Source organism: Giraffa tippelskirchi, chromosome Y (genome assembly GCF_054371585.1).
Source record: "Giraffa tippelskirchi isolate mGirTip1 chromosome Y, T2T-mGirTip1v1.2.pri, whole genome shotgun sequence".
Taxonomy (NCBI): Eukaryota; Metazoa; Chordata; class Mammalia; order Artiodactyla; family Giraffidae; genus Giraffa; species Giraffa tippelskirchi.
The window spans coordinates 1319852-1594958 of NC_137290.1; the positions used below are offsets into that span (position 1 = coordinate 1319852).

Consider the following 275107-nt stretch of genomic DNA (forward strand, 5'->3'; position numbering starts at 1 on the left):
GGGCTTGGGAAGGAGAGACAGGCTGAAACGCAGGCTAAGGGTGATTTTTTTTTTTAAGGGCTGTTGATCGATTCAATGTTTTAACATATGTTTCTCTGGCAGCGGTGGCAGACAACTTCAGGAAGTGGGACCGCAAACATGTACAGAATGCAGGTGGGGGGGTCTTCTCACCGTGCAGAGGTCGGGGTGAGGCGGGGGGTCCGTGAGACCCACGCACAGTCAGAGGCAGAAAGCTGGCTTCACTGTTCACACGAACCGAACGTCAGATTCTTCTCTCTGCATTCCTGTGTGTCATCTCGACTACGCCAAGCAACTCCTTCCAAGAGAAATTCAAGTCAGGACACTCACTGCAGCGTCAACGGGCAGGAACAGGGTCTCTGGGGATCCAAACACTTAGGAGACTCTGGTCTGCAAAGAACGGGCGTTTTGCAAAGAGCACAGTCTGTTTGTCTTCCCAGGGAGCTCAAGTGCCGGGAGCTCTGGGACAAGCTAGAGGGGTTGGAGGGAGGTTCAAGAAGGAGGGGACGTGTATCTGAGTATTCAGGCTTGATTTCCTTTAGGATTGACTGGTTTGATCTCCTTACTGTCCAGGGGGCTCTCAAGAGTCTCCTCCAGCACCACCAGTTCAAAAGCATCAATTTTTCGGTGCTCAGGTTTCTTTAAGGTTCCCTGACCAGGGATCAAACCCGAGTCCCCCTGCACTGGGAGGGCAGAGTCTTAGCCTCTGGACCAGCAGGGAAGTCCCCAGCCGGTTTTAAAGAGTCATTTGTTGTGTACAGAGCAAATGAAGATTGAAAGGGATTGAAAAAAAAAAATTTTTTTTTTTCATTAAGTTTTAAAAATGAGCCTTGCTACGTGGATGCTTTTAGAATTCACTGTTGAAAGAGGCCCAAGTCTGTACAGGGGAAGCTCCCTGTGGACTCCCTTAAAAAAAAAAAAAAAGAATTCAGAGCTTTAACCTACCTTGAGCAAAGTGCATTTTCCTGGGGGCGGGGCGGTGCCCAGGGCTGTGCTTTACAAAGGGGAGTGCGGAGGTGTGCGCTTGCCCAACACTACTCGGGGAAGATGGAATTCTCTAGGGTCTAGATGCTAAAAGGCCACCTTTCATTGTCTTTCTGCTTCGGTGGTGTGGAACGATTCATTTAATCCCGGATAATTGGCTATTTAAACTTATCTAGCTGGCCCTGCTCAAAGATATACATGAAGGCTGAGAAGGCAAAAACAAACACGCTGTGCTGGAGAGGTGCCTTGGATTAAAAAAATAAAAGAGGGAGGAAAAGACGTGGACCTTCGGGGCGTGAGGAAATGAGCAACGGGTGGACCTTCAAGCATTCCACTTGTCAACACGGAGGGGGAATACACATTATTCCTGTATTTTCCAGCTTCTAGAGTAGACGAGTGTTGGAGAAGACTCTTGAGAGTCCCTTGGGCTGCAAGGAGATCCAACCAGTCCATCCTAAAGGAAATCAGTGCTGAATATTCATTGGAAGGACTGATGGTGAAGCTTAAACTCCAAGACTTTGGCCACCTGATGTGAAAAACTGACTCATAAAAGCCCCCGATGCTGGGAAAGATTGGAGGCGGGAGGAGAAGGGGACGACAGAGGATGAGATGGTTGGATGGCATCACCGACTCGATGGACGTGGCATCATCTCAGACTGCTGCTGACCTGGCGGACACTTTTCCTACCCTGCGTGAACCCCAGTGGGGAAGATAAATAGTCCCGTTTCAAACTCGAGAAGAACCATGAGCTGTCCCCGCTGAGATGGATGAAGAGGGAACCAAGAAGCAAGTGAGAGTGTCTGGGGATTAATGCATGGGCCCAGCGTTCGGACACGTGGAGCTTGAGCGGGGCTGGCTCCTTGCTTGTGCTAACGGGGCCAAATAGCTCACATCTATCAGCTCCCCAATCTATAAAAGATCAATGGCATCTCTTGCCGGCTGGCAGGGCTGAGCGGGACTAAATGAGGTTATGTCCACCCTGGCAGCCGGAGCTGGCATCGGGGTGTGGGTGATACATTTTCTCTTTGTGTAACAACAGAAGCTGTGATGAGAGCAAACGCGGGGGCCAGATTCATGCCCTGTTTTCCTCTCTTACAATCGATCCCAGAAAGCGGCTCCGTCTCCTTCTTCCCAACGTGTTCATACTTTTTTTTAATTGATGTCTAGTTGGGACTTCCCTGGTGGTCCAGTGGCTAAGACTCTGAGCTCCCAATGCAGGGGCCCAGGGTTCCATCCCTGGTCGGGAAACTAGATCCTATGCGCAGCAGCTGAAGGTCACACGCGCAACTACTAAGACCCCGGAGGCAGCCAAATACATAAATAAACACCAGTTTCTAGAGTAGATGGCTGCTGGAGAAGGCTCTTGAGAGTCCCTTGGATGGCAAGGAGATCCAACCAGTCTATCCTAAAGGAGATCAGTCCCGAGTGTTCATTGGAAGGACTGATGCTGAAGCTGAAACTCCAATCCTTTGGCCACCTGATGCAAAGAGTCAACTCATTGGAAAAGACCCTGATGCTGGGAAAGATTGAAGGTGGGAGGAGAAGGGGGTGACAGAGGATGAGATGGTTGGATGGCATCACCGACTCAATGGACACGAGTTTGGGTAAATTCCGGGAGTTGGTGATGAACAGGGAGGCCTGGCGTGCTGCGGTCCACGGGGTCGCAAAGAGTCAGACACCACTGAACGACTGAACAGAACTGAACCACGATGGGCATTAAACACTTAATGATAATCATCTTAATGATGTTATTTTTTTTGTCTGGACTGAGACTTTTAGCAAGAATAGTGAGGATGCCGTATTCAAGGGAATGTGGGTGACCCCAAAATACAGAGTTTCTCACTGGGGCTGTTTGTGGATGAGGACGCAGTTTCTGCCAGTCTCCTGATAACCTGTGCAGGACTGGGTCGGGTATGAGAGCAAGTGTTTCTCATTCACGTCCAGACTTTTCACGTGACTGTGAAAGATGACCGTCTTGCAGCCTTATCAGAGCCACCCCAGGATACACAACTCTGACCTCGAACTGACTCTTTTCAGTCACCGTGCTGAGTTCCAGACAAGGGGCAGGATCTTTTTTTTCCCCCCCAACATAATAAGGTTTGAAAGAACAGTGTAAATTCTTATCTTCTTCGCTAGCCTTCCAGGATAAACGGACAGGCTACGGCTTAATTAGACAAATCTGCCCCCCTTTCTTTCAAAAAGGCTCATTCTCAAGGTTATGTGGCAGCCTGGTGGCTCTGAGAGTAGACTCTGCCTGCAACGCAGGAGACGTGGGTTCAATCCCTGGGTTGGGAAGATCCCCTGGAGGAGGGCATGGCAACCCACTCCAGTGTTCTTGCCTGGAGAATCCCATGGACACAGGAGCCTGGAGGGCTACAGTTCACAGGGTCGCAAAGAGTCAGACAAGACTGAGCGACTTTGACTGGATGGGAGGGGGGTTTGAGGGGGAATGGCTGAGTCGCTTTGCTATTCACCTGAAACCATCACAACATTGTTAATTGGCTATACCCTACTAATATTCCTTGGGAGGGCTGATGCTGAAGCTCCAATCCTTTGACCACCTGATGCGAAGAACTGACTCAGTGGAAAAGACCGTGATGCTGGGAAAGATTGAAGGCGAGAGGAGAAGGGGACGACAGAGGATGAGATGGTTGGATGGCATCACCGACTCGATGGGCATGAACTTGAGCAAGCTCCGGGAGTTGGTGACAGATAGGAAAGCCTGGCGTGCTGCAGTCCATGGGGTCACAAAGAATCAGACACGACTGAGCGACTGAACAGCAACCCTAATACAAAATTAAAATTTTAAAGTTTGGGGAGAAAAAAAAAGAAACACCTTCCCTTGATCGTCTACAGGATAAATGAATTCTCCATGCTTCTTCCAAGGGTTAGCAGCCCACTAGCCCACCAGGAGACAAAAGAGCCGGAGCCGTGCTGTGCGGTTTCAAAAAATATTTTATTTTCTGGAATAGCCATAATGTCTGGAATAGCTTTTCTCTTTATCGCCCGTCTCCACGCGGGGGGAGGCAGAAGCCACGAGACGAGACGAGACGGAGGCGCCACAGACCACACCCGCGGGGACAGAAAGACGGAGCGCTTGGGGGGCGGGGGGAGGATGTAGAAAACGCTCATCAGCGGCTTGGGGACGGGTCAGCGGGGGCTGGGGGTCGGCATCGCCGGGGACATTCACGGACATACGCACGCACCCCGCCGGGCGGGGAGGCCCACCTCCACCGTCATCTGGATCCCTCTCGGTTTAAACAGAGCAGACAGAAAAAATAATAATTAACAACATGTGCTCCAGAGTCCTCCGTGGCTGCCTGGAAGGGCTCCCACAAGTCTTATCCGTGATGCAACGTGGAAAGATCGTTGAGGCATCCTTGTGAGTCCCAGAGAGAACCGTGATGCTACCGGGTGCGTTTTGGGGAGTCCCAGAACCCTCTTGTCTCACGTGCAAAGTACCAAGCATTTTGTATTTTCCAGGGTCACTCTCTTTCCTTCCCCGTCAGGGTGTCTTCTCGCAGCAGACGGATTAAAAACCCCTCTGAGGGGGGAGCGTCGGCAAGGAGAGCAGCTGGGATCCCTTGGGCGTCTTCCTCCCGCACACACGGCAGGAAGCTGCAGAGCTCCGGGCACGCGGTCGCCTATGTCGGACAAACGGGGCTGCATCTGAGGCGTGAAGAGGGCCGGACCGCAGCGGCGCCTGCCTTCACGATGATGGTGCGATCTGAAGCTGCTTGTCCCCCGGACGCGTCAAGCCGGGAACGAGAGCAGAGCCTTCCCGCGGGCGGCCCCGCTGAGCAACAGGGTCCCCCCACCCTGCACCCCGTGAGTTATCACTGTGCACGAGGGCAAGGCGGATGGAAACTCACGAGGGACGGGGCCAGGGGGGCGGGGCTGAGATAGGAACCCCCCCACCCCCGGGGGGCTGTGGATGGAGGTGGTAGATGCCAGCATGGGCCCCCGCCCCCGGGGAGGGTGACGCCAGCCAGGGGGTCCTGACCGCCTCGTGATGGCTTCGCAAGACAGGTGATGGGGAGGTGGGCTGGATCCTCACAGGTGGTGCCCCCGCCCTGCACCCCCCACCGTGAGCTGGGATGGCATGCCGGTTTTGCAGAGGAGGGCCCACGGAGGGACCCGCAGGCATTGGATCTTGCTTCCGGCCACATCGGAGTCGCGGCCCACCGCCCGTGGTCCACACTGGGAATCTGCTCACGGCATCTTGCTTTGTACTTGGAGGACAGGAGGAACGGAAGAGTCCAGGGTGACCAGGGCTACTCCATCCCCTCTGGGTCCCTAAAGGGGTTGTGAAGAGAAAAGAAAGAAAAGAAAGTGAAGTTGCTCAGTCGTGTCTGACTCTTTGCCACCCCATGGACTGTAGCCTACCAGGCTCCTCCTCCGTCCATGAGATTTTCCAGGCAAGAGTACCGGAGTGGGTTGTCAGTTCCTTCTCCGGGGATCTTCCCAACAAATGTGAGGTGAGGGCTTCCCTGGTGGCTCCAGAGTAAAGAGGCCGCCTGCCAATGCAGGAGATGCGGGTTCAATCCCCGGGTGATCAAACAAACTAACATCTAACACACGCCCCAACTAACATCTGACATAGCCAGATACATCTTTTTTAATTATAAAAAGGAAGAAAGAAAACAGGATGCTCAGCTTCTGACTGATGGTTAGGCAGAGAATTCTAAGTGCATGTATATAAGTATGGAGTTTCAAAATATAACTCTACTAAATGACATATGTCTGGATATTACTTGTATATGTATGGGTATTACATACATGATGGTTAGACAATTCCAATTGCATGTACATAACTACAGAATTTTAAAATATGGCTTTAGTAAATTACATATCTATGTCCATTACATGGAAGGTACATATATGCCTATAAAATTGATACTTCATAGAGTCCATGTGTGTGTCCAACTCTGTGCGACTCCATGGACTGTAGCCTGCCAGCCTCCTCCGTCTGTGGGATTCTCCAGGCAAGGATACTGGAGTGGGTTGCCATCTCCTTCTCCAGGGGATCTTCCCGACCCAGGATCGAACCCACGTCTCCTCTGTCTCCTGCATTGGCAGGTGAGTTCTTTACCACTGCGCCACCTGGGAAACCCAAAGAATATATATGCTTTCATAAATTTCTATAAATGTTGTGCATTGAAAAATAGAAACACATACCTCTATTACTATGAAAATTGACATGTTCATTTCTGTATACCTACATACACATGCATATATATGTATGTATATATATATATGTCTGTTGAAATGATACTATTTCAATATAGAGATCAGGCCAAATACATTATTTCAATTGACTTCGTCTTTACCATTTTAGTTTCCTTTTCATGCAGGTACCAGACAAACATTTCTCTTAGGACACAAAAGTTTCTCTTCCGCATTTATTGATACAGTTGGCATGGGGGCCTGTGTAAGTGTGAGATGTGCAGAATAAAGATCTGATTTACATCCATCGTGAAACAATGACCACACATTCGGTCAACATCCATCATCCCGTTACAGACACAAAATTAAAGAAACACATGTCTTTCTTGGGAAGAGAACTCTCAGGATTTCCTCTCAACGGCCTTCGTATATGTCATATTATAATCTTTGTCATGTTTGCATAAAATCCTTAGTACTTATTTATTTTTCAGCTTATTTATTTTCAACTGATTTATTTTTCCGCCGGAAGTTTGCACCTCGAAGGCTGCCGGAAAATTGCAAACGACTTAGGTGGCTCGTATTTATGTTTCCTTTGGACAGCCCTGTTGTAGATCCTGTAAATATGGGGTTTCCAAGGAGAAAAAAAAATGCCGAAACGGGGTGCCAGGCACTCCAGCAACTCTGTGCGTGTGTGTGTGTGTGTACTGTCTCCCCAGCCATCTCCGGAGAACCCCTCTTTGTCCTTGAGACCTTGGGCAAGGGTCCCCGAGAAGGCGCCCCAGCCCCACACGGAAGTCCCACTTGTGTCCCTGTCTGTGTGTCCATATGTCCTTAGCACAGAGCGGGTGGAACCTGTCCACCATGTGTTCCCTGGCTCCGTGCCCAGACGTCTGAGCCAGCACAGACCAGACTGTCCCTTCATCCAATCACCTTGCCATCTCCCCAGCCAAGGGTTTTACACTGGGAGCCAGTACCGGCCCCGGCCGGCAAAGACCGCAGCCCCCGGGGGCCATGACGGAGCTCGGGGAAGTTGTCTCAGCTGAGCACTACGGGCTAAACTGCCAGATGTGCTCACATTTGACTCTTTGCAACCCCGTGGGCTGGAGCCCGCCAGGTTCCTCTCTGTCCATGGGATTCTCCAGGCAAGGAGACTGGAGTGGGTTGCCATTTCTTTCTCCAGGGGATCTTCCTGGCCCAGGGATCAAACCTGCATCTCCTACATTGCAGGCAGATGCTTTACTGTCTGCTTCCACCTGGAAAGCTTGGGCTGAATTATGTCTTCCCCAAAATTCAGACGTTGAAACCCTCACCCAAGGACCTCAGGATGGGGCTGTGTTTGGAGATGGTCCTTAAAGAGAGAACGAAGGTGAAATGAGGTCACTGGGGGGGTCCTGATCCCATAGGACTGGGGTCTTCATAAGAAGAGACTGGGACAGAGACGCACACAGAGGGATGAGCACGTGAGGACTCGGGGAGGAGACGGCCGTCTACACGCCCAGGAGAGAGGCCTCAGGAGGAACCAGCCCTACCCACACCTGGATCTCAGCCTCCAGCCTTCAGAACGTCACGGTTCAGTCACTCAGTCGTGTCCAACTCTGCGACTCCATGGACCGCAGCACACCAGTCCTCCCTGTCCACCACCAACTCCTGGAGTTTGCTGAAACTCATGTCCATCGAGTCAGTGATGCCATCCAACCATCTCATCCTCTGTCGTCCCCTTCTCCTCCTGCCTTCAATCTTTCGCAGCATCAGGCCCTTTTCCAATGAGTCAGCTCTTTGCATCAGGTGGCCAAAGGATTGGAGCTTCAGCTTCAGCATCAGTCCTTCCAACGAACGTTCAGACTGATTTCCTTTAGGATGGACTGGTTCAGAATCTGACACGTTGCCAGAACCGCAGTCATGGAGGAAGCTGGTGAAAATGCATTGATGCTACAGGCCTGATGGAAGGGAGCGGATGAAGTGAGAGAGAGAGACAGACAGACAGTGAAGGACAGACACGGGGGGAGAGACAGACAGGGAGAGAGAGAGGGTCCATGGGGAAAGAGAGACACAGAGAGAAAGAGGAAGACAGAGACACAGAGGGAGAGAACGAGAGAAAGGAAGAGAGGATAGGAGAGAGAGACAGACCAACAAAGAGAGATGGAGAGACAGACAGACAGAAAGACAGAGAGAGACGGCAAGGAGAGACGGAGCGAGAGACAGGCAGGGAGAGAGAGACAGACAGAGATGGACAGAGACAGGGCCAAGGAGACAGACAGAGGAGGAGAGATGGAGAGACAGACAGAGAGAGAGACACACAGACAGGAAGAGAGAGACAGACAGAGATGGACAGACACAGGGCCAAGGAGACAGACAGAGGAGGAGAGATGGAGAGACAGACAGAGAAACACACAGGAAGAGAGAGACAGACAGATGAGGAGAGATGGAGAGACAGACAGACAGAGAGAGAGACACACAGACAGGGAGAGAGAGACAGACAGACGAGGAGAGATGGAGAGACAGACAGAGAGACACACAGGAAGAGAGAGACAGACGAGGAGAGATGGAGAGACAGACAGACACACACACACACAGGAAGAGAGACAGACAGACAGAGATGGACAGAGAGAGGGCCCGGGAGACAGACAGACGAGGAGAGACTGCAAGACAGACGGACAGACAGAAAGACAGACAGCGAGTGCGTCCCAGGCCCGGGGTCGGGGGCTCGTCTCAGCTCCGTGGCGCCCACCTGCCGTCCAGCGTGAACACGAGCCTCGAGGGCCGGCTGAGTCCCAGCCCCACGAGGTGTCAGGTCGCGACTCCTCCGACGCTGCCTCCAGAAGGGACCCCAGAGACGGGAGGCAGTGAAGGGTCTGCAGCCCAGAAGAGGACGCAGGAGCATCGGGTCACCTCGGAGGCACCGCAAAGCTCCGCCCACGAAGGAGGCGGGGGTGCAGGCAAGTGGAGGCAGCGACCATGCCGCTGTGCACCCCGAGCTCAGAGCACCGAGCGGGCACCCGTTGAGGAGGCCGGGAAGGAGCCGTCATCAGCGCTGCCATCAACACCTTCACGTCATTGCCAGAAGACGCCTTGGGGATGGCCGGCCCCCAGGACCCTAAGAGGGATACATTTCTGAGGTTTTCAGCTCCCCTGCCCCCACAGACGCAGCACTACTTAATTCAGCTTTTGCAAAGAGGCTCACCCATCAGTCCCAACCAGACACTCCCGCATTCACAACTCTGTAAGTCCAGCTTCCCTGGTGGCTCCGACGGTAAAGAATCTGCCTGCAGGGCGAGAGACGTGGGTTCGCTCCCTGAGTCGGGAAGATCCCCTGGAGGAGGAGATGGCAACCCACTCCCGTATGGCTGCCTGCAGAATCCCATGGACAGAGGAGCCTGGTGGGCTACAGTGCACGGGGTCACAAAGAGTGAGACACAACTAAGCAACTAAGCAACCACACACATTCACTGGAAGGACTGAAGCTGAAACTCTAATCCTTTGGCCACTTGATGCAAAGAACTGCCTCACTGGAAAAGACCCTGATGCTGGGAAGGATTGAAGGCGGGAGGAGAAGGGGACGACAGAGGATGCGATGGTTGGATGGCATCACCGACTCCATGGACCTGAGTTTGAGCAAGCTCCAGGAGTTGGTGAAGGGCAGGGAAGCCTGGCGTGCTGCAGTCCATGGGGTCGCAAAGAGTTGGACACGACTGAGCGATTGAACAACAGCAATTCAGAAGCCATCGTTCTGGGACTTCGCGCTAGTGATGGAAGCTGACATCCCGGTTTCCAGGCCGTTGCCGGGCCTCCGCTGGTTTCACCTCGTTTCCTTACAGGGAGGAGGATGGCTCCAAACAGGACAGGCAAATATAGGCCCTGAAACAGGTCACGCAGCTCTGGCAGCGAGTGGCCTCTCTTTATAGCTCAGCGGACTAAATAAAGCCCTGAGCGCTGAACGAGAGACAGAGGGGAGGTTTTCATTCCAGGAGAGGAATAATTATTTCCTAAATAGACTTCCTTTGGTTGTTTTTCTTTAAAGAAAGAAAGAAAGAAACAGGTCTTCCCTGGTGACTCAGACAGTAAAGAATCTGCCTGCCAATGCAGGAAAGCTGGGTTCGATCCCTGGGTTGGGAAGATTCCCTGGAGAAGGAAATGACAACCCACTCCAGTATCCTTGCCTGAAGAATCCCATGGACAGAGGAGCCTGGCGGGCTGCGGTCCGTGGGGTTGCAAAGAGTGGGACACGACTCAGAGACTTTTACTCTAGAAACAGCTAAGGAAAAAGAAGAGAAAGATGACCAAGAACAAAATGAACTTCAGACAGAGTAACACTTTAGGCCGCTTGTTCCTTTTTTTTTTTGAAACAGTGAAATTTTACTTTTCACGAGCAGACGGATCCCAGACTCTTTCCAACCTGCCTGAAGAAGTCGCAGGAAATTTCCAAGTAAGTCGATAAAGGGATTTCCCTGCTGGTGCAGTGGTTAAGACCTTGTCTTCCAATGCAGGGTATGTGGGTTTGATCCCTGGTTGGCGAAGAAAGATCTCACATGCCTTGCAACGTGGCCACAGTTTTGTTTTGTTTTTTTTAAGTCAATAAAAACAAAAAAACAAGGAAGGCTTAAGGACAGCCAGTTCTTCGATGAGGTGACAGACGTCTCTCAAAATCGAGGCGCTGGGCAAATCACAGTGCTGATAAAAATCAAAGCATTTCAGGGGATCGTGGTAATACTCGAGGGCTTTGTCATGCACACATCAAAAACCAAGGACGACAAAAGAGAGAGAGAGACAGAAGAATGGAATTCTCGCCTGGGCAACCCCATGGGTGGAGAAGCCTGGCGGGCTGCAGTCGACGGGGTCGCAAAGAGTCAGAGACGGCTGCAGTCACTTAGCACGCACGCACGTATTTATAACTGAATCATTCTGCCGTATGCCTGAAACTACTAGAACATTGTGAACGAACTGTATTTCAGTAAACATTGTAAGAAGGCATAAGGTGGCACGGCAAGCTGGTCAGACCTTCCTGAACGGGGCAGAGTCAGGGGTGCGTTTGACCTTTTATAAACGTTATCACCCCAAACCGGCCATGGACACCCTGGGCGACTGGTCAACCTTTGACTTCAACCATCATCACATTCACGCAAACGCCAGCACCTCTTGGCGGGCTCAGACGTCTAAGGAACCACCGGGAGGCGGATGTGGGGTGGGAAGGGGTTTCATCTCGTCCCATGGAGACTGAGACCCAGGCGACCTTCCTCAGCCACTGCTGGCCCTGGCAGGCTGCCCTTCAGAGTCCCGTGGACCACGTACCTGGACTCTCTCGGAGGAAAACCCAACAGCATGTCCCAGGGATTTGTAAGGAGCACGTGAACCAAGCTTAAACCTACAAGAGATGCTTAATGAATTGTGGTCCCTGCTCCCAGCCCCTAAAAAGCCAGCTGGTGGTGGGGAGGTAATTCCCAGGTGGTCTTAAGTGCTTAAGAATATGACTGTGAAGGCAGATGCCATGGGTTCGATCCCTGGTCCGGGGAGATCCCACATCAGCTCAGTTCAGTCGCTCAGTCGGGTCCGACTCTCTGCGACCCCGTGCGCTGCAGCACGCTGCGCTTCCCTGTCCATCACCAACTCCTGGAGCTTGTTCACACTCACATCCATTGAGTTGGTGATGCCATCCAACCATCTCATCCTCTGTCGCCCCCAAGATCCCATAGACCCTGGACCACCCGACGCTGTCCTCCACAACCACTGGGCCTGCGTTCCGGAATCCGTGAGCCCCAACCAGAGAAGCCACCGCAATGAAAACTCCGAACGTTCCGACTGAGAGAGTAAACCCACCCCCACCCCACTCGCCGCAATTAGACAAATCCCGGGCTCAGCAACCAAGACCCAGTACAGCCCAAAATAAGCAAATACATTAAATTAAAAAGAAAAAAAATTCCAAGCGGGCAGGGGAGGTGTGAATGCAGGGTTGAGAACTACCAGTGTAGCGGATTTCCCCCCGCACACACGTCTGACCCCTCGCCCCACCAACGGAGAAGCGTGCTTCTGCTTTGTGCTATTTGGGGCATCTTGACGGAACTGCCTCTCCCCACGGGGCCCATCTAGCGCTCACCTTCTGCTCTCGCTGTTTTGAGCTAAAAGCCGCATCTGCGAAATCGGCTTCCAGAGTCATTTCCCTGGCTTGGCTCCGGAGGAAAGCTGAGATTTTCTCCAAAAGTCCCGGCCGTGGGGGGAGTCTGGCAAGAACAGTGGCAGGTCCACGTCTGTTGCATCACGGTGGGGACGCGGGTTTCAGGGAAAAGACACCGCTCCCAGCGAGAAACGGGGTCGGGGCGTAGACCCCGAGTGGCCGGAAGGTCAAGTTTTATATTCCATTTGGGGTGCACAGACTCAGCCTGTGTTGGCATTGGGGGTAGGGGGTATGACTTATGGCAAGAAGGCCTGTTAGAGACAAATTGACTCCAAAGGCACAGGAGGGGTCTAGAACATTCCATGCGTGCTAAGTTGGTTCAGTTGTGTCTGACTCTTTGTGACCCCGTGGACTTGTAGCCCCATCAGTCTCCTCCGTCCATGGCATTCTCCAGGCAAGAATACTGGAGTGGGTTGCCATGCCCTCCTCCAGGGGATCTTCCCGACCCAGGGATGGAACCCAGGTCTCCCGCATTGCAGGCGTATTGTTTACCATCTGAGCCACCAGGGGAGTCCCGGGACATTCCACAGGGCTGTCGACCTCTTCGAATGAACTGTCTTATCCCTGTGTGCACAGCCCAGCATCCGTGCCTGGACTGTGGGCTTCAGACACTGACGCAGGTCTCCAGCAGCCACACGGCCCACCGCCCCTGACGAGAACTTAGGACTCTCCCCTGCCCCTTCCAGGTTTGGATGCATTTCACTCTGCAATCGCGATGGAGCCTGACACGCAGAGAAGATGGCGTCTTGAAACTAACGGGTGAGACGCTTGATCTTCATTTGCTATCATTCAGTCACTCAGTCGTGTCTGACTCTTTGCGACCCCATGGACTGCAGCACGTCAGGCCTCCCTGTCCATCACCAACTCCCGGAGCTTGCTCAAGCTCACATCCATTGAGTCAGTGATGCCATCCAACCACCTTATCCTCTGTCATCCCCTTCTGCTCCTGCCCTCAATCTTTCCCCGCATCAGGGTCTTTTCCAATGAGTCAGTTCTTCGCATCAGGTGGCCAAAGGATTGGAGCTTCAGCTTCAGCATCCGTGCTTCCCATGAATATTCAGGACTGATTTCCTTTAGGACTGAGTATCTTCACTACCTGCCAAATATTACATCTTCATGCCCACATCTTTTGGAAGCATCTGCAACTCAGACCACTTTAAGGGTGAACATCTGTGAAGCGAAGCGAAAATGGGAACCACAGCTACGGTACGAGGCATCGTGATGGTTTGACAAACGTTCTCTGCCTCCTTTGTTTTTTTTTTTTTTTAAAAAAAAGGCTGAAAATAGCTTGAGGAGCAAGAATCGGATTCCGTACCCGATTCTTTCCTGCCCCAAAGTCACTTATCTGGAATTGTGACATGTTTACTTCTCCCACACGCTCTAGCTTTTCAGGGATACGGAATGGCGTGGGAGGGAGGCTGGTGTGTAGACCAGCCTGGGGTATGAAACCCCTGGACCCAAATTTTTTACCTGAGCCGCCCCACCCCCACCCCAACCCTGGGTCACACATCCTGAGCAAAGATAACTGCCCAGAGGAAAAAAAAAAATATACCGAAAAAGTTGAGCACAGCTTACCGGCTGAACGTCAACAATAAGACAGGCTCGTGGAGCCACTTCTGGGCCTGTCTGCCCGTGTGCTGCTTGAGCTGAAGTGTGAGGAAGCTCTTTCTTTTTCTTAAAGAAAACTTCTTTATTTTCATATTTGGCAGCGTGAGAGCCCCGTGGCCTATGGGATCTTAGTTGACCCTGACCAGACCCGGGGTTGAACGCATGTCCCCTGCATTGGCCGGCCGGTTCTTAACCTCTGGACCCCCAGGAAGTCCCAGGAATGTGTTAGTCGCTCAGTCCTGTCCGACCTTTTGCGACCCCATGGACGATAGCCCACCTGGCTCCTGTCCATGGGATTCTGCAGGCAAGAAGACTGGAGCGCCTTGCCATGCCGTCCTCCAGGGGATCCTCCCCACCCAGGGATCGAAGAGCGGTCTCCTGCCTTTTAAGGCAGATTCTTTACCATCTGAGGCTGCGGGGAAGTCCCAGAAAGTTCTTTCTGGCCTGACTGACAAACAGCCTCCTTATTCGTGTCATCGACGTTCCCTGCTTCTAGTCCTGCAGGCTCTGTCTCTCAGTTTTCTGTGACGCTTGTCTGCAGACTCAAGGAGCTCGCTTCCATCAACCAACTGATCTTTGAAAGGAGCTGGGATTTCTCTTTGCCTCTGTGGAGACCCTGCAGTTTGAGGAACGGGTGGAGAAGCTGAAGGTGGGAAGTCTGGAGGTGTCTTTACACAAGCTCTGGTGGAGCAAAACAGTTAAGAATCTCGTCTGCAGTGAGGGAAAGCTGGGCTCGATCCCTGGGTCGGGAAGATCCCCTGGAGGAGGAAATGGCAACCCACTCCGGTATTCTTGCCTGGAGAATCCCACGGACAGAGGAGCCTGGCGGGCTGCAGTCCATGGGGTCGCAGAGCGTCAGACACGACTGAAGAGACTAAACAACAGCATGTGGAAATATACACTAAGCAGTTAATTTGTAGTGTATCCGAAAAACCTTAACAGAACAATATTAATCTGAAACCGTAAGGAAGAGGTTAAGATAGGAACACAATTCAAAACTCTTTTGAATGGGAATGCAGCCAATACGGGTTTTGGCCTTTTGTAAACAACAAAAACATTTTGTATTGGGGTGTAGCTGATTAACAATGTTATGATAGTTTCAGGCGGACAGTGAAGGGGCTCAGCCATACGTATACATGTATCCATTCTCCCCCAAACTCCCCTCCCATCCAGGCGGCCACGTGACATTGAGCAGAGTTCCCTGTGCTGTCCAGCAGGTCCTTGCTGGTTCTCCATGTGAAACACAGCAGTGTGGCCATGTCCATCCCAGACTCCCTGACTCTTCCTCCCATAAGTTCGGTCTCTAAACCCGAGGGTCTCTTTCTGTTTTGCAAATAAGTTCGTGTGCATCATTTCTTTTTAGATTCCACATTTAAGGGATGTCACAGGATATTTCTCCTTCTCTGTCTGACTCCTTCACTCAGGATATAGCTTTTGTTTACAAACACAGGTGAGCATGCACGCAGGTCTGGGGGTATAAGAGCTTGGAGACTCGGCGATGGATCTTGTTTTCCTTGTGATCTTAGGAAAGTTACGTAACCATTTTCTTTTTAGCCTGTTTTTTTTTTTTTTCTTTCTTCTGTATAATTGAGATAATCATTGGACTCCTGTTGCTGTCAGGAGCATAAAACGCGATGTAAATAATAATCCTTTTTCACTGTCTGGAACTTTGTAACACACTCTCGGGGACTATTACATACGAGTGTTATTTATAGGAATCCACATTCTTTTTTCTTTCTTTCTGGCAAGCACTCTGTATTCCTTGCTGGCCCTGTAGAAAATTCAGAAGGTGACAGGACACCTTGTTCCCGTCTTACCCCAGCCCTTGCGGACCAGCGACCCTGGTGGGTTTGCGATTTGTCTTCCTAGACCCACCCACCCCCGGCCCCGGAGAATGATCCTTGGAGGAAGCTGTGTTTTCTTTAGACGGATTACAACCACGGGGTCCCCGCGGCTCCAGGCTCCACCTCCAGGTCTCAGGGCTCCCGTGGAGAAGGGACGGAGGGGTGGACAGATATACTGATGGACGTAGCAGGGGACGGGTCTCCCGAGGGGGTCCCTCTCCAGCCAGGGTGACTCTGTCCTTCTCCAGAGACTCCTCAGAACTTCCCGGCCCTGTGACCTTGGGCAGCAAACCACTTTGCTTTCTGCACCTGAAATGGGGCTCTTGGCAGCCATCCCGAAGACCATCTGGGAAGGTCTTTTGTGGATCACGAGGCACTGAACACAAGGGCCAAGGTTTCCTTTTGTCTAAAGTGCTGTGCTTCTACCCCGGTCTATTATTTTTTTTTTTTTTAGGAAGGCAGAGGTGTCTATATACTGTGACAATTGCTATCTGACAGCAAGAACATTTATTTTATCGGGGGTAGTGTGGCTTTATCATAGGGTGTTAGTTTCTGCTGCACCACAAATGGAATGAGCTCTATACCTTTGCACATATCCCCTCCCTCTCCGACCTCCCTCTCACCCGCCAAGCCAAGCCACCACCGGGCAGCCGCCTTTAGACCCGCCAGCCCGTCTGAATCCTATGCTTCTGCCCTGATTTTTGCCGTGACCCGCTCTGCAGACACGCAGACGGCGATGCGGGAGACACGTCTCCCGGGTCGTGGAGATGACAGGCAGGTGGACGGGGAGGCTTCTCTGGGAAACGGAAGCGACGGCCATCGGCTGGGATCGAAATGGCCCGAGAGGAAAAGTACCACCGGGAGGCCGACAGTGTACCGACCAGATGGGAACCGGGCCCCGGGGCCCCCGGGCGTGTGCGTGAGGCCGTGGGGACCGACCCTCCACCGGCAGGAGAACTCCCCCCGGATGTTCGCAGTTATGTAATTTGGGCTCTTTTTCCCCCATCGACTGTGTTTTCCTCCCAGAAAGGGGGTCCCATGAGTGACGCCCCTGGATCCCAGCATCTTTCCCCAGGCTCATCTCAGATTCAAGCATCTACACCTTTTGTTTTTCTCTTTAGATTTAGAGTTTAGAATTTAGGCGTCTGAACGACGTTTAGGTGCTGTAGTGTCTGCTTGTCCCCAGTGAGCCCTCCCGCAGAGCGTGTGTTTGTTGGCATTTGAGCCTCGTGCTGCGTGTGAGACACGGACCTGTGAGGTCCTTTCTCTGATGATGGGGGGGGGGTCAGCGGGGAGATAGTTTTTCAAGCTATCTGGACCCCTTTTCATCCTGTTTCTGCCTGGCGCATGTCACCTGACACCTAGAACACGGGGCTTCAGAAATTGACATGGTGCTCCAGACATTCACATGTATTAGCCCAGTCTGTTTAGAGTCAGTCCTAGGCTTTCCTTCTTGAGCTGGGGGAGGTGGCGGTGGTGGGGGGAGTCAGGGGAAGGGGCTGGGGGTCTCGGGAAGCTGGGGCAGGCCCTCTAGGGGTGTAGGAGACCCAGTGACATCTTAGGAGACAGGCTCCCCCCGCCAGCTCCACGGAATGCGTTCAGGACACCTTTACAAGGCGTTTGTGTGTGTGTATGTGTTTGCAGAGGGGAGGCTGGGTTTCCTGGGATCTTTCTTGACCACCACCACCCCCAAACCAACGGTGCTTTTGTTAATTTAAAAATGGGTCTCCCTTCCTCTCCCTCCTAGGGCCCAGACACTGGATCTTGGCGGATACACAGCGCGAAAAGCCGCAGAGCGCCAGTCACTGGACTGGGGTGACACCAGTTTTAACCACAGGAGAAAACCCACACGACCCAGGAGACAACACACAACACAACGCTGATCGCCCCACAGCAGACGCTCCGGCTCCCCTAGGATTTCTCCAACCATTCCTGGGGAGCAGGAGACAGTGTCTGCCTTTTCGGTCTCCTTAACCCTCGGGGGCCTGGAAACGGCTTAGTGGGAGAGAAACACCCCGGGGCGCGAATTGCACACAGCAGGGCCGGGTGAGGGCTGGGGCAGCTCGCACACGACCGCCAGGACCCAAACATCTCCCCCCCTCACCCCACCGCCGCCGCCCCCACTCCTGCCCTGCTTACCCGGGGAAGACGACCTAGCTATCTGCGGATGCATAAATTGGCAGCCTATTTCAGCTGGGTGTTTTTGCTCACACGTTCTTTCTGTACAGGAACGCTCAGGGAGGACGCTTTTTTTTTTTTTCGGAATGTTCTTGCTAACAAGATCCTTATTTAAGTCACAAACTTGCTCCCGGAGCCCTGGTGTGGGGCAAAGCTCTCCCTTCTCTCCGTCTCCTATGGGGGGGTGGCGGGGGGCGCGGGAGGAAGACCCGTGCCAGCGGGTTGGCACCCCCCTTGGGAGTGCCTGGGAACCCGAGGAGGGCGCATCGGGGGCTTCAGACCGGTCTTCCTGCGAGCCACGGGCTGGGGGGGACCCCGGCCGCTGCGCAGGGGTGAGCGATAGCGAGAGCGCCCAGCCTCTCGGAGGGACCCAAGGCGCCCCAGGCGCGAGCGGGCCCCCCTAGGCGTCCCCCCTAGCGCCTCCCGCTAGCCGGCGAGTCCCGGGGCGCAGCGCCTCACCGGGGACGGTCCCGCGCCCCGCGCGAAGTTGTGGATCCTCTCCGTACCCCCCCAACACCTCCGCCGCCTCTACCCTCCCGCCCCCGGCTTGCCCCGCAGGGCGGCCGCCCGAGCGCGCTCACCCGCTCCGTCCGGTCCGTCGTGAAGGTCACGGGCAGGGGGCGCGGGCGGCGGGCGCCGCGCGACGGGGCCCGGGGTCGCGGTGGGGCGGCGCGCCGGCCGGCCCCGCGGCCCCCATGCCGGGCGCCCGGGCGCCCTTCAGCGCGGCGGGGCGCGGGGCCCGCGGCTCTCAGATGCCGTGGTCGCAGTCCACATCGCGGCAGATGTACCAGAGGATCACGTAGAGGATGAGCAGGATGGCGAAGATGAAGAGCGCCACCAGGATGGCCTTGGTCACGGGCGAGATGAAGGACTGCATGGCCCCGGCGGGGCGCGCGGGCGGGGGGCGCGCGGGGCGCGGCGCTCACGACCCCCGAGCGCGCCCGGAGCCCCGCGCCGGCCCCGCGCCGCATCCGCAATGCTCCGTGCCGGGGTTCCGGGGGAGGGGGGCGGACGGCGGCAGCCAGGCAGGGCCCCCGCCGCTCGGCCGCGGCTGCTCCCGGGGCGGCTGCGCGCGGGGAGACCACCGCCCCCAGCGCCCACCCCGGGCTCGGTCCTGCGCTCACCGCGCCCGGCGGCCACGGGGCTGGGCGGGCGGCGGGCGGGCGGGGGCCGCGGCCATGGGCGAGGACGCGGACGGCCGCGAGGAGGCGGCGCGCCCCGGCAAGTCCCCGCAAAGTTGGGCGGCGGCGAGGCGGCGGCGGCGGCGGCGGGCGCGCACTGACAGGTGGATGCAAGCCCGGCCCCTCGCGGGGCGCAGCGCGCGGCCGTGCGGGGCGGGCGGGGGGCGCGCGGGCGCGCGCGCGGGGAGGGGCTGCGGAGCGGGGTTGGGGGGTCGGGAGGGGGTCGGGGGGCGACGCCTGCCGCGTCCCTCGCCCCGCGCCCCCGCGCGCGCGGCCCCGCGCGCCCCTGGCGCCTGTGCGCCCCGGTCACCTCGCGCTCACGGTCTCAGCCTTGGCGACCTCCCGCTGCTTGGCTCTCCGCAGGGTGGGGTGACGTGGGTGGGGAGGAGCGCCCGCCGAAGACCGGGAGATGGGTGGGCCGCGTCCCCCTAATCTCGTCCCCCTAATCTCGCCCCCCGCAACGCGCCCCCGCGCGCCCCTGGCGCCTGTGCGCCCCGGTCACCTCGCGCTGTCTCAGCCTCGGCGGTCTCCCCATCTTGCGTCTCCGCGTGGACTCCCCCCCACCCCCGTCTTTCATTCTGTCTTTCCCGAGTCCCCACCGCTCCGCGTGACCCCTCCCTGCTTAATTCTCTTCCTCCCGAACCCCTACCTCTCACCGGGCCCCCTGCCCCATCCGACGCCCACAGCTGGTGCCCTGAGCTGTACTGGCACCAGAATGTGGGATTCAGGATTCGGGGGTGGGGGGATCAGCGGATGGAGAAAGACAGCGCCTTCCTCCTCTTTTCCCGCCTGTGGTTGAACTGGGCTGGGGGCGGCTTTGGGTTCACCCAGAGCATCGTTACATAAAGGGTGGTGGGCTGGGGAACACACCGGAGGGGCTGTGGCTCTTGGAAGAGTCATGTGGGTTCCGGGCTGCCCGGCAGGAAACCTTTCTCCATATACTGGTGTCTCCCATTCTCCTGGACTCGCCCTGTGGGTGAGGAACCGGATGCGGTCCCCGAACACACACACACCCACACACACACACACACACACACCCCTTTCCTTCCGCCTTTAGGCCACAAGCGGCAGGCCCAGGGAAAGAAGACGGAATTCACTAAGGCGGGAGGAGAAGGGGACGGCAGAGGATGAGATGGTTGAATGGCATCACCCACTCGATGGACATGGGTTTGGGTGGACTCCGGGAGATGGTGATGGACAGGGGGGCCTCGCGTGCTGCCGTCCATGGGGTCGCAGAGAGTCGGACACGACTGAAGCAGCAAGGCAGCCGTGGCCTCCAGACCCTGGCGGCTGGGACGCAGGAGCTGGCCTCTCCGGGAGCAGCATCGCCTGTGGTGAGAACTGAGTGGCCATGAAGGCAGAACGCGTGCGGGGACTCTAGGGTGAGGCCCTGGTCCGGTGTGAGCCCAGGGGAGGCAAGACTCAGCTGTGGATTACAGAGAGACCCTGGACCGCTTCCTGAAGCCCCGCCTCTGCCACTGCGGTCTCCCCGTCAGGATGGTGTAAGGTGGGGCGGAGGGTGCCCGCTGGAGCCAAAGAAGGAGCCCTCGACGATGGCTCCGGGCGGCCAGGATGGGTCTGCGGTCTGCGCAGGAAGTAGGCGCTGGAGGCACCTGGACGGGCAGGATTTGCAAGTAGGGGGATGTCTCAAGCTCATGTTCTGGGAGAAATACAAAGTATCTGTACACATAGTCGCCCCCAGGAGGGATCTGGTCAGCAGGAATTTGTTGTTGTCGTTCAGTAGCTCAGTCGTGTCCGACTCTTTGCGACCCCATGGACGGCAACGCGCCAGGCCTCCCTGTCCATCACCAGCTCCTGGAGCTTGCTCAAACTCGTGTCCATCGAGTCGGTGATGCCATCCAGCCATCTCCACCTGTGTACGTTTGCCTAAAATCTTTTCTTGCCCCTGAGTGTAAAAACCAATCTGGAAATCCTGGCCAGAGCTTCCCTGGAAGGAAACTTGAAGTTTAGAAGGAAATCGTGGGTGGATGGACATGCCTTCCTCCTGGCGTTGCTGCGATGCTTTTCAAACTGCAGGTCATGACTGCTGGCATGGTCCTGGGTTCGACTGTGTGGATGCAGTGGGAATGTTTAAGAAATCTGGTGGGTTATAATACGGCAGAAGGCGCCGCCTGCAGTGAGCAGCAACCTTGTGAGGAAACTCTGATGTGTGTGTGTGTGTGTGAGTGTGTGTGCTGGTGAAGGACATTATATGTCAAAGGGGCTAGAGGCTCACATGGTAAAGAATCCGCCTTCCAATGCAGGAGACCAGGGTTCGATCCCTGGGTCAGGAAGATCCCCTGTAGGATGGAATGGCCACCCACTCCAGTATTCTTGCCTGGAGAATCCCACGGACAAAGGAGCCTGGTGGGCTACCGTCCGTGGGGTTGCAGAGAGTCAGGCACGACTGACCGGCTAACACGTTCACTTTTTCACCCTCTGGGTGGGGGCGTTGAAAGATGCTGAAACGACCAGCTGAGGAATTTAGATGCAAAGTTAAGGAAAAAAAAAAAAATTTTTTTTTTTACTGTTATTGAATTATAGTTGATTTACAATATCGTGTTCATTTCTGCTGTAGAGAAAAATGACGCAGTTATACGTCTATATAGTTTTTCATATTCCTTCCCATGATGGTTGACCACAGGGTGTTGAATATAGTTTCCTTTTCTCTGCAGTAGGACCTTGTTTATGCATCCTAAATTGATTAGTTTGAGCTTCTACTAGTGAAGAACCCCCCTGCCAATGCAGGATATGTAAGAGCCGTGGGTTCCATCCCTGGGTCGGGAAGATCCCCTGGAGGAGGGCATGGCAACCCACTCCAGTATTCTTGCCTGGAGAATCCCACGGAGAGAGGAGCCTGGCGGGCTGCAGTCTGTGGGGTCGCAAAGAGTCGGACACAACTGAAGCGACTTAGCACGCGTGCATATACTAATTTGCATGTGCGAACTCTAAATCCCCACTACATCCCTCCAAAGGTTCTTGACAAGCAAAGTGATGAGTGGACATCCTTTAAGCGACAGGTGCGTCCCCTGGGTGGGTGCTCACTGGAGCTGGCGGTAGCATTTGGGAAGTCAGGGGCGAGGACACCCCCAGGGGCTTGGGGCAGGTGGCCGAGACCAGGAAGCGTCCCTCCCGTGATCCAGGGCTCCCAGGCGACTAGCAGAATCAAGCATCCAAGTCTCTCCTTCCTGGTCGTCTGGCTTCACGTGTCTGAGCAAAGCATTTGGCCGTGGTCCAACCAGAGATGCTGTGGATACCCTGGCAAGCCGCTCTGTGTCTATGTGGGCTTGCGGAACAAGTGTGTGGGTGTCTTTCTAAATGGGCTGCAGGTCTTCCGGGGGGGTGGGGGGTAATCCTAGAGCAAGCTGGAAGCCAGCCAGCTTTTCATAATACAAGACAGAGCATCTTTCTTGGGAGTTTTTGGACACTGTCTCTCTCTGGCTTGACTCAATTGCCTGAATGATTTCGACACTCATTGCCTCCCCCTCGTCGTCACTTTGAACGCCCGAACGTGCGTTTTTATCGTAGGGAGCTTGCCCGAACGCACCCCCCTCTCCCTCCGACCACGTCTGTCTCCCGCGGACGAATCTGGATCTGGGGGCCCCGTCTCCCGGAGTCGCTTGTGAAGTCACCAATGTTCAACAGCCTTGAAGTTTGCTCAGGTGGCTCGTTCCTGGATTCCAGAATTCTGGCTCAGAAAAGCCGATCTGAAAAACCATCACTTTGCTGTCTGGGTCTGCGGTTGCTGGTTGCGTGTATGTTTCAGCGTGTCTGTGTCTTCGGGTGATGAAGTTCGCGTCGGTATCCTCCTTGATAGGTTTCTCTGATTATAGGTTGAGCCTATTATGTTGGTCTACGTGAAAACAGAATTGCTCGTTTGGGGGGCCAAAAGAGACGAATTAAAGCAAATGATGAGAAGCGAGAAGAGCCAATGAACTAAAAAAACGGGAAGTTTCCACAGTAGTGAGATGTCACCTTAGGACCGGGCCGGCATTCCGTCTTTTCAGCGCGTGCTTTCTCGCTTTGCTCTCTCAGCTTTCATATCTTTGTGGCTGTTGAGTCGCTCAGTCGTGTCTGACTCTTTGTGGCCCCGTGGAGCCCGCCAGGCTCCTCTGTCCTTCACCATCTCCCGGAGTTTGCTCAGATTCATGTCCATCGAGTCAGTGATGCCATCCAGCCATCTCATCCTCTGTGGCCTCCTTCTCCTCCTGCTTTCAGTCTTTCTCAGCGTCAGGGTCTTTTCCGATGAGTCAGTTCTTCGCATCAGGCGGCCAGAGTATTGGAGTTTCAGCTTCAGTCCTTCCAATGAATATTCAGGGTTGATTTTCTCTAGGATTGCCTGGTTCTTATCTTCAGGGCGTGCCTTTTTCTAATTTGTGCAGATCCTTTCAAAGTTTCATATGGGTCAGCTCAGTGGAAAATAGCCAAGGTTTTCCTGTGGATGATCCTAGTAAATTTAAACTAATATTTTTAGATGTACTGAATTTCTGGGCTTGCCTGGTGACTCAGACGGTCAAGTATCAGCCTGCAATGCAGGAGACCTGGGTGGGGAAGATCCCCTGGAGGAGGGCATGGCAAGCCACTCCAGTCTTCTTGCCTGGAGAATCCCCGTGGACAGAGGAGCCTGGCGGGCTACAGTCCATTGGGTCGCAAAGAGTCGGAAACTGATGGGCTAAGCACACAGCACACTGCATTTCTGTTTGTGAAGAGAAGCACAGATAGTATAAGACGTGCAAGTAAAGGTCAGAAGCTGTAGTCTGCCTGCCTCTTAGAAGGGGATCGCTTTACAAGGAAACATTGCTGACATTCCTGGGATACCTTCTTTGTTCCAAAAGACAGGCCCTTAACAGCTTTGGAATCAAGCAATAAGGTAACAAACACAGCTCTCAGGAGGAGTTGAGACTTTTGCACTTTTAAAAAAACTTTGTTGCAGCGACTATCAGCAGGTAACAAGACTACAGAAACCGCAGAAAAAGGAACACTGTATTTTTGAATGACTGCGTTTATAAGTCTCTTTTTTTTTTAAAGTGTTGATCAGGTGGATGAAAATTTTCACTTATTTCGTGCATCGGGGGACTGTTGATGAAATGTGGACTCTTTGATAAGTGGCTTGCAGACTTGAGGCTTCCAATTAACGTTTGAAACCCTCCTCAGTTAGGAGACGCTGAGAACCGAGTTCAATCTGTATTTATGCCCTTTGTGTAGAGGGGGGAGTCCTTGCTCCCTGCGCAGGGGGGCTTGATAAAAATTGACGGTCTCGGTACTTGCCTGCCCATCCAGTGGTTAAGACTTCATCTTCCGATGCAGGACGTGCATGTTCAATCCCTGGTCTGGGAGGTAACATCCCACATGCCTTGCAGCCCGAGAAACCAAACCATGCAACAGAAGCGATACAGTAGCAAATTGAATAAAGACTTTAAAAATGAGCCACATCAAAAAAAAAAAAAAAAACCCTTAAAATATACATGAGGGTCTGTTTATCTCTTGGGGGAGGAAGTGATGAAATCTCTGTGTCTTGGCAGGACTCGGGGGGTTCGTGGGTCCCAGGTGTTCAGTTCAGTTCAGTTCAGTTGCTCAGTTGTGTCCGACCCTCTGCGACCCCGTGGACTGCAGCACACCAGGCCTCCCTGTCCATCACCGACTCCCGGAGCTCGCTCAAACTTGTGTTCAGCGAGTCTGTGGTGCCGTCCAACCATCTCACCCTCTGTCATCCCCCTCTCCTCCCGACCCAGGTGGGGTGGGGGTGGAATCCATTAATTCCTACAACAGATACATGGAGTAGTTCTCCAGCAGGCTGAAAATTGGGGGAGATCCTAGCACGGTAGACAGATGGCTTGTAACAAAAGGCTCACGTTTGAGACAAGCTCAGCACCATCACCTCCACCATTCCAAAGAGACGGAGGAAACCGAGGAGCCCAGGCTGAGCCGGAAACAGACGGGACCTCCCCTTCCTCCACCCCCAGCCCAGAGCAAAGCAATTGGAGACTCACTCCCTGTGGATATAAACTCCAAGATGAGACCAGCCGAACAATCAAGGCAGGAGGCTGGGCCCCCGACAGATCACTAATTTCTCCTTCCCTTAAGTCAGGAGGACCCCCCCCCCGACCCCGACCACACGTGAGCAGAAAAGGCTCCTTGGAGGTCAAACGGGGAGTGATGTAAAACTAATGCCAGGCTACCCACAGGCCTCTTTGCTAAAATCAACTTGGCTAAGAGATGGGCTGAGCACTCACCGGAGGATCCTGGGGGTGGTGGTTTAGTTGCTCAGTCGTTTCCGACTCTCTGCGACCCCGTGGACTGGAGCCCGCCAGGCTCCTCTGTCCATGGGATTCTCCAGGCAGGAAGACTGGAGTGGGTTGCCAGGCCCTCCTCCGGGGGATCTTCCCCAACCAGGGATCAAACCTGCGTCTACTGCATCTCTTGCATGGCAGACAGATTCTTTACCACTGAGCCACAAGCAGCGTGCACATGTTAATCCGAAACTCTTAATGTATATCTCCTCGCTTTGCCGCTTTCCATGTCTGGGGGTCTGTTTCCAATATTTTATTGTTTAATTGACCTCTGACTTTGTGGGACGCCCGCCGCCCAGGCTTTGGCTCAGGCTGTCTTTTGACAGCCTGGCTAGATTTCCTCTGGGGACAGCAATGGTCCTGGGAGGATGGTTGTGTCAGATTATGAATCTTACAGGAGATCAGTCCTGGATATTCATTGGAAGGACTGATACTGAAGCTGAAGCTGCAATCCTTTGGCCACCTGATGCGAAGAGCTGACTCACTGGAAAAGATCCCGATGTTGGAAAAGATTGAGGGCGGGAGTAGACGGGGACAACAGAGGATGAGATGGTTGGATGGCATCCTCGACTCAATGGACATGAGTTTGAGCAAGCTCTGGGAGTTGGTGATGGACAGGGAGGCCTGGCGTGCTGCGGTCCATGGGGTCGCAGAGTCGGACACAGCGACTGAACAGTGACACAGTCTTATGGCACCCCCTAGTGGTCACATGCGGACATTGCTCTGCCCTCCTGGTCAGGTTCCACCCAGATTCGCCCAAAGCCTGGTCCAGCCCTGGGTCCACATGATGACCGGGCCCTGGGATGCTGGGCACCTGCTGTCCTGGGAGCCCTGGGAGACTGAAGTGCGGGATGTGCCCATTCTGTTGGCCGTTTTGAGATGGCTCGTCTCATTTTGCTGTTGTTTAGTTGCTCAGTCGCGGCCGACTCTTTGCGACCCCATGGACTGTAGCCCGCCAGGCTCCTCTGTCCATGGGATTCTCCAGGCAAGAACACTGGAGTGGGTAGCTGTCACCTTCTCCAGGGGGTCTTGCGGGACCCAGGGATCGAACCTGTGTCTTTCACGTCTCCTGCACTGGGAAGCGGGTTCTTCACCACCTGGGAAGGCCCCCAGGGCCCATGTCCCAGCACACGTCTGGAGAGACTGGCCTCTGGGTTTCCCTGGCTCCCAGTCTTGGCACAGATTTCCAGCATCCCATGCACGTCACCAGGGATGCTGGCAGCATGCCGAGGGGGCGGGGGAGGGGGCGCTCAGAGGGCAGGCTCGGACGGCCCACTTTTCAAGTCGTCTGAAAGCAGAGCATGACCCACATTCTGGAGAGCCTCGCGGGAGTGAGGGCACCACGGTAACTGGCGGGGTTACATGTCGCAGGGTGGCCGAGTCTAGGAGTGCGATTTAAGGGCACTTAAGTTGAAGCGAAAGGGGGGCCGATACGCAGCACCTTGGCAGCTCCTCGGAAGATTCAGCTATGCTTACCGTGTGACCCGGCAACGCCTCTCCTATCTGCAGACACACAGGAGCCGTGAAAACATGCATCCATGTGAAGACGTGTGCACTGGTTTGGTTGGTGTTCATAGCGGCACTGTGGGCAACCACTGTAAATGTGGAGACAATGTAAGCGTCCATGGATGGATGGATGGATGGGTGGGTGGGTGGGTAGATGGATGATGGATGAGTGGATGATGGATGGATGGGTGATGGATGGATGATGGGTGGATGATGGATGGATGGGTAGATGATGGATGGATGGGTGGATGGATGGATGGATGGATGGATAGATGGGTGATGGATGGGTGGATGGGTGGATGGATGGATGGCTTCGTGGATGGTGGATGGATGATGGATGGGTGGATGGGTGGATGATGGATGGATGGGTGGATGGTGGATGGATGATGGACGGATGGATGGGTGGATGGATGGGTAGATGGGTAGATGATGGATGGATGGGTGGATGGATGATGGATGGATAGATGGGTGGATGGATGGGTAGGTGGGTGGATGGATGGATGGCTTGGTGGATGGTGGATGGATGATGGACGGATGGATGGGTGGATGATGGATGGATGGGTGGATGGGTGGATGGATGGATAGATGAGTGGATGGATGGGTGGATGGGTGGATGGATGGATGGCTTGGTGGATGGTGGATGGATGATGGACGGATGGATGGGTAGATGATGGATGGATGGGTGGATTATGGATGATGGATGGAGGGGTTTGCAACAAGCGGACACTCACGACTTAGCAACTGAACAACAGCAACAGTGGCTGGAAGTGAGCACGTTTGGAGCAAGAATCTGGTGGAGTTTCGTCAGCAGGACCACTTTAGTCCTACACCTTGTCCTTTGCCCGCCTCCAACTGCAGGGTGAAGAGTCTCTTTCTTTATTTCTAGGGTCCCAGGGAGGGAAATGGTGCCCCTGTCAAAACCCAGAATGCCTTTCCATGCTGCCTTATTGCCTGGATCCGTCTAGGATCGCTGAGGATTTAGCATGTGTTTTCCAGAATAAGCTCCCTCCACCCCCAAAACGCAGGCTCCCTTGTGGTTCAGTGATAACGAATCCGTCTGCCAATGCAGGAGACCTGGGTTCGATCCCTGGGCCGGGAAGATCTCCTGGAGGAGAAAATGGCAACCCACTCCAGTATTCTTGCCTGGAGAACCCCATGGGCAGAGGAGCCTGGTGGGCTACAGCCCCTGGGGTCTCAAAGAGTCAGACACGACTGAGCGACTAACCCTTTCACTTTTCACCCCCAACCGCAGCATCCTCCAAGTTGTGTGTGCCCATCAACTAGGAAAATCGGGCTCACTGTTAACTATAGCAAAATGGTATAACGTCATCAACGGCCTCCCACACGTCCAAACTGGCTCTAGCCCAGTTGGTGTGGGGGAGGGGAGTGGGAGGGGGTGAAAAAGAACTTTTTCAAAGCGTGGTCACTCTCTTGATGCATTTCAAAGAACTGCGCGTTTATTTTTCAAGAGGCGTTTTCACGGGGGAGAAACATACCCTAATGGGTGATGTTGGAAAGGTCACGCACTGCGGGTAAGACTTGGCGATCAGAAACTAAAAGTGGCATTTAGCGTGTGATCATGGTGTTGGTAGACGAAATTAACTGATACGGAAGGTTATGACTGTAGAGGCGGTGACTTGATGGGCGTTAGGGGCTCCAACGGTAAAGAATCTGCCTGCAGTGCGGGAGACCCGGGTTCGATCCCTGAGTCGGGAGGATCCCTTGGAGCAGGAAATGGCCACCCACTCCAGTGTTCTTGCCTGGAGAATCCCATGGACAGAGGAGCCTGGAGGGCCACAGTCCACGGGGCTGCAGGGAGTCGGACACAAATGAGCGACTAATTTTTCTCTAAGCTGCTTCCAAGAGGTGGGCTTCGGAGAGCCGCATAAATCAGCAACTGCATCCCGGGAAGAGGTTGGTGGAATCTCAGAACGTTTATGTTTATGCGCTCTTAAATATGTACATAATTCATTTCACTGCAGCAGGTCTTAGTTGCTGCCCATGGAAACTAGTCCCCTGACCAGACCTGGAACCCGGGCGTTCGGAGCTCAGGGTCTTAGCCCCTGGACCACTGGCAAAGTCCTTATTCTCTGGATATGTGCCCAGTAGCACCCATCCTCCCCCGTTTATCGTTAGCTTTTTGACAATTTTCTTTTCCCCAGGAAGGTGAATCTCTCCATGACCAGGGCTTTAAATATTTTAATCAGTCAGTGCTCCAGACAAACAGGAGAATCCAAAGGAACATGGAGAGGAAACGTGACTATTTAATTCGCCCGTGTTCCTGCTAATTACGTTCCCGGGGGAGGCAAAGTTCTCTTTTATATTAAACATATAAAGAACCTCTTGACTTCTCATTAGCCCCTTGAAAATATCGCGGTGATTTCTGTGATATTAAAAATGCAAACTTGGAAGACATACTGATTGTCGGGGAGCAGAGAGAGACGGAGAAGAGAGGCTTACCTTACCTGCGGCCAATAACCTGATGGCTGGTTATTGATCGCATTGTATTTTTTAATTCTTCAGATCATGCTTTTAACTAAATGCTAAGACTCAGATTCAGCAGTGGCTTCAGGGGCGCTGAAGTGTTGCAGAAGGTTTTCTCTTACCGCTGAAGTATGCAATTGACACAGGGCATCTCTCTACCAAGGGCTAGCTGAAAATCCAAAGAGACCTTCCCTGTTCCATTAACATAGAATTACATTTTAACATGGACGCTTCAAGTTTGTGGAGAGCGCTGGGTAAAAAGACCACACACTCATTTAAGGGCTTTAAAAATGCTCTTCTAAGAAAAATATTGTAGAACATCGCTTATATGTGTAATCTGGGCTTCCCTGATGGCTTAAATGGTGAAGAATCCCCCCTGAAATGCAGGAGATGTGGGTTCAATCCCTGAATGGGGAAGATCCCCTGGAGAAGGGCATGGCAACCCACTCCAGTATTCCTGCCTGGAGAATCCCATGGACAGAGGAGCCTGGTGGGCTACAGTTCATGGGGTCCCAAAGAGCTAGACACGACTGAGCCACTTCTGCTTTCACTTTCCGTTTATATGTGCAATCTAAAAATAAATGATACAAATCAACTTACTTGCAAAATACAAAGAGACTCACAGGCTTAGAGAAGGAAATTACGGTTTCTGGGGGGAGGGATAGTCAGGGAGTCTGAGATGGACATGGACACACTGCTGTGTTTACCATGGAGAACCAGCAAGGACCTGCTGGGCAGCACAGGGAGCTCTGCTCAATACTCTGTAATAACCTGATGGTTCCCAGGGGGAAGGATGGGGGGAGGGATAGTCAGGGAGTTTGGGATGGACATGTCCACACAGTCTGCAGTGATTGAATTGTCAGGTAGTTCCTGATGAAACCGGTAACGCCCTGGGCGTCCCCGGGTGCCGGGGACACTTCTGCTTTCCTAAAGACCAAATGACACCCACACCCAGGGCCTGTTTGCAAGGCACGGCTTCTGCCCGCCTCCATTCATCTTGCAAATGTGAGAGTGATTTTGAGGACTCACCCTGGCCGTGGCCGCTCCCAGCCCTGCCTCCACGATCCGATCCGGGGATCTGAAATAAGGAAACCAAAACAAAACAATGCGCCAAAGCCCGAGGTCTCCCCCTGCCCTGAAATGCCGAGGTACCGGGCGGTCTTGGACAAGCCTCACTGCTGGCCAGAGTCTTCACTTTCTCTGCCCACTAAAGCCAAATGAAAAATACAGAGAAACAGGTTGGGGGAGATAGAAAGGTGGCTTTTATTCTCAACTGGTGGAGAGGGGAACTCAGCCAGGAAACTTATGCCTCAAGGACTGTTCCCCGCCCCTTGATGGGGAGCCTGTTGTTCAGTCGCTGTCGTGCCTGAGTCTTTGTGACCCCATGGACTGCAGCAGGCCAGGCCTGCCTGTCCATCACCAGCTCCCAGAGTTTACTCAGACTCATGTCCTTCAAGTCGGTGATGCCATCCAACCATCTCATCCTCTGTCGTCCCCTTCTCCTCCTGCCTTCAATCCTTCCCAGCATCAGGGTCTTTTCCAATGAGTCAGCTCTTCCCATCAGGTGGCCAAAGGATTGGAGTTTCAGCTTCAGCATCAGCCCTTCCAATGCATATTCAGGACTGATCTCCTTTAGGACAGATGAGGATCTAGGGGCTTACACCAGATGAGGGCTTGCAGTCAGGAGTCTGTGATGAGGAACAGAGGCGATAGGATCTTCCTTTCTTCCTCTTGCATTCTTGCCAAGACCGTGATAAGCTGGCATCAGCCACCCACTAACTGACTCCGGCAGTCCGCTCACCCGGCCGCCTTCTTTCTGATGTGTGACTACAAGGGGAAGGGTGTTTTAAGGGTAAACACCAGAGACAGGAAGTCTTTAGCACAGAGTCAAAGGAAAACTAGATGTGAGGTGTAGCTCCTGCAGAGTCAGAGGGCGTAAAACGAAACTTAGTTTCAGACGTGCAGACTTAGCAGCAGTGAAGTAACAGCAACAACAAAAAAACCCCAAAAAGCTAGAAATGTCCAGGCCGGCTCACTGTTCTCTTTAACTTCTTTGTTCTTAGGAAAGAGAAAGAAAACAAACTCATTCCTTTATTTTTTTTTTTCCTTTTCACTGCAACAGCCTCTCCATCGCAAGCTCGGGGCTGGGATGTGTGAAACTTGGAGATGAAACTCTTGACTACACTCAGTGACCCGAGCTGACTGGCCTCACAGGACTGCCTGCGTGCTCAGTCGTGTCCGACTCTGTGCGACCCCCTGGACTGTAGCCCCCAGGCTCCTCTGTCCACGGGATTCTCCGGGCAAGAATCCTGGAGTGGGTTCCCTTTCCCTTCTCCAGGGGATCTTCCCGACCCAGGGATCAAACCCAGGTCTCCTGCGTTGCAGGCAGATTCTGCACCAGCTGAGCCATTAGGGACACCCAAGGAAGGACAAAGTATCCAGCAAGTCCGCTGCAGCCAAGACATTCTATGCGAATCTCTTTATGGCAATAGGATCTTATCTAAGCAATCTGCGTCCGTGCAGAAGTTTAGGCTCAAGAAGGTGACTGCGAGGAACACCTCTGGTTTCCGTCAAGGCCAGCTGTCTTGTCTTTTCCTTTTACTGCGTTCTTTTAGCTGTCCTGGTTGTAATGAGCAGACTGCTTTTAAGATGGAGAAAAGACCTTTGCACCTTGATGCCTGCAGAAAGGCTGTTAGGAAAGTGACCCCAATAGAAGCGGCTTAACAGACAAAGGCTGGGACTTCCCGTGTGGTCCAGTGGGTAAGAAACCGCCTGCCACAATCTGGCGGGGCTTCCCCTGGTGGCTCAGGCAGTAAAGAACCTGCTTGCAATGCGGGAGACCTGGGTTCGATCCCTGCATTGGGAAGATCCCCTGGAGAAGCGGACGGCAACCCACTCCAGTATTCTTGCCTGGAGAATCCCATGCACAGAGGAGTCTGGCGGGCTACACAGTGGGGTTGCAAAGAGTCGGACAGGACTGAGTGAGTGATTGCATTGCATTGCCAGAGCCTAGAGGGGTGCGATCGGATGGGAGGTGGGAGGGAGGTTCAAGAGGGATGGGACAGCGTAGAGCTGTGGCTGATTCACGTGGAGGTGTGGTGGGAGCCGACACAGTGCTGTAAAGGGGCTATCCTCCGATTAAAGGTAAACACATTTATGTTTAAAAAACAATATTATAAAGGAACTCTCCTCTCGTTAAACATGAACAAATGTATGTTTAAAAAAGCAATATTATAAAGGAACTAACCTCTGACTAAATAAACAGATTTATAAAAAACAATATTGTAGAAGAACTACCCTCTGATTAAAAATAAACAGATTTATTAAAAAAAAATATTGTAAAGGAAGTAGCCTCTGATTACAAATAAACAAATTTATTTTTGAAAATACAATATTGCAAAGGAACTATTCTCTGATTAAAAATAAACACATTTATTTTAAAAAAAACAATGTTATAAAGGAACTATCCTCATTAAAAATAAACAAGTGTATTTTTTAAAAAAGCAATATTATAAAGGAACTAATCTCTGACTAAAAACAGATTTATAAAAAACAATATTGTAAAGGGACTGACCTCTGACTAAAAATAAACAGATTTATTAAAAAAAATATTGTAAAGGAACTAGCCTCTGATTACAAATAAACAGATTTATAAAAAACAATATTGTAAAGGAACTATCCTCTGATTAAAAGTAAACAGATTTATTAAAAAAAAATATTGTAAAGGAAGTAGCCTCTGATTACAAATAAACAAATTTATTTTTTAAAATGCAATATTGTAAAGGAACTATTCTCTGATTAAAAATAAGCAGATTTATTTAAAAAAAATATTGTAAAGGAACTATCCTCTGATTACAAATAAACAGATTTATTTATAAAAATATATTGTAAAGGACCTATCCTCTGAATAAAAATAAACAATTTTATTTTTTAAAAAAATTGTAAAGGAACTACCCTCTGGTTAAAAATAAGCAAATTTATTAAACCAAACAAGAATCGGCCTGCCACTACAGGAGACCCGGTTCGATCCCTGGTCCAGGGAGATCCCACGGGCCGTGGAGTCACTCAGCACAAGCACCCCAAGGACTGAGCCCACGAGCCGCGCCTCCCGAGCCTGTGTCCCCGGGGCCCGCGCTCTGAACCAAGAGAAGCCACCGCAAGGGTGAAGCCCGCAGACCACGGCTGGAGAGCGGCCCCCGCCCGCGACAACGCGAGGACGCCTGCATGCAGCGACGGAGACCCCGTCCAGCCGAAAAGAACCTTTTTATAAAAGAGCGCAAGCCCAGGGCAGCGGCCAGCCCAGGGCAGGCGGGGGATGTCTCGGGGAGCAGGCAACGTGAGCGTGGCGGCTGGGGACACTCCAGGGCCGCTTTCGGGACCGGGGACCGCGGGGGAGCTCCCTCTGCTCGCGGGGCCCCACCCAAGGCCTCACTTCCTCTTTTGCTCCCCACTGAGCCGGTCACAACAGACAGCGTCGCCCACAGCATCCTCTTGAGGGCTTTCCTGGTGGCTCAGCTGGTAAACAATCCACCTGAACGCAGGACACCTGGGTTCCATCCCTGGGTCGGGAAGTCCCCTTGCAGAAGGAAACTGCAACCCACTCCAGTACTCTTGCCTGGAGAATCCCATGGACAGAGGAGCCTGACAGGCTACAATCCGTGGGGTCGCAAAGAGTCGGACAGGACCGATGGACTAACAGACACGCATGCTCTTTGAGCCGTGAATCCTGCTTCCTCTTCAATGGTCAATGCAATCCATCACTTCCCCTCTGGGGAACGCCTTGGATCGCCACCTCAGCCCCTGCTGGAGCCCCCAGGAAGCATGTAGAGCCCCCGACACCTCAACAAGTGTTCGTCACATCAGTTCAGTTCAGTCGCTCAGTCGTGTCCGACTCTTTGCGACCCCATGGACTGCAGCACGCCAGGCCTCCCTGTCCATCACCATCTCCCAGAGTTTACTCAAACTCATGTCCATTGAGTCGGTGATGCCATCCAACCATCTCATCCTCTGTCGTCCCCTTCTCCCGCCTTCAATCTTTCCCAGCATCAGGGTCTTTTCCAATGAGTCATCTCCTTGCATCCAGTAGCTAAAGGATTGGAGCTTCAGCATCAGTCCTTCCAATGAACACCCAGGACTGATCTCCTTTAGGATGGACTGGATGGATCTCCTTGCAGTCCAGGGGACTCTCAGGAGTCTTCTCCAACACCACAGTTCAAAAGCATCGATTCTTCAGCGCTCAGCTTTCAGTTGCTCCTTAGAAGAAAACCTATGACCAGCCTAGACAGCATTTTAAAAAGCAGAGACATCACTTACCTGACAAAGGTCCATCTGGTCAAAGCTCTGGTTTTTCCAGGACTCACGTAAGGATGTGAGAGTTGGACTGTAAAGAAAGTTCATCACATAGAGACGCCTTATATTCTGTTGAAGATTTGGTCCTCTGCCGTCTCTTCCACGGGATTCAAAGTCCCCGGTGTGTCCAGAGAAAACCTAGTGCTGATGTAACGCAGCCCTGGGCACTGAGTCCGGCGGCCTCTTCTGCGGGGTGACCTTCCCCAGACCCGTGAACGGTCCCGGTTCTCCGCACCTTCCCGCCTTTATCAACCGACACCTCGTGGGCACCTCCTCCTCTGTGCCCCGTCGGCATCCACTGGGACAGCCGGAGTCTCCCTGGGAGCCCCTTCCTGCCCGCCGACCCCCTCTGCCTCTTTGGGTGACACCGAGAAACTCCAGAATGGGCCCAGGTTCCTCTCTCAGGGGTGTGTGTGGGAGCCCCCGACACACACACAAATGTAAAGGTCCTTGGAAGAATCGGAGGTGGAACTGGTACCCGCTCAGTCATCTCTGACTCTTTGCGACGCCGTGGACTGTAGCCCGCCAGGCTCCTCTGTCCATGGGATGCTCCAGGCAAGGATACTGGAGTGGGTTGCCATTCCCTGCTCCAGGGGATCTTCCCAACCCAGGGATCGAACCCAGGTCTCCCACATTGCAGGCGGATTCTTTGTCAGCTGAGCCACCAGGGAAGCCGAACCTCCACCAAAATGCACCCCCCCACCCAGACATCGCCCATTTCATTCTCTTCTTCCTGCCAGTGAGTCACCCCCGGCGGCCGCAGCCATTTCCTGAGACACAGACCCTCGTCTTGCTGACGAAGCACTGTCTCCTGAGTGGGGTTCCCCTGCTCACCCACCCCGCCAGGCTCAGCCCACGGCATGACATTTTTGCATGAGTCACTCAAATTCCTGGGCGTTTACATTCCTGTCTGCAAACACACACTTGTACATTCACTGCCTCCCACCCAGCCACCGGGCACACGACTTCTCGCCCTTTGATTGCCAAACTGTGGCGGGCGATGGGGAGCTGGTTGTCTATGCTGCCCACAGGGTGCCCACAGACATGTCCTAACTGTCCCTGAAAGAGGGGTCAAAGGGTTTGGTGTCTGCTAGAAACCGGGCATTCACAGCCACACCCGCTGAGTTTGCCTGGTGGCTGGCAGGGCAGCTGAACGGACCACCGATGCCAGGAGACTCTGGGAAAGTTGGGAAGGGGAGGGGCTGGGGATGGCGTTGCCCCCGGCCCAGGAAACTGCATTTTCAGTTCTGGGGCATCTCAGCTCTTTTTTTTCCATCAGCCAGTGGGCACAAGGGTGTGTTTGCCTCTGGCCGTTCCCAGGGTAGCACCCCACCACGTGCTAAGAGAGACAGCCCACAGGCCAGGGGACCCACTTTTTCAGAGAAGCCTGTGTATTCTTTTTTCCCCTGTGGTGCCCATTAACTTAGAGACACAACACAGAACACAGCACTACGGAGTTTGCTTGTAGGTGGGTCAGCAATTTTAATGAGACATTGTTTGCTCCTTGGAAGGAAAGCTATGACCGAGCTAGACAGCAGATTCAAAAGCAGAGACATCACTTTGCTGACCAAGGTCTGTAGACTCAAAGATACGGTTTTTCCAGTGGTCATGTATGGATGTGAGAGCTGGACCATAAAGAAAGCTGAGCGGCAAAGAATTGGTGCTTTCGAAGTGTGGTGTTGGAGAAGACTCTTGAGAGTCCCTTGGACTGCAAGGAGATCCAGCCAGTCCATCCTAAAGGCGATCAGTCCTGGGTGTTCATTGGAAGGACTGATGTTGAAGCTGAAACTCCAATACTTAGGCCACAAGATGCGAAGAGTTGACTCATTTGAAAAGACCCTGATGCTGGGAAAGATTGAGGGCAGGAGGAGGAGGGGACGACAGAGGATGAGATGGCTGGATGGCATCACTGACTCAATGGAGATGAGTTTGGGTGGACTCCGGGAGTTGGTGATGGACAAGGAGGCCTGGCGTGCTGCAGTCCATGGGGTCGCAAAGAGTCGGACACGACTGAGTGATTGAACAACAACATCTCATCTATTTAGGAAAGCTGTAGCTACAGATATACGTCTCTGCGGTGGGCAGAGACGTAAAGACGGGATGATGGAGAGAGATAGAAATGCCACACCGGGCGGAACACACACACTATTTTTCCTCTCCAGGGTCTGTGTTGTTGTTGTTGTTTTTTTTTTTTTAATATCCATGGCAATGATATGTAGCTTTCACAACATTAATCTGGTACCCTGTCTAAGCTGTTTGCCATCCCCTCACTTACAACACCTGCCACAGTGCAGGAGATCTTGCTAATCTTCAACACTTTGTTCTTTGTGGTTACAGAAAAGCCAGATTTAGGGCTGCAGGAAGTCTCCATGGAGAAGGCGAAAACAAAACATCGGAGAGCAGAGGAGTCAGCAGGCGGTCCCGGTGCTGAGCCAGGCGGAGCCCGGGTTTCCGCCAGGGAGGGGGCGGTGGGGAGGCCCCTGGGTGTTGTTTTTGTTTTGTTTTCTTTGTTTCTCTGCTGCTTTTGTAAGCTCTGTTTTGCTTTCCACTTGGTTCTGAAGCAAGCAAACAAACCCTGCACTATATACTTTCGTTTGCCCTGACCCCGCCCGAGAGAAGGGTGTTCCTCTTAGAGCAATAACTGTGTTACTTTCACACCAGGATCGGAGTGAGGAAACTAGCATTTTCCCCTGAGACACACTGACTTAATTTATGGTTTAAAACTTTCCTTAAAGAAAATTTTATAGTATACTGGAGTGTAGTTGATTAACAATGCTGTGTTAGTTTCTGCTGTACGGCAAAGTGACTCAGTTATACGTACACAGGAATCTATTTTTCTTTTTTTTTTTATATTCTTTTACCATGTAGCTTATTACAGATCATTGACTAGACTTCCCTGTGATATACAGTAGGTCCTTGCATCCGTGCCAAGTCGCTTGAGTCATGTCTGACTCTCTGCGACCCCATGGACTGTAGCCCACCAGGCTCCTCTGTCCGTGAGATTCTCCCGGCAAGAATACTGGAGTGGGTTGCCATGCCCTCCTCCAGGGGAATCTTCCTGACTCAGGGATCGAACCTGAGTCTCTTATGTCTCCTCAACTGGCAGGCGGGTTCTTTATCACTAATACCACCTGGAAAGCCCACAGTAGATCCTTGTTGATTATTTTATATATATAGTGAAGGACGGACTTCCCTGGTTGCTCAGCTGGTAAAGAATCCACCTGCAATGTGGGAGACCCAGGCTCAATCCCTGTGTCGGGAAGATCCCCTGGAGAAGGGAAAGGCTACCCACTCCAGTATTCTGGTCTGGAGAAATCCATGGACTGTATAGGCCCTGGGGTTGCAAAGAGTCGGACACAACTGAGCGGCTTTCACTTTCATAGCTTCTGTGGTAGCTCAGACGGTAAAGACTCTGCCTGCAATGAGGGAGACCCTGGTTCGATCCCTGAGTCAGGAAGATCCTCTGGAGAAGGGCATGGCAACCACTCCAGTATTCTTGCCGGGAGAATCCCACGGACAGAGGAGCCTGGAGGGCTACAGTCCATGGGGTCGCAGAGAGTCGGACACGAGTGAATGATTGAACTGCCACAACAGCACAAACCAGCATGACCCTCTAAAGCAATTAGACTCCAATTAAAACTAAAGTTTAAAAAACTAGTTAAAACAAATATCGTACCTAACACCATCTGAGATGCCAATAAACATTTGCATTAATGTAGAAAAAAAAATCAGGGTTCTCCAAGGGAGGAAAACAGGGGGTGTGTGGGGTCGGACCCCCCAAGAAGCAGACACTGAGGCTTGCTCTCCAGGGAGGACTCCCTCTGGGCTCAGGACTGACCGGCGGGGACTTCTGGGCGCTGAGTCACTCCTGGGGAGGTCACCAGACACGCCCCCGGCCGCCGAGGTGACAGCAGGTCACGGGGAGTCCAGGCCCGTCCAGCTGACTGCCCAAAAGGACACAGCGTTCCAGCAACGCCAGCCTCCGGGAGCAGTCGCCAGGCTCCTAAGTGGAGCGCCCAGACTCCGGGACGACGGAGTTCGAAACTGTGGAAAGGAGCCCAGGAGAGGAGCCCAGCTGCAGGAGCCCAGCTGTTGGTCCTGCAAGACAGTCCCCCTAACTTCTGATCTCAGTCCAAATCCCAGTGGACGCCAGAGCTTCTGAATGAGCCGTTACTGCATTTGAGGTGCCCAAGACCCCTCCTTTGCTGTTCAGTTCAATCACTCGGTCGTGTCTGACTCTCTGCGACCCCGTGGACTGTAGCCCTCCAGGCTCCTCTGTCCGGGGGAGTCTCCTGGCGAAAATCCTGCAGTGGGTTGCCACGTCCTTCTCCACCGTTGCCCTCACTGCGGATGAATTAAATTTGGAAGTCCCCCAGCCCCGTCCCCCCAAGTCCTCAACCTGGCCGGTGTTTTGTTTCGTTTTTTTCTTGGGGGTATCACGGCCCAGGGACGTCCTGATAGGAGCAGACAGGCTAGCTCCAGAGCACGAAGGACTCGTGATTTGTACGTGACTGGTGACTCCAAATGTCTTCCAGATGCTGGACAACCCACGTTGGTTTGTTTGTTTTTAAATCTAATCCATCAAAAAAGTCTACGGGTGTTACTCTTCTCTTTCTGTGGGGTTTGCTTTCTTGAGTCATCAGTTGGTTGCAACTTGGGGACCCTTCCAAGATGTGTGGGAGGCTCCTGATTGTTCTAAGGCCAGGGAGTGTGGAGTTGGGAAAGGGAATTTCAGGGCAGATAAGAAAGGGAGCTGGAGCCATCTCCACGTGTGACTATTAAGGAAAGCTTCCCAGCCGGCTGTCTGCTGCAAACATGGACAGAGAAGGTTCGCTTTGTCCTGGGAAATAAGGAACCTATTTTATGCACTTTGTGTTTCTAATTTTTAATGTTCCTCTTCTATTAATGCTGTATTTTATTCTATTTTATTTAATTCTATTCTATTCTGTAGCTGTTGCTTAGTCACTCAGTCGTGTCCAACTCTTTTGCGACCCCATGGACTGTAGCCCACCAGGCTCCTCTGTCCATGGGATTCTCCAGGCAAGAATACAGGAGGGGGTTGTCATTTCCTTCACCAGGGGATATTCCAGACCCAGGGATCGAACCTATGTCCCCTGCATTGGCAGGGACAATCTCTACCACTGTGCCACCTGGGCAGTGTACTATTTTAAAACTTTTTTTCTATTCTATTAATATTTTATTTAATTCTATTCTATTTTCATTCTATTTATGTTTGCATTCTATTCTCCTTTATTCTTTTTCTTTTACTATTATTTCCTCTTGTTTATTTTATTCCTACTTATTTTATTTTGGCTGACCATCTAAGAATAATTTAAACATCAAAAGAAAGCCATGTGGACATGATTTTATTTGGTCGGGGGCTAGTAACATTCACCCACCCATCCATCCACCCACCCACCCATCCATCCATCCATCCATCAGTCCATCCATCAATCAACCCACCCAACCATCCACCCATCCATCATCTATCCATCCATCCATCAATCAATCCACCCATCCACCCATTCACCCACCCATCCACCCACCCACCCATCCATCCATCATCCATCAGTTAATCCACCCATCTACCCACGTAGCCACCTACCCACTCACCCACCCACCCATCCATCTCTCCATATATCCTTCCTTCCTATCTCCCATCCTTCCTTCCTCTCTTTCCGTATATGTGTGAGATTTCACACAGCCCATCCTTTATCCCCTTCTTCCACGATAAGGAGCTTTGATTTTTTCACGGGTGCAGATACAGTGGCCTTTGTTGATGGTCACCAAGCCTGGGCACCCGACCACCGGCTGTTATGAGTGTTGGCTGTTAGTAGCTCACAGCTGCCCGCTCTTCACCGAACGGTCCTAGCCTGAAGATTATGCCCATACATGTCCTTCCTGGGGTGGGAGGCAGAGCCCTGGCCAATCACTGTCTGTCTTGGTGGACAGAAGCTCGTCTTGCCTTCAGAAGGTACGATCCACGCCCCAGAGTGCCCAGTGGGGTCAGATCAAGCATCAGCCCCAGCAGACAGACACTCTTTGCCCAGCCTCGCATTTTTATCTCCCAGGACTCTACCCCCTGTCACCCATTGGCACAAGAATCCCCATCTCAGATTCAGCTTCTGGCAACCCAACTGGAGCCTCTTCCTTCTCATCACCAATAATTGATATTTTCCACCAACTCCAGGAGGGCACTCTGCTCATATATTTCATGAACTTCAAGCTTCTCACTGTTTCCATGTCCAGAGGTGAGAGGGGAGGTCGGACTTTATCTTATTAAATTCTCATCATATTCCAGGAACTCCTTCCTGAACTAAGTCACACTACAGGGCATTCCCCAAATTTCCACTCTTATAATTTAAAGATACGTTTTGTTGTTGCTCAGTAGCTAAGTCGTGTCCGACTCTGTGTGACCCCCACGGACCGCAGCACACCAGGGTTCCCTGTCCATCACCATCTCCTGGAGCTTTCTCAAACTCACGTCCATTGAATCGGTGATGCCATCCAACCATTTCGTCCTCTGTCGTCCCCTTCTCCTCCTGCCCTCAATCTTTCCCAGCATCAGAGTCTTTTCCAGTGAGTCAGCTCTTTGCGTCAGGTGGCCAAAGGATTGGAGCTTCAGCTTCAGCATCTGTCCTTGCAATGAATATTTAGGACTGATTTCCTTTAGGACTGACTGGTTTGATTGCCTTGCAGTCCATGGGATTCTCAAAAGTTTTCTCCAGCACGACCATAATATGTTTGGTGGTTTAGTTGCTGAGTTGTGTCTGACTCTTGCGACCCCATGGACTCTAGCCCACCAGGCTCTTCTGTCTATGGGATTCTCCAGGCAACAATACTGGAGTGGGTTGCCGTTTCCTCCTCCAGGGGATCTTCCCGACCTATGGATCGAACCCAGGTCTCCTACATTTGCAGGCAAATTCTTTGCCTACTGAGCTATGAGGGAAGCCCATAATATGTTTACCTCCTGTTCAAAAATAATACAGAGCAGAAAATTTAGAGAACAGATACCAAAACCTCCCTCAGCATATACGAACTAATCAATCCCGACGAAAGGTTTCCTGTGTCTTCTGCTACTTTCTCTCCAACCTCTCAGGAGAGTTTCTGTAGAACATGCATTGGCTTAGGCTGTGCCTTTAGGATTTACGAGTATTTGCAAACCATTAAACGATCTTCTGAGAAGCTTTCAAACCGCTGCAGTTTCCAAGTATAGGCTGATTTCCTGTAGCTCCTATAGCTGTTTTGTGTGTGTCTGTGTGTTTCTTTTTAGTATTCTGCTGTCGTAAAGAGTACTCTTGATAGATGGAGGTTGGCATGGAGTGAACGTGTGTGTCTTCCCCAAAATTCACATATGGAAGCCCTGATTCCAAAGGTGACGGTATTAGGAGGTGTGGCGAGATCAGGAGGCAGCTTAGATGAGGAGGCGGGGTTTTAGGAGATTATAGGCCGGTCCCGGGGTAGGATCGATGTCCTTATAAGAGGAAGAGTGGACTTTGACTGTGTGGATCACAACAAACTATGGAAAATTCTGAAAGAGATGGGAATACCAGACCACCTGAACTGCCTCTTGAGAAACCTGTATGCAGATCAGGAAGCAACAGTTAGAACTGGACATGGAACAACAGACTGGTTCCAAATAGGAAAAGGAGTACATCAAGGCTGTATATTGTCACCCTGCTTATTTAACTTATATGCAGAGTACATCATGAGAAATGCTGGGCTGGAAGAAACACAAGCTGGAATCAAGATTGCCAGGAGAAATATCAATAACCTCAGATATGCGGATGACACCACCCTTATGGCAGAAAGTGAAGAAGAACTAAAGAGCCTCTTGATGAAAGTGAGAGAGGGGAGTGAGAAAGTTGGCTTAAAGCTGAACGAGTTCAGAAAACTAAGGTCATGGCATCCGGTCTCATCACTTCATGACAAATAGATGGGGAAACAGTGGAAACAGTGTCAGACTTTATTTTGGGGGGCTCCCAAATCACTGCAGATGGTGATTCCAGCCATGAAATTAAAAGCCGCCTACTCCTTGGAAGGAAAGTTATAACCAACCTAGACAGCATATTAAAAAGCAGAGACGGTAATTTACCAACAAAGGTCTGCCTAAACAACGCTATAGTTTTTCCAGTAGTCATTTATGGATATGAGAGTTGGACTATAAAGAAAGCTGAGGGCAGAAGAATTGATGCTTTTGAACTGTGGTGTTGGAGAGTCCCTTGGACTGGAAGGAGATCCAATCAGTCCATCCTAAACGAGATCAGCCCTGGGTGTTCACTGGAAGGACTGATGTTGAAGCTGAAACTCCAATCCTTTGGCCACCTCATGCGAAGAGCTGAGTCACTGGAAAAGTCCCTGATGCTGGGAAAGATTGAGGGCAGGAGGAGAAGGGGATGACAGAGGATGAGATGGCTGGATGGCATCACCGACTCAATGCACATGGGTTTGGGTAGACTCCGGGAGTTGGTGATGGACAGGGAGGCCTGGCGTGCTGCGATTCATGGGGTCGCAAAGAGTCGGACACGACTGAGCGGCTGAACTGAACTGAAGAAGAAGAGACACCAGAGCCGTCTCTCCAACAGGTGAGGACACAGAGGGAAGGTGGTCCCCCGCAAGCAGATTACAAATGGACCAAAGTCAGATGAAATAGTCGTTAAAAACTGAAGAAATAGATTAGGTCCCAGAATAAGACCGGGAGACACCGAGGGTAACAGTAAAATGTAAAATTGTGTTTCGCATCCATCAAAAATGGTCCGACCTTGGTCACATCCTGTGGTTCAACCAGTATGTATATATCGCATCTGTTACCGGAGTAGGTTCATTCGCCCGACACCCAGCAAGCTGTCAATCCTAAAGGAAATCAACCCTAAATACTCAGTGGAAGGACTGAAGCTGAAGCACCAATCCTTTGGCCGCCTGATGCAAAGAACTGACTCACTGGAAAAGACCCTGAAGCTGGGAAAGATTGAAGGCGGGAGGAGAAGGGGACGAGAGAGGACGAGATGGTTGGATGGCATCACTGATTCGATGGACATGAATAGGAGCAAACTCTGGGAGAAAGTGAAGGACAGACGACCCTCACAGGCTACAGTGCATGAGGTCGAAAGAAGTGAACACGACTTCAAGACTGAGCACAATCAGCAAAAGCAAACCCTGCAATGCTGAGATCTGCATCAGACAAAGTGCTTATTGACAAGAGCTGGACCATTAAGACACGTGAGCGCTGAAGAATGGATGCTTTTGAACTGTGGTGCTGGAGAAGACTCTTGAGAGTCCCTTGGACTGCAAGGAGATCCAACCAGTCCATCCTAAAGGACATCAGTCCTGAATGGTCATTGGAAGGACTGATGCTGAAGCTGAAGCTCCAAGCAACAGATGCAGTCAGAGTCAAACAGGACCGAGCAACTGAACAACCACAACGTTAGCTGAACGCATTGAGCTGACGAGCCCCGTTGCTTGCCTGTTCCCAAATGTGCTCAGTCCCTCTCCTGCTTTGGCTAATGAACTTCACTCCAGTCTCGTGGTGTTTGGATACAAGGCAGGAAGATTTTTCAACTAATTTAATTTTCATTCTGGAAGTTAGAGCCTCTTGGAACCAAAGCATCTGCATGATGTTATGGAAATTTTTTTGTTTTGAACCAAGGAAAGCAGCACTGGAAGAAAAAAAAAAAAAAAGCAAAGTCATCATAATGAATCAGAGAAGTCTTCCAAATGTCTCTCTGGAGAGACATAGAGAAAAAAAACTCCAAGCCTGCCATTCAGAGAGCAACGGTGCCAAAGAAGATGGCTGATGATGGGGACTCAGTCTCTCAGTGATCAAATGCCCTCAGCTTCCAGAAGCTTCTAAAAAGAGAAAAGTGTCAGCGCTGGTGCAGTGCAGGTGTCAGAGGCTGGAGATTTGCCATGTAGGGTCTTTCTTTTGAAGGTACTTGGGATGAAGTGGAAAGTCCCCAGGGAAGGGTCTTTGGAATTTGGCAGGAAGCACATGGTTTCTTTCTTGAGAGGCTGACTTACCTCAAGGTGCTAAAATGGCTGCAGAAGCTCCAGCATCCCTTTCCTACCTAAGAAGGGTCCCAGAAGTCCTCGTGTTTACAACCGCCCAAGGTCCAGTCCATCCATTGGCCTCAAGATTGTGGTAATTGGCAGAGTGAAAAGCGAGAGGCAGAAAAAGATGTACAGAGAAGTTTGCAAGGAGGTGTGGGTCTCTCTGGGCTTCCCAGGTGGCTCAGTGGTAAAGAACTCGCCTGCCAATGTAGGAGATGCAGGTTCGATGCCTGGGTCGGGAAGATCCCCTGGAGAAGGGAATGGCAACTCACTCCAGTCTTCTTGCCTGGAGAATGCCAAGGACAGAGAAGTCTGGCGGGCTACAGTCCCTGGGGGTTGCAAAGAGTCAGACACGCCTGCAGGGACTTAGCATGCACTCATTGCGGTGGTGGTGGGGGAATCCCTGACTGAGCAGTCAATCCACAGTAACCATAAAAAAGGAACACTTTTACAGGCCGTTTTTCTGTCCCCTCCCCGCGACATGATTACATTATGTAACTGCAATCGTGTGTCGGGGTTTCCATCGGCCAAGAAAAAGAACCACCGTTCTCCCAGCCTCCACGGTGTGTTTGCTCAGCTGTCGAGGAGCTGTCGGGGGGGTGTGGGTCATTGCATCTCTCCTGCCAGGTGTGGGTCCCACCCAGGGGAACACGTGTCCGCTGTGTGTACGGGCAGAAGGTAGCGGCAGGACAGCAGTGTGTGTGTGTGTGTGTGTGTGTGTGTGTGTGTGTGTGTGTAGGGGGTGGGGTGGAATGGGAGGAGGAGTCTGAGTCATCCTGAGTAGGCAGGCGTGTGATGGGGAGGGTCTGAGCTGGGGGGCAGGGTGGAATGATGGAACCCTGACTCAGGGCTATTTCTCGGTCTAACCTGCTGTTCTAGAGCCCTGAAGGCAGGCAGAGAGCATTTTAAGCTCAGAGCTTCACTTCCCGGGTAGTAAAGAACCTGCCAATGCAGGAGAGTGGGTTTGATCCCTGGGTGGGGAAGATTCCTCTGGAGGAGGGCATGGCAACCCACTCCAGTATAATTGCCTGGAGCATCCCATGGACAGAGCAGCCTGGCGGGGCTACAGTCCATGGGGTCGCAGAGAGTCGGACATGACTGAAGCGACTCAGCACCCACCTAAGCTTGGGACAGGGCGAGGGGACCACACTGCAGCTGTGGCTGGTAACTGTCTCCCGAAAGGTCCCTCCCCACCCCCAAACTGGGCGCCAGCTGCCTGGAATGGGTAAGAAGGCACGGTGGCCTGCACCTCCCCATTCCTGCCTTTGTGGGGCAGACGCTTAGGGAGTGCAAAGAACCTGCAAACGAGGTTCTTGGCCAGTCTGGGAAGTAAGGATCAAGTCGTGTCCGACTCTGTGTGACCCCATGGGCTGTAGCCCCACCAGGCTCCTCTGTCCATGGGATCCTCCAGGCAAGGATATTGGAGTGGATTGCCATGCTCTCCTCCAGGGGATCTTCCCGACCCAGGGATCGAACCCACGTCTCCTGCAGAGGCAGGCGGGTTCTTTACCGCTAAGGTCACCTGGGAAGCCCCAGGGGCGTCCGCCCTGCGCCCTTAAAAGCTTCACCCACGTTCTGCGCTGTGCTGGTCCAGCCTGGACTCTGGGGCTGCGGCGTCCAAGGCAGAGGGGCGCACGCTTAACAGACAACGGGAGGGGAAGGGAGGCCGTCTAGGGGTTCCCAAGAAGAGAAGAGTGGAAAGGGGGCGTGGAGACGCGGCCCGAGCCGGAGAGGGCTGGGTTCCAGCCCGAGCGCCTCTCCCCGGCGGCTCGCCGCCCCGGGGCTGCGCGGTTGGGGTGGCGGCCGCGGGCGGGGCGAGTTGAGGCCGGGGCGGGGCGATCGCCCGCCTGCCTGCCCCGCCCCCGGGCGGCTGGGTGAGGTTGTCCTGCCCACCCGCCGCAGCCGCCGCCGCCGCAGCCCGCGCGCGCTACTCCCGGGACTCCCTGCGCGGCGAGGGGCGCACCATGGCGCGTCGGGCCGCCCTGGCGCTGCTGCTGATCGGCCTGCTCGGCAGCCTGGTGTCCACGCAGGGTGAGTGCGCGCCGGCCGGTGGGCACCCCGGAGCCCGACCACGACCGGGGGCGCGCGGGTCGGACTTGGCGACCCGCGTTGGGACCCCAGGAGAGGCGGGGCGGTGAACCTTCGGGGGCGGTCCGTGTGGCGTGGACATCCCTGGGGACGCACTTCGGGGGTCGCACTTGGGGAGGGTTACCCGGGGACGGGCGGTGTCGGGGCTCACCTGGCTGGTGGGGGCGCACGATGCCGGGAGACGCGCCTCGGTGGGCGGCTTACTTTGTGCGGCTGGAACCGGGGCGCGCGGGGCGGGACGGCGCCGGGGACCCCCCAGGGCCCTCCTCCCGGAGACGAGGATCCGCTGTGCCAGCCGGGGGCCGACGCCCCAAGGAGGCGGGACGGCGCCGGGGACCCCCCGGGGCCCTCCTCCCGGAGACAAGGATCCGCTGTGCCAGCCGGGGGCCGACGCCCCAAGGAGGCGGGCTCCCTCTTTCCGCTCGCTTTCTCCCCGTGCGCCTCTGGACTCCCTTTGGAGGCGGAAACTCGCAAAGTTTTTTGTTGTTGTTGTTGTTTGTTTGCTTTCAAATCCACCAAGTCTTCAAGTTGGAGGCACCCAGTGGGCATTGGCGGCAGCCTCAGACCCCCCCCCCGAGACCCCACCCCGGCCCGTCCGGGTTCCCCTTTGGTTCCGGGGCGCACCCGTGCGCCCCTGCGGTCGCCCCCGGGCCGGGCTGCGCGCTGGCCGGGCCTAGTGACGGCCGCCTCCTCGGAGCCACGTCCTACGGCCCCGGCCTAAATTTGGACTCGGCCCGGGAGCCTGAAACCCGGGAGAGGGGGAGGGAGGCAGGAAAAACTCGGAGGCCTGGAAACCATCAAGCAGTGTGTGTGTGTGTGTGTGTGTGTGTGTGTGTGTGTGTGTCTGTGTGTTGCGGCAACGGTCGGGCGCAGGGCTCCGCATCCAAGAGATGAGTAATGATCAGCCATGTGGCCCAATAGATAATTGCGGAAAACCCTGGAAAAATAAAAAGTAAGGAAGCACAGGCCGGCCACCCTCCACACCCAGCCTGCCTGGTGTCTGTTGCGTGCGTTTTTCTTTCGCCTTTTATTTTTTTATTTTTTTTCTTTAGCCATGGACTTTATTGTTTGAATATTTGCAATTATTATTCTATACACAAATGTTAATTTCTTACAAAACTCTGTATTCCATATTGCTAGGTCACTTCACTCTCCATTTTATGTCACATTTCCATCAAGAACTATTTCCCCAAATCACAATCTGCCTGATTGTGTGTTGTTGTTGTTCAGTTGCTAAGTTGTGTATGACTCTGCCATGCCATAGACTAGCCCACCAGGCTCATCTGTCCATGAGATTTTCCAGGCAAGAATACTGGAGCGGTTCTTTCGCCTTTTAAAATGGAAGTTGAGATTCAGGTTTCCAGTCTTCTAGGTCCTTTTAAAAGGAAAGTTGCTGGGTGTGGCTTTGAAAAAAAAAAACAAACCGGTTTCTCCAATGAACTGGTTGCTTTCTCTCCCTTACATATGGTTATTTTTTAAGGAGATAGCGACTGGAGCTGTGTGTGTCCAGTCTTCAGGACTGGTTGGATCGGTGGCAGGCGCGTTTTAGGAACCAGACTGCAGGTCCCAGAGGACCTAAAAAAATGTCGATCTGGAAATTTCCAGCTCAAGGATAGAAGGTTGCATTTTTAAGCCCTGGCTCCTGCCTGCTGTTTCTGTTAGGGAGGGCTTGCTAATTAATGTGTGAACTTTTAAACTGTGCGCCTTACCTGGTGGCTCAGCTGGTGAAGAATCCGCGCCTGCCATGCCGGAGACTCCGTTGGGATCCCTGGGTCGGGAAGATTCCCCTGGAGAAGGGCCCGGCACCCACTCTGGTCTTCTGGCCTGGAGAATCCCACGGACAGAGGAGCCTGGTGGGCTGCAGTCCGTGGGGTCGCAAAAGCGGCTTTCAGTTGAAGACACGTTCAAGAACTTGTACGTTTTGGGGGGTTTTTTTGGAGGCTGTAGAAGACGTTCAGCCTGATGCATGGGGGCCTGTTGGAATACTTGATAGCTTTGTGGGGAGGGCCGGGATTGCGTTGCCTGTTTTTCTCTTTCCTGCCTTAAAACCTGCCTGGTTTGCTCCGCCGCAGAGTTCTTCATGAGAGCATTTTGTTGTTGTTTGTCTGTTGCTGTGTGTGAGTCACACCTGCTCACTAGAGTTGTTCTGGCCCCCACGAGGCTGCACTGCGTGAGCCACCAGCGAAGCCCCGTATCCAGCAGCTGCCCAGGAGCTGTCTCGCGCACGCGGTGGTATGCGCGGCGTCCGAGCTCCTGTGGTCGTTCATCCCACCTCCTCCTTCCCCCGTTCTGTCCGCCTCATGCCTTCTCCAAGTCTGCCTCTCTGGTCCTGCCCCACGGAGAGGCAGAGGTACCATCTCCACCATTTCTTTCTAGATTCCACATACACTGAAGCCTAGAGTCTTAACCCCCGGATGGCCAGGGAAGTCTCTTCCTCCACCAGTTCTTAAGATTAAGAAGGCATTGTGTGTTCATGGATCTCCAGAAGTCCTTTTGTGGGTATATAACGGGCTTCCCTGGTGGCTCAGATGGTAAAGAAGCCGCCTGCCACTGCAGGAGACTCGGGTTTGATTCCTGGGCCGGATAGATCCCCTGGAGGAGGGCATGGCAACCCAGTCCAGTATTCTTGTCTGGAGAATCCTGTGGACAGAGGAGCCTGGCAGGCTACAGCCCACGGGGCCACAGAAGAGCCGCACACCACTGAGCAACTGACCCATCATGGACTTCCTTGGTGGCCCAGTGGCTAAGACTCTGAGCTGACACTACAGGGGCGATGGTTTCAATTCCTAGTCGGGGAATTATTTCCACGTGCTGCAACGAAGACCCAGGGATCGAACCCGGGTCTCCTGAACTGCAGGCAAAGTCTTCACCGTCTGAGTCACCAGGGGAGCCCCAACTAGCACCTGGTAGAGCCGAATAAAAATATTAAAAAAAAGTAAAAGCAGCTAAGTAAATGCCACCCCTTCTATACAGGTTGTCAAAACAGGTTCCTTTTAGCCGTGAAAAATATTTACCCACCTTTGAAACGGGCAGAGAAAGGACTTCGGCCTTGACTAGACGGACCTTTGTTGGCAAAGTAACGTCTCTGCTTTTCAGTATGCTGTCTAGGTTGGTCATAGCTTTTCTTCCAAGGAGCAGGCGTCTTTTGATTTCGTGGCTGCAGTCGCTGTTCGTCGTGATTTTGGAGCTCAAGAAAATAAAGTCTGTCACTGTTTCCATTTTTCCCCATCTGTTTGCTGTGAGGGGTTGGGACCGGATGACAGGACTGCATGCATAATCATAATGAAAAGGGGGAGGAAGGAGGAGTCTATACCTGTTTCCAACAGAGCTTTTCTGGATTTTTTAATTTTATTTTTGGCTCCACTGGGTCTTTGTTAGACTTCCCGGACGGCTCAGCGGTAAAGAATCCGCCTGCCAGTGCAAGAGACACAAGAGTCGTGGGTTCGATCCCTGGGTGGGGAAGATCCCCTGGAGGAGGGTGTGGCAACCCACTCCAGTGTGGGTTGGGAAAATCCCATGGACAGAGGAGCCTGGTGGGCTGCAGTCCATGGGGTCCCAGAGAGTCGGACAGGGCTGAGCAGACTGTCGAAGGGTCTGTCTCTTGTTGTGATGAGTGTCGGTTTCTCTCTAGTTGCAGAGCACCGGGGCTGGGCACGGGGCTTCAGTCACTGCAGCTCCCGGACCCTGGAGTCCAGGCTGGGTAGTTGTAGCACCTGGGGTTGGTTGCTCTGACGCATTTGGGATCTTCCCGGACTGGGGATCGAACCTGTGTTCTCCTGCATTGGCAGGTGGCTTCTTAACCGTTGGACCCCCAGGGAAGTCGCAGTCCTAATTTAGAATCACTCTTACAACTGGATGGGGCAAACACACACGTCACACACACAGACACACACACTTCTACCACACTCAACAGTTGTGAGGATTTTCTTATGCTCTTGTCCTCGTGGGAGAACAGCCTGGTTGTATAGGACACACAAATGGTGTGTTGTGTCCGACTCTTTGTGACCCCGTGGACTGCAGCACACCAGGCCTCCCTGTCCATCACCAACTCCCAGAGCTTACTCAGACTCCTGTCCATTGAGTCGGTGATGCCATCCAACCATCTCATCCTCTGTCGTCCCCTTCTCCTCCTGCCCCCAATCCTTCCCAGCGTCAGGGTCTTTTCCAATGAGTCAACTCTTCGCATCAGGTGGCCAAAGTATTGGAGTTTCAGCTTCAACATCAGTCCTTCCAATGAACACCCAGGACTGATCTCCTTTAGGATGGACTGGCTGGATCTCCTTGCAGTCCAAGGGACTCTCAAGAGTCTTCTCCAACACCACAGTTCAAGAGCATCAGTTCTTTGTTGCTCAGCCTTCTTTGTAGTCCAACTCTCACATCCATACATGACCACTGGAAAAACCATAGCCTTAACTAGACGGACCTTGGTTGGCAAAGTAATGTCTCTGCTTTTTAATATGCTCTCTAGGTTGGTCATAACTTTTCTTCCAAGAACCAAGTGTCTTTTACTTTCATGGCCGCAGTCACCATCTGCAGTGATTTTGGAGCCCAAGAAACTAACGTCTTCACTGTTTCCATTGTTTCCCCATCTGTTTGCCGTGAAGGATTGGGACCAGGTGATATGACTGCACGTCTAATCATAATGGAAAAGTTTGAAAGGTGGAAAGAATCACCGAAATATGGCACACAGACAGAAAGTGAGCAAATGTTATAGTGAAAATGGAGCCTATAAATTTGGTGGCGTTGGATCAGGGTTGCCCCAAACCCTCAGTTTGTAAAATTAAGATAAAAAACTGTAAAGGAAAACACAGTCAATCCAAGTCTGCCTGTGTCTTTCACAGCTGCAGTTGTATCTCCACGTAGGGAAACGGCAGTTCCTTGTGTTGTTTTTTTTAAATTTCCTGCTCGTATTCTTTACCGAGTTCTTATAGCAGTTTTGGGAGTTGGCACATGGGTGTGTTACTTTCAGCTTTGTCTGAGAATGACTCGTGCGGCCACTGTTTGGCTACTCAGATTTGTTTTTTTTTTTAAATCCTGTAAACAGGAGACCAGAAAGTTCCTTTTTTTTTTTTTTTTTTAATTCCCCACTGTGTCCCCATGGGTGGGGGGTGGGGGGTTCGAGACCTCCCACGTGCTGTGAATTTAGTGCAGGTCTGAGTGGCATTCAAGGAAGAGAATCATCAAACAGGTCAGAGGAGCAAACACCAGCTTGCTTCTGCCCACGATTCGCTCAGTAAGCCCCAATGTAGTGCTTACACTACCAAGCTGTGTAGTGAAACCTCTTTGTTCCTGCGGGTCGCAGGCTGGGGAGCTTGACATGCGTTTGCAAGTCCGAAGCCTCTTTCTTTTCCCTCTGCTTTCTGCCTGTGCAAGTTTCTGATAGAATCTCTTGATTTTCCAGGAGAGCCAGTCAGGACGTCAGCGACTTTTCAAAGAGCTGAGCACTCCTTAGGGTGCTTTTGAGAAAAAAAAAAAGAAAGGATGACTTTTTAAATATATATATTTTTAATTGATTGATGATCGCTTTACAATATTGGCTTGATTTCTGCCATACAGCAAGAAGAATTATCCATCAGTTCAGTTCAGTTCAGTCGCTCAGTTGTGTCCGACTCCGTGGACCACAGCACGCCAGACCTCCCTGTCCATCACCATCTCCCGGAGTTTGCTCAAACTCATGTCCACTGAGTCGGTGATGTCATCCAACCATCTCATTGTCTGTCATCCCCATAAGCGTATATATGTCTGGGATTCCCCAGGTGATACAAGTGGTGAAAAACCCACCTGCCAGACGTTAGGACACCTGGGTTCAGTACCTGGGTGAGGAAGATCCCCTGGAGGAGGGCATAGCAACCCACTGCAGTGTCCTTGCGTGGAGAATTCGGGGGACAGAGGAGCCTGGTGGGCTGCAGTCCAGGGGGTCGCAAAGACTCGGACACGACTGAGCGCGCACCCATACATATGTCCCCTGTGTCCTGAATCCCACCTCTGCGTTCATCTAACAGCTAGTCATTCAGCAGAAACTCTGCAGGCCAGAAGGGAATGTCAGCATATCTTTAAAGTACTGAAAGAAAAAAAAAAGTAATCTACAACCAAGATTACCTGGGAAGGATCTCATTCAACGTTGATGGGGAAATCAAAAGGTTCCCAGATAAGCATTAAAGAGAGTTTAACACTACCAAACCAGCTTTCCAGCAAATACTAAAGCCACTTGCGTAGGGCAGTACCCACAGGAGGAAAGAAAAAACTACAAAAAAAAGAAAACCCAATCCCAAGCGATGAAGAATACACCAGGAGGAACATATGTATGTCAGTCATTGATTTTAAAGTGTCTGCGGAGGGTTAGGGCGAATTCCCGCTTGTTCACCGCCCTTCCTGAGCACGCGGCTGAAGTCAGGAGGGTTGCATTCCAGAGCCTGGAAGGCATTAGTCATCCCCTGACCGTGTAGCCAGAGCATTGTGGCTCCTTCTTTTTCTCAGCGTCCCTCCCCTTCTCCCATCCACCACCCGCACCCCCGCCCAGCCTTGTCTGATGGCACTCTGCCCGTTTGCAGACCGCCCAGAAGCTTCGGGGCGCGGTGGACCGACTTCGGGATACACAGACAGTAAACAGCTCATGCTGCCTCTGGGGCGGGCGAGGAGGCGTGTAGATTTCTGTCTGCAGGGCGAGAATTCGAGTGATGCCCGTCACCATCTGCTGCGGGCCGGGTATCTTGTCTTAGAAAAGGGCAGGAGGTCTGTCATCTTGGGCACAGAAGGAAGCCTTGCCGGACAAAGGGAGCCAGGGAGGTGAATTCTTCCGTGCTTGAACGAGGGGGTCACACCGTGTAGGAGGAAGAGAAAGGGCCTGGGTGGGTCTGAGAGCGGGCAGGGGGCCGTGGGGGGTGAGGTCACGGGGATGGGGTGTTCCCTGACCCATGAGGGCGGTCCCCAGCCCTGCCACTGTGCTGAGGACTGAGTTAAGGACCGCTAGCCTGGATGGGGCTTCGCTGGTGGCTCAGCTGGTAAAGAATCTGCCTGCGAGGCTGGAGACCCGGGTTCGATCCCTGGGTCGGGAAGATCCTCTGGAGGTGGCAATGGCAGCCCACTTCAGTGTTCTTGCGTGGAGAATCCCCGTGGACAGAGGAGCCTGGCGGGCAACCGTCCATGGGGTTGCAAAGAATCGGACATGACTGAAGCGACTTAGGACAGCATTTGGGGCCTAGCTGGTCTGAGGCAGCCCTTGGTAGATGGGATGGATGATTGATGGGCGGATGGTGGTTATAGATTCATAAATGATGGACAGGATACATGCCTAGCTAGATACATGATAGATAAGGCGAATAGATGTAACGATTGGACAGTTAGATGGATGGATGAATATAGAAAGATAGGTGTTCAAGTTTTCCAGTGGTCATGTATGGATGTGAGAGTTGTACCGTAAAGAAAGCTGAGCGCCGAAGAATTGATGCTTTTGAACTGTGGTGTTGGAGAAAACTCTTGAGAGTCCCTCGGACTGCAAAGAGATCCAGCCAGTCCATCCTAAAGGAGATCAGTCCCGGGTGTTCATTGGAAGGACTGATGTTGAAGCTAAAACTCCAATCCTATGGCCACCTGATGTGAAGAGCTGACTCATTGGAAAAGACCCTGATGCTGGGAAAGATTGAAGGCAGGAGGAGAAGGGGACGACAGAGGATGAGATGGCTGGATGGCATCACTGACTCAATGGACATGGGTTTGGGTGAACTTAGGGAGTTGGTGATGGACAGGGAGGCCTGGTGTGCTGCAGTCCACAGGGTCGCAAAGAGTCCGACACGACTGAGCGACTGAACTGAACTGAATTGAACTGAGATCTTGAAAGTCACCCAGTCGTGTCTGACTCTTTGTGGCCCCGTGGACTGTAACAGTCCCAGGAACTCTCCAGGCCAGAATCCCGGGAGTGGGTAGCCTTTCCCTTCACCAGGGGATAGATTTTAGATGAATGATCATGGATAAATGGTACATAAATTAGAGATAAGGTGAATAGACCAGCTGCACTCCTTATAAGCTTATCACCAGCCAGTGGGTTGTCTCATCTCTGCATTCCTACAAGATAAGGGAACTCAGAGCTGGGGAAGAAGGTGAGTGTCTGCCGGGGTGTGGACTACGCACGCAATCTGTCCGGCTGCAGGAAAGAAGCTCCCCTGCCCGCCTCTGGGAAGGCTGATACTGGCTCCCCCGAGGTCCCACCCCGCACCCCAAAACCTCTCCAGCTTACGCTTCACCTCTGTAACTGCTGATCGATCTAATCCATTGTAATCACACCCGAGGCGTCTACACCGCGTCGCAAGAGGGCTGAGCACCGGAGAAGGGGTGCTTGCCCGCGGTGGTGCTGGAGAAGGGCTCTCCGAGAGGGCCCCTCGGACAGCCAGGAGATCCGTGCTGTGGCTGTGGTCCAGTGACGCGCGTCCCCGGGGCGACTGGTCACCTCTGCCTGTCACCCTGGCAGGACTCCAGGGAACCTGAACCATGGCCTCGCGCTGGGTGCTGGGCACCCCGCGGGCTCAGCAGTTGTCAGGGGCATAGACGCATGGTCTCTGAGGCTGGTAAAGCCCCAGATGCCCCCCCCGCAACGAGGAGCCCAGCGCCCAGCCCTTGGGGACGCCCAGGGTCTCGGGAGGATGGGATGACAGAAGGAAGGAGACCAGCTGGCCGTGGGGGTGGGGAGGGTGCTGAGTGGTGAATTATCGCCCACTGTCCCCTCCAGGGCCCCGCCTCGCCCAGCTGAGTCACGGGGTGCACCCCACCCCACTTCCAGCACATCCGGAGGCTTGAGGGGCACCGCATGGAAACCACAGACGCGCTGCAGGCTTCCGGGCCGTGGGCTGGGGTCCTGCCAAGCTTTGCAGCGCGCGAGCCGCCCTGAATGTTTGTGCCTCGGAGGTCTGGACCCGGGCGCTCAGCTTCTGGCCGCGTGGACAGTCCGCCCCGCCTCCACGATCGCTGGGGTGGGGCTGGGGGTCTGTGTGTGGGCCCCCCCACCCCGCCGCGGCGGGAGGCACTCGGGAGCCGTGAGCTTCTCACCGTCAGGGTCTCGGGAGAGCAGGGGCTTGGTACGGAGACGCTGCCCAGGAGAACCATCCCGGCTGGGCAGGTACCAGAGTCTGGACTGAGTGCTTCTCAGCAGGGAGGCAGGCACACACACGTGTGCACACATCCGCTCACACTCAGACACAGGCGTGTGCACTCGTTCAATACGTATTCACGCGCCCACACACACACGCATAAGCCCCCGTGAGCGCGTATCTGCAGCGCACACATGCACTAGGGTGGGCGTGTTCGGCGCTCAGTCGTGTCCTGCTCTTTGCGACCCCGTGGACTGTCGCCCGCCAGGCTCCTCTGTCTGTGGGGTTCTCCAGGCAAGAAAGCTGGCGTGGGTGGCCATGCCCTCCTCCAGGGGATCCTCCCGACCCGGGGATCCAGCCTGCCTCTCCTACATCGGCAGGCGGGTCCTTCACCACCGAGCCACCTGGGAAGCCCCAGATGCAGGCGTGTGTGTGTCTGAGTCTTAAACTCCTTACTCGTTGCCCCACCGCCCCTTCTGCCCTTTGGGAACCACGCGTGTGTTTTCTCTGTGAACCTGTTTGGGTCTTATGAATAGGCTCACTGGTACGGTTGTTTTACACAGTACACGCCAGTGATCTCTGATACCTGTCTTTCTCTGTCTGGCTGACTTCACTGTCTCCAGGTCCACCCACGTTGCTGCCGATGGCATTATTGCGTGCTTTTTTTAAAATAACATCTGCCTGCCTGTTCTCAGTACACACACGGGAAAAAGTCACACACACAGACCCACTGCCCCAAATTCTACACCTACACAGGGGCACACACCCTAACGGCACACGTCGGCATAGGAAGCCACGCGGGTACAGATACCACAGATACACACACCCACACTGCACTTAGACACACAGTTGCGTACACGCACAAAGCAAGCACACATACCTGTACGGAGACGCAGATACAAACAACCCAAACCACACACCTACACACCAACCCCCGGGGATCCCGAGTGAGTCAAAGTTGCTCAGTCGTGTCCTGCTGTTTGCAACCCCATGGACTGTAGCCGGCCAGGCTCCTCTGTCCGTGGGATTCTCCAGGCAAGGATACTGGAGTGGGTGGCCATGCCCTCCTCCAGGGGCTCTTCCCCACCCAGGGATCGAACCCAGGTCTCCCGCATGGCAGGCGGATTCTTTACCGTCTGAGCCACCAGGGAAGCCTAAGCCACTCTGTAAATGGACACAGAGACACACACACACTCAGTCACTCAGCGCACACAGCTGCTGCACACCTGTCCACATACCCACCAGAGACGAAGGCAGAGGGAGGGAGTTACAGTCCGTGTGACCTTCCGCAGGACGGAACATACTGTGACCGTCTGGAGCTTCCCGGGGATGAAGGCGGCCTGTTAGCTGCCCGGCACTTCCTGAGGTGGGGGGTGCGTGTCATCTTTGATTTGTGTGTATTTGAAAACACGCTGATGCTGGGAAAGATGGAAGGCGGGAGGAGAAGGGGGCAACAGAGGATGAGATGGTTGGGTGGCATCACTGACTCGATGGACATGGGTTTGAGCAAACTCCGGGAGATGGTGACGGACAGGGAGGCCGGGGCGGGCTGCGGTCCACGGGGTCGCAGAGAGTCGGACACGACTGAGCGACTGAACTGAACTGAACACCGATCCTTCGGTCGGCCACCACTCTCCCTTCTGCTGACGGGACACTCAGCAGAATTCCCTTTGCTTTTCTTCAATTCATCATTAATTGGATAGAAATAGAAATAGTATTAATGTCGTTTCAATAAAGCGGTCATCAACCAGACAGAAGACCAGCAGAATAAAGGCGGTTTCCCCTTTCTCGGCAGAAGTTGAAAAAAAAAAAAAAGGAAACGTTACCCTTTTCTGGATCGTCTGGTGCCTCTACAGGAAGTACGTTTGGGTTGTTTACTTGTAGACAGGTTGCGATTCCAAGGGGTTTGCTCTCCGTGTTTTCTGCACCGTGTGTTGGAAATTGGGCTTCTCAGGTAACTCAGACGGTGAAGAATCCACCTGCCAATGCAGGAGACGCGGGTTGGATCCCTGGGGCCTGAAGAATCCCCTGGAGAAGGGAATGGCTACCCACCCCAGTACTGGAAGTTGTTCCTTGCCGATTTCGAAAGACCGGCTTTTTCTTGAGTAACTCACGCGCAGAATTATCCTGGTTTCCCGCTAGTTTAATTGCTGCTAAACCCTGAGATTGTCGACAGCCTGAAACACAAGCTGACATATTCTTAACTTTTAGGCTTGAGAGTGGATGTTGCAAAAGAGAACTCAAAGTCCAAAAGCGTGAGTGACAGCTGGTATGGTCCTCTTAGACACCTTTTGGAAGGTGATACACCTTCCAAAATCATGCCCCTTTTTATTGTTTTCTTAAATTCCCAATTTAATTTTTAGTAACCAACAGGATTCTTTTTTTTTTTTTCCAGATGATTTCGATTTATCGCTCGCCCTTGATGGTAAGTAATACTTACAGGCATTTTATAGACTTGGAATACAGTAAATCTTTTGAAACACGTCTTAATATTACAAGCATTTTATAGACTTGGAATACAGTAAATCTTTTGAAACACGTCTTAACAGCGATCAGTAGACTCACATTTGTTGAGGAAAATCGAGATGCTCTTATTGGGATACGTTAATCCTTTTTTAGTGCAATAATTTCCATACTGTGTGGCGGTCAAGACTGCCAAGCGCTTGGAGAAGTGGGTGGTCCCCCGTGGGCTGGGCCTTGGTGAGCTGATTTCCTGTGGGCTGGTCCCCCGTGGGCTGGTTTCCATGGACTGGTCCCTCGTGGGCTTGTGTCCTGGGGGCTTATTCCTCGTGGGCTGGTGTCCTGGGGGCTGGTCCCCGTGGGCTGGTTCCCATGGGTTGGTCCCTCGTGGGCTGGTCTCCCGTGGGCTGTGCCCCGGGGTCACACTGACTCCATCCCTCAGCGTGTGGCTGCATCTCCCCAGTCTCTGTGTCTCCTTTCACGTGGCCACTTGACGTCAGCGCCTCTCCATCTCCCAGTCTCCTTCTCGTAAGGCGCCTCGCCTGTAAGGGTCTCCCCTGTAAGGGTCTCCCCTGTAAGGGTCCCGCCTGTAAGGGTCTCCCCTGTAAGGGCCTCCCCTGTAAGGGCCTCGCCTGTAAGGGTCTCTCCTGTAAGGGTCTCCCCTGTAAGGGCCTCCCCTGTAAGGGCCTCGCCTGTAAGGGTCTCCCCTGTAAGGGCCTCCCCTGTAAGGGCCTCGCCTGTAAGGATCTCGCCTGTAAGGGTCTCACCTGTAAGCGCCTCCCCTGTAAGGGCCTCCCCTGTGAGGGCCTCGCCTGTGAGGGCCTCCCCTGTGAGGGCCTCCCTTGTGAGGGCCTCGCCTGTAAGGGTCCCGCCTGTAAGGGTCTCGCCTGTAAGGGTCCCGCCTGTAAGGGCCTCGCCTGTAAGGGTCTCCCCTGTAAGGGTCTCGCCTGTAAGGGCCTCCCCTGTAAGGGCCTCGCCTGGAAGGGCCTCGCCTGGAAGGGCCTCCCCTGGAAGGGCCTCCCCTGGAAGGGCCTCGCCTGGAAGGGCCTCCCCTGGAAGGGCCTCCCCTGGAAGGGCCTCGCCTGGAAGGGCCTACCCTGGAAGGGCCTCGCCTGGAAGGGCCTCCCCTGGAAGGGCCTCGCCTGGAAGGGCCTCCCCTGGAAGGGCCTCCCCTGGAAGGGTCTCCCCTGGAAGGGCCTCGCCTGGAAGGGTCTGTGCTAATCCACTGTGACACCCACCCACTTCACCGTTACTTGCAAAGACCGTCTTTCTAAAGAAGGTCAGATTCTGAGGCCCCTGTTGAATTTGGGGGCCCAGGATCCAACCCAGGACGTCTTTTTTTAACTCCTGGGGTCCGATGCGGAGGCGTCAGTGAAACCCACGACAGCAGCAGCGTTCCCAAAAGCCGCCGGGGGAGCGGGGGATTAGCCTTATTCTTGACGGTGGGACCCTCCTTCTGCCTGGCTGCTGGGAAGGGATGCCCTGGAGGTGTCTGTCGTCCGGATGATCTCAGCCCCACTCTGCCTCGGTGCCCAGAGGGTCAGCCTCAGTGGGAGTCCCAGGTGGCCAAAAGGGTGCTCCACCTAATAAACCTGAACAGCCTTTCGGCCAAGGGTCCCCTGTCCGCCTCCCCGCCCCGTCCACTCCTGCAGAGGCCCCGAGCTCTGCCCCGTGTCCTTGGGCTAAACACCTGTTCTCCGGGCTTCCTCTTTCACTCCCTGGCCACTGGCTGAGCTGTCTGGAGAAGATGATGCTTCAAACATTCTCTGACTCTTTTTGTTTTTTTTCTCTCTTAAATGTATTTATTGGGATCTCCTGAGTTTTTGTGGCTGAGCGTGGGCTTTCTCTAGTTTTGGCGTGGGGGGGCTACTCTCTAGTTGGGGTATGCGGGCTTCTCATTGCGGGGGCTTCTCTTGTTGCCACGCAGGATTCAAGAGTTGGATCTTGAATTGATTCAAGAGTTGCGGGAGCGTGGGCTTACTTGTCTTGAGAGATCAGGGGGTTGAATCCGTGTCCCCTGCATTAGCAGGTGGGTCCTTAACCCCTGGAACCACCAAGGGAAGAGCCCCTCCGACTCTTTTTAAGGAAACCAAAGAGCCTTGAGGGTTGGCTGTGTTTCCCAGCTGCCAGATTTCCTGGCTGAAATGTCTTTTCTCTTTAACAGGTGACAAGAAACCAACTCATCCTCCACCAAAACCGGCGCCCGGTAAGAAGCAGAGGTGCTCAGCGTCCAAACACACAGCACAAAAAAGTGTTGTGCACCTCAGTTTCCCCAGGAGCTGGGGGAGATGCAGACGGCTGGATACCCGCAACGGATACAGCCTGGTTAATATGTGAACGATGCTGTGATGTCTCACGTCCAGCAGCGGCCGTAAGAGAACAGACGCTGGCACTTTAGTGAGATGCTCTGGGGGTCCCGTGGAAAGTCTCTTTATGCTGAGTGTCTGTTACTGCATTTCAATACTCATCTCGTGGGAGGAGCAGTTTTAGAAGCTGGGACCCTCTTAGAATCCGTGAGCAGAGTCAGATCTCGGCGTCTAGGAGGACCGTACCTGTTGTCACTCACGCTTTCTGAAAAATCGGGATTCAGAGACCGATGACGGAATTGCCTAAGGATCAGATTCACTGGGGTGTGGGGGCGGCTTCCCAAGGAGCTCTAGTAGTAAAGAACCCGCCTGCCAATGCAGGAGACATAAGAGACGCAGGTTCGAGCCCTGGGTCGGGAAGATTCCCTGGAGGAGGACGTGGCAACCCATTTCCATATTCTTACCTAGAGAATCCCATGGACAGAGGAGCCTGATAGGGTACAGTCCATGGGGTTGCAAGGAGTTGGGCACGACTGAAGTGACTTAGCGCGCGCGCGCACACACACACAGACACACACACACATATTCACTGGGGGTTAGCCACCCAGCGTGCAATCAATGCCCAAAGTTAGTGAGCTCTTATCACTTATTTTAATATATATATGTATATATAACAGCTCAGTTTAATTATTGGATTTCTCATCTAAAAAGGTGAAAAAGTGTTAGTTGCTCAGTCGTGTCTGACTCTCTGCAACCCCGTGAACTGTAGTCCCGCCAGGCTCCTCTGTCCATGGGATTCTCCAGGCAAGAGTGCTGGAGTGGGTAGCCATTCCGTTCTTCAGGGAATCTTCCCCACCCAGGGGTCGAACCTGAATCTTTCGCACTGCAGGCCATTTCTTTACTGTCTGAGCCACCAGGGAAGCGTTGTGAGTAAAGGATAGCGTTGCTCGTAGCAATGTGTGACCTACCCACGCGTGCAGAGGATGCTGGCTGAGTCACTGTCGAACAACGGCAATGTGTCCCATCACCAGCTCCCGAAGGCATGGATGGTGTTTCCTGATTATGACTCAGGATGGCTCAGAACCTTGTGTTGGGTGGATACAGAAGCTCTCCTGGGTGTCTCCTGGGGACTTGAGTCCTTCTTTTAGAGAAGGCCACCTCTAAAATCTCTAACTCTCTAAAATGTCACCCCATTTTATCGCGTGCGCCTGGGTCAGCTGAATCACTTTTTCACTGGGCAGGAACCCGAATCTGCCCACAGCTTTCTGTTCTTATATTATAACATCTACGTTGCCGAAGTCCTGGGCAGCTTGGGAGAGTTGGTTTCAGGGTGGACAGTCAACGGGGAAAGAATTGTCTGCAGACAGAAGTTGGAATTCCAGCTCGGTCCACGGGGACATGATTGATTTATAGATAACTTTCATGATTTTCATTTTTCCCTTTTGTTCTTTTCCTTGAAGAGAAGAAGAGCGTGAAAATGGTCGGGAGTTTGGCATTGCAGCTGAGTCCTTGGTCAGACTGACACTCTATACTCTCTGCACAGAAAGCCCATTTCTGGTTTTCATTTCACGCAGAACTTGAGTGTTCACTATCTTTTTCTCCTTTAGGGAATGATTACTTCGATTTAAGCGATGCCATTGGTGGTGGAGGAAACGGTAAGTAGTCTTGTCTTAAATCTCCTGTGGGTCTGACCTGGTTAGTTTATCATTTCAAAGAGGCTTTTTTTCTCTTTTAACTAAATCGAATGAGTTTTCACCCGGAAAAAATCTAAGGAACAGGTGTTACTGATTGTTGTTTTCAAGCTTTCGGCTTTTATCTGTATGTCTTCTTTTGATTTAGAGCTCTTACGGTGTCTTAGGTGATATGAGATAAAATGAAAACCCTCTTGGCAGGCCTGGTCTCGTGGGTTCGTGGGGTCGTCACACTCGGTAGGGCTTCCACGCTTGGTTGAACGAATGGTTTGTGGCCACCATATTGAAAATGGTAGTACAATTTGAGCAAGGACATGCAGCCTGCGTTCTCACTTTGCACTGGACCCCACAAATTCTGTAGCGGGCCCAGCCATCTGCTTTATTCGCGATTGGAAGTGAAGTGTTATAGCTGGATGCTGACGGACAGAAATCCACAGGTAGCTGTGTGTATGGGTATCCCCACCACGACAAGGTATCCGGGCGTGACAGAGGGCACATTTCCATTTCTCACTGTCCAGTTAGCCATCTGTATGCAAATGCTTCCCGGATGGTACTCGGTGGTAAAGAACCCGCCTGCCAGTGCAGCAGACATAAGAGACGTGGGTTTGATCCCCGGGTCTGGAAGATCCCCTGGAGGAGGGCATGGCAACCCACTCCAGGATTCTTGCCTGGAGAATCCCATGGACAGAGGAGCCTGGTGGGCTACAGTCCGTGGGGTCACAAAGAGTCAGACAAGACTGAAGCAACGTAGCGTGCACACGTGCAAACGCATGTTCTGTTTTCTTGACCTCCAAGTGCTCATAAGTGCAACTCTCCTCTTTCACAGATGACAGAGTGACCACCCCCCCGAAGCCCAAACCTCAGCCCAACCCCAAGCAGCCTGGCACTTCCGGTGAGATCCTGTAGCTCCTGCGGTTCTTTCCGTCTGTTTCAGAGTTCGGGGACCTCTGTGTCAGCTGCAAGGAGGTCTTGCCAGAGTTAGTGTGATCCTGCAGTGAACACTCTGTGCAAGGGAATTCCAATTTCCCAGTCCTGGAAAACAGTATTCAAAAAGATTTTTCTTTCTTTTTTTGGATTTGATGTTTAGTTTGCTGATTTTACTTCCAAGATTTAATGGAAATCGAGAAAAAAAAAAAACTGTGTAAGATTTTAAATATAGAGAATCAATATGGGGAAACATGGGCTTCCCTGGAAGCTCAGCTGGTAAAGAATCTGTCTGCAATGCGGGAAACCCCAGTTCGATTACTGGATCTTGAAGACTCTGTGGAGAAGGGGTAGTCTACCCACCTCCAGTATTCTTGGGCTTCCCTAGTGGCTCAGATGGTAACACGGGAGACCTGGGTTCTGTCTCTGGGTCGGGAAGATCCCCTGGAGGAGGGCATGGCAACCCACTCCAGTATTCTTGCCTGCAGAGTCCCATGGACAGAGGAGTCGCATATCCATACACACACACACACACACACACACACACGCATGCACACACATAGGTGGAAAAACCTGCGTTTGACGGTCAGGTCTGTTGCTGCTGTTGGCACCATTCCAGAGAGCCTTCTCCACGAGTTCTTTCCGTATTTCCCCTTTCCCACCGAAACTCTGCGTGGTCCATTCCTGGAAACCCTCTGTTTTGGGCAGCTAGCCCAGAGGATGGTGGATAAATTGAACAATGGAATTTCTATCATCACGGGCTCCCCGGGGCAGGCAGAACAGTGTTTCCCACTAGCATCTCATGAGAACTCGGTAAGTCCTGTTGGGTGGATACGTGAGCTCTCCCAGATGTGTCTGGAACTCGAAAAAGAGTCTTTGAGAAGGCAACATCTGAAACCGTCAGGAGTCTTTCATTTTATAGACATAAAGCATCATTTTATCGCTGGTTCAGTTGAATCCCTCTTTCAGTGGGCAGTAGCCCAGATTTGGCTCCAGATTTCTCTTCTTACATTGAAATATCTGTACTGTGGAAGCCATTGGCAGCTCGGGAGGGTTGGTTACCAGGTGGACAATCAGCGGGAAAGAAGTGTGTGCAGGCAGAATTTGGAATTCCAGCTCGGCCCATGGGGCGTAATTGACTTACAAATTACTTTCATTATTTTGATTTAGTTTTTCCTTTTATTCTTCTTTCTCTTGAAGAGGAGAAGAATGTAAAACGGTCAGGAGTTTGGTTTTCCTGTTGAGTCTTTGGAAAGACTGATACTCGATACTGTCTGTATAGAAAGCCAGTTCTGGTCTTCATTTCACGCAGAACTTCAGTATTCATTATCTTTCTCCCTTAGGTAAGGATAACTGGGATTTAAGCGATGCCCTTGGTGGTGGAGGAAATGGTAAGTAGGCTGTCTTAAATCTCCTACGTGTCTGACTTGATTATTTATCATTTCAAAGGAGCTTGTCTCTTTTAAAGACGTCAAATTAGTTTTCGCCAGGAAACCCTGAGGAATAGGTATACGGTTTGTGTGGTTGGGTTTTTGGCTTTTATCTGTACGCCGACTTTTATTTTAGAACTCTTCCAGTCTTGGGGGTGTATAAGGCACTTTGAATACCATTGGTAGGGCTGGGCCTCACGGGGCCCCACACTCACAAGGGCTTCCATTTTTGGTTGAACAAAAAGGACAGACTTTCATTTCTCACGGTTCAGTGTGGCCGCTGTGTTGAAATTCCTGGTGCGGTTTGGAGCAGGGACATGCAAAATGCATTTTCGCTTTGCACTGCACCCCACAAGTTCTGTAGCTGGCCCAGCCATCTGCTATATTTTCCATGGGAAATACACGAGGTGAAGTATTATAGCTGGATGCTGACGGGCAGAAACCCACAGGTGGCTGTGTGTACGGGTACCCCACCATGACAACGTGTCCCCGCCCGTGACAAAGGGCACATTTCCATTTCCCGCTGTCTAGTTAACCGTCTGTATGCAAATGCTTCCCAGGTGGTGCTAGTGGTAAAAAAAACACCTGCCTGCCAAGGCAGCAGACGTAAGAGACGTGGGTTTGACCCCTGGGTCGGGAAGATCCCCTGGAGGAGGAAATGGCAACCCACTCCAGTATTCTCGCCTGGAGAATCCCATGGACAGGGGAGCCTGGTGGGCTACAGTCCACGGGGTCGCAGAAGAGTCGGACACAACTGAAGCGACGTAGCGTGCACACGTGCAAACGCACGTTTTGCTTTCTTGACCTCAAACGGTTGATAAATGCAGCTGTCCTCTTTCACAGATGGCGGAGGCTCACCCGACTCACCGAAGTCAAAACCTCAGCCAGACCCCAACCAGCCTGACTCTTCCGGTGAGACCCCGTAGCTCCTGTGGTTCTTTCTGTGCATTTCAGGCTTCGGCGACCTCTGTGTCAGCTGAAAGGAGGTCCTTGCAGAGTTAGCCTGATGTTACCATGAACTCTCGGTGCAAGGGAATTCCAATTTTCCAGTCGTGGAAAACGGTATTCAGAAAGATACTTTTTTTGTTTTGGATTCGATGTTTAGTTTGCTGACTTTACGTACCAGGTTCTAATGAAAGCTCAGAAGTATTCAATGTGATTTTTAATATAGAGAAACAATATGGAAACACATATGAGCTTGACTGAAAGCTCTTTGTTTTTCCTTGATGCTGTTTGCTTTTTCTCACCCATCATCGTATCCTCCGAGTCATTGACTGCCATCGGTTTTCTGAGTTGAATAGCTGTTGAAACTTCCCGTTTTGAGGGGACTTTTTTGATCATTGGTATATTTGCTTGTACATTTTGTATATTTATATATTTGTTTGATGGCATCACCGACTCCATGGACGTGAGTTTGAGTAAACTCCGGGAGTTAGTGCTGGACACGGAGGCCTGGCGTGCTGCGGTCCATGGGGTTGCAAGGAGTCAGACAGGACTGAGGGACTGAGCTGAACTGATATATTTGTTTAATTTTTAACATGGAAAAACAGGAATCATGTCCATCTTCTACCACAGTGAAGCTGATTATTCTCTTTAGTATTTTATGTCAGTTTAAATGCAACCAATGTTAAGTAAAACCGTCAAGTCGTTTATTCATACCCTGTCGTAACATTGTTCAGTCGCCAAGTCGTGTCCGACTCTTTGCGACCCCCTGGACCGCAGCACGCCAGGCTTCCCTGTCCATCACCAACTCCTGGAGGTTACTCAAACTCATGTGCATCGAGTCGGTGATGCCATCCAGCCATCTCATCCTCTGTCGTCCCCTTCTCCTCCCGCCTTCAATCTTTCCCAGCATCAGGATCTTTTCCAATGAGTTAGCTCTTCCCATCAGGTGGCCAAAGGATTGGAGTTTCAGCTTCAGCATCAGTCCTTCCAATGAATATTCAGGACTGATTTCCTTTAGGATGGACTGGTAGATCTCTTTGCGGTCCAAGGGACGCTGAAGAGCCTTCTCCAACCCCACTGTTCAAAATCATCGGTTGTTTGGTGCATTAGCCTTCTTGATGGTCCAACCCTCACAGCCGTACATGACTACTGCAATAACCATAGCTTTGAGTATGCAGACCTTTGTCGGCAAAGTGACGTGTTTGCTTTTTAATACGCTGTTTAGGTTTGTCACAGCCTTCCTTCCATAATGTCAAACTTTTCACTAGCTAGTATTCCAGAAGCATTTTCTGATGTTATTTACAAGTTTTAATCGTATGAGTTTTCTTGGCAGTTAGATACGATCATCCCTAATGCCTAGTTTTGAAGATGGTGTGTATCTTCTGATCGTTTACAATGGTGGGTCTGTATGTGGGTCCCGGGGGGCCGCACGGGGCACTGAGTTGAGCCGTCAGTGCCATGAATGGGGGTGGGAGGCGGCCTCTTAGGATGGTGGGGTGGGGTGTGGGGGGGGTCAGCACTGCCGAACAGCCCACTTTATGGGGGAGAATCGACCAGGCTGGGGAGGTACCAGGACGCAGAGCTGCCAAGCAGACAGACAGACACGTGTGTTCACACACGCGCTCAGGCTCAGACACAAGGCACACGCGCCCATGTACACATGCAACGCTCGCTCAGTACGTATGCGTGCACACAGACACACGTGTGCACCCGTGAGCGGGTGCCCGCCTCACCCGTGCACTAGCGCGTGTGAACACGTGCGCACTCATGTACCTGTGGGCCCTGGTGCACTGTGCCCCTATGCAGTGTGCATGCTCTGGGATGCAGACATGCATACGAACATACACACAAACAGGTACACATGCATATCCGTACACACACACACACACACACACACACATGAGCGTGCACACACCTATTAGCTGGAAAAACCTGCATGTGACAATCAGGTCTGCTGCCGTTGGTGGCAGCCCTCCAGACAGCCTTCTCCACGTATTCTTTCCATATTCCCTGCTTTCCCATCAGAACTGGGCATCGCCCAGTCCTGGAATCCCTCTGCTGTGGGCAGCTGGCCCAGAGGACGCTGGATAAGTCGAGCAGTGGAATTTGTCCCGTCACGGGATCCCTGGGGGCAGCCACAATGTTTCCCAGTAGTGACTCCTCATAGCGTGTTGGGTGGATACACCGCAAGCTCTGCTAGCCATCACTGGGACTTGAAAAACCATCCTTAAAAGGAAGAAGGCAGCCTCGGAAAGCATCAGCAGCGGTCACGTCGTTTCTGTTCGGCACAGCAGGGTTTGTAAGATCCACATCACAGAAGTTGTCGGCCGCTTGGTAGAGGATGCTTATACGATGGACAGTCAGAGGCAAAGAGTGCCCTGTAGGCTGAAGCTGACGTACTAGCTCAGTCCTCAGGGCCTAATTGATTTATAAATGACTTTCACTATTTTGCTTTGGCTTTATTCTCTTCCTTGAAGAGGAGAGTGAGATGAAAACAGGAATTGGGTATTTCTCTTGAGTCCTTGGGCTTCCCTGGTGGCTCAGCTGGTAAAGGCTCTATGGTCTCCCCCGTGACTGTTCCCTCCTGCCCATCGCGGCTCCCTGTTCTTCTCCCCACAGCTGAATCGCCCGGCGTGATCCCCGGGATCGTGGGTGCCATCGTGGTGGCCTTGGGAGGAGCCATCTCCAGCTTCATCGCCTACCAGAAGAAGAAGCTGTGCTTTAAAGAGAACGGTGAGGCGCTCACGGCCACCTCCTTTCCGTGGGGTCTGGCTACCATATATTCAAAAAAACACCTAAAACAGAAGCGGAGCTCCGGAACGGTGGCTGAGGGTTCCTGAGCTCTCTAGATAACTGGGATCTGACTTTGCCGCTTCGATTTCAGCGCTTCCTGCGTCTAGCCGTGTGAGCTTGTGCAAATTACTAACCATTGCCACTCTGGGTGGTTTTTACGTAACGAGGAGAGGTGATGGTCTGTGCTTCAGACGTTTGGTGACGATCAGTGAGGTTGTGTGTGAGAGTCTGGACGGGTTGCCTGGCAGAGAGTGGTGAAGGAATGTTACCTCTTAGGATGCATTCACTGTTACTTACATTTGCAGCCACCCTCATCCACTTTCTAGCCCCACCTGGTGGCTCACACGGTAAAGAATCCGCCTGCAATGCGGGAGACCTGGGTTCGATCCCTGGGTCGGGAAGATCCCCTGGAGATGGGAATGGCAACCCACTCCGGTATTCTTGCCTGGAGAATCCCATGGACAGAGGAGCCTGGCGGGCTGCAATCCATGGGGTCGCAGAGAGTTGGAAACGACTGAGCATCTAACACACCTTGTCTTCTTCAGGACAGTAGCCGTGGCCGTGGGGCCGCCATATTGTTTTCTGAACCCAAGGGAATTACAGTGGAAATACCAGGCAAATGGTTCCCTTTTTGCGGGAGCCTAGTACCAGGAGGTACTCAAGACAGTTGGACTGTACAGACAGTTTGTAGAGGGAATGTCGAGAATGCCACAGTCAGCAACGTGGTGGTGGAAACTCCGTGTCACTGGGCATTTTGGCACTTGTCCTGAAGTCCTGTTAACTTGGGATTTGTGTTGACGTCAGCAAACTCTACTACTTTGAACACAACTGTACTTTGTGCATCTCTGGAAGGCTCTTGTCTAGGTCTTGCTTTCAGAACCACTAGAGGAGCGGGTTGTGATATGGTTTGTGGGGTCCCTGTGGGCTGTGGTTACCCCTGTTCCTTAGAGGAGTCTTGAGGTATTTGAACTTCCCATTCTATGTAAGATCCTGAGTCCTTACTGGGCCGTCTACCAGCTGATGTTGTCTGCCTAAGGGACTGCTTCCTGAGGGATCTTGGGAAACTCCCAAGGAGACTTGAGTTGATGCTGACGGAGGCAAAGTCACCCCCGAGGGCTGGAGTTAATCCTTCGTCTTCCAGCATTCCAGCGTTTCAGGTCCGCGGACACGGTTTGTAGCCCGAAATCGACAGTCCGACACGGGCGTTTGGATCCGGAAATCTACAATAAGCGGCTCTTTTTACAGCCCTCTGTTTGCCAGAGGAGGGTAAGGGTTGCCTGATGGCATCTTATTTCCCATGTGGGAGTGGGTGCCTTCCATCTGGCCGCTCTCAGGAGGGTGTGTTAGACTGGCAGAAGGGTGAGCATCCAGCGATGCCCAAATGGACAGATGGCCGAGTTCCAGGAGCTGCTTGTAAAAGATCTGCAATTAGAATCCAGGCGAGGCTGGAGGGGAACAGAAGCCAAATATATACATATATATATATATATTTTTTTTTTCTTTTGCTCCTCCTAGAACTAGTAAAAAGAGCTTCAAAGAGGAAGGCTTTGATGGAAGTGAATCCGTGATTCCTTTCCTGTTTTATTTTATTTGGCTGTACGAGGTCTTAGTTTGGCACATGGGATCTAATTCCCTGGTCGGGGATTGAACCCAGATGCCCTGCACGGGGAGGGCAGGGTCTTGGCCACGGGACCACCAGGGAAGTCCTGGTGGTCCTCTTTCAGTTACATTTCGCCCTTCTCTGAAGACGCTCAAACTCTGAGCGTGGCGCTCAAGCCAGGAGACGAGGAAGCCGCTCGATAGGGAAGTGAGCGCTGGGGTACCGGCCCCAGGATTTTCTGAAAACCCAGAATGTGTGTAAGTGAGTAGCGCACACACGTTCTCGTATGAACACCAGAGGCGAATGCAGGGCAGTGAGCAATCCTTCCCACCCAACGGGTAAGACACTCCGCTTTGAGGACATGCCTCACAACCCGAATTTAGTGTCCGCTGTCAAGTTACATGTTTTGACGAACCGAGATGGTATGGAAACGTCAGAACCCGGTCCATCGGGCGCAGGAAGGCCCCAGGGAGCCCTTTTGTTGGCGTCCTGTGCACACGGGGCTGTTCTGTGAGAGTTCTCTTTCCTGGGGTGTTCCTTGTGAGCCGTGCGGAACCCACGTGGAGCCGTGGGTTTGTGGAGTTTCGGTTCCGGAGGGACGTGGGCGCCCCGGCGGGCACCGGCGTGCGGCTGTTTTGTCGCTGGACGTGGTGGGTGGCTGACGGCTTGCTTGCTCACGGCACGCGTCTCCCGGCTGCTCCCCGGGTGCCCCTGATGGCAGCGGATTCTGGAGGCTTGCGTGGCAATGAGCCGCGACCGCATGCTGTCCCCTTCTCCCGTCTTCCTGGTCTGCGTCTTCCAGCCTTCCTCTGTCTGCCTGCCAATCCGTCCTTGCTTCTTTCTCTTCCTTCCTTCCTTTCTGTCTCTGCCTTTCTCCCTTCCTCTTGGTCTACCCCCCGCAGCATCCACTCCAGTGATGCTCTTGCCGTCTCAACCCGTCTCCTTAACATCTGAGCCCGGCAGACGGACGTATATCTCGTAACAACCTGCTGCTGGCTGCACCCGTGGGCCCTCGCACGGGTTTGGGCCCTCGCACGACTCGACTGAGCGACTAACACTATATTCGTTAATATACGATATTGACCTTTCTCTTTCTGACTTAGTTCACTCTGTATAACAAGTTCATCCACCTCATTCGAACCGACTCAGATGCGAATAAATGCATTTTGACTGGGAATCTGGTGTGTTTTTTTTGTTTGCTTTGCGTTTTATTGAAGTGTCGTTGATTTACAGTGTTGGATTGGTTTCTGCTGTACAGCAAAGTGACTCAGTTATCTGTACATTCCTCTATTATATTTTATTTTTTGGTGCTGCTTTATCCCATGATATTCAATAGACGCTCCCTGGGCTCTATAGTAAGACCTTGTTGTTCATTCATCCTGTATATAAGAGTGGGCATCTGCTAACCCCAAAATCCCCGGCCGTCCCTTCTCCACCCCCTCTCTCTCTCCTGTATTTTGAATTCTGTCACCTCACACTTGAATTCTGAGCAAAGGATCCTAAGCTCACAGATCCTTTCTGGGGATGGTTGTGGGGGGTGGATGGCGGTATGTTGATCCTCTTGGCGTCCATGTGTGTTTGAGAAATCGAGGAAGAGAAATTTGGAAATAAAAAGATGGACTCAGAAAAGCAAAGGAGCGAACAGGCAGGACCCCAATGAGGGGCCCCTCCCACCCGGGGCCCCTCCCACCCTGGTGACCGGGGCGGTTCCTCTGCTCTCCGGGAGGGGCTGGGTGGGAAGCTGAGTGTGGGGCGATGCCGACTCACCCTGAGAATGATGATGGGGCGTGCTGTCTTTGTATTCACCCCCCCGACCCCCGCCTCTGGCGCGTTTTGTTCTTGCTTTCAGCCGAAGAAGGCGAGGTGAACATGGAGAGCCATCGCACCAACGCTGAGCCAGCAGGTGAGACAGGGTGGGAGTGTCGGCCCCCATCATCGCCGCCTGTCACCCCCACCTGCATCCCCACCATGGCTGTCTCGCCTCTTCCCATCGCTGCCCGACCCTCCCACTCAGAGGGTGCTGGGGAGGGGGCCTGGAGAGGCCTTGAAAAAAAAGAAAAAAAAAAAACCCTCCGTTCTTACGTCTTTGTCCTCTGCAGTTCAACAGACTCTTCTGGAGAAGTAAGACGTTTGGCAGCCAAGTAACTCACAGCAGCATCACAAGCTTGCCTGCTGAGCCTCTCCAGAGGTGGGCTGGAGGGGCAGAGACGATCCGCTGGGAACTCACCCCGGCTTGCCCGTGCCTTTGCTCAAGTTGGATTCCTCATGTTAACGCTGGGATGCTTCATTCCCCACTCCCCTCTCCACCACGTCCCCCTCCGCCGTGCTGGGCGGGAGAAACTGACTTGTGGTGAGTTTTCCATCCCCGGGGGAAAATCACACTCGCCTTCTCCGTGACCCTGAGGGGGTTTCCTGTGAGCGCAGGGAACGTCCGACCGACCGGTCACCAAATCCCAACCAAGTCGCCAAGTCTCCAACCGACGTTCAAACGCCACCGAGGTTCCCCGAGCGGAAACTCTGGACCGTTTACAAACTGCCTGTAAATGGAATGCATCTGAAACCTCTCCTGACCATTGCATTGACTCTTTTTAACAGGGTGGCGTTAAGCCTCAAGCGAGCTTCCTCAAAAGTTCTTTCATTTCTCACAATTTTTTTTTTCCACACCAGACTAATAAAAAGAAATTTAGAAATCAAGTCCTATTTACGTAAATGTGTTGCCAGGCGGTGCCTTTTAAAGACGGCTGTTGGAAAACTTAGTGAAACTAGTGGGGTGGATTCCCATTTCCCCTTTTCTGCAAGACGGACGTCACCCTAAGCACTAGCTCTTTATTTCTGGCATTTGCTTTCATCTGTTCCTTTCCTTCTTTGCTCACATTGGTGGTGCTGCTTTACTTGCAAAGTCTTGTCCGACTCTTTGCGACCGCATGGGCTGTAGCCCACCAGGCTCCTCTGTCCATGGGATTTCGCAAGCAAGAATACTGGAGTGGGTTGCCATTTCCTTCTCCAGTTGATGACACTGTGGGAAAATATTTGTGAGCAGCCCTTCTCCCCTGCATCAGATTCTTTCCTGCATCTTCCCAGTAGGTCAATGCCGGGAATTTGTTTTTTATGATCTTTATAACACATTTATCAGCCTCCACGGGAGAGCTTGGCTTAACTTGGGGGCCACACTGTTTTGGGAGAGACAGTCTCCTGTATTTTCTAACATCTTAGAGTATGGACTGAGCGCGTACTCTTCTCTTGGTTCTCAGTGATGACTTTTCTGCCTTTCGAAGCAGTTCCTCCATTCATGACAATGCACACGCCACACGGCTTCCAAAATGCAGGAAACCATTCGTGTGTTGAGTTGGCCAAAACCTTCGTTTGGTTTTAAGTAAAAAAGACACGTTCATTTTCATCCACAGCTGTAGCGAGCAACGTGTTCATTGAACCACCATTTTAGCCAACCCCGTACAAGGACTTGAGTTTTTGTTTATTTCGGAAAGCGTGGAAGCCTTGATGTTGCAAACGGGCTGGACCCCACCCATAGACTTCCATCTCCTGAAATATGAGGTTGTTTCCCTAATTTTCTCTTAGCACAAAGCTGCTTCCGTAAAGCTCTTAGGGTAGTTATCCAGGGAAGCAGCGTTTACCCAAGTGAAGACTTAATCTCATTACTGATGACGGTGTGAAGAACCGTTGTGTGCCTCACGTCAGTCACTGTGGATTCAAAGGTATGATGTTAGCACACCTGTGCGGCCTGCGCTCGCCAACCACCCGACCTGGGAAGGGCGGCCATCAAGGTATTGCCTGTTTACTCCGTAGCGTCCGACTCTCTGTGACCCTGTGGACTATAGCCCCACCGGGCTCCTCAGTCCATGGGATTCTCCAGGCAAGGCTACTGGAGTGGGTTGCCATTTCCTCCTCCATCAGAAAGTTCCTTTGGGTTTTTTGAAACATCTCACTAAAAGCTCAGGATTGACTTTTTGGCCGACCCCATATTGGTCGTGAATTGTGGGTCTTTCCTGCTCGGAAGCTCAGGAACTCTTGTCAGTTGTTTTGTGGGGTGGTGTGCAAATGAGCCAGCCCCTTGCTAGTGAGGGCTCAACCCCCCTCTCCACGACCCCTCCTCCTGTCATTGCTGAAAAGCACTTGGAGTTTCCTTCTCAAGGTATTACCAGAGACCGCCATCTGTCTATTGAACCTGCTCTGTCTTCGACACTATGATAATTTTTGCATATATGAAATGATTAAAGAAAATGAAGATTGAGTATTTATCATATCCGTTTATCGCTTCATATGACGAATACTTGTGGCTCGGGTGTGTACGGGGGTGGACGTGACATCTGGGTTCTATAGAACAGAACACAAATGTCAGTCAATAGAAGTCAATAGAAGGGGTCAACCAGTTGTCAAGAGCTGAGGGCTGGATTAGTCAACATCTCGGGTCTTCTTGCTAACAAATCAGATCACCCGCTACAAAGGTAGCAGAGAGTGTCCACATTCACCCCTGATAAGTCATCAGGGTCTGTGCTGTGACTTGCTTTATAAGAAGGAAAAATGTATAAAGTCTTTTTGTAACTCTGTGAATAATGTCGACATTTTTATAAGCATCGCAGTCATACTATAAGCATAAATGTCTCTTTTAAACAACAGAATAGTGAAGGGGTTAAGTATAGGAAATTGTGACTCATCGCTGAATCTATGCATGTAAGAAACAAGTCAACTAGGCTTTTATTATGGATGGCGCATGTACATTGTTGTAGACTCAGCTCAATTTCTTGTTGACATTAAAATAAATAGGACTTTACCAAAGGTGGGGCCTTTTGAAAAATTGAGTTTAAATTGGGAGGTTTGATGATTAAATGCTTGGCCTAACGATTGCTTTTAAAAATCACTTTGGAACTCCTGTATAAAGAAATCACAGTCCAACAGGTTTTGAAATCAACGTCAAGTTTTTATTTAAGTGAGAAAATACCAGCAGAGGATTCGTTACCAGTCTTTGTCATAATGGATTTGATCGGCCCACGTAAACTGTGGTCAAGTTTTTGCTGTGAGATGCTGCAATGAATAGCTTTGGAAACACGGTTTTGTGGCTCCATGTAAGTGCAATGTGTGTGTTGCATTAATGCCTGAAGTTGGCTTTGTGAGGGGGAAAAAAAGCGTGTGTATATTTAATTTTTATGGACATTGCCCAAACACTCCCTATAGAGGTTCTGCAAATTCACGATACACCCCAATGATGTCAGATTTGTTTCCTCACTGCTGAGCAAACTTTCCGATTGGTGCCAGCCTCTGAGTTGAAGAATGATACCCCATCAACTGTGTTTATGTTGCATTTGTCTTAACACAAGTGAGATTGAGAATCTGTGTGTGGGAGACCCATTGACATGCTGTTTTTGAAGGAAATGAATATGCTGTTTGCCTGTGTGTGTAACTGGTCCTCTTCTTATGGATTTGTAGGAACTCTTCACGTATTAAAGATATGAATTGACGTAAGTAGCAAATGTGCTTTTTCACTTTATGCTTCACCTTCTAACTCTGAAGTGATACTTTTCGCCATTCACATTTATTATTTTTGTGTAGTGAACTCACTTAGTGGTTTCTGGGCTTGTTCTCATACCTAGAAAAGCATTAACCATACTGATATTAGAGCTTCCCTGGTGGCGCTAGTGGTAAAGAACTCCTGCCATTGCAGGAGCTGCAAGAGACTCGGGCTCGATCCCTGGGTTGGGAAGATCCCCTGGAGGAGGAAATGACAACCCACTCCAGTATTCTTGCCTGGAGAATCCCATGAACAGAGGAGCCTGGTGGGCTACAGTCCATAGGGTCACAAAGAGTTGGACATGAGTCAAGTGACTTAGCGTGCATGCATACTGATATTACTTAAAAAACAAAAGAAAAAAATCTTCTCGTGTTGTCTTCTAAAAGTTTTACGTTTTTTTTTTATTGAAATATATTCTAAATAGAATATTTTGTCCCCTAGGAATGCATTTTTATCAAGGTAATGAGGAAGTGATTCCTTGGTACATAGTTTTTTTTTTAAACCATCTTGGGATAATCCCACTATTCCCAAACCATTTATTGAATAATCCATGTTTTCCCCCACGAGTTTGAAATGCAATTTACATCATCCACTAAATTCCTGGACATTCCAGGGGAGGAATGATTTTTTTAATTTCTTTCTCTCCTCTCGGATCCTTTACAGAAAAAGATTGGTAACACCGGCTTGAATACATAAAATAATTCTAACTGCACCTTGCAGGGAGTCAGGCATGGTGGAGCCAGGAGCAGCTATTTTTGCACCAGTTTCCCATCCAGGAAAGCCACCAGCTTAGATGGTAAGAGCCCGCCTGCAATGCAGAAGACCCAGGTTCGATCCCTGGGTCAGGAAGATCCCCTGGAGAAGGAAATGGCAACCCGCTCCAGCATTCTCGCCTGGAGCATCCCATGGACAGAGGAGCCTGGCGGGCTACAGTCCACGGGGTCGCAAAGAGTCTCACATGACTGAGCAACTCACAGTTCCATCCGAGGGGATTTCCGATGAGTCCTGTCTCAGCTCAGCGCTTTCCTTTCCTACCGCCCACAGCTGAGACCCGATCCCTGGACATTCTCTTGCTTGCGAGATCCCCAGGAATGGCCGGACGCGCCCTTGTGCACTCCCGGTCCGGCTCAGGTCTGGACTTAGGCAGGCCTGCTGCTGAGTCTTGTGTTCTCATAAAATGTCACCCTCGGCCCGTGTCCCTCCTCACGACCCACCTTCTCCTGGGCATGCCCTGAGCGCTAGCTGCAGCAAGTTAATCTGGGGATGCTCCCCCTGCCCACGTCACACCCTCGCGGCTCCTGGGAGCGGGCTTCTCCACCCCGTCTCCGCCAGCGGGCTTCCGAGTACAGGTCGCGGTGTGCTGGCACGTCAGGAAGTCCCCGAACCTCGTGGCACATCCAGCACCCTCCCCCTTAACACAGCATATCTTTCCCATCTGAGACACCGCCCTTCCTCCGTGTCAGCTTGGAGAGAGAGATTGCAGCAGACACATTTCCGGTTGTTTTTTTTTTTATTTTAAATTCCGCCTGCTCTCTCTCCTTCCAGCCCACTTCATGGTGCCCGGCGCTGCTGTGGGCACCCCTCAGTGGATTGTGAGTCTTCCCCGGACATCCTCGGGGTGGGACAGCGGTGGGTGGGAGGCATGGGGGGGGTCCTCCCTGCCACGTGGTGTGCTGGCGAGGCGCATCCTCGAAGCCAGAGCAGACTTCTCTGTCTCCTGTCTGATGGCTTTCGCAGCGTCGTGCAAGCAGGGCCTCTGTCTGGTTCGAAGGGATTTCTTCTGAAGCCCGGAGGATGCTCCGGGCAAGAATACTGGAGTGGGTTGCCATGCCCTTCTCCAGGGGAATCTTCCCCACCCAGGGATCAAACCTGGGTCTCTTCTGTTTCCTGCATTGCCAGGCGGGTGGCTCAGACGGTAAAGCGTCTGCCTACAATGCGGGAGACCTGGGTTCGATCCCTGGCTCGGGAAGATGCCCTAGAGAAGGAAATGGCAACCCACTCCAGTACGCTTGCTTGGAAAATCCCATGGACGGAGGAGCCTGACGGGCTACAGTCCACGGGGTTGCAAAGAGTCAGTCACGGCTGAGCAACTGACACTGAGACACACATCTCGGTCTGTATGCTGCTCTAGGCTTTGGGTCAGGCGTCTCCCTGCACGAGGGTCTTGGGAACGACCCCTCGGGCGAGGCAGCTCTTGCTTACGCCTGAGCTTGGCACCTTTGATCCTGGGGCTCTTCCCACGCCTGCAGGGTGCAGAGCTGCCAAGCAGGTGTGCCAGCTTCACCACAACCCAGGATGCCCACTGGCACCGCGCGGTTACCTGTTTCCCCACCTCTCCGGGGGCTGGTTGGCCCGAGTAGCTGAGGGAGGTGCCTTCGCTGCAGTGGACGTGCAGGAACTGGTCCCCACGGGCGGGCTCCAGGCTGGGGAGTTCAGCACCGCCCCTGCTCATCAGTCGGCAGCACAGAGGCTGTAGACTGGTTCATCTTTTTCTTTTTTCTTGCCCGTTTCCCTCCCTCGCGGGAAGGCAGGAGTCATCACAGCGTTGCCCGTCGAGGGTGTGGCGGCCGGATCACCCAGCCCACCCGCCCACCCGCCGGAGACCAAGGATGGAGGCATGGCGGGGTCTCTTCTGCCTCACCTTCCTGTGTTTTCTGCCGCGCGTCCGAGGTAAGGGAGGGCTGGCTCCCGGCGAAAGAGGTGCTTGGGTGTGCGTTTCTATCTGCTTGCTGAGAAAAATAAGCACTCCATCCTAAACCACTTCCTCTAAGGAAACGGCTGTAAACTGCCAGAGTGTGGAAAGGAAAAACAGACTCTGGTCTGATGATGGTGAACACCAAACAAGGAGACCGGGTTCCACGTTCGGGGGGTCTGGGGGAATGGACCCAGGTCTGTAGGCTGGGGATGCACTTAGAAGCCAGCTGTGGGGTTTTTTTCCTTTTTTTTGGTTCTCGGGTTTTGATCTCTGGGTGTGGCACGCATGGAAAAAGTGGCCTGTGTCCCTGAGGCGGGTTCAGATTTTTCAGTTCCTCATTTCTATCAACAGTGTGAGTGGCTTGTGTAGTTCTGTACGGAGACCACGGAGCTGAGACGCGGCTGGGTTCAGTGAGGCGGCTCACTGTCTCCGGAGACGGGGTTTGGCAGGAAGGACAGCCTCGGTTCACGTTTTTTAGATATTTTTTTCCTCCATGTCAGCCCTCTGGTTGGCAAATTAAAAGCATGTGAGTTGTTTATTCCCGAAACTCCAATATGGGATCTTCCCGGACGCCAGCATCTTGGCGTGTTCAGGAACAGAAGGAGGGAGGGACCTCCCTCAGGAAACTGTAATTAACTCATGAAGGGCAGGATTTAATAGCAACTGGAGACACACATTTGGGCCTTTGGATATTCAAATTGTAAGGCACTGAGGATTGGGAGGGGCTTAAGAGTGACATGTGTTGTAGGTTAGGAATTGAAAGATTTTCTTTCAATGTCACTCGTTGCTGTTCGGTTGCTCAGTGGTGTCCAACTCTTTGTGACCCCATGGACTGCAACACCCCAGGCCTCCCTGTCCATCACCATCTCCCGGAGCTTGCTCAAACTCAGGTCCATGGAGTGGGTGATGCCATCCAACCATCTCATCCTCTGTCATCCCCTTCTTCTCCCGCCTTCGGTCTTTCCCAGCATCAGGGTCTTTTCCAGTGAGTCAGCTCTTCCCATCAGGTGGCCAAAGGATTGGAGTTTCAGCTTCAACATCAGTCCTTCTGTTGCAGGAAGGGGGACCCCTTCCAGGGCCCAAAACTGGGCTCTTGTCTCACACTCGGAAATGAATTGTCCGAGGAGAGACACATGTGCTGACAAAGCAAGAGATTTTATTGGGAAAGCGCACCCGGGTGGAGAGCGGTAGGGTAAGGGAACCCGGGAGAACAGCTCTGCCGCGTGGCTCAAAGTTCCGGGTGGTCTTTGGCCAATCATTTTAATTCAGAGTCTTCCTGGTGGCGCACGCATCGCTCAGCCAAGATGGATGCTAGCAAGAGGGATTCTGGGAAGTGGACAGACACGCGGTGTCTCCTTTTCACCTTTCCCGAACTCTTCCGGTTGGTGGTGGCTTATTAGTTCCCTTATTCTTTAACAGGATCTCCTGTCATAAAATAACTCATGCGAATGGTTACTATGGTGCCTGACCAGGGTGGGCGGTTTCAATCAGTGTGCTTCCCCTAACACTTCCAATGAACACCCAGGACTGATCTCCTTTACGAGGGACTGGTTGGATCTCCTTGCAGTCCAAGGGACTTGCGAGAGTCTTCTCCAACACCACCGTTCAAAAGCATCAAATCTTCGGTACTCAGCCTTCTTTATGGTCCGACTCTCCCATCCGTACATAACTAGGTTAGGAGTGAAAAAGATTTTGTTTGGATGTCTCTTGTGGCACACCCTGTTTGACCTGTTTGAGGACGGATATTTAGGAACAGGTGTGGTTTTGTGAGCCATCCCGGCACCCAGAGCCCAGGGTCTTCCTGGAGACCCTTCCACGAATCCCCACGGTCTGAGCATCTTCCCGCACGTGGGACCCGCAGAAACGTGGTCAGGAGCTTCTGTTTGTGGGGAGATGTGGGTTCTCTGTGAACCGACACCAGGGCTGAAGGAAGCGCATTGAGGCTAAGCTCTGTCTTTACGCAGTCCCGCCCAGCAGACGCAGTCCCGCCCAGCAGCGGAGCCAGCAAAACCTGTCTGAGCATTTATTCCCTCCGCAGTGATACAGAACTCTGGGCTCACCTGCTGCTACAGGCAGCTCAGCCTCCTACCAGGCCCAGTTGGTCTGATCCCTCGGGAGCCACTGGATGGCGGATTCCTTCCGCTGGTCACATGGCTCAGTGGTTAGAATTCCGAGCTTTCAGTGCCGCGGCCCAGGGTTCAATCTCTGGTCAGGGAACCGAGATCTTGGAGCTGTGTGGAGTGGCCAAAGAGAAATAAATGAAGGCACCACCCCAATCACAGCTGTTCAAGAGCTTCATTAGGTAGGTGGGTGTGGTGACTGTGGTTCTTGTTGTTGAGTCGCGTCCGACTCTTTGAGAGTCTGTGGACTGCAGCATGCCAGGCTTCCCTGTCCATCACCGACTCCCGGAGTTTACTCAAACTCATGTCCATTGAGTCGGTGATGCCATCCAACCATCTCATCCTCTGTCGTCCCCTTCTCCTCCTGCCTTCAATCTTTCCCAGCATCAGGGTCTTTTCCAATGAGTCAGCTCTTCGCATCGGGTGGCCAGAGAATTGGAGTTTCAGCTTCAACATCAGTCCTTCAGATGAACACTCAGGACTGATCTCCTTTAGGATGGACTGGTTGGATCTCCTTGCTGTCCAAGGGACTCTCAAGAGTCTTCTCCAACACCACAGTTCTAAAGCATCCATTCATCGGCGCTCAGCCTTCTTTCCGGTCCAGCCCTCACGTCCATACGTGACTACTGGAAAAACTGTAACAAGGCAGCTGCATTTTGGGAAACATCCTGGCAATGCTCATGGAGTTGGGATTCCCTTTGAGAGGTGACGTCTGAGCCCCCCGCCCCCGCCATCTGATTAACCGTTGGGTTGAGCCTCACGTGTCTCTGCTGCAGGGGGATGTCTGCTCTGTGGTTCCCGTAGTACTGACGCATCTCTTACCCAGGAGGTACTGAAATCACACCCCGAGGTGTCGCTTCATGCAACCAGCCATGCTCAACCGCGGGTGATTTGCCCCCTGGGGACACTTGGCACAGTCTGGAGTCATTTTTGGTTGTCACCACTGGGAAGCCACTGCTGTCATCAAATGGCCAGGGGCCTTGGGCTTCCCTTATAGCTCAGTTGGTAAAGAAGCCGCCTGCAATGCGGGAGACCCCGGTTCGATTCCTGGGTCGGGAAGATCCCCTGGAGAAGGGGTAGGCTACCCACTCCAGTATTCTGGCCTGGAGAATTCCATGGACTGTTATAGTCCGCAGGGTGGCAAAGAGTCAGACGCGACTGAGCGACTTTCACTTTTCCAGGGATGCAGCTCAGTGTTTTCTAATGCACAGGACGCCCCACAGAGCAGGCTGTCTGTCATCCAGGTTCAAATGTCAACACTGCTGAGGCTGAGAAATCCTGCGTGAGCACTAGAGACGCCATCTATTTGTGTACCCGTCGTATCTACCAGTGTGTCTGTCGATGCATTTGTCAGTTTATCATTGTATCTATAAGTGTATCTAGCATCTATTTTTACATATTCTATCTTCTATTTCTCTACATAATTATCAGTCCTGTATCTATTTTTCTAACATCTAACTCTGTCTCTCATCTGTCTTTCTAATTATCGTCTGTTCCCTGTGATCCTTGTATTTACCATCGACCATCTGTCCATCTATTGCACGCTAAGTCGTCAGTTGTGTCGGACTCTTTGAGACTTTTTGAGACGCTCTGAGAGTTTTTGAGACTCTCTGAGACTACAGGCTATGGACCGCAGCCCGCCAGGCTCCTCTTTCAAGGTGATTCTCTGGGCAAAAATACTGAAGTGGGTAGCCATCGCCTTTTCCCGGGGGATTTTTCCCAACCCAGGCAAGTTTTGTCTTAAAAATCCCTCTGGGTCTTCCCTGGTGGTCCAGTGGCTAAGACTCTGCTCCCAATGCAAGGGGCCCTGGCTCGATCCCTGATCAGAGAACTAGATCCCATATGCCAACTACCTGGCACAGCCATAAAGAAAAATATATACATATATTTTAAAAAATCCGTCCTAAATAGCTCTTTTCGGAGGGTAAGGGGGTTTGGGGTTTGACGCTAAGACCTCCCACCCAGCAGCCTGAGTCCTTTTAAACCCAGCCTCCCAGGAGGTCAGCCACGGGGACCCGCGTGGTGAGCCCACATGTGGAATTGATCAGAAACTGCTGGGCCTGCTAAAGGAGGCAGATGGGAAACAGGTCTTGTGTTCCAAGCCCCGTTCTTAGGGATGTGAATGTCGGGGGTCGGGGCTAGACAGTGACAGGGCGGGGCTAGAGGGGCGGGGGCGGGGCTAGAAGGTGATGGGCGGGGCTAGACCGTGACAGGGCGAGACTAGTACATGGCGGGGGCGGGGCTAGACCGTGGAGGGGCGTGGCTAGGACGTGCTGGGCGGGGCTAGAATGTGACAGGGCGGGGCTAGACCGCAATGTGCGCGGCTGCAGGCAGGGGAGGTAGGTTGTTGGCTGCAGCCGCTCAGGAGACCAGAGGGAGGCTGGTGGACTCCAGCCAGGCCTGCAGGACACGATCGTCTCCACGCCAAGGGGGCGGGGTCCCTGAGTGAAATCCGCTTGGTCTGTGAGTCACGCTCAGGGCTCTGCAAAGAGCGCCACACCCGTGACATCCAGGGGCCGCCTCCCCCGTGACCTCGAGTCATCGTCAGATGTTGTTGTCCAGTCGCCAGTCGTGTCCGACTCTTTGCGATCCCGTGGACTGCAGCACGCCAGGCCTCCCTGTCCATCACCAACTCCTGGAGTTTAATCAAACTCATGTCCATTGAGTTGATGACGCCATCCAGCCATCTCATCCTCTGTTGTCCCCTTCTCCTCCTGCCCTCAATCTTTCCCAGCATCAGGGTCTTTTCAAATGAGTCAGTACTTCGCATCAGGTGGCCAAAGGATTGGAGTTTCAGCTTCAGTATCAGTCCCTCCAATGAACACCCAGGACTGATCTCCTTTAGGATGGACTGGTTGGATCTCCTTGCAGTCCAAGGGACTCTCAAGAGTCTTCTCCAACACCACAGTTCAGAAGCATCCTTTCTTTGGCGCTCAGCGTTGTTTATCATGAGAAGCATCTGCAAACAGAAGGAGGTGGCTGGAATGACAAGTGGACATGGAATGGAGTGGGGGCAGTTGATTTGTTTCCAGAGCCAGTGGGAGGGGGGGGACACACCCTGGCTTCCTACTGCAAGCAGCCTGGCTCTGGAAGCTTCTAGCCCCCAGAGGCAGCCAGATGCCCTTTTTGGAAAATGCCCACTTGCTGCCCAATCTATTGTGCAATGGATTAGGGAGAGACTGGAACGAGATACGTAACAGAGGCTCAGAACAGGGAGTGGCTGGACGCTCCGGTTTGAGAAGATTGTTGAGATGTTTGCCTGGAGCTCCAGGGACGAGCCTGGTAGGAGATGCTTGTAAGCTGCCAGGAGCTGATTGCATGTTCTTCCCTGGTGGCTCAGATGGTAAAGAGTCTGCCTGTGAGGCAGGAGAGCTGGGTTTGATCCCTGGGTCTGGAAGATCTCCTGGGTAAGGGAATGACCACCCACTCCAGTATTCTTGCCTGGAGCATCCCCACAGACAGAGGAGCCTGGCAGGCTACAGTCCACGGGGTTCCAAAGAGTCTGACACCACTGAGGGACTAACACTCTCACTTCAATAATCTATAATCGAACAGTGTGTGAAAAAAGAAGAGATACATGTATATGTATAGAAAAATAATTTATATATGTGTGTAACTGAATCTGTTTGCTGTACAGCTGACACTAACACAACACTGTAAATCAGCTGTGAAAGTATTAGTCACTCAGTTCAGTTCCGTTCAGTTCAGTCACCTAGTTGGGTCCAACTCTTTCTGACCCCGTGGACTGCAGCACATCAGGCTTCCCTGTCCGTCACCAACTCCCGGAGTTTACTCAAACTCATGTCCATTGAGTCGTTGATGCCATCCAACCATCTCATCCTTTGTCGGCCCCTTGTCCTCAGTCGTATCCAACTCTTTGCGACCCCATGGACGGTGCCCACCAGGCTCCTCTGTCCTTGGGGTTCTCCAGGCTAGAATACTGAAGTGGGTTGCCATTTCCTTCTCCAGGGGGGATCTTCCTGACCCAGGGATCGAACCAGGGTCTCATCACAGGCAGATTCTTTACCAGCAGAGCTACCAGGGAAGCCCAGAAATCAACTATAGTTTAATTAAAGAAAGGATGAGAGTGCAATTCTCTTCCTTCACGGATCTCTTTTGCTGTGGGCAGAGCCTGCCGGGAAAGCTAGGAATAAGATGTCGGTTGGACAGACACACCTCAGGGGAGCTGCAGAGAGGGGTGGAAGGCTTCTTTTCTGCTGAGCTTGGGGTGGTGGGCGTGGGGTTGGGGGGGGGAATATCTGGGCAGCTGGGGCAAAGGAAAGCCGGGCGGCCGGTTCCGTCTCCCTTGACTGACGCGCTGTGTGTTCTTGCAGGTGAGAATGGTGACTTTGATTTGGCTGATGCTCTCGACGACCCTAGTAAGTGCGTCTGGAAGCTACTCTGGAGGCTCCGGGTTGGGTGGGGTCGGGATTCCTTCCTAACTTGGAGGTTTACTCCACCCCTCAACCTCCACACAGCTCCAGGGAACACTGGTGGGCTTGCATTGGCTCCAGGGGACACTGGTGGGATTGCATTTGAAGGGAACTTTTGTCCTTTGAGTCCCACGCCCCTTCGAACACGGAATGGGATTTGTGTTGGTACCTGGTGCGCTGCAGTCCTCAGAGTCGCAAAGAGTCAGACACGACTGAGCGACTGAACCAAACTGATCAGATCTTTGTTAGTGCCTTGAGATTTTCTTTTTTTTTTTAATTAGAACTTTAACGATTCTTTCTTTGAGCTGCACAAAAACCCTCGGGGCTTATCGCACGTATGTTCTCTGTCCACAGAGCCCACCAAGAAGCCAAGCTCAGGTGAGTGACTGCCGGACTCAGGTCAGTGTGCAGAAATGAGGCTGCCCCACCGCAAGCTGAAGTTTTGGAAGGAGTTTTACGGGGTTTCCCAGGATGCTCCATGGTGAAGAATCCACCTGCCAGTGCAGGAGACGTCAGCTCCATCCATGGATCGGGAAGATCCCCTGGACGAGGAAATGGCAACCCACTCCAGTATTCTGGCCTGGAGAATCCCATGGACGGAGGAGCCTGGTGGGGTACAGTCCACAGTGTTGCAAAGGGTGGGACTGAGTGACTAAACCACAGCAACGATAGGGTTGTGGAGGGTGTGACTGATGGACAGGTGTGTAAGGCAAACCCAAGTCCTTCACGAAATGGATCGCAAAATCACAGTGAGATGTTATTCCCACTAGGATGGCTAAAATCGAAATACGGATGATAACAAGTGTTGGCGGGGGTGTGGAGACATTGGAACGTTTATGTGCTCCCGGTGGGGGTAGAAAACTGTGCAGCCTCCGCAGAAAACAGTCTGGCATTTCCTCACAAAGCTGCACATAGAACTTCCCTGTGTGTGTGTGTGTGTGTGTGTGTGTGTATTATTTGTTCAGTTGTGTCCAGCTCTTTGCAACCCCATGGACTGTAGCCCACCAGCCTCCTCTGTCCATGGGGATTCTCCAGGCAAAAATACTGGAGTTGGTTGCCATGCCCTCCTCCAGGGGATCTTCCCAACCCAAGGATCAAACCCAAGTCTTCAAGGAATAAACAGTTCTTGTTTGCTTCTTACATACATTATCAATGCTAAACAGTCTTGTAAATGTGTGTATGTAGTTTTTTCAAGTTCTAAATTTTCAGGTTCTACTTCTAGTGTCTAAGTAGCTTTAAGCTAATCAATGATAATCTATATTTCATGAGCACCAACTGTGAATAAAATATAAGATCTACTGAGGCCCCCGTACCACCCACAGCCTGGAAATCCCACCAACGGTGAAAGTAAGAATGTTCATTAATTTCAAAACAGCTTTGAACCTGCCCATTGGAACTCAGGGAAGGTCATGGGGGCTGAATGAAGCCTTTGTTGTTGTTCTGTTGCTAAGTTGTGTCTGACTCTGTGACCCCACGGACCACAGCCCACCAGGCTTCCGTGTCCATCACGAACTCCCGGAGGTTGCTCAAACTCATGTCCATTGAGTCGTTGATGCCATCCAACCATCTCATCCTTTGTCGGCCCCTTGTCCTCAGTCGTGTCCAACTCTTTGCGACCCCATGGACGGTGCCCACCAGGCTCCTCTGTCCTTGGGGTTCTCCAGGCTAGAATACTGAAGTGGGTTGCCATTTCCTTCTCCGGGGGGATCTTCCTGACCCAGGGATCGAACCAGGGTCTCATCACAGGCAGATTCTTTACCAGCAGAGCTACCAGGGAAGCCCAGAAATCAACTATAGTTTAATTAAAGAAAGGATGAGAGTGCAATTCTCTTCCTTCACGGATCTCTTTTGCTGTGGGCAGAGCCTGCCGGGAAAGCTAGGAATAAGATGTCGGTTGGACAGTCACACCTCAGGGGAGCTGCAGAGAGGGGTGGAAGGCTTCTTTTCTGCTGAGCTTGGGGTGGTGGGCGTGGGGTTGGGGGGGAAATATCTGGGCAGCTGGGGCAAAGGAAAGCCGGGCGGCCGGTTCCGTCTCCCTTGACTGACGCGCTGTGTGTTCTTGCAGGTGAGAATGGTGACTTTGATTTGGCTGATGCTCTCGACGACCCTAGTAAGTGCGTCTGGAAGCTACTCTGGAGGCTCCGGGTTGGGTGGGGTCGGGATTCCTTCCTAACTTGGAGGTTTACTCCACCCCTCAACCTCCACACAGCTCCAGGGAACACTGGTGGGCTTGCATTGGCTCCAGGGGACACTGGTGGGATTGCATTTGAAGGGAACTTTTGTCCTTTGAGTCCCACGCCCCTTCGAACACGGAATGGGATTTGTGTTGGTACCTGGTGCGCTGCAGTCCTCAGAGTCGCAAAGAGTCAGACACGACTGAGCGACTGAACCAAACTGATCAGATCTTTGTTAGTGCCTTGAGATTTTCTTTTTTTTTTTAATTAGAACTTTAACGATTCTTTCTTTGAGCTGCACAAAAACCCTCGGGGCTTATCGCACGTATGTTCTCTGTCCACAGAGCCCACCAAGAAGCCAAGCTCAGGTGAGTGACTGCCGGACTCAGGTCAGTGTGCAGAAATGAGGCTGCCCCACCGCAAGCTGAAGTTTTGGAAGGAGTTTTACGGGGTTTTCCAGGATGCTCCATGGTGAAGAATCCGCCTGCCAGTGCAGGAGACGTCAGCTCCATCCATGGATCGGGAAGATCCCCTGGACGAGGAAATGGCAACCCACTCCAGTATTCTGGCCTGGAGAATCCCATGGACGGAGGAGCCTGGTGGGCTACAGTCCACAGTGTTGCAAAGGGTGGGACTGAGTGTCTAAACCACAGCAACGATAGGGTTGTGGAGGGTGTGACTGATGGACAGGTGTTTAAGGCAAACCCAAGTCCTTCACGAAATGGATCGCAAAATCACAGTGAGATGTTATTCCCACTAGGATGGCTAAAATCGAAATACGGATGATAACAAGTGTTGGCGAGGGTGTGGAGACATTGGAACGTTTATGTGCTCCCGGTGGGGGTAGAAAACTGTGCAGCCTCCGCAGAAAACAGTCTGGCATTTCCTCACAAAGCTGCACATAGAACTTCCCTGTGTGTGTGTGTGTGTGTGTGTGTGTGTGTGTGTGTGTGTATTATTTGTTCAGTTGTGTCCAGCTCTTTGCAACCCCATGGACTGTAGCCCACCAGCCTCCTCTGTCCATGGGGATTCTCCAGGCAAAAATACTGGAGTTGGTTGCCATGCCCTCCTCCAGGGGATCTTCCCAACCCAAGGATCAAACCCAAGTCTTCAAGGAATAAACAGTTCTTGTTTGCTTCTTACATACATTATCAATGCTAAACAGTCTTGTAAATGTGTGTATGTAGTTTTTTCAAGTTCTAAATTTTCAGGTTCTACTTCTAGTGTCTAAGTAGCTTTAAGCTAATCAATGATAATCTATATTTCATGAGCACCAACTGTGAATAAAATATAAGATCTACTGAGGCCCCCGTACCACCCACAGCCTGGAAATCCCACCAACGGTGAAAGTAAGAATGTTCATTAATTTCAAAACAGCTTTGAACGTGCCCATTGGAACTCAGGGAAGGTCATGGGGGCTGAATGAAGCCTTTGTTGTTGTTCTGTTGCTAAGTCGTGTCTGACTCTGTGACCCCACGGACCACAGCCCACCAGGCTTCCGTGTCCATCACGAACTCCCGGAGGTTGCTCAAACTCATGTCCATTGAGTCGGTGATGCTATCCAACCATCTCATCCTCTGTTGTCCCCTCCTCCTCCTGCCTTTAAGCTTTGCCAGAGTCAGCTGTTTGCATCAGGTGGCCAAAGGACTGGAGTTTCAGCTTCAGCATCAGTCCTTCGAATGACTATTCAGGACTGATTTCCTTTAAGATGGACTGACTGGATCTCCTTGCAGCACGCCAGGCCTCCCTGTCCTTCACCAACTCCCGCAGTTTGTTCAAACTCATGTCCATCGGGTCGGTGATGCCATCCAGCCATTTCATCCTCTGTCATCCCCTTCTCCTCCTACCTTCAATCTTTCTCAGCATCAGGGTCTTTTCCAGTGAGTTGGCTCTTCACATCAGGTGGCCAAAGCATTGGAGCTTCAGCTTCAGCATCAGTCCTTCCAATGAATATTCAGGACTGATTTCCTTTAGGATTAACTGGTTGGATCTCCTTGCAGTCCAAGGGACTCTCAAGAGTCTTCTCCAACACCACACTTAGAAAACATCAGTTCTTTGGCGCTCAGCCTTCTTTATGGTCCAGCTCTCACACCCTTACATGACCGTTAGGAAAACCAGACCTTTGTCGGCAAAGTGATATCTCTGCTTGTCTAAGGGGAGGTGTTTCTTGCTACAGTTTTTTTTTTTCGAGAAACTTGAGTTGAGCATATTTTCATGGGCTTCCCTCCTGTGGGCCCCAGAGAATCTTAGATGCTGGCCCTCCTGTAAGATGGGTCACTACCCGGGTCCTGGGAGACTCATCCACCCGCCAGCGTGCGGGGCCGGCCTCAAGCTTGGGAGGGGACCGTGCGTGACTCAAGACTCCAGCGGCTGACGCATCTCAGAACAGAAGAAGGTTGCTTTCCGGCTTTTGTTTTTAAAGCCTGCTAGAATCTGCTGCTGCTGCTGCTGCTAAGTCGCTTCAGTCGTGTCCGACTCTGTGCGACCCCATAGACGGCAGCCCACCAGGCTCCGCCGTCCCTGGGATTCTCCAGGCAAGAACACTGGAGTGGGTCGCCATTTCCTTCTCCAGTGCATGAAAGGGAAAAGTGAAAGTGAAGTCGCTCAGTCCTGTCCAACTCTTAGCGACCCCATGGAGTATAGCCTACCAGGCTCCTCCATCCATGGGATTTTCCAGGCAAGAGGACTGGAGTGGGGTGCCATTGCCTTCTCCGCTGCCAGAATCTAGTGCCTTTAAAATAGCGGTGGTTGCCCTGAGTAATGAATTTCTATTTGCTGTGAGTTACGTGCGCTTCCCAGGTGGCGCTAGTGGTAAAGAACCCGCCTGCCAACGCAGGAAACTTAAGAGATGTGGGTTCGATTGCTCGGTCGGGGAAGATCCCCTGGAGGAGGGCATGGCAACCCATTCCAGTATTCTTGCCTGGGGAATCCCATGGACAGAGGAGCCTGGTGGGCTACGGTCCACGGGGTGGCAAAGAGGCAGACACGACTGAAGAGACTTGGCACACACCCATGGTGGATTCACTTTGCCGTGCACCAGAAGCGAACACAACACCTCTTTGCGGCCCCCTGGACTGGCGCCGGCCAGGCTCCTCCACCCATGGGATTCTCCAGGCAAGAACACGGGAGTGGGTTGCCAGTCCCTCCTCCAGGGGATCTTCCCGACCCAGGGATCAAACCCGGGTCTCCTGCATCGGAAGCATGTGCTTTACCGACTGAGCCATCAGGGAAGCAAGTATACTCCAATAAAAACTAATGTTTTAAAAATGCTTTACGCTTGGGGATTCTGAGCACCAGAGATTCCACGGAAGCGATAAACAGCAAACATAAATAAGCCGGAACGTCATTTTGTATACCGGCCTTTTGGATTGTGTGAATGGTTCGTCTCTGGGAGGTGTCCCTCTTTCCCTAAAATCACGTGTTTCCCCACAGATAGCTACCCAAGGCTGCAGACGCTGCCTCCTCGCCGGCAGCCTGGGAACAGTGGAGGTGAGTCCTCGGTACTAAGACGCCGTCCGGAAGAGTCTTCAGAAGTACTAAGATGTCATCCAGAAGATTTTAGAGAATTCGGTCCTCCATGGTGAAAGACGCACTGCATTTAAAATATGCAGAAGCTCTTTTTTTTTTTTAAAGCAATTCTTTTTAAAGAGTCCTGTATTTATATTTGTGTTGGCTGTCTCGGGTCTTAGTTGCGGCCCGTGGATCTTCCGTGGGTGCACGGATTCTCCAACTGGGGAACCCCCTCTCCATGAAGTGTCCCTGTGCCCCTGATGCGTGGGCTAGGGTGCGCAGGGGGCTCCCTGAAACAGCGGGCTCTGACCGCTCTCTGCTCTGTCCACAGACTTCCTGAGCAACAGCGGCGGCGACCTGCCCAGGCTGCCCGCAGGTACGTGTGAGCTTCTGTGACCCCGCCCCAGACCCCGCGTGGAAGGTGGTGGGCTGTGGACTCTCCCCTCCAACCTCTGGGGGGCGAGGGGAGGCGCGTCTCTGAGGCTGTCCCCTCCTGCGGTCTGCAAGGCGGACGAAACCAACCATACGGCCGATGCCGCTTAGAAGTGGGGGTCGTCTCCACGTAAATATGTATATGTGCGCATGTGTGTGTGTGTGTGCACCTGTATACATACCTCCACAGACACACGTACTTATGTACGTGCCTGTGCATATGTGTATATCTATACACACATATCTACATGTATACCTATATCTGTATCTATATGCGTATCTGTCTTTATCTGTATCTGCGTTTATCTATATGCATATGTATATCATATGTCCATTTGATACTGGACAGAGTATCACAGGCAAGAATTCTTGTCCAAGCAAGAATAATGTAGAGGGTCACCACGCCCTCCTCCAGGGGCTCTTCCCAACCCAGGGATCAAACCCAGGTGTCCCACACTGCGGGCAGATTCTTTACCAGCTGAGCCACCAGGGAAGCCCCAAAATACTGCAGTGGGTAGCCTCTCCCTTCTTCAGGGGATCTTCCCGACCCAGGAGTTGAACTGGGGTGTCCTGCATTGCAGGCGGATTCTTTACCAGCTGAGCCATCAGGGGAGCCCACCTGTATATCTATATCTATCCCTATACCTGTATCTATTTCTATATCTAGATCTATCTGTACCTATACTTACATCTGTATCTGTATCTCTATCTATTTCTATATCTGTCTATACTCCTAAGTTACTATCTTTGGGTTTCCCAGGTGGCTCAGCAGTAGAGAATCCACCTGCAGGGCAGAACTGAGTTCCATCCCTGCGTCAGGGAGATGCCCTGGAGGAGGGCATGGAAACCCACTCCAGTATCCTTGCCTGGAGAATTCCATGGACAGAGGAGCCAGGCGGGCTCCAGTCCACAGGGTCACAGAGAGTCGGGCACGAGTGAGTGACTGACCACACACACACACTTATCTTTACAGAGATGTTGTGTCTATACAAACCTTTGCAGATGTGTCTCTGTGTATCTTCCCCCCAAAAATGTAATTTTAATGTGATACAGTTGACGTATAATATGATAGAAGTGGGTCACTGGAGGTGGGGGGTGAGCCTGTGTTACTTTGAGGCCCTAGATGGGCCTGGGGCGGGGCATGTGTAATCTCTAAAAAACACACAGCTTTCTGAAGGGCTCTCTGTGGCATGAATTTTTCCATCCAGAAGCCATGACTTTGAGAGAGGGACTCACTTGAGCATCTTCTGGAAGGTCCTGAGCTTTTCCACCACATAGGGCTCCAGACGACTCAGTGGACAAGACCCTGATGCTGGGAAAGATTGAAGGCGGGAGGAGAAGGGGTCGACAGGGGATGGGATGGTTGGATGGCATCACCGACTCAATGTACATGAGTTTGAGCAAGCTCCGGGAGTTGGTGATGGACAGGGAGGCCTGGGGTGCTGCAGTCCACAGGGGTCACAGAGTTGGACACCACTGAGCCACTGGACAACTACAAGCGCTCCTTTGGGGGTGACTCTTGGGTCCGGCTTTGGTGCCAGCTGGGCGGACGCCTGCTGGACCCCAAGGTCCATGCTTCGAATGGCCATCAGATCCCTCTTCTCTCCTGCAGGAGGCGGCTATCCACCGGGTCACGGCAGCAACGGTAACACGCCCGCTACACCCAGCGCTGGGGCCCGTGGGGGAGGCGGGGCTGGGCGGGCTTCTCTGGGGCTCCCATTAGAGCTTCCTCCTGGGTCTCGGGTGTCGGCCGCCTCGCTGCTGACCCTCAGCTTGCCTTCGTCCAGCCCTCCAGGTGTCCAGGTGCTGACCCCACACCCCTCTGTCCAGGTATCAAGACACAGAGCCCCGGGCTGCAAGCCTCCTTAGGGAGAGAGCAGCCTGGGCATTGCGCATCCTTTATTGTGGGTGGTGCATTATGCCAAGAACCAAAGGGATTTACCCCGGGAGAAATAAACTCCATTCTTGTCTATACCGAGCTTTCCTCAGAGCAATGGGTGGATCTGGAAATCTCCAGGGGGTCTCTGGTGCTGTATAGCGAACTTGGGGGCAAGTGGAGCCGGAAAAGCAAAATGCACTGGATTCGCGTTTCTAAACTGAGATAGAATCCACACGAAACTTTCGGTTATCTTCGGGTGCACAAAGTAGTCATGTGATGCTTTGTAAATAGAGTTGTTGGTGCTGTTTAGCCGCTAAGTCATCTCTGACTCTTTGCGACCCCATGGACTGTCGCTCGCCAGGCTCCTCTCTCCTTGGGATTCTCCAGGCAGGAACACTGCAGTGGGTTGCCATGCCCTCCTCCAGGGGAATCTTCCGGACCCAGGGGTCGAACCCGGGTCTCCTGCGTTGCAGGCGGATTCTTTACCATGTTGAGCCCCCAGGGAATCGCTTGTTAGAATTTACTCCCTGGGGACTTCCCTGGTGGTGCAGTCGTTAGGACTCTGGGCTTTCACTGGCAGGACTTGAGATCAATGCCTGGTCAGGGGATTAAAATACTGCATGCAGCCAAACACAGAAAAAAAAAATTGCCCTCTGGACGTGAGAAGGTGTGGAGAAAGCTCCTTTATTTCTCACTCGCTGAGGTGACTGTTTGTTGTCTGTGGAGCATGCTTCCTGTCCTCGGGGACGGGACTTTTCCCTGGATGCGCTGAGAAGTGGGGTTTCTGAGCTCAGACAAGCCCCCTCTCTCTGCGGCTGGGGGTCAGTGTGCCCCCGGCATCAGCACATCTGCTGACCTTGCAAGGTGAGCTCAGCCCGCCTCGGCGCAGCCAGGGGATGTCCTGGGGTGCGTTTGTCTCTTCCTCTGGCTCGGGGAGAATCAGGGTGGGCCTTTTGCCCAGATGTTACAGCCTCTGCTTCGGAGTCCTGTCTTTCTTGATGCTTCCTTTGGGGATGTCTCCGGTGTTTCTGAGCATTACCTTCCTCTTCACGTGGCCTTTCTGTCCTGCAGGACAAGGAGTGAGCTCCAGATCCAGCTTCCCTGGCACTTTTGGTAAAGCGGGTCTTTCCTAAAAGCCAAACCAGAAGTTCTGCTGAGGAGCTAACCCCCGCCTGGGTCTCTGATCGGTGTCCTCACTGCGCAGCAAAGCTGGGGAGGGGCTTGCAGGGGGCGCGGGTTGCAGTCCTTCCAAGAAATGAACGCTTGCTCACACATGCTACTGCCTGCGCACACGCATGTGGGCATGTGTGTGTCCCTGCGTGTGTGTGTGTGGCTGGGTGGGCACGCAGGCGCCTGCGTTTCTACATGTGGACATTGTTCCCATGTGCCTTTGCGCTGTGTGTGCATGCGTGCGTGTGAATGTGAAACGCATGTGCCTGTGTGTGTGCACTGTGGGTGTGCAGGTCAGGGCGGATGTGCGCACGGGGATATATGTGCCACTCTTGCGTATTCATGTGTGCGTGTGTGGGAGGGTACTGTGCACACGCGTGTGAGGACATGCACGTGGGTGTCCGTGCTCATGTCCACATGGGCACAGTGCTGTGATGCTTGTGTGCACGCCTGCCTGTGTGCATGGCTGTGCCGATGTGTGTGTGTGTGGACGTATGCTTGTGTTGTACATGCGTGCACATGTGTATATGCAGATGTGCATGTGTGGCATGAGTGTGCATGGGTGTGTGTGTAGCAAGTGTGTGCATGTATGTATGTGTGCGTGTTGCACTGTGTATGTGGATGTGTGCTGTGTTGCATGTGTGTGCATGTACACACATGGGTGTGTCGGTGTGTTGTATGTGCATGGCTGTATGTATGTGAGGTTTGCATGTGTGTTCACTTGTGGGGGCTATATGTGTACATGTGTGTATATTGGTGTATTTATGTATGTGGGATGTTGTGTGTGTGCATTTTTGTATACGGGTGTGTGTTGAGTGTTGTGTGTGTGTTGTGTTGCATGTGTGTACATGGGTGTATTTATGTATGTGGGATGTTGTGTGTGTGTGCATTTGTGTACATGGGGGTGGGGGGATCTGTGTGTCTGTGCATGTGTAGATGTGTGATGTGTGTGCATGTGTGTGCATGTGATGTGTGTGCATGTGTGCATGCATGTGATGTGTGTGCATGTGTGATGTGTGTTCATCTGTGTGCATGTGATGTGTGTGTGCATGTGTGTATAGGTGTGTGCTGTGTGTGCATGTGTGCATGTGTGATGTGTACGTGCATGTGTTTATACGGGTGTGTGTGCATGTGTGTATATGTGGGTGTGGGGGGATGGTGTGTCCGTGTGGGTATGTGTGATCTGTGTGTGCATGTGTGTGTGTGCTGTGTGTGTGCATGTGTGTATGTGTGATGTCTGTGTATGTGTGCTGTGTGTGTGTCCATTTGTGTATATGGGTGTGTGTTGTGTGTGTACATGTGAGTATGTGTGATCTGTGTGTGCATGTGTGCATGTGTTATGTGTGTGTGCATGGGTGTATATGTGTGAGTGATGTGTGTGTGTGCTGTGTGTGTGCATGTATGTATGTGTGTGGTCTGGGTGAATTTGTATGTGTGTGTGGGTGTGTGCTTGTGTGTATATGGGTGTGTATATGGGTGCGTGCTGTGTGTATATGGGGGTGTGTGCATGTGTGTATATGGGTGTGTGCTGTGTGTGTATACGGAGGTGTGTGCGTGTGTGTAGATGGGGGTGTGCTGTGTGTGTGTATACGGGTGTGTGTGCATGTGTGTAAATGGGTGTGTGCTGTGTGTGTATACAGGTGTGTGTGCATGTGTGTATATGGTTGTGTGCTGTGTGCATGTGTGTAAATGGGTGTGTGCTGTGTGTGCATGTGTGTATATGGGGTGTGCTGTGTGTGTGTATATGGGGATGTGTGCATGTGTGTATATGGGTGTGTGCTGTGTGTGCATGTGTGTATATGGGTGTGTGCTGTGTGTGTATACAGGGGTGTGTGCTGTGTGTGCATGTGTGTATATGGGTGTGTGCTGTGTGTGTATATGGGGGCGTGTGCGTGCTTCTTCGCATGTGTTGGTGTATATCCCTATGCCCTGAGGTGACAGCCTCACCCTCGATCTGCACCCGTGTCCCCGCCCCGCTTGGGCGGGTAATGCCTGCCTCCCAGCAGAAGGCAGCCGGGAGCCAGCTTTCCCGAATACGCGCGTGACCGTGTGCTTGTCCCGTTCCAGGTGGAGGCGGCCATCCCTGGCACGGCAACCCGCAAGGTACGGTCCGGGGGCGGGGCGCAGGGCTTTCCGAGGGGCGGGCTCCCCACGTGGCTGCGGGAGGGGCCGCTGCAGGAACCCCCTTCTCTCTCGGTGTGGGCGTTCAGAAGCTCCTTCCGGGAGGGGGCCGTCCCACGGGGCTCAGAGAAGGAGACCTGGGTCCACCTCGGAGCTGCAAGACGCCTGGGGCTCTGCGAGCGCGGCTGCGGTGCTTGGAGCTGCTGCTGCCCACCGCCGGCGCCCCTTCCGTTGACCACGGCTGACCTCGAGCCTAGACGGAGAGCAGCAGAGAAACCACAGCCTTCACCCCCGGAGAAGCCCCCGGGGGGCCCCACCTGCCCCGTCGCGGGGCCCGCAGCGGGGGCCTGGAGTCCGGACAGCAGGCGTCGGTCGTGTGTCGCTGGGACGACGGCGGCCAGCCTCTCGGGCATCTGCAGGCTGACAGTGAACCCGCCCGGCCAACCCCAAGGCTTTGGGGGAGAAGGAAGGGACAGAGCTGTCTTCCTAACCCTTCAGGCCCAGGACCCGGGCAGGGGTTTACCTTTTGCGGGACTATTACCGTTTGGGGGACGTATCGCCGTTTGCGGGAAGCATGGGCGTTTGCGGGACGTGTGTGAAGGCCACGGGTGCTTTTCTTCTCATGCACTGGAGGTCGAGGAGGAGAGGTGCTCCCCAGACAAGAATCAGGTCTGACACAGGGTTTGATGGAGTCTTTGACAGGAAAGGGGCTTCCCTGATAGCTCAGCTGCTGAAGAATCTGCCTGCAATGCAGGAGACCCGGGGTTCGATTCCTGAATTGGGAAGACCCCCTGGAGAAGGGATAGGCTACCCACTCCAGTCTTCTTGGACTTCCTGGTGGCTCAGCTAGTGAAGAATCCGCCTGCAATGCGGGAGACCTGGGTTCCATCCCTGGGTCGGGAAGATCCCCTGGAGGAGGACATGGCAACCCACTCCAGTATTCTGGCCTGCAGAATCCCATGCACAGAGGAGCCTGGCGGGCTACAGTCCGTGGGGTCACAGAGAGTCGGACATGACTGAAGCGGCTAAGACTTTTTCACTTTCGCCAGGACAGAGGACTCACCCAGGATTGGGGTGGGCTGGAAGACAGAATGACTGCTCCTGGAGGGGACATCTCCAAGGCACGGTCTCCAGATAGGTGGGAGTCCGGCAGGACAGGAGACAGAGGTGTTGCGCTTGCTTTGACTGAATGGACCCCCAGGAACTGTAGTAATTCGTGGGGCCAGAGTATAGAATGTGATGGGCGTGGGGGCTACAGGGGTAACTGGCCGGGTTACTCCTGGGCTGTGCTACACTTTATACACGCAGTCCCGTGGACGGCAAGGAGATCCAACCAGTCCATCCAAAAGGAGATCAGTCCTGGGTGTTGATTGGAAGGACTGATGCTGAAGCTGAAACTCCAATCCTTTGGCCACCTGACGCGAAGAGCTGACTCCTTGGAAAAGACCCTGATGCTGGGAAAGATTGAAGGGGGGAGGAGAAGGGGACGACAGAGGATGAGATGGTTGGATGGCATCACCGACTCAGTGGACATGAGTCTGTGCAAACTCTGGGAGTTGGTGATGGACAGGGAGGCCTGGGGTGCTGCAGTCCACAGGGGTCACAGAGTTGGACACCACTGAGCCACTGGACAACTACAAGCGCTCCTTTGGGGGTGACTCTTGGGTCCGGCTTTGGTGCCAGCTGGGCGGACGCCTGCTGGACCCCAAGGTCCATGCTTCGAATGGCCATCAGATCCCTCTTCTCTACCGCAGGAGGCGGCTATCCACCGGGTCACGGCAGCTACGGTAACACGCCCGCTACACCCAGCGCTGGGGCCCGTGGGGGAGGCGGGGCTGGGCGGGCTTCTCTGGGGCTCCCATTAGAGCTTCCTCCTGGGTCTCGGGTGTCGGCCGCCTCGCTGCTGACCCTCAGCTTGCCTTCGTCCAGCCCTCCAGGTGTCCAGGTGCTGACCCCACACCCCTCTGTCCAGGTATCAAGACGCAGAGCCCCGGGCTGCAAGCCTCCTTAGGGAGAGAGCAGCCTGGGCATTGCGCATCCTTTATTGTGGGTGGTGCATTATGCCAAGAACCAAAGGGATTTACCCCGGGAGAAATAAACTCCATTCTTGTCTATACCGAGCTTTCCTCAGAGCAATGGGTGGATCTGGAAATCTCCAGGGGGTCTCTGGTGCTGTATAGCGAACTTGGGGGCAAGTGGAGCCCGAAAAGCAAAATGCACTGGATTCGCGTTTCTAAACTGAGATAGAATCCACACGAAACTTTCGGTTATCTTCGGGTGCACAAAGTAGTCATGTGATGCTTTGTAAATAGAGTTGTTGGTGCTGTTTAGCCGCTAAGTCATCTCTGACTCTTTGCGACCCCATGGACTGTCGCTCGCCAGGCTCCTCTCTCCTTGGGATTCTCCAGGCAGGAACACTGCAGTGGGTTGCCATGCCCTCCTCCAGGGGAATCTTCCGGACCCAGGGGTCGAACCCGGGTCTCCTGCGTTGCAGGCGGATTCTTTACCATGTTGAGCCCCCAGGGAATCGCTTGTTAGAAATTACTCCCTGGGGACTTCCCTGGTGGTGCAGTCGTTAGGACTCTGGGCTTTCACTGGCAGGACTTGAGATCAATGCCTGGTCAGGGGATTAAAATACTGCATGCAGCCAAAAACAGAAAAAAAATTGCCCTCTGGACGTGAGAAGGTGTGGAGAAAGCTCCTTTATTTCTCACTCGCTGAGGTGACTGTTGTCATCTGTGGAGCATGCTTCCTGTCCTCGGGGACGGGACTTTTCCCTGGATGCGCTGAGAAGTGGGGTTTCTGAGCTCAGACAAGCCCCCTCTCTCTGCGGCTGGGGGTCAGTGTGCCCCCGGCATCAGCACATCTGCTGAACTTGCAAGGTGAGCTCAGCCCGCCTCGGCGCAGCCAGGGGGTGTCCTGGGATGCGCTTGTCTCTTCCTCTGGCTCGGGGAGAATCAGGGTGGGCCGTTTGCCCAGATGTTACAGCCTCTGCTTCGGGGTCCTGTCTTTCTTGATGCTTCCTTTGGGGATGTCTCCGGCGTTTCTGAGCATTATCTTCCTCTTCACGTGGCCTTTCTGTCCTGCAGGACAAAGAGTGCGCTACAGATCCAGCTTCCCTGGCACTTATGGTAAAGCGGGTCTTTCCTAAAAGCCAAACCAGAAGTTCTGCTGAGGAGCTAACCCCCGCCTGGGTCTCTGATCGGTGTCCTCACTGCGCAGCAAAGCTGGGGAGGGGTTTGCATGGGGCGCGGGCTGCAGTCCTTCCAAGAAATGAACGCTTGCTCACACATGCTACTGCCTGCGCACACGCATGTGGGCATGTGTGTGTCCCTGCGTGTGTGTGTGTGGCTGGGTGGGCACGCAGGCGCCTGCGTTTCTACATGTGGACATTGTTCACATGTGCCTTTGCGCTGTGTGTGCATGCGTGCGTGTGAATGTGAAACGCATGTGCCTGTGTGTGTGCACTGTGGGTGTGCAGGTCAGGGCGGATGTGCGCACGGGGATATATGTGCCACTCTTGCGTATTCATGTGTGCGTGTGTGGGAGGGTACTGTGCACACGCGTGTGAGGACATGCACGTGGGTGTCCGTGCTCATGTCCACATGGGCACAGTGCTGTGATGCTTGTGTGCACGCCTGCCTGTGTGCATGGCTGTGCCGATGTGTGTGTGTGTGGACGTATGCTTGTGTTGTACATGTGTGCACATGTGTATACGCAGATGTGAGTGTGTGGCATGAGTGTGCATGGGTGTGTGTGTAGCAAGTGTGTGCATGTATGTATGTGTGCATGTTGCATTGTGTATGTGGATGTGTGCTGTGTTGCATGTGTGTGCATGTACACACATGGGTGTGTCGGTGTGTTGTATGTGCATGGCTGTATGTATGTGAGGTTTGCATGTGTGTTCACTTGTGGGGGCTATATGTGTACATGTGTGTATATTGGTGTATTTATGTATGTGGGATGTTGTGTGTGTGCATTTTTGTATATGTGTGTGTGTTGAATGTTGTGTGTGCGCATGTGTGTGTGTTGTGTTGCCTGTGTGTACATGGGTGTATTTATGTATGTGGGATGTTGTGTGTGTGTGCATTTGTGTACATGGGGGTGTGGGGGGATCTGTGTGTCTGTGCATGTGTATATGTGTGGTGTGTGTGCATGTGTTCATGTGTGATGTGCGTGTGTATGTGTATATGGGTGTTTGCTGCGTGTGTGATGTGTGTACACATGTGATGTATGTGCATGTGATGTGTGTGCACGTGTGTATGTGTGATGTGTGCATGCATGTGATGTGTGCGCACGTGTGATGTGTGTTTGTGTGTGTACATGTGATGTGTGTGTGCATGTGTGTATAGGTGTGTGCTGTGTGTGTGCATGTGTGTATGTGTGATGTGCATGTGTTTATACGGGTGTGTGTGCATGTGTGTATATGTGGGTGTGGGGGGATGTGTGTGTGCATGTGTATGTGTGTGTGTATCGGGGTGTGCTGTGTGTGTGCATGTGTGTATGTGTGATGTCTGTGTATGTGTGCGTACATGTGAGTATGTGTGATCTGTGTGTGCATGTGTTATGTGTGTGTGCATGGGTATATATGTGTGAGTGATGTGTGTGTGTGCTGTGTGTGTGCATGTATGTATGTGTGCTGTCTGGGTGCATTTCTATGTGTGTGTGGGTGTGTGCAGTGCGTGTGCGCATGTGTGTGCATGTGATGTGTGTGTGCATGTGTGTATATGGGGGTGTGCTGTGTGTGTATACGGGTGCGTGTGCATGTGTGTAAATGTGTGTGTGCTGTGTGTGTATACGGGGGTGTGTGCATGTGTGTATATGGGTGTGTGCTGTGTGTGTGTATACGGGGGTGTGTGCATGTGTGTATATGAGTGTGTGGTGTGTGTGTGTAATGTGTGTATATGAGGGCGTGTGCGTGCTTCTTCGCACGCGTTGGTGTATATCCCTACGCCCTGAGGTGACAGCCTCACCCTCGGTCTGCACCCGTGTCCCCGCCCCGCTTGGACGGGTGATGCCTGCCCCCCAGCAGAAGGCAGCCGGGAGCCAGCTTTCCCGAATACGCGCGTGACCGTGTGCTTGTCCCGTTCCAGGTAGAGGCGGCCATCCCGCGCACGGCAACCCGCAAGGTACGGTCCGGGGGCGGGGCACGCGGCCTTCCGAGGGGCGGGCTCCCCACGTGGCTGCGGGAGGGGCCGCTGCAGGAACCCCCTTCTCTCTCGGTGTGGGCGTTCAGAAGCTCCTTCCGGGAGGGGGCCGTCCCACGGGGCTCAGAGAAGGAGATGTGGGTCCACCTCGGAGCTGCAAGACGCCTGGGGCTCTGCGAGCGCGGCTGCGGCGCTTGGAGATGCTGCTGCCCACCGCCGGCGCCCCTTCCGTTGACCACGGCTGACCTCGAGCCTAGACGGAGAGCAGCAGAGAAACCACAGCCTTCACCCCCGGAGAAGCCCCCGGGGGGCCCCACCTGCCCCGTCGCGGGGCCCGCAGCGGGGGCCTGGAGTCCGGACAGCAGGAGTCGGTCGTGTGTCGCTGGGACGACGGCGGCCAGCCTCTCGGGCATCTGCAGGCTGACAGTGAACCCGCCCGGCCGGCCCCAAGGCTTTGGGGGAGAAGGAAGGGACAGAGCTGTCTTCCTAACCCTTCAGGCCCAGGACCCGGGCAGGGCTGCAGGATTGCCGTTTGCGGGACTATTACCGTTTGGGGGACGTATCGCCGTTTGCGGGAAGCATGGGCATTTGCGGGACGTGTGTGAAGGCCACGGGTGCTTTTCTTCTCATGCACTGGAGGTCGAGGAGGAGAGGTGCTCCCCAGACAAGAATCAGGTCTGACACAGGGTTTGATGGAGTCTTTGACAGGAAAGGGGCTTCCCTGATAGCTCAGCTGCTGAAGAATCTGCCTGCAATGCAGGAGACCCGGGGTTCGATTCCTGAATTGGGAAGACCCCCTGGAGAAGGGATAGGCTACCCACTCCAGTCTTCTTGGACTTCCCTGGTGCCTCAGCTAGTGAAGAATCCGCCTGCAATGTGGGAGACCTGGGTTCCATCCCTGGGTCGGGAAGATCCCCTGGAGGAGGACATGGCAACCCACTCCAGCATTCTGGCCTGGAGAATCCCATGCACAGAGGAGCCTGGCGGGCTACAGTCCGTGGGGTCACAGAGAGTCGGACATGACTGAAGCGGCTAAGACTTTTTCACTTTCGCCAGGACAGAGGACTCACCCAGGATTGGGGTGGGCTGGAAGACAGGATGACTGCTCCTGGAGGGGACATCTCCAAGGCACGGTCTCCAGATAGGTGGGAGTCCGGCAGGACAGGAGACAGAGGTGTTGCGCTAGCTTTGACTGAATGGGCCCCCAGGAACTGTAGTAATTCGTGGGGCCAGAGTATGGAATGTGATGGGTGTGGGGGCTACAGGGGTAACTGGCCGGGTGACCCCTGGGCTGCGCTACACTTTATACACGCAGTCCCGTGGACGGCAAGGAGATCCAACCAGTCCATCCAAAAGGAGATCAGTCCTGGGTGTTGATTGGAAGGACTGACGCCGAAGCTAAAACTCCAATCCTTTGGCCACCTGATGCGAAGAGCTGACTCATTGGAAAAGACCCTGATGCTGGGAAAGATTGAAGGCGGGAGGAGAAGGGGTCGACAGAGGATGAGGTGGATGGATGGCATCACCAACTGAATGGACATGAGTTTTGAGCAAGTTCCGGGAGTTGGTGATGGACAGGGAGGCCTGGGGTGCTGCGGTCCACGGGGTCACAGAGTTGGACACCACTGAGCGACTGAAGAACATGAGTAAACATTTTATGTCCCCAAAGATGCAAATTGATCCAAACACACCAATTAAAAAATATCTGTATCTTCTGTACAAAGCCGTTGGATGCACCAGACCGATCACATGTGGTTAGCAAGCGCCCCTTAGACAAAGCAGGATCCATCCCTTGGGCTTCTCGGATGAATTCCATCCTCTTTCCGTGAATAGGAGAGCGGAGAGGGCCGCGGGCGGGGGTGAGTGCGGAGTTGCTGGCGAGGCAGGGTGTCCTCATCGGCGCTGTTTTTCCTGAGACCGTCTTGTTTTCCCGGATTCCCGCAGGCAACAGGATAGTGCAGATTGTGTCTCCCACGGTCTCTGTGGCGGTGGTGACGCTGATCGCGGCGGCGGTCGGCTACTGTAACCGGAGGAGGAATCATCTCGGGACAAATGGCAAGTCTCCCCCCCGCCACCCCCAGTTGTGTCTGCCTTAAGTGCTAAAGCCTGATTTAACAAAAATATGAGTGCATGAAACAGAGGCAGACTCAAAGATACAGACAGCAAGCTAGCGGTTCCCAGTGGGGAGATGGTAGAGGGCAGAGGGTTAGACAGAGGGGCAGAGATTCAAAGGGACCAGCTAAACGGCAGCCCACTCCAGCCTCCTTGCCTGAAAAATCTCATGGACAGAGGAGCCTGGCGGGCTGCAGTCCGTGGGGTCGCAAAGAATCAGACAGGACTGAGCGACTCACACTTCCTTACCATATACAAAGTAAATAAGCTACAAGGATGTATTGTTTGGAACATCCCCGGCTACGGTAGAGCTAATGTTTCATAAAGATTTTAAATGTGCGGTAAGTCTCTTCCATCGTGTCTGACTCTCTGCGACCCCGTGGACTGTAGCCCGCCAGGCTCCTCTGTCCATGGGATTCTCCAGGCAAGAATACCGGAGTGGGTTGCAGTTTGCTCCTCCAAACTGTAAGTGTCATACAGCCTATAAAAGTATTGAATCACTCGGCTGCACATGAGACTTCCCTGGTGGGCTCAGTCTTAAAGAGTCCACTGGCCAATGCAGGAGACGCAGGTTCGATCCCTGGGTCGGGAAGATCCCCTGGAAGAGGAAATGGCAACCCACTCCAGTGTTCTTGCCTGGAGAATCCCATGGGCAGAGGAGCCTGGCTGGCTACAGTCTGTGGGCTCGCAGAGAGTCAGACACAACTGAAGCCAGCATGCACACACAACCTCCAGGGAAATGAGTTTGTGGAGGGTGAGGGTAGGGCTTTCTGCTTCAATGATGGGTCCAAGCTCCTGGGTTTGCAGAATTACAAGCGCAGGGAGCTGCCTTTCGGAGCAGAGATCCTGGCTGCTGATCCAGGAAATTCCTAGAGATGTTGCTAAAGAGGTGGTCGGGGAGAGATGCTTTACTGCAGAAACAACAGCTCAGATGGTAATCTGGATTCTCTCAAGCTTTGGTCCTGAGACCACTCATGTCGGCATCTGTCTGGATTTTGCCAGGGTGAGGTTTCCACCGCCGGTGAGGGAAGCTGTGAAACAGAAGTCTATTCCAATAGTGTTTTTTTTTTTTTTTTTATAAATTTATTTATTTTAGTTGGGGGCTAATTACTTTACAATATTGTAATAGTTTTTGCCATACATTGACATGAATCAGCCATGGGTTTACATGTGTTCCCCTTCCCGAACCCCCCACCCACCTCCCTCCCCCTCTCATCCTTCTGGATCATCCCATTGCCCCGGCCCTGAGCCCTTGTCACATGCATCGAACATGGAATGGTGCTCTGTTGCCAATAGTGTTTTTATTTTTGGGATTTGGGCGACTTCAAAATCTCAGTAGCTGCCCTCTGCCTCCCTCTGCTGGTGGTTGGGTGATATTGACTTACATACTGGCCACCAAGCGCCTTGGTCTATACAACGCTCCACCCTGAAAGTTTGGAGGTGGGGAAGCAGAGTTCATGAAAACAAAAAACAAAAAAAAAACCCACTTACATTCTGGACCACATGCCTCATCATAGATGCTGTTGTTGAGTCGCTCAGTCGTGTCCGACTTTTTGCGACCCCATGGCCTGCAGCATGCCAGGCTTCCCTGTCCCATCACCAACTCCTAGAGTTTCGTCAAACTCATGTCCATTGAGTCAGTGATGCCATCTAATCATCTCATCCTCTGCCGCCCCTACAGTGAAAAAAAATTAACAGTGCTTTAAGATCAACCCGCTGAGGTTTCCGCCCCCTCCCCCGTGACGTCTTGCTTTCCATCTTTCCTTGCAGAACCACCGACTGTCTGAGGTCCTCGAAATCCACCCACCGCTCTGAGAAAGCCTCTGTTCAGATGACAACCCTGTCGATCCTGTGGAACGTCCCTGTCATTCTTGGCTTCACTCGCTGCCCTGGAGGGTCTTCTCTTCTATTTGCAACAGACGCGCTGCCCCACAAAGAAGGGGGTTCCTGATTCCTCAGATACATCAATGGCAACAAGGGGGACCGCTGGATCTTGGATTCTAAAGAGATTGCTTGATCTGTGGGTTCCATCAGCCATGCGGGCTGAGAGGTTCTGACTCTGGTCTGAGCTCTGGAATATGTCCTGCTGGGACCACGGGCCACTGACGTGGTCAAAGAACACAGGGGCCAGGAGAATAGCTGGGGGTCTTGGGTGGGGCTGCCATGGAGGACTTCCAAAGGATGGAAGCTGCTGCTTGGGTTTCTAGCAAGCTGTGGAGACAAGCTTAGCTGATGCTACAGGTTCCTTGAAAAAGTGAAAGTGTTAGTCGCTCAGTGGCAACCGACTCTTTGCGACCCCCTGGACTGTAGCCAACCAGACTCCTCTGTCCAGGGGGGTTCTCCAGGCAAGAATCCTGGAGTGGCTTGCCATTCCTTCCTCCAGGGGCTCTTTCCTGGCCCAGGGATCCAACCTGGGTCTCCTGCGTTGCAGGCAGATTGCTTTTACCATTTGAGCCACCACCTTCAGTTAACGTCAGGAATCTGGACCCGTTCACCACCGCCCGCGAATCAGGAATGAATGACTTTCGACCCTAACGGCAGCATTTGAACTTTATCTCAGCCCACAAAAGTATTATCACCTGCAGAGGATGAGGGTGGATTATTGGAAATTTAAGTGCAAGGCTGATGATGTGGAAACCGGCTTGGGGAAGCGGTGGGGTGCTTTTTTTTCTGCCATGAAATTGTACGCTCTCTACTTTTTGTTTTCAGAACGTGGGATAGAGATTTTGAGGTGTCGAGGCTTTTCTGTATTATTTTTGGTCTTGGATCCTCTGTGGGTACCAGTTCTTAAGGCAACATGAGTGTTTTTCTTGGTTTATACTTTTCTTTTTCCTGGACTAATTGTCTATCCTCAGCATCTAAAAAGTAGACTAACCGCTTGCTTGGGTTTTAGTCATTCTTTAGGGGAGAGGAGAAAGGGTGGTTTGGGCAGACTAGTGTAGTTTGATGGACTGAGATGAATGCTGGTAGGACTTCTGGGCTTGAATATCACAACCAAAGAGGAAGATGGTCGTTAGAGTCTGGAACTCAGAAAGATGATGCATGGAAATCGTAGGTATTCATGTGTGGGTGCTCACCCTTAGGTCCCTGCACCCCAATGTTCACTGCAGCCGTATGCACAGTAGCCAAGACGTGGAAGCCAGTTGATTCTTTACCAACTGAGCCAGCGGAGAAGACTATACCCGAAGCTAACACAACACTGTAAGTTGACTACACTTAAATAAAAAAGAAAAGAGAATATCCTTTCTTCAAGTATAAATCACTGTGTGCAAGGGTGTAGACCCACCTCCAACTCTTAATGTAGGAAAAGCAAATCTCTCTCTCTCGGTCACACACACACACACACACACACACGTCTCAAAATTCATGCACTGGTGTCATGACCCTTGGGATCTCAGAGTGGAACCTTATTTGTCAATAGATTTGGTACAGTTGTGATCAGTTAAGAGTCCATCGACAGAGGAATGACTCAGGAAGATGTGGTACATGTATGCAAGTGGAATATTACTCAGCCATGAAAAAGAATGAAATAATGCCATTTGCAGCAACATGGGTGGACCTGGAGAGTATTATAGTAAGTGAAGTAAGTCTGAGGAGCATAAATACCATATGATATCGCTTATGTGTGGAATCTAAGAAAATGGATACAAACGAACTTATTTACAAAACAGAAATAGACTCACAGACATACAAAAGGAACTTCTGGTGACCAAAGTGGAAAGCATGGAGGGATAAATTAGGAGTTTGGGATGAAGAGATACATGATACTATACATAAAAGAGATAAACAGCAAGGTCTTACTACATAGCACAGGGAACTCGACTCAAAATCTTATAATAAACTATAATGGAAAAGGACCTGGAAAAGAATATATGTATATCTCTATGAATAACTGAAACTGCCTATGTGTTAGTTGCTCAGTCATATCGGACTCTTTGTGACCCCCTGGACTGTAGCCCGCCAGGCTCCTCTGTCCATAGGATTCCCCAGGCAATCATACTGGAGTGGGTTGCCATTTCCTCCTCCAGGGGATCTTCCTGATCCAGGGATCAAACCTGGGTCTCTTGCACTGGCAGTTGATTCTTTACCAACTGAGCCAGTGGAGAAGACTATACCCGAAGCTAACACAACACTGTAAGTTGACTGCACTTAAATAAAAAAGAAAAGAGAACACCCTTTCTTCAAGTATAAACCACTGTATGCAAGGGTGTTGACCCACCTCCAACTCTTAATGTAGGAAAAGCGAATCTCTCTCTGCCACACACACACACACACACACACACACACAGGTCTCAAAATTCATGCACTGGTGTCGTGACCCTTGGGATCTCAAGAGTGGAACCTTATTTGTCAATAGATTGGGTACAGTTGTGATCAGTTAAGACGATGAGTTAGAACAGGATGGTTTCTAAAGCAATATGAGCTGTGTCTTTATAAGGGGAAATTCAGAGACCGAGGGACACCAGGAGAAGAACCTGAGTAGCTCGGAGCAGACCAGCCACAAGGCAAAGAGCTATCGCAAGCCGGGACAGAGCCCCCGTAACCTGCAGAGGGTGTGCCCGCCTGCCCACCCGTTGGTCTTGGACTTCCAGACTCTGAAACTGGGAGAAGATACATATTTCTTGTTTCATCTGCCCAGTTTGTGGGATTCTGTTAAAGACATCCTTAAAAAGTCATACATAGATGAATGCATTTGGGGTACAGAGTTGTGTTTGTTTGTTTTTTTCCTAATTTAAAAGCGAGAATGAGGAGTGCGTCTAGCTCGTCTGTACAGGTGGTACAGGAAGCCAGGCGTGATTAAACTCTGGACTCAGGCCCAAAGCGTGAGATCACAGTCTGGCTTCTCCAAGTCAAGCTGTGTGACGTTAGGCAAGTTGTACACCCTCTCTGGGTGTCAGCCATCTCATCTGTAAAACGAGTGTAATAATAATGACATCTATCTTCTAAAACGGTGGTGAGGCTGTGGTTGTTCAGCCGCTAGGTCGTGTGCAACTCTTTGCAACCTTATGGGCTGTAGCCCTCCAGGCTCCCCTGTCCATGGAAATTCCAGGCAAGAACACTGGAATGAGTTGCCATCTCCTTCTCCAGGGGAATCTTCCCAACCCAGGGATTCAACTGCAGTCTCCTGCATTGGCAGGTGGATTCTTTACCCCTGGAGCCACCAAGGAACTGTATCCTATACTTTGAAAGATTTTAAATATTCTTGCCTCAGAAAGAAAGAATTATGTCACAGGGTGGAGTTGTCAGACAAGGCTATGGTGGTCATCCCACTGAAAAGTAGCTGCCATGGTCATCCCACTGAAATGCATCCTCATCCCAATGTACACCTTAACCTTCTACAAGGGTACATGTCGACTATATCTCAATAAAGCTGGGGGAAAGAGTTCTTTCTGAATTTTTTCTGCCAGTGTTTTTGCTTGGATTCTGTAGGCGTGTGGCATGCCGCAAGCACAGTTGATCTTTACAGTGGCTCTGGAGAGACTTTCCTCCTTCTTTCCACAGCAGATTCACTGGACATTTAATATTCTGCGACAGCGCATTGTATACACACGTATATTTCTGGGAGAGAGCAGCTCTCTTATTGACCATATGTTTCTGCTGACGTGATAGAATCTGACTTTCAAATTGTGTTATCTCCTGACTTCCGCGAATCTTGTTCATTTTGAGGACTGTTTCATAGGATATGTGTGTGCATCTGTTCTTTCATCTTCCTTCCGGTAATTTTGTGTAGATTTGGTGGCTTTTTCTTGCGTAGGTTTGGAGGACTCCTTTATCTGTGCTCAGAAATCAGTTTCTTTGAAACCCTTGTGATCCACGTTCAAGAAGATTTCCAGCATCTCCGTTACGTCACATCGAAGGAGCCACCATGTGTAGCAGAACCATCTCTACTTTCAGCAAATGTTTCCTAACATTTTGTTGTTCAATTCTCTCTCTCTTTGTACCCTCTAGCTTCTTTTACCACCCCCCCCCAAAACATTAGCTGCATTATTTAAAAAAAACTTTTGTAGTAGAGTATAGCCAATTGACAAACAATGTTGTGATAGTTTCAGGCAGACAGCAAAGAGACTCAGGCATATATATACATGTATCCATTCTCCCCCAAACTCCCCTCCCATCCAGGCTGCCACATGACCTTGAGCAGAGTTCCCTGTGCTGTCCAGCAGGTCCTTGCTGGTTCTCCATGTTATATACAGCAGTGTGTCCGTGTCCGTCCCAGACTCCCTGACCATCCCTTCCCCCATCCTCCCCCCTGGGAACCATAAGGTTATTACAGAGTATTGAGCAGAGTTCCCTGTGCTGGACAGCAGGTCCTTGCTGGTTCTCCACGTTAAATACAGCAGTGTGTCCATGTCCGTCCCAGACTCCCTGACTATCCCTTCCCCCATCCTCCCCCCTTGTGACCATAAAGTTATTACAGAGTATTGAGCAGAGTTCCCTGTCCTGTCCAGCAGGTCCTTGCTGGTTCTCCATGTTATATACAGCAGTGTGTCCATGTCCGTCCCAGACTCCCTGACCATCCCTTCCCCCATCCTTCCCCCTGGGAACCATCAGGTTATTACAGAGTATTGAGCAGAGTTCCCTGTGCTGGACAGCAGGTCCTTGCTGGTTCTCCACGTTAAATACAGCAGTGTGTCCATGCCCGTCCCAGACTCCCTGACCATCCCTTCCCCCATCCTTCCCCCTGGGAACCATCAGGTTATTACAGAGTATTGAGCAGAGTTTCCTGTGCTGTCCATCACTCAGCATGACACTGTCTAGGTCCATCCATGTCTCCACAAACAGCATTAAGCGTCTGGCTTCTTATAAAAACTCCTTTGAAAGTGAAAGTATCAGTCACTCAGTCGTGTCTGACTCTTTGAGACCCCATGGACTGTAGCCCGCCAGGCTCCTCTGTCCATGGGATTCTCCAGGCAAGAATACTGGAGTGGGTTGCCATGTCCTCCTCCAGGGGCTCTTCCCGACCCAGGGATCGAACCTGCGTCTTCTGAGTCTCCTACATTGCAGGCAGATTCTTTACTGCTGAGCCACCTGCGAAGCCCATACATCTGGAGACAGTCACCATCTGCCATGTGGTTTTAGAATAAGCGTTAGTCTTGGTGGGGTAATTCAGTGCCTTTTCTGTTTTCTTTCTTTGAAATTAAAAAAAAAGCTTTTTTTTTTAACTTTTGGCTGCTGTGAGTCTTCGTTGCAGTGCTCAGCCTTTCTCTAGTCGTGGCACTTGGGCTGTCTAGTTGTTCCACGGCATGTAGGATCCTAGTTCCCTGACCAGGGATCGAACCTGCATCCTCTCCATCAGAGATCGCTAACCATTGGGCAACCCAGGGGAGTCCCTTTTGCTTTCCTTGGAGACACAAACAGGGGAAACAGGATCAAGGCGCCCAAGAGCCAGTCCCATCCCGTCGGCGCTTATGTGCAGGTCAGACTCTAGAGGGAATGGTAGAGTTAGCTTGTCCGATTTCACATCACATACTATTCTGGGCCTCGGCGTTGACAGGCTTCAGTTGGTGTGGGTTGGCGTCCGCCCAAGTCCTGTCTTCCTAACGGAGGCTTGTCCCCCGGAGTTCCAGATATAAATGCAGCGTGTTCTCCGGAATCCAGCACAGCTACCAACACATCTGTGCTTCGCAGCCGTCTCTCCTTTACCCTGGCCACCTCCCTCCCCCCTTCTAGAACAGGTGTGCGGCAAAGATAGCTGCCTGTCCACAAATAGCTGGGGCTCCATACATGGTCCACGGATGGACAGATGTCCCAAACTCCCCTCAACGGAAAATAAAAGCAGTGCTTGGATGTCATGCTTTCAAACTGCGGTGTTGGAGAAGACTCTTGGACTGCAAGGAGATCCATCCGGTTCATCCTAAAGGAGATCAGTCCCGAATATTCATTGGAAGGACTGATGCTGAAGCTGAAACTCCAATCCTTTGGCCACCTGATGCAAAGAGCTGACTCCTTGGAAAAGACCCTGATGCTGGGAAATATTGAAGGCAGGAGGAGAAGGGGACGACAAGAGGATGAGATGGTTGGATGGCATCACCGACTCGATGGACATGAGTTTGAGTAAACTCCGGGAGATGGTGAAGGACAGGGAAGCCTGGCGTGCTGCAGTCCATGGGGTCGCAAAGAGTCAGACACGACTGAGCGACTGAACGACAATAACCGCTCGGACTGACAAGCAGAGAACATTTGCCACTGCAGTGCAGGGTTGGCGGCACCATCTGACTCTCTCCCCTTTGGCTGTAAACCAAAGAGGCATTAATTAGGGAGATGAGACCACTGCAACCGTAGCCCCTTCCTCTGCCAAGGGCACTTGCTCGCCCACCTCCTCTGCTCAGACTTTTGTTCTCTCTCTCTCCCACATCCAGCTCCCAACACCTAATAAAGTATGCTTTTCAATTGTTTATTGCCTGGCTTCTCCCCACCTCCCCGACTAGAATATACATTTGTAAAAGCACGGATGTGTCTGTAACTCTTACAACCATGAGTGGCAAACAGCAGTGACGTGAAAGTCGCTCAGTCGTGTCTGAATCTCTGCGACCCCAGGGACTGTAGCCCGCCAGGCTCCTCTGTCCATGGGATCCTCCAGGCAACAGTACTGGAGTGGGTTGCCATTTCCTTCTCCAGGGGATCTTCCCCACCCAGGGATCGAACCCGCATCTCCTGAGTCTGCATTGTGGGTGGATTCTTTACTACTGACCCACCGGGGAAGCTCTAAAATATGGATATATAATTGCAATCGTGATGCTCACACAGAAGCATGCATTTGTATACATATACTGCAGAATTTGTTCTCATTCTCCTGCTTGCTCAGAAGGCTTTCATCACAAAAATGCGGCAAGCAATCCAGCCGGTTGGCATATTTTTTTAGCTTCTGGGCTTGAACTATGTCTCGCAAAGGGCCCTGTAACTTGCCAACAACATTGCATCTGGTGTAGCAACCAAAGACTAGTTTTCTCCGAACAACGTCTTGGGAGAATGCAGGCTCAGTTTCACAATCGGCAAACACCCTTTGTGAGGCACCCAAGAGGAGAGACTGCCTTGGGCTCGCGGCGCCCACAGGTCACCTGGCTTCCTGGGTAGCACCTCCCACCCCCAAAGGAATCCAGCCGCGCCCTTCGCAGGATGTCTGCTCTGGGTTTAAAAATGGACCTGGCTTTTGCCCGGAGATCCGGGAGGATTGCCTGTGGCTGACTGCCTTCTGCTCTGTTCACTGTTGTTCAGGCGCTCAGTCGTGCCTGACTCTTTGTGACCCCACGGACTGCAGCACGCCAGGCTTCCCTGTCCATCACCAACTCCCGGAGTTTACCCAAACTCATGTCCATCGAGTCGGTGATGCCATCCAACCATCTCATCCTCTGCCGTCCCCTTCTCCTCCTGCCCACAATCTTCCCCAGCCTCGGGGTCTGTTCCATTGAGTCAGTTCTTCCCATCAGGTGGCCCAAGGATTGGAGCTTCAGCTTCAGCATGAGTCCTTCCACTGAATATTCAGGGTTAATTTCCTTTAGGAAGGACTAAATACCTCTGCCATAATAAGGAATGAAATTGTGTCATTTGCAGAAATGTGGATGCACCCAGAGGCTGTCTACGCAGAGTGAAGTAAGTCAGAAAGACAAACATCGTATGTTAATGCGTATAAGTGAAATCCAGAAAAATGGCATAGATGAACGTATTTGCAAAGCAGAAATAGAGAGTGGGATAAAATGTGAAACTGAGATTCATACATACACACTGGGCTTCTCTGGTGGTTTAGACGGTAAACAATCTGCCTGCAATGGAGGAAACGGGGGTTCAATCCTTGGGTCGGGAAGATCCCCTGGAGGAGGGCATGGCAACACACTCCAGTGTTCTTGCCTGAAGAATCCCATGGACAGAGGAGCCTGGCGGGCTACAGTCCATGGGGTCGCAGAGATTCAGACACGACTGAGCGACTTTCACTTCACTTCACATATACGCTATTCTACTATGTAGAAAAGAGACAACTAATGAGAACCCGTGAACAAAATAGATATATGTACATGTATAACTGAATCACTTTGCTGTACAGCTGAAACAACATGTTGTGGCTGTTGTTTATATGCTAAGCCATTTCCCCCTCTTCTGTGACCCCCTGGACTGTAGCCCGCCAGGCTCCTCTGTCCATAGCATTCTCCAGGCAAGAATACTGGAGTGGGTTGCCATGCCCTCCTCCAGGGGATCTTCTCGACCCAGGGATTGAACCTGCGTCATTTCCTGCATTGGCAGGCAGATACTTCATCACTGAGCCATCAGGGAAGCCCTTCATCTGTTATACTCTAACAGAGACTTGAAATTTTTTTGAAGCTACCTCGATGCTGGGAAAGATTGAGGGCAGGAGGAGAAGGGGACGACAGAGGATGAGATGGCTGGATGGCATCACCGACTCGATGGACATGGGGTTGGGTGGACTTAGGGAGTTAGTGATGGACAGGGAGGCCTGGCGTGCTGCGGTTCGTGGGGTCGCAAAGAGTCGCACAGGACTGAGCGACTGAACTGAACTGAATATGAAATAAGGGCTTCCCACATGGCGTTAGTGGTGAAGAACCCGCCCTGCAGTGCAAGAGACTGCCATTCCGTCCCTGGGTCGGGAAGATGCCCTGGAGGAGGGCATGGCAACCCACTCCAGTGTTCTTGCCTGGAGAATGCCATGGACGGAGGACTGTACATAGGATCGCAAAGAGTTGGACACGACTGAAGCGACTCAGTACACTCGCGGGCAATATGAAACAAACATGAGAACTGGAAAAAAGAACAGACGCCAACATCTCTCCAGTTTTCCTCACTTGCTCTCTCTGGCTCCCACATACTTCCCCCGCTGTCTAGCCGCAGGGCGCTCCAGCCACCCCAAGCCCACAAGTCAGCAATCAGAACCCACCACGGGGAGGGAAGCTTGTTAAGAGAGGGTACGGCCCCATTACGCAGTTTCCTGAGTCTCGAGTTTCCTGAGTCTAGACCTGGGACTGTTTGTCAGAACTTCCCAGAAGATGTGGTGACCTGGGGAAGCAAAGCTGGGGTAGGAGGACTCGCAGCTTCGGGGGTCTGGCTCCCGTGGGTGGGAGCGAGGTGATCTCTACTTCCTCCAAACCTATCAACCCATCTCGTGGTGTTTCCTGGACCTCCCGAGGATGGGGTAGAAGGTGGAATTCCTTGGATGTTTTATGAGCGGGGAAACCATAATGAAAGGGTGGGTACAGGGACGAGGCGGGAAGGAATCTGCCTTCTCCAGGACTGCTTTCACTTGGCCTGGAAGGGTCTCATTTTCTCCCCCAAGGCAGCAAGAAAGTGCCAGGAGTCACCCCCCAACCCCTTCCCCAACCTGGAATGCGGCTTCTTTAACCCTCTTACTCCCTCTGGGCCAAAGCAGTCTCCTTCCTCCCTCCTGTGGGCGTAGTTAATGCATGCACTCAGGCATCCACGAATTATTAATTCCCTCACTCACCCACTTTAGGTAGACGAGCACTCATTCACGAATTCACGCACTCACCCCTTCTTGCAGGCATTCATTCATTCATTCACTCAGGCCTGCACACGGGAGCTCATTCATTCATTCACTCAGGCCCGCACACGGGAGCTCATTCATTCATTCACTCAGGCCCGCACACGGGAGCTCATTCATTCATTCACTCAGGCCCGCACACGGGAGCTCATTCATTCATTCACTCAGGCCTGCACACGGGAGCTCATTCATTCATTCACTCAGGCCTGCACACGGGAGCTCATTCATTCATTCACTCAGGCACGTACACGGGAGCTCATTCATTCATTCACCCAGGCACGCACACGGGAACTCATTCATTTATTCACCCAGGCACGCACACGGGAGCTCATTCATTCATTCACTCAGGCATGCACACGGGAACTCATTCATTCATTCACTCATGCATGCACACGGGAGCTCATTCATTCATTCACTCAGGCATGCACACGGGAGCTCATTCATTCACTCAGGCATACACGCAGGAGGTCATTCATTCACTCAGGCCTGCATTCACTCATAAGTGTGTTCTCTCCTTCCTCTACTCGGTTCATCCGCCCACCTGTTACCCTTCTCTCCATCACTGACTCACATCGGTCCCTCCCTCTTGCGCCCACGCACTGTCCACGCCCCGCGCGCGCGCCTCCTCCGCTCCCCGCACGTTCCCTCCATACGATCACGTTTCCAGCGTGGCCTCTGCTCCGGGCCGCGCGCTGGCCTGGGGCCCGGCCCGTGAGGCCACGGCAAACATTGACTTTGGGGGCGGCGGGTTAAAGGTTAGAGGTTTTAGAGCCAGGACGCCCCAGACGCCTGGATTCCGCGGGGAGGGGGCCGAGGGAGCGGGGCGCCGAGGCCAGGCTGCCCGCCTCCAGGCTCTCCCTTCCCGGGGGGCCCTCAGACGCCAGGACTAGGCGGGGCGCGCGGCTGGGGCGGGCGGTGCGGAGGACCCCCGCCCGGGGCGGAGCTGACCTTCCCGAGAGCCGCCCACCTCCGGGCCGCGCGCCGCCCCGCCTGCCCTGGGCCAGCAACTGCGGGAACGCGAAGGTGGGGGGGCGCCGCCGGCGATCGGGGGCCGGGGAGGGGGGCGCAGGCCTGCGCCAGGCCTGCCCCAGCGCACCACGTGGGGGTTGGCCTGGGCGTGGCGGAGACCTGACGCTCCCGGAGCTCGGAGGAGGAGCGGGCCGGGGGGTGTGGAAGGCTGGGGGGTGGAGGGGGGCGGAGGAAGCTTCCGGAGGCGTGGTGGCCGCCTGGGCGCTCGGGGGAACCTGGGAGCGTATTGGGGGCGCACTTGGGCTGCTGGAGCGCAGAGGCTCAGAGGGGCGGGGCGCACGGCTGGACGCGCGGTGAAAGGAGTGATCGGGGTAGGGGCGCAGCCAGGCCGCTGAAGTCTCGGGCGTGGATGGGGGAGGGGGGTAGGGAGGCGCCTGGAGCCAGTGCCGGGCGCGGCCTGGGGACCCTGAGGACACCCGGGGGCGCCCCAGCGGCGGCAGTGCCCGCGGCTGCCCCTGCGCGCGGCGGAGGCGTGGGCTGACTCGGGAGGGGCCGGGGCGTGGGGCGGTGCGGGTATCCGGAACGCCCAGCTGTCTCCGCAGGCCTCGAACTCGGAGCGGGTGGGGCCCCTGGAGACGCAGACGACGCCTCCGCTCGGCTCGGCGGCTGGAGCCCCGGACAGAGGCCACCCGCCGCGCCTGGGCGCCCTCGGCCGCGTGGTGCCCACCGCGCGCTGCGCCCACACCATGCCCGGTAAGCGGAGAAACCCTTCTCGCGGCCAGCCTCCGCGCTCTCCTAGCCCGGGTGAGATGGACTGCGCTGGGGCGGGGAGACCCCCACCTCCCCTCTTTGCCCGCACAAAGTGGTCCCCAAACTCCTCAGCGGCCACCGTGCGCCCCCGCGGTATCCCTCAGGCCCTCACTTCCCCCCGGAGCTGGAGAGCTCGGTGTCCTTTGGTGCGACTGGCGAGACAGTGGGTCTCAGCGGCTGGGGGGGACTGAGGTTTAGTGTCCTCAAGGGACATTTGCGGCTGTTGTTGAGTGGCTCAGTCGTGTCTGACTCTTTGTGACCCCATGGACTGCAGCACGCCAAGCCTCCTTGTCCATCACCAACTCCCGGAGTTTGCTCAAACTCACGTGACTTCGTTGAGTTGGTGATACCATCCAAGGGGCTCGTCCTGGGTCGGCCCCTTCTCCTCCTGCCCTCAAAAAAGATGGTCAAGGGCCACTGAGATTTGGTGATTTTCCTTCTGTGAAAGCTTAGCCCTTGGAGGTTGGGTGGACCATTTTCTTGGCAGGCGTGGAACTGTGTGAGAGGCTTACCGACGTGCAGAACCATGGGAAGTTCGTGGTCGTAAAACTCTGGGAAGACGGAGCGTCTTTGGTCCTCGCCAAGATCAGACCAGAGACAGAGTTGCTTATTCCCGTATAAAGATCCGGGGTTAATCCCCGCTGCAGGGCTGCAGGCTGGCTTTGGTGGGATGACTGTGGCAAGCCCTGACTCCCAAGGGCTTCAATTGTGTCCTCTGTCCTCTCTGCCTGCCCTCGGGTTTGGCGGGGACATCTGATTGGGACAGTGGACCTCAGAGGCTTAGAAATGGGATGGTAGCATGTAACCTTCGCCCATGGGAAAGATGTCTGTCCTGTTCTGTTTTGTGTGTGTGTGTGTCTGTGGGGAAGAGGGCTGGTTTGGCCACCTCACCCCGCTTGTGGGATTTTGCTTTCCCGACCACGGATGGAATCTGGGCCTCAGCAGTGAGAGCTTGGCATCCTAACTGGTTCTCTGCATACATGCAGTCTCCCTCGTGTCCAACTCTTTGCGACCCCGTGGACCATAGCCCGCCAGCCTCCTTTGTCCATGGGGATTCTCCAGGGAAGAATACCGGAGTGGGTTGTCATTCCCTTCTCCAGGGCATCTTCCCGAACCAGAGATCGAACCCCCGTCTCCTGCATTGGCAGGCGGATTCCTTACCACTGAGCTACCTGGGAAGCCACACCTAACCACTTGCCTGCCGGGGAAATCCCGCCCATTCCTGTTTTGTTTTGTTTTTTATCCTGAAGACAATCTCTTCTTGCACTAAATCAGGCCTCGTCACTCATGAGAGCACTAAAAAAAAAAAAAAAATTCAGGTTGCTTTTTATTGAGAGGAGCAATTTGGTAATAAGTCACCAGGAGGCTTCCCAACTGTTTTCCACCTCCGTGCCTTAGCGAGGCAAAGTTGTTTGGGCCGATTTCCTGCTGTACGCTACAAGGTTCTGTTGAGAGGAGAAGCAGAAATCCCGTCCGTGTGTTCCAGGGAGCAGTTCGGAGCTCTCGAGACTGAAAGAAAAAAAACCAAAAACACGCCTTTTCTGGAAGCCGGCGAGGGTCTGTATAAATGGTAGCATTCAGGAGGATCGTGCGGACACATGGCCGTCGGGCCCGGCAGTGTGCCGGAGAGACCCCACTGGGGATTCCGCGCTCGGCTGGTAACAGAACGCGCCTTTGAGTGAACGAGGGGGGGCCCCCGAGGAAGCCAGGGGTGTTATTCTGGGGCAGCGGCTGTCAGGTGGGTGGGGGAGGAGGCAAGGAATCGAAGTAAACATTTCTTCCCGGCCCCTCATAAAACCGACAGCTGCCGCCGTCTGCAGGGTGAAGTCGACTTCGGGAGATTTTTTTTTTTTCTTGTTCAACGTGGGGTTGGAGGACAGCCTCCAGTCCTGTTTGTGTTCCATGCCAGACGTCCCCACCCTAACACCCCGTCGAGAGGAAACTCGGCCTTTCAGTGTGGGTGTGTGCTCAGTGGTCAGTTGTGTCCGACTCTTTGTGACCCCCGTGGACTGTAGCCCGCCAGGCTCCTCCGTCCGTGGGGTTCTCCGGGCAAGAATCCTGGAGTGGGTCGCCATGCCCTCCTCCAGGGGTCTTCCCCACCCAGGGATCGAACCTGCATCTCCTGCATTGGCAGGTGGGTGGCTAAGTGGTAAAGAATCCACCTACAATTCAAGAGATGCAGGAGAGATCTTCCGCACCCGGGGATCGAACCCACATCTCTTATGTCTCCAGCATTGGCAGGTGGGTTCTTTACCACCAGCACCACCTGGGAAGCCCTAATAAATAGATTGAGAGATAGATGTTATTAATATTAATAGATAATGATAGACAGACGATACGTAAGATGCATAGAGGATACATAAATACAGATGATAGGTAAGTAAATGATAAATAGGTGGATAGGTAGATGATGTCAATATTAATCAATAATGATAGGTGACAGATAAGATGCATAGAGGATACGTACATATCAAGATAGATTAGTAAGTAGATGATAAATAGATGGACAAAAAAGAAAGTGAAGTTGCTCAGTCGTGTCTGACTCTTTGCGACTCCATGGACTGTAGCCCGCCAGGCTCCTCCGTCCATGGGATTTTTCCAGGCAAGAATCCTGGAGTGGGTTGCCATTTCCTAGATGGATGTTATTAATGTTAATAGATAATGATAGACAGTTGGATGAATAGATAGACAGCCATCTCTGGGGCTGCAGACTTGAGTTCTGAGTTTTCCCTGTCGGTGATAACTCACAGCCGAGACGCCAGGAATCCTCAACTTCTCCTTAACCCAAGAAGAACCCCAGCCAGGGGTAGACAGGAGGCCCTTGGGCAGGTGGGCACTCACCCCAGCAGAATGCCAAGGTTAAGACGGGAAAACGGGCCCAGGAGGCTTGGGTCCTGCTGTTTTTTGCGGGGTGACCTTGTCTTTGGACACGGGGAGGGCGCGGCGGCCGCAGCCGAGCACCGTCTGGTCTTTGAGAACGGAGCTGTGTGTGTCCCAGCCCCAGACCAAACGCTGCGAATGTTAATTTCTGTCGCGAGCTCGGGAGCCAAGGCCCGGATCTCCTGATGCCCCCTTGGTTTCGTCCAGGCGGCCGGCTTGCCCTTGGGGACCTCAGAATCAGGCGGTTTTAAATTCCCCGTGAACGTCCACATCACACATTCTTCTCACTCGAACTGTCGTAAATCAGCTGTTCGAGTTTCTTTCCCCGCTGCGGGGACATGGGAAACAGGGCGTTTTTGGTGAATGAAACAGTCTTCCTTTCCCTTCTGAAGTCCGTCTCCTTGGCTTCGTACACCCTCGAGTTGAAGTCTTGCCAACGACTGGGGCGTGTGCGATTTAATTAATGGGTCTGGCCGTTTCCTTTCGAGAGCCCGGTTCTTTTGGCAAGTTGGGCGGGAATCCTCGTGGTAACTCAGATCAATCCGACCGTTGTTTCTACCTTTGGCTTTGTGTTCAAAGCCCAAAAGTTTTGGGTGACTTTTTGAGACTTGAATGGAGAATCAAATAAGCGGTCTGAGCTAGGCACATGCGCCGTGCTGGAGCAAAAGGAAATTTTATTTTTTCAACTGAAGGATAGTTGATTTACAGTGTCGTGTGGTTTTCAGCAAAGTTATAAATACACATGAAAACTGAAAATTCCTATTGGGCTTTCCTGGTGGTGCTAGTGGTAAAGGATCTGCCTGCCAGTGCCGGAGACCTGGGTTCGATCCCTGAGTGGGGAAGATCCCCTGAAGGAGGAAATGGCAACCCACTCCAGCATCCTTGCCTGGAGAATCCCCTGGACAAAGGAGCCTGGTGGCCTACAGTCCATGGGGTTGCAAAAGAGGCAGACATGACTGAGCATATATTCCTGTATATATCGTGTATATATCTATATATACTTGGTTATATATGTCTTTATACATATATATGTATATATTCATATTTTTTAATTTATATATATATTTTTTATTTTGGAGATAGGGGCATGGCATGTGAGATCTTAGTTCCCAGACCAGGGATTGAACCCATGCCCCCTGCAAAGCGAAGAACATAGTCTTAACTGCTAGACCGCTGGGGAAGTCCCTACGTATTCTTTTTCTTTTTATTCTTTTCCATTCTAGGTTATTACAAGATATAGAGCTCTCTGCGCTGTACAGTATGTCCTTGTTGTTTATTTATTTTATATACAGTGTCTGTTTGTATATAAACAGAGTATATGATTAAAATTTCCTGGTGTATATAAGCAGATACTGTATATAAACTTCCATCTGTTCATCAGCACCAGGAAATTTTAATCGTACTCTGCTTGACTTTGTGTCATATTTAGCGTTTCCTGTTATGTTTCCTGCATGCATGTGGGTTTTTTTTTTTTTCTTTTGATTTTTCGGTTTTTTTGAAGAAGAATTTTTTTTTTTAATTTTTCAATGAAAGAATGCACGTGAAATGTCCCTGAAGCGTATTTTAGAATATGCACGCGTGCGTGCTGAGTCGCCTCAGTCGTGTCTGACTCTTCACGACCCTGTGGACCGTATGTAGCCCGCCAGGCTCCTCTCTCCATGGGATTCTCCAGGCAAGAAGACTGGGGTGGGTGGCCATGCCCTCCTCCAGGGGATCTTCCCCACCCAGGGGTCGAACCTGCGTCTCTCACGTCTCCTGAATGGGCAGGCAGGTTCTTCACCACTAGCGCCACCTGCGAAACACTTGTCCAGTCCACGTCGTGAAGCCTGAGAGAGTCAGAGGTGACGCTCAGCCCCACCGCTGACCCCTGAGACCAGGCGGGAACGTAACCCGGTTGTCTTTGTCCACGTCCACAGTGTCTGACCAGGCATTTGTGACGCTGGCCACCAATGACGTCTACTGCCAGGGGGCCTTGGTGCTGGGGCAGTCACTCCGGGACCACAGGGCCACCAGGAGGCTGGTGGTGCTGGTCACGCCTCAGGTGTCCAACCCGCTCAGGTAAGACTCAACACACACACCTGATTCTTCTGACCGTAGAGGCTGGAGGAGGTTCTAGGCCGTGGTCCGTGAGCTTGGACCGGCAAGCACATGGGGGGCCTTGGACACTTGCAGAGGGGCTCGCGGTTGTTATTAGAGGCAGGGGCTCTGCCTGGTGCATGGCCGACTTCAGAATTCTTACACGCAAAGCCACTTGTGTGTAGACTTCCTTGCCTCAAATACGGGAATCAACGGCATTGATTTGGAGTTGGGGGGAACGGGGGACTCTGAGAAGCAGCCGCCCTACTAATCTACTGCATGCACACTCCTGAAGTCGTGTGAAAATCTCTGCCACGCCCTGGACTGTAGCCCACCGGGCTCCTCTGTCCATGGGATTCTCCAGGCAAGAACACTGGAGTGGGTTGCCATTTCCTTCTCCAGGGGGTCTTCCCAGCCTTGGGACTGAACTGGTGTCTTCTGCATAGGCAGGAGGGTTCTTACCATTGAGACACCTGGGAAGCCCACATCCTGAGCTAAGTTAAAGCATTTTTGTTTTTCTTACATTTTTATTGAAATATAGCTGATAGACGGAGGCAAAATCTGACAGACTGGGGCGGGGGACGTTCCTGAGGTATTACGTGACAGAAAGATGAACATTGGAAGGTAAAATCTGATAGAAACTAAGGGGTTCTGAGGCAAATTCTGACAGACACTGAGGGGTTCTGACATAAAATCTGACAGAAGCTAGGGCGTTCTGAGGTAAAATCTGACACACAAGGAGGTTCTGAGGTAAAATCTGACAGGACATAGCTAGTTCAGGGGTAAAATCTTACAGAAAGATGAACCTTCTGGGGTGAGATCTGACAGAAAGATGAACGTTAGAAGGTAAAATCTGACAGAAGCTAGAGGTCCCCGTGGTAAAATTTGACATAAACTAGGGGGTTCTGAGGCAAAAACCTGACAGACAATAGGAGGATCTGAGATAAAATCTGACAGAAGGAGTTTCTGAGATAAAATCTGGCAGGAAGAAGGACCTTCTGAGGTAAAATTTGACAGAAAGACAGTCTTTCTGAGGTAAAATGCTTGCAGAAAAGAATTCTTCTCTTTTTCCCCCAACTTTCCTGGTTGGCATTAGTTGTAAAGAACCTGCTTGCCATTGGAGGAGACAGAAGAGATGTAGGTTCGATCCCTGGGTTTGGAAGATCCCCTGGAGGAGGAAATGGCAACCCACTTCAGCATTCTTGCCTGGAGAATCCCATGGACAGAGGAGCCTGGTGGGCTGCAGTCCATGGGGTTGTAAAGAGATGGACACGACTGAGCACATACATCTGTACAAGGGCTTTTTAGCCCTCCAGAACCTTTTAGAGAAAAACACTTCAGCATATCCTCCAACAAAATGAAATGTGAGCAAAAAGGGACAGAATATCTTGTGTTAAATGGTTTCCTGGTCCCCTAGAGTTTGGCCTATCTTCTTCCAGGGTTATCCTCTCAAGGGTGTTTGATGAGGTCACTGAGGTGAACCTAATAGACAGCGCGGACTACATTCACCTGGCCTTTCTGAAGAGACCTGACCTCGGAATCACCCTCACCAAGCTTCACTGCTGGACACTCACCCATTACAGCAAATGCGTCTTCCTGGACGCAGACACGCTGGTGAGTATGGGGGAGGGGGAGGTCCAGACCTTCTGCTTGATGAGGAGCCGCCCACTCAGAGATCATGCCCCTCCCTCCTTTAGCAGGCTGCTAGCCCCTGCTAGTGGATCTCTACCAGGTAATGTCCATCTCACCCACCAACATCATTTAGTCAGTCAGCATCGGGTAGAAGACACCCATGAGTGTTGCTGAGAACACTGGGTTACTTGAAGGCCTGTTCCTTCCCTAGGATGAATTATTCATTATGTCATCTACACAAAATAAAATATTGGGAGAATATTCTTCTTTGATTGTACCCTGAATTATATAGCCCTGGTGGGACTGGAAACCTGGCTTCTTAAGCTATAGCATCCCCACTGTGGTCATTCGGGGTAGTGACCCTCGGTGTAGGAGCCCAGGCCAGGTACTTTCAGAAACAGCCATTGGAATGTCGAAATGTGAAATGAGGTTGGAGTGTTGGAGACCCGTTCTGGGTTGTCTTGGTTGTGCAAAAGCGGTGTAGGAAGGTGGAGGGGTGGAGAGGAAAATCAGAACAGAGAAACAATCACAGTAATATTTTTTCTACCCAAACAGAGCACAGTTTATAAAGCCAATAGTTGTGTCGGAGAGGAGTGCTGTTAGTGGTCAAGCTCTCCGAGGCAGGGGATGATATCATATTGACTTGCGAACCTCCATGCTTGTGGGTTTCCAGTCTCGTAGGTCACATTTGCTAGGTGGAAGAGAATAAATACAGTTAAGAGCATATCATCAATATATTGGGGCTTCCCTGGTGACTCAGACGGTAAAGAATATTTCTGCAATGCAGGCGACCCAGGTTCGATCCCTGGGTTGGGGAAATCTCCTGCAGAAGAGAAATGGCAACCCACTCCAGTGTTCTTGCCTGGAGAATCCCAGGGATAGAGGAGCCTGGTGGGCTGCAGTCCATGGGGGCTTCAAGAGTTGGACACAACTTAGTGACTAAGCAACCACAAGCTTGCAGGCAAATTCCCTTTTGTGGTAAACTTGTCCTGGTCAGGATGTTTCCTGGGAGCTAAACAAAGGAATTTTAGTTTAACGCTCATTCCATTGGAAGCAGGGTTCCTGGAGACAGAGATGGACCATCGTGTATGATTTAAGCTTATGTGCAGAACCCCTTGAGTGATACTTGTGCTCAGTCGTGTCCGACTCTTTGTGACCCCATGGACTGCAGCCCACCGGGCTCCTCTGTCCATGGGATTCTCCAGGTAAGAACACTGGAGTGGGTCACCATTCCCTTCTCCAGGGGATCTTCCCAACCCAGGGGATCGAACCCATGTCTCTTCCGTCTCCTGCATTGTCAGGTCAGTTCTTTACCCCTGAGCCACCTGGGAAGCCATGTGCTTCATCTCTTTAGTGATGAGCTTGTAGCAGAAGCAGCTGAGTATAGAAGTTCAAGTCACAGGCACAGATTCAATATGGAGTCAGACTGGTTCTCTCCCCTCACGTCACACGGGTCCCCCACGCTCTGGTTCCCCAGGTGCTGTCCAACATTGATGAGCTGTTCGACAGGAGGGAGTTTTCTGCGGCCCCGGATCCCGGATGGCCAGATTGCTTCAACAGTGGGGTATTTGTCTTCCAACCCTCGCTGGAGACGCACAGCCTCTTGCTACAGCACGCCACCGACCACGGCAGCTTTGACGGTACGCTGAGGGGCAGCTGGACGTTTTTGGACCAGAGTGGGGCTGTGGCCATCCCTTTGCCCCACCAGCACTTCCTCCTCGCCACCTCGTACCTGTGAATAGCAAGTTAAAGATGGGGATTGAGGGACTTCCGTGGTGGTCTGGTGGCTAAGACTCCGAGCTCCCAATGCAGGGGGTGAAAACTACACCATTCATTATTAACTTCTTTGGCTGTGTTGTAACTCTCTAGGGGCAGACCAAGGCTTGCTGAACAGTTTCTTCAGTAACTGGTCCACCGCCGACATCCAGAAGCACTTGCCTTTCATCTATAACTTAAGCAGCAACACCACGTACACCTACAGTCCTGCTTTCAAACAGTGAGTGTTATAAATAGTTATAGTTTACGAAAATATATGAAAGATGTGTCCCTTTTTACACATTTTAAAAATAATAGGGTGATAGTTTCAGTTAGATTTTCTGAGAAATTATGAAGGATATAGATATAACTACAAATTCTTTGAAAATGTAGTTATATAGAGTATATATATATTTTTTTATTATTTTATTTTTTTATTGGAGGATAATTGCTTTCAGATTTTTGTTGTTTTCTGTCAAACCTCAACATGAATTATGAGTATGAGGGCTTCCCTGGTGACTCACACGGTAAAGCATCTGCCTGCCAATGCAGGAGATGCAGCTTTGACCCCTGGGTCAGGAAGATGCCCTGGAGAAGGGAATGGCAACCCACTGTAGTCTCCTTGCCTGGAGAATCCCATGGACAGAGGAGCCTGGCGGGCTACAGTCCCTGGGGTCGTAAAGCGTTAGACACGACTGAGCCACTGAACAACGAGGGATAGAACCCACACTTCCTGCGTTAGAAAGCAAAATCTTAACCTCTGGACCATCCTAACTCCTGGAAAGTCCCAGAGTGGGCACAGTGGGCCATGCAGAACATAAACCTCTGGGGAGAATACGGTATCAAAATTTCGCAAGGAAGCAATGAATTAAGAAAAAAACGTTTTCAAAGCTGTGAGGTTGGTGTGAGTGGTGATGATGATGAAAAGAGAAAAGTCGAAAGGCGAAAATTTTCCATCTTGCCCAAGAAGCCAGTTTTCTCGTCTGCAGCTTTCATTCTCTCCTATAAAATCTTTTTTTTTTTTAATCTGTCGTTGTTTTGGGGGGAAGATGACTTGGGCTACGAAAACTGCCCAGCTTTCTAAGCCTCCTGATTTATTCTTTCTGTTGTGGGAGCACCGCAGTGGGTCCTCATGATGTTTCTCGGTCTACAGAAATATGAGAGACTGCCAGTGTGGACTGACTATAAACAATTATTTTTTTTTTAATGCAAGTCTAGTGGCCGTCACGGTAGGATCGTCCCTGAGCTGTTGAGGTGCGTGTTTGCATCTCGCTGTCTGTGACGAGTCCTGTGGTGGTCACTGGCTTTCGTTCTCTTTTATCTACTGATTTTTGTCTGTGCTCGGTCTTCCTTGCTGCCTTGCAGGCTTTCTCCAGTGGGGTGATGGGCTTCTTACTGTGATGGTTTCTGTCGTTCTAGAGCACCGGCTCTACAGTTGCTGATCACGGGCTTCGTCGCTCTGAGGCATGTGGGATCTTCCGGGACCAGGGATCAAACCCGGGTCCCCTGTGCTGAGAGGCACATTCTTAACCCAGGGGGCTCCGTCCCTGGCTTTCTGCACGTGGTCACTGCTCGCAAGAGGATAGTGAGATGGTTCTTTTTTTGTGTGTGTCTCCTCCTCAGATTTGGCTCCAGTGCGAAGGTGGTCCACTTTCTGGGGTCCTCGAAGCCTTGGAACTACAAGTACAACCCCCAGACGGGCTCCGTTTTGGAGGAGGGCTCCGGGCTGGCCGACCAGCATCAGACGTCCTTCCTTAACCAGTGGTGGGGAATTTACCACCGTAGCATCTTGCCCCTTTGTGAAAATATATGGAACAAGGACCCCCAGGAGTCCCCGGGTCACACGGTAAGCATCCTGAAACCCCGGAGATGAAACTGGGAATTAAAAAGGGAGAAAAACTGGGATCAATTCTCTGTGATCCACACTTGGGCATTTTCTTCAAAGGCAGACTCCCCCACGTTCTTTTGATGAATCTCTTATCGTTTTTAATTTTTTTCTTTAAAGACAGATATAGGACGTGTGTGAGTCGCTCAGTCGTGTCTGACTCTTTGCGACCCCATGCACTGGCGCCCACCAGGCTCCTCTGTCCATGGGATTTTCCAGGCAAGGATACTGTAGCGGGTTGCCATTGCCTTCTCCAAGATTCCGGATATTATAAGCAATTACCAAGTTACATTAAAAAAAAAAATCTGTCAATGTTTCAGAGGCGGATTTTCTACATAATTTTTTGCTTTTTATAGTAAACTACACCTTTATTTCCAAGAAAGCCACTTTCAAAGTGGTACTTGAAGGATATTGTATTTTTAACTTATTGGCCACTTTTGTACCGATCAAGTCCATTAAAAATTTGACAATCGTAAATGCATTTTTGTTTTAATATCCAAATACTTATTTTCTTATTTTAACTATGATCCTTTTTCTGGGACGAAGAAGTTGGACTTCAAATTATAACATAGTTTTACGACCTCACAAATAGTTTTCAGTTAAACTAGGGTGTTGGCTCTTTGACCGTTCTCCATTCCAATAAAGTAAATTACATCCACCCCCCAAAAAAAATCAAGTGGTAAAAAATCAAGTCAGTAAAAATCAAGTGCATAATATAATTGTATCAAATCAACATGTATATACCCAAAACTTACACAACATTATATATCAATTATATCTCAAGAAAATTTGGGAAAAAAGAAACAAAGCAAAAAAAATAAAAACCTTTCCCTTTAGAAGAGAAAAAAAAGTCTGTCAGGGGCTATGGTAATGGAAGAAATAAGATTTTTTTAAAGTTCAATTTTAAAAAATATTTATTTATTTGGCTGTACCAGATCTTAGTTGCGGCACGTGGTAACTAGTTTTTGACCAGAATCGAACCCGAGTCGCTGCTCATGGGAAGCCCACAGTCTTAGCCACTGCACTGCCGGGGAAGTTCAGGAATAACTCAACGTTTATGCTGCTGCTGCTGCTAAGTCGCTTCAGTCATGCCCGACTCTGTGCGACCCCATAGACGGCAGCCCACCAGGTTCCCCCGTCCCTGGGATTCTCCAGGCAAGAACACTGGAGTGGGTTGCCATTTCCTTCTCCAGTGCATGAAAGTGAAAAGTGAAAGTGAAGTCGCTCAGTCGTGTCTGACTCTTATCGACCCCATGGACTGCAGCCTACCAGGTTCCTCTGTCCATGGGATTTTCCAGGCAAGAGTACTGGAGTGGGGTGCCATTGCCTTCTCCGACATTTATAGACATGTTTATTTAAAAGTGAGGGAATTAGAAGACATTAAACAATGTTGACACACACCAGAAAGGAATTAGACAAGGAAAGATGCGTTATTTCACCGCAAGAGCATAGTTGGAAGTTAAGGACCTGCCAAAGCTTTAGATCTTGTACTTCTTTTCATCCGTATGCATGTCCTGTATTTCATGTAGGAAGATGCTAAAAGAGGCAGGCAATTTTTTGGGGGGGGGGATGCAAAATCGTGAATGTTTCACAAGCAGAACTGAGGCTGTGCTTTACCGAACCGACGCAGAAGTAATTATTTAAATTAGCCGGTTCATCAGGGAAAGAGCCACTCATTGACTAAATGTCTGGAAATGACTGATTACACATGTTGTTGGAGCAGGCGTTTTCCACTTTCTGTCCTTGATTGAAGAGGCCGTGGAAGGCGGTGTCTGAAGAGGGTTTTTCAAGTTCTGGATGGGCACCCGTTTGATTTTTGTTAAAACTATAACACTGCACCCTCTCCGTACTGGAGTTTCTGCAGTGAATTTCAACAGGCAGGCAAAAGACCTTTTAAGGTACGTACATTTCCAGGAAATTTCATTTCTTGGTCTGTTTTTAACGGGCACATTTACTGGTACAGTGGAGTCCAGTGTCTGAAAATACATGCATTGGGACCTTGAAAAGGATTCACTTTTTAGTGTTTTTACGATGGTTTTGGTTTGGTGGAGCTGGGTGCTACTTTGCCATCAGAACCAAAACTTTGTTGAGACTTCTCTAGGGGTCCAGTGGTTAAGACTTCACCTACTAATGCAGAGGGCAAGGGTTCCATCCCTGGTCGGGGAACTAAGACTCCCCATGGCGTGCATTGTCGCCGAAAGATTGAGGAGAAGAAGAAAAAAAAAATTTCTCTGACCATTGGAGACGATCAAATAGGAGTTTACTCAGATTCCTGTCGCTGATAGCAAGTTGCTGTTCCTTTCTGCCAAGCAGTCTGCTTACGCTGTCTTTTTCTTTTTTATGGAGTCGCTCAGTCGTGTCTGACTCTTTGCAACCCCATGGACTGTAGCCCACTAGGCTCCTCTGTCCATGGGATTCTCCAGGCCAGAACACTGGAGTGGGTTGCCATGCCGTCCTCCAGGGGATCTTCCTGACCCAGGGATGGAACCCGTGTCTCCTGCATTGCAGGCCAGTTCTTTACTGCTGATCCCACTGCTCGGTACTGGGGTGTATATGAAGAAAGATAAAGCAGATTCAGGTGGCTCTAAGAGAGGAAACGTTGAGAGCCATGTAGGGAGCCTGTTGCCGTGGGGTCCTTCTTACCTGGAGCAGTAATGTGAACGTGGATGTTAGTGACATTTGCAGAGAGGTCAGGAGTCCCTTGGACAGCAAGGAGATCCAGCCAGTCCATCCTAAAGGAAATCAGTCCTGAATATTCATTGGAAGGACTGATGCTGAAGCTGAAGCTCCAGTCCTTTGGCCACCTGATGCAAAGAGCCAACTGACTGGAAAAGACCCTGAGGCTGGGAAAGATTGAAGGCAGGAGGAGAAGGGGACGACAGGGGATGAGATGGTTGGACGGCATCACCGACTCGATGGACATGGGTTTGAGCAAGCTCCGGGAGATGGTGATGGACAGGGAGGCCTGGCGTGCTGCGGTCCATGGGGTCGCAGAGAGTGGGACAAGACTGAGCAACAACGGGCAGCTTTGCTAAGTGTGAACGTTTTCGCGCAGGCTCGCCTCGGAGGCGTTGGGGTGCCGAGTTCCGGGGCGGCGGCCACGGCGGAGGGGTCGTGTGCGAATCCAGCAGAGGGGCCCAGGCAGGCTCGCTCTGCTGATGGCTCGGAGAAGCCCGTGGGGGTGGAGGAAACCCCCCCTACTCTGGCAGCGTGCCCTTCGGAAGAGGTCAGTATGTTTGCTCTGCAAACGTTTCTCTCCTACACTTTAATATGGGATCAGGGATGCAACTTCCAGGCATTAGTAATTTTTGAGCTGTGAATTCACAGCCACCCAAACAAATTGAAAAGAAAGAAAAAAAGACCCAGGTTTGGACCGTGGGGGTGGCTGGGAAGTGAGCTTATTCCTAATTTTTTTTTTCATTCCTTCTGCTGTACCCTGAAGTTTTACCATCACCTGCCTCTGGCACCAGGAAATGGCTTATGTGGGTTAAGCAGAAAGCATCCGCCTTCCAGGAGTGTGAACAGTCTGTGGATTAAGCTCTTAGGTTCCTGTAGACCCTCCTCCTTGCTCTGCCAGGAGGAGCCTCACCTGCAATGGGAATTAAAAAAAAAACTGAAGTATACTCCATTTACCACATGGTGTTAAGTCTCACATGTCCAGCAGAGTGCTTCAGTTTTTTTTTTTTTGCAGATTGTTTTCCATGATAGGCTATATTACAAGATACTGAATATAATGCCCTTTGCCATACAGTAGGTCCTTCTCGTCCGGATTTCTGAGAAGACTCGGCATTCGGGTTAAATGTTTGACAGTCAGACTCCAGGGGGAATCTCTCAGAAATAAATTAATTAACAGAAATAATTCTATAAATTATTATATAATTTAAACAATAAGTATACATTTATTAATATAAATATATCATACTGATACATTAACATAAATACAAATATAATTTTTATATTTATACATAAAATATAAGTTAATATAAACATATTGATATATTAATATAGATAAACATAAATAAACATAATTATATTAGAATTTAATATAATATTAATCTATATTAATATGATTAATAAATCTATACAAATACAATTTATATAAATAATATGGTATAATTGATTAATACAATTGATCAATTAATATATTAATTATAAGATATATTAATATATCAATAGTATATCAATATAAACCAAATTACTTATATATAAATATATTATATTAATACATTAATATAAATAAACATACATAAATAAAATTAATAAAATAATAAAATATAAAAAAACCTTTCCAACTGCAATGGTTAGTTTTATGACTCAAATTGAGCAGAGTAACGGATGGGCAGATAGCTGGTGAAACATTACTTCAGGGTGTGTTTCTGGAAGAGATTAGCATTTAAGGAAGTGTCTATCAGGACTTCCCTGATGGTCTAGTGGTTAGGACTTCATGCTTCCAGTGCAGGGGGCCCTGGGTTCAATTTCTGGTTGGGGAACTAAGATCCCACATGTTGTGAGGCGTGGCCGGAAAACACACACACACACGCGCACACGCGCGCGCGCGTGCGCAAGAGAGGAAGTCTGTACTGACTATTTTCCTATGGGCATGTGTGTCTAAAATTGAGAAAGTCATGGCCCTTCTATACGTGAAAGTCACTTGGTCATGTCCAAAAGTAAACAAAATAAAAACGTTTAAAAAATAAACTTTGGGGGAAGAAGTGGGCAGAAGACCCAACTAAACATTTAGGTCCAAAGAAGACATGAAAGTGAAAGTGAAAGCTGCTCAGTCGTGTCCTACTGTTTGCGACCCCACGGACGATACAGTCTATGGGATTCTCCAGGCCAGAATCCTGGAGTGGGTAGCCTTTCCCTTCTCCAGGGGGTCTTCCCAACCCAGGATCGAACCCAGGTCTCCAGCACTGCAGGCGGATTCTTTACCAGCTGAGCTATAAGGAAGGGGTCCTTTTTAGTGCCTGGGCATATGTTTCATTATTTTACACTCCAAGGTCATCTTTCTGGAGAAGGGAATAGCAACTCACTCCGGTATTCTTGCCTGGAGAATCCCATGGACAGAGGAGCCTGGCGGGCTACCGTCCATGGGGTCGCAAAGAGTGAGACACAACTTAGCGCCAAACAACACAGCAGACATCTTTGCCACTAATTATTCGGCGTTGCTGCCACCTACTGACCATCTAGTGAATGATCCACTCTGGCTTCCTTATTTGGGGAATTTGGATCTCAGTCCCCCCCAACCCTCCACCCCTCCCACCCACCCCCAAAAAAGAGACAGAGAGATTATTTTCATAAATCCTGTAAATATGGAAGAGACAGGTCTGGGATGCTTATTTCAAACAGCAGCCTTTGTATGTCCAACTCTCTGCAACCCCTATGGACTGTAGCCTGCCAGGCTCTGTCCATGGGATTCTCCAGGCAAGAATACTGGAGTGGGTTGCTGTGCCCTCCTCCACGGCACCTTCCCGACCCAGGGATTGAACCCACGTGGCCTGCATTGCAGGTGGATTCTTTACAGTCTGAGCCACCAAGGAAGCCAAAGAATACTGGAGTGGGTGGCCGTGCCCTCCTCCAGGGGATCTTCCCCACCCAGGAATGGAAACCAGGTCTCCTGCAGCGGATGCATTCCTGGCAGATTCTTTACCGTTGAGCCCCCACGAAAGCCCCAGGCCCAGTCCACGCAGGTCAGCTTCTGGTCTGCGTCAGGTCCAGCCAAGGGGGAGAGAGTTCTGTTCTGCTCTATGAAGTCATCCAGTGACCCAGGATTCCTGCCAGTCCCCTGCTCCATCCCCTTCCAAGGAAGCCCTTGTCCGCAGCAGCTCCTTCAGAAACAATTCAGAAACAATTCGGCTTCCAGAGACGCCCGTGAGGCGTTAAGTTGTCTCCCGCCCGCTGGGATGGTTGTCCCCATGTGCCATCCCAGGAAGAGTCAAGAAGAGCCACTTGCATGGTTTTCTCTGGGGTTTTGTCTTGCTGTGGCATTCCAGCTGAAATCAGAAGAGGTCCTCACGGGACGCGACCTTCACCAGACCTGCGGGGACCCGAGGGAGGGAAAACTCTGCCACCAGACCACCCAGTCTGAGTCGGTGATGCCCTCCAACCATTTCATCCTCTGTCGTCCCCTTCTCCTCCCGCCTTCAACCTTTCCCAGCATCAGGGTCTTTTCCAATGAGTCGGCTCTTGGCATCAGGTGGCCAAAGGATTGGAGCTTCAGGGTCAGCAACAGTCCTTCCAATGAATATTCAGGACTGATTTCCTTTAGGATGGACCGGTTGGACCCTCCTTGACCTGCTTCTAGCCCAGCTATATTTGCACCCGTGGAGGCAAACGAACACAGATGAGGCGTTTTCAGTTACCTGCCTGAAGCGTTGTCCTAACTTTGCTTTCACTTTTTTTTTTTTTTTTTAGACGACAGGTTGGCAGGAAACAGAGACTTTTGCCGAAGCGCCACGTGAGCCGTTGCCAGCACCCTGTCCCCAGTCTGCAGACCTCACAGAGATGCAAACCAATTCGGTATAACTCACTTGTACTTCCCTTTTTTTTTTTTTTAAATGGCTGCGCCTTGCAACCCTGGGGATCTGAGCTCCCTCACCAGGGATCGAACCCACATCGCCTGCAGTGGCGGACTTGTTAAACAGCGTCTGTTTGTCTGTGTGCCTGTGTGTGTCGGCCGCCCAAGGAGACGCCCCATCTGTTTCTCCTCCATCTCGGGACATTTCTGCATGGCTTTTCCCCCTTATGTTGTTCATGAATCGCTTTACTTTCCAGGTGGATAAGACACCTGGGTTTTTGCCCGCCTAATTCCCCGTGTTTCTCTTCTATCTTGCTTTAGGAAGAAATAGAAAAGTGTTAGATGCTCAGTTGTGTCCCCGACTCTTTGCGACCCCATGGGCTGTAGCCCACCAGGCTCCTCTGTCCATGGGATTCTCCAGGCAAGAATACCAGAGTGGGTTGCCATTTCCTCCTCCTCCAGGGGATCTTCCGGACCCAGGGATTGAACCCGAGCCTTTTATGTTTCCTGCGGGTTGGTACGCAGATTCTTTACCACTAAGCAACCAGGGAAGCCCATACATACACATGTATCTATTCTTTTTCAGATTCTTTTGCCAGGTAGGTCATTACAGAGTACTTGGCAGAGTTCCCTGTGCTGGACAGCAGGTCCTTGTGGGTTCTCCATGTTAAATACAGCTGTGTGTCCAAGTCCATCCCAGACTCCCTGACTATCCCTTCCCCCATCCTTCCCCCTGGTGACCATAAGGTTATTACAGAGTATTGAGCAGAGTTCCCTGTGCTGGACAGCGGGTCCTTGTTGGTTATCTATTTTATATATAGTATAAATAGCGTATATATGTCAATCTCAATCTCTTTGAAAAGTTAACCCTTACCCGAAATGTCAGCATCTCGTTGTGCAAAAAGTAACAGAGGAAAGTTCAGAGTAGTAAATCACACCAGATGACTAAAAAAAAAATTTTTTTTGTTTATTCTTTTGACTGTGCTGTGCAGCTTGCGAGATTTTAGTTTCCCCATCAGAAATTGAGCCAGGGCCCTCGGCAGTGAAACTGAGGCGTTCCCACCAGTGGACCAGGGCTCAATGGGTAAAGAATCCGCCTGCAGTGCAGGAGACCTGGGTTCCATCCCTGGATCGGGAAGATCCCCTGGAGGAGGAAATGGCAACCCACTCCAGTCTTCTTGCCTGGAGAATCCCATGGACAGAGGAGCCTGGTGGGCTACAGTCCACGGGGTGGCAAAGAGTCGGACACAACTCAGTGAATAAACCAGCGCTATACCACCCACTGGACCACTGGGGCGGGGTGGTTGCCCTAAATGGCTTACTTTTTTTTTTTTTTTTTTGAACAAACCATTTGTTTGATCCTAAGGAGAAAGAGTTCTCTGTCGTTCTGGTTCAGGCTGTGGTTGTGGGAAGGCCCCTGCAGACTAACGATGCAACGATTCTGTCTCTAGCGGCAGGCGGAGAAAGCGGGAGGTGCCCCACCCGAGGATGCCTTGGAACCGAGCCGGGAGACCCCTGCGGATGTCAGCAGGGACCCCAGTCCCCAGGACGCTCTGGAGGTGGTGTCCCTGTCCCAACTGTTCACCTTGCCCAGCTCCTGTGATGGACGCTGTGGGCTCTTGCAGCGGCCAGCTGTGTACACGCACGGGCCTTACCGCGATTTCAGCCTTGCTTGTTGAGATAAGAACCTTCTTTCTTCTCCCGCTGTCTCAGATTCACCTGGCTTCTCTCTGGCCTTTGCCCTTGGTGGTCGGTCCACCCGCTTTCCTGTCCTCAGCTCTGATCATCACGCCCCTTTTCTCTTGCAAAGCTGTTCTGCAGAATTTAATTGACCTGAAGGGGCTGGGCTGTGTTTTCTGTACCCTGAGCTTGGGAGGTGATGCACAGACGTAAAACCTGGGAAATTGGAGGAGCAGGGGGTGATGTTTTGATCCTAATCGAGCGTGCACTGATTTCTTCTTGCAGAAGGAAATGAAAGATGCTTTCTTCCTAAGTCTACGTCTTACAGATGCTCTGGTCTTACAGTTCAGTCTCTGTGATGATGCATTTACGGAAGTTGATTGCTCATGTTTCTAACTGTGATGTAATAACACTTTTTATTGTCATTGTTGTTCAGTCGCTAGATCATGTCCATGTACTGCAGCACGCTAGGAGTTTCCTTGGGGTGACAGTAGTGAAGAACAGGGGTGTCCTTCACTGTCTCCCAGACTTTGCTCAAACCCATGTCATTCGAGTCGGTGATGCCATCCAACCATCTCATCCTCTGTCGTCCCCTTCTCCTCCTGCCTTCAATCTTTCCCAGCATCAGGCTCTTTTCCAGTGAGTCAGTTCTTCGCATCAGGTGGCCAAAGTATTGAACCTTCAGCTTCAGCATCAGTCATTCCAGTGAATATTCAGGGTTGCTGTTAGTCGGAGCAAATCTAGCTCAAGAGCTGACTGATGGGTGAAAGATAAAATTGGTATTGATGTTTTTTATTGTGCCTTTGTCTATGGAGGCCGCTGTAACAAAAAGAGGACAGTCTGGGTGGCTTCCGAATAACACGAAATGTTACTTCTCGCAGCTCTGGAGGTTGGGTGTCCCAAGTTTCAGGCACCAGCAGGTCTGGGGTCTGGTGAGAACCCCTCTTCCTGGCTCATAAGCATCTCCCTGTGGGCTTGTCTTTCCCCAGGTGGACCTGACCATCTCCGTCTCCCAGATCTCCATCGAAGAGAAGCTCAAGGTCCTGAGTCCCGAGGAGGAGCGGAGGAAGTGGGAGGAGGGACGGATGGATTACCTGGGGAAGGATGCCTTCGCCCGCATTCAGGAAAAGCTGGACCGTTTCCTGCAGTGACCGGGTCATTCTGATGAGCAGGCCTGGTCCATCAACATCTCAAAGCCCTTTCCGAGGAGGAGCTCTTCACCCGCGTGCCTCTGTTTACGGTCGATCAACCCGAGTGCCTTCTGTCCACCCCGTGGTCCACCCAAAACCCAGCTTGAAGCCCCGCATGACCCCATCTCCCCACGCTTTCCCGGGGAGGTCCTGTCTCCTTTATGCCTTTTCAGCAAATCACTGAGGATGGTGATTGCAGCCATGAAATTAAAAAACACTTGCTCCTTGGAAGAAAAGCTATGACCAACCTAGACAGTGAATTAAAAAGCAGAGACATCACTTTGCCCACAAAGGTCCGTCTAAGTCAAAGCTGTGGTTTTTCCAGTACTCATGTATGGATGTGAGAGTTGGACCATAAAGAAAGCTGAGCGCCAAATTGATGCTTTTGAACTGTGGTGCTGCAGAAGACTCTTGAGAGTCCCTTGGACTGCAAGGAGATCCAACCAGTCCATCCTAAAGGAGATCAGTCCTGGGTGTTCATTGGAAGGACTGATGTTGAAGCTGAAACTCCAATACTTTGGCCACTTGATGCAAAGAGTTGACTCACTGGAAAAGACCCTGATGCTGGGAAGGATTGAAGGCAGGAGGAGAAGGGGACGACAGAGGATGAGATGGTTGGATGGCATCACCGACTCGATGGACATGAGTTTGAACAAACTCTGGGAGATGGTGAAGGACAGGGAAGCCTGGCGCGTTGCAGTCCACGGGGTGGCAAAGAGTTGGACACAACTTAGCAACTGAACAGCAACAACAACAACAGCAAAAAGGAACATGAATATAGCCTTCTGGTCAACCCTGGGTCTCTGGACTTGAAGGAGCTCGGGATTTTCTCCTGGACAGATGAGACCATGTCCATCCTATGTAGGATTAGCTTGAAGCACTGCAGAGCTTCAAAGCGACAGCACTCAGAAAGGTACTGAGCTCCCTGAGAACCTTCCAGAATGACTAAGTCCTTTTCTCGAAGACGGGGTCAACATTTGGATGTCTTGAGTGTGACTGTGGTGTGAATTTTGCCAACAGTGGCCGACAGACACCAAGGCTGTGCTTTCGCTTCTGCAGAAATACCCAGGGGGGACTTCAAAGTGTCTTGACATAGTCCCCGTGGGGACACGTCAGGAATATTCGGAAGGAGATTCTAGCTGGCTTGGGAGAGATGACCTCTTCCAAATTGGTTTACCTACTGGTGTAGGAGACGTCCCCGGTGGCGCTAGCTAATGCAGGAGACATGAGAGATATGGGTTTGATCCCGGGGTTGGGAAGATCCTCTGGAGAAGGAAATGGCTACCCACTCCAGTATTTTCTTTTTTTTCATTTTGAACTTTTTATTTTGTATTGGGATGTAGCCAATCAACGTTGTGATGGTTTCAGGTGGACGGCGAAGGGACTCAGCCATACGCGTGTCCATTCTCCCCCAAACTCCCCTCCCATTCCGGCTGCCACGTGACACTGAGCACGCAGGAATAAGCACCCAGGGTTTACGCCCAAGGGCGTCTGGGGGTCATGTGCTCATGACGACTGGATCTGGGGAGGCGGTTTCTTTGGAGGCGAATCCGTGTGAGGTCAAGGACACGGGACTGCCCTTCACTGGGTCTCACTACCTCACCTCACAGCACGCACTCACAGTCCTGGGCGAGCCACTGCAACTCAACTGTGTGGGGACAACCCGTTTTGTGACAGTGGACACTGTAATTCCACGAGGGAGCCTTACTTCAGAAGCATCCTAGTTCTGGGAATGAATGCCGTGTGTCAGACCCTCCCATGGGGTCGCTGTTTGTGGGCACCGCAAGGATAATTAAAGCCAGATATCAGTTGCTGTCCTAAGGAGAAGGAGATGCTGGCCACCACAAAGATAATCAAAGCCGGACATGGGTCGCTGTAATAAAGATGCAGGTTTTAAAAGTTTGAGTGGTTTGTTTATCACTTCCCCAGGTGGCTCAGTGGTAAAGAATCTGCAGGAGGTCTCAGGTTTGATCCCTGGCTCGGGAAGATCCCCTGGAGGAGGAAATGGTAACCCACTCCAGTGTTCTTGCCTGGAGAATCCCATGGACAGAGGAGCCTGGTGGGCTGCAGTCCATGGGGTCACAAAGAGTCGGACACGACTGAGTGGCTGAGCAGGTACAGTTGAAAATCATGACATGGGTTTGGAAGAAGGTTGAGACGACTTGGTTCAAATCCATGTGGGATCCGAGTGGACTTCTGGGGTTTGTCGTAGCCTTTGCTGTGAGACACGCACGCTATGGAGGGGCTTTTATTTTTTATCTGTGGGTGAATGATCCGGCGTCTTGGACCAGCCATCCAGCCATCTCATCCCCTTCTCCTCCCGTCTTCAATCTTTCCCAGCATCAGTATCTTTTCGAGTGAGTCAGCTCTTGCCATCAGGTAGCCAAAGTATTGCAGCTTCAGCTTCAGCATCAGTCCTTCCAATAAATATTCAGGGTTGATTTCCTTTAGGATGGACTGGGTGGGTCTCCCTGCAACCCAAGGGACTGGTATAGCAGATTCACTTTGCTGTACGGTAGAAACGAGCACAGCACTGTAAAGCAACTGAACACCAAAAATAGAATTTTTTTTTAACTTAAAAAAGACCACCTAGCAGTGGGCTGACCCAAGAATAATCTGCTAATGGTAGAGACAAAGGTGGGACTTGGCGTCATGTAGACACAGCGTGTGGGTGAGGACGGACGTTCAGAACACAGAACAAGGTGAACGAACGTAAAGCAGTGATCAAAGCTCATGACAGAGTATTACAGACTGAGGAGTTGCTGAGAGAGCAGATTTAAAACTTTCTCATCACCAAAAAAAGAAACGGTAGCTGCCACGATGGAGGTGTTAGCTGACGTTTGGTGGTGACCCTTTGGTGACATCCCATGGGATCCTCCAGGCAAGAGTACTGGAGCGGGTGGCCATGCCCTCCTCCAGGGGATCTTTCTGACCCAGGGCTCAAACCCACGTCTCCTGAATTGGCAGGCGGATTCCTTACCAGTAGCGCCACCCCGTTTATACATGTCTGAAATCTTTGTGTTGCAACCGTACATTTACACCATGGTACCTCTATAAATCTGGGGAAAGGAACCTCCCTGGTGGTCCATTGGTTAAGACGCCTCTCTTCCACTGCAGGGGGGCGTGGGTTCGATCCCTGGTTGGGGAACTAAGATTCCCCAATGTTGCAGGGCACAGCCAAAAAAATAAATAAAGCTAAGGGAAGAAAGAAAAAAAAAAGTCACACATCTTTTTCTCCAGTGGGTCCCTCACCACGGTTGAACTTGAACTCCAGTCTGCCACATGCATGCACAGATTTCTGGGTGGGGCTAGTTAATAACTCTGACAGCCTGTTGCTGCTTGTCATACCGAATAGTATTTCTGGAAGGCCACTCCTTGGTATCAACAAAGGCACACAAATATTTTCTCAGGCCGAGGCGTTTGTAGCAAATATTGAGAGACGTGCCCTTTTAGAGCAATTTCTCAAGGACATTTTTACCCTCCTCCGCGGCCTTTCAAGTTCTTGGAATGAGTCATGTACTAATGCATTCAAGAACTATTTTTTGATTATTTACTGTTCAAGGAACCAGGAGTCTCTGCAAGACGTTTGTAAAAATATAACCATGGCAGCTTGAGGGGGAAAAAACAGAAAAGAAAATGGTAGGAAAACAAGTTTTGAAGAAAGCCTGGTACTGCTTGGTTTTCAAAGCCTTGTATAAGCTGTCCTTAGGTAAGACGGAAGAGGAGAGCCGTGGACACAGAGGAGAAGCCACGTGGAGACGGAGGCGGAGACGGGAGGGAGGCGGCCACCCGCCCAGGGACGGCCGCCCGGAGCCCCCAGAAGCCGGAAGAGGCGGGAAGGACCCTCCCCTGGAGACTCTGCAGGGAGCCCAGCCCTGGGACCCCTTGACCTCAGACTTCTGGTCTCCAGTGCTGGGGGACGATGGATGTCTGTTGTTTTTTAAGTCCCCTTGGTTCGTGATCACTTGCTATAATCCGTCCAGGAAACTAATACAGCCACTCTCTGTAAGCTTGTCAGATCTTAGCTTTTCATCAAGACCATGTCCTCCTCCAGGAAACCTTTTATAGACTTTCCAGGTTTCAGTAGTGGTCAGAGACCAGTATAGAAAACTCCCAGTATTGCAGAGTAAGTGCGTGATGTCCCAATCATTTAATCTTTCAATACCCTGAGTGTGGGCATGTATTACTGATCTCATCAAGGCAGCAGTGGGCTTCCCCAGTGGGTCAGCGGTAAAGAATCCACCTTCAACGCAGGAGCCGCAGGAGACATGGGTTCGATCCCTGGGTCAGGAAGATCCCTCGGAGGAGGGCATGGCAACCCACTCCAGCACTCTTGCCTGGAGAATCCCCACGGACAGAGGAGTCTGGCGGGCCGCAGTCCACAGGGTCGCAAAGAGTCAGACACGACTGAAGTGACTTGACCACACACCCAAGGCAAGCGAGATCTTCATTCCCTGCCCAGAGATGGGCAACCTGCATGAGAACCAGGAATCCTAGCCAACACACCCGCAAGGGCTACGAGGCTAGAAGCTGTTTCTCGCTGGAACTTTGCCCCTAGTGAAAAATGCGTTTATCTCGGAGGCAGAAACTGTAAATGCAGGCATAAAATTTCTTATTGGAAACAACGTAACAAGTGAGGGAACACGTGGAGAAATGGTTCGTTTAGTGATGACAGAAGCAGGACAGAGATGCTCAAGGAGAGACAGAGGGTGTGGGTGGTCTCCCCTGCCCAGAGAGGAGGAGCCAGGTACAGAGTTCAGTTATTTATGTAAGGCGGTTCTGCTGGGTCTTTGTCTTCCTTCAGGCCAATTATCTGCTTTCTTTTCCCACACCTGACCAACCCCTGGGGTGTGCACACGCCCCCCTCAGGCAAGATGGATCTCGAAGTGAAGGCTTCTGGGAGGAGCAAGACTCATTACGGTCTGGCCTGACCCCCTGACTTTGGACCCCCCCACAAGGAGACTTCCTGAGCACGTGTAGTGTTTCGCTTGTCCCAAAAGAGGGGCGAACAGAGATCCCTTAACCCTTTAGTCACTCAGGGTTTTGTCCCTCTTTGCCCTTTTGCCTTGACTCTTAACCTTGAGATGTTTACAAGGGGCAAACACTGCGAGTTACCCCGTTTCTGAGGCCGAAACTGTAAATCCCTCCACCGGAGCCCTGCCTATCTCGTTATCCCGGGAAAAGCACACAGGACGCTGGTTTTAAGTTTCCAGCCTGAAGCCCACGTCTTCCGGCCCCACGAAATGCACACAGGAGGCCAGTCGTAAATGTCTAACCCGGAGACCACCCACCTCCGACATCACTGTTCCCCATACACGAAGGCAAGGGTTCGACCAACCGCAGAGGCCAGGCCACAGAGAAAGGATGGTCTTTTCCACAAACGGTGCTGAAACCACCGGACGTCCGTAGGCAGAAAGATACATGTCGACAGATAACTGCTGCCGCGTGCTGATGTGAAGAGCTGGCTCACTGGAAAAGACCCTGACGCTGGGAAAGACTGAAGGCGGGAGGAGAAGGGGACGGCAGAGGAGGAGATGGTTGGATGGCATCACCGACTCGATGGACGTGAGTTTGAGTAGGCTCAGGGAGTTGGTGATGGACAGGGAGGCCTGGGGTCCTGCAGTTCATGGGGTCACAGAGAGTCAGACACGACTGAGCGACTGAACAGAACTGAATACATATATATGCCTGTCACCACTGGAGACACACTCAGACACTGGGGGGGAGGGGCCGGCTGCCTAACCGGTTGGGCCAGTTGTAACCATGGAAACTCTTAAGAGGCAGACTCTAGGGTCCTCGGGGGCCACTCGTGAACTTTGACCCGATCACAGTAAATCCCCTTGCCCAGAGTTAAAAGACCAGACTTACAGGCGCCTGGGAGACAAAGATCGAGTTTGTTCAGTTCAGCCCTGCATCAGCTCCCCGCCCCAAGTCCCGGCGACCCCTCCCAGCCTTCCACACTCCTGGGGCTCAAGGCTGTTTTCTCTGCACTTGGGGTCTGCAGGGGAAGCCCCCTTCTCCTGGGGGGGTCTTTACCTGCTTTCCTGCCAGGCAGCCACCTACTGAGAAAACGCTTGTTTATTCTCAGAATTAGTTTTACCACAGATTACCATGGAAATGCGTAACATTTAAAAGCTGCTGGAGTTAAAGACTGTTTTCCAGCGGAGGCGGGGGCGGGGGGTGGGGGGTGGGGGGGGTGGGGTGTGTGACTCAAACTGAATGTAATTCACAAGGAGTGCCTCAGAAAGTTGTAAAGGAGGAAAAGAAGAAAAAACCCAAAGAAGGTGAAAATTCATAAACTTTAAAAAATGTTTTGTTTTTAAAGAAATACAGGGACTTCCTGGTGGTTCAGTGGTTAAGATCCCTGGTTGGGGAGCTAAGATTCTCACATGCCTCGGGGTCAAAGAACCAAAACATAAAACAGAAGCAGTACTGGAACAAATTCAATAAAGACCTTAAAAATGGTCCACGTTAAAAGAATATCTTTAAAAAAAAATACAGTGTTCAGCAAAGCCAGGCGGAACCTCTAAATTAGAAGCATTCTCGTTTGATTCCTTGGTTTTATAGGTGGCATGAAAGTTAAGAGGTTTTCAACAAGGAACTACTTACCCATCTTATAGCTGGAAGTCTGTCCAGCGTCTCCCCATCACCACCCCCTCCGCAGTGTGTGAGAAACAGCAGTCTGCTCTCTGCAGCTATACCTTTATTGTCTTTAATTCCACATATACGTGAGATCCTAAGATAGTTGTCTTTCTCTGCCGGACTTATTCCACTTAGCATAATGCCCTCAAGGTTCACCTATTGTCTGCTCAGTCACCCAGTCGTGTCTGACTCTTTTCGACCCCCGTGGACTGTAGCCCACCAGGCCCCTCCGTCCAGGGGATTCTCCAGGCAAGAATCCTGGAGCGGGTTGCCATGCCCTCTTCCAGGGGGTCTTCCCCACCCAGGGACTGAACTCAGCTCTCCCACAGTGGAGGCAGGGCCACCAGGGAAGCCCGTTGCTGCAAGTGAAAAGATTTCTTTTTTATGGCCAAATAATATTCCATTGTGTGTGTGTGGGGTATGTGTATGGGCTTCACAGGTGGCTCAGTGGTACAGAACCTGCCTGCCAATGCAAGACACCCGGGTTCAACCCCTGGGTCAAGAAGATCCCCTGGAGGAGGGCATGGCAACCCACTCCAGTATCCTTGCCTAGAGAATCCCATGGACAGAGGAGCCTGGTGGGCTACAATCCATGGGGTCACAAAGAGCATGAGCGTGCGTGTGTATATATATTTTCTTTATTCATTCATCCTTTGATAACACACTTGGGTTGTTTCCAATCTTGGCTATTGTGAATAGCACTCTGGTGAACACAGAGGTGCAAATAAGTTTTCAACATCCTGATTTCATCTCCTGCAGAGAAATACCCAGGGCTTCCCTGGGGGCTCAGACGGTAAAGAATCCGCCTGCAGTGCAGATCTGGGTTCGATCCCTGGGTCGGGAAGATCCCCTGGAGGAGGAGATGGCAACCCACTCCAGTGTTCTTGCCCGGAGAATCCCACGGACAGAGGAGCCTAGAGGGCTGCAGTCCATGGGGTCACATAGAGTTGGACACGACCGAGCTACTCACAAACACACACACACACACACACACACACACACACACACGCAGGGGTGGGATTATGACATCCAAGGATAGTTCCATTTTTTGGTGGTTGGAGGACCCTCCACCCCGTTGCCCGCAGCGGCTGCTGCAGTTCTCCACTCCCGACAGCACAGGCGAGTCCCGTTCTCCCTGCCTCCTCGCCCACCCCGTGCTGTAACCTTGGGAGCAGCGAGGTCAGGTCGCCCCCGGGTCCGCGTCCCAGGAGCACGCGCAGAACGGGAAGGGCCCGCAGCAGGGCTGCAGCCACGGCTTCCAGGCCACGTGCCAGAAGGAGAACTGCGCTGGCACCGCGCTCACGGATCTGCGGTGCTCTTGGACCGCCCGGCCCAGGCGGGCCACAGCCTTGCGGTACACGGGCCCGGCGCCAGGAGACAGGGGCCGGGCCTCGGACGGGTCCGCGGACAGGTCGAAGAGCACGGGCGGGTCGTGGTGGGTCACGCCGGGCCCCGAGCAGGGGCACGCGCCGCGGCCGTGGCAGGCCCCCGCGCCCTCGGGGTGGAAGCGGGGCGTGGTGTAATGGACCTTCCAGAGCCTTCCGCCTGGGTGCAAACGGAGTCGGTCCCCGTCAGCTGCGCGGACACCTGCATCTCTCATCGCTCACCTTTCTGTCTTCTCTCATCCGTCAGCTCTCTGTTATCCACCTGTATCTTTTCCTCTATGTGCAGCTGTGTCCTCTATATGTAGCCGTGCCTGACTGTTTGCGACCCCATGGACTGTAGCCCGCCAGGCTCGTCTGTCCATGGGATTCTCCAGGCAAGAATACTGAAGTGGGTTGCCATGCCCTCCTCCAGGGGCTCTTCCTGACCCAGGGAGCGAACCCAGGTCTCCCGCATTGCGGGGCAGATTCTTTACCAGCTGAGCCACCAGGGAAGCCCCTCTGTATATCTAAACTATTTATTATCAACCTATTCATCAATTATCTCTGTATATCTACCTCTCTATCTATTCACCTATCATGTCATCTTTTCCATCTATTATATATCTATTTACCTACCACCGTTCTATCCATCCATCCACCCACCTATCCATCTATCCACTTATCAATCCATGCATCCATCCACCCATCCATCTATATCTGTCCATCATCTATGTATCCATGCTCCATCCCTTATCCATCCCTCTACACATCCATCCACCCACCCATTCAGCTATGAATCTGTCCATCCTCTCATCCATCTACCCAACCATACATCCGTCCATCCATCTATAGATTCATCAATATATCCACCCATCCATCCACCCATCTATCCATCCATCATCTATGTATCCATGCATCCATACCTTATCCATCCCTCTACACATCCATCCATCATCCATCAACCCACCCATCCATCTGTCTACCCATTCATCCATCAGTCTATGTATCCATCCATCCATCATCCATCCACCCATCCATTGGTCTATCCATCCATCGTCTATGAATCCATCCATCCATCATCTATCCATCCACCTACCCATCTATCTATCTACTCATCTATCTATCCACTCATTCATCCATCAGTCTGTGTATCCATCCACCGATTCACCCATCAGCCTATCCATCCGTCCGTCTATCATCTATCCATCCACCCACCCATCCACCCGGGCACCCACGCATCCTCTGGGTTCCATTTCTCTGGAGGACCCTGACTAAGACCAGCACCCGCCGAGTCATGGGGAGGCGTGTACTCACTGTCCTTCTCATGCCAGCGGGCGGCGTGGAGATACTGCCCGCAGTAATGAAACAGGAACTCGTGTGCCGAGCGCTCAGCATCTCCTCGCAGCAGGGGCAGCAGGCTCCGGCCGTCGATCACCCTGATTCAGGGAAGAGACCACAGGAGGGACTGAGACTGAGGCTGTGCGGGCTGCATTGTGGACCTGGGACTTTCGAAACCCCAAGGCTGCCAGGACCCCAGATAACAAACAGTGGGTCAGACACGCCCCATCTCCCCGAGGCTGCCCAGATTGCATGTAGCACATCATAAATAGAAGACACAAAGATACAACACGCACCACTCTGACCGCAGATATTAACACCAAGCCTTCTTAAATTCCAGCTGGGCTGCCCGTGCCCCTAGGCGGAAGTCTAGGGCAGCAGAAACCTTTGATTTATATGTTTCATTTTATGGATATATTTTTGAATTTTTATCTCCTATTGGAATATAGTTGATAAACAACATTGCGATAGTTTTAGGTATATGGCAAAGTGAATCAGTGACACATAAAACATGTATCTCTTCTTTTTCAGATTCTTGTCCTATTAAGGCAATTACAGAGCAGTGAGCACTGCTCCTTGTGCTAAGTAGAGCAAGGCCTTGTTGGTTATCTATTTTATATATAGTAGGTGAGGTTAACATCTACAATCAGCAAGGCTTTGAGTAAAGCAGATCGCCCCGGGTAAGGAGGGTGAGCCTGGTCCAATCAGCTGAAGGCTCTCAAGAACAAATCTGAGGTTTCCTGGAGAAGAGGAAACTCTCCTCAACACAATGATACAGAAATTCTCCTGAATTTGCCTCTTGCAGCCTTCCCAACATCAAATTTCAATTTGCCGATCTCTTATCACTGCGTGAGCCAATTCCTTATGATAAATGTCTTATTCAACGCCACAGACTATAGCTTGCCAGTGTCCTCTGTCCGTGGAATTCTCCAGGCAAGAATACTGGAGTGAGTGGCCATGTTCTCCTCCAGGGGATCTTCTCAACCCAGAGATTGAACCTGGGTCTCCTGCATTGCAGGCGGATTCTTTACCATCTGAGCCACTAGTGGAGCCCTTTCTACTTACACACACACACAAATACCTCCATATGTACTGCCGGTTCTCTCTCTCCAGAGAAACCTGCTGAACTAAAAATAATACTAAACTAACCAATTAATAAGATGTCTCTTTTTTTTGCAGTAAGAACTAGGGGATAAAGTACCTTATATTATTATCCATCATACACAAATATTTATTGGTTATATTTTTTTCAGGTTTTTTTGGGGGGGGGCGGTGACAGGTAGAACCCTCGTTCCCCAAGCAGGGATCGAACCCATGCCCCCTGCGGGTGGAAACATGGATTCCTCACCACCGGAGCTCTAGGGAAGTCCTTATTGGCTATCCTAAACAAAGTAAAATCCAATCTTGTATCAAAATATTTACTTCAATTTTGTCTCATGTATGAGAGGGACTTTTTGGGTGTGTATCGAGGTACATAATCATTTTTAAATCATAGTTTCAAGGGAGTTCCCTGGTGGTCCAGCAAGGTTAAGACCCTGAACTTTCAGTGCAAGACAGACACAGGTTCGATCCCTGGCTGGGGAACTAAGATCCCACATGCTGTGTGGCACAGCCTAAAAATAAATAAAATAAACTTAAAAAAAAAAAAATTTAAATTTTCATAGCCACACCAACACGTGGGCAAGATTGCATTTCAGAAGATTAATAGCAGATGTCGCATTCTGACAACTGGATCTCCGGATTGTGATGCCGAAACGTAAACTCTTGCCAAAAAACAACAAAACAAGTACACTGGACCCAATAGTTCGTTTAGCCTTGTTTTCCTGGGTATGGTCATTTCACATCAGCCTGTCCGCTACATGGGAGACTATTTTAAATGTTCTCCTATTGTAGAATGTTTTCTGCAAAAATATGGACGAGGGCAGGGGGCTCTCTCGGGATGCAGGGAGGAGTGTACCTGTCCTGGGGCACCTGGCCGCCCGCCAGCTGGACCACAGTGGGGAAGACGTCCATCAGGCTGGTGGGCTCGTGGATCACGCGGCCAGCCGGCAGGACCCCGGGCCACCGGAATATCCCCGGGACCCGGATCCCGCCTTCCCAGCCAGCCATGCCTTTGCCACCTGCAAGGGAAGGACACCATTGCGTTCTCAGGAGATGCTCCAGCCTAGACACACACCTGGATGTACCTGTGTCTGTATCCAGTGTGTCCGCTCAGTCGCTGAGTGGTGTCCGACTCTTTGCCACCCCACCGCTGTAGCCCACTGGCACTAGTGGTAAAGCACCCACCTGCCAAGGCAGGAGATGCAAGAGACGTTGGTTTGATCCCTGGGCTGGGAAGATCCCCTGGAGGAGGGCATGCAACCCACTCCAGTATTCTCGTCTGGAGCATCCCATGGCCAGAGGAGCCTGACGGGCTGCAGTCTGTGGGGCTGCAAAGAGTCAGACACGACTGAGTGGCTGAGCAGGCACACACGGACTGTAGCCCAGCAGGCTCCTCTGTCCAGGGGATGCTCCAGGCGAGAATACTAGAGTGCGTTGCCGTTTCCTTCTCCAGAATAATTCAGATGGACCGTATCAAATTTTACTTTATTCATTTTATTTCTAAACGTTTTTTTGGCCATGCTGAAAGGCATGTGGGATCTTAGTTCCTTGACCAGGGATCGAACCCATGCCCCCTGCAATGCAAGTGCAGTCTTAACCAGTGCACCATCAGGGAAGTCCCTCATGTCAGATATTTAAAAGTACCAAGGTTTTATCCTGGAACCCCAGTGCCTGTGGGCCTTACCTCTGTATATCCCGTTCCACCCGCCCAGCTGGACGTGTCCGTCTCTCGCCTCCAAGTGTCCCCCGTGATCAGAGGTGAAGTACGTGAGAGTCGTGTTTTTCAGACCGTGTTCTTCAACAGCGTTCAGAATCTCCCCTTTAGGAAAGACGGAGAATTTCAGGGCGACGTAATGAAACAGCACCTGAGAATTCAACACGACGTCTGCTTTCTGAGGGTTTCCCAGGTGGCTCAGTGGTAAAAGAAGCCACCCGCCTGCCAACACAGGCAACACGGGTTCGATCCCTGGGTTGGGAAGATCCCCTGGAGGAGGGCATGGCAACCCACTCCAGTATTCTTGCCTGGAGAATCCCACGGACAGAGGAGCCTGGCGGGCTGTAGTCCACGGGGTCGCCAACAGTCAGACACAACTGAGCAACTAACATTGAATTTTTAAGCTCTTTATTGAATGTAGTACCATACGGTTTCTGTTTTATGTTTGGTTTTTTGGCCACGAGGCAAGTGGGATCTCAGCTCCCCAATCAGGGATCGAACCCACACCCCCTGCACTGGAAGGTGAAGTTGTAACCACTGGACAGGCAGGGAAGTCCTGGCGTGATGGCGTTCAATCATAGACTTTAGAAGGACGCCTTTGCGCAAAAGTAGACAGAAGAAATCGGAAAGGCAGAAGGAGTCTGTGGATGATATGGGAGAATCTTCCTCTTTGTCTTTGACTCTTTACTGAAGGCTGGCTCCTGGGGAGGTCACCCACCTGTCACCACGCCATCAAGGGAAGGCCAGGAGCTAACGAAGCCTGGCCGTGAGCTGACTTACCCACGAGCCAGTCCATCTCCTCCACGTTGTCGCCGTACAAGCCATGCTGACTTTTCCCAAGGAACCTTTCTGTGGTCACCAGGGGGATATGGACATGCAGCAGAGACACAAAGAGCAGGAATGGACCACGCTTATTTCTGAAAGAGGAGAAAACATCCTTCGGTTATAAGAGCGTCTCTTTGATCCAGGACTTCAAAGTGGAGACTGAAGGCTCGTGGTCATCAAGTAGTTGACATCTGCCGTTTGCTGGGGGTTTTAGCACCTGTAAAACAACTGGAGAAGTCTGCATCAGACGCTATGATCTAACTACTTCAGACAGGAGCTGGGGCAGCGGAGAGGGGTCAGGGTCTGTCCCAGAAACGCCCCATAGGCTCGTGTCAGCTACATTTCCGTACCAGCACCCACAGCCCCCTTACTCTTTTAAGTTGCTCTACAGTATTCTAGACATCCCAAGTGGCTCAGTGGTAAAGAATCCAGCTGCCAGAGCGGGAGACCCAGGTTCGATCCTTGGATCGGGTAGATCCCATGGAGGAGGAAATGGCAACCCAGTCCGGTATTCTTGCCTGCAGAATCCCACGGACAGAGGAGCCTGGCGGGCTATAGTCCACGGGGTTGCAAAGAGTCGGACACGACTGAGTGGCTAAGACACACACACACAAACACATGCTCACAGAGCTGGCAGATCCCCACCGGTGGTAAAGAGACTCAGATGCACCGAGAACTCACCTCCGACTTCCAAGGGCACGGCGCCATTACCTTGCAATAAAGGAAACGGCTTCCTCAAGCACGAGGCCCGCGGCTCTTTCCAAAACCATGGGCTGCTCGGTGACTTCGTGGTTTCTCATCAGGATGCAGTTCCAGCGGCGGACGAAGCCAAAGCTGGCGTACCAGGACGTGAAAAACAGGAGGACCAGGGTGGCCACACTCAAGACTAGTTTCCAGGAAACGGAGATCAGCCTGCAGGCTTTGCCGGCCACGATGGTCAACATGCCCAGGGCCATGATCTGGGTGTAAAGCCACAGCTTGGCCCTCAAGCCCGCGTCCACTTGTGGGGGCCTGTCTGGGTGGCAGTCATTGACCAGCGTGAAGGGCATGCCATAGAAATAGTCGAAGCCGTGGTGCAGAGGGTGGTGGCAGTGGTCGGTGCGCGAGGCACAGTTTACACCCTGATGCCATTTTCCTGAAGATGGAAGCAAGAACTTAAAAAAAAAGAAGGAAACATAAAAAAAAAAGTGTATGTATAAGGGACTCTGCCTGAAATGACCTTCTGAGGGTAATTTGGAGGTTCATCACCAACTCAGTGGTCATGAGTTTGAGCAAACTGCAGGAGACAGTGAAGGACAGGGAAGCCTGGCGTGCTGCAGTCTGTGGGGTCGCAGAGAGTCAGATATGACTAAGCAACTGCACGACAACACACAAAAAGCAGTAGGGGCTTCCTAGGTGTCTCCGTGGTAAAGGATCTGCCTGCCAGTGCAGGAGACACAAGAGATGCGGGGTCAGTCCTTGGGTTTGGGAAATCTCCTGGAATAGGAAAAGGCAACTCACTCCAATATTCCTGCCTGGAGAATCCCATGGACAGAGGAGCCTGGCGGGCTACAGTTGCCCAAAATTTCAGGTGGAGAAGTGACACTTGTTCCCTTGGTCTCCCCACGACTCACAAGCTATCTTCAGAACCTGTAAGAGTCTGTCCCGGTTCCCAACCCAGGAATCTGCCCTTTTACATTTAAGGAAACAAAACCAGTGGGCTGCGGTGAGGATAAATAAAGAACAAAACCATACGGAAGAATCCCACCTCCAAAGCTCTCCACCATCTGATGTTTTAACACTGAGTTTTGAGATGGGGTATGGCCGTTTAAACCAATATAATGTCTAGAAGATTCTGACCAATGCTGTGAAGAAAAGATGAACTGCTCCAGCAAAGAGGCTAATGGAGAAAGATTTTAAAATTACAAGGACTCCCTGAGAAAACCATAATTGAAAAAGACTCACATACTCCAGTGTTCAAGTGGGTGGGTTAGTTGCTCAGTCATGTCTGACTCTTTGCAACCCCACGAACTGCAGCCCGTCAGGCTCCTCGGTCCATGGGATTCTCCAGGCAAGAATACTGGAGTGGATTGCCATTCCCTTCTCCAGAGAATCTTCCTGACCCAGGGATTGAACCCAGGTCTCCTGCATTACAGGCAGATTCTGTACCATGTGAGCTACATGGAAGATCTACTCCAATGTTCCCTGCAGCACTATTTACAATAGCCAAGACACAGAAACAACCTAAATGAGAGATGAATGGATACAGATGTGGTACATATATACAATGGAATATTACTCAGCCATAAAAAAGAATGAATTTGAGTGACTGGTAGTGAGGGTGGAATAACCTAGAACCTGCTATACAGAGTAAAGTAAGTCAGAAAAAGAAAAACAAGTATGGTATGTTAACGCATGTGTATGGAATTTAGAAAGACGGAACAGATGAACCTATTCGCTGGGCAGGAATAAAGACGAGGGTGTGGAGAAAGGACTAGTGGACACAGCAGGGGAAGGAGATGGTGGGACGAACTGAGAGCGCAGCACCGACATCTATACACGACCATGCGTAAAATAGATAGATAGTGGGAAGCTGCTATATAGCACAGGGGGCTCAGCTCGGGGCTCTGTGATGACCTAGAGGGGTGGATGTGGTGGGGTGGCGGTGAGCGGGAGGCTCAAGGGGGAGCATTCTTCATGGCTGATAGACTTCATTGTAAAGCAGAGATCAAGACAACATTGTAAAATAACTATCCTTAAAAAAAAAAAGTCTAGGAAAAAAAGAAAATAAGGATGAATATTATTAAAATAAAAGAAAATCACTAGGTTAAAAAAAAAGAAAAGACTCTTCAATTCCAATATGGTGAACCATTCAAGAGACATGAGAGGAACCAGGAACTAAATCTGGGTTCTGACGTTTCAATGTTTTCTAGGAACATAGGGTCTTGTGATCCCTGACCTTCACCGTCACTCAAAGAAAGCAGAAAAATATACACGTCACCACATACCGATGAGGCCGGTGGTGTACCCTTGCCGCTGAAGGATCCTCGCAAACGTGGTTTCATTCTGCGGGAGTCCCCCCGAGCCCGCGTTCCACTGCAGGGCCCGGTAGCCGTCCGTGGCGTCCATGCCTGCGGAGTTGAGCAGAGCCGAGAGGAAATGTTGGTTTCCGGTAAACGGCCGGAAGTACGGTACTTCCCGGAAGTACGTGGGGACTGAGGTTCTTCACCGCGGACAACCCTGTCTCCCTCAGCTGTGAGGAACCATCTGAAATCGCACCTTGACCTCAAGACTGACTCAAAGGTTCTGGACAAACAACATGGAATACAATCAGTTACCTTGAAGACTTTCAGCTTTCTGAATTCTCAGTAATTACAGAGCTTTCTTGGTGGCTCAGATGGTAAAGAAACTGCCTGCAATGGAGGAGACGGGGGTTCGATCCCTAGGTTGGGAAGATCCCCTGGAGAAGGAAATGGCAACCAACTCCAGTACTCCTGGCTGGAAAATCCCATGGACAGAGGAGCCTGGCGGGCCACAGTCCCTGGGGTCGCAAAGAGTCCGGGGATGACTGAGCAACTTGGCAGCACCAAAGCACAATATTTACATAATTCCAGGAAAGTGAATTTTCAGAGTGTATTTTAACCATCTATCAACCATTGGCACCTGATTTCTTTTTCTTTTTTGGCTATTTTCGGGATCTTAGTTCCCAGACCAGGGATCAAACCCATGCTCCTGCATTGGAAGCTCAGAGTCTCAATCACTGGACCACCAGGGAAGTCCCACTACCTGATTCTTTTTTCTTTTTTTTTAAATATATATATTTATTTGGCTGTTCAGGATCTGAGTAGTGGCACATGGCATCTAGTCCTTTGAACGGGGATCAAACCCATGCTCCCTGCATTGGAAGCAGTGTCCCAAGCAGTGGGCTGCCAGGGAAGACCCACTGCCTGATTCTTTTTTTTTTTTTTAAGAAATATATATATATTTGGCTGTGCAGGGTCTTAGTTATGGCATGAGGGATCTAGTTCCCTGACCAAGGATTGAACCCATGCCCCGTGCAGTGGAAGAGCATGGAGTCTCAACCTCTGGACCACCAGGGAAGTCCTACCACCTAATTCTTTTTGTTTGTATTTTGTGTTAGCCTTTTTTTAATTTGTATCAAAGTCTCCTTGTCTTTTTATACAGTAGTTCATGGGGTTCTCACTGGGAAATATACTCTTCACTGATGCAATGGACATGAACTTGGGCTAAATCCGGGAGATGGCCACCACCCCATTTTTAAGGACAGTCAATGGGCGGACGAGGCCAGCCCTTTCCCCAGGCGCCCCCACAACACTGACCTGATCTGAAGGCGTGTCTCCCTGTGAGGAAGGCGGCCCTGCTCGGGGTGCAGAGCGGGGCGGCTGCCAGGTGCTGGGTGAGCATCACACCTTCCTCCGCAAGCCGGTCGATGTTTGGTGTCCTGGGCAAAGCACGCAAAGGTCACCGTTAGGATGGGTCGAGCGAGCTGGGTCGGGTCCCCACGCTGAAAGGTATACGGATGAGTTCTCTATTTGAGGAACTTCCTTTGCTTTAGGTTTAGTTGCATTTTGTCCCCTGCCGGACTTCCCTGGTGGCTCAGATGGTAAAGAAACCTGCCTGCAATTTAGAATAACCAGGTTCAATTCCTGCATAGGGAAGATCTCCTGGGGAAGGAAATGGCCACCCACTCCAGTATTCTTGCCTGGGAAGTCCTATCGACAGAGAAGCCTGGTGGGCTACAGTCCATGAGGTCGCAGAGTTGGACACGACTGAACGACTCACACATACACACACACACACATATCTGCAGAGGCAGTTCCTAAAACTTCTGTTCCGAGGTGGTGGCTGATGGTACCATGCACATGCAATCCAAAAAAGTTTTCCACGCATGCTCAGTCATGTCTGACTCTGCGACCCCATGGACTGCAGCACACCAGGCCTCCCTGTCCATCACCATCTCCCGGAGTTTGCTCAAACTCATGTCCATCGAGTCAGTGATGCCATCCAACCATCTCATCCTCTGTCGTCCCCTTCTCCTCCTGCCTTCAATCCTTGCCCGCATCAGGGTCTTTTCCAGTGAGTCGGCTGTTCGTATTAGATGGCCAAAGTACTGGAGCTTCAGCGTCACTCGCCTGATCTTAGAAATTCTTCTCACCTTATTAGTCTCAGATTTCCCTCTAACTCTCCTTCTTTCCCTCCGAAGTCCCTTGCGCTCTCTCCCCCTCAGAAAGGTGTATAACTCTTTTGCTCCAAAAGTAACTTTCCCTGTGGAAATTTGATGCCTTAAGGAATTTCCTAATTTCTTCAGGGCAGATTTTAAGTCTGCTTCGTTCATCCAAAATGCACACACACCCCCAGAACTGCCCTCCCCCTCCGCCCCCATCCCCAGCTCACGTACCTTAGTGTGTCGTTTCCATAGCAACCAAGATCTCCAATGCCCAGATCGTCCGCCATTATCAGCAGAATATTTGGTTTAGAGGTATTCGCTGATTTTAATTCGCAAGTCCTCAGAAGCAAACACATGATGACCAACACATGTACAGAGTCCCTAGAGAGAGAGAGAGAGAGTGAGAGAAGAAAAAAAAAAAAGTCAAAAACAAAATAAACGTCTCCTTTGGAATGAAAAAGTCAGCCTTTCAAACCAGGTTGCGGGGAAGGTGCAGGCATTTCCATTCCACTGCACGCATGCTCCTTCCGTAAGTCCAGTCCAACTCTCTGCAAGCCCACTGACGGGAGGCCCTGGGATTCTCCAGGCAAGAATAACTAGAGTGCATTGTCATTTCCTTCTGCAGGGGGTCTTCCCCACCCAGAGACTGAACCGGTGTTCGCTACACTGGCAGAGGGATTCTTGAGCACTGAGCCACCTGGGAAGCTCTTCCTTTATATGAGGATTTAAGAGAGAAGGGCCTGCAGCCCTTGTATACTTTTATCCCAAAGGCTTGACCAATCCATTCCACGCGCCGCGCAAAACTTGAAGGCGCTAGTTTTTGCTTTTGAAAGTCGTGATCCGCCCCAATTCAGTTTCTTTCACTGAATTCATCCAGGCCCCCACCTTGCATTACTTTGTAATTAATTCTCACTGCACCACCGGCACGCCTTTCTCTGGGCCTCGGAGCTGCCTTCCGCCCAGGGTAGGGGGAACCCCGGGTGGGGGGAGCCCAGGGTCAGGGGGGCCCAGGGTCACGGGGGCCCAGGGTCAGAGGAACCAGGCTCCGCTGGGAAGGAAGCGGGGCCAGGTCGGATCAGAGGGGGACTTAACGTTTTTAAAGGATCAATAGGGGATTAAAAGTACCCTAGACAGCACAGCTGTTTTGATCAAATGATCACTGCGCGGATTTGAAAAGCGCGCGGTCAGCGAGCGTCGGGGGCGCACCCGGCGTGCGCGCGCGCGCCACCGAGGTTTGGGCGGTCCTGGGGGTGGACCTACCGAGGCTCTCCCCGCCCCCAAGTCCTGAGGCCCTAGAAGCTCCAGCGGAGCCCGAGTCCCCAGCAGGGCCCCCCGGTGCCATCCACGTCCCCAGGTTGGGCCCCAATGCGCCAAGCAGTCTCGAAACTGGGGGCGGCGTGTTTTTTTTTTGTTTTTTTTCACTTTAACTGCTCCGAACTCTGCGTGTGTGTAACTAAACTTTGCTTTTCTGCCGCCTAACTCTGCAGGAGCCACAATTCACATTTTTTTCTCCTTCGACTCTTATGCTAAATACACCCCCTACGTGGTGTTCACGCTTACAACACCCTCCCCCTTGAAGCTGCATGTCCGAAAGTAGGCCCCCAGAGCTACAGAGCTGCCAGACTGTTAAGAGTTACTGAGGACAGTGTAGGGCCGCCTTTGATACAATGCGAGAGGAAGTAATCCAGAGCCTATCGCCTTGTTGGGGGGCTTGCTTGGTGCCTCAGAAGGTAAAGAATCTGCCTGACCTTTGGAGACCTGGGTTCCATCCCTGGGTCGGGAAGATCCTCTGGACAAGGAAATGACTGCAGTTTTCTTGGGTGGAGAATCCCATGGACAGAGGAGCCTGGCGGGGCTACATACAGTCCACGGGGGTCGCCAAGAGTCCGGAAGGTAGGCCCAAGGGGCAGACCGATTGTGTCCTAGTGGGTTTCAGGCGCACGGCTACGCTTGTGGCGGGTGGGGGTGGTCACTGTGCAGAAAGGGGGTGTCTTAGTTTGGGGACGGAGGGGGCACGGCCGCGCTCGCGATGGAGGGCGCGCGGCGAGAGAGGGCTGGAAGGAGGCTCCGGGGCGTGCGCTTTTCCAAGAGGGAGCCTGGGAGGCTCGCGCCCTAGTGAGTGGCTGGAGGCGACGCGGATGCGCCTGGGGACGGGGACCTCTGCGGCGGGACGGGAAGTCTTCGGGGAGCGGGGGAGGGGCTGCGCCACCTCTACCGGGGCGTGGCCTGCCTGCCCCCGCTTTGTCCCCGCCGCCTCCCCCTCCCCGCGTCCCTTGCCTTCTGGTCTCTCTCGTCCCCCTCCGCCCCCGCCGCGACGCCCCCAACCCAGCTCTCTCGTCCCGCCGGCGTCCAGGAAGCCGAGCCGGCTTCCAGCTGCGTTTTGGAGACTCCGAGGCGCAAGCGCAGGCCGGCCTTGGGCTGGTGGGGTGGTGGGGGGCCGTCCACGCTCCCCGAAACGCCCCTCCCCACGCTTTCCCCCTGTTTGCACGCCCCCAGCCCCAGGATCGGGGAAGGATCTGGGAAGAAGAGGGTCCCAGGGCCCGCGCACCTGGCGGCGCGCGCGGCGCGTCTCCTCTGCGCTGTGGGCGCCATGGCGGAGCGCGGCCCGGAGGCCCGGACCTTGCCCCGAGCGCTCCGGGTCCCGCCCACCGGGCGGCGAGATCAGGGGTGTGGGGTCCCCCTCCCTCTCTAATCCGCTTAAAGCCCTGGGGCCTCAGGGGGAACTGGGCTTCTAAACCGGTTTTCCTGGGTGGCTTTCTCGGTGGCTGGCGCTCCCAGGAGACTGGGGCCAAAGTGGGGATGCTGTTGTTCACCTTCTAAGTTATGTCTGAGTGTTTGTGACCCCATGGACCGCAGCACGCCAGGCCTCCCTGTCCATCACCAACTCCCGGAGCTCGCTCAAACTCACGTCCATCGAGTCGGTGATGCCATCCAACCATCTCATCCTCTGTCGTCCCCTTCTCCTCCCGCCTTCAGTCTTTCCCAGCATCAGGGTCTTTGTTAATGAGTCAGCTCTTCGCATCATGTGGCCGGAGTATTGGAGCTTCAGCTTCAGCAACAGGCCTTCCAATAACGTGACTGTTATCACACCCCCAAACTGGTGAAAATGTGATAAGAACAGGGATTGAAATTCGTTATAGCTGGTTGGCAAATAGATGGGGAAACAATGAAAACGGTGACAGACTATTTTGGGGGACTCCAAAATCACTGCAGATAGTGACTGCAGCCACAAAATTAAGACACTTGCTCCTTGAAAGAAAAGTTATGACCAACCTAGACAGCATATTAAAAAGCAGAGACATTACCTTGCCAACAAAGGTCCATCTAGTCAAGGCTATGGTTTTTCCAGTGGTCATGTATGGATGTGAGAGCTGGACTATAAAGAAAACTGAGCACCGAAGAATTGATGCTTTTGAACTGTGATGTTGGAGAAGACTCTTGAGAGTCCCTGGGACTTCAAGGAGATCCAACCAGTCCATCCTAAAGAAAATCAGTCCTGAATATTCACTGGAAGGACTGATGCTGAAGCTGAAACTCCAGTACTTTGGCCACCTGATGGGAAGAGCAGACTCACTGAAAAAGACCCTGATGCTTGGAAAGATTGAAGGCAGGAGGCGAAGGGCACACAGACAGTGAGATGGTTGGATGGCATCACCAACTCGATGGACATGGGTTTGAATAAAGTCCAGGAGTTGGTGATGGACAGGGAGGCCTGGCGTGCTGCAGTCCATGGGGTCTCCAAGACTCGGACACGACTGAGCGCCTGGACTGAACCGATAGCTGGTTAGTTCACTTTGGATGCAGGTTTCTGGGACAAAAAAAAAAAAAACAAGCTGGAAAAGCTTCAGTCATGACAATAGTGAACATGCTCTTGGCCTCAGGTGGCCAGAGTATTGCAGCTTCAGCATCAGTCCTTCCAGTGAATATTCAGGGTTGACTTCCTTTAGGATGGACTGGTTGGACCTCCTTGCAGTCCAAGGGACTCTCCAGAGTCTTCTGTTACTGGAGTAGACTTGATGTACAGTTTTGTGTTAGTCTCAGGGGTACAGCAAAGTGAATCAGTCATACATACACATGGATCCGCTCTTTTTTGTATTTCCTTCCTGATCAGGTCACCACAGGGCACCGAGTATAGTTCCCTGAGCTATACAGGAGGTTGTCACAAGTATCTGTTTAATACATGTGTGCTAAATTGCTTCGATCGCGTCCGACAGTTTGCGACCCCGTGGACTGTATAGCTTGCCAGGCTCCTCTGTCCACGGGATTCTCCAAGCAAGAATACTGGATGGAGTAGCTTGCCACTTCCTTCTCCAGGAGATCTTCCCGACCCAGGGATTGAACCTGTGTCTCTTATGTCTCCTGCACTGGCCCAGGGCAGGTTCTTCACCACCAGTGCTCCATAGGAATCCATTTCACAACAGTTCCTCTAAATGTGCACATTAATTCCAAAAATTTAGATCTAGATTCTTTTTGCTTTTCAAAATATACTATTATATTTGAATAGCAAACAAAGAAAAAGCCATTTAATAGGTGGTAGTTTGTACGTGTCAATTCCAATCTCCCAATTTATCCTATGCACTCTTTACCCCTTGGTAAGCATGGTTGTTTTCTACATCTGTGACTCTGTTTCTGTTGTATGTGTGGGCGTGTGAGTTCATCGCTCAGTCGTGTCCGACTCTTTGCGACCCCGTGGACTGTAGCCCGCCAGGCTCCTCTGTCCACGGGATTCTCCAGGCAAGAATCCTGGAGTGGGTTGCCATTTCCTCCTCCAGGGGGTCTTCCCGACCCAGGCATCAGACCCGGGTTTCTGTTGTACAGATAAGTTCATTTGTATATTTTAGCACTGGAGGCTTATTTTTTATTGGAGAGTCATGACTTCCCGATGTTGGGTTGGTGTCGGCCATACATCAGCGTGAATCAGCCGTAGGTATACATACGTCCCCTCCGTCTTGAACCTCCCTCCCTGTCCCGCTGCTAGAGTTTGTCACAGAGCGCCAGCTTTCGCTTCCTTGCGTCGTACAGCAAATTCCAGCTGGCTCTCTGTCTTACAAAGGATAGTGCATATGTCTCAAGGCTACTGTCTCCATCCGCCCCGCCCCGCCCTTCCCTTGCTGTGTCCGCAAGTCTGTCCTTTATGTCTTCGCCTCCTTTGCTGCTCTGCAGTTAGGATCATCAGGACCGTCTTTCTAGATTCCATGTATGTGCATTCACTTCAGTTCAGTCGCCCTACTCTTTGCGACCCCATGGGCCGCAGCACGCCAGGCCTCCCTGTCCATCACCAACTCCCGGAGTTTGCTCAAACTCAGGTCCATGGAGTCAGTGATGCCATCCAACCATGTCATACCCTGTCGACCCCTTCTCCTATGTGCATTAATATATGATATGTGTCTTTCTCAGAGTCAAAACAGAAAGACAAGTACTGGATTCTTTTTTTTTAATTGATTTATCTTTGTAATTGAAGGATAATTGCTTCACAGAATTCGGTTGGCTTCTGCTAAACCTCAACATGGATCAGACGTAGCTATACGTGTGTCCTCTCCCTCTTGAACCTCCCTCCCACCTCCCTCCCCATCCCACCCTCTAGGTTGTTACTGAGCCCCTGTTTGAGTTCCCTGAGTCATACAGCAAATCCCGGTCGGTTATCTAATTTACATATGGTCATGTAAGTTTCCGGGCTTCCCTGGTGTCTCAGCTGGTAAAGAATCCGCCTGCGATGCTGGAGACCCGGGTTCAATCCCTGGGTCGGGAAGATCCCCTGGAGGAGGGCATGGCAACCCGCTCCTGTCTTCCTGCCTGGAGAATCCCATGGGCAGAGGAGCCTGGTGGGCTACAGTCCGTGGAGTCTCAGAGAGTCTGGCACACGCAGCGCAAAGTAAGTTTCCATGTTAGTCTCTTCATCCATCTCAGCCTTTCCTTCCCCCCCCCCAACCGCCCGGCACCGACCCCAACCTGGATTCTAGGTGAAAGGATTCAAGCCCCCACAAGCAGGCGACTTGACTTCACACCGATGTTTTATATTTGTTTGACCCCAGTGAAGGCCTGCAGGGGCTCGGGCAGCCGGGTTTCCCAGGCGGGCGCCTATCGTGGGTCCGCCTCCCGATCGCACCAGCAGAAGGGAAACCGACCGCAGCAGGGCTGTAGCCACGGCTTCCATGTGTTGTCCGCCGCGTCCAGCTGCAGCGGAACCGGGCTGAGCGTCCGGCGATGGGCCGCCACGGCCCGGGCGACGGTCTCCACCACCCGGTGGAACGAGGGCTCCGTGTCCGGCGTGAGGGCGTGGGCCTCGGAAGGGTCTCGGGACAGGTCGAACAGCAGCGGTGGGGCATGGTGGGTTACCCCGTCCCCGGAGCAGGGGCACACCGCCTGCCCGTAGCAGGCGCCCGCGCCGTCCGGCTGGAAGACGGGGGTCACGAAATGGACTTTCCACACTGCTCCTCCTGGAGGAAGGACGAGAATTAGTGGATTTAACTGAAGGTTAAGGACGGACGGTGGCGTGTTTGGGGCAGATGGGACAGGCGTGGGCTTCCCTGGTGGCTCAGACGGTAAAGAATCCGCCTGCAACGCAGGAGACCCGGGTTCGATCCCTGGGTGGGGAAGATCCCCTGGAGAAGGCATGGCAACCCACTCCAGTATTCTTGGGCTTCCCTGGTGGCTCAGACAGTAAAGAATCTGCCTGCAACACAGGAGACCCGAGTTCGACCCCTGGGTCAGGAAGATGTCCTGCAGGTGGGCATGGCAACCCACTCCAGTATTCTTGCCCGGAGAATCCCATGGACGGAGGAGCCTGGGGGGCTACATACAGTCCATGGGGTCGCCAAAGTGTTTGACACGACTTAGCGACTGAACAACCAGGAAACCATAGGCAAGCCTTCCCTTCTCATCAGGACAGGGTGATTGACAGCTAAAGGATGCTCTTGGGATCGGAAGAAAAATTCCGCCAAGAAGGAAGTAAGGACGCTCACGTGGAAATAAATGAAAGGCGTGAAGGAGCAGAAAATAACAGAGGGCAAGCCGGGACCCCGCATGCGGCGGACTCACGGTCGCGCTGGTGCCACCGGGCGGCGTGCAGAAAGCTCTCGCAGTAGTGCATGAGGAATTCGTGGTCCGAGTGCCGGGCGGTCCCCTGGAGCAGGGCCAGCAGGTCCCGGCCGTCCACCACCCTGCAGGCGAGAGCGAGGGGGCGGACTCAGGGCGGGGCCGCTGGGAGGCGGGCGGGAGCCTCTAGCGAGCACCCCCTGCAGGCAGCTGGTATACCATCCGCCTGCAGGCAGGACCTTTGGTTGGGAGATCCTGGCTGGTCCCCACTACCGGGGGCTGAAGCAAAGGTCTACCCAGCCTTATTCCGAATGCACGGATGGGCTAATGTCTGGGAAACAGCTGCTTGGTTCTATACGGATTGGAGCTTTAACTCTTTACAGAAATATGTGGTGTGCTTCCACAAGACCTGGTATCATTCCATAGATATATATAATAAAATAAATATATATGGGGCTTCCCTTGTGGCTCAGCTGGTAAAGAATCCGCCTGCAATGTGGGAGACCTTGGTTCGATCCCTGGGTTGGGAAGAGTCCCCTGGAGAAGGGAAAGGCAACCCACTCCAGTATTCTTGCCTGGAGAATCCCATGGACAGAAGAGCCTGGTGGGCGACAGTCCACGGGGTCACAAAGAGTCAGACACGACCGTGTGACTAACGCTTTCACTTTCATCATATAAATTAATGATGTATTCATCTGTATGTTGGCAAGTTTAAGAAATTATTTTATTTTCTTTCCTTTACTCCCAAATTTTCTATAATTTTGGGGGGGACCATGTTGTGCTGCGTGTAGGATCTTAGTTCCCTGACTAGGGATTGAACCCGTGACCCCTGCGTTGGAAGTACGGAGTCTCAACCAGTGGACTTCCAGGGAGGTCTCTACAATTCTTAAAGAGGAAAAAAAATGGAAACATCAAAAGTCCCTACCAGGCTACGCGAAAAGGACTCCCTCGTGACGAACTGTCAGTATCGGTGCATTTCAGCGACCATCGTCCTTATACTCCAAACGCTCCACTTTTAACTCTGGAGAAGGACATGCTGTGTACACCATAAAGCAGACATTGGAGCCCCTAATGATGAATGTTTTTCCAGGTACCGATCTCATGGGTGTTTTAGGCCCAACGAAATGGACAGTGATGTTTGACGCACATGTTGTCTGTACGCAAAGTGGAATTGCCTTCTCTGGGCCGGGCTTTACCTGTCCTGGGGAACCTGGCCGCCCGCCAGGTGGACCACGGTGGGGAAGACGTCCATCAGGCTGGTGGGCTCGTGGATCACGCGGCCAGCCGGCAGGACCCCGGGCCACCGGAATATCCCCGGGACCCGGATCCCGCCTTCCCAGCCGCCCATGCCTTTGCCGCCTGTGTTTAAACATGAACAGGAAAGAATGTGATTCAAAATCAGCGGTTACCTCCCTGGGTGACTTAACCCTTCTGTTTGCCTTAAATCACTCATTCTCTCCCTCTCTGTTTAATGACATGGTGACATTTAGCTCCTATATGGTCAGATTTTATTGTCCTTATTAATCTGGGTGTTAGTTTCCCATCATACTGGGGTCAGGATGTGACTGTCTCGGGGGACATTATTCTGTCCACCACTCAGGGGTCAGTATTTGGATATCCTTGGGGACATTATTCTATCAAACCACCTGTCTATAAAGGATGTGGACGTCTTTGGGGACATGATTCTGTCCACCATGGAGATCATTGGGGTTCTTCTGATTTGTGTGACTTTGCTTTTGTAAACTCACATTCCAGAGGAAGGGTTGAGAATTATTGGGAAGAGATGAAGACAGTAGACACACATCTGGGAATGCCTCACTCTCACCTTTATATATCCCATTCCAGCCACCGTATTGGTTGTTTCCAGACTGAGCCTCTAAGGATCCCCCATGATCCGATGTAAAATAAACAAGGGTACTGTTGGTCAACCCTTCCGTGTCCAAAGTATCAAGGATCTGGCCTGCAAAGAACAGATGTGTCTCAGGCGGTCAAAACAGAAGACAATCTCTCACCAAATTTTGGAACGCTTCATGAAAATGAGTCTTTAGTATGAAAGTATAATGAGTGACCAGTAATAGAAGTGTGGTATTCTAGTGGGTGTAGTCAAAGCTGTGGTTTTTTCCAGTACGGATGTGAGAGTTGGACCGTAAAGAAGGGTGAGCACAAAAGAACATATGCTTTCAAACTGTGGTGCTGGAGAAGACTCGTAGGGTTCTTTGGACTGCAAGGTCAAACCAGTCCATCCTAAAGGAAGCCAACCCTGAATATTCATTGGAAGGACTGATGCTAAAACTCCAGTCCTTTGGCCATCTGATGGGAAGAGCTGACTCACTGGAAAAGACCCTGAAGCTGGGAAAGATTGAAGGCAGGAGGAGAAGGGGGTGGCAAAGGATAAGATGATCAGATATCATCACCAACTCAATGGGCATGAATTTGAGCAAACTCTAGGAGATGGTGAGGGACAGAGGAGCCTGGTGTGCTGCAGTCCATGGGGTTGCAAAGAGTCGGACACGACTTGGAGACAGAACAACCAGAAAACATCTTTGATTGAAGATTGATACGTCTCTTTGTATGTGCCCCATTCAACCTCCAAAAAATTTTAGGAGAGCGATAAGGGTGCAGGAGACATAGGACAATGTAGTGAACACTTAAAAGTGAGGGAAAAGATGGTTATAGAGCAGAAAGAAGAGGGAGCAGAGATGACTATGAAGCAGGGGTTAAAGTGTTTGCACAGCGATGAAGAAAAGCTACTTACCCACCATCCAGTCCATCTCTTCTGTGTTGTCTCCGTAGAGCCCATGGGGACTCCTTCCACGGAAGTTCTCAGTTGTGACAAGAGGGGTGTGGACGTGTAAAAAGGACACAAAGAGGAGGAAAGGTCCTTGCCTGTTTCTGAAAACGGATACAACACGCCTGGCCTTATTTCTCAGTCACTTGTTTCTGTGGACCCAGTTGGGTTCCAGGGATCATCATTTAGGCTCCATTTTACCAAAATCGTCTTTCTGAGCCAGAACGATTTCACCGTGCGGGCTTCCCTGGTAGCTCAGTTGGTAAAGAATCTGCCTGCAACACAGGAGACCTAGGTTTGATCCCTGGGTCGGGAAGATTCCCCTGGAGGAGGAAATGGCAACCCATTCCAGTATTCTTGCCTAGAGAATCCCATGGACAGAGGAGCCTGGTGGGCTACAGTCCACGGGGTCGTAAAGAGTCAGACATGACAGAGCAACCAACACTTTCACTTTTTCATACCTATTGGGCAAGAGGAGAAGGGGGTGACAGAGGATGAGGTGGTTGGATGGCATCCCCGACTCAATGGACATGAGTTTGAGCAAACCCGGGGAGCTGGTGATGGACAGGGAGGCCTGGCATGCTGCCGTCCATGGGGTCACGAAGAGTCGGACATGACCGAGCGACTGAACTGAACTGAAAAAATCCACACTAATTTTTAACTTTTTTTGGCCATGCCACATAGCATGTAGAAGCTTAGCTTCTACAAAACATATGCCCCTGAAGCGGAAGTACGGAGTCCTACCCACTGGACCAGTAGGGAACTCTCTGAACTGGGTCTAAAACAGGAAGAGAGAGCAGCACATTTCAAATGACCAGTCAGTTGTTTCAGGGGACCCAGTTGGGTTCCAGCGAATGTCATTCAGCCTCCACTTTACCAAAAACGTCTTTCTGAGCCAGAACGATTTCACCATGCAGGCTTCCCTGGTGGCTCAGTTGGGAAGGAATCTGCCTGCAACACAGGAGACCTAGGTTTGATCCCTGGGTCAGGAAGATCCCCTGGAGAAGGGCATGGCAACCCACTCTAGTAGTCTTGCCTGGAGAATCCCATGGACAAAGGAGCCTGGTGGGCTACAGTCCATGGGGTCAAAAAGAGTCAGACAATTCACTTTTTCTTATACCTATTAACAAGAGGAGAAGGGGATGATTAGAGGATGAGATGGTTGCATGGCATCACCAGCTCGAGGGGTATGAGTTTGAGCAAGCTCCGGGAGTTGGTGATGGACAGGGAGGCCTGGAGTGCTGCAGTCCATGGGGTCGCGAAGAGTCAGACACGACTGAGCAACTGAACAACCACCTACCCATTTCGGAAGAAGGAGGTTCGGGATGCGTCTTCACCCTGAAGCACCCTTCTGCACTCACCTTTTGACGAAGGATGAGACCTCCTGGAGCAGGAGTGGCGTCGTCCTCTGAGAGCGCATGGGCTGCTCTGCGATGGAACGATTCCGCATCAGAAAGCAGTCCGCATGCGCGATCAGGGCGCCCACCGAACAGGAAGTGATGAAGAGCAGGAGGCACAGGACGGTCGACCAGATGACCGGAGTCCAGGAGGCTGGGATCAGGTGGGTGAGTTTCCCGACGGTGAGTGTGAGAGCGGCCAAGGCCACGAGCTGGACGCAGACGCCGAGTCGATGCTCCAGGACCACACGCTTCTCGGACAGTCCCCAGCACTCGCAGTCTGCCATCATGCTGAACGGCATTCCGTAGAAATGGTCGAAGCCGTGATTGAGCGGATGGTGGCAGTGATCGTCGGGAGACGCACAGTTGAGACCCAAATGCCATTTTCCTGGAAAACAGGCAAAAAAAAAAAAAGTGTGCGGGTGTGACAATGGTCCATGCATCCTTTGGTGAGTGGGTACGACGTGCTTGCCGAGTCCTGGGTTCTCTGCTGGGTGGAGGGATGAGGTCAGGATGCAGGCAGATGGGCAGGGGATAGTGTTTGCTGTAATTTCCCCAGGAACCTGGCCAGGTTGAGTCAATGCAAGGAGGAGCTTGTGTGCCCGCATTTCTGGTGCCTGTTGTAGCTAATCACCATCTCCATCTTCTCAGAGTCTGATCGTCCTTTGAAACACCTGTGAGTTGCCTGGATCTTGTTGTTTCTCAGTTGAGAACTCCATAAGTTTGCCAGCAAAGGTGCATCTAGTCAAAGCTATGGTTTTTCCAGTAGTCATGTATGGATGTGAGAGTTGGACCCTAAAGAAGCCTGAGCGTCAAAGAATTGATGCTTTTGAACTGTGGTGTTGGAGAAAGCTCTTGAGAGTCCCTTGAACTGCAAGGAGATCCAACCAGTCCATTCTAAAGGAGATCAGTCCCGAATATTCATTGGAAGAACTGATGTTGAAGCTGAGACTCCAATCCTTTGACCACCTGATGCGAAGAACTGACTCATTGGAAAAGACCCCGATGCTGGGAAAGATTGAAGGCAGGAGGAGAAGGGGACGACAGAGGATGAGATGGTTGGATGGCATCACCGACTCAATGGACACAAGTTTGAGCAAGCTCTGGGAGATAGTGGAGGACAGGGAAGTGTGGCGTGCTGCAGTCTGTGGGGTTGCAAAGAATCAGACATGACTTAGCGACAGAACAACAGCAACAGATTAGAACTCCATGTGGGCTGAAGTGGGAACCTTAGAGAGATTTTGCATCCTGCTGAAAATTTGTTACTGTCACATCTGTGATGCCTCCAATGCTGTCTTGTAGATGATTTGCAGTTATATTTCTATTTTTTAAATTTTTATTTCATGTTGGAGTATTATTGATGAACAATGTTCTGTTAGTTTCAGATGTACAGCAAAGTGAATCAGTGATACATGTGCACATATCTCTTCTTTTTCAAAATTTTTCCTCAGTTACATTATTACAGAAAATTGAGCAGAGTTCCCTGTGCTGGACAGCAGGCCATTGCTGGTTCTCCATGTTAAATACAGCAGTGTGTTCATGTCCATCCCAAACTCCCTGACTATCCCTTCCCCCATCCTTCCCCCTGGGAACCATAAGGTTATTACAGAGTATTGAGCAGAGTTCCCTGTGCTGTCCAGCAGGTCCTTGTTGGTTCTCCATGTTAAATACAGCAGTGTGTCCATGTCCATCCCAAACTCCCTAACTATCCCTTCCCCCATCCTTCCCCCTGGGAACCATCAGGTTATTACAGAGTATTGAGCAGAGTTCCCTGTGCTGTCCAGCAGGTCCTTGTGGGTTCTCCATGTTAAATACAGCAGTGTGTCCATGTCCATCGCAAACTCTCTGACTATCCTTCCCCCATCCTTCCCCCTGGGAACCATAAGGTTATTACAGAGTATTGAGCAGAGTTCCCTGTGCTGGACAGCAGGTCCTTGTGGGTTCTCCATGTTAAATACAGCAGTGTGTCCATGTCCATCGCAAACTCCCTGACTATCCTTCCCCCATCCTTCCCCCTGGGAACCATAAGGTTATTACAGAGTATTGAGCAGAGTTCCCTGTGCTGGACAGCAGGTCCTTGCTGTTTCTCCATGTTAAATACAGCAGTGTGTCCATGTCCATCCCAAACTCCCACTCTACCCCCCACCCCCACCCAATTTTTAAGCTTTTAAATCATAGTGCACCAGAAAATTGTATGAAATGCCAAATATGTCATTAAGCTGATATTTCTGGCACGTCTACTTTGCATGAAGCACCCTGGGTAGCGACATTCCAGCATGCACAGAGGTTTCTGTCCAGTGAGAAATTCTACTGTGTTCCCCAACTATTTCATTTGCAAACTTTTTAGTTGAATACTTAGAAAAGGTACATACCTATGACCCCGGTGGTATAGCCTTTAGCTTTCAGTATTTTTGCAAAAGTGATTTCACTGGGCGGGAGTCCTCCAGAGACCGCTGTCCACTGAAGAACACGCTGACCGTGACTGGAAACCATACCTTGGATCAATGGTGTTCAGAGAGATGGTACAATCAGACAGCACGTTTTATCATCAGTGCTATTGCTAAGTGTTAGTCGCTGAGTCCTGTCTGAGTCTTTGTGAGCCATGGACTGTAGCCCCCCAGGCTCCTCTGTCTATGGAGTTCTCCAGGCAGAAATACTGGAGTGGGGAGCCATTCCTTTCTCCAGGGGATCTTCCCGTCCCAGGGATCGAACCCAGGTCTCTTGCATTGCAGGTAGATTCTTTACCGTCTGAGCCACCAGGGAAGCCCTTGAACTGTGTGGTAAAATATGGTTAAAATAGGATGTTGTATATTATGTGACTTTGACCACAATAAAACAAAAACATTAAAAAAAAAAAAATACAGGGGGACTTGGAGCATTCTCCCGACCCTGTACTGCATAAGTCATGCCTGGTTAGTTACAGACAGCGTGTTCCTGTCCAGTGTGTGGTTAGACAGAGGGAAGGACCAACCTGATCGGAGCGGGTATCTGCCCGTTAAAAACGCCGCTCTGCTTGGGGTGCACACGGGGGCCGCGGCCAGGTGCTGGGTGAGTCTCACGCCGTCCGCCGCAAGGCGGTCGATGTTTGGAGTCCTGTGGAAGGGAACGTTAACTCTCTTAATCCTTAGCAAACCAACACATGGTTTGTTTTTCTTTCCATTAAGCAGAGTGACATCCTACTTGATAGAAAGCCTGGCAGTTTACCAATGAGTAACTCCCTGAGTTCCTGTGCGCACTCATTCAATTGTGTCCAACTCTTTGTGACCCCGGGGACGGTAGCCCACCAGGCTCCTCTGTCCATGGGATTCTCCAGGCAGGAATACTGGAGTGGGTTGCCATTATCTACTCCAGGGGATCTTCCCAACCCAGGGATCAAACCTGTGTCTCCTGCACCAGGAGGTGGATTCTTTACCGCCTTAGGAATGAGCAAAAGGCAGCAACTTTGCAGAGATGAGGATGGACCTAGAGGGTGTCATACAGAGTGAAGTGAGTCAGATACATAAAAATATCATACATGAACGCATATATGTGGAATCTAGAAAGATGGTACCAATGAACCTGTTTGCAAACCAGAAATAGAGACGCAGATGTAGAGACAAATGTATGGATAGCAAGGAGGGAATGGGGGGTGTGGTGGGATGATTTGGGAGTTTGGGATTGACATATAGACACTCCTGATACTATGGGCTCCCCAAGTGGTGCTAGCAGTAAAGAACCCACCTGCCCATGCAGGAGACCGGGGTTCGATCCCTGGGTCTGATCCCTGGGTCAGGAAGATCCCCTGGAGGAGGGCATGGCAGCCCACTGCAGTATTCTTACCTGGATAATCCCCATGGACAGAGGAGCCTGGTGGGCTACAGTCCATGGGGTCACAAAGACTTGGAGATGACTGAAGCGACTTAGCATGATACTATGTATAAAATCAGAAATGACTGACTTAGCGTGATGCTATGTATAAAATAGGTAACTAGTCAGAACCTATAGTCCAGCAAGGGGAACTCTGCTCAATGCTCCATGGTGACCTAAATGGGAAAGAAATCCAAAAAGAGAGGGGATACAGGTATACGTATATTTGATTCACTTTGCTGTACAGCAGAAACTAACACAACGTCGTAAAGCTACTATATTCCATTGAAAATTAATAACAACAACAACAAAAAAAAAAACAGTGGGAAAACGTCAAATGTCTCCCAAAACATCAAAGAAACATCAACTGCAGAATTGTTTTTCAATGTTTGACCACACCCCGCTGCCTGCGGGATCTTAGTTCCCTGAGCGGGAATTGAACCTGCGTCCCTTGCATTGGGAGGCGGAGTCTTAACCACTGGACCACCAGGGAAATCTCATCAACTGCCTTGTTTACCAAGCTTCCACACTGTACTACTGACGCTGAGATGGACCCAATACAACATCCAGAATTGAGAGCCAGGGTGACTTCTCACTTGGGACTCAGTCTTTTTTATTTATTTTTGTTAATTTTTATATGGGTGTAGCATTGATTCGCAATGTTGCATTAGTCTCTGGTGAACAGCAGAGTGGTTCAGTTATACTATATACATTCGAGCTGGCCTGAGTGCAGTGGGAAGAATGCAAGATTGAAGTGCTCTTAGTGGCTCAGTCGCGTCCGACTCTTTGCGACCCCATGGGCGGTAGCCCGCCAGGCTCCTCTGTCCATGGGATTCTCCAGGCAAGCATACTGGAGTGGGTTGCCATGCCCTCCTCCCAAGGGTCTTCCCGACCCAGGGATCGAACCCGAGTCTCCTGCATTGGCAGGCGGACTCCTTACCACTGAGCCACCTGGGAAGCCCGATACCATTCAAAGAAAGAATGTGTGCACAACTCTCTTCAAGTTTGAATTGCCTAGACCAAAGGTCAGACGGCTTATCGTGGACCTCTGCACCCGGGTGTCAGATAAGCCGGTCTCTGGTCCTTGCCTGATGGTGGTGTTGCCGTAGCAACCGACGTCTCCAATGCCGAGATCGTCCGCCATCAGAAGGAGGATGTTTGGCCGGGAGCCGGGTTGAGGGCCGCAGGCTGAGGGTTCCGGACCCAGAAGCGCAGCGACTGTGAAAGCCAGCCAGCTCCTGAAAGACAAGGGCCAGACAAGGCTGCGTGTGGGGTTCCATCTAAGTACCCCGCTTCTGCGGGCGGGAGAGCTAGGGCCGCTCATCCAGGGGACTTTGAGAGGAGCATCCCGGTACAGGAGAGTTTAAGTACATCTCTTAGGCATTTGATTCTTTCTTCTTCTTTAAAAAAGAAAACCCATGTAAACCCATGGCTGATTCATGTCAATGTATGGCAAAAACTATTACAATATTGTAAAGTAATTAGCCCCCAACTAAAATAAATAAATAAATTTATAAAAATATATATATATATGTTATATTACATTAAATATAATATAGATTAATTAAATCTATATTATATTACATATATATATTATCATCCCATTTCAGAGGAGTTTGAATACATCTCGTAGGCATTTGATTCTTTCTTCTTCTTTAAAAAAAATGTTATATTACATTAAATATAATATAGATTAATTAAATCTATATTATATTACATATATATTATCATCCCATTTCAGAGGAGTTTGAATACATCTCTTAGGCATTTGATTCTTTCTTCTTCTTTAAAAAACTATATGTTAAATTATATTAAATATAATATATATTTATTAAATGTATATTATAAATTATATTAAATTAATATTTATTATCATCCCATTTCAGAAGAGTTTGAGTACATCTTTTAGGCATTTGATTCTTTTTTCTTCTTTTTAAAAATATATGTTATATTACATTAAATATAATATATATTAATTAAATCTATATTATATGACATATAATATAGATATGTATTATCATCCCATTTCAGAGGAGTTTCAATACATCTCTTAGACATTTTATTTTTTTTCTTCTTTTTAAAAATATGTTATATTACATTAAATAAAATGTATACTAATTAAATGTATATTATATTATATATAATATATTATCATCCCATTTCACAAGAGTTTGAATACATCTCTCAGGCATTTGATATTTGTTCTTCTTTTTTTAGTTAAATATATATTATATTAAATATAATATATATATGTTATCATCCCATTTCAGAAGAGTCTGAAAACATCTCTTAGGCATTTTCTTTTTTTCTTTTTGTTGAAAGCAACTCGTACTTTTTTTAGATATTAGCATCGAATTTCAGAAGAGGTTGGATATGTGTCTTAAGCATTTGATTTTTCTTCTTTTTTTTCCTCAAACCCCATGGACTATACAGTCCATGAAATTCTCCAGGCCAGAATACTGGAGTGGGGAGCTGTTCCCTTCTCCAGGGGATCTTCCCAACCCAGGACTCGAACTGGGGTCTCCTGCACTGCAGGCGGATTCTTTACCATCTGAGCTCCCAGGGAACTCCAAGGGGCATTGATCAGTGAGTAACTGAGAAAGATCACTTTACTATCAATGGATTCTGAGAAACTGACCAGAAGAGACGCAGAGGCACAGAGAGACGATGACCGATTACAGACAACCCTGTCTTACCAAGAGTGTTCCAGACGTAACATGGCCTCTCTTTCCTTGTATTTCCTGTAAGAAATAGAAAGGTGCGTACTAACACGGGCAGCAGAAACGGAACTATTCATAATGCAGTAAGTAATATAATAATAATGCAGTAAGTAATATAACGACTCAGTGGTAAAAAAAAAAAAATCTGCCTGCAATGCAAGACATGTGGGTTCAATCCCTGGGTTGGGAAGATCCCCTGGAGGAGGGCATGGCAACCCACTCCAGTCTGCTTGCCTGGAGAACCCCGTGGACGGAGGAGCCTGGGGGGCTACAGTCCATGGGATGGCAAAGAGTCGGACACGACTGAGCACGCAGGAAGTCCTGTGAGGCCAGTCAGCTTAGGGCACTGAGTGTAGTCAAGAGTTTCAACAACGAGAGGGAAAAATTTGATTCTGCCAATAACATGTGGCAATTACTAAAAACCCATCAAGGGAACTCGCTGGAGCAGGGCTGGGCTAGACGGGCGCAACCCCTCTCTCTCACCCTGGAGGCCCCCTGCCCTTCCTCCCCTTCCCCCCGGGCCCATGGTGCGAGGCTGGGAGCCACCGCCCGGGCTGGACTGCGCTGTCTCTGGAGGGCACAGATGCCTCCTATTAAAGAGGCCGGCCATCTTCATAGCTCCCCTGTGGGCCTCATCTGCCTCCCTCCAACCTCTGAGGAGCTACAGCTTGTGTGGACCCAAGCAGCCCCGACCGGTGAGCTGGACAGCAATGAACACTTGCTCCAAACCTTCAGCGCCTTCCCCATCCCAGTTTAGCAGACGTTGCCCTTCTTTGCCTACGCTATGGGCTGCAGATGGAGAAAGTCAAGACTTGGTTCGTGGCCCAGCGCCTTCGCTGTGGCATTAGCTGGTCATCTGAAGAAACTGAAGAGACTCGAGCCCCAGTAGTCTACCGTCGGGACCAACTCCATTTCAAACCCCTGCTCTCTTTTACTCATCGTGCAGGCGGCCCCCAGAGGAAAGGCCACGGAGTCACCAGAAAGCCAAGGAGCCCCTGGCGGTGCCTGGCAGTGGGGCATTCCCCCGCCAGTCGCAATTTTGGCAGGATCATCAAAGCAGTGGCCTCTCTAAGGAGCAGGCAGGCAGGGGTCCCGACCAGTCACACAGCCTAGGTTCTCCTTCCTGGAACCGCTCCACAGCTGTCCCCCAGCCCCGTGCTCGGGAGAAGCCCCCACCCATCTCCTTACTCACCAGTAGTTGTAAGAAGGAGTCAGCATCTAATGTGACTCCTCCTCCTTCCTCTGCCTCTTCTTCCTCTTTCCAGGGACTGGCTGATGGAGCTCCTGCCACCTCTAAGCCCCTCCAGCCACTGTGGGGCTGTGCCCCACAGCCCCTGTCACCCAATGAACAGGCACTGCCCCCACAGCTGGAGCCAGCCTGGCCCCAGGGGCTAAGGCATAACTCAGCATCAAGGAGGGTTGGCCCTGCAGAGTATCTTTCCCTAGACATGCAACGCCAGCGAAAGACCAGGCACAAAACCAAAGAGCAGTTGGCTATCCTCAAACCGTTTTTTTCTACAGTGCCAGTGCGCACGGCATGAGGATTACCATAAATTAGAGCAGATCCCTGGTTTACCTCGGCCTGAGATTACTCAGTGGTTTGGTGACACACGCTATGCCTTGAAGCATGGGCAACTAAAATGGTTTCGGGACAAGGCAGTAAGTACCTGGTGCCCCTAGCTTCCAGGATCCAGCAGTTCCCACAGCACCACCTTCAACCCGCTCCTTGAATGAATGGGCTGAGACACCGCCTCTGCTTGAATCCCCCGCCCACACCAGACATACAACCCTTGGAGAGGGACTGGGCAACCCACCAACAGCTCCGGGAAACGGATATCCCTCAGCGGAGTCAGGCATCAAGGCTTAGCACCCAGCAGGTACTGGATTGGTCTGACTCTCGATTACCTGAGCCAGCTGAAGTGGTGGTCTGTCTAGATGAAGAGGAGGAAGAGGAGGACCCCGACCCCGATGATGACCAGGACGTGATCATCCCGGACTGAGTGGGAGGCTGGGGGGGGCGGGGAGATCTGTTACTAAAAGACAAAGCAACTTAGGAACTGTTTAAACAAAAAAACCACATTTTTTTTTTTTTAAACTTACCTTGCGGCAAAGAACTGAAAAGCTCTGTGTTCTTGACGGTGGGGGACAGGGATATAGTAAGGGTAGACCAGGGAGGATGACCATGGAGGACAAAACGAGGTGGGGATCTGATGGGCAGAAAGCTAGGCCTCCAGTCTGAATGAGGGGCTTGCTACGGGTCTGGGAAAAGGCTCCTGCTCTTCCCCTTTCTGTCCTACAGACAGGCTGGGCTTTGGCCCACAGCCATGCAGCTCTGGAAAGGAGGAGTAAGGTCTCTACTACGTCCCCAGTCCCACCATTTCCCCCAAATATAAGGCTGCCTTGCACCCCTTTTCTCTCTGAGCGCAAGTTCATGCATAATGCGGCTAAGAATCTCAGCTATGTCCCAGTCAATCACAAATACTTCCTCTCCTCATACCGGCTTGACTTTATACGTTTTCCTGCTGCTTTATTGAATCACACAGGGAGCAGGATGTTTTCATGTCTGATACTGGGACCACTATGCCTTGTACCTTTCCAAAAATCCCCATTCCGTCCACGGTTTGTCTCAGGGTAAATCCTTCCCCTGGAGCTTGTGAAAAAGTTTAATAATTGGGTGGAGAATAATTTAGACTGGATATTTATTGGAGGTGGGAATTAGGGGAGACGTCCTTTTAAAAAAGTAGAATTATAGATTGCAGAGGGGTAGAGGAGAGGGCATGATGTCTGCTGTTCAGAAGGACAGTGCAGACAGATTCCAGGTTTGGTTTTACAAACCTAACACTCCCTCCTGCCTAGTTTGACGAAACTGATTTTTTAATCTTTTTGGTGTTGGTTTAATCTGTGTCCAGAAAAGAGACTTTACCCCCTGTTTATAATATCTGTCTTGGGGACAGAAGTCCTTATGTTTTAGATGCAGCTTAGGACAGAGGGGGTGATTGCTTTTGAAGCCCCAAAACAGACCACATTTTCTCCCTTGCGGTGAAAGTTCCCGAGGCGTTCTGGATTCAGGCATGGCTGCTGGAAGCCTGGTTCGGTCCAGATGGACCTTGAGTCCCATATATGGAGCAAGGAAGCATGGTTTCCCCTGGCGGCTCCATGGTTAAAGAACCCACCTGCCAATGTAGGAGTTGCAGGTTCGATCCCTGGGTCGGGAAGGTCCCCTGGAGGAGGAAATGGCAACCCACTCCAGTCTTCTCGCCTGGAGAATCCCACAGACGGAGGAGCCTGGCGGGGCTACAGTCCACGAGGTTGCAAGCCTTAGATCTGACTCAGAGACTGAACAACAACAGCAAGCAAAGCCGTGTTTCCTCTGAAGGTTCTAGAATCCTTGGACCTCACCCAGGTTGTGGTTTACTGCTCCTGTTTGCACAAACTCGGGAAGCCCTGATTGCCTTTTAATTGTGGTAAACACACATTAATTAAAAATAAAAAAGATTCGTATGGAAGATCGTGTCATATCAATATGAAATTCCTTCCCTAGTGGCTCAGTGAAAAGAATCCGCCTGCCAATTCAGGAGACCTGAGTTCAATCCCTGGATTGGGAAGATCCCCCGGAGGAGGAAATGGCAATCCACGCCAGTATTCTTGCCTGGAGAATCCCATGGACAGAGGAGCCTGGCAGGCTACAGTCCATGAAGTTGCAAAAGAGCCGGACAGGACTTGGTGACTAAACAGCAGCAAACAGACATCACAGAATTTCCCGTCTCCATCATTAAGCGCACAGCGCCGTGGCAGTGAGCACAGTCACATCATTGTACAACCGTCCCCTCTGCCCGTGTTCGGAACTAGTTTGTCTCCACAGACCGAGACTCTCTCCCCATGAAACACTCTCCTGCCCAGCCCGCTCCCCCAGCCCATGAAGCCCAACCTCCTGCTTTCTGTCTCCATGAATCGGATGAGTCTATGCTGCTTATATCCATGAATCGTACAATATTTGTCCTTTCCTGTCTGGCGTATCTCACATAGTGAAATGTCCTCAAAGTTCACCCACGTTGTAGCCTGTGTCAGAATTCCCTGACGTGGCTAAATGATATTCCATTGTGTGCATGGACCACATAATCTATATATGCAATATTTTGTCATTGTTTAATTGCTCAGTCATATCCAACTCTTTGCAACCCTGTGGGGGCCATAGCCTGCTAAGCTCCTCTGTCCATGGGATTCTCCAGGCAAGAATACTGGAGTGGGTTGCTATTTCTTTCTCCAGGGGATCTTCCAGACCCAGGGATCCAACCTGGGTCTCCTGCATTGGCAGGTGGATTCTTTACCACTGAGCCACCAGGGAAGCCGGTATATCCAGTATTTTTTTTTTTTTTAATGAAAAAGGCTACATGGAAATTTACATTACTATATGTAACATAGATAGCCAACGGGAATTTGCTGTATGGCTCAGGAAACTCAAACAGGGGCTCTGTATCAATCTAGAGGGGCGGGAGATGGGAGAAAGTTTCAAAAAGGAGGGGATATATATATACCTATGGCTGATTCATGTTGAGGTTTGACAGAAGACAGCAAAATTCTGTAAAGCAATTATTCTTCAATAAAAAATAAATTTAAAAAAGAGAGAATGAGTCAGGATAGCATGTGGTATGCTACTATCTGCAGCAAACAATAATAGGAAAAGGGAAGTGTTGCGTTAGTCGCCCAGTCCTGTCTGAATCTTTGTGACTGTGGACTGTAACCCACCAGGTTCCTCTGTCCATGGAATTCTCCAGGCAAGAATACTGGAGTGGGTTGCGATTTCCTACTCCAGGAAAAGGGAGGAACACGTTTATTTGTTTGTCTACAAAACCATCTGGTGACAACAGGTGCTTTCTACAGATGAGCGGCAGTCGTGTTCCTTGGTGTGAGACTCACTCCTTGGGCTAACCTTCTACTTCTCTTCCCCTGGATACCCAATAAAGATTGAATGTCAACGAGTGACTGGGTGACATTATGTGTAGTGAAAATGCCGGTCCCTGGCAGCCTCTTTGTGGCCGTAAGGAACCATAAAGACATGAGGGAAGCCAATTTTGGCTCTCGGCGGGGGGGTGATCAGTGACCCTTGATGTGGCATGGCTTTTGCAGTGACCCTGAGCTCTGCTTATGAGTGGAAGAGAGCTTGGCTTGTGTGGCCTGCGTGGTGGGTGGGCTTCTGAGCTGGGGGCATCGTCCTTCTCCCAGCTGAGCTGTCCCAGGGGAACCGGAAGATGTTTAAGGGGGTAACCTTGCAAAGTGTAGGTGAATACATTCCGGAGATAATACAAGGGTCAAAGTTATTAAGAGACTAGACCTTAATTGTTCTGAACACACAAAAAGCAATGGAAACTATGTCAGGCTACAGCAGCGTTGGCTCACACTATCGCTATCTCGACGCAAGCATATTGCAACACATACGTGTATCAAACTGTTGCTTTGTACACTGCAGACTCTCACAATGTTATCTGTTATTTTCTGTTGTTGCTGCTGCTGCTGCTAAGTCGCGTCAGTCGTGTCCAACTCTGTGCGACCTCATAGACGGCAGCCCACCAGGCTCCTCCGTCCATGGGATTTTCCAGCAAGAGTACTGGAGTGGGTTGCCAGTGCCTTCTCCGATCTGCTATTTATATCTCCATAAAAAAAAAAAAAGATACAGAAAAAGAGAAAGAAAGCCCTTCAGTGAAATGGTACCTATAATTTAGCCTTTGATGCTTTTCCAGGGAAGAAGGAATCGCAAGCCCCTGGGATTCTGGCCACCCTCCAGAGCCTCGGGCAACACGCCTCTCTTCTCCACTATGCTCCAGGCTCCGTTCCCAAACCCACTTCGGTTTTGAATCTCAGCATCTCTTCAGTGCTCAGTCCCTCACGCTCAGAAATCTCTTAGCATCTGAGAGATCTACTCTGCAGAGCATTCCTCTGTTTTCAACCCTGTAGACTGTAGCCCACCAGGCTCCTCTGGCCATGGAATTTTCCAGGCAACGATACTGGAGTGGGTTGCCATGCCTTCCTCTCGGGGATCTTTCCGACCCAGGGGTCGAACCCAGGTGTGGCAGAGTCTTTACCGTCTGAGCCACCAGGGAAGCCCTCTCTCTCACTATTTAATTCTACAGTCCTTCCAGAAACCCAGCCCCGAGGCAATATCTGACATGGATATCTTTGTTTTCCTTTTTTTGAAGGAAATTTGCCCTCCAAGTACAGCCAGACTCAGGAGTGGTGCCAGGCGGCCACGTGTGGCCTGAGGGTCACCAGCCGGGCTGGCTGCTGCTTGGTGAGCAAATCAAGAAAAGCGGGTTACCTGCAGGGCAGGCTCGGGGCCCGGCCAGCCGAGGTCAGCGGGCGGCGGCTCATCCGGAGACCCGGCCGCCTCGGTCCTCCTGCCGGCAGGAGATGTGATCTCAGGCTCTGACCCAGGAGGTCCATGCGGTCCACGCATGTGCGGCTGATTCCTTCTCCGTAGTTAACAGCGGTCCTGCCGAACCAAGTTAGGTTGTGAGCGGGCTCAGCAAGCCTTACAGTCTGCGAAATAGCACAGAAGATCTTCTGTAGGGAGGGTCTGTCGTCCGTCCTTTTTTTTTTTTTTTCCGCCTGTGGACAGAAGATCTTCTGTGCTCCTTGAGAGATGGTGATGCTTGCCAAGGGATCTCCGAGAGCAGGAAATCCTGAGCCTTTTCATTCGCAAGTAGGGCTGGACCGCGTCCGGCACATCGCTCAAGTCACACGGGGCGTTTGCTGGCCCCTGTCCCAAAGCAGGGAGGCGGTTGCCTTGAAAATACGCCCTTGCACAAGTCCTGAAATGTCGTGTGCTTTCTGCCTTCTCTCGCGTCCGCTTCCGAAATGGAAAGACCGAGGACGGCTCTGAGGAGGCTTTAACTCCTCCTGTGTGTGCAAACAAGGCTTGATCATCCGACACTGAAGGGCGCAGAAAGAGTGCCTCCCACCCCTTGCTGGTTTTTAGCAAGCCGTTTTATGTCTCCTAGAAAGCTATTAATCAGATAAGGGAGACACCTCAAAGCTGAAGGAGTTTCACCAGACCCCTCTCCCACAATATGCATTTTTTGAGATAGCTTAGCACGCGGCGTGTCAATCCCCAGGCATAAAACAATTGATAGGAATACTGGTTTGTTGAGCTATTATCAGCCCAAGGTTTGAGGAAAGAAAAAAAAGAAAAGTTCATTTTGAAGAAAGGCAAATTCCAAAGCAAATGCGTAGTTTCATTCGCGTCGCTTAAGACAAACGTTTCCATAAGAAAAACGCATTGCTTAGCTCAGGGTTTGAGCAAAGTTAAGTTCAGGTGGATCCAGGTGTCATTATGGCAGCAGAGAATTTGTCTCCTCCTGCTGCTTAAGGGAGAGAGAAAAAGTGTCTGACACTTGCGGCCTCTTTCCTTCGTTTGGAGACCCCTGGCCTGTTACCCTCTCAATAGCACGACCATCTGTGTACACTCCTTTTCAGCGTCATGCCATTTTTTTTTCTTTTCTGTTGACTAGGGGAAACAATTTTCCATACAGTGGCAGAACATATATTTCTGTTTTTTTTTTAATCAATTTTTATTGGAGTAGAGTTGATTTACAGTGCTGGGTTAGTTTCTGCCGTACAGCAAACTGAATCAGTCATTTTGTTGTTGTGCAGTGGCTCAGTGGTGTCCAACTCTGCGACTCCATGAATTGCAGCACGCCAGGCCTCCCTGTCCATCACCAACTCCCGGAGTTTGCTCAAACTCATGTCCACTGAGTCGGTGATGCCACCCAACCATCTCATCCTCTGTCGTCCCCTTCTCCTCCCGCCTTCAATCTTTCCCCGCATCAGGGTCTTTTCCAATGAGTCAGCTCTTTGCATCAGGTGGCCAAAGTATTGGAGTTGCAGCTTCAGCAGCGGTCCTTCCGATAATACGACTGTTGTGTGTGTGTGCTAAGTTGCTTCAGTCGTGTCCGACTCTTTGCAGCCTCGTGGACTGCACCCCCCCACCCCCCGGCTCCTCTGTCCACAGGATTCTCCAGGCAGGAATATTGGAGTGCGTAGCCCCTCCCTTCTCCGGGGGATCCTCCTGACCCAGGGATTGAACCCGTCTCTCTTATGTCTCCTGCACTGGCGGGCAGGTTCTTTACCACTAATGCCACCTGGGAAGCCCAATGGGACTGTTATCACACCCCGGAACTGGTGAAAACTGAGAAGGATGAGGATTGAACTTCCTTATAGCTGGTTGGTCCACTTTGGATGCAGGTTTGTAGGACAAAAAAAAACCTACAAGCTGGAAAAGCTTCGGTCATGACAAGAGTGGACGTACCCTGAGTTGCTCATTCAAACCCCTAGACCAGCCGTTTTCCTGATCTTTCTGGAAGGTGCTGGCAGAGTCTGGGCAGAAATAGATGGTGACTGCCACCTGGCTGCCAAGTGCAGTAAAATAAAATGCATGTTAAACTCAGAGATAGGAACACGCAGGATGATGCAAGTAAAATCTCTTGTGCTGTGGGCTGTCTTCTCAGTCTGCTGATTGTGTACATACCAGTTTTTAATTCCGATGAAGTAAAATTTCCCTGTTTTCCCTATCTTCTGCTGCTTGAGCTTTCAACGTCATAGCTAGTTCAGTTCAGTTCAGTTGCTCAGTCATGTCTGACTCTTTGTGACCCCATGAACCGCAGCACGCCAGGCCTCCCTGTCCATCACCAACTCCCGGAGCTTGCTCAAACTCATGTCCGTCGAGCCGGTGATGCCATCCAACCATCTCACCCTCTGTCTCACCAACATAATAAGACTTTAAGAAAGAGTGGAGATGCCCAGGAATACGTGCAGTGATAGCATTTCTAGAGGAACGTGTGACTGAATCTAGCAGAAAGGGTGTCTGGGTGCCATGAAACCACCACCTAAGTATGCAGCCCACGGCCCTCAGCACCCACAGAGACGTGAAAGGTCCATAACATGTTTTCAGACCAGAAGAGGCTGAAGCTCTCCTTATTACACGTCTGCCCTCACTTTCCTGCTTTGAATGTCCGGCTGGAGTCCTTGCTTAAGTTTTATAAAAAAAATGTCAACATTCTGAATTCCCCTTTGCCATCTGTGTACATTTGGTACCACGCAAAGGGCTTCCCTGGTGGCTCAGTGGGAAAGAATCCGCCTGCAGTGAAGGAGATGAGGGTTCGATCCCTGGGTCAGGAAGATCCCCTCGAGGAGGGCATGGCCACCCACTCCAGTATCCTTGCCTGCAGAATCCCCATGGACAGAGGACCCCGGCGGGCTACAGTCCATGGGGTCGCAAAGAGTTGGACATGACTAAGGGACTAAATAGCAGCACCACTTGAAAGTCAGCGATGCCTGATTCCTTCCGTAAATAACTATGTTCGCAGCAGTCTCGACAGGTCATGTTTAGATATAAAAATAATTGGCGGATTTGAGCAAAGCCCAGCCTGGGCACTTAATACGCGTTTAATTATAATCATGAGGACAGGAGCTCAGGGCCGAGCGAGGCATTTGGACTTGCAGGAGCGGCGTTCACAGATGCAAGGAGCTTGGGGGGACAATTCGTCTCGAGTGAGTGGAATAGTTTAACTTGACGATAATTCAGCTTGGGGGATGCTCATATTTTTATCTGGTCAAGGGAGAGGGAGAGACTTGAGTGTTAGTTTCATCAAACTCTCTGTCTCTCTCTCTCTCCAATTCTGTCTGTCCATCTCTTCGTCTGTGACTCTGTCTTTCTCTCTGCATCTGTCTGTCTCTCTCCCTCTCCCTCTGCCCTTCACACTTTCTGCAATTTTAAATGTGTGCAGATACGGGATCATCAATATGTACTACTTTCTCTGGCTTCTTTCACCTAGAGTATTTATCTTTCAATCCGTAAATACTGTTATCTCTATGAATGCTTTGCTCCTTAAAAAAAAAAATATAACCATCTCTGAGTACTATGTATTCTAAGGATTTCTGGCCGCCCCAGAGTTGATTGAGTCATTCACCTGTGGGTGGACACGGGGTGTCCAATCCTATTTTTATGTAGTGGAGTTTACATGTTTAATAATTTTTTTCAGAGGTGCTCTTAATGAAGGAGGTGACTTTGGCCACCTCTTTAAAGACTGCTGAAAGTTAACGATGGTTTATAAGACTGTATTTGTGTGTGATGTGTCAGGCTGCTTGAGGCTTCCTTGGTGGCTAAGATGGTAAAGAATCTGCCTGCAGGAGACCTGGGTTCAATCCCTGGGTTGGGGAAGATCCCCTGGAGAAGGGCGTGGCAACCCACTCCAGTATTCTTGCCTGGAGAATCCCATGGACAGAGGACCTTGGTGGGCTACAGTCCATGGGGTCACAGAGAGTTGGACACAACTGACAGACTGACACTTTCAGTTTTTCAGCTTCGTGCATTGATAGATCTGAAGTCCAGTTGCCTCTTGCCCACATACCTACGTTTAATAACACTCTACGATAAAATTTGAAAAAAAAATAGCAGGCTATGGGGATGGGGTGGGGTGACGAATACGGGCTTAGTTGGGGCAGCTTCTTGGTAGACAGGATCTTCTTGATATTTCTTAAAATCTGGAGTTGATAAGCACGGTATTTTGAGGCAATAGGCGTTCCCTTAAATCGTGAAGACAACTTCCCTAACTGTCCATTTAACAAACAGATTTTGTTCCTTGGCTGTTAGGAAGGACTTTGCAGTGGTGCCTACGAGCACCCACTGTAATTCTTTTTTTTTAAAATTACTTATTTTTTTTGGCTGCACTGGGTCTTTGCTGCAATTCAGTTCAGTCGCTGGGTTGTGTCTTTGCAACCCCATGGACTGCAGCACGCCAGGCTTCCCTGTCCATCACCAACTCCCGGAGCTTACTGAAACTCATGTGCATCGAATCGGTGATGCCACCCAACCATCTCATCCTCTGTCGTTCCCTTCTTCTCCTGCCTTCAATCCTTCCCAGCATCAGAGTCTTTTCCAATGAGTCAGCTCTTCACATCAGGTGGCCAAAGTATTGGAGTTTCAGCTTCAACATCAGTCCTTCCAATGAACACCCAGGACTGATTTCCTTTAGGATGGACTGGTTGGATCTCCTTGCAGTCCAAGGGACTCTCAAGAGTCTTCTCCAACACCACAGTTCGAAAGCATCAATCCTTCGGAGATCCTTACTGGAGGTCAAAGATGGCCCTAGGAGTTGGACACACACACACACACACACAGGATTGACTCAGACACCTCACACTGCACGCTGATCTTCAATTTACCAGCCTCATGAAAAGTCTTTTAAACCCTGTGATCCCCAGGTCCCTCTCCCGTAAAACAGAGCAGCTATCATTAACCCCTCGAGGCGAGCCAGGTAAGGTATTTTGAGGACCCAGTGGGAAGCCGTGTGTAGCAATGCCTTGGGGTTGAGAAAACCCTATAAACTGTTTGGCGGTGTCATTAATCTTCCCTACCTGTCATTTGGTCTGTGGGGTGGGTGCTCAGCTGACAGAACCTCGTTGATGTGAGGAACTGAAAGCATCCCAAGGCAAGGGGATACCAGACTGTATCACTCTTGGGACTCTCATAAAACGGTGCTAATTACAGCTGCCCCACACACTGTTCTGGGGGGAATGAATCTGGCCAGTGAATGAGCGTGACCCCCAGGTCTACACTGTTTGTCCTTGTGCTTTCCAAGACGAGAGGCATGGGTGGTCTACCCTGCTCGCACATCCGCCGTCCTTCCTAGAGAAGCTCACGGCAGTTCTCACGCAAACACTTACTGGACGGCTGCCTGCTCGCAGGTGACCTTTATTTTAGAGGCTCCAGATTGAAGGGTTTTGTTGCTGGTGTTACTTGAGAAAGTTCTTTTATTAACGTTCTTGCCTAGGAACCACAGGGTCGCTTTCTCCTCTTTTTATTGTGTACCATCCAGAAGGTGACTGAGCCCCGAAGGAAGTCGTTACTACTAACTGGTGAAGAGCACTTAGAATGGAACCAAAGATTTAAGTTAGAGGGCTTCCCTGCTGTGGTGCTGGAGAAGACTCCTGAGAGTCCCTTGGACTGCAAGGAGGTCCAACCAGTCCACTCTAAGGAGATCAGTCCTGAGTGTTCATTGGAAGCACTGATGCTGAAGCTGAAGCTCCACTCCTTTCACTATCTGATTCGAAAAACTGACTCATTTGAAAAGACCCTGATGCTGGGAAAGATTGAAGGCAGGAGGAGAAGGGGACGACAGAGGATGAGATGGCTGGATGGCATCACCGACTCAATGGACATGAGTTTGAGCAAGCTCCGGGAGTTGGTGATGGATAGGAAAGCCTGGCGTGCTGCAGTCTTTGGGGTCGCAAAGAGTCAGGCACGACTGAGCGGCTGAACTGAACTGAACTGAACTGAACTGGTGGCTCGGATGGTAAAGAATCTGCCCGCAATGCGGGAGACCTGGGTTCGATCCCTGGGTTGGGAAGACCCCCTGGAGAAGGACATGGCCACCCACTCAAGTATTCCTGCCTGGAGAATCCCGTGGACAGAGAATGCTGGTGGGCTACAGTCAGTGGGGTCGCAAAGAGTCGGACACAACTGAGCGACTGAGCACATATATTTAAATTAGACCTGAATCTTCGTGCCCACGACTTCCCCCTTGCCCTGAAACCTATAATTTAGAGCTGCAAATGAAAACCAGAAAGAAGCTAGACTACTTTAAAAAAAACAAAACAAAACTCATCTACCCTCCTCAGGAAACTGCATAGACAATAGAATATTCTCTAATGAAAGTATATCTTTCGGAAAATAAAGGTACAGCTTAGAATTTTGAAAAAGAATCAGTCACGTGAAAAATAAAATTCCTGGGTTAGATATCTAAGGGGCAGCAGCCCCTTCTTGCAACAACCCAGGAGAGCGTGGTCTGATTTAACTTTGCTTTTTGTTCTCGAAGGTCTCACGACACTAGGAGACAATTAACACAATCCTTAAAAACGCATATCGGACATTTTATCGTAGTCCTTCACCTTGATTGCTCACTGCCCTCAGAATGAAGGGGTTTTGTTATTGGACCTACATAAAGGGTGCAAACCATGCCATCAGAATGACCCACAAATGAAGGGATCGTGCATGACGTTGCCACGTTCTGTCTGCAGCAACATCACTTCTGTGCAACTCAGTATAAAGAATTCACTGGTTGTTTTTGTCCCGTCACCAAGTCGTATGAGACTCTCTGGGACCCCAAGGACTGCAGCACGCCAGGCTTCCCTGTCCATCACCAAGTCCCAGAGTTTGCTCAAACTCATGTCCATTGAGTCGGTGATGCCATCCAACCATCTCATCCTCTGTCGTCCCCTTCTCCTCCCGCCTTCAGTCTTTCCCAAAAGACCCAGGGTCTTTTCAGTGGGTCACTGTAAAAAAACAAAACAGGCTCCTTCCCACTTTGGACCATAACCACCTAGTTATAAGAAAAATCACTGCTTTACAGAAGTTTATCGCTTATTTGTTTCTTTTCTAGGTAACAGTAAGAAGCCATGAAACAGCCGTTCTATGGCTGGTAAGTAGGAAAACTTATAAACCTTCATTATTCTCTGTCTCCAGAGAGAAGCCTGCTTTGTCCAAGTCTTCCTCAATCCTGTGGATGTTTCGTCTGTTTATATGTGATCAGAGCAATGGGGAGAGTGGTGGGTACTCTAGGGGTTGGTGGAGTCAAACACAAGGGTTTTCTAAGGGGCTTCCCTGGTGGCTCAGTTGGTAAAATATCCACCTGCCAGTGCAAGAGATGCGGGCTTGATCCCTGGAGAAGGAAATGGCAACCCACTCCAGTATGAAAGTGAAGTCACTCAGTCGTGTCCGACTCTCTGCGACCCCCGGACTGTAGCCTACCAGGCTCCTCTGTCCACGGGATTCTCCAGGCAAGAATACTGGAGTGGGTTGCCATTTCCTTTTCCAAGGGATCTTCCCGACCCAGGGATCAAACCTGGGTCTCCTGCATTGCAGGCAGATGCTTTACTGTCTGAGCCACCAGGAAAGCTCCAGTATTCTTGCCTGAGAAATTCCATGGACAGAGGAGGAGCCTGGTGGGCTACAGTCTATGGCGGTCGCAAAGAGTTGGATGCGACTGAGCAACTAAACCACCACAACCTCCACGCTAACTTAAAAATGACAGCGTGTTTGGGAATTCACGGAATGAAAGGCAAGACCTTTTAGAGATGGAAACAACACAACAGCAAACGTCGTGGACCACTCTAAGGATTTTTAAGGAGAGTCATCTGTGATCCAGGGTGTTCCAAGGTTGCACTAGTGGTAAAGAACCCGCCTGCCAATGTAGGAGATATAAGAGACACAGGTTCGATCCCTGGGTTGGGAAGATCCGCTGAAGGAGGGCATGGCAACCCACTCCAGTGTTCTTGCCTGGAGAATCCCACAGACAGAGGACCCTGGCGGGCTACAGTCCACGGGGTCGCAAAGAGTTGGCCACAACTGAGCAAGTGAACACATGGATGATTCCGCAGTACAAAATCTAGTACCATGTATAGATAGGTTAAATTTCATTTTTCAAAGGTTAAAAGAATTCCTAGTATTTATTATTATTACTATTTTTGGCAGTTGAGTTCCCCCAACTGATTTGTTTTGCAGACATATTTTCCTGATGAAGAAAAAGGAAGAATTACTTTCTGTGCACACATGTAGTTCACCCACCCGGAAAAACCAGTTTTTCATCATTGCTTCCCGGGCCCAGAGCCAAGAAGTTAGCAGAGTCTTTGCTTTCCCATATGTGTAGCTGAGAGCAAAATTATGAAGTTATAAAGTGTATTAAAAGATACAGTTGAGCATTAAAGAAAATCAAGCCTGATTAGCTGGCTATTAACCTCTGATTTTCCATTTTGTTTATACTAAGAAATTAAATTGTTAGGCCTTTTTTTAAACCTCTGTTCTTATTTCAAGGGCCTCCTGTCACTAACACAGTTGAAAAATTATGAGGAATTTAATGTCGCAATGCATTTAAAATTAATTTGTAAACTATAAGACCTTACAGCTTCCCAGGTGGCACTAGTGGTAAAGAATCTGCCTGCCAATGCAGAAGACGCGTGAGATGCGGGTTTGATCCATGGGTTGGGAAGATCCCCTGGAGGAGGGCATGGCAGCCCACTCCAGTATTCTTGCCTGGAGAATCCCATGGACAGAGGAGCCTGGAGGGCTACAGCCCATGGGGTCGCAAACAGTCAGACATAACTGAGTGCACACACACACACAGATCTGATTAACATAAATCATGACCTAAAATATTTTTGTGTGGTTTCTGAGTAAGCCAGCTCCAGGGACACTGTGCAAATACCATTATTTCCTGTTTATTTAGTTTAGGGCTTGCAGGATCTCAGTTCCCCAACCAGGGATTGGACCCAGGCCATAGCAGTGAAAGCTTGGAATCTTAACCAGTAAGTCACCAGGGAGCTCCCTATGAGTTCCTATTTTGCATGGGTGCTCAGTTGTGTCTGACTCTTTGCGACCCCATGGACTGTAGCCCTGCCATGCTCCTCTGTCCATGGGATTCTCCAGGCAAGAACACTGGAGTGGGTTGCCATTCCCTTCTCTGGGGGACATTTCTGATGCAGGGATTGAACCCGGGTCTTCTGCATTGCAGGCAGATTCTTTACTATCTGAGCCACCAGGGAAGCCAGTAGGAACACTGGAGTGGGCTGCCATTTCCTCCTCCAGGGGGATCTTACCGACCCAGGGATCGAACCCACATCTGCAGCGTCTCCTACTTTGCAGGTGGATTCTCTACCGCTGAGCCACTGGGGAAGTCTCACTTCCTGTTTTAAGTTGCCTACAAAGCAAAATTGAACTGATGGTTTCTGGGTGGTTGGGTTTTTTTTTTTTTGATTTATTTATTTTAATTGGAGGCTAATTACTTTACAATATTGTGGTGGTTTTTGCCACACACTGACATGAATCAGCTGTGGGTGTACCTGTGTGCCCCATCCTGAACCCCCCTCCCACCTCCCTCCCCATTAGTTGCTTCTGTCTGAGGTTCTTTTTTCCTTTTTTCTTTTTTCGCCCCTTCCAGGTGCTGCTGGATGTCAGCATCCCTGTACTGCTTGTTTGGGAGCCTTCAGGGAATGTTCGTGACCAGGAACTCGAGACCCAACATTGTCCTCCTCATGGCGGACGACCTTGGGGTGGGAGATTTATGCTGCTACGGTAATAACTCAGTGAGGTAAAGAAACCGTCAGATAAGTCAATAAATAAAAGGAACAGAAAAGGAAAAGAAAGAAAGAAAGAAGGTGCCTGTGGATGGTAGTACCCCACCAACCACGTCTCTTGTCTTGGAGGAGAATGACCTTCAGGGAGCAGGTTTCCATCAGAACAGCAGAAGCTGCAAAACATCAGGAGAGTGTTTGGCTTCATTCGCAGCTTAGTGTGGGGGTTTCCCAGGCGGTGCTAGCGGTAAAGAACCCACCTGCCAATGCAGGAGACGTGGGTTCCACCCCTAGGTTGGGAAGATCCCCTTGGAGGAGGGCGTGGCAACCCACTCCAGTATTCTTGCCTGGAGAATCCCACGGACAGAGAGCCTGGCGGGCCACAGTCCACGTGGTCGCCAAGAGTCCGACACGACTGAGCGGCTAGCACACTTTCACTTTTCATCTGATTATATCTGACGATGCGCTGTTAGACTGTCATCATTTTCCCTGAAGATGCGTTGCTTGGCTCTCTGGTTTCCATCTGTATCTAACCAGGGATGGAGTAGATAGGTGGATTGATGTGTAAAAAAAGCACGTCTTTCAGGTGGATTGGAAAGAGAGTCATCGTGACTTCCCAAACAGGATGCCTTATGAACCTTGCTCACTTTGGAGGGGGAGGGATCCAGAAACTCACCTGCCCACTTCTCCGTCTGTCCGCAGCACGCCGAATATCGACCGGCTGGCCAGCGAGGGTGTGAGGCTTACCCACCACCTGGCGGCCGCCTCCATGTGCACGCCAAGCAGGGCCGCCTTCCTGACCGGCCGCTACCCCGTCAGATCAGGTGGGACACGGGAAAGGGACAGCTGCAGGTCTTTTTTAAAAAAAATGGTCTTTATTTGTTTAGCGTTTGGTTGCATCAGGTCTTGGTGGCAGCAAGCAGGATCTTGCATCTTCCCTGTGGTAGGCGGGGTCTTTTCATCGCGATGTGTGAACTGTTACTTCTGTCCTGTGGGTTCCAGTTGCCTGACCAGGGGTCGAACCTGTGACCTGCCCCCCCCTGCATGGGGGAAATATGGGAGTCTTAGCCACTGGACCTCCAGGGAGGTCTGCTCCAACTCTTCATCCAGAGTCTCCAAAGGTCACTTGGAAATGTTAAAAGTCTAAATTCACATAGGAGTTGTGTTGCTATGGCTGGACATCTGAAAGAAGTGTGTGTCTTGCCCCTGGGCCACCAAGCCTGCTTACATAGTGACAGAGTGACATGGATTGATCCTCTGGTGGGCAACTCCCAGGCTACCCTGAACACGCCCTTTTCCAGAAACTCGTAGTAAGAGCCCAGGAGGCTCCGTGTCTCTTAAAGCTAGCGGAGATTTTTTTTTTTTTAAGAAAAGTGGGTTTTCATAGTTTTCAGGAAAGTAGATGTGTCCAATGTCTGGGGACGAGATTGGAACATCAGAAGGACCAGTTGAGAAGAAAGTCTGGTGGAGAAAATGGAAAGGAAATGCTGGATTCCCTTTGATGAGCTCCTACTCTTCCCTACCTCACATTCCTCCCCTGCCTGCCCCGTCACAATGTCAATATGTAGACTTAAGCCAGTTGGGGGTCATCATCCCAAAATAAATATATTTTTTTTTTTTGCATCGTTAGTTTGGAATTGGGGAGCTTCCCCAGTATCTCAGTGGATAAAGAATCTGCCCAGCAATGCAGGAGACACGGGAGATGCGAGTTCGATCCCTGGGTGGGGAAGGTCCCCCGAGGAGGGCATGGCCACCCACTCCCAGGAGTCTTGCCTGGAGAATCTGCATGGACAGGGGAGCCTGGTGGGCTGCAGTCCGTGGGGTCGCCACGATGAGACCGCGGTCCTCACCTGCTGTCTGCTTCTGTGAACGTAGGAATGGCGTCCTCCTCCAACCTGAATCGTGATGTGGTCTGGCTCGGAGGGTCGGGCGGGCTGCCGCCCAACGAGACGACTTTCGCCAAGCTTCTGCAGCATCGAGGTTACCGCACGGGACTCATAGGTATGGCCTTGACCGTGAAAACGTGCTCGTTCGGGTTCCCTTTCCTTGTGGTCATCCTTCCCAGGGAGGCTGGCTGGGGTACACGGTAGTTGGCGCCTCTTTGAGATGATACACAGTTGGGGGGAAAGGAATTTAAGACACAATTTTGCCGGCCTTCAGTATTGAGAACCAAGTGTGCTGAGGATCTCTAGAAGGCAAAGTAAGTATGCTGATGTTCATTACTCCTGAAATGGAACACTTTGTAGAAAAGGTGCTACTCCTGTGATAGCAGGGGTAGCAATGTTTAAGGCTGTCCCCTTGAACTTGAGAACTGAAGGCTAGAGTGGTGATCAAATTCAGGCAATACTTGGTCTGTGGACTTAGGTCGCCTGACATTCTACACCCTCACGGGGTGGGGGGGCGGGGTGTGTGTGGTGAGTGAGACAGGAAGTTTATACCGAAGATTTCTGGTCCGATGAGTGATTCCTCTTGAGACGCTGTGAGCAAAGAATTAGGAGAGAGTCTGCTTGCTTGGTATATGTGTGTGTGTGTGTTAGTTGCTCAGTCGTTTCCAACCCTTTTGCCATCCCATGGACTGTAGCCCACCAGGCTCCTCTGTCCACGAGATTCTCCAGGCAAGAACACTGGAGTGGGTTGCCATTTCCTTTTACATGGGATCTTCCCCACCCAAGGATCAAACCCGGGTGTCCTGCACTGCAGGCAGATTCTTTACCATCTGAGCCCCCAGCGAAGCCTGCTTGCTTGGTATAGCCACTGCTTTTAGGATTCTCAAGGTGAATTGTAAGAGTATTAAGTCATCAGAGAAGTTCTCAAAAAAAAAAAAAAGGAATGACTTTGCATCCCTCCATAAACAACCAAGAGGTAGTTTATTCCTGTGAAATTCCTGCTAGCCTCCCGTGAATGGAGTTTTCTAGGGTAGCTTTCAGGAATGCTCTAGGGCACCTCCAAATCTGCCGTCAAATTCACCTCTGCTGTAACTAAGTAATGAATGAGAGTTCGGGCTGGATGTCGGCTGATTAATAAATCTAGATGATGAATCTTCTCCCTGGTAGTAAAAGCTTCCCTGGTGGCTCCAGAGTAAACAACTCACCTGCCAATGCAGGAGACTCGGGTTCAATCCCTCGGTTCGGGAAGATCCCCTGGAGGAGGCAACGGCAACCCACTCCAGGATTCTTGCCTGGAGAGTCCCCATGGACAGAGGAGCCTGGGGGGCTGCAGTCCACGGGGTCGCAACGAGTCGGACACAAGAAGATGCTACGTCGGCCATAACTTCCTTTTTTTTAATTAAATTATTTATTTTAGTTGGATTTTTTAATTTAATTACAACATTGCGGTGGTTTTTGCCATACATTGAGATGAATCCGCCCTGGGCGTCCACGTGTCCGCAGGAACTTTCTGCGGAAGGCGACGCACCTCCTAGAAAGCAACGGATGCTGTTGTTGCCATGGCAACGTCTCTGTCTCCCCCTCCCAGGAAAGTGGCACCAAGGTCTGAGCTGTGCGTCCCGCGACGACCACTGCTACCACCCGCTCAACCACGGCTTCGACTACTTCTACGGGATGCCCTTCGAGCTCCTGAGCGACTGTCAGGCGTTCCACGCGCCCGAGCTGCACCGCTGGGTGAGGGTCCGGCTCTGGGTGTCCACGGCGGTGCTGGGCCTCATCCCCCTGCTCCTGCTCATCCCCACCCGCGCCCGCTGGTTCCTGGTCCCCTGGCCGGTGATCCTGGCCTTCGCCCTGCTGGCCCTCCTGTTCTTCGTGTGCTGGTTCTCCAGTTACGGCTTCACCCGACGCTGGAACTGTGTGCTCATGCGCAACCATGACATCCTTCAGCAGCCGGTCCGACTGGAGAGGCTCACCTCGCTCATGCTCAAGGAGGCGCTGGCTTTCATCGACAGGTAGCCCGTCTCTTTCTGGCTCGATGCCCCCCCCATCGGAGGGGCATCGTGATTTTTTTTTTTTTTCAGAGAAGTTGGGTACCACTGGTGATAGGCGCTGTGTGTGTGTGATATTGAACTCTGAACACTGAACTCTCTCCTTAAATAAGAGTGTTAACTTTCTTTTTTTGAAAAAATAGATGCATTAAAAAAAAATTGTATTGATTTATTTGGGGCTGTGCTGAGTTTTCGTTGTTCATGCGGGTGGGCTTCCCAGGTGGCATTAGTGGTGAAAAACCTTCCTGCCAAGGTAGGAGACCCGAGTTCGATCCCTGGGTAGGGAAGACCCCTGAAGGAGGGCATGGCAACCCACTCCAGTGTTCTTGCCTGGAGAATCCCACGGACAGACAAGCCTGGTGGGCTACAGTCCATGCGGTCGCAAAGAGTCGTTCATGACCAAGAGACTATTGCTTCTTTATACCACTAGACCACCAGGGAAGCCCAAGTGTTAAATGTCCTGCAAAATTTGAACACTGAAAAGGGAAAGAAATATGTTTAGCTCCCTTAAAAAAAAAACAAACTGTAATTAGTCTATTTTAATCAATACGGTTTCTTATTCGTATACCCCCTTTAGGTATAAACGTGGACCATTCCTGCTCTTCATCTCCTTTCTGCATGTCCACACGCCTCTGATCACCAAGGAGAAATTCGTCGGACACAGTAAATTCGGCTTGTATGGGGACAACGTAGAAGAGATGGATTGGATGGTGGGTAGGTGATCACTCTCTGGTTTTGAAGCATCTTATTTACAGACTAGAGGAAAGCGAGTCTCCATGAACGGCATCAAGTAAGGTACAGCCCCCTGAATGTTTTGGGAAGTGGATGCATATTTGTTGTGCTGAATTAAATGAAAACGTGGCTCTAGGTGCAGTGAAATTTTCCAAGGAAACAGCCACGATTTATGAAACACAGGTTCTCCGGTCTTTTAAAGAGAACCACTTTCCCGAAAAACTCATTCGGGGGACTAATAACATTGTGCTGTAGAGCTGACTCATTGGAAGAGACCCCGATGCTGAGAATAAATACGTAATGTCTATGTTTATGTATTATATGCTATATTGTCTCATATCTCCTGCTTGCGCTCTATCATGTCTGACTCTGAGACCCCGTGGACTGTAGCCCTGCCAGGTTCCTCGGTCCATGGAATTCTCCAGGCAAGAATACTGGGTCAGGAAGATCCCCTGGAGAAGGAAATGGCTACCCACTCCAGTGTTCATGCCTGGAGAATTCCATATTACAAGTCATTATAATAATTGATTTAGTGCATTATGAAATATAAAGTGTCATACTTATTATATAATAAAGTTATATATGCTGTATTATTATATATTAATATAGAGTATATATTTACATATAAACATTAAATTTTTATATATTACAGCCTTCATTATATATTACTTATCATTGGTGATTTAACATACTATAACATATAGACCTTTTATACTATTATAGGGCTTCCCTCATAGCTCAGTTGGTAAAGAATCTGCCTGCAATGCAGCAGACTGAGTTGGGAAGATCTCCTGGAGAAGGAAATGGCAATCCACTCCAGTATTCTTGCCTGGAAAATCCCATGGGCAGAGGGGCCTGGTGGGCTACACTCCATGGGGTCTCAAAGAGTCAGACATGACTTAGTGACTAAACCACCACCACTATACTTATTATATAATAATATATTACATATCATCTTCTTATATATTTGTATTAAATATATGTTTTGCATAAATCCATTATATGTTTCATATGATATCATAAATATATATTACATAATTATAAATATATAAAAAATCATCATATGCTGTATCATATATATGGTCTATTACAAATATATATATATCGTATATATGGTATATGTGGTATATTACATATATATGGTATATATGGCATATTATGTATAATGGTATATTACACGTGTATGGTATATATGGTATATCATGTATAATGGTATATTACGTATATATGGTATATTACGAATAGTATCTATTACAGATTTACTGTATTACACATAGTATATATATCCTATGTGTATATGCTGCCAACGCTGCTAAGTCACTTCAGTCGTGTCCAACTCTGTGCGATCCCATAGACGGCAGCCCACCAGGCTCCTCCGTCCCTGGGATTCTCCAGGCAAGAACACTGGAGTAAGTTGCCATTTCCTTCTCCAATGCATGAAAGTGAAAAGTGAAGGTGAAGTCGCTCAGTGGTGTCCGACCCTTCGCGACCCCATGGACTGCAGCCTACCAGGCCTCTCCATCCATGGGGTTTTCCAGGCAAGAACACTGGAGTGGGTTGCCATTTCCTTCTCCAATGCATGCATGCATGCTAAGTCGCCTCAGTCGTGTCCGACTCTGTGTGACCCTATGGACAGCAGCCCACCAGGCTCCTCTGTCCACAGGATTGTCTAGGCAAGAGTACTGGAGTGGGTTGCCATTTCCTTCTCCATGTATATATGAGTGTCTACAATGGTGATTTAGTGCATACTATACAACAGAAAGTCGGATAACATTTACAGCGCTACACGTAACCATGTTGCATGGTTACAATAAACCTTATAGCGTTACATGTGCAATACTAGACACGCCCCGGAAGACTCTCGGTCCACACTGAAACGCCACAGCTTCCGTCTCCTCCTCCACCAGGAAAGGTCCTGGAGGCCCTGGACCGGGAGCGCCTGGCCAACCACACACTGGTCTACTTCACCTCGGACAACGGGGGCCGCCTGGAGGCGCAGGACCGCAGCGGGAAGCTGGGCGGCTGGAACGGGCGCTACAAAGGTGATGCGCGCGGGTGGGCGTGGTCCCCGCGCGATGCCAGGGCGGGCCCCGTCTGGCTTTGCACCTGCGCGCTCAGTCGCTTCCGCCGTCTCTGACCCTTGAGTCTCAGCATCTCGTCAACGCCCAGTCCCCACCCTCCGAAATCTCTTCGCTTCTAAGAGATTTAATCTAGGGAGCATTCCTCTCTTTGAGACCCCATGAACCGTAGCCCACCAAGGCTCCTCTGTCCATGGGATTCTCCAGGCAAGAACACTGGAGTGGGTTGCAGTGCCCTCCTCCAGGGGATCTTCCCGGCCAAGGGATCCAACCCCGGTCTCCTGCATTGGCAGGTGGATTCTTTACCCACTGAGCCACCTGGGAAGCCCTCACCTGGCTTTGCTTTGTGTTAACTCATTTGCAAAGATTGTTGAGGGAGTTTTGTGTGCATTATACTCGCTTAGGAAGCTAGATGGAAAAAAACTTCATGTCTGGGGACATTCCCAATAGTCTACACAAAAAATTTCATGAGTCATGAAAGCTTCATGAGAGAAAGGGCGCAGGACCTCAGTGACTGTCTCAAAGACAGCCTTATTCCTAGCCTTCTTATGACGTCAGCACGACTGACCTCATAATATACCTATTAGGACGGTGCTTCTTTTTTAATGATCATTACTGGGTTTGTCGCTTCGACGCTAGGAGTCTGCAGCTGCAATTTTCATGTCTTGAAAGCAAGAACTTGGCCTCAGCATTCTTTGTATCTCTCTGCGAATATATTTTACTGGTTTGTAGTTGTTGTTCAGTGGCTACGTCATATCCAAATCTTTGTGAGAAGGGAATGGCAACCCACTGCAGTATTCTTGCCTGGAGAATTTCATGGACAGAGGAGCCTGGCGGGCTACTGTCCATGGGGTTGCAAAATACAGAAATGCTCCATAGATTAAATCTCTTAGAAGCAAAGAGATTTCGGAGCCTGGAGACTGGACGTTGAAGAGATGCTGAGATTCAGAACTGAACTGGGTTTGGGAACAGAGCCCAAGTGTTTTCTGAATGCTGAGTTTCAAGCCAGCTTTTTCACTCTCCTCTTTCACTTTCATCAAGAGGCTCCTTAGTTCCTCTTCACTTTCTGCCATAAGGGTGGTGTCATCTGCATATCTGAGGTTATTGATATCTTCTCCCGGCGATCTTGATTCCAGCTTGTCACTGGTGTGGCCAGTGACGATTTTCACATACACAGAGAATGAGTCCGTGGGGTTGAATTCCCCTTCAGTTTTTCATCTTTGCTTTCAGGAGGCAGAGGCATGGGCGGATGGGAAGGAGGCATCCGGGTGCCTGGAATTTTCCGGTGGCCAGCAGTCCTGGAGGCGGGGAAGGTCATCGACGAACCTACAAGCCTCATGGACATTTTCCCGACACTATCTTATATTGGAGGAGGCATTCCGCCACCGGGCAGGTACGAGAGCATGCTTGCTCCTTGTCGAAGCAGCTATTTTTGGCCGCCAGGCTCCTCTGTCCATGGGGATTCTCCAGACAAGAACACTGGAGTGGGTTGCCATTTCCTCCTCCAGGGGGATCTTCCCCACCCAGGGATTGAACTCAGATCTCCCGCCTTGCAGGGAGATTCTTTACCATCTGAGTCACCAGGGAAGCACATATTTGGCACCTGTGCAGATATATTAGAAAACTGTATTTGTGTGAAGCATGTTACTCAACCCTCAGTATTCTGCTATGAAGACCAGACGACTTCTTTCTCTCCACAGTTCATGGTAGAATTGCTCGTGCATTTTCCTCTTAGAACACGTTCTTACTTTGTCTCTCATATTATACTTATTAAGGCTCATCTCTGGTGGCCCTCACGGGTGGAATCTGAGCCTCGTTCATTTGTATATCCCTTGTAGCATCTAGACACTTAGTCACTTCAGCTGTGTCACTTCACTCTCTGCAACCCCATGGACTGTAGCCCACCAGGCTCCTCTGTCCGTGGGATTCTGCAGGCAAGAGTACTGGAGTGGGTTTCCATGCCCTCCTCCAGGGGATCTTCCCAACCCAGGGACTGAACCCAGGTCTCCTGCACTGCAGGCAGATTCTTTACCATCTGAGCTACCAGGGAAGCCCCGCAGCATCTAGACCATTAAGTAAATATTTGCTAAGTGAATTCCCAAATAAAAGTAAGTATGTGTCAACCTATATGTGATGAATGTTGCTGCATTTCTCTATGGGTTTTAAAAGTTAATAATTGAAGTAGAAGTGTCTACCCAATGGGCATGAATCTGAGCAAACTCTAGGAGATAGTGGAGAACAGAGGAGCCTGGCGGGATGCAGTCCATGGGGTCGCAAAGAGGGAGACATGACTGAGTGACCTAACGACAGCAGTGGTTCGGCGGTGGGGCTGTGTGTTCATTCAAAGCGGGGTTTCTCTTGAATCAAATGAGGGTTGTTGTTCAGTCACTCAGTCGTGCCCAACTCTTTGTGACCCCATGGGCTGTAGCACACCAGGCTTCTGTGTCCTTCACCATCTCCTGGAGCTTGCTCAAACTCACGTCCATCGAGTCGGTGATGCCATCCAACCATCTCATCCTCTGTCACCCCCTTCTGTTCCCGCCTTCTGTCTTTCCCCGCATCAGGGTCTTTTCCAATGAGTCGGCTCTTTGCATCAGCTGGCCAAAATACTGGAGCTTCAGTTTCTGCATCAGTCCTTCCAATGAACATCCAGGACTGATTTCCTTTAGGATGGACTGGTTGGATCTCCTTGCTGTCCAGGGGACTCTCAAGAGTCTCCTCCAACACCACCGTTCAAAAGCATCAATTCTTGGGCGCTCAGCCATCTTTATGGTCCAACTCTCAAATCCATATGTGGCTACTGGAAAAACCGTAGCTTTGACCATGAGTGTAAAGAGCTCAATTGTCTAATCCATGCGACTCGCAAGTGGTGTCTGACAAGCCCCTCCCATTGTCTTAGAAAATGTGTAATGTGTACTTCTTCGTCTTTATTAATTGTGAAATAAGTGAAAACGAGTGCTGAGTTTTCAGTGGGTTTTTCCTTGTCCTTGTCCGCTCCTCCCCCTCCCGCCTCCCCTTCCTACCCCTGGTCTTCCGCCTTTCGCTTCTTTTTCTTGTTCTTCCCCTTGCTTCGCTCTTGCACCTCCTCGTCAGTCCTAAAACGTGAGACTCGACCACGCCTCCCTCACCGCTCTCCGCGTTTCCCCTTCTCTCCCCAGAGTGATTGACGGCCGGAACCTCATGCCGCTCTTGGAAGGCAGGGTCTCCCGCTCGGACCACGAGTTCCTCTTCCACTACTGCGGGGTCTCCCTGCACACGGCCAGGTGGTATCAGAAGGACTGTGAGTATGAGGGTGACCGACACGTGGGGACGCAGCAAGGATACCTCCCTCTCTCTTTTGTCTCCTGGGGGAGGGCACACTCTGTGCAGTGAATAGCCCCTGTCACGATTGTTCCGCATCCTGCAGGAAGTGACCTAAAAACAGCTGTTCGTTATGGTAGAAGTCACAGTAGGATTTTAGAGGAATGTCTGTGCATGCGTGTCCCTAAGCTCTTGTGCATAATTATGACAAAGGGAAGAAGAAGGACAGGCAGAGACAGAGAGAATATGAGTTTCCGTAACAGAGGACACTGAGATAATTAGCGACAAAAGCTAATGTCCTCGGTCTAACCCAGACATCAGTCACGAACTGCCACCTTCCGAGTCATTGCCTGAGTTCCACGTTTACTCTGGTAAATTCATGCAAACAAATATAAATGGACAAACGGCATCGATTTCCTCACATCTGTAAAAAAGAGCTCTTTCGGAGACATTCCAGATTTTTGACCGGATTTGGCGATTTGCTGAAAAGACATCGATGTTCGCACGTATGAGCCATCCTTCATGGTGTGATCTGTTGTTTGTATCACTGTGGATGAGTCTTCCATGTAAAATAAAAACAAAGAAAAATCTCTTCCTTTTAGATTATGTATCAGTTAGAGTTAGTTCAGTGGTAAGGAACAAGAGAAAACACCCTCTTGCCCCTGAGGAATAAAAGCCTCCCAAATTTAACCAGCGAGGGTTAAACAAATAGAATTTGATTCATTTTTTCTTAATAAGGATTCTAGAAATCGGGAGCAGAGGGCTGATACAGTGTTCAAGGCCGCTATCACAGACCTGTGGTGGTTTTTTCTGTTCCCATTAAACCACTTCTGTCATGTCAGCTTCCATTCTCATGCTTCTGACCCCATGGCTGCAAAATAGCTGCTGTTCCTCCAGGCATCACATTTACGCTTCACCCAGGAAGTAGAGAGAATAGCAAAAGAGGTGAAGGATTCAGCCAGGGGATTTAGTCTAATTTAATTAGAAAAGCATAGCTTTTCCACAAGAGCCTAGCAGAGGACTTCCGTAGAAGTCTGGTTGATCAGAGATTGGGGTGTGGTTATGTTTTCTGTTTGAAACTGACCTCTGGAAATGGAATTGCTAAGCAGTGATATGAAAGACAGAAAGAGAGAGAGAAAGAAAGAAGAGAAAATAGGGAGTGAGGCAAGAGGAAGTGAGAGAGGGAGAGGAGATAGATGACAAATCGGTAGATATGTAGATGTATCATAGAATGCACCCCACTCCAGTACTCTTTTGTCTGGACAATCCCATGGACGGAGGAGCCTGGTGGGCTGCAGTCCACGGGGTCGCTAAGAGTCAGATACGACTGAGCGACTTCACTTTCACTTTTCACTTTCGTGCATTGGAGAAGGAAATGGCACCCACTCCAGTGTTCTTGCCTGGAGAATCCCAGGGACGGCGGAGCCTGGTGGGCTGCCGTCTATGGGGTCGCACAGAGTCGGACACGACTGAAGCGACTTAGCAGCAGCATGATAGAATAGAGAGTTGGATACACAGATGATAGAAAAGAAGAAAAAGAAAGAGGAAGGGAAGGCAGAGAAAGAGGAGGGAAGGAGGGAGGGAGGAAAAAAGGAAGGAAGTAAGAGAGAGAGAGAAAGAAAAGGAGAAGGAAAGAAGAAAGAATAAGGAAGGACTAATCTTGCCAAATGACCTTTGCCAATTTAAGATCTGCAAGTGGTATTTAGCCTTAGAAAGTTTTGCATTTGCCCATGCCGAGTCTAACTGAGTTAGTTTGAATTATCATTTCTGTGATGAAAGCAGCTGTTCAGGTCATAACTATTGTCTCCCAAGGCTCTCAGGGTGAGATAAAAAGTCTTCAAGTTGCCCGTGAAATTGTGCATCGTTCTTACAGTCAAAGAAATACCACCCTGCGGTGTAATTGTGTGCAGAAGATTTTCAGTTGCTAGCAAAAGCATTTGCTATAAATATATATATAATTTTATTGGAGTGTAATTGCTTTGTAATTTTATGTTAGTTTCTGCTGTACAACAAGTGAATCAACCGTATGTTTACATATGTCTCCTCCCTCTTAAGCCTTCCTCCTTCCTTAGGTCATCACAGAGCCCCGAGGTGAGCTCCCTGTGCTATATATATATAGCAGCTTCCCACTAGCTATTGATTTTTAATGAAAAAAAAAACGTAAAATGATAACAAAGACAGCATCCCAGTGGGGCTCTGTCTTCCAGGTGCAACCGTGTGGAAGGTGCATTATGTGACGCCCAAGTTCTCCCCGGAGGGAGCGGGTGCCTGCTACGGGAGTGGAGTCTGCCCGTGTTCGGGCGATGTCACCTACCACGACCCTCCTCTGCTCTTCGACATCTCGAGAGACCCTTCTGAGTCGAGACCTCTCAACCCTGACAATGAAGCCTTGTTTGACTCTGTGGTTAAGAAGATCGAAGCGGCCATAAGACAGCACCGTGGGACCCTCACGCCAGTCCCTCAGCAGCTCTCCATGTTCAACACCCTTTGGAAACCGTGGCTGCAGCCCTGCTGTGGGACCTTCCCCTTCTGTGGCTGCGACAGGGCAGATGACATTGTGTCTGCAGTGTGGTGAACAGAGAGGGGCTGCTTGTTACCAACCAGCAACACGCTGTTACCACAAAGCTCTCAGCTGGCTCATTCATTCCACTGGGGATCAAACACAATGCCCTCTGTCATTTTTTCTTTAAAATCCTCAGATTTTAGATCTTTCCTCAAGTCATATCCAGGAGCATGGTGAAACAGAAGCAGATCCGTATACCCGTGAAACTATGGAGCGTTCATTTTACCTTTTGTTTTTTTGTATGATTGTGTCCTTGTTCAAGGAAGAAGACAGGCCGAGAGGAACTTCTGCAGAGCCACAAGCATCTAGATGATACCTTTCACAAAAAATGATTAGAAGCAGCCCTTTTGATGTCACTGTTTTTACTTTCACAGTGTTGTTAGAAATGTCTACATACAGATCCTAAACCCAGAGACACTGCTTTTATATCCGAGCTTAGTTTGGCAAGTTTCTTGTTCTTGTTTTGCATAAGGAGACTATGAAAATTCTCAAAAGAGGAAGAGAAGACACACAGCTATAGGAAAGCTATGAGTGTGGATATGTGTTTTTAAAACACTTCACAAAACTTAGAGGAGGCAAGTATTCTCAGCTCTGTTTCCACATGAGGAAAGTGATTTTTGTCATATTTAAGTAATTGCATGAGATTATATAAATGTTATGGGAAAAGAGTATTTAAGTTACATTTCTTTTCAAAACACACTGGGTATATGATAGCATCAGATAGCAAAGTCTTGTCTGTTTTCCTTGGTTTTTCTTCATCCTATTGGAAGAATAGGTAAATCTTTGGCTTTTAGGGCATTGTTGCTGTTCAGTCACTCAATCATGTCTGACTCTTGGTGATCCCCGTGGACTAAAGCACACCAGGCTTCCCTGTCCCTCACCATCTCCCAGAACTTGCTCTAACTTGTGTCCAAAGAGTCTGTGATGCTATCTAACCATCTCATCTTCAACAGCCTCCTTCTCCTCCTGCCCTCAATATATCCCAGCATCAGGGTTTTTTCCAGTGAGTTGACTCTTCCCATCAGGTGGCCAAAGTATTGGAGCTTGAGCTAGCATCAGTCCTTCCAATGAATATTCACAGCTGATTTCCTTTAATGATGCATCATATAATAAATACAGATATTTACAGATAAAACTGTTTTACCAGTGTTTCTAAACATATTCATTGCAATAAACTGAGTGTAATGTGAAATGCAATCTCATCCATGTTAAAAACAAAAAAAAAAGGAATCAGAGTGTGTTCTAACATAGTCATAAATTTTGAATAGGATCTTTTTTACTGTTTAATTTTCTATTTAACAGTGTACCAGCTCCAGAGAATTTTCTCCAAGTGCTTTCACCTTAAATTCTTATAGACGTGAAATTTATTATGCTTTTTAAACAAAGTTTAAATTAAAAGGTAAAATCTTACAGAAAGTAGAGATCTCTGAGGCAACATCTGGGCAAAACCAGGGGGTTCTGAGGCAAAATGTGACAGAAACCAGGGGGCTCTGAGGAAAAAATATGACAGAAACCAGAAGGTTTGGAGGCAAAATCTGACAGAAAGAAGGATCTCCTGAGGTAAAATCTGAGAGAAAGACAGTCTTTCTGAGGTAAAATCTGACAGAAAGAAGACACTTCTGAGGTAAAGTCTTATGGAAAGACAGTCTTTCTGAAGCAAAATATGATGAAAACTAACACCTCCTGAGGTAAACCTGACACAAACGTGAGTTCCTGAGCCTAAATCTGACAGTAACTAGGGCATCCTGAGTTATATGTTTCATAAACCTTTTGCTCCTGAGACAAAATCTGACAGAATCCTTGCAGTTCTGATGCAAAATCTCACAGAAACTAGGGGCTCCTGAGGCAAAAACTGACTGATAGTAGATGGACCTGAGGCAAATCTCACCGAAACCAGAGGGTCGTGAGGTAAAAATCTCACCAGAACTAAAGGGTTCTAAGATGAAATCTGACGTTAAGTAGGGGTTTTGAGTCAAATCCGAGAGAAAGTAGGGCTTTCAGAGAGAAATATGACAGAAACTAGGGGGTTCTTAGTCAAAATCGGACCCGTCTTAGCAACTAATGCTTTTTGGGCTTCCCTAATGGCTCATACTGTGAACAATCTGCTTGCGATGCTGGAGACCTTTGTTCAGTTCCTTCAGCTCAGTTCAGTCGCTCATTCGTGTCCGACTCTTTGTGACCCCACAGACTGCAGCATGCCAGGCCTCCCTGTCCATCGCCGACTCCCAGAATTTACTCAAACTCATGTTCACAGAGTCAGTGATGCCATCCAACCATCTCATCTTCTGTCGTCCCCTTCTCCCGTCTTCAGTCCTTCCCAGCATCTGGGTCTTCAAATGAGTCAGGAAGACCACGTCAGGAGTTGACCAAGTCAATTCCTTGGTCAGGAAGAATTTCTGGAGAATGGAAAGACAGTCGTCTCCAGTATTCTTGCCTAGAGAATCCCATGGACAGGACAGACTAGCCACTAATGTCCATGGGGCGCAATGAGTCACACTCGACAGAAGCGACTTAAGACATACTCTATTGCACAGGGAACTCTACTCAATTCTTTGTAATGCTATATAAGAAAAAGAATCTAAAAGAGAAATGTATACATTCAGTTCAGTGTACACCCGGAAGAACCTGTTTGTTCATCTGCTTGCATTGTGGGAGACCTGGGTTCAGTCCCTGGGTGGGGAAAATCTCCCGGAGAAGGGATTGGCAACCCACTCCAGTGTTCCTGCCTGGAGAATCCCGCAGACAGAGGAGCCCGGTGGATTTCAGTCCCAGAGTTGGACACAACTGAGCAACTAACAGTCTCAGTGAAGCTATGATAACATTGTAAATCAAGTCTGCTCCAATACAAATTTAAAAAATTTTAAGTGGAAGGTATATCACATGTTAAACTGATAGAAATCTTTGCCATTTGTCAAAGCACTCTAATCTGGATGACTAACCGTTTTACCAAAGTGAAGGTGTAAATGATGAAATTCTGTCTGTACTTGTAGTTCGTGCGTGCATATTCAGTCGCTAAGTTGTTTCTGACTTTTGGGATCCTATTGACTGTAGCCCGCCACGCTCCTCTGTCCATGGGGTTTTCCAAGCAAGATTGCTGGGGTGGGGTGCCATTTCCTCCTCCAGAGGATCTTCCCGACCCAGGGATTGAACCCGAGTATCCTGCATCTCCTGCATTTGCAGGTGGATTCTTGACCGCTTAAACACCGCCATGTATATATAGTGCCAAACATTTATTTTGGCCACACTGTGTAACACGTGGGATCTTAATTCCTCGACCAGGGATTGAACCTGCCCCACCTGAAGTGGAAGCCCAGAGTCTTAACCACTGGATCTCCACGGAAGTCCCTATGACCATTTTTCTTTAATGTTGACACTGAGGGAAGCTATGCATAAATGAGTCAAATAGGATATGAGAAATCTCTCTACCTTCCTCTCAATATTGTTGTGAACCAAAAACTTCTCTTAAAAATATCTACATACTTGTAAAAAAATGCTTTTTTCCCCGTCCCCAATAACCCATAGTCTGACTCATTGGGCAACAGATACCTTTATTACATATAATAACATTATATATATCTTCATTCATTGTTCAGTCACTAAGTTGTGTCCGACTCTTTGCGACCTCATGGACTGCAGCATGCCAGGCCTCCCTGTGCTTCAGTATCTCCCAGAGTTTGCTTAAATACATGTCCATTGAGTCGATGATGCCATCCAACCACCTCACCCTCTGTGTATCTTATATATAATAATCCTAGAGGAATGTACCACTAGGGGGCACACGCATATTGCTGGGAACATGACTGATTTAAAAACCCTGGAAGGAACAAGATTTTAAACGTATGCATTTCTTTCTTTTTCCTAAAAGTGGGGCAAGTTTCCTTTTTTCTTTCTCTTTATGGATCGTGACACAGAATCCAGAACCACAGCAGGCTTTGTGGGGTCACACAGCTGATCATGAAAAGTAAATTTAAACTTCATTCTGAAAAGAGGAATTCCCAAGGCACAGACGCTCTTTTCAAGGTTTCATCTCCAATTTTGAAGGATTTGAATCAAGAAATTCACTTCCATGTGCTTTGTGCGTGTTAAAGAATAGTGTGCAGATGCCCCTCACACTGTAATAACTTTGGTGGGATGGGATGTGTTGCTTCTGAGTTCTCAGCCCCAGAATCAAGCCTTCTGGCAAAAAATAAGGCAGAATTATGGCTCAGTCGCCGGTTTGACCTGAGTGTGTACCGATCTCTATTACTGACAAATAAAGGAAAGAGAAACATGGTAATACAGTGCATATTTTAGGAATTTTTTTGTTTTACTCTTCTGACTGTGTATTGACTTCTGTTATCTGTAACCTGACCTAAAACTTGAAATATAACAGGAAAACAGAAGTATGACAGCAAGCATCATCTTCATCAGCTGCTAATTTCTCCATGCCAAAGTAGTGATTGAGAGAAACTATGAAAGTATAAAATATAAATATGTCCTGTGATAGTTCAGATTGGCTCCCGTCTTCCGAGGACTTGATTTCAGCAAATTTCACTCTTACAAAGGGTCTCTAATATTTTCAATATTTTCCTTTCTTCCTTGTTCCAAACCATCTCTGAGAAAGACATCATAGTTTCATGAAGGGTCTTTAATATTTTCCCTTCTTCTTTGTTCTGGGCCATCTTTGACAAAGAAGCTATATTCTCAGGAAGGGTCTTCTTTGAGCTTTTGGTCTGTTGATAAAGGATTGTAATGGAAATCACATCAAGGCTGAGTTAGGAGCTAATTCTCCCCTCAGTATTTTATGGGGCTGCTGCAGGAAAGTAATTTGATCAGATGAAGGCTGTGGTCAACCAGCAAGCTGCAGAGAAATAGCTCCCAGATCTGGGGGTTGTCCTTTCACAGGGCATTTCCTTGGGGTGACATGTACGAAACTTCTGGCTTGGAGAGGTGGTTAGTATAATCTGGACCATATTTCTTTTCTGAATATTAAGTCAAAGGCTGCCATTGTGTCCTGTAACACACGGGTAACTGGACCCTGGGGGACTGTGAACGCCAGTCCTGGCTGTGTCTCCGACTGATTTTATGACTTGAGGGAAGTTCACGAAAGTGGTTGACGGGGCTGTTTCTATAGACCTCACTGCTTATCACTTTTTTCTTTCCAGTTTTATTGAGCTATAATTTGCATGTAGCACTGTATATGTCTAAGGTACACAGTGTAATGATTTACATATGTCCTTGTTGTCATTCATTAGCTCAGTCACGTCCAACTCTTTGCAACCCCATGGACTGTAGCACTCCAGGCTTCCCTATCCATCACCAACTCCGGGAGCTGGCTCAAACTCATGTCCATCGAGTCAGTGATGCCATGCAACCATCTCATCCTCTGTCGTCCACTTCTCCTCCCGCCTTCAATCTTTGCCAGCATCAGGGTCTTTTCTAAGGAGTCAGTTCTTTGCATCGGGTGGTCGAAGTATTGGAGCTTCAGCATCAGTGTCTATCCTTCCAATGAATATTCAGGACTGGTTTTCTTTAGGACTGACTGGCTCGATCTCCTTGCTATTCAGGGAACTCTCAAGAATCTTCTCCAGCACCCCAGTTCAAAAGCATCAGTTGTTCGGCACTCAGCTTCTTGATGGTCCAACTCTCACATGACTGTTGGAAAAACCATAGCTTTGACTATACGGACCTTTGTCAGCAAAGTGATGTCTCTGCTCTTTAATACCCCGTCTAGGTTTGTCATAGCTTTTGTTCCATTACATATTTTATGAAAAGATTATCACAATAACTTTAGTGAACCTCAGTCATATCACGGATAAATTACGTGAAAAAAATATAGTTTTCCTTGTGATGAGAACTCTTAGAATTTATTTTCTTAAACTTTCATAAGTACAGCAGTGTTCATTATATGTATCATGTTGTACATCACATCCTTAGTACTTATGTATCCAGTAACTGGAAGTTTGTACCTTTTTAAAAAATTGAAACATGGCTGATTTACCATATTATGTTAGTTTCAGGTGAACAGCGTAGTGATTCAACCTCTTTATAGATTATACTCCATTTATAGTTATTATAAAGTGTAGGCTATGGTCCCTGTGCTGGACAATATATCCTTGTAGCTTATTGATTGTTTACGCAGCCGTTTGTTCCTCTAAATGCCCTCTACCTATGTTGCCCCTTCCCCCGTCACTCTCCCCAGGTTATGTCAGGAAAGCAAGATTAAGTTGCTTGAGAGCCAGTACCGTGTTGCAGAGGAAGACGAGACCCACAAAGTCTCACTTCAAAACAGCCACAAAGCTTCTGCAAGAGTGGTTTCTGCACCCAGGGACCAAGGACATGGACAGGAGTCGCTAAGGTCTTAGAAGGAAGGAGTTGCAACAAAGGGTCCTTATGATGAGTTTCCTGTGGCCGTTGCATCGAAGGACCACGAACTGCGGGCTTAAAACAACGGGCGCTCATCTTCCCTCACTCCCGCCCCTGGTCCTAGAGAACAGACATCTGAGGTCATGGCGTCCTCCTCGCCTCTTCCGGCTGCTGGGGGCTCCGGGCGTCCGTCTCTGGGCTGGTGGCCGCCTCCCTCCCGTCTCCGCCTCCGTCTCCACGTGGCTTCTCCTCTGTGTCCGTGTCTCCCCTCTTCTGTGTCTTATAAGGACACTGTCATTGGATTTAGGGCCACCTTCATCCAGAAGACCTCATTTCAAAATCCTTTCCTTCATTCCATCTGCCAAAATCTTTTTCTTCAAAATAAAGTTACTCTCAAAATTTCTGGGCTTAAAACCTGGACTTATTTTGTAGCAGTCACCATTGAAACCTTTGGAAGAAAAGCTATGACCAACTTAGACAGCGTTTTAGAAAGCAGAGACATTACTTTGCCAGCAAAGGTCTGTCTAGTCAAAGCTGTGGTTTTTCCAGTAGTCACATATGGATGTGAGAGCTGGACTATAAAGAAAACTGAGCACCAAAGAATGGATGCTTTTGAACTACAGTGCTGGATAAGACTCTTGAGAGTCCCTTGGACTGCAAGGAGATCCAACCAGTCCATCCTGAAGAAATCAGCCCTGAATATTCATTGGAAGGACTGATACTGAAGCTGAAATTCCAATACTTTGGCCACCTCATGCGAAGAGCTGATTTATTAAAAAGACCCTGATGCTGGGAAAGATTAAAGGCAGGAGGAGAAGGGGATGACAGAGGATGAGGCGGTTGGATGGCATCACTGACTCGATGGACATGAGTTTGAGCAAGCTCCGGGAATTGGTGATGGACAGGGAGGCCTGGCGTGCTGCCGTCCATGGGGTTGCACACGACTGAGCAACTGAACTGAACTGAACTGATTGAAACTGCTCCAATTTCCATACTAGGTATTTGCCTGGCATCCGGTGGATTAAGCGTGGTTTCTGTGTGTTTTTAAAGGTTGAAGAGGGAGCAATAATTAACTGTTATTCCTGACAGACCACTTGGTATTTTAGCAAAATAAAAATTCCCTAGATTTGCTTCATGAATCTTAGCAACAAGCAACAAGGATTGACTGTTACAGGTTTGATTTGAGTCTCAACGTGTTAAGTAAAGTGTTAGTCACTCAGTCATGTCCAATTCTTAGTGACCCCGTGGACTGTAGCCCGCCAGGCTCCTCTGCCCATGGGATTCTCCAGGCAAGAATACTGGAGTGGGTTGCCATTCCCTTCTCCAGGGGATCTTCCGGACCCAGGGATCAAACCCAGGTCTCTTGCGTTGCAGGCAGATTCTTTACCATCTGAGCCACCAGGAGGGGCATGTTTAAAGTTGTTGAAAAATCTCACTACTTACTTCCAACTCAGCAGACATCTTTCATACTTCAGAAGCAGCAAAAGAAATATAATTTCTGAGAGAGAGAGAGAGAGACAGCAGAATGCCACGTAGACATCTACTTCAATGGAAAATGTCACTGGGTGGAACAGGGCTGGGACAACGGAGAGTAATTTTCAAGATTTCCTTTCATTAAAAGCAAACCTTTTTGGTTCAGAGATAAAAGAGAGCAAAGTGCATTTTTTTTTTTGTAAAGGAAAGAATTCTAAACTGTGGAGTGAACCATTTGATATTGGCAGGAAAAGGCTGGCTGGATATATAAAAGTGTCATCTTAGTGGGAGCTGTGTCTGAAATGGCTCTGGGAAACTCCTGTTATATCTTGGGTTCATCTGATTGATGTATGAAATATTACAGCACAGAAGACACTCGGGGACCCATGCTTTACACATCCACAAGGCATTCTGCGTATAAAGGAATGTGCCTGTCCAGGCAGGTTCTTGGTAAAATCAAATAAACCTTCTTGATCACCATGCATTTCTGCGTCTGCAAATGCTTGGTATACATCCAACTTCCATTTTTTGAGGATGTGTATATTATCTCTCATGTCATGGATCACAACAGTATTTCAAAGGCCATGTGGAAATGCCACTCCCATGAAAAAAAAAAATTCTTCCACTTCAAACAGTGCAAGCCCAAGTAGCCTTTCTAAAAAAAAAAAAAAAAAAAGCAGGATCAACTCAGAGACTTAAACTCTTTAGTTCTCTAATCATCCACTGTAGAGTTGAAATATTAACAGAAATTGTTAAAATGTTGGGAAAACTCCAGACAGGTGGGTATACCATAAACTGTAAGGTGTCCCTGAGCCTTACCCAAGGCAGGAGAGAGTCATTTTAAAAATTGATGATGAAACTACAGTTAGATTTAAGAAAACAAAAAAAAAGATCTGTGGCAAAATTTATTTATAGCAGACAAATGTTGTGGTCATCATTGCCTCCAGTTAATGCATATCCCAGATCTTGTGACACTGTACATGAAATCTCGTCTCACTGGCTATTTTTTCTTTTTTCTTTTTGCAGAGTTACATGGAATTGTTTATTGAGTGCAAATGGAATGACAGCTTTGCCGGCTCCCATGCTGAAGTGCCCTGATCACTTCCCGAAGGGAAAGAAATGTGAACTCTTTGCCAAGTCATCCTACACAGCACACCTCTGTTTGGAAATGTGGTGGCTCTTCAATTTCATGTGTTTATGTCTGTGTGCTCGCTTGGAAAAATGGAGAAAACATGCAGATACATAGATGAGAGAAAGATAGATAGATCTAAATGATAGATAGGATACATAAGTGGAATGGAAGAATGGGCAGATGAATAGATAAAAAGACAGGCGACATAGATGGATGGACAGATAGATGGATAGGTAGGTAGATAGATGATTGATAGATATGATAGATGGTTAGGACGGATAAATTGATAGATAAGAGGGATGGAAGGGTGGATCAATGCCTAGAGGGACAGAAATAGATGAGAGAGACATAGGGGAGAGAGACATAGATAGATAGAAAATAGATACATGATGGGTAGATAGATAGATGAGACGGAGATGGGTAAATGAGGTCCTGCTGTGTTCTCAGTAATTGTACCTCCCACCTCCCTCCCACGAATTCACGTCTGGAAATCCTAACCTTCAAGGTAATGGTATCAGGAAGCTGATCATTTAGGAGGTGACTAGTCTATGGCCGTGGAGGCCTCGTGCCCCAGATTAGTCTCTTCTGCAAGAGACCCCAGAGAGTTCTGTCTCTCTCCCACCATCGGGGGTCACGGCAAGCAGGGCTTGGCTGTGAACCAGGAAGAGAGCCCTCGTCAGACTGGAAGCGTCCTCGATCCTGGATTTTGGACTTCTGGGCTCCGGAATTCTAAAAATAAATCTCTGTAGTCTGCAAGCCGCTCTGTCTGTGGCATTTAGTTATAACAGCTGAATGGACAAGCACAGAGACTGGAGAGATGGATGATAGACAGACAAAGAGACAGATGGGTAGATGGATACATGTAGATAGACACATAGATAGATGACAGATAGATACACAGACACATAGACTGACGCAGATAGACGCATAATAGATGTATAGATAGATGCATAGATAGACGATAGATGAATTTGAACAGATAGATGGATGCAAGAAAAGATGGATGGATGATCAGTTGGATAAATACAATAGATAGCTCATAGATGATAGATACAATAAACAGATGATTTTTTAAATTAATTTATTTTAATTGGAGGCTAATGACTACAATATTGTGGTGGTTTTTGCCATACACTGGCATGGATCAGCCATGGGTGTACATATGTCCCCCATCCTGAACCCCCCTCCCACCTCCCTCCCCATCCCATCCCTCTGGGTCATGCCAGTGCACCAGCCCTGAGCAGCCTGTCTCATGCATCGAACCTGGACTGGCGATTTTTTTCACATATGATAATATACATGTTTCAATGCTATTCTCTCAGATCATCCCACCCTCGCCTTCTCCCACAGAGTCCAAAAGTCTGTTCTTTACATCTGTGTCTCTTTCACTGTCTCACAGGGTCATCGTTACCATCTTTCTAAATTCCATATATTTGCATTAATATACTGTATTGGTGTTTTTCTTTCTGACTTACTTCACTCTGTATAACAGGCTCCAGTTTCATCCACCTCATTAGAACTGATTCAAATGCATCCTTTTTAATAGCCAAGTAATAGTCCATTGTGTATATGTACCACAGCTTTCTTATCCATTCATGTGCTGATGGACATCTAGGTTGCTTCCATTACCTGGCTATTGTAAACAGTGCTGCAATGAACATTGGGGTACACGTGTCTCTTTCAATTCTGGTTTCCTCGGTGTGTATGCCCTGCAGTGGGATTGCTGGGTCATATGGCAGTTCTGTTTCCAGTTTTTTGAGGAATCTCCGCACTGTTCTCCATAGTGGCTGTACTAGTTTGCATTCCCACCAACAGTGTAAGAGGGTTCCCTTTTCTCCACACCCTCTCCAGCATTTATTGAAACAGATGATTTTGATAGATATATTTGAACAGATCAATGGATGAAACATGGATGGATGGGATGGTTGGAGAAAAAGATGATAGACAGATGATAGATGTGCATGCGTGCTAAGAGATATATAAACAGATAAAGTGAAATGTCTGTATATTCTATGGGTCTGGAGCATTGCATAATGACACTACAGTATCAGAGTACTTTCATTGAGCCCCAAATTCCCCTGTGGTCCACCTCTTCCTCCCTCTTCCCCCCGTAACCCCTGGCAAACACGGATCTTTTTACTATCTCCATAGTTCTGCCTTTCCCAGAATGTCATTGAGTTGGAATCCTACGGTACATGGCTGATATTTAATTTTTAAAGTAATACCCCTCGTTCTTTTCTTGGAAAGGAAACGGTTCTTTCTTTGATCAAAGCAATGCTTGAAAGGCCACCGTGTGTTGGGCGTTCTATTGATATGACCTCATTTAATTATTCCAGCATCCTCCTGAATGAGGTCATAACGTCTGAGTTGTGCTGGGTAGCTCAGAGGTTCCAAGTTCAGGCAGGAGGTGAGTGTGGGAGAACCCTGAAATACAACCATTTGTCATCCTCTTCATCCTTGCTTAAGGAAACCCCAGAGCCTGCTGTTGACTTTTAGGGCCAATGACCTTACATTTGGGTTTCCTTGGTGTCTCAGTGGTAAAGAATCCACCTGCCAACGCAGGAGACATGGGTTCTATCCCTGGGTCGGGAAGATCCGCTGGAGGGGAGCATGGCAACCCACTCTAGTATTCTTGCCTGGGAGAATCCCATGGACAGAGGAGCCTGGCAGGCTACAGCCCATGGGGTCGCAAAGAGTCAGAGACGACTTAGTGACTAAACAACAACAATAATGATACCCACTCTATTTCTAGCCAACCACAGGCTCTCAGACACATTAAAATGTGCGCTGAGATGTCCTGTGAGATAAACGCCCTTCCACGAGCAATCCTTTTTCTTTTAATCATTGATTTGGCTGCATTGGGTCTTCATTGCAACTCACAGGCTTGGTTGCCCTGAGGCACGTAGGATCTTAGTTCCGCAATCATGGATTGAACCAGCATCCCTTGCACTGGAAGGCGAAGTCTTAACCAATGGACCATCAGGGAAGTCTCCTTACATGAGTGATCTTATTTAGGAAGTAAGACTAAGGCTGCTTGTGTACACAGGTCACGTTTCCCTGTCTCTGCTCTTCTGCCTGACTGGATTTCCTGCGCAGAAGACCAAAATAACTTTGGACGAATGCCTCGTGCACACAGAGTTCCTAGTTGGAGAAATCAGAGGAGACGGGCATTAACTGAATAAGCTAAACGTTCAGCCCAGTCCTCGGCACACACGGGAGACGTCTTGCGTTTTAATTGGGTCTGATAGCTCAGCTGGTAAAGAATCCGCCTGCAATGAGGGAGACCTGGGTTCGATCCCTGGGTTGGGAAGATTCCCTTGGAGAAGGGAAAGGCTACCCACTCCAGTATTCTGGCCTGGAGAATTCCATGGACTGTATAGTCGCGACCGAACGACTTTCACTTTCACTTTTCAGCATCGTTGTGAAGAATTCTTTCCTCTCCCTTGGACATTGTAGGTGGATTTTACCCTGCAGTTTCAGGCCATCAAATTGTTGTTCAGTCACTAAATTGTGTCTGATTCTTTGCAACCCCATGGACTGCAGCACGCCAGGCCTCCCTGTCCATCACCATCTCCCGGAGCTTGCTCAAACTCATGTCCATTGGATCGGTGATGCCATCCAACCATCTCATCCTCTGTCATCCCCTTCTCCTCCCACCTTCAATCTTTCCCAGCATCAGGGTCTTTTCCAGTGAGTCAGTTCCCCGCATCAGGTGGCCAAAGGATTGGAGTTTCAGCTTCAACATCAGTCCTTCCAGTAAATATTCAGGACTGGTTTCCTTTAGGATGGACTGGTTGGATCTCCTTGCAGTCCAAGGGACTCTCAAGAGTCTTCTCCAACACCACAGTTCAAAAGCATTGATTCTTCAGCACTCAGCTTTCTTTATAGTCCAACTCTCACATCCATACATGACGACTGGAAAAACCATAGCCTTGACTAGATGGACCTTTGTTGGCAAAGTAATGTCTCTGCTTTTCAATATGGTTTGAACTCCTTGCTATGCAAGGAGCTCTCAAGAGTCTTCTCCAGCACTCCTCAGGCCATCAAATAAAACACAACAACGTTATGGGCCTTGTCATATCCTGCCTAAATTAAACAGTAGGGTGATTCAGAAATCTGTGAGGGGACCTGGGGGGACGTGTTGGGTCTGTCCTGGATGTGTGAATTTTTATGGAAATCTCAGTTTCTCCTTCCTTCCAAAGCCCTTCCATTCAGTTCTCTGGGGCCCCTTCTCCTTTATTCGTTCATTCAGTTGCTAAGTCGTGCCTGACCCTTTGCGACCCCATGGACGGTACACCAGACTGCTCTGTCCATGGGATTTCCCAGGCAAGAATGGGCTGCCAGCCAACCGGAGTGGATTGCCATTTTCTCCTCCAGGGGATTTTCCCGACCCAGGGATTGAAACTTCATCTCCTGCAGGCCAGTTCTTTACCACCGAGCCACCTGGGAAGCCCATAATCAAGGGTTGGGAGAAATAAATCCAGATGACAAATATGTGTGCAGAATCGCCAAAAGGGACATCAGATTGAAATAGCCACAGGCAACCAAGGAAAAGCATAGATGAGAAGTTGCTTCAGTCGTGTCCAACTTTTTGTGACCTCATGGACTGTAGCCCGCCAGGCTCCTCTGTCCATGGGATTCCCCCGGCAAGAATACTGGAATGGCTCACCATTTCCTTCTCCAGGGGATCTTTCTGAGCCAGGGATCTAACTCCTCTCTCCTGCATTGGCAGGCCGGTTCTTTACCACTTGCGGCATCTAGATGCATGACAAAGCTGAGACTGTTTTCACCCTGGAGGGGGTCATGCTTCTACACGTAGAAACCAGGTAGGTCTCTGTGTCGTGATGATGCCAAGATGAACAGGAGCCAGCCACCTCACCTGTCTAGCAATCCCACACTCTTCCTCTCAGATGTTTGCAGAAAATAAAGGTGTCGACGTGCATTCGTGATATCCATGTGTTTCCCAGCATGAACTGTGATTTTTGCTATCAAAAGTCTGTTCACGAGCTCTCCGATTCCACCACCGGCGCACCGCCAAACGCTGAGTTATGCAAACGGGGCGGCTCCTCTGCAAAGAGTGGAAATAAGTCTTGACTTGTTTGAAAACCTTTCTGATTAGATTGATTCGATTATGCTTTGTGCCTCTGAGCTATTTTGAAAGCTCAGTTAGCTCATCGTGAAAGAAATAGAACTAGTGTTTCATATTCATTGCTAATGGATTCATGGCCCACCCACGGGCCATGGTGGGCTGGGATGGGTGCGGTGGGGTAGGAGGTTAGTATCTAACCTTTGACCTTTGAATCCAATCAACATGGTGTTGCTACACCATCCATAAAGACTGACATCTAGAATGTTTTTAAACATATAAAAAGAGAAATTTACTTCTGTCGGGTTTTTTTTTTTTTTTTTGAGCTTGTCTGCATCTAAGTCCTGTAAAGACAGAAGTAACCAGAAAGATTATTTATAAATAATGTAAGTATGATGTTAAATCCTAGGATAATCTCCTTCACTTGAACAAAAATCATGCCTTGTCTCCAGGGCTTAGGAAGGGTCTTGTCAGACTTTGTAGACAGATGGATGAATAGAGAGATGTGATGGATGGATGGATGGATAGCTAGCTAGCTAGATAGATAGATATTCAGGACTGATGATAGATAGACAGATAGATATGACGGATGGATGGGTGGATGGATGGCTAGATAGATATGATGGATGGATGGATTACTAGCTAGATGGGTAGATAGATTTTTCAGGACTGATGATAAGTAAATAGGATAGATAGATAGATAGATGGATGGATGGCTAGATAGACATTCAGTATTGATGATAGATAGATAGATATGATGAATGGATGACCAGATAGATAGATGGATAGATAGATATTCAGGATTAATGATGGATAGATAGATCGATATAATGTATGGATGGATGACTAGATAGGTAGATGGATAGGTAGATATGATGGATGAATGGATATATAGATAGATATGATATATGGATGGCTAGATAGATAGGATTAATATAGATAGATCAATATGATGGCTGGATGGTTGGAGGAATGGCTAGATAGATATGATGGATGGATGGATTACTAGATAGATGGGTAGATAGATATTCAGGATTGCTGATAGGTAAATATGATAGATAGATGGATAGACAGATGGGTGGATGGCTAGACAGATAGACATTCAGGATTGATGATAGATAGACAGATAGATATGATGAATGGATGACCAGATAGATAGATGGATAGATAGATATTCAGGATTAAATGACAGATAGATAGGTCAATATGATGGATGGGTGGATGGATGGCTAGATAGATTATGGATAGATGGATTACTAGATAGATGGGTAGATAGATATGCAGGATTGATGATAGATATGATGAATGGATGACTAGATAGATGGGTAGGTAGATATTCAGGATTAACGATGGATAGATAGATCAAGAGAAGGCAATGGCACCCCACTCCAGTCCTCTTGCCTGGAACATCCCATGGACGGAGGAGCCTGGCAGGCTGCAGCCCATGGGGTCGCTAAGAGTTGGACACGACTGAGCGACTTCACTTTCACTTTTCACTTTCATGCACTGGAGAAGGAAATGGCAACCCACTTCAGTACTCTTGCCTGGAAAATCCCATGGACGGAGGAGCCTGGCAGGCTGCAGCGCATGGGGTCGCTAAGAGTTGGACACGACTGAGCGACTTCACTTTCACTTTTCACTTTCATGCACTGGAGAAGGAAATGGCAACCCACTTCAGTGTTCTTGCCTGGAGAATCCCAGGGGCGGGGGAGCCTGGTGGGCTGCCGTCTATGGGGTCGCACAGAGTCGGACACGACTGAGGTGACTTAACAGTAACAGATAGATCAATATGATGGATGGATGGATGGATGACTAGATAGGTAGATGGATAGATAGATATGATGGATGAATGGATAGATAGGTATGATGGATGGACGGATGGATCACTAGAGATAGGTGGATAGGTAGATATGATGGATGAATGGCCAGATAGATAGTCAGGATTGATTTGGATAGATTGATCAATCAAGGCTACCACAAGTCTTTATTGTTACCAGTGGTTATCTGAGTAGTTTCATGGGGATTAGGGACACACACACGTCCTTCCCATCCCTTTCCATGCCATCTGGCCGGTCATTTTTCCCCGACAGTTCACCCCTGTGTCTCGCTGCTTCTGACCTCTGGGGAGGCTTTGCAACATCAGAGTGTGATGCAATATTCCTGCCACAGTGGTAAAAATAACAGACACGTCTGTTTGCAGAGACGCTCGGCAGCTTATTCCTCTCGGTCCAAGTTCTGAGGCTGTCATCCTCCGGAGATTGGAAGTGTCCGGCCCGAGGATGCCGTCAGTAAATCAATCGTGGAAGAACACACTGTGCCTTTAAGAAAGAAAGAAAGTGAAGTCGCTCAGTCATGTCTGTCTCTTTGCGACCCCATGGACTGTAGCCCACCAGGCTCCTCCGTCCATGGGATTTTCCAGGCAAGAGTACTGGAGTGGGTTGCCATTCCCTTCTCCAGGGGATCTTCCTGACCCAGGATTGAACCTGGGTCTCCCGCATTGCAGGCAGTTGCTTTACCATCTTTAAAGCTTTCTTCAAAGAGAATAGGGTGGGGTGGGAGGACTTTCCTGGGGGTCCAGTGGTTAAGACTTCGCCTTCCAATGAAGAGCGTGCATGTTTGATTCCTGGTCGGGGAGGAACTAAGATCCCACATGCCTCCTGGCCGAAAAAAGAAAAAGCTATCTTGTCTCCACTTCTTCCGCCACACATATAATCTCTTGGTTTCTTGACAGTAGCCCTTCTGACAGGTGGGAAGTGTTATCCCATTGTGTTTTTGATTTGCGTTTCCCTGATCATGAGCCATGCTGACCATCTTTTCACGTACCCGTCGGTCGGCATCTGCGTGTCTTCTTTTGGTCCGTGGAGGGCTCATCAAAGAGGGAGACTGAAAGACTCATCCATCTGCTAGGTGATCACCCACCCTAGGTATTCGCCCTTCCTAATATTCTCACAGGGGGCCTTGTTTTATATAATAATTGTTAATTGGAGGATAATTGCTTTACACTGTTATGTTGGTGTCTGCTGTACAGCAGCGTGAATCAGCCATATGTCTACATATATCCCCTCCCTCTTGAGCCTCCCTTCCACCGCCCACCCACCCCTCTGGGTCATCACAGAGCCCCGAGCTGAGCTCCCTGTCTATGCAGCAGCTCCTGCTAGCTGTCTGTTTTACACGTGGTGATGTATGTATATCAGTGCCCCTCCGTCAATTCAATCCACCCTCTCCTTTCCCGTTGGGCCCACAGATTCACTCCTTATGCCTGCGTCTCTGTCCCTGCCCAGCAGTTAGGTTCATCTGTACCGTTTTGTAGATTTCATATACATGCCTTGACATACGTGGCTTGTTTTTGTCATCATCACTTCCTTCACTCTGCCCTAACAGGCTCATCCACCTCGGACTTGGTTTTCGATCTGAGAGTTGAACACCGGGTAGCTGCGTGGAAACCTTGAGAAAGCTCTCCGTGATCGTGTTTCACAGGAACTGCTGACCCTGCAGCATTGCCACCCAGAAGGCGGGCTCTCTACGGATGGGACGTTTGCAGAGACAAGCTTCCTGCTCAGAACATTCAAGCATATGTTTTGTGTGCATGCTGATTTGGTTTACCGTGGGGTTTTTAAAATGATGGTTTGACCTAAGGATCCAGCGGTAGATCGTTGGACATCATTATTCAATAGTCTTTCCAAACGCAGCTGGTTTGTCAATTACGTGCATGGTAAGTCGCTTCAGTCGTGTCTGATTCTTTGCGACCCCATGGACTGTAGCCTCGCCAGGCTCCTCTGTCCATGGGGATTCTCCAGGCAAGAATACTGGAGTGGGTTGCCATTTCCTCCTCCAGGGGATCTTCCTGACCCAGGGGTCAAACCCTCATCTCTTATGTCTCCTGCATTGGCAGGCGGGTTCTTTACCACTGCTGCCACCTAGGAAGTAGAAATTAATGGAAAACCATAGACGGGCATCTCCTGTGGAAACACACAGTCACAGCCAATGATCTTTTCTTTCTCGTGCTTAAGGAAGTGGCTGATATCTGCTCATAAAACTCTAGGCTTCTAGTTCCTCGAAGAGATTTTTACAGCTTTGAGAGAACTTGAAGGGCAATCTTGAGTTACAGAGCTCCGGATCAAACCCAAGTCTTAAGAAGATGAATCTTTGATGTGACTCGCAGACCCCAGGTTGTAAAACATGTGGTTCATTTTATCGGTAGAGATTTATCTGTGTGTTTACAACACACCCGGGAAAGCAGGAAAAGCAGAAATGTGTTGGTCGTTCAGTCGTGTCTGACTCTTTGTGACCCCATGGACTGTAGCCCTCCAGGCTCTTCTGTTCATGGGATTCTCCAGGCAAGGATACTGAGGTGGATTGCCATTTCCTCCTCCAGGGGATCTTCCACACCCAGGGATCAAACCCAGATCTCCTGCATTGCAGGCAGGTTCATTACCATCTGAGCCCCCAGGTGCATAGGATTGTAATAAAAAGAAGTAATACAAATGTTTACCAATGGGAGATTTGATAAATCTATGATAATAGATATATTTGGTAGAATATTATATAGCAGGTAAAAAGGATCAGGCAGGTATTTATGAGATAAATTGAAAAAAACTATGAAATATCATCACGTAGAAAAAAAACAAGTTACAAAGAGTACCTGTTATGGAATGCCCTTTGTGCTCATAAATAAATAAGTAAATTATTTTTAATATATTGAAAGGTCTGCCTTAGATCTGCCAGGTCTTAGTTGCAACACAGGGGATCTTTAGTTGCTGTGTGCAAACGAAGTCTTAGTTGCAGCATGTGGGATCTAACTGCATGACCAAGGATGGAACCTGGGCCTCTTGCATTGGGAGCATGGGGTCTTAGCCCCTGGACCACCAGTGAAGCCATCAGGAGGCATTCTTTTGTTTTTAAGTTTTCCACATGCGTGTGGATTTGACTATTTTTTGTTTGTTTCCCATAAGCATTATCAACCTGTTTATCTAAAATGGAGGGAGAGAAATGAAAAAGAAGATAATCATATCTGGGGCGGGGGGGGGGGGGGGCGGGAAAGCCTCTTTCTCTTCTATGTGCACCTTGCTATTTTATCAAAGCCTTAAGAACACATTGGTGGTCAAATAATGCTTGCAAAAACAGCCATGAGTCTGTTGTGAGACCTCTTTAAAAATGACAAAATGATTGCATGTGTTTTTGTGTTTGATACATCACTTGTTCCACACTGCAGGTGGATTCTTTACTGTGTGAGCCACCAGGGAAGCCCTTGCAATTACTGGGGGTGGGGGGGGAGACGTTTCCCCTACACCTTTCTAGGGTCTTCCGGCAAGTCTAAATTAAATTAACATGAGCCAGATGAACAGGAGAAAATCAAAAGTTTAAGTAGACGTATGCAGAGAGAAAAGAACTTCCCTGGTGGCTCAGCAGTAAAGGGGTCCACCTGCCAATGCAGGAGACGTGGGTTCGATCCCTGGGTCAGGAAGATCCCCTGGAGGAGGAAATGGCAACCCACTCCAGTGCTCTTGCCTGGAGAATCCCATGGACAGAGGAGCCTGGCGGGCTACAGCCCAGGGGGTCACAAAAAGTCAGACACGACTGAGCCACTGAGCACACAGACTGTCTCTTGGGGACCTTCAGACGTGCTGTCACCCAAAGGCAGCAGAGGAAAGCAAAAAAAAAAAAAAGGATGGTGGTGACTTGCTGGGTTGAGTTACTTCCTACTCACACCCAAGACTGCAACTTTCATTTTGGCGAATCTCACCAAAGACCAGCATTTTTTTAGCAAGGATCATTTTTAATGCAAACCATCTGCTCAGCTAGAACAGCAAACAGCGGAGAAGAAAAAAAACCAGAAGTGCACGGCTTCAGTTTGCTGCGAAAGAGACCAGTCTTTGGTTTTTCACCAAGAGGCGGTGCACTAATTAATTTTTTAAGCGCTGACCTCGTTTGAATTATTTGAGGCCTTTCGATGAAAACCATATGTCGGGATGGTGTGTGTTTTTAATTCTATAGGCTGGAAACTGTGTTTTTGGAAGGTTTCTGTACGTTCATACCTTGTGGTGAACAGGAGTGTCAGGTTACTTTCAGAACAAAGACTTGCAGTGTGGACTCGAGGGGCAGGCGTGGGTTTTTAAGGAGAAAAAAGGGAGACGACAGAGTAGGAGAGGGAGGAGAATCACAGAGAAACGTACTCAGCGTGTAACCGTGTTTAGAGCTGGCCAGCCTATGCAGGTTATATGTTCGATTCACTCAGAGATCAGACCTGGAAAGTGGGGGAAGAAAAAAATGTGAATGAACTCGCGGGAGAGTAAAATGAAAAACTGACAGTGATGAAACCGGAGCCACAGTGGAATTTAGGAGTGCATGTGTGTGCATCTCTGTAACTGATGATCAAAAGTTTGCTGGTTCTTAAAGAGAATGCCATAACATAATAGGTTTGAACAGAGAGACTGGTGCTTTCGAACGGTGGTGTTGGAGACGACTCTTCAGAGTCACTTGGACTGCAAGGAGATCAAACCAGTCAATCTTAAAAAAAAAAAAAAGTCAACCCTGAAGATGCATTGGAGGGACCATGAATCTCATAGTCTAGATTCATTGGAAGGACTGATGCTGAAGCTGAAGCTCCAATCCTTTCGCCTCCTGATGCGAAGAGCTGACTCACTGCAAAAGACCCTGATGCTGGGGAAGACTGAAGGCAGGAGGAGAAGGGGGCGACAGAGGATGAGATGGTTGGATGGCATCACCGACGTGAGTTTGAGCGAGCTCCAGGAGTTGGTGATGGACAGGGAGGCCTGGCGTGCTGCAGTCCATGGGGTCGCAGAGTTGGACACGACTGAGTGACTGAACAACAGCATTCGCTGGCTTATCCTGATACTTGTCAGTCAAATGCTTTTTCTTGAGAACCCCCACACCCCAGCATTCAGATGGGAATATCTTTCCTTTTCTCCTTTGCTTTTCGCTTCTCTTCTCTTCCCAACTATCTGTAAGGCCTCCTCAGACAGCCATTTTGCTTTTTTGCATTTCTTTTCCATGGGGATTTTCTTGATCCCTGTCTCCTGTACAATGTCACGAACCTCTGTCCATAGTTCATCAGGCACTCTGTCTATCAGATCTAGTCCTTTAAATCTATTTGTCACTTCTGCTGTATACTCATAAGGGATTTGATCTAGGTCATACCTGAATGGACTAGTGGTTCTGCTACTTTCTTCAATTTAAGTCTGAATTTGCTGGGTAGGATTGGGGGCGGGAGGAGAAGGGGACGACAGAGGATGAGACGGTTGGATGGCATCACTGACTCGATGGACATGGGTTTGGGTAGACTCCGGGAGTTGGTGATGGACAGAGAGGCCTGGCGTGCTGCAATTCATTGGGTCGCAAAGAGTCAGACACGACTGAGCGACTGAACTGAACTGAACACCCCAGCAAAAAACAAAGAAAGTAGAGATATTTCAGCATAAGGAGGAAGAATGAGAACAGAGCCTCAGGGGTGGGTCTGTGCCCTCCTGGGATCCTAAGTGTCAATCGCGTTTCCATAGTAACTATAGTTTCCTTATAAGGAATTAATTGAGAGGGACCCTGTGGACCGCTATGCTCATAGAACTCATTTTTAAGACTTCAGTATTTTCTTTCTGCACCTTTGGCAGTTTTTATTTTTTTAACAGCATATATAGGACTTGTGAGCAAGACATATCAAGGACCCTGAGAAGGAATCAGTAGGGAGAAATGGTCTTGATTACATGACATAAATTATGATGTCCTGTCTTCTATACCATAATGAATGCTTAAATGTGGCAACAAATGTAATCAGTTCTGATGAATTAGAAATCCTTCTACTTCTTGTCAGCACGCGATAAAGCCCAGATATTGTGAGGCCATGAAAAAGATGACTGCTCAAAATTTTTGAATAAGGAACTCTAACACATAATGATGTAATGTTTGGTTTTCTCACAAGTCTTTTTTTTTTTTTTTGATAAATGAGGGAAAATATGGACAAAGAAATTCATGGATTTATTAGTGCCAACATTAAAGTTGAAAATATTTGGAGTTCTAAACATTCACTTACATTATATCCCAGGGGTGAATACTGGTGCTTCAAAAGTGAATTAAGAAGATATAAATGACTTAAGAAAATAAAAGCGAGACGAGATATGGGGAAAGTGCCATATTCAGCAAAGATTGCAAAATGTTCTTATTCTATTAGAAAGAAATGTTCTCATAATTGAATTGCTAAAAGCCTCAAGGGTGATTTCAAATAGAGGGTGATATAAAATATCTATATAAGCAATGAAGTGAAGTGAAGTCACTCAGTCCTGTCCGACTCTTTGCAACCCCATGGACTGTAGCCTACCAGGCTCCTTGGTCCATGGGATTCTCCAGGCCGGAATACTGGAGTGGGTTGCCATTTCCTTCTCCATATGTAAGCAATAGGATGCATAAATATATATATATATATATAACCAATATAATATGTAGCATGCATATTTATATATGTGTGTTGTACCTATTTGCTCAATCATTCAGTCGTGTCAGACTCTTTGCAACGTCATGGACTGTAGCCCCACCAGGCTCCTCTGTCCATGGGATTCTACAGGCCGGAATACTGGAGCGGGTTGCCATTTCCTTCGCCAAGGGCTCTTCCCCACCCAGGATCAAACCCGAGTCTCTGATGACTCCTGCCTTGGCAGGCAGGCTTTTTACTATCGGAGACAACTGGGAAGTCCCATAGATACATGTATGATGCCGGGAAATATTGCAGGTAGGAGGAGAAGGGGATGACATTTCGTCTTTTTGACAAAATGATGAGGGACTCAATAATGAGAGGTTAATGTTGGGGAAGTAATGGCCACCCACTCCGGTCATCCTGCCTGGAAAATCCCATGGACAGAGGAGCCCGACTTGCTGCAGTCCGTGGGGTCGCAGAGAGTCAGACGGGACTGCAGACACAGGACATCTCTCCGTCCATCGTGTGTCAATGATTGTGCTCACCCTCCTACGGTAAATCCTCCTGTTAACACAGAAAATACACACGTACGCAAAAGTATATGCATATTGTGGATACAAAACACAGACTATATATTTATACAATGTGTGTCCCATGATATAGATTTGTATAGTGTATCTCCTAATTACAGGTTACTGCTATAGAACTTTCATCAGTCAGTCAGTTCAGTCACTCAGTTGTGTCTGAGTGTTTGCGACCCCATGGACTGCAGCACGCCCGGCCTCCCTGTCCATCACCAACTCCCGGAGTCTACCCAAACTCATGTCCATCTAGTCGGTGATGCCATCCAACCATCTCATCCTCTGTCGTCACCTTCTCCTCCCGCCTTCGATCTTTCCCAGCATCAAGGTCTTTTCAAATGAGCCAGCTCTTCGCATCAGGTGGCCAAAGGATGGGAGTTTCAGCTTCAGCATCAGTCCTTCCAGTGAACACCCAGGACTGATCTCCTTTAGGATGGACTGGTTGGATCTCCTTGCAGTCCAAGGGACTCTCAAGAGTCTTCTCCAACACTACAGGGCAAAAGCATCAATTCTTCGACACTCAGCTTTCTTTATGGTCCAACTCTCACATCCATTGGAGAAGGAAATGGCAACCCACTCCAGTGTTCTTGCCTGGAGAATCCTAGGGACGGCGGAGCCTGGTGAGCTGCCGTCTATGGGGTCGCACAGAGTCGGACACGACTGAAGCGACTTAGCACTTAGCATCTCACATCCATCCATGACCACTGGAAAAACCATAGCCTTGACTAGATGGACCTTTGTTGGCAAAGCAATGTCTCTGCTGTTTGATATGCTGTCTGGGGCTACTGTCCGTGGGGTCGCAGAGAGTCGGACACGACTGAGCAGGAGCACTCACACAGTCCCGGTTAACTTCCGAAGTCAGGCTGTGTGTTCAAATCTTAGAAGCTTCAGCTGGTGTGTGCCACAGAGGCCTGGGAGGGTGGTGTCATTGTTAGTGATCCCATCTTGCAATTGAAGAGACTGAGCTTTGTTGGAGAAGGCAAGCAGCTGGAGGAGGCCACCCTCCGGCTGGGCACCAGCCCCAGCATCACCACTGGAGTTTATTCTTTGAGCCCCACTGTGATTCTTCTCAAGCAGTGGTTGCCTTTTATTGTGCACATGAAGGAAGAGAGAAGTTTGGGCCTGCCTTGAAAATTCACCGTGGGTTTGCTTTCCTGAACAGGGAATCAGACACCAAGGAAGGGGCACCCTACGCCTTAAAAGATGGAAGGCGGGAGAAGGGGACGACAGAGGACGAGATGGTTGGATGGCATCACTGACTCGGTGGACAGGAGTTTGAGCAAGCTCCGGGAGATGGTGAAGGACAGGGAGGCCTGGCGCGCTGCAGTCCACGGGGTCGCAAACAGTCAGACACGACTGAGGGACTGAAGTACAGCGAGGGGCAGCTGGCTTCTTGGAGGGCAGAAAAATGTGCTGGGGAGGACTTCTGTATGTCCACGGACTTCAGTCAACCGGCCCCAAAGCAGTGTTCCTAACCACTGCACGCCTGTGCCAAATGGCCCAGACGGAGCTGCAGGGGAGGCTCAGAGCCTCAGGGCTGCTTTCCTGCAGCTGCCTGACCGCCCAGATTTTAGAGGCGGCCCCCTGGGGGGCGTGGAGGGAAACAAGCTTAATCCCCCCTGAAAGCCTACAGCCTGCAGGACGGGAGGGGCAGGCCTGGTGTTTGTCCGTGGCGGGGAGCCGACGTGGGAGACTGTTTATAGGTAGAGTATGCTTTAAGTAGAGATGCCGGATGAAAGAAAGTCAGCCAGCACGGACACATGTACACATGTGCATACAAACACAGACACATATGCACATGTTATATATACACATACACATATATGCATACACACACATCAAATATGTACACACTATATATACACATGCATTATATTTATATATGCACACAGTATATCTATATACACATACACACATTATATGTACACACATGCACACACAAGTATACACACAGTACATATATACACACATATACACATATACATATACCTATATACATGCATTATATCTATATGCACATGCTACATGTACACATATTATATATAATACACACATATATACAAACACATTATATAGTACACACACATATATACACACATTATATAGTGCACACATGTATTTATATACACACATTTTATATACACACACTATACAAACACATTATTTTTATATATATACACACTCACTAAAGTGAAAGTGAAGTTGCTCAGTCGTGTCCAACTCTCTGTGACCCCATGGACTGTAGCCTACCAGGCTCCTCTGTCCATGGGATTTTCCAGGCAAGAGAACACACTTACTATATATACACATATATTACACATAATATATACACACTATATACACACAGTATATATATGTATATACATTATATGTATATACACACATCATATATAACATATCATATATATACACACATATATGCACACATTTTATATACACACATTATAACTATACACACATATGTATATACACACAATGTGTATATACACATATTATATATGCACACACATTTATATATATGTACACACATACACATATATGCACACATTTTATGTACACACATTATATCTATACACACATATGTACATACACCCAATGTATATACACATAGTATATATGCACACACATTTATATATATACACACATACACATATATGCACACATTTTATGTACACACAGTATATGTATATACACACATACATACACACATCATATATAACATATCATATACACACACACATATATGCACACATTTTATGTACACACATTATATCTATACACACATATGTATAGACACACAATGTATATACACATAGTATATATGCACACACATTTATATATTTACACACATACACATATATTTATACACACATTTTATATATATGCTGTTGTTGTTCAGTCACTCAGTTGTGTCTGACTCTGCAACCCCATGGACTACAGCACGCCAGTCCTCCCTGTCCATCACCATCTCCCAGAGCTTGCGCAAACTCATGTCCATCGAGTCGGTGATGCCATCCAACCATCCCATCCTCTGTCGTCCCTTCTCCTCCTGCCCTCAATCTTTCCCAGCACCAGGGTCTTTTCCAGTGAGTCAGTTCTTCGCATCACGTGTCCAAAGTACTGGAGCTTCAGCTTCAGTATCAGTCCTTCCAATGAGTATTGAGGGTTGATTCATGAAACAGAAGGAGACTTGGAGGCATAGAGAACAGACCTGTGGGTGTTGAGGGAGGGGACAGTGAAGGATGGACTGAGAGTTTGGGGTTCGCAGGTGCAAACTGTTGTATACAGGATGGATAAACAACAAGGTCTTCTATAGAGCGCGGGGAACTGGATTCAATATCCCGTGATAAAGCACAATGTAAAGGAATATGAGAAAGAATGTATGTAAGAGTGTGACTGAATCACTTTGCTGTAAAGCAGGAATTAACACAACATTGTAAACCAACTGTACATCAATAAAATAAATTAAAGAACATCCAGGTAGAAGGATTTCCCTGATAGCTCAGTTGATAAAGAATCCATCTGCAATGCAGGAGACCCCAGTTTTGATTCCTGAGTGCGGAAGATCCCCTGGAGAAGGCATAGGCTACCACACCAGTATTCTTGGGCTTCCCTGGTGGCTCAGCTGGTGAAGAATCCGCCTGCAATGCAGGAGGCCTGGGTTCGATCCCTGAGTCGGGAAGATCCCCTGGAGAAGGGAAAGGCTGCAAGAACTTCCAGGTAGAAACAAGTTTACATGTAAAAAGAGGGGAAAAAGAAGTAACTCTGAATGCTAAGTGTGTATTGCATAAAGTGGGTCTTGCTAAGAGAAGGAAGAAATCCTGCCTGGAAAGTCTGATTGAAGGGTAAGATGCTATGTTGTAAATAATCAGTAATGAGTGACGTGTTAAGCGCTAGGAATTCCGTGTTACTTACGAGCCCCTAGTCCCAGAATCAAGCCTTCTGACGATAAATAAATAAATAAGGCAGAATTATGGCTCAGTTGCTGGTTTGACCTAAGCGTGTACTGATCTCTGTTGCTAACAAATCAAAGGAATGAGAAACACGGTAATACGTTCCATATTTTAGGAATGGGTGGTTTGTTTTTTTTGCTCTTGGGACTGTATCTTGACCTCAGTTACCCTGTAGCCTGACCTCATTGTTTCTTTGAAACATGACAGTATGAAAAAAAAATAAAAAAGAAATATGACGGTTTGCATTATCCTCATTCACTCATAATTGCTCCATTTCAAACTGATTATCGAGAGAAAACATGAAAATATAACCGTGATTATTTCCTGCCAAGGATTCTGTCGTTGGCAGGCATAGGAAATGATCATAATTACATTTTCATATCTGCTTTTCTTTTCTCTTTTCATTCATCCATGTATGTTTTCGTATCTGATTTTCCTTTCTTTTTGAATCCATCTATTCTTTTTGAATCCACCTAATCTCTTCTATTCATCTTAAGGAATAATTTTTCATGGAGTTACAACTGGGATTTGTTCTTAACCACGGTGCCATTTTATATAGAATGTCGATGAAAGATTACTCCAAGGCTCTTGGAGAACTCACACTTTTAACAAATATGGTACATCATTGTTGTTTAGTCGCTAAGACGTGTCCAACTCTTTGCGACCCCATGGACAATCAAGTATTGTCAAAGATGCCTGTCTCTTGCAGTTCTGAGATTTTCCATCTTGCAAATACTTTATTTCCAAGTGTTACGTGTGTCTGGCCCATGGATCGCTAGTCGGTCAGTCGTGTCCAACTCTTCACGACCCCATGGACTGTAGCCCACCAGGCTCCTCTGTCCATGGGATTCTCCAGGCAAGAATACTGGAGTGGGTAGCCATTCCCTGCTCCAGGGGATCTTCCCGACCCCGGGATCGAACCCAGGTCTGCCGCATTGCAGGCGGATTCTTTACCAGCTGAGCCACCAGGGGAAGGAGAAAGTGGGACGGATTGAACGAGGATAACTGGCATCTGTATCCTCCACCTTGTGTAAAACAGACAGCTGGTGGGAAGCTGCTGTGTAGCACAGGGGGCTCAGCTCAGGGCTCTGCGATGACCTGGAGGGGCGGATGGGGGCGGGAGGGAGGGGATGTATGTGTGCTCACGGTTGATTCACTTTGCTGTACGGCAGAAACCAAGACAACACCGCAAAGCAATTAGCCTCCAATTAAAACATAATTTTAAAAAACTATTTGTAAAAAATAAGGCACACAATTGAGGTGACATAAATGCTTTCTGGCTTGAGATGCAACAGGATTAGAGAGTTCACCTCTGTTTTTAAAAGGGTGCATCTCCTAAGAAGCATGGGCGTGACCTCAGCTCTCGGTGTGATCTCCCGCAGGCAGGGTAATGCGTGATTTGTCACCTTGGCCTCCATGAATTTATCTTCCTTCGTTTTGTTTCACCACATTCCTTGGATGACACACTATCTCTTTTGAGATATGTTAATACCTGCTTTCAAGTTCGGTTCTGTTCTGTGAGTCATCCCATCTCCTGAAGTCAAAGGTGTCTCTCGCTTGCAGTTCTGAGATTTTCCATCTTGCAAACACTTTATTTCCAAGTGCATGTGTGGCTGGCCCACAGATTGCTCCTTGCTCAGTCATATCCAGCTCTTCAAGAGCCCATGAACTGTAGCCCACCAGGCTCCTCTGTCCATGGGATTCTCCGGGCATGAACACTGGAGTGGGTTGCCATTCCCTTCTCCATGGGACCTTCCTGACCCAGGAATCGAACCTGGGTCTCCCGCACTGCAGGCAGATTCTTTACCATCTAAATCACCAGGGAAGAAGCACCTGGCCTATGGAGCCATCTTCAAAAAGAGCCGATAAACTCACAGATGCTCAGTCTGATTCCAAATGATGACAACCACCTGTTGAAAGGTTTGCAGAAGACTTTCCTACACAGAAATGAGGTTTTGTATGCATTTATTGTGAGAGTTGAATTCCAGTTGAGCTATTTCAAATCCTAAAAGATGATGCTGTGAAAGTGCTGCACTCAATATGCCAGCAAATTTGGAAAACTCAGCAGTGGCCACAGAACTGGAAAAGGTCAGTTTTCATTCCAGTCCCAAAGAAAGGCAATGCCAAAGAATGCTCAAACTACCACACAATTGCACTCACCTCACAGGCTAGTAAAGTAATGCTTAAAATTCTCCAAGCCAGGCTTCAGCAATAGGTGAACCGTGAACTTCCAGATGGTCAAGCTGGTTTTAGAAAAGGCAGAGGAACCAGAGATCAAATTGCGAACATCCACTGGATCATCGAAAAAGCAAGAGAGTTCCAGAAAAAACATCTATTTCTGCTTTACTGACTGTGCCAAAGCCTTTGACTGTGTGGATCACAACAAACTGTGGAAAATTCTGAAAGAGATGGGACTACCAGACCACCTGACCTGCCTCCTGAGAAATTTGTATGCAGGTCAGGAAGCAACAGTTAGAACTGGACATGGAACAACAGACTGGTTCCAAATAGGAAAAGGAGTACATCAAGGCTGTATATTGTCACCCTGCTTATTTAACTTATATGCAGAGTACATCATGAGAAACGCTGGGCTGGAAGAAGCACAAGCTGGAATCAAGATTGCCGGGAGAAATATCAATAACCTCAGATACGCAGATGATACCACCCTTATGGCAGAAAGTGAAGAAGAACTAAAGAGCCTCTTGATGAAGGTGAAAGAGGTAAGTGAAAAAGTTGGCTTAAAGCTCAACATTCAGAAAACTAAGATCATGGCATCCGGTTCCATCACTTCATGGAAAACACATGGGGAAACAGTGGAAACAGTGGCTGACTTTATTTTTCTGGGCTCCAAAATCACTGCAGATGGTGACTGCAGCCATGAAATTAAAAGATGCTTACTCTTTGGAAGGAAAGTTATGACCAACCTAGACAGCATATTAAAAAGCAGAGATGTTACTTTGCCAACAAAGATCCACCTAGTCAAAGCTATGTTTTTTCCAGTGGTCATGTATGAATGTGAGAGTTGGACTATAAAGAAAGCTGAGTGCTGAAGAATTGATGCTTTTGAACTGTGGTGTTGGAGAAGACTCCTGAGAGTCCCTTGGATTGCAAGGAGATCCAAACAGTCCGTCCTAAAGGAAATCAGTCCTGAATATTCACTGGAAGGACTGATATTAAAGCTGAAACTCCAATCTTTTGGCCACCTGATGCGAAGAACTGACTCATTGGAAAAACCCTGATGCTGGGAAAGATTGAAGGCAGGAGGAGAAGGGGACAACAGAGGATGAGATGGTTGGATGGCATCACCGACTGGATGGACATGAGTTTGAGCAAGCTCTGGGAGTTGGTGATGGACAGGGAGGCCTGGCGTGCTGCAGTCCATGGAGTCACAAAGAGTCAGACACGACTGAGTGACTGAACTGATGTATTTATTGGGTCATTTCCTTACAAGTGTATCTCTCAAATCAGGGATGATCTGAACATTAATAAAGGGAGTAGGGGCTTCCCTGGTGGCTCAATGGATACGAATCCTCCTGCCAGTGCAAGAGACACCAGTTCGATCCTTTGTCCGGAAAGATCCCACATGCCCTGGAGCAACTAATCCTGGGCCCCACAAATACTGAAGCCGGAACACCCTACAGCCCCTGCTCCACAACGACAGAAGCCATTGCAATGGGAAGCCCACGCACCACAACTAGAGAGTATCCCCCGCCGTCTGCAAGCAGACAAAGCCCATTTGCAGCAATGAAGACCCAGTGCAGCCATTAATAAATATTATTTACGTGTTTATTAATTACTTTAATTTTTGACTATTTTAATAATTAATTAAAAATAAAAATTAATTAAATTTAAAAACAGTGGGGATAGAGCTATGACCGAGATACATGAGCAGTGATCTTAAGATCCCAGGAAGAATAATCGATGGTAGAGATACTGAGTGATGGTCCCGTCTGTCCAGGAAACACAATCTATGAAGGAGATGGTGAGCCTTGATCCCTGCGCTCACCTCAGTCCAGGAGGAACAGTCGGTGGACTGAGACGGTGGGTGGGGATGGTCTTCTTCCAAGTTTTATTACAAGCAGAGTCTGAAATGCGGGACTTTCCATTCCACCCTCTGGCCCAAGAATGCTTTGCTGGCCCACAGAGTCAAGATTTCCTGGCAGAGTGTGCTCCTGAGAAAATTGTTGAGTAGGGAATAGATCAAGCTTGTTTTTTTGGGGGGGGGTGCGGGTTGGGGGCGGTGGGCTCCTATAGTTCCCTCGGTAGCTCGGGGGTAAAGAACCTTTGTGCAATTCAGGAGACCAGGGTTCGATCCCTGGGTCGGGAAGATGCCCTGGAGGCGGGCATGGCAACCCACTGCAGTATCCTTGCCTGGAGAATCCCATGGACACAGGAGCCTGGCGGGCTGCAGTCCATGCGGGTCGCGGCGAGTCGGGCACGACCGAGCACGCAGTCCTTGTATGGAAACAAACGTGTGCCGTGTGCAGCCTGCGCGGTCTGTTACGAAGCTCCTCCCCCGTGACCTCGTATCCCTGTCAGATGGCCAGCTCTGATGCCCTTCGATATGGTCGCCCTAAAGCTTGCTAACGCTGGGTGTGTTTCCATTGCGGCTTTCTTGTCCAGTGTCTTCAAAGTCCGCACGTTGCAACCGGCTTCTGACAGGGCGGAGCCAGCCGACCCCATCCCTGACGGCAGGACAGCTGCTTTGCAGACTTGAAAGGAAGCACCACCGCCCGAGGTTAATCTGCGCAGAGAGGCAACGCCCCTGAGATCAGAGACAAGTGGGAAGCGAAGGAGCGTTTAAGAAGCTGCAGAGGCGTCTCTGGGCGGAGGCCCGGGGAGCTGGGGGTAGCTGGGGGGGAGGGGGGGACTTTGACCCGCGTTGCCACATGCATTTAAGGACTGCAGAGGAAATGGACAATCCCCGGGGTTTCCATGGCAACAGGGCGGCTGCAATCCTCTGTGTGAAGATTGGCTTCCCTCTGTGCTCAACTCAGAGACGATCTTAGCTCCCAGACCGGGGATCGAACCCGCACCCCCTGCCATGGAAGGTGAAGTCTTAACCACCGGACCACCAGGGAAAACCCAGCTCCATGGGTCCTTTTGCAGAGGCACTGGTCTTGCAATGGATTCCATCCACCCCCCCCAAAAAAATTTAAAAAACAGTGCTTGCAAAAACTGACATGAGGGCTGATAGAAAGCAGATGGCCCCGAGGATTCTGCTTAGAAGAGCTTCACTTTGTTTTTGAGTGATAAGAGTGCGGGGGTTGAAAAGTCCTCCCTTTTGTGTCTTGAGCAAGGGAGTGTGGGCTTCCAAGGTTGCCAGCTGGGTGGTTCCCCTTTCTGGTTTGAATCTCTGGGATTGCACAGATCCGACGAGAATTCCATTTTGGGGGAGCCTCGAACTCGGCGAGCCTGACCTCCGTTTGTCTCTGGAGCCAGCAGCTCGATCATTATGGTTCTCATCTGGTCACTTATTGGGGAGGTTTTGTTGCTGGCTGGTGACTCAGCGGCCCGTTTCAGAGGAAAGTGATGCAACTGGCAAGAAAACTGTGCTTTTTTTTTTTTTTTTCCATAAACCTAAGAGTTATTATTTTTTTAACCAGAGTCCTTTCACTTACTAAGAACGAAGCATCGATGTGGTTTCAGAAATGAAGGACCGTCCATGACGTTCTCACCTGCTGTCTTTTTCGTCCTGCCGGGGAGCCTGAGGCCGTTCTTATGACGACCAGCTGTTCTCCAGACAGCATCTGCCAGTAACCTCATCGTTATGGGACTAACTCAACTTTTCCATACTCAGGAAAACAATGCAGTGACTCAACTTTCCCAGCAAAATCACATAAGACCCAAAGACAAACCGTGATCCATTAAAAAAAAAAACTTCCTTAAGACTAACTCTAGATGTCCTAAGGAGCTTTGAGTAAAACTACTGAAAAAGTTCAAAGTGATGCATAGAAGTTCTAGAAATATTAGCTTTAAATTTGCTCAATTTAAAATGGTGGTTTAGTTGCTAAATCGTGTCTGACTGTTAGAATGCCATGGACTGTAGCCCACCAGGCTCCTCTGTCCACGGGATTCTCCAAGCAAAAGTACTGGAGTGGGTTGCTATTTCCTTCACCAGGGGATCTTCCTGATCTAGGGATTGAACTTGGGTCTCCCTGCATTGAAGGCATATTCTTTAGCGTCTGAGCCACCAGGGAAGTTGGAATGTCCATTAATGTGTGCAGTTCACGGAGTGGCAAAGACTTGGACACAACGTAGCAACTGAACAACAAAATTAATGTAAGTTATATTTATCTTCATACTTTAGTTTTCACTAGTTTTGCTTCTAGGCAAAAGGCAAAATAAGCTTTTCATTATAAAGGAAATTTTTTTAAAAAGGAAAAGCTGAGAAGAGGCGTTTATGGGATACTTCCAAAATATGGTGTATATAATTAAATATGATTGTTTAGAGGGTATTAGGTCGTGCTTACGGGAAAAAGGATCAGCTTTCTCATAGTTTGTTAAATAGAAAACCCACAAGTAAGTAAACACACATGGTGCATGGGAGTTCTCTTTGGCAGAGAGATGTCCATGGGGGTTACTCTTTGCCAAGAGAAGAGCCCTTTTGGCTGGAAGGATTTCCTGTGAAGGGTGTTCAAGGACAGATACACTGTTGTGTTTCTTTTAGGATTTTTTGCGGGGAATTAATTCTTCACACTCAGAGTCACGGCTGGGTTACCACTCAGGAGCCACGATATTGTTGTTTCAGCAGAGGAATCACTAATAACACTTGCTTTGGATTGTTTGGGCACATTATAGGTATATTTGCTACACTGATACAAGTGCTTTTGCATTATCACATGAGGAAAGGTAGTGTCCATGTGTGATTCAGCAGAATCCCATGGGGCTTTGGGACAAGGGCACAATCCTTCCCCTATATACTCTGCCTCAATTCCTCTCTGAAGTACCTCATTGTTTAGTTGCTCAGTCGTGTCCAACTCTTGTGACCCCCATGGACTGTAGCCCACCAGACTCCTCTGTCTGTGGGATTCTCCAGGCAAGAATACTGGAGTGGGTTGCCATGTCCTCCTCCAGGGGATCATCCTGACCCAGAGTTTAACCTGCATCTCCTGCATTGGCAGGTGGATTCTTTACCACTGCACATAGCCTATTAAATATGCAACAACATTATTTCCTAAAAAAAAAAAACCAAAAAGCAATGTACATACCTTCATGGCAAAATATATCACTACTAAAAAATGCTAACCATCTAGTGAGCCTGTAGCAAGTTGTGGAAAACCTCGAAAGTCACTGACTGCAGATCTTTTTAACGCATATGATCAAAATGAAAAAAGCTCAAAATACTGGAAGAATTACCAAAATGTGACCCAGGGACACAAAGTGAGCAGATGCTGCTGGAAAAATGGTGTCAACGGACTTGCCTGAATCAGTGTTGTGGTGAAGCCTCAATTTCTGTAAAAAACCAAACCAAACAGTAGGTAAAGCACAAGAAAATGAGCTATGGCTGTAACTTTTCATGGAGGGATTAGGAAGGGCTTGAACATTGACCTCGGTTGATTATAAAGTACATGTGAATTTCTCAAGGTTGTAGCAACCCCATAGACAGTTGTGGGTTTTTTTTTTTTTTCATTGATCTGTCAACTTAAAAAAAAATGCACAGCGTGAGAGTTGCGAGTTGAGTTTTATTTAGGGGCAGGATGAGGACTGCAGCCTGGGAGACAGCGCCTCAGATAGCTCTGAGAGTCTCCTCCAAAGAGGCGGGGCAGGGAGGGGGAAGGTCAGGGTATATGTGGTTTCGGTGAACGGGGAGTTGATGCAGGCCAGCACGGAAGTTTTTGGAAAAGCTTTCTAGTCTCCGGGAACTGATGTCAGCATGAATCATTTTCGGACTTTTCTAGATACGAGGAGATCTAAGAACTGGGTTCATAAAATCAGCTCCTGCAAAATATCTAAGCATCTGAAGACCTGTCCTGCCAATCTTGGCCAGAGCACAGATGTCTCCTGTCTGCTCTCCACCCTGAGCTCCTTCCAGGGGGTGGTGAATCTCAGCAGCTGCAGCAGCACTTGACTGAATCCTTGTCGAGGTGGATGGAAGGTGCCCATGGCAAGTGCCAGTGTGTAGTTGGCAGATCCAATTTACTTCCAAGTCAACTTCAATCCCGTCCTGGCTAGGAGGTTTACAAAGACAGGGGATTCACCGCTATGACCCTTCCCATCTTCCAGGGCAAGTGCTTATGAATGGTTGAGAAGCTTAGGAGCAAAGGAGCTGCTTATACTGGAAGCAAACCATTTTGCAGGGTCCGCGTGCAGACCCGTTTTCTCTGTGTGTGACTTAGCCTCGCACTTGGTGAAACTGGAAATGAGGTATAAGGTATGGCCGTGGCTCCGACTTTCCAAGAAAAACAGCGGATGTAAACCTAGACGACTTCTGCAGACGCAGGGTTTTGGTGGTCGACTAGGGCGGCAGCCTGTGGGTTGAACCCACGATGTGGGACGTCAAGAAATGGGTTCTCCCAGGAACACCTAAGCCCACACGCCATGTGGCTGCTCAAGCTACAGCTTAGCGATATGAAACATACTCTAATTTGCAGAGCTGAATTTGCTGAAGCTGAATCTCTAGTACTGTAGCCACCTGATGCGAAGAGCCAACTCATTGCAAAAAACCCTGATGCGGGGAAAGATTGAGGGCAGGAGGAGAAGGGGGCGACAGAGAATGAGATGCTCGGATGGCATCACTGACTCGATGGACCTGAGTTTAAGCAAGCTCTGGGAGATGGTGAAGAACAAGGAAGACTGGCTTGCCGCAGTCCGTGGGGTTGCAAAGAGTCGAACACGGTTGAGCCACTGAACAGCCACAATTTTCAGAGCAGAGACAGATTCAAGCATCCACTCCAACACGGCCGTTTTTATGGACCTAGACAAATAGTTCCAAAGTGCATGGTGAGTAGGTGACAAGCTACGTTTATGGCTGAATCATAATCTTTGAAAAGAACCGGTGTTGACTTGGCAGGACTTTTAGGCTCTATAAACACGATCTGTTTTACCTTAAAGGTGAATTTCCCCAAGGCTGCAGGAAACTTTGCCCTACGGGAGCTTGTTAGATGAGTGAAGCCATGCTACTCCCGAATTGAGACAATCTTGGCGATTTCGAAACGGTTAGGATACGAACACTCCTGTGAATTCAGGAGGGGCTTCCCGGTCGACTCCGCTGTAAAGAAACTGCGTGCAATGCAGGAGACGCGGTTTCCATCCTGGGTCGGGAAGATCCCCTGGAGGAGGGCATGGCAATCCACTCCAGTGTTCTTGCCTGGAGAATCCCATGGACAGAGGAGCCTGGCCGGCCGCAGTCCATGGGGTCACAAAAAGTCGGACACGACTGAGCGACGGAGCCACGCACATGAATTCAAAGTATATTGAACGAGGTTAAAAAAAAAAAAATCCTGGGACACTCTTTGCCTTCACGAAGGTGGTGCACACATTCCCAAGTCAGCGTGTATCTTTCGTATTTGTACTGGCCTCTGCCTTTCCCTTGCAACAAAGGCCTCTTGTGAGATTTCAAACTTGTAAAATATATTATGCCTAAAAGCGTGCCCTTGGGACCGTTCACAGCTGTGTGACTAAAGGACGAATTTATTACAGTTTCTGCAATTCCTCCAACCTCACCAAACACAGAGGTTCCCCAGGAATATGCAAGTTCATAGACGCTGAGCAAGCATTTCTATACGACTGTTTATTTTTCAACCGGAGGAGGAAAGGGCTTACGTGTTGGCATCAAGTCAGTGCCCCTGTTTAAATCACCGACTCCGCGTTTTGACATTTAAAGCAAAAAGGATTGTGGAATTTTCCATGAATACGTTTGGAAGGGAATTTTTTTTTTCTTTTTTACAGCCCACCTGAAAAGTTAACAGTGCTTTGGAATCAGAAAGTGTTAGTTGCTCAGTCGTGTCTGACTCTTAGCAACCCCATGGACTGTAGCCCTCCAGGCTCCTCTGTCTGTAGGATTCTCCAGGCAAGCATCCTGAAGTGGGTTGCCATTTCCTCCTCCGAGGGATCTTCCCAAACCAAGGATCAAACCTGCGTCTCCTGCACTGGCAGCGGATTCTTTACCACGGAGCCACCAGGGAAGCGCCCCCTGATGGGTGCTAGATGACAAGTGTTCTTTCCTTCCTGAGTTCCCTCAGGGTTCACTAGTTCACCATCCATGGCAGCTGCAATCACTACTGTCTGTGACATCCTCTGTTTACTGAGATGGCAGGAAATATCCCATTGCTCACACATGGTTATCTCTTGGACACATGTGGCTTCACCAAGACCCAGCTCCATCACGGAGATGGCATTGCTTGGTTGGTTGTCGATTTCATTCTCTCTGCTGTCCTCCTAAACAAAATAAAAGGTGATTGAGATTTTCTGCTTCTTTTCTAAATGTTCACGGAATGATGCTTCTCTTTGAATGATTCCCAACCCGTCCATCCTAAAGGAAATCAGTCCTGCATGTTCATTGGAAGGGCTGACGCTGAAGCTGAAACTCCAATCCTTTGGCCCCCTGATGCGAAGAATTGACTCATTGGAAAAGACTCTGATGCTGGGAAAGGTTGAAGGCGGGAGGAGAAGGTGACGACAGAGGGTGGGATGGTTGGATGGCATCACCGACTCGATGGACACGAGTTTGAGTAAACTCCGGGAGATGGTGATGGACAGGGAAGCCTGGCGGGCTGCAGTCCATGGGGTCGCCAAGAGTCGGACACAATTGAGCGACTGAACTGAATTGAACTGAATGTTGGGTTTATAGAGCCAGGACAGGTATATTGGGGATTTCTCCTCTCTGAAGGAAAAAAATAAAAGTTAATTTTTGATCTGAAATGAAAGCATTGAGCCTTTCAGCTCAAGGGGAAAAATACACACGGAGTGAGGCAGACGTCTCTGGTGTTGGTCCACGTCATCCTTGAGCCCTTTCCAGCAATACGGTGGCCGTATTTTCCTAACCGGACTCGCCCACGTAGACCAGCAGGAAGCGGGGGCAGGCGCGGGGAGAAGAATGGACTCTGAGGCCAGGAAAAATCTGTCCTCCAACTGCCCATTTCTGTGTCGCCCACTCTCTGCTTACCTCACCAGCCCACGGCGCCTCGTCGATGGAGCGGGTACCATTCTCTCTGCTTTCTCCTTTCTGTCGTAAGGCTGCTGTGAGTTTGGGTTCAATAAATACGTGTCTCTGCTCTTGAGGATAGATTGGGAGTTTGTGATTATGACATGGACACACTGCTGTATTTAACATGGAGAACCAGCAGGGACCTGCTGGACAGCACACGGAACTCTGCTCAATACTCTGTAATAACCTTCTGGTTCCCAGGGGGAAGGGTGGGGAAGGGATAGTCAGGGAGTTGGGGGTGGACATGGACACACTGCTGTGTTTAACATGGAGAACCAGCAAGGACCTGCTGGACAGGACAGGGAACTCTGCTCAATGTCATGTGGCAGCCTGGATGGGAGGGGAGTTTGGAGGAGAATGGATACATGTACATGTATAGCTGAGCCCCTTCGCTGTCCACCCGAAACTATCACAAAATTGTTAATTGGCTATATCCCAAGGCGAAATAAAAAGTTTAGTTTTGGGGAAAAAAAAGAAGGCAGACCCAATGGCAGCACCATCAGGTGAAGAAAGAAAACCTGGCCAGCTATCCTGGACTCTCCTCTGTGCGTCCCACTGGAGTCCATTGAAGAATATAAATAGGCTGTTGATGGTATCGGGGTACATGTCACGCCTCACCCCAGATTCCTGAAGAAGTGTCCTGCTGATATGTAATGTTCACGGACTGAAGATTTTTTGGCAGATCTGTGTAAAAAGAATTTGGAGATGATGCATCTTTTTGACGTATGAAAATCCTTCCCAATGCTTTTTAATGAATAAAGACATATTCATGGTCTTCCCTAATGGCTCAGATGGTGAAAAAAAGAAAAAGAAAAAAAAGAAAGAAAGAAAAAATCTGCCTGCCAATGCAGGAGATGCAGTTTTGATCCCTGGGTCAGAAAGACCCCTTGAAGGAGGAAATGGCAACCCACTCCAGTGTTCTTGCCTGGAGAATCCCATGGACAGAGGAGCCTGGTGGGCTGCAGTCCATGCGGTTACAAAGAGTCTGACAGGACTGAATGACTAACACTTCCACTTTTTAACTTGATGTAAAGAAGACGGACATGACTGAGCAACTGAACTGAACTGAAGTGAACTGTAAGTTTGGTCAAATGCACCCTCTTTTGTTGTCATTAAGTCGCTCGGTCGTGTCTGACTCTTTGCGACCCCAAGGACCGCAGCCCGCCTGGCTTCCCTGTCCTTCACCATCTCCTGGAGCTTATTCAGACTCACATCCATCGAGTCGGTGATGCCATCCAACCATCTCATCCTCTGTCGCCCCCTTCTCCTCCCACCTTCAATGTTTCCCAGCAGCGGGGTCTTTTCTAGTGAGTCAGGTCTTCGCATCAGGTGGCCAACGTATTTAATGGTTCACATTTTCATGTCTTCTTTTTTTTTTTTTAACAAAAATCTCCTTGGACTAGAAAGAGTGAAACAAATATTTTTTTCTTGCAGAAGTTGACTTCAGTCCATTTGAAAGTGTCTGAGTGTGTGTGTGTGTATCCAGATGGTTTTCATCTTTCTTCCATATAGAAAGCCAACAATTCCAGCGCTTTTTATCAAAAGCGCTTCACTTACTGAGCGGTGAGTAATCTCTCCTTTACTGATACATTAGCATGTACTGACCCAAGCGTTTCCAGCCGTAGGTCTTGTGTCTGTTTTTCTGGGGTCTTTATCTGACCACTGCAGCCAGATGGACATATTGGAGGCAGGCCACAGTAGGCTGGGGACTGGGGGTTCCTTCAAAGCAGCCCCCACGTGAAGCATGGCTAGTCTTGGAGGTCAACACTGCACCTCCCTCACCCCACGGCAGGAAGGCTTCTGGGGCACTTTCCACAGTCTCTCCAAAGCTCACACGGGATTAAACCCAGTGGTCCATGGTGGTCTGTAATTGTCACGTCCGTCTCTTTTGGGACCCCATGGGCTGTAGCCCGCCAGGCTCCTCTGTCCATGGGATTCTCCAGGCAGGAATACTGGAGTGGGTTGCCACTCTCTTCTCCAGGGGATCTTCCCGACCCAGGGATCAAACCTGTGTCTCCTGAAGTGGCAGGTGGATTCTTTACCACTGAGCCACGTGGAAAGCCCCGTCCGTGGTTGGAACATGCTTGATAAGCAGCCTGTTCATCAGCCTCATCATTGCCTGGTTTTGTTTTATTGTCGGCGTTTGTCTGTTTTTATATTTCACACCTCAGTGATGACCCCAAAAATCATCGTTGTCTAATTAGTGCTGTTTTGCAAGATGTGTGTTTCCTTTTTATTTTTTTGACATGGACCATTTTTAAAAGTCTGTTAAATTTTTTAGGAAATTAAAAGATGCTTGCTCCTTGGAAGAAAAGCTATGACAAACCTAGACAGTGTATTTAAAAAGCAGAGACATCACTCTGCTGGCAAAGGTCTGTATAGTCAACTTATAGCTTATAGTCAAAGCTATTGTTTTTCCACTAATCATGTACGGATGTGAGAGTTGGACCATACAGAAGGCTGAGCCCTGAAAAACTGATGCCTTCAAAGTGTGCTGGAGAAGACTCTTGAGAGTCTCTTGGACAGCAATGAGATCAAAGCAGTCAATCCTAAAGGAAATCAACCCTGAATATTCATTGGAAGGACTGATGCTGCAGCTCTGATACTTTGGCCAGCTGATGTGAAGAGCTGACTCTCTGGGAAAGATTCTGATGCTGGGAAAGATTAAAGGCGAAAGGGGAAAAGAGGTGGCAGAGGGTGAGACGGTTGGATGACATCATCGACTCAATGGACTTGACTTTGACCAAACTCTGAGAGAGACTGATGGACCACGAGGCCTGGTGTACTGCAGTCCTTCGGGTCACAAAGAGTGGGACACAACTTAGCCACTGAACAACAACAAATTCGACCCATACAAGGTGTCAAGATCAAAGCGATGATAATGCAGCAATCTAAATGTATAGAAGAAGGGTAACTCTGGTATCGGAGTCCAACAGGTTAACCTCAGCGCTGAGACATGCCACGTGCGTTTGCACGCAGTCATGTCCGACTCTTTGCGACCCCGTGGACTGTAACCCACCAGGCTCCTCTGTCCATGCGATTCTCCAGGCAACAACACTGGAGTGGGTTGCCATGCCCTCCTCCAGGGGATCTTCCCAACCCAGGGATCGAAACGGACAACGTAAACTCGGTTCCTGAGTGTTTAGAGTATCTCGGAGCGCTGGATACGTACTGAGGGACTCTGAAGAGCTTAGACCTTTTCAGATCAGCATATGCCTGTCGCTGGAGTATGAGCTGCTTCTTGGAGTGAGTTCAAGCTCCGTACCTAGCCAAGTCACGTCATCAGGGCTCTTGCAGACTCCAGAATATCTCTGGTGTTCTCAGATCCCAGATTCCAAGAAGCCCCGGCTTTGCGGACACACAGCTGAGAGACGGGCATGAGCCAGCTGAGACCTGGAGAGGTTGGGGGGATTCCAGGGAGAGATGGAAAATGATGAAAGTCTTGGCCAAAAAGCTGGAAGACTACGTCGAAAGAGAAACAATCAAAAAAAAAACCTTCAGGGGACGTGGAGCTGATTAAAGGAATAGCGTTTCGTCCAAAGTCGTCTGAGCGACTTGAGCGGAGTCTGGGGTAACGTGCCATATGATTGCAGATTAAAAGGCAAAAAAAAAAAAAATCTCAGGAGCTCCGTGAACCTCTCCCTGGCAGCCGTGGCCTGGAAGAGATGGAAGCGTGTCTACCGGCTGTGGACCGTCTGTCCTGGACTTGGTGACGGTGTGGAGGAGGATGAAGATGAGGAAGACGAAAGGGTGGGTGTCAGAGGATTAGAGATTCGCCCGGGACACGGCCCCAGCTGCTGGACCCGAGAACGCAGACGTGGCGGCTTATTCACCAGACATCTGTGATTTTTCCATTCCCGGAGTCTGTTCCGTCTGAGGCCAAGGGTGTCATCACGGTTCGTTTCTGGGGGCAGGGTCCTTCCTGGCTTGCAGGTGGCATCTTCTCCCTGGGTCCTTGCGTGGCTGTCGTCTGGGTACATGCAGAGAGACAGAATCCGAGACGGAGGGAGGGAGACAGTGACCGAAATAGATACACAGAACTGACGCCGGGGAGCTAGAAATCTGCTGACGCCCCTGCATGTTACTGGTGGGGATACAAACTCTGAACACATATTTGGCAAAACCTTTAAAAAAATTTATTTTTTGAGTATTGTTGCTTTATTTACAATGCGGTGTTAATTTATGCTGTAAAGCAAAGTGAATAAGGCGTACGTATGCACATGGGTGTGCTTGAGTGTTCGGTCACTCCAGGCGTGTCACACTCGCTGTGACCCCGTGGACTGTAGCCCGCCAGGCTCCTCTGTCCATGGGATTCTCCAGGCAAGAAGACTGGAGTGGGTTCCCATTTCCTTCTCCAGGGGGTCTTCCCGACCCAGGGATCGAAACTGCATCTCTTATATGTCCTGAATTGGCAGGCGGTTTCTTTTGCCACTGGGCTTCTCTGGTGGCTCAGATGGTAAAGAATCTGCCTGCCATTGCAGGAGACCTCAGTTCAATCCCTGAATAGGGAAGATCCCCAGGAGGAGGGAAACAGCGACCCACTCCAATATCCTTGCCTGGAGGATCCCACTGACAGAGGAGCCTGGCGGGCTGTACTCCTTGGGGTCGCAGAGTCGGATACAACTGAGCAGTTAACACACACTTCTTCACCACCAGCGCCATCTGGGAAGCCCTCATGTATACATATATTCTGGGTTTTTTTTTTTTCCTTCCAATTTAAGTGACCACAGAGCACTGAGTAGCCCTGGGCTATACCCTAGGTTCTCATTAGTTACCTGTTTTGCGCATGGTATCAATGTACCATGATACCATATACACTATGCACAATGTACCATCTATACATGCAAAATGTATCATCTATACACATAGAGTGTATATGTGTCAATCCCAATCGGCCAATTCATCTCATCCCCTTCTCTCTTGCCATCTCTACCTTCGTTCTCTATGTCTGTATCATGCCTTCAAATGACCACAGACCAAGTGGACCCGAACAATGGGAATTCATCCTCCCCGAGTCCTGGAGACCAGACGTCTGAGGTCAGGGGTCCCAGGGCTGAGCTCCGTGCAGAGTCTCCAGGGGAGGGTGCTTCCCGCCTCTTCCGGCTTCTGGGGGCTCCGGGCGTCCGTCCCTGGGCTGGTGGCCGCCTCCCTCCCGTCTCCGCCTCCGTCTCCACGTGGCTTCTCCTCTGTGTCCGTGTCTCTCCTCTTCCGTGTCTTGTAAGGACCCTGTCACGGGGTTTAGGCCACCCCCATCCAGGAGGGCCTCATCTCAGACCTTCACTCCATCACCTCTGCAAGACCCTTTGTCCAAATAAGGTCCTCTTCTGAGGTTCTAGCTATTTGAAGTAGACGCATCTTTTCCAACTCAGTCCAGTAAGTAAAAGCAGAGACAAAAACCCAAAACATTATTAATAAGGGTCTGTTTTTAGCAAGTTTCTTCCCCGCATGGAGCCTTTTCTGAAAAACATTGCATATAAAATACCTAAACCAAGATAAGCAGATATAAATTGTGTGTCTCATTTCTACACACAAAACATGAATTTGTTTGCACAAATATAACTTTGCAGGGAGAAGAACTTTTCTCGGAGTCAGATCATCATCAGACTTAGGTGTACTTAAGATGACTTAGCATGGCTGAGCGGTGAAGAATCCGTCGGCCAAGCAGAAGACACAGGTTCGACCCCTGGGTCGAGAAGATCCCCTGGAGGAGGGAAACAGCAACCCACTCCAGTATCCTTGCCTGGAGAATCCCATGGACAGAGGAGCCTGGCGGGGCTACAGTTCATGGAACCTCAAAGCATCGGACAAGACTGAAGTGACTTAGCATGCACGCACACAAACCTGAGTTTTAGCTATATTCTTAGTCTGCATTTATCATCCATTTGTGATGTTTGATACTGGGGACTCTTATTCAAGGCAGCGGGCCGGTGGGTCAGGATGGTGACCTTCTTAAAAGCTCTGATTCTCCAGGAGGCTCTGAAAACAGAATCTGTATCCCATCTCATGGCATTCCTGCTGTGCGCGTGGATGAAGTCACCACATCATCGTGAACGGGAGATGCTGCTTTGCAGGGATGGGTTGCAAAAAGCTTCTCCAGACAGAGAAACCTGCATTGGGTCTTTCCCTTGCAGTTGGAGGGGATGTTACTGGGCTGGCGGTTTAAGGTTTGTCTTTCAAGAAATCCCGGAGAGCTTTTGCTTCATCTGAAACAGGAAACGGAGACACCCCCACCCACCGGGGGGACCCAGAACAGGTTTTTTTTGCAGGGGTGGGGGAGATGAGTATTGCAGTTGGGGAAAGAGGAGGGGGACCCAGTGTCCGAGCTCTGCCGTGAATCGGGTTTGGGAGAAAGCAAGTCCCTGAACTCGTACCAGGAGACTTGGTGTAACTGGGGTTCTGCTGCACACGTGGAAGGTGTTTTCAGGCATTCAGAGAATCGGGAAGGAACATCTGTGCATCCCCGCAGGCAGAAACCCCCTTCCTTCACGCCGAAGATACCATTCAGTTCAGTCGCTCAGTCGTGTCCAGCTGTTTGCGACCCCATGGACCGCAGCTCGCCAGGCCTCCCTGTCCATCACCAACTCCCGGAGCTTGCTCAAGCTCATGTCCATCGAGTCAGTGATGCCATCCAACCATGTCATCCTCTGTCGTCCCCTTCTCCTCCCGCCTTCAATCTGTCCCAGCATCAGGGTCTTTTCCAATGAGTCAGTTCTTCGCATGAGGTGGCCAAAGGATTGGACATCACATCGAGATGTTTGCAATTTAGTATGTGTGCGGTTAGGGATGCCAAACATATCCTGTGGTAGTTCAGTGTTTAGGTTTTTGAGGGACTTCCATTCTGTTCTCCATAGTGACTTCACCAATTTACATTCCCATCAACAGTGTAGAAAGATTCCCTTTCCTCCACACCCCTCTCCAGCATCCATCCATTGTTTGTAGATTTTTGGATGATGGCCATTCTGACTGGTGTGATGTTGATATCCTATTATAGTTTTGATTTGCATTTCTTAAATGACCTCTGCTCCAATCAAAATTAATTTAACACGAGCAATGCCAAACAGCTTTTCTACCCTCCTTTTCAAATTCCTTTGCTCAGTAAACTTAAGTAGGATTCTCTAACTGGGTTGAACCAGAGGGATAGTTGAGACTGAAAGCAAACAATTTGGAAACGTTCTGATACTTCACAGTTGAGGTCACTTCACCACTTTCTTGTTCTTATTGTGCTTTGTGGCCTCATGGACTGCAGCCCGCCAGACTTCCCTGTCCTTCCACCATCTACAAGAGCTTGCCCAAACTCATGTTCATCGAGTCGGTGATGCCATCCAACCATCTCATCCTCTGTCATTCCCTTCTCCTCCCGCCTTCAATCTTTCCCAGCATCAGCATCTTTTCTAAGGAATCAGTCCTTCCCATCAGGAGGTCAAAGTATTGGAGATTCAGCTTCAGCATCAGTCCTTCCAACGAGCATTCAGGGTTGATTTCCGTTAGGATGGACTGGTTTCACCACTTTCTGGAACAGAATCTTTGGATGGAGCCCACTGTTCTTACTTCATATCCTGCTAATACACCATCTCTAGATTATACGGTTAATGCTTCGTCTCTAGATTATGCTAGACTGCCCACTCATCACAGAAGCGAGAGTGGGTTTCCGCAATAATTCTTTCTCGTCTTGTTCTACCGCACTTTCTTTTAACTGCTGAAAAAAATAATTGCACAGTGTGACAGCTGTGAGTTAAGTTTGATTTGGGGCGAAATGCAGAGTGCACGCCAGGAGACGGGGTTTCAGACAGCTCTGAGAGAGACCGCCATGGTTACATAGAAGTTTTGCACCAAAGGGCAGGTGGTCTGAATGTCAAAACGTTCCTGTGAATTAAAGAAAACCAGGTATCCCAAGCTAAGGCATTTAACGCTTTCCTATGTATGCGGAAGATGCAGGAACCTGGCCGCTCTGAAATCATTCCTTTCATCTTCATCTCAGCTACCTGGGGCCAGCAGCCTCTGTGTCCACATCCGGAGTGCCCTCGGGGGTCTCCGTGGGGAGCTGGCCACAGTCTGATGGCTGGTGTCCTGTCCTCCCCGAGTTCCCTCGGGGCTCACCAGCGCACCGTCTGCGGTGCCTGCAGTCACAGATGACTCCAGCATCCTTTGTTTGCTGATGTGGCAGGAAATGTTCCATTTCTTGGGCTTCCCTGGTAGCTCAGTTGGTAAAGAATCCGCCTGCAATGTGGGAGACCTGGGTTCGATCCGTGGGTCGGGAAGATCCCCTGGAGAAAGGAAAGGCTACCCACTCCAGTATTCTGGCCTGGAGAATTCCATGGACTGTACAGTTCATGGGGTCGATAAGAGCTGGACACAACCGAGCGACTTTCACTTTCATTCCATTTCTCAAGACACAAATAAAGATGTACATCCAAAAAATTAGGGGATATATGTAAACATATAGCTGATTCACTTTGCTGTGCAGCATAAACTAATAAATATCGTAAACCAAGTATTCTCCAATAAAAATAAATTTTTAAAAAACACTGAAAACAGAGGTTTAAAAACAAGATGGAATTAACTGGAGGGCTTGTGACCATGTGGAATACTGTTTCTGTGCTGTTATCTATGAAGAGGATATTTACCCCTCAACCAGGATTGTCAAGTAAAGAATTCCTTAACTTTTGAAAAGACAAATTTCCCCCCATTTTCATCCAAATATTCCATTTCTCTCTACCATTTGACCCCAGGCTTATGGACAAGATCCAGGACATAGCCTGACCATGCTCTTTAAGAGTTTTTATATTAAACATCTTTTCCTATTAAGCAAGTGTACTATAGTGAAATTTGTTACTTTCAAATTGTGGTGCTGGAGAAGACTCTTGAGAGTCCCTTGGACTGCAAGGAGATCAAACCAGACCATCCTAAAGGAAATCAGTCCTGAGTATTTGCAGAAAGGACTGATGCTGAAGCTGAGACTCCAATTCTTTGGCCACTTGATGTGAAGATACAACTGATTGGAAAAGACCCTGATGCTGGGAAAGATTGGAGGCAGGAGAAGAAGGGGACAACAGAGGATGAGATGGTTGGATGGCATCACCAACTCAATGAACCCGAGTTTGAGCAAGCTCCGGGAGTTGGTGATGGACATGGAGGCCTGGCGTGCTGCAGTCCATGGGGTCACAAAGAGTCAGACACGACTGAGCCAATGAAGAGCAGAATTATCGTGAAACATGCAACGTGAAGCTCTGCAAGCTGACGTTTGGCTTCAAGGCAGCTCAGAAGATGAAATCTTCCTCATTTCTTGCCTCAGAGCTCAGAGGTCTGTGTTCTGCCAAATGTGTAATGTGGGCAGATAAAAATAAATTCAGTGTTTCAGATATCTGTCATCAGACTTTGGAACCAGATAAGTTTGAAAAAAAAAAAAAATCAGCAACCCACAGCAGAAGGTCAAGCAAGCATCACTTGTGGGAGACCTGTTCTGAAATCCTTTCCTCTTGTCTCTCCAAGAGGTCAGTCAACAAACAAAAGCTTGTTTGGGAAGAGGCAGAGTGAAGTGTGATGGAAAAAAGGGGAAGCATAGTCCCGTAGAAGAGAGGATGATTTTTAATGAGGTTAGTGTTTTCACTGTCAATTTTACAAAGTGCCGGCAGAAGCCAGCATGTTTCTTCAAGCTTTTATATCCACTTAGGAGTCTAGGATTTTGTCTGACTCCCTTAAACTGTCAACTACACATTGTCATTTGCTGTGGGCACCTGCCGTCCACCTCTACAAGGATGAAATCAGCTGCTCCTGCAGCTGTGGACCTTCAGCAACCCCCTGAAGGGCGTTCAGGGTGGACAGCAGACATCAGGCATCTGTGCTCTGGCTTAAAAACTGGCAGGACAGGTCTTCAGATGGCTAGATATTCTCAGGAGCCCATTTCATGAGCCCAATTCTTGTATCTCTTACTATCCAGAAAAGCCCGAAAATGCTTCATGGTGATGGCTTTCCCTCCTGACTAGTAAAGGCTTCAGGAGATTAGGAGGAACTTTTTGGAAAGATTTGTTGCTTGCTGGCATGAACTCACTGCGTCACAAAAATCACATGACAACGAAGCCATGCATCACAGCTACTGAGCCCGTGTGTCCTAGAGCCTGGGAACCACAACAAGAGAAGTCGCTGCAGTGAGAAGCCCGCCCACCACCACCAGAGAGTGGCCCCCCGCTCACTGCAACCTGTGGGCAGCTGTGAAGACAGTGCAAGCAAAAATAAAATAAATAAAATTTAAAAATAAATAAAAAAGATGGACTCAAGTCTTCTTTCTTGGCTCTTCTGAGTTCTCACGGGGCCAGGACACCTCAGCAGGGCATTGGCTGTATCTCTCACCTTGGGTCTAGTTGGTACCCTTCTCCGCCTCAAGGCCGTCTGCACCAGCAGGTCAGAGGTGCTGTGGGTGCTCAACCCAGCGTCCCAAGCACCACGGCCACGGAGAACTGCAAGCCAGGGCATCTCGCTGAATGCAGAGAGGGTCCCCGCCGGGCACACCTGTGCCCGTGAATGAGGTCCTGTACACCTGAGAGTAACACAGCTCGTAAATCAACTGTGTGTTTGTGTGTGTGTGTGTGTGTGTGTGTGTGTTAGCCGCTCAGTCATGTCCGACTCTTTGCGAACCCATGGACTGCAACCCACCAGGCTCCTCTGTCCATGGGGATTCTCCAGGCAAGAATACTGGAGTGGGTTGCCCTGTCTTAATCCAAGGGATCTTCCCTAGAAAAGCCATATATCCCCATCAGTTCAGTTCAGTTCAGTCACTCAGACGTGTCCGACTCTTTGCAGCCCTGTGGACTGCAGCACGCCAGGCTTCCCTGTCCATCACCATCTCCCGGAGTTTGCTCAGACTCATGGCCATTGAGTCAGTGATGCCATCCAACCATCTCATCCTCTGTCATCCCCCTTCTCCTCCCGCCTTCAATCTTTCCCAGCATCAGGGTCTTTTCCAGTGAGTCAGTTCTTCACATCAGGTGGCCAAAGGATTGGAGTTTCAGCTTCAGTATCAGTCCTTCCAATGAATATTCAGGACTGATTTCCTTTAGGATGGACTTTAGTATATTCCTATGGATTCTCATAAAATACCCAGGGGTTCCCTGAAAAATAGATGACAATGGCTGAATCTGGGCTTCCCTGCTGGCTCAGATGGTGACGAATCCGCCTGCAATGCGAGAGACCTGGGTTCGATCCCTGGGTTGGGAAGATCCCCTGGAGGAGGGCATGGGAACCCACTGCAGTATTCTTGCCTGGAGAATCCCCATGGACAGAGGGGTCCGTCGGATCACAAAGACTTGGACTCAAGTTAGGTACAAAACTCAGCAACACATCATGGAGGACTCTAACCAGTTGACCTTAAGAGACAACGCTTTGCTTCCTGCACATTGCTGCTTGTTTTCTTCCTGGTAAAATCCTGATTTTTTTTTTGTATGTTTACACACACACACACGAGTGATTCCAAATGGCAGGCACGACACCGTCTTCTTTTTCTTTTCCTTAATGGTTAGCATTATTTTATATTTTAAATCACAGACCCTGGTTGTAAAATGTCGTCTCTCAACCGCGCTTTTCCTTGGCATTAGGAAAAGGTCCTTTGAAGTTCGTTTATTCTGAAAAAGATGCCCAGCGTTTGGATGGAACCTCACGTACCACAAAGGAGCTCTTTTTTTTTTTTTTTTTGGCTGAAAAGCCTGTTTCCTCTGTGGTCTCTCTTTAGCTGAACTTGAAAGCAGTTCTGTGAACATTTGCGATTAAAAACAAACCGTTTGCATCATCTTCCAGGCTGAGCCCTTGGGGAGTCTGTGGTCTTGCTGCCAGGCAGGCTGGGGCGCTTGTCTCTCCTGTGCTGTGATAACCTCAAGCTAGGTTTCCGGGTCCAGGAGCCAGGAAACCAGCCACGTTGTTCAAAGACGTCTGGGCGACTGATTGCAAGATTCCTGACCTCTGAGTCGCGCTCTCTGTCTCGCTCTTTCTTTCAACGGGGTTACATCTGCGTAGCATCTAAGGATAGGATGCGATTAACCCAGACGTTTCTACGTGCGCTTTAAGTAGCTGAAGAGAGGTGAGTCTGATCATTGATAGACATGGTCCTACTGAGTGAAGCAAGACAGAGAAAGGAAGACAAACATCAGATGATACGGCTTATGTGTGGAGTGTAAGAAAGACAATGACGTAAACGAGCTTATTTACAAAACAGAAACCGGCTCACCGACATAGAGAATGGAGTTATAGTTGTGAAAGGGGGAGGAGGGGAGGATAACGGAGGACTGTGGGATTAACAGATACACAGGGGACCAGATGCAAAACAGATTAACAACAAGGAGTTACCTACCATGCAGCACAGACAAGTATACTACGTATCTTGTAAGAACCTATATGACAAAAGATCCTAAAAAGTTATTTACATGTACGGATTATATATATATAAACTATACATGGGCTCCTGTATAGCTTATATACAGAACTGACACATTTGAAAAGACCCCGATGCTGCGAAGGATTGAAGGCGGGAGGAGAAGGGGGCGACAGAGGACGAGATGGTTGGATGGCATCACCGACTCGATGGACATGAGTTTGAGCAAACCCCAGGAGTTGGTGATGGACAGGGAGGCCTGGCGTGCTGCGGTCCATGGGGGTCGCAAAGAGTCAGACATGACTGAGCGACTAACAATATCAATTTTCATATATACCTACATAAGCGAGTCACTTTGCTGTACACCAGAAACTAACACAACATTGTAAATCAACTATATTTCAATACAAATAAATTCAGTTCAGTTCAGTTCAGTTGCTCAGTCGTGTCCAACCCTTTGGGACCCCATGGACTGCAGCACACCGGGCTTCCCTGTCCATCACCAACTCCCGGAGTTTGCTCAGACTCATGTCCATCGAGTCAGTGATGCTTAAACACAGATGTAAGACTAGCAGTTGAAAGCTCTTTTACTGGGAAAGTGTTTAAGCTGGGGTTTCTCTCCCACGCCTAACCTTCCCAAGGGAAGAAATTCTTAAGCATGAACTCATTGATAATTTTTGTGACACAGAAAGCTCATCTGGCATTCTGTTTCCTGCAAAGACTGGAATTTGCTAGTACCTGTTGGGGAGAGTTGTGTGAGGTTTGTGGACAGAGTGGGCTTGCATTTCTGGGGAGGGTTTCATATGCCTGGCTGAGTCCCTTCGCTGCAACCCTGAAACTATCACAACGTTGTTAATCAGCTATGTGTAGCGTGTGTGTGCTAAGTCACTTCGGTCGTGTCCAACTCTTTGCGACCCCTTGGGCTGTAGCCCGCCAGACTCCTCTGTCCATGGGATTCTCCAGGCCAGAACACTGGAGTGGGTTGCCATTCCCTTCTCCAGGGTATCTTCCGGACCCAGAGATTGAACACCCATCTCTTATACCTCCTGCGTTGGTAGGTGGATTCTTTACCACTAGAGCCACGTGTGAAGTGGCTTTTCATCAGCTGTACCTCAATACAAAATTCAAAGTTAAAAAGCAAAATGAACATTTAAAATATATATAGATAGATCGAACACTTGTAACCATACATATTGGTTTTAAGGGACTTTTTATACACTGCATGATGAAGAAGAGAAGATTCCAGCAGGAAAAACAAAACAAAACAAAACTCTTCGGAGCCCCTAAGGATACGGGAGGAATCCCAAGGCTTTCAGATGTGTGTGTTTGAGAGGTTTTAAAAGACTGAGATGCAAATTCCTCCTGGCGCCTGGGAAGCTGGGGGGGGTCTCTCCAGTCTCACACCTGTTGGGCATTGCCCTGTCTTTAGTTGGGCGACCAGACGGGGCAGTGATTTCATCGTAAGCCAGCTCAAATCCCTTGATCCTGAGGGGAAGTAAGTTGGAGTACAAATCACGTCTAAAGTGGCTGGCATTTGGCTGTCGCAGGAGGTTATGTTGGTTTGCGGACGAGAAGGGCAGCGCGCGCGTGTGTGTGTGTGTGTGTGAGTGAGTGTGTGAGGTTGTGAGTATGCAGGAGCGGGCATACAGCCTGGGACGTGGCGTGGCTTTGTCTTTAGTTTTGGGACCTTGCAAAGATATGATTCGACTGTAGAAGGATTTAGGACGAAGAAGATGAAAGAAGAAAAGAAAAGAAAAACCCGGCAAGAAAAAGTCAGGAGACCTCCTGCAATTCCCTCCAGACGTCTGCAGAAAAAACCCTTCTCACCCTCCAAATACATTTGAAAGGGAGGGTTGTTGTCGTACAGTCTAAGTCACGTTGGACTCTCTGCAACCGCAGGGACTGCAGCCTGCCAGGCTCCTCTGTCCATGGGACGCTCCAGGCAAGAATACTGGAGTGGGTCACCATGCCCTCCTCCAGGGGATCTTCCCGACCCAGGGGTCGAACCCGGATCGTCAGTATCATCAGGCGGATTCTTTACCGCGGAGTCACCTGGGAAGCTCAGAAAGGGATGCTAGGAGACAAAACAGAATTGCTTTCTGCTTTCACCCCCATGAATCATGCTTGTCCAACACGCTGGTTCCATACGCTGCCCCCAGAAGAGTCCTCAAGAAATACCAGGCATATGGTGTAATAAGTTGGATTTCACAGAGAGTGGTGTCGGGGTGGGAAAAAGGGAGGTAGAATCATAGGAGACTTCCCCACGCCCGACTCCCCTCCGCCCAGGCACTATGATGCAAGACGGTGGTGAAAGCTCCTCTGGGAAAAAATAAATAAATTGGGAAGCTCAAACCTGGTGGTCTTCAGAGTCCTTTTCTGTTTTACTGGGGGGAGGCAATCTTTGCTGGGGGGCGTCCCTAGTGGGTCAGTGGTGAAGAACTTGCCTGCTATTGCAAGAGATGCCGCGGGTTCAAGCCCTGGGTCGGGAAGATCCCCCTGGCGGAGGGCATGGCAACCCACTCCAGTATTCTTGCCTGGAGAATCTCATGGACAGAGGAGCCTGGTGGGCTATAGTCCACGGGGTTGCAAAAGAGTCAGACATGACTGAGCGATTAAACAACAGCAGTCCTTGCTGTGGTTCACCTTTGTTTGGAGGGAAACGGAAGATTCTTCAAAGATGATTTCGATCCCGCGGTGGTGGGTGTGGGTTAATGGTTGGGTTCAGCTGAGGCTGTGTTCTTTGACTGTGGATGCTGATTAAGTGTTTATCCCCGCGTGAAGGAGATCCAAAGGATGCTATTCATGAGATTAACCTGGAGATGGCGGACAGGATGGTCTGTGGTGTAGTTCCGATGCTGGACATATGTTAGATTCCTGAGGAACACGTTCAGGTGGAAGCTATGCAGGCAAGATGATATTTTAATTACAAATCACAGACTAAATATAACCCAGAGGAAGCCAAACTTCTTTGGGACACGCACCGAGAATCTAAAACCTTTGCACACCCTTCTTGTTTTACACGATTCCTTTCGACCCTGAGAGCTATTTTGCTTATGTTTCACTGAATCAGATACACTGTGTGTCTGTAACATTAGAAGCAATGCTTTCTCAGGGAGCAGTGTTTATTTTCAAGGCCATGTAGAGACATTTCCCCAAACAGAAGAGCGTGCTGCATTTTTGACGACCCATGGTCGCCTTCAGCTCTGGAGTTCACACTTTGGGGGCTGTCTCAGACGCAGCTGAATCTGTAACCCATCTGAGACTTCCTGTCCGTAAAAGCAGATTCAAGTTCCTTACTTCCAGCTCTTGAAGCTAGCAACCTTAACTACTAAATGGCTTGTAACACACAAGCTGGATTTTTTTTTCTAAAAAAAAATCTGTATTGAAATCAATTGTGGTTTTCAAAACAAAGAATAAAGAGACATGTGAGTTTCTTTTTGCAATTTGAGACACCCCATCATATCTGTCATCTATCATCTCCATCTTTCCATAATCTCTATCTATTGTCTATATCTGTCTATCTACCTATCTTTGTATACATATCTATCCTCTATCTTTGTATCCATCTTTCTACCATCTATATCTATCTTCCTATCTATGTATCTATCTTCCTATCTACTATCTGTATCCAGCAACCTACATTTCTACCGTTTATATCTTTCTATCAATCATCTGTATCTGTCTATCTATCCATACATCCTATCATCTATATCTATTTATCTTTCTATCTGCCTATCTAAACATACCGGAGTGGGTAGCCTTTCCCTTCTCCAGGGGATCTTCCCAACCCAGGGATCGAACCCAGGTCTCTTGCATTGCAGGCAGATTCTTTACCAACTGAGCTATCAGGGAAGCCCAAATATCTATCTACTGAGTGTATATGAGAGTATATTTTTTTCTTGCATTTAAAAAAGAAAAGCAAAGCAAAAGCATTGACCACATGATGAGAGGCAGAAAATGATTTTATTTTATGGAATAATGACCTGCTGGGATCATGGGCTTTTAAAGAACACACCAATTTTCTGAGGATCAATCACTTTTATTAGCTTACCTAGCATCAGAGTAACCCAAAGGGAGAAAAAAGGATTTCTTTCCCTGTTGGGTGGATTCTGGATGGATGCTTCTTCACTTAAGCTAAATTTGTAGAGATATAATGAGGAAGGGGTGTTTCTCACCCAGAGCCCCTGAATTATCCATATTGTAGATTTCATTTGTGAAACAGTAAGTGAAAGTCACTCAGTCGTGTCTGACTCTTTGCAACCCTATGGACTATACAGTCCATGGGATTCTCCAGGCCAGAATCCTGGAGTGGGTAGCCTTTTCCTTCTCCAGAGGATCTTCCCAACCCAGGGATGAAACCCAGGTCTCCTACATTGCATGTGGCTTCTTTACCAGCTGAGCCACCAGGGGAAGTGAAAAAATAATCACACCGCTATTAAAACTCAGATTGAGATCCATAAAATGGAGATCATACACATGGGCATTTTGAGAAGGAAAAGGCCAAGCTGTTAAACTGTAGCATGAATTCACTCTGGCCTTATTGTTCAGTTTGGTGAATCATTCAGTTCGGTGGTCCAGGGTGGGTTACATGGAAAACTGTCGACTTGCCACTGCCCTTGTTGGTGCGTACGCAGGCTCAGGGGTTTGGGAGAGGTATTGCCCCCCGGGTTTAACCGTCGGTTGAGGCCGGTCCCGTGCGTTTCTTTCATCCTGGCAGAAATGAGTTCAATTTCGGGGCTGAGCCAACATCTGGACTTGGGTTTGTCTAGCTCTCCCAAAAGCCTGTTCTCCTGGCAGGCAAAGAGAGGAGCTATATAATGAGCTTGAAAATCTTGATGGAACTTTGATCACGCTGCACAGCCATGTCCTGCTCATGGGTTTTGTCCGACGCGGTGTCACAAAGCATTCTTAATCCCCTTAGAGACACACTTCTGAAGGCGAGCCCTGTTTAGACATGTTTGTGGTCACGTGCGTGCAGGCTCAGTCGTGTCCGACTCTTTGCGACCCTGTGGACTGTAGCCCGACAGGCTCCTCCGTCCATGGGGGTTCTCCAGACAAGAATACTGGAGTGGGTTTGTCATTTCCTCCTTCCGAGGGGATCTTCCCGACCCAGGGATCGAACTGGCATCCCCTGCATTGGCAGGCGGGTTCTGGACTACTGAGCCACCTGGGAAGCCCCATTTGAAAAGCCCCACACAGGAGGGGCGAGAGTTCACCCCACATCAGCTTTAGGACGGCAGGCGTATGAAACCCTCACGAGGACTTTTACAAGCTCCATTCAGCCCACGGGGCTGAGCCGGCTCAGGTTGCAGTTTTGACAAACAGAATGGAGAGGGTCAGGCAGACAGTGTCTATGGCTGTTGAAGAGTTCTCTGGAGTCTCAGAGAGCAGCCGTCAAGCAGGAGTGATTCCATGGCATCTCCACGTCCCTGACACCTTTGACAGTGTCTCTTGGTTGTCAGCGCTGTGGGAAGGGGCTCTCGGGGTGGGGGGAGACCTGGGACACTGCTCAATACCCCACAATGCACAGGATGCCCCACTTCAGAGAGTCGTCCAGCCCCCGGATGTCAGCAGTGGGAGGCTGAGAAGCCCTGACTCACCGTCAGAGATCCCATCTATCTGTCTCTCTATCTCTCATGTATCTATGTCTCTCTGGCTCTATTATCTGTCTGTTCACCTATTTATCTGCCATCTATCTGTGTTTACCTATCAGTGTCATCTGTCTATCTATCACCCATCTATCTATTGTTCACCCATTTATCATCTGTGTGTTTACCTATCAATGTCATCTCTCTATTATCTACCTATTGTGTATCTATCGCCTGTCTATTACTCACCTATTTATCTGCCACCTATCTCTGTGTTTACCTATCAATGTCATGCCTATTGATCACCTATCTTTTTATCATCTCTTTATATATCATCCAGAGTCACAGCACTCTTATCTGTCTCGGTCTCTCTGTTCATCATCTACCTACTACGTTATCACAGAAATAACAATAACCTCAGATACACAGGTGACACCACCCTTGTGGCAGAAAGCAAACAGGAACTAAAGAGCCTCTTGATGAAGGTGAAAGAGGAGAGTGAAGAAGCTGGCTTAAAACTCAACATTCAGAAAACGAAGATCATGGCATCCGGTCCCACCACTTCATGGCAAATAGATGGGGAAACAGTGGAAACAGTGAGAGACTTTATTTTCTTGGGCTCCAAAATCACTGCGGATGGTGACTGCAGCCCTGAAATTAAAAGACGGTTGCTCCTTGGAAGGAAAGTTATGACCAACCTAGACAGCATATTAAAAAGCAGAGACATTACTTTGCCAACAAAGTCTGTCTAGTCAAGGCTATTGTTTTTCCAGTGGTCATGTATGGATGTGAGAGTTGGGCCATAAAGAAAGCTGAGTGCCGAAGAATTGATGCTTTTGAACTGTGGTGTTGGAGAAGACTCTTGAGAGTCCCTTGGACTGCAAGGAGATCCAACCAGTCCATCCTAGAGGAGATCAGGCCTCAATATTCATTGGAAGGACTGATGCTGAAGCTGAAGCTCCGACACTTTGACCACTTGATGCAAAGAGGTGACTCATTGGAAACGACCCTGATGCTGGGAAAGATTGAAGGTGGGAGGAGACTCGGACGACAGAGGATGAGACGGCTGGATGGCATCACCGACTCGATGGACATGAATTTGAGTAAGCTCTGGGAGTCGGTGATGGACAGGGAGGCCTGGCGGGCTGCAGGCCACGAAGTCAGAAAGTCGGACATGGCTGAGTGAGTGAACAACAGCAACAGTAATCCATGCATCTCAGGGCATTGCAGACCCTACCTGTAAACCACCAAACACGACGTTCAACGTTCACGCTTGTCAACCCAACGTGCACACGTGTTCCTTTCGAGAAACCGACTGTGTGAAATTCATCGCCAGGTGCTGTCTAAATGTACTTCCGACACCTGAGGACAAGTGCACATTTTTACCTTTCTCTTCCCAGAGCATTCTGGCTTGTCTCCCCCTTGTGTTAGCCGAGTTTCTCCATTATCGTCTTTGAAAAAAACAGATGTGATTCAGGCATGCCATCTGTCAGCCACGATTCTGAAACACTGATGATAAGAAGTGGTCCACGTGTGTTTTTCGTAGAGTTTTGATGCAATGCAAATTTTTACCTCCATCCTATCCCCTCTAACACACTGTCATTGAATGAGTTTTTGTGTGTGTGGAATCAGTGCTGTTTTAAATAAATTCTGGGAATGTACTTTCTCACCCCAGTGGGATCCTTTCACTAGATGTTGTCGACTCCTCTACATTGCCTTTATGGCCAAGTGTGCTAATCAGCGTGTGTGTGCTGAGTCACTTCAGTCGTGTCTCTTCGTGACCCTGGGGACTATAACCCACCAGGCTCCTCTGTCCATGGGATTCTCCAGGCAAGGATACTGGAATTGGTTGCCATTCCCTCCTCCAGGGGATCTTCCCGACCCAGGGATGGAGCCCGAGTCTCCTACGTCTCCTGCATTGGCAGGCAGGTTCTTTATCACCAGCACCACCTTGGAAGTCCCAACGGTGCTGGACAGTCCCTCGAGCCCGAGCCAAGCTAATCCAATGGGTGAGTTTTCTCCGTTGGGCACACGGCAGCCTTTTTGTACTTAGAAACAGCAGAGGGCTCTTCAGCGGTTAAGTGTGGGCCTGCCTTAAACAGCAAAATCACACACAGAAAGCGCCACAATGAGAAAAACATGGAGCTCGAGAACCCTTGAAAGGGATACTTGTTTACAAGCCAAGAGCTGAACCCAGGAGGGAGAACGTTGCCCTCTTCAACGTCAGCTGGAAACGTGTGTGTCAGGAAGACTCTCGTTTTGTTTAGCTGGTTTCAGAGTCCCTGCCAATGACACCAAAAGCACCAGGGGTATTGATTTGGGGATTACGAATCCACTTCAGCAAGTAGACGGAACTGCAAGCAGGAGATCTGTGAATAACAAGGAGGCACTGCGTTTATTTTGTTAAACTTGTTATTTTATATCTGGATGTGGCCGATTGAATCCTAAAGGAAATCATCCCTGAATATTCACTGGAAGGACTGATGCTGAAGCTGAAGCTCCAATCCTTTGGCCACCTGATGCAAAGAGCTGACTCACTGGAAAAGACCCTGATGCTGGGAAAGATGGAAGGCGGGAGGAGAAGGGGACGACAGAGGGTGAGATGGCTGGATGGCATCACCGACTCGATGGACATGGGTTTGGGTGGAAAAGACCCTGATGCTGGGAAAGATGGAAGGCGGGAGAGAAGGAGACGACAGAGGATGAGATGGTTGGATGGCATCACCGACTCCATGGACATGGGTTTGGGTGGACTCTGGCGGTTGGTGATGGACAGGGAGGCCTGGCATGCTGCAGTCTGTGGGGTCACAAGGAGTTGGACACGACTGAGTGACTGAACAAGAATAAGCTGACTCATTAACAATGTCACGGTGGTTTCAGGCGGACAGCAGAGGGACTCAGGCATACACAGACATCTCTTCATTCTCCCCCAAAGATGCACTGTGTTTACAAAGCAAGCAGAGAATATCTATAAAGCTCCAGTGTATCAACTTCTATAAATACATGTCGGTAATTTTTGGGGTCATTAGTCAATTCAACACCTTGAAGTGTTGCTGTGTTTCATTATTTCCTGAGAAGCGAGGTGTCTGACATCACGGCGCTGAGCGTCTCACATGCCTTTATTTGTTTGTTTTTACGCACCCCACACAGACTCTGTGGAAGGGTTGCTACTGTGGTTTCTTTCTGTTGTTCGTGTTTTCAAAGATGACGCTTGAACGATTAGGAAATTTTCCAGCCTTGAAAGTGGTTCTTCTGGGACTTGATTCCCAAGTCAGTCAAACACACCCAAAAGTTATTATCACGTCTCACTGACTTGATGGCCATGAGTTTGAGCAAGCCCCGGGAGATGGTGATGGACAGGGAAGCCTGGCGTGCTCCGGTCCATGGAGTCCCAAAGAGTCGGACACGACTGAGCAACTGAACAACAGCAACGTATGAAAGGGTCATTGACCTGCGTCGGCTTCGGTAGGTTGCCTCCTGGCTTTCCGCCCGTCTCACTTCTGCAAATCCTCCTGGGCCATTTGCTTTTCCCCTCATCCCCTGCCTCTCTCTGACCACACTCTCATCTCCAACCCCATCTCTCCTTTCTCCGGATGACCGACTACTTCAATGCGAAGCCCCCAGCTTCCGAAAGCCATTTCGCCCCTGACCCCTTACCAAGTTCCCCCACCCCAGATGCAACTTCCCCTCCTTGCATATGCTTCACTCACGTGATTGTCTGCTGTTTCCCATTCTCTGTGTCAGTTACCTGTCTGCTAGTGACCACGTCTTCCCCATCCAAGTGTCTGCAGAGACCCTTGTTCTCTTGTCTACGCTTGGATATGCTTGCACACGTCACCGTGCACCTCCAGCCCCACATACTTGTTGCATTAATCAAAACCCAACATCATAAAGTGAAAGTGTTACTCGCTCCGTGGTGTCTGACTCTTTGCGACCCCGTGGGCTGTAGCCCACCAGGCCCCTCTGTCCATGGGATTCTCCAGGCAAGAATACCGCAGTGGATTGCCATTTCCTTCTCCAGGGGATCTTCCCCAACCCAGGGATCCAAGCTGGATGTCCTGCACTGATAAGCAGATTCTTTACTGACTGAGTCACCAGGGAAGCCTCGGGATATTTGCAGTATTGATAGGTATGATTTTGATGCAAGTTTTTGTCTGAATAATGCCAGTGTATTCCTTTTTTTCCCCAATTTTATTTTTGATGTGAATTGTTTTTTGAAGTCTTCCTTGAGTTTATTACAATATTGCTTCTGTTTGGGGCTTCCTAGGTGGCTCAGTGGTAAAGAATCCGCCTGCTAATGCAGGAGACCCAGGTTCAATCCCTGGGTTAGGAAGACCCCCTGGAGGAGGTAATGGCAACCCACTCCAGTATTCTTGCCTGGAGAATCTCATGGACAGAGGAGCCTGGTGGGCTACAGTCCATGAGGTTGCAGAGAGTCAGACACGCCTGAGCCTGCACGCACACATTGCTCCTGTTTTATGTCTTGGTTTTTTTTTTTTTTTTTTTGCCTTGGAGGTATATGAGATCTTAGCCTCCTTACCAGGGATCAAACCTACATCCGTTACATTGGAAGGCAGAGACGTAACCACCGGACCCCTAGCCAAGGTCCCTGTGTAGCCCTTTAACCACAGAATTCCTTTTATCCTGTCTCTAATCGCCCCACGCTGTGTCCCAGGACCGTGGTTTGAATGTTTCTGCATCCCTGGTGTATGTGACTTCTGATATTTTTGCACCACTTTGCTCTCAGAGTAAAACAAAACCAAACAAAATTATAATGGAGGGTTTCCCGTAACTGACGGCAGTATTAGCGGTTCTGGCCGACCCTTCCTTTTGGGCTCCCATGGTTACAGTCAGTGAAAAAGAAAAATACAAACCTAACAGACTGAGCTGCTGCTGCCCACGCACATAATTCACCCTGTTCCTTTCTCTCCTGCTGCGTTTATCGAGATTCTGGCTTCAGCGTGATTCATTCTACAGGCATGTGGCTTCAGTGAGCCCTTGGTCAAAGCCCAAGCTTTCCTAGGCACCACCCTTAGCAGAGAAGTGGTTCTCCAAACCCAGATGGGTCCACCCGGCTTTATTTATCCTGGCAAATTGGCTGGCAGTCAGCGACTGTTTTGTTGGCTCGGAGACGGCATCGAAGTCGCTGAAACGTTTAGACTAATGAGATTTCCATTTGTGGCATCGAACATTCGAGCTTTGAGAGTCTTCTGTGTGTACCCACGGGGTCTTTCCAGTAGTCGTGTACAGATGTGAGAGGTGGACCGTAAGGAAGGCTGAGCACCGAAGAACTGATGCTTTTGAACTGTGGTGCTGGAGAAGACTCTTGAGAGTCCCTTGGACTGCAAGGAGATCCAACCAGTCCATCCTAAAGGAAATCAGTCCTGGGTGTTCACTGGAAGGATGGATGCTGAAGCTGAAACTCCAATACTTTGGCCACCTGATGTGAAGAGCTGACTCACTGGAAAAGACTCTGATGCTGGGAGAGATTGAAGGCAGGAGGAGAAGGGGACGACAGAGGATGAGATGACTGGATGGCATCACCGACCCAATGGATGTGAATTTGAGCAAACTCCGAGAGTTGGTGATGGACAGGGAGGCCTGGCGTGCTGCAGTCCATGGGGTCGCAAAGAGTCACACGTGACCGAGTGACTGAACAACCACACCTGGGTCTTTTCTCTGTTGCCTGGTTTTGCAAAGGAAACTTGGCTTTTTTTTTTCTTGCCCCCTCTCCTGCCTGTTTCCCCTTGCTGGCTTCAGGAGCAACAGCAGCTGCTGAATGACCGCTCTAGCGTTGTCGTTTTCTGCATCTGTGATTTTTTCTTGCCGACTCCCCGGCGGGGTGGGGCGGGCTCTGTCTCTGGCTGGCCTTGGTGGAGAGCCAAGGTTGTCTTGGGCAGCCACCTCTGCGAGCAACCCCTCGGGGTCCCCCACCTCCAGACACGTAGCTTTGTGGGCCAGCCAGGACTTTGCTTCTGGATGTTCCTGGCTTTTGTAGCAACGGACGCTTTTTCTGGATGGGGGTCTTTATGGCCTCCACTTGGGCCGAGTGAGAGAGATTTTATAGGAGGCTAATAAACGTTTCCCCAGTCTGTAAGCAGCACATGTTTGGGGTTATGACGAAGCATCTTGAAATCAAAATAAGAATCTCTGGTTTACGCCTTTGTATGCATCGGCCAACCTGGAGGAGGGCATGGCAACCCACTCCAGTATTCTTGCCTGGAGAATCCCATGGACAGAGGAGCCTGGAGGGCTACAGTCCACATGGTTGCAAAGAGTCAGACATGACTGAGGGACAGAGCATGCACACATGTATCCATTTTATAACTGAAAGTGTTTTGTTTGGTTTTTCTTTTTTTGGCTGCAAAGCATGTAGGATCCTGTTCCCCAAGCAGGGCTCAGACCCTCAGCCCGACCCCCTGCATTTGAGGTGCAGAGTCTTAACCACCGGACCGCCAGGGGAGGCCTTGAAAACATTTTTATTGTGGTAAAATGCAACATACAATTTACCGTTTTAAGCATTTTTTTTTGAGCACACAGTTCAGTAACATTTAGTATGTTTGTATTGCAAAATCATCACCACCATCCATCTCAAGAACTTTTTCATCTTCTCAGGCTGAAACTCGGTACCCGCTAAACAATCCATCCCCATTCCTCTCTGCCCTCAGCCTCTGGCGACCACTGTTTGACCTCCTGTCTATGAATGCGACTGGCATGTTTTTACACTGAAGTATAGCTGATTCCAGTTCACTTCAGTTCAGTCGCTAATTTGTGTCCGACTCTTTGAGACCCCATGGGCTGCAGCTTGCCAGGCTTCCTTTACAGCAGAAATGTAACACTGTTCATTTCTACTGTCTGGCAAAGTGATTCGGTTTATATGTACGTGTTCTTTTCAATGATGATTTATCACAGGGTATTAAATATAGTGCCCTGTGCTCCATAACAGGGCCTTATGGTGTATCCATTCTTCTTATAGTGTCTTTACCTCAAGTGAAACTCGCTCAGTCGTGTCCGACTCTTTGAGACCCCGTGGACTATGCCGTCCATGGAATCCTCCAGGCCAGAATACTGGAGTGGGTAGCTGTTTCCTTTTGCAGGGGATCTTCCCGATCCAGGGATCAAACCCAGGTCTCCCGCATTGCAGGCGGATTCTTTACCAGCTGAGCCACCAGAGAAGTCCAAGAAGACTGGAGTGGGTTAGCCTGTCCCTTCTCCAGCGGATCTTTCAGATCATATTGATAAGTATCCAATAGTCAAAAAAGTTACACTTTGAAATAACAGAAGAGATACATTTTAAAAAAGATGCAATTATTTCTGAATCTGGTGATGGTGAATAGAATCTAGTTCATTTCTAATTGAAATCGGCGTGATGCTTTCTATTCAACATCTGGAAAAGAAGTAACAGCTTCATCTTTCAACTTCCACCTTCTTACTAAAGGATGTGCCTGTGCGTATGGGCTAAGTTGATTCAATCTTGTCTCTTTGCAACCCCGTGGACTGTAGCCCGCCAGGCTCCTCTGTCCATGGGATTCTCCAGGCAAGAATCCTGGAGTGGGTTGCCATGCCCTCCTCCAGGGGATCTTCCTGACCCAGGGATCGAATCTGTGAACCCCATTAAATTTTCCCAATGAGAATCAATCCAATTGACCATGTTCACATCAATTTTCTTTCTTTATTTTAAACGGTTTTTTTTTTTATGTAGACCATTTTTAAAGCCTTTATTGAATTTGTTACAACACCATTTCTGTTTTCTGTTTTGTTTTTTTGGCCACGAGGCATGTGGGATCTTAGTAGCCTGACCAAGGATTGAACCCACACCCCCTGCATTGGAATGCAAGGTCTTAACCACTGGACCACCAGGGAAGTTCCTCCCCACCCAATTAATTTCTTTGAAGTTTCTTAGTAGGCAAATCTTTGAGGACGTGAAGTCTAAAGCGAACAGAAAGGCCCACAGCTATTCTATACTGACTATGCACTTCTTCCTATCGGGGCAATTCCCCAGAACACAGCATAAGGGCACCGTCAGAGTCCTCTTCCACCGCACGCTCCGTGAAGCTCAGCTCTAAGCTAAATTGAACCATTCACTGTTTCTCCAAGACCCAGGATCCACATCCCGTGTCTTCCTCAAGATAATGTTCCGGCAGGGACGTTTGCCCGCCATCTGTACTTCTTGGTATTTAGTCACTCAAGCATCTCCAAGTCTTTGCAACCCCACAGACTATAGACCGCCAAGCTGCTCTGTCTGTGCGATTCTCCAGGCAAGAATACTGGAGTGGGTAGCCATTTCCTTCTCCAAGGGATCCTCCTGACCCAGGGATCGAATTTTTCAGGCAAGAACACTGGAGTGCGTTGCCATTTACTACTCCAGGGGATCTTCCTACCCCCAGGGAATTGAACCTGCTTCTCTTGCATCTGCTGCGTTGGCAGGCGGATTCTTTAACACTGAGCCACCTGGGAAGCCCCATCTCTGCTTGACCAAATCACAACCCTCTGGGACTGACCCTTCTTCTAAGAAACCTTTCTCATCCAATTTGATTCCCACTTTTAGTTTGGGACTAGCAGATGCAAACTTGTTGAAGCTGAAACGGCAATCCTTTGGCCACCTGATTCGAAGAACTGACTCACTGAAAAAGACCCTGATGCTGAGAAAGATTGAAGGCGGGAGGAGAAGGGGACGACAGAGGATGAGCTGGGTGGATGGCGTCACTGACTCGATGGACATGAGTTTGAGTAAACTCCGGGAGATGGTGATGGACAGGGAGGCCTGATGTGCTGCAGTCCATGGGTCACAAAGAGTCTGACACAACTGAGCAACTGAACTGAACTGAACGTACACAGCATGGAAAAACAGCAAGGTTCTCCTGTATAGCACAAGGAACTCTGTCCGACATTCTGATAAACCATAATGGATAAGGAATATGAAAGAGGATGTTTATATGTGTATAACTGAGTCACTTTGCTGCAGGGCAGAAACACACACACCTGTGTAAATCAACTATACTTCAATAAAGTAAAGTTTCAAAATTCTTTCAGGGGAGTTTGGGGAAGAATGGATCCGTGTATATGCATGCCTGAGTCCCTGTGCTGTCCACTTGAAACTATCAAAACATTATAAACTGGCTATACTCCAGTATAAAATAAAAAGTCTTAAAAAAAAAAAAGAAAAGTCAAGTACTCTTGCTAATGAGCATTTAGTTGGTGGTCTATTTCATCCCGGGGCTCATTGGTATAGCTCACTCATTCCTGCCACCACATTGTGAATTGATCACCAATAGTAAATCTTCACAAAGCATGAGAAGGTACAGATGAAGGAATGTGATGTATATGTAGGGACACGGAATTCTCATATCTAAGAACTCCTTGCAAAGCGGACTACTGGTGGAACTCGACAGCTAAGAATTTGTAACTCAGTTCATAAACATGCTGGGATGCCATCTCCTCAGCTATTTTAACAGCAAACACAATAAAAATGGCACTTGGGTCGCATGAAGGTAACATAAACAACGCTAGATAAAAGCAACATCTATTGCTACCTTGTACTGCTTATAAACCCAAGCCATTAAGAGTCGGAGAGGAAAAGAAATGTTTCCAAGCTCCTAAACACACACACACGTGCAGGGTTTGGGTGGGAAGTGAGAGGTTATGAATTATTCCAAGTTTTCGTTTATTACTTTGTTTCTTTTCAAACCCATGTGGAACTCGTTAAGAGTTCTTTTCCATTGGCGTTCTCTGCTACACAGAAACAATAATATAATCTGGAAACCAAAAGGGCCGGACTTGGAGGGAAAAACAGAACCTGGGAAGCTCCGACCCAGAGCATGTTTCTGATGAGATCGGTGGGTTCAGAGGCTCTAGTGTAGATTCCACTGTAAATCATATATCCTGCTCTTTCATCTCAGACTTCTCTCATAACGAGTGAATCTTTATTGCTCAATTCTGAGGCTTGGCTGTTCTTCCTGAAGCGGCTTCTGTTTATTGTGGCAAGCGGTTTAAAGAAAAATAGTGGTCTCTGTGCATTCGATGTAGGGAATTCCAGTGAGGAAGCGGTTGTTTATATGTCCCCGGGGTCCGTGGAGAGTCCTGGGTGGGTGACTCGGTCACGGCTGAGGTTTCACGTCCTCGGGGAAATCTTGGAAACTCAGGTCTTCAGAGACATCTCCCTTACAGATTACGATCCCATCTAATTCCAAACTCCCAACCCCTCCATGCTCCAGCTCCCACCCGCTTCGGCAACCACACGTCTGTTCTGTGAGTATGTTTCTGTTTCACAGATAACTTTATTTGTGTCATGTTTTAGATTCCACATATAAGTGATATCATACGGTATTTGTATTTTTCTGTCTGACTTACTTCGCTCAGTATGACCATCTCTAGGTCCATCCGTGTTGCTGCAGATAGCATGATTTTATTCTTTTTCATGGCTGAGTAATATTCCATTGCATATATGTACCATGGCTTCATTATCCATTCTTCTGTTGCGGCACACTTAGGTTGTTTCCAAGTATTGGCTATTGCGAATAGTACTGCTGTGAATATTAGGGTGCATGGATCTTTTTGCATTAAGAGTTTTATCTGGATATATGCCCAGGAATAGGATTGCTGAATCATATGGTAGTTCTATTTTTACTTTTTTTTTTTTTTGGAAACTTCGTACTGGGCTTTCCTGGTGGCTCAGACGGCAAAGCATCTGCCTACAATGCGGGAGACCTGGATCAATCCCTGGGTTGGGAAGATCCCCTGGAGAAGGAAATGGCAACCCACTCCAGTACTCTTGCCTGGAGAATCCCATAGACAGAAAAGCCTGGTGGGCTACAGTGCATGGGGTCTCGAGGCGTCTGACACAACTGAGCAACGTCACTTTCACTTTTCATACTGTTTTCCATAGTGGCTGCACCAATTAGCATTCCCACCAACAGCATAAGAGGGTTCCCTTCTCTCCACATGCTCTTCAGCATTTGTTATATGTAGCTTTTTTTTTTTTTAAATGATGGCCATTCTGACTGGTGTGGGGTGATACTTCACTGTAGTTTTTTTTCTCTCATTGCAGTTTTGATTTGCATTTCTCTAATAATTAGCAAAGTTGAGCATCTTTTCCTGTGCTTATTGGCCATTTGTATTTCTAGAAAGATTTTTCTTAATGCTTGCTCTGTGGGGCCAGATGCAGATTCTCCTGAGTAGAAAAGTCCTTGTTTCTTTTTTTAGAGCATCAGCCAGAATGAGAAGCAGAAGCAGAGTTCTGAGCGTCACGTAGGTAGTGCTCCTCCAGACACGCTATCTTCCTAATAACCATCAGAATGTTTGTTGTCAACCACGACTTTGGGATGTATAGCCAGTACTGCATGCGTACTAAGCGTCTCTTTGTGGCCCCATGGACTGTAGCCCACCAGGCTCCTCTGTCCAGTGGAATTCTCCAGGCAAGAATATTGGAGTGGGTTGCCATGTCTTCCTCCAAGGGATCTTCCCGACCCAGGGCTAGAACCCACATACGTCTCTTATGTCTCCTGCATTGGCAGGCGGGTTCTTTACCACTAGCGCCCATCTGGGTTAACCAGTAGAGTGGAACATAAAACCCACATAAGAAATCGAACAGCTGAGCAAGAGAATAAGCTATATGTTTTCACAGACCGTCTGATCGATGAAGTAGCTACGCTGACAATGATGTATGTAAGAAAGACCTCCACGAGAAGACTTAGCAGAAGTGTTCGAGACTTCCACGAAGAAAAGGTCACAGCGATTCTGGTAGATATGAAAAGATGCTTATTATCTGCCTGTATGGATACCAACACATCGAAGACATGTGACATCAACACATCACTCTACTTAAATTTTTAGCTGCTCCCTTGTTGAATTAGCTCAGTGATTCTTTTTTTTTAAATATTTATTTGACTGCATCGGGTTTTAATTGGGGCATGCGGTATCTCTCGTTGCAGCATGATGTCTAGTTTTGGAACAGGGGCTTACCTGCTCCACAGCATGTGGGATTCCAACCAGGGATCGAACTGGCATCCCCGGCGTTGCAAAGTGGATCCTCAGCCACTGTACCACCAGGGAAGTCCCTCAGTGATTCCTTCACAAAGAATTTTTAATTCTTTAATAAAGGAAGAAGCTTAAAGATTGAAAAAAATTAAAAATGCTTTTAAAAATATGGGAGGTGCAACTCATGTCCTTCTGTGGAAAGATTCAACCTCAAAAAAAAAAAAATACAAATATTGCAAAACTAATCTGTGTTTTCAAAAATTTCCAGGTGAAATGCTGATGACTTTTTGAGATCTTTGCCCTTGAAATTTATCTCCAAGCAAAACTGGGCAAAATGCAGATGGCAATATGGAAAATATTAAGAGACTTGCACGGTCATATTAAAATATGAGATTTGAACTGTCATTAAAATATAGTATAAAACACTCTACAATAAGCCACAGAACAGACACCTGCAGGCATATTTAATGTGAGAAAAACTTCTGACCGCTGGGGAAGTACCACATCAATACCTCGTGTTAGAAAAATTGGTATAATTGGTCAAAAAAATTAGATTTTTCATCTTATACCACAGAGCTAAGTGAGTTACAAATGTTCTCAGTTTTGATATTTGAAAGTGAAAAATATCATAAAAGCTCGGAGGAGAATATCTGATCTCAGCATGAAGCACTTTCTAAACATAGCTAAAGGATTTTTTAAAAAATGAAAAAGATGAATGCAAGAGGAAAAAATGAGAGATATTTTGTTATTTCTCAACCTACCAACAATTTAAAACTGCTGTCGTTTGAAAAACTGCCATTCTACAAGCAAAACTGCAAAAAATGATGACTAAAAAAAAAAGTATTTGTGATGCTTAGAACAAGTATTAACGCCTTGCTGTGTATTTGCGGTATTTTGGACATGCTGATGCCTTGTTATGCAAATTATTGTCTCTACTCAGACAGCAAAGTGTAAACAGCTCAAAAGCTCATAAATAATTCCGTCGTGAAATGGACAAGTTATGTATTTTGACTGTTAATGAAGAAATGCGAAAGACAGAAAATACACGGGTATCTTTGAGTATGAAATTAGGAGTTCTTAAAATGGGAGCAGTTCTTGGGCAGAACTGTGTGGAAACATAGTATCTTTCTATGCCAGTACAGTGGCAACAGAAATTGGAAAGCCTCGTAGGGTTTTCTGAGGCACTTCCAGAATGCTTGGCAAGAAACTTAAAAATGTTCACACCCTTCAGGGTTGCAGTGATCTATCTCGGGATTCAGAGATTTATGGGAGAGCCTTTGCAGAGATGGCCAAACGTGCAAAATACCATGAACAGCCACCAAGACAGGATTCAACTCTTAACGGCATGTGCATTGAATGGGGTCTTTGTCTGACGACATGGGGAAACTCAAGTCATGTTATTGTTATGTGGGAAACAAATGGGCTGACCACTACGCGTGCATGCTGAATCGCTTCAGTCGTGTCCGACTCTCTGCGACCCCATGGACTGTAGCCTGCCAGGCTCTTCTGTCCATGGGATTCTCCAGGCAAGAATACTGAAGTGGGTTGCCATTCACTTCTCCAGGGGATCTTCCTGCTCCAGGGATCGAACCCAGGTCTCTTACGTCTCTTGCACTGGCAGGAGGGTTCTTTACCCCTAGTGCCAGCTGGGAAGCCCTAACACCATATAGTTTGGCTTATAAACAGAACATATATGTGTATGTGTGTGTGCATGATGTAACTGTTGCTCAATCGTGTCCGACTCTTTGCGACCCCATGGACTGCAGCACGCCAGGCTTCCCTGTCCATCACCATCTCCCCGAGTTTGCTCAAACTCATGTCCACTGAGTCCGGGATACCCTCCAACCATCTCATCCTCTGCCACCCCCTTCTCCTTCTGCCGTCAATCTTTCCCGGCATCAGGGTGTTTTGCAATGTGTGTGTGTGTGTATTTTTTTGCATACACTTAGCAAAATCTGAGCATGTTTCGAGTGTTTTTTTCCTGGTCCCTGGTAGCTCACATGGTAAACAATCTCCCTGCAAGTGCAAGAGACCCCTGGGTCAGGAAGACCCCCTGGAGGAGGGCACGGCAGCCCACTCCAGTATTCCTGCCTGGAGAATCCCACGGACAGAGGGGCCGGGTGGGCTACAGTCTGTGGGGTTGCAAAGAGTTGGACACGACTGAGCAACCAACACACAACACAGTGTGATTGTGAATTTTTGTGTTTTATACTTTCCATTTTCTCCTATATGTGTTATTTATAGTTATTTATACAACGTATACCGCAGAATAAGGCTTTACAAAAACTCAGTTGAGTACGGGCGAGTACGGGCTTGCTGTGTGAAAACAGCAGAAACTGGGTCTTCTCCTCCCAAAAGGCTCCCCCACCCCCGACCAGATCTGTGTTTTGTTGTTATTGCTCTTTAGTTGCTAAGTCCTTTCCGAGTCTTAGCGACCCCACGGACTGTAGCCCACCAGGCTCCTCCGTCCGTGGGATTTCTCGTTTCTGGATAAATCTTTAAGTCCCTCCAGGAACCTGGCCTCACGGTGGGTGGCCTTGTGAGCACTTTCCTGGTTTCTGCTGGAAAGACGACAAGAGAGATCACTTTCCCCGTATTTTGAAATGGACTCAGGGCGGTATTTTCTGTAGGAAAAATCTCGGCGGTTATTTTTCTAATTATTAGTTTTAAATCCCGGCTTTGACAGAGTCTCACTTTCCAGAATCAGCAAAAAGAATATGAAACAGCAGTGGATAGTAATCCTGTCCCCTGAAAATTGTGCTTTTAAGCTCTTCTTTTAACTAGTAATTTAAAATAGACCTCCGGCTCCTGCCATTGTCCAGGAAGAAAAATAGAAAGAAAAAAAAAAAAGCTTGTACACAGAATCTATTTTTATAATCATTGAGAGAAAGATCTTGAGGAAGCCCATAAACTCCCAGCCTTCATCTAGACCTAGAAAAAGTATCACTGAATTATCCTGACATATTTCACAGATGCTTATATACCATAAAGTAATAGAAAAAAAAAAAGAGAGAGGGACTGCAGAAACATTCACGGTACACAGGAAGTCTCTTGGATTTGTTTTATCATTATTTTTAGGCTCACGTTGCCAGACCTGAATGGAGAAAATGTGTTAGTCACTCAGTCGTGTCTGACTCTTTGCGACCCCATGGACCGTAGCCCGCCAGGCTCCTCTGTCCATGGGATGCTCCAGGCAAGAATACTGGAGTGGGTTGCCATTCCCTTCTCCAAATGGAGAAAATAGCCTTGTTTTTTTTCCTCCCAAAAGCCGTGTGAGTGCGCTTATTTTTCAAAAAATGGAAAGTTGAATGAGGTTTCTCACTAACAGTGCATCTCTGCTCCTAATCCTTTTATGACTTTGTAAAAATCAAAATACAGTTTATTCGTTCTATTCTTTTAAAAATATTTGTGTATTTGGCTGCACAGGGTCTTAGCTGAGGCACACAGGATCTTGACTTGCAGCACGCAAACTCTTAGTGGCAGCACGTGGAACCTAGTTCCCTGACCAGGAATCGAACCCGGGACCCCCTGCTTGGGGAGCGTGGAGTGTCAGCCTTTCCAAGGACAGTGTGGAAGTCTCAGTGGTATACAGTGCCTGAACGTGCTTTGCAAACCATAGACGTTTTAAACCCAGGGGGATAACAGCAAGAATTCTGGAAACAGCAATGCATACTTGCATGCGTGTGCACACGTGTGAGTCAATTCAGTCGTGTCTGACTCTTTGAGACCCCGTGGGCCGTAGCCCCCACCAGGCTCCTCTGTCCATGGGATTCTCCAGGTGAGAATATACTGGAGTGGGTTGCCATGCCCTTCTCCAGGGGATCTACCTGACCCAGGGATCGAACTCACATCTCCTGTATCTCTTGCATTGCATATCTAATTTTGAAGTATCTAAGTCTCAGTGTGACTGTCTTTACTAGAAAATTTTTAAGAGTTGAGTTTTTTTTAGGAATGCTATAACCAATTACACCAAACTGGGTGGCTTAAAACAAGAAATTCATCCATCCTTGATAATAGATTTCCGTCTATTTTCATTGTCTCCTAGCTAGTTAGCTAGCTATTATCTACCTACTATATATGTATGTATCAATCATCTGTCTACTTAGCTATTTCCATAATTCATCCATGCATCCATCCACACATCTGTATCTATATATCATATATTGTCTATGAATCATACGTATCATCTACTATATATTTATGTATCTATCACCTATCTTTCTATACATTCATTTATCCACATACCTATTTGTCTCATCTATCATCTATCTTATCTATCATATCAGCCTATTTTCTGTCATCTTTATCATCATCTAGCTAGCTAGCTATTACCTACTATATATTTATGTATCCGTGTTTCCCTGGTGGCTCAGCTGGTAAAGAACCCGCCTGCAATGCAGGAGCCGCAGCAACTGTGAGTTCAATCCCTGGGTGGGGGAGAGCCCCTGGAGGAGGGCATGGCAACCCACTCCAGGATGGTTGCCTGGAGAATTCCCATGGACAGAAGAGCCTGGAAGGCTACAGACCACAGGGTCACAAAAAGTCAGACACGAATGAAGTGAGTTAGCACCCAGGCACTATTTTATGTATCTATCAATCATTTGTCCACCTATCCATCCATCCATCCACACATCTATCTATCTTATATATCATCTATGTCTCTATACATCATCTATCTAGGAATCTACATACTGTCTACCTATCAATCATATCTATCTATACATACATATCTATACACGTATCTATCAATCAACTATCCACTCGTTTATCCACATACCTATTTATCTATCTGATCTATCATATCATTGAGAGAGTCAACTCCTAGGCAGGCTGATAAGAAGTCTGGGGGTCCCCAAGGAGAGAGGGGTCTGGAATTCTCAAGGAGGAGGAAAGGACAAACTTTTTTTTTTCTTCTACATTCCTTAGGATTATATAACACTAGTGTATCCTGCTTGAGGACAGTTTCTGGAAAAAAAAACCTTCTGGCTAATCCTGTTATCTTAAAATGTAAATTATGGCAGTGGGTCTAGTAAGGTCTTTACAACCTCCAGACATTCTTTTGATTCACTGAAATAACTAATTAAAAGTATATGACTCCACTGCTAACACTAGCGAGGGGGCACTCTTTCTGCCCCCTTCTGATGTCTATGTCAAAAGCTTTCTCTATCTCTTTTATAGTTTAATAAAACTTTATTACACAGAAGCTCTGAGCAATCAAGCCTAGTCTCTGTCCCTAGATTGAATTCCTCTCCTCTGGAGGCCAGGAATCCCGGTCTCTTTCATGGTTCAGCAACAACCTTTCATCTAGCTATTTTGTATCGTCTACCATATACATATATGATATACTGACCTGATGGACATGGGTTTGAGCAAGCTCTGGGAGTTGGTGATGGACAGGGAAGCCTGGTGTGCTGCAGTCCATGGGGTCACAGAGGCAGACACGACTGAGCAACTGAACTGATATACGTATATATCTATCAACCATCTATCCATCCATCCATCCATCCATCTATCATCTATGGATCATCTAGCTATCTATCTATGTATTGTCTATCTATCAAATTGTGCCTACTTAAGATCTCTCATGGTGGTTCTCAACTAAGGGTGATGGGAGGGCACTGAAAATATTTAGAGCCATTACTTGACTGCTACGCACCTGGAGTGGAAGACGCTACGGGCGCTCTGTGGGTATGGCCTACAGATGCTGCTAAACACCCCACGATGCACACCACAGCCCCCACTCCAGAAGATGACCCAGCCCTCAAAGTTCTTGCTGCTAACGTTGACAAACCCTGTCTGAGATAAAGCGTTTGTCTACGGAGCATGAACGCTTCAAGCAGGACATGTTTCCAACACATCTGGGTGCCCTGGTACCCCATCGTGGTACCTGGCACATCCTAAGGGCTGTGGAAGTATCCTTAAGCCCATAAACAGATTCATGCATGGGACAGTATCCACGCTTCCCAGAATGGTGGGAAGCCAAGCTCTCTTTAGTTTCAATGACTGCTATTCTTTCCAGATTGGTG

At 49.7% G+C, this 275107-nt stretch overlaps 6 protein-coding genes and 1 pseudogene across 15 annotated transcripts; 5 read left to right on the forward strand and 2 right to left on the reverse strand.

Moving 5' to 3' along the window:
- The first annotated feature begins 46697 nt into the window (after positions 1-46697).
- Positions 46698-72832, forward strand: LOC145537831 (CD99 antigen-like). Its single transcript, XM_081568733.1, has 10 exons — positions 46698-46852; positions 58385-58414; positions 60614-60655; positions 62363-62410; positions 63273-63338; positions 64714-64761; positions 65644-65712; positions 68365-68478; positions 71988-72041; positions 72238-72832. Exons 1-10 carry the CDS (start codon positions 46786-46788, stop codon positions 72261-72263), a joined length of 564 nt encoding a protein of 187 aa, XP_081424859.1. The 5' UTR covers positions 46698-46785; the 3' UTR covers positions 72264-72832.
- A 4373-nt stretch (positions 72833-77205) lies between these two features.
- LOC145537832 (glycoprotein Xg-like) lies at positions 77206-106688 on the forward strand. 6 transcript variants are annotated; one of them, XM_081568734.1, is made up of 16 exons: positions 77206-77254; positions 78194-78332; positions 84812-84856; positions 85265-85288; positions 86976-87020; positions 87429-87452; positions 90517-90573; positions 90926-90970; positions 92639-92671; positions 93977-94018; positions 96143-96178; positions 97951-97983; positions 99286-99327; positions 101290-101325; positions 103288-103398; positions 105226-106688. In XM_081568734.1, exons 1-16 carry the CDS (start codon positions 77216-77218, stop codon positions 105240-105242), a joined length of 768 nt encoding a protein of 255 aa, XP_081424860.1. In that variant the 5' UTR covers positions 77206-77215; the 3' UTR covers positions 105243-106688. The 6 variants fall into 6 exon arrangements, with proteins under 6 accessions (XP_081424860.1, XP_081424862.1, XP_081424863.1 ...); XM_081568736.1 differs by lacking the exon at positions 99286-99327; XM_081568737.1 differs by lacking the exons at positions 90517-90573; positions 90926-90970.
- Positions 106689-116197: 9509 nt separating this feature from the next.
- Positions 116198-138254, forward strand: LOC145537833 (glycogenin-2-like). 2 transcript variants are annotated; one of them, XM_081568741.1, is made up of 11 exons: positions 116198-116301; positions 116533-116683; positions 121537-121678; positions 123136-123310; positions 124806-124968; positions 125198-125324; positions 126707-126929; positions 130024-130194; positions 133383-133487; positions 134937-135044; positions 136155-138254. In XM_081568741.1, the coding sequence occupies exons 2-11, from the start codon at positions 116677-116679 to the stop codon at positions 136314-136316; spliced, it is 1383 nt and encodes a 460-aa protein (XP_081424867.1). In that variant the 5' UTR covers positions 116198-116301; positions 116533-116676; the 3' UTR covers positions 136317-138254. The 2 variants fall into 2 exon arrangements, with proteins under 2 accessions (XP_081424867.1, XP_081424868.1); XM_081568742.1 differs by lacking the exon at positions 134937-135044.
- Positions 138255-143617: 5363 nt separating this feature from the next.
- On the reverse strand, positions 143618-157133 carry LOC145537835 (arylsulfatase D-like). Its single transcript, XM_081568745.1, has 10 exons — positions 157055-157133; positions 154738-154887; positions 153659-153780; positions 152327-152449; positions 150051-150474; positions 149295-149431; positions 148485-148619; positions 147657-147819; positions 145676-145797; positions 143618-144542 (listed from the first exon to the last, which is right to left on the reverse strand). The coding sequence occupies exons 1-10, from the start codon at positions 157096-157098 to the stop codon at positions 144178-144180; spliced, it is 1785 nt and encodes a 594-aa protein (XP_081424871.1). The 5' UTR covers positions 157099-157133; the 3' UTR covers positions 143618-144177.
- LOC145537836 (arylsulfatase H) lies at positions 155763-211045 on the forward strand. 4 transcript variants are annotated; one of them, XR_014076447.1, is made up of 12 exons: positions 155787-155860; positions 185726-185764; positions 188279-188428; positions 189114-189235; positions 190287-190412; positions 191886-192309; positions 192923-193059; positions 194985-195119; positions 196386-196548; positions 198314-198435; positions 200663-201593; positions 209863-211045. XR_014076447.1 is itself a non-coding variant. In XM_081568747.1 (11 exons), exons 2-11 carry the CDS (start codon positions 185742-185744, stop codon positions 201028-201030), a joined length of 1782 nt encoding a protein of 593 aa, XP_081424873.1. In that variant the 5' UTR covers positions 155763-156399; positions 185726-185741; the 3' UTR covers positions 201031-202153. The 4 variants fall into 4 exon arrangements, 3 of the variants coding, with proteins under 3 accessions (XP_081424873.1, XP_081424872.1, XP_081424874.1); XM_081568747.1 differs by lacking the exon at positions 209863-211045 and having other exon boundaries at positions 155763-156399; positions 198314-198447; positions 200663-202153; XM_081568746.1 differs by lacking the exon at positions 209863-211045 and having other exon boundaries at positions 155763-156399; positions 200663-202153.
- Positions 159920-179145, reverse strand: LOC145537834 (arylsulfatase L-like). The gene is made up of 11 exons (XM_081568743.1): positions 178606-179145; positions 172269-172313; positions 170661-170810; positions 168698-168819; positions 168099-168221; positions 165691-166114; positions 164297-164433; positions 163367-163501; positions 162738-162900; positions 161545-161666; positions 159920-160943 (listed from the first exon to the last, which is right to left on the reverse strand). Exons 1-11 carry the CDS (start codon positions 178728-178730, stop codon positions 160585-160587), a joined length of 1905 nt encoding a protein of 634 aa, XP_081424869.1. The 5' UTR covers positions 178731-179145; the 3' UTR covers positions 159920-160584.
- LOC145537601 (homeobox and leucine zipper protein Homez pseudogene) lies at positions 172817-174292 on the forward strand (annotated as a pseudogene).
- Positions 211046-275107: the final 64062 nt, after the last annotated feature.

Excerpts from the sequence above, each read along its gene's own strand:
- LOC145537834 (XM_081568743.1), bottom strand. The coding sequence starts at position 178,730 with ATGGACCTCCTGGGTCAGAGCCTGAGATCACATCTCCTGCCGGCAGGA. Across the intron at positions 172,314-178,605 it reads GCCCCGAGCCTGCCCTGCAG|GAAATACAAGGAAAGAGAGG; the intron begins GTAACCCGCTTT and ends TATTTCTTACAG. Across the intron at positions 161,667-162,737 it reads GGCCAGGTTCCCCAGGACAG|GGTGGTGGACGGCCGGGACC; the intron begins GTAAAGCCCGGC and ends TCTCGCCTGCAG.
- LOC145537831 (XM_081568733.1), top strand. The coding sequence starts at position 46,786 with ATGGCGCGTCGGGCCGCCCTGGCGCTGCTGCTGATCGGCCTGCTCGGC. Across the intron at positions 60,656-62,362 it reads TCCACCAAAACCGGCGCCCG|GGAATGATTACTTCGATTTA; the intron begins GTAAGAAGCAGA and ends TTTCTCCTTTAG. Across the intron at positions 63,339-64,713 it reads CAAGCAGCCTGGCACTTCCG|GTAAGGATAACTGGGATTTA; the intron begins GTGAGATCCTGT and ends TTTCTCCCTTAG.
- LOC145537836 (XM_081568747.1), top strand. The coding sequence starts at position 185,742 with ATGAAACAGCCGTTCTATGGCTG. Across the intron at positions 185,765-188,278 it reads AAACAGCCGTTCTATGGCTG|GTGCTGCTGGATGTCAGCAT; the intron begins GTAAGTAGGAAA and ends CGCCCCTTCCAG. Across the intron at positions 193,060-194,984 it reads AGAGATGGATTGGATGGTGG|GAAAGGTCCTGGAGGCCCTG; the intron begins GTAGGTGATCAC and ends CTCCTCCACCAG.
- LOC145537835 (XM_081568745.1), bottom strand. The coding sequence starts at position 157,098 with ATGGCGCCCACAGCGCAGAGGAGACGCGCCGCGCGCGCCGCCAG. Across the intron at positions 148,620-149,294 it reads GGAGATGGACTGGCTCGTGG|GGGAGATTCTGAACGCTGTT; the intron begins GTAAGTCAGCTC and ends TCTTTCCTAAAG. Across the intron at positions 147,820-148,484 it reads GTGGAACGGGATATACAGAG|GTGGCAAAGGCATGGCTGGC; the intron begins GTAAGGCCCACA and ends CTTCCCTTGCAG.
- LOC145537832 (XM_081568734.1), top strand. The coding sequence starts at position 77,216 with ATGGTGCCCGGCGCTGCTGTGGGCACCCCTCAGTGGATT. Across the intron at positions 90,574-90,925 it reads GCAGCCTGGGAACAGTGGAG|ACTTCCTGAGCAACAGCGGC; the intron begins GTGAGTCCTCGG and ends CTCTGTCCACAG. Across the intron at positions 92,672-93,976 it reads ACCGGGTCACGGCAGCAACG|GACAAGGAGTGAGCTCCAGA; the intron begins GTAACACGCCCG and ends TCTGTCCTGCAG.
- LOC145537833 (XM_081568741.1), top strand. Across the intron at positions 123,311-124,805 it reads TCCTGGACGCAGACACGCTG|GTGCTGTCCAACATTGATGA; the intron begins GTGAGTATGGGG and ends CTGGTTCCCCAG. Across the intron at positions 125,325-126,706 it reads TACAGTCCTGCTTTCAAACA|ATTTGGCTCCAGTGCGAAGG; the intron begins GTGAGTGTTATA and ends TCTCCTCCTCAG.